The 259,747-nt window shown below is 43.3% G+C and overlaps 1 protein-coding gene and 2 long non-coding RNA genes across 4 annotated transcripts; 2 read left to right on the top strand and 1 right to left on the bottom strand.

The window, feature by feature from the left end:
- The first annotated feature begins 16,476 nt into the window (after window positions 1-16,476).
- Window positions 16,477-135,224, top strand: LOC137376458 (uncharacterized). Of its 2 annotated transcripts, XR_010976225.1 has the most exons (4): window positions 16,477-16,712; window positions 116,449-116,593; window positions 121,613-121,794; window positions 134,366-135,224. It is a non-coding gene; the product is annotated as an uncharacterized lncRNA (long non-coding RNA). The 2 variants fall into 2 exon arrangements; XR_010976224.1 differs by lacking the exon at window positions 116,449-116,593.
- An 18,825-nt stretch (window positions 135,225-154,049) lies between these two features.
- On the bottom strand, window positions 154,050-154,460 carry LOC137376720 (uncharacterized). Its single transcript, XM_068045695.1, has one exon. The coding sequence runs from the start codon at window positions 154,458-154,460 to the stop codon at window positions 154,050-154,052; it is 411 nt and encodes a 136-aa protein (XP_067901796.1).
- Window positions 154,461-172,863: 18,403 nt separating this feature from the next.
- Window positions 172,864-181,470, top strand: LOC137376123 (uncharacterized). Its single transcript, XR_010976133.1, has 3 exons — window positions 172,864-172,931; window positions 178,319-178,365; window positions 181,325-181,470. It is a non-coding gene; the product is annotated as an uncharacterized lncRNA (long non-coding RNA).
- The last annotated feature ends 78,277 nt before the right edge of the window (window positions 181,471-259,747 follow it).

Genomic DNA, 259,747 nt, shown 5'->3' with positions numbered 1-259,747 from the left:
TTCTATGCCTTCCACTTTTGTCTTTTTGTTTCCTGTCTTTCGTTTCTATCCTTGTTTCCTCCTCCTCAGTCTCCCCACTCAGGACCCCATCCCCCTGCTATTCTACTTTAAATCCTCCCCAACAGCACTAGCAAATGCCCCTGCGAGGATGTTGGTTCCAGTCCTGCCTGGGTGTAACCCGTCCTGCTTGTACAGGTCCCACCTTCCCCAGAACCGGTCCTGTTGTCCCAGGAATCTAAATCCCTTTCTCCTGCACCATTTCTCCAGTCACACATTCATCTGGTCTATTCTCCTGTTCCTATACTCACTAATACGGGGCACAGGAAGTAATCCTGAGATTACTACCCTTCAGGCCCTGCTTTTTAATTTAGCACCTCACTCCTTAAATTCATCTTGCAGGACTTCATCCCTTTTTCTACCTATGTCGTTGGTACCGACATGTACCACGACCACTGGCTGTTCACCCTCCCCCTTCAGAATGTCCTGCAGCCGCTCCGAGACATCCTTGACCCTAGCACCAGGGAGGCAACATACCATCCTGGAGTCTCGTTTGCGGCCACAGAAATGCCTGTGTGTTCCCCTTACAATTGAATCTCCTAACACTATGGCTCTCCCAGTCTTTTCCCCCCCCGTGCTGTGTAGCAAGACCATCCGTATTGCTACGAACTTGGCTGTTGCCGCTTTCCCCTGGGAAGCCATCCCTCCCAACAGTATCCAAAGTTCCGAAGAAGGGTCACTGACCCGAAACGTTAACTCTGCTTCTCTTTTCACAGATGCTGCCAGACCTGCTGAGTGGTTCCAGCATTTCTTGTTTTTAATCCAAAGTGGTATATCTGTTTGAGAGGAGGATGGCCACAGGGGACTCCTGCAATACCTGCCTGCGTCTACTACTCTGCCTGGTAGTCACCCATCCCTTTTCTGCCTGTGGAACCATTACCTGCGGTGTGACCACCTTGCTAAACGTGCTATCCATGACGTCCTCAGCATCATGGATGCTCCACAGTGAAGCCACCCTCAGCTCCGTAATGCGGGTAGCCAGTAGCTGCAGATGGATACATTTCCTGCACACATGGTCGTCAGGGACACTGGAAGCATCCCTAATTTCCCACATAGCACAGGAGGAGCATATCACTGGTGCGAGCTCTCCTGCCATGACTTACCTTTAGATTACTTTGTTATTCCCTTTAAAAAATACTAATTACACTAGGGGCCTTGTTCTACTCCAAGCACTACCCACTACAATCTAAAGTCCTTAATAAATTACACTAATTTAAAAAAAACACACTTTAGTAGTACTAACTTATCCCTTCTAAGGTAGGTTTTTAAAAAAAAGAACTTTCCCCTGACTTTTTTAAAGCTATTTCCAGGCACTAACAGCCGTTACTCACCAACCAACCACCTTGCAGCTTTCCCGTGATGTCACTGTTCACTCCAGCATGCCTGGACTGGTCTCCGCTCCCGGAAGGTAAGTGTCTAGGCCTCAATCCTCGGGCTGTATTTATCCACTCCTCTCTCGGCGTTCTCCCCTCAGGTCCGCTGCTCTCCGCTCCTCTCCACTCCATTCCTGGAAAGTAAGTGACTAGGCCTTGATCCTCGGGCTCAATTTATCCACTCCTCTCTTGGTGTCCTCCCCTCAGGTCCGCTCCTCTCCGCTTGGCTCCTGGAAGGTAAATGACTAGGCCACGATCCTTGGGTTCTATTTAGCTGCTCCTCTCTCGACGTTCTCCCCTTATGTCCGCTCCTCTCCGCTCCACTCCTGGAAGGTAGGTGACTGTGCCTCGATCCTTAGGCTCAATTTATCCTCTTCTCTTGCTCGGCGTTCTCCTCACAGGTCCGCTCCTCTCCGCTCCTCTCCCGGAAGGTAAGATACAGAAGCATCTGCCATTGTCATGGGAGACAAAATGTTCAACAAACTTCAGGATTGCCCCATACTCTGCAAACCAGGGAATACGAAAATTTTCCCTTACAACAGTGACAAAATGATGAAAGTTCTTGGGACTTTTGAAATGCCAGTCTCATTCAAAGACACTAGAACGAATGTTGTTTCCTATGTCATATCTGCAGAATGTGACACGCTGATCAGTTTCAAGAACAAAGAACACAGAACAGTACAGCACAGGAACAGGCCATTCGGCCCTCCAAGCCTGCGCCGATCTTGATGCCTGCCTAAACTAAAACCTTCTGCATTTCCGTGGACCGTATCCGTCTATTCCCATCCTATTCATGTATTTGTCAAGATGCCTCTTAAACGTCATTATTGTACCTGCTTCCACCACCTCCCCGGGCAGCAAGTTCCAGGCACTCACCACCCTCTGTGTAAAGAACTTGCCTCGCACATCTCCTCTAAACTTTTCCCCTCTCAACTTAAACCTATGTCCCCTAGTAACTGACTCTTCCACCCTGGGAAAAAGCTTCTGATGATCCACTCTGCCCATGCCGCTCATAACTTTGTAAACCTCTATCATGTCACCCCTCCACCTCCGTCGTTCCAGTGGAAACAATCCGAGTTTATCCAACCTCTCCTCATAGCTAATGCCCTCCAGACCAGGCAACATCCTAGTAAACTTCTTCTGTACCCTCTCCAAAGCCTCCACGTCCTTCTGGTAGTGTTGTGTTTCCACACAACAACAGATCTGCGCATGTTTGCAGTCACGTACGCGATTACTACACATAACAACAACAACTCGAACTGTATGCTATTTGCTTCACTGGTAGCGGCAAACTGAAAGGTGTTACATGCAAGCTGCATGTAGACCCTAATATGCCCCCCGTTGTGCATCAATGGTGACGAATACCATTTCATTTCAGTAAATAGACAGAGAAGGAATGTCAGCACCTACTCGACCTTGACATTATTGAGAAAATTGGCGATGAGCCTACCGCTTGGGTCTCACCCATACAAGTTATCAAGAAACCCAAGAGCAAGAACCAGATTAGAATCTGCATTGATATGTGATCTCTAAACCAAGCCATACAATGACACTTGACACCAACAATCGATGATATCATAGAGAAAGTGAATGGTGCGAAACACCTCACTAAACTGGACCTCAATGCAGGCTACCATCAAATCGAGCTTGCAGAAGAATCAAAATATCTTATTGTATTCTCTACTCACATTGGACTTTTTCAATACAAGAGGCTCAACTCTGGAGTCAACACAGCAGCTGAGGTATTTCAGCACGCCATTCAGTCTGCACTTCAAGGACTTGAAGGCACACTGAACATCAGTGATGACATTCTCATCTATGGTCACACTGAAAGTGAACTCGAGAGACACCTACGTGCATGCCTACAACGTCTCAGAGAATGTAACCTCACCTCGAACAAAGACAAATGTTTGTTTAATGAAAGCAGATTGAATTCTTTGGTTATGTGTTCAGCGGTGAAGGAATATCACTGATCCACAGAAACAAACACTGCGGATCCTACAAACATGCAGGAAGTCTGGAGTCTGCTAGGACTCATCATGTACTGCAGTCGCTTCATTCCTGACCTTGCTATGCTATCCACCCCTACATAATCTGACAAAAGAGATCACCAAATGGGAGTGAACTAAATCACACAAACTGATCAAATGAAGGTTGTCAGCAAGTTGCACAAATGCCTATTTTGACCCTGAGAAAGCCACCCAGCTAGTCGTGGATGCAAGCCCAGTTGGCTTAGATGCAGTTCTCGTGCAGAAAGGCAAGACAGGTAACCCATCAATCGTTGCCATGGAAAACAGATAGCTAACGTCTGTGGAGCAACGTTATTTGCAAACAGAGAGAGAAGCAACTCAACCACAAGGGGGTATCGTGCATTTTCATTTCTACTTATATGGAAGCGTGTTTAAAGTAATAACTGATCAACAATCCACATTGCAAACTACCCACTCGAATAGAACGTTGGATACTCAAATTACAATGAGTTCCAGGTTGAGCATCAGCCAGGCAAGCTCAACACAGCGGACAATCTTTCGCGACATCCGTTGCCGACAGTCAGTCCTACTAGTCATGAGGAAAAGGTTGTCGACCAACATCTTAACTACTAAAATAAAAACAAAATACTGCAGATGCTGGAAATCTGAAATAAAAACAAGAAATGCTGGAAATACTCAGCAGGTCTGGCAGCATCTGTGGAAAGAGAAGCAAAGTTAATGTTTCAGGTCAGTGACCCTTCATCAGAACTGATCAGTTTTAGAAACAAACCATTGAAACATGCTGGGCTGGATTTTAAAGCCCCTCCGCCGTCTGGAATGGTGGTGGGGGTGGGGGGCAATGAAGATCGGTACGGCGGAGGCCCACCACCGACCCTGACAGCGGCCGGCCCCGTACCGACCTCGGCGGCGGCGGCAAGGCCTCGTGGTGGCTGCCCTGCCACTTGGCGATGGGACTCACATTTCAATATGTAAATTAATTTACATATAATGAAGGTCTCGTTGCCTCCATGATCGCCGCACTGATCTTCATTCAGACAGCTGACAATGCCGCACCTTCAAATGCCTGTTCGGGAAACGTGGAGCGACACCTGTGGGGAGGGGGAGGAGGTTTTTTTCTCTGTGCGGGAGGGTGAGAGTTGTCAGCCGTTTAAAAATGGCACCAGAAGCTGTTGCCTTCAGTGGCTCGCCCGCCACCCACCGCTCCCTACCCCCCACCCCCCCCCACAAGCCATTGCGGGGGGGTGGGCGTTGCATTCATGCAAATTAGCCGCACGTTTGAAATCGCGGCAGCTCTGTGATGTGGTGTCTGTGTGCGCGGGCAGCATTCTTTTACGTCGGCTGCCTACATGGGCGGTGGACTCTTAAAATGCAGCCCGCTATGTCTCTCATTTACTAAGAAGGGCAGGGTTGTAGTGTTTTGAAAATGACTGCATTTGTTGACAACGCTATCGGTAGGTGGCGCTGTTGTGGCACATGCGCAAATACAGCATGTGCCACTAAAACGTCACAGCTTGCGACTGTAGCAGCTGCCAGGACTAAAGATGGCGCTGCTCAAAGAATCACACAGAGGTAACCTAACAAACACGTGGCAGCATACAATGGCTGGAGTGAGGGAGTAGCGCGGGGCTGGGGAGAGCAGTGCGGAGGGTGGGGGGGGCGGAAGAGCAGCGCAGGGGGTGGGCAGGGGAACAGCGCGGGGTGGGGAGCAGGTAGCGGTGGGGGAGGAGCAGCGGAGCTGGGGGGGTGGGGGGGGAGCAGCGCGACGGGGGGGAGCAGCTGGGGGGGGAGTGGGTAGCAGGAGGGGAGCAGCGGGGGGGGGCAGCGGGGGGGGGGGAGTGGGTAGCAGTGGGGGAAGAGCAGTGGAGCGGGGGGGTGTGGGGGGAGCAGCGGAGCGGGGGGGAGCAACGAAGCGGGGTGAGCAGGGGGTGGGGGGGGGAGCAGCAGAGCGGGGGGGGTGCAGCGAAGCGGGGGGAACGGGGGGATGTGGGGGAGCAGCGGAGCGGGGGGGAGCAGTGGAGCGGGGGGAGCGGGGGGGGTGTGGGGGGAGCAGCAGAGCAGGGGGGAGCAGCGAAGCAGGGGGAGCGGGGGGTTGGGGGGGAGCAGCGGAGCAGGGGGGAGGGAGGAGCGGAGGAGGAGTGTGTTTTTCTGTGCATGCGCCATAAACACAACAGCAAAAGACTTACCGGCCGGTCCCCACACCCGGCGACACCAAGGTCTTCGGCCGCTCGCTCCCCGCGGCTCTTTACGGCCTCTTGCTTCCGGCCTTCTCCATCCAGCCCTTCCCTCCAGCTGCGGATCCTCAATCCAGTTGCTTTCTCCCCTACTTCTCAACAGTACTTCAGGCATTGCAACTGTCTGGTCCCTGCCTTTTGCATGCTCCCTCTCCTCACCCCTCCCCCCTCTCCCTCTTCACCCACCCCTCCCTCTCCCTCTTCACCCACCCCTCCCTCCCCCTCTTCACCCACCCCTCCCTCCCTCCCCCTCCACCTACCCCTCCCTCCCCCTCTTCACCTCCTCCTCCCTCCCCCTCTTCACCTCCCCCTCTTCACCTCCCCCTCTTCACCTCCCCCTCTTCACCCACCCCTCCCTATCCCTCTTCACCCACCCCTCCCTCCCCCTTTTCACCCACCCCTCCCTCTACCCCCCTACCTCCACCCCTCCACTGCAGTTGAATATCTGAAGTGCAGTTGCAAAGTCGGGAAATAGCATCCAAAACAAAACCTCAACAATTCTGGGTTTAATTATTGAGAAGTTTTATGAAGTTCATTAAGCATCCGAGGAACTGCTGTGCATGGATACATGAGTGTTGTGTCGCCAGCATTCCCGTGAGACAGACAGGCCGAGTCTCTGCTATGCACAGCTAAAAAGATTGTTCCTGGAGAGCCTTGTGGTGAATGAATGCTTGGCTCTCTATTCCACTACTGTATTGTCCATGTGAAGAAGGCAAAGTCACAAGAGTCTGAGCTCAGTCTATTCTTGGTGAATGTTCCCCAAGTGCATCCCAATGTGCACTCCCAATTCATCCATAAATGCAAGGTTCCTTTCCACATCATGACAAGCTCCGCAGCATGATCCAGTTGCCTTCGTTGCTTGAATGCTGACCTTAAGTCTCAAGGATTGTTTTCTCGACGGCATGTTTTACATGAAAAGAAATAAAGCAAATCAGTGTCAGAGCTTGCCTCCCTCCATCCACTGAAATTACTGTTGTGCACACCTTTTTAAGTTCTGCAGTGAAGGCACCAATTGATAACGTCGCCAATGAAGCACTTATTAGCCACCTCAGATGCAGGAATCAGCACATCCCTGCGTCCTCTCCTGCACTGCCTCCTTTGCTTGAATGCTGTCCTTAAGTCTCAAGGATTGTTTTCTCGACGGCATGTTTTACATGAAAAGAAATAAGGAAAGAACATGAGTGTCAGAGCTTCCCTCCCTCCAATGAAATTACCGTTGAGCATGCTTTATGTTCTGCAGTATAGGCATGTACTGATAACACCGCCAATGAATCACTTAGTACCCACCTCAGCTGTAGGAGTCAGGATGATGTAACTGCCCCTATCTCGTGATGGTTCAATGCTGCTCTCAGGGAAAACATGAATGATGCTGGAAAAAGAAGCACATTTCTTTTGGACTATGAACATAAAGCAGGCCATTTCGCCCAGCTGTTCCCTGCTAGTGGTTATGCTACTCCTGCGCATTCCCATCCACTCCCATTTAATTCTGCCTACTACTATCAGCATCACCTTCCATTTCTTTCACTCTTACCTACCTTTGCCTTAAAGCAACATTTGGGATGGAGAACGGTGTGGCTGCACTCCCACCTCACCAGTTGTGCATGCAGCAAGAGCATTCACATTCGTGCTACCACTGGACATGGCATGCTTGTTTCTTTCAGTGCTCAGTCTCTTCTTGCTGAATGTTCCCCAAGTGCTTGACCCCTTTGGACGCCCTCTCTGCTTGACAGGCAGCAGCTGGCAATTGCGGAGTCTCACAAGGCTCTGCATGGATGTTTCAAGGGCGGATGGGGCAACAGGTGGCAGTGTGTCCATGTGCACTGCTCTGATGGGTGCAGGATGGGTGCAGCTGGGAGATGCTTCCTGATCGCATTGATCTCATTGATGTCTTTATCCACAATGGCTGATCTCACGCGGCAGGCGCTGGATCTCATGAAATCGACAAAAACACCCACAATCTCGTCCAGCATCTGAGCCGTCTCATTCCTCACCATGGCATAGAACACAGCCCTGCCCCTACCAACATTGTCCTGCACCATCACCTGGTACAGAGGGTAGCCGCATTTGTTCACTTTGTACGTTCCGTCCATGAACAGCAGTTCAGGAAAGGCCTGCATGTGGGCCTTCATGGCTGGTGTCATGAAGGCAATATAGAGGATGTTGCTTCCCTGCAGGCCAACCCGCACTGCAGCCCCGTCCTGCTGAATCTTCTCCAGCGTATCACACAGCGCATCCATGCTGTCATCCCCTGTTTTGAGCCGGGATTTTACATTTCTAATGTCACTAAGGGTCACGGTCTTATTGAATGAACGCTCGATATAATCCTTCAGCTGTTTGTTCCCAGCCTGCAGCTTGACCAACTCTTCTACCTTCTGCCTTTTCATCGGTTCAGTTGTTGTCGCCTTGCATAGAAGCGTAAACATTCTGGATGCAAAACATGACCGGTATGTACAAGATGGTAGGAGCTGACAGACAGTTTGTTCTTGCTCGTATTGAATTTCACATTGATGAAGACCTCACAGCGCAGGGCGAGATACCTGAAAAGTTACACAGACATTCAATGAGCATGCCCGAAGTTCCTCGTGCCCTCACCAAAACATCAGCCATCCCCAGGTGTGTTGTTGGCAGCAGTTTACATGTGCATCATGACAAGGTCCCAAAATCTGGTGTGCACCTGTTTCGCAGTGCAGAGGAGGTTGCGCAGAGGTGGTCGACCAGCCATTGCTCCATCCAGGAAATCACAACAAAGGCAGTCCGTAGACACGGGGAGTGGTATGCGCGTGGCTTTGTGGGCACAGGATCTCACTGATGAGATGTATTGATACTGCAAATCTAATCTTGGTTCGATGCGCATCAAGGAACAGCTTTACAGGACTGACAAGCTACACAAATGGAAATGTAGTGACCGCAGCACCTACCTCTGATTCGGTCTCACCCCAGTAGAATGGATGCGTGGCTGCTCATAGTGTACACAGCACAGCCTCACCGAAATGTTTTCAGAGCAACTTACAACAGGGACTGGAGCACATGCAGTGCCCCAGACAATGGAAATGTTTTCAGAGCAGCTTACAACAGCAGAGCAACTTACCTTGGAGCAATCTCCTCTGTCTAATAAAAATGAAGCAGACTAAAATCTCCAAAACGACTAAATAATTGGGATAAAATGCGAGAAAATACCCGACGAAACCTTTCCTCCTTCCACTTTCAGAAACTTGCGCCGAAGCTTTGACGCATGCATGAATATCGGAAGATTGACGCATGCGTGAATACCCATCGGCGTTGCAGAAAGCGCATGCGCAGAGGCCGACCAGACGCGTTGCCCGAGGAAGTCCACGTCATGTGATGACGTCATCGGCGCATGCGCTAACCAGTCCTGGTGAGCCGGAACTCAGCGCATGCGCAGAGAGCAGGAGACCGTCTGCGCATGTGCACACCGCGGCGCAGCCTGATGACGTCAGTGGGGAGCTGCGTTGTCAGGAATCACTTTGTTTGAAAATTGCATTGTGCATTTTGTCAACTTGAAACTACCATACACATGGAATACCAGCAGAGGGGGTTGGGAAAAGAAAGCTTAACAAAAAAAGGAATCCATGTTTTTAACAGCATTCAGCAGTTCTGTGTCTCTTACTAACTCTGACAGAATATTAGTCTCAAGAACTTCACACCTATCGGGTTGAATTTTCTGGGCCATACGAGATGGGTTCAGAGGAGTGGGGGCCCATAGAATTGTGACGGGAGGCAAGGGTGGACAGCCCATCGCCTCCGTGTTGCAATGCAATTTTGCCAGGGATGGGATAGGCCGACAACGGACTTCGTCCAGAGACCAATTGAGGCCCTTAAGTGGCCTATTTTGGCCACTTAAGGTCTCATCCTGTCTCCGCCAAATGGGAGGTTGCCCAGTGAAACAATGCGACCTGCCTGAGGGCTTGGGGTGGCTCTTCTCTGTGGGCAATCTGTGTCCCATGGAATGCCCCCATTTGGAAAAAGTCTATCTCTTCCACCTGCACTAAACGTCCACCCTCCTCCCCTTGCTGGGGCCTGCCGATCTAGCCCTGGCAACCCCACATCATCTCCCTTTGGTCTGGGCTCCAGCGCTGGGCCTGGGTCTAAGGCCTCTTGCAGTACTGGCAGACTCGTGATTGGCCGTCAGCTCTTGGAGGCAGCATCCCTGTCTTTAAAGGGACTGCAAGCCCCGTTATGGGTACAAAATTCAGCCCATTGAATGCTTTTGGAAATCCAAGTATACTACAGGTTGTTGGTCCTTTTTATCTACCCTACTAATTACATCCTCAAAAAACTCCAATAAATTTGCCAAACATGAGTTCCCTTTTGTAAAACCATGTTGACTTTGTCTGATCATATTATGATTTTCTAAGTGTATTGTTAATACTCCCTTAATAATAGATCCAGCATTTTCCTGATGACTGATGTCAGGCTAACTGGCCTCTGGCTCCCTATTTTCTGTTTCCCCCCTTTCTTGAATAGTGGTGTTACATTTGCTAACTTCCAATCCGCTGGGACGATTCTAGAATCTTGGGAATTTTGGAAAGTTATAACCAGTGCATCCACTATCTCTGCAGCTACCTGTTTTAGAACTCTAAGATGTAGGCCATCAGCTCCTCGGGATTTATGGCTTTTAGTCCCTTAAGTTTTTTTTTTAGATTAGAGATACAGCACTGAAACAGGCCCTTCGGCCCACCGAGTCTGTGCCGAACATCAACCACCCATTTATACTAATCCTACACTAATCCCCTATTCCTACCAAACATCCCCACCTGTCCCTATATTTCCCTACCACCTACCTATACTAGTGACAATTTATAATGGCCAATTTACCTATCAACCTGCAAGTCTTTTGGCTTGTGGGAGGAAACCGGAGCACCCGGAGAAAACCCACGCAGACACAGGGAGAACTTGCAAACTCCACACAGGCAGTACCCGGAATCGAACCCGGGTCCCTGGAGCTGTGAGGCTGCGGTGCTAACCACTGCGCCACTGTGCCGCCCAATACTTTTTCTCTGCTGATATTAATTACCTTAAGTTCCTCACTCTTCTACTGAGAAGACAGACAGAAAATGTTTGTTCAACATCTCTACCATTTCCTTGTTCCACATAATTTCTCCTGTCTCTGCCTCTAAGGGATTAACGCATATTTTAGCTACTCTCCTTTTTTATATACTCGTAAAAACTCTTACAATCTGTTTTTACATTCCTGGATAGCTTCCTCTTAAATTTGATTTTTTCCCTTTTTATCAACTTTTTTGTTTACCCTTTGCTGTTTTCTTAAACACTCCCAATCCTCAGGCTTACGACTATTCTTTGCAGCATTATAATCCCTTTCTTTTAATCGAATACTATATGTTGCATGCTTGGTTAGTCTGCCATTGTTTGTATAGTTGTTTAGTCTAGCTAGGAGCGATTACCGAGTCTTCAGTGATTTTAACATTAACTCATTTATTACATATTAACTATATACAGCTTTACAAAAGTCTGTATGACTCCTCTGAAGCCATGCTGCTTCTCCTTCAAGTCTCCCTCACATGTGATCTCTTACATCATCATGGTGGGAGGTATTCCTCACACTGTCTCAAACATTAACCCTTTCAAACCCTTATACTACATCTCCCCCCAAGTCTTTATCCATATATATATTTATACATTCATTTGTTTTTATTTTTACATACTACCACATCTCCCCCCAAGTCTCTGACATCACAGATTCAATCTGCCAGGAGGCTTCACAACTCTCCCTGATCGTGTTGTTGTCAGATACAGAAGATCTTTCTGTGAATTCTAGTTTCTTGACTTGGACAGCCTTCATTGAGGTTTGTAGTATCCGGTGCTTTCTGAAATTCAGGTTGAACATCTGGCTTGTTCAAATGTATGAATGATTGATGTCTTTGATGAACAGAAATAAGATTTCTCCTGTTTCTTCTTATAGTACTTTCTGAAGTATGTACTAAATAAAATCTCTGTTGATTCTCATCTCTCTGGATGATTACTTCTTCTCTGCCTTGGTCTTGTACCCATACCTTTTCTCCTTCCATCATTTTAGGTAGGTTCCTGGTACGATATTTCATATTATAATTATAAATTTATTGCTTTTGGTAAGACTTTTCTCTGTCTTGAAGTCTCTGATAATCCTGGACTTCTAGGCCTGGAAGTAACTTTTTATGTAGGATAGGAAGTTTAAGTTTTCTCTCCATCAACAGTTCAGATAGTGCTAATCCACAGAATAATGGAGTAGATCTGTAGTTTAGGAATCCTGTTTTTTTTTACCAATGCTTTGATAGTTCTGACTCCTCGCTCAGCTTCTCTCTTAGATTGAGGATATCTAGGGGAATTTATAAGATCTACAAATCCACAGTTTTTCACAAAATGCCTGAAGTAATCATTTGCAAATTGTGGTCCATTATCAGAAACTCTCTGGTCATGTATACCATGTGTTACAAAGATCTCCTGTAACACTCGAATGACTGTCTCAGTTGTTGTTGTGTACAAACGTTTGACCTCAATCCACCTTGAAAAATAGTTGATGGCAATCAGGTCGGATTTTCCATTAAATATTAATAGATCCATCTCCAGATGTTCCCATGGTCTGGTTGGAAATTGAGTCGATATAAGAGGTTCCCTCTGGTCTGGTCTGTGCACTGTGCATACCTGGTAATTTGAAATGATTTCTTCTTTATCTTTTGATATTCCCAGCCACCAGACAGATGACTGAGCCCGTGCTCTGTATTTCATGATACCCATGTGGCCCTGATGTATTTTCTCCAATATATCAGTCCTGAGTGAGACTGGAATCACCAGCGTCTCGTCCTATACTAGTAAATCATCCACAATAGTAAAGTGCCTCCTGTACGCAAATAGATCTTCATCACCATACCACTGTGATGTTGCTGCGGCCAACCCTGCATGCAATATTGGTGTATTCGGATGCATTCCTCATCTTGCATCTGAGCATGACAAATTTCTTGGAGCATTTTTGAACTTGCCGGCCATTGTGATGCAGTGAACTGAGAATATAACTCAATCTCATTAATAAAGTTAACATCCTGTTGTGTAGGATAGTCAACAGTAGCTCTAGATAATTCATTTGCAGAAGTATGTAGTTTTCCCTGTACTTATACCACTTTATACGTGTATCTCATTAGTCTCAACCGGAATCTCTGGATTGTCGGAGGCATCCTAGTGAGTTCCTTTTTATCAAGTAAGAAAACTAGGAGTTTGTGGTCCGTCTCTATTGACAACCTTTAAGCCGATGATATAATCTGAGAATTTTTCGCAAACCCACATGAATGCGAGAGCGTCTTTCTCTGACAGCGTACCTCGTCTCAGTATCAGACAATGCTTCAGATGCACAATAAACAGGTCTTCGACATTCATCTGGCTGTTCTTGATAAAGGACTGACCCTAACCCTGTAGACGAGGCGTCTGCTCCAATTGTGGTTGGCAGTGAGGGTTATAATGTGCGAAAATATCTGACAAAATCAGCATCTCCTTGATCCTTTGAAATACTTGCTCCTGATGTGCATCCCAACACCATGCTTCAGCTTTCCTTAATAGTTGTTGTAAGGGTTCAGTAACTTGCACTAGATTGGGTAAAAATTTTGCCAACTGATTAACCATTCCAAGGAATCATTGAAGATCTTGGACAGAAGTAGGAAGTGGGAATTCACTAATGGCTCTCATCTTTTGCGGGTCTGCCATTATGTCCTTGCTACTGACAATGTGTCCTGGAAATGAATAGATGTTTTCAAGAATTCACACTTTTCATTAAGTGTCAGGCCTTCATCTCGTAGATGATTCAAAACCGCTCTAACCCTCAGGTCATGTTCTTCAATGGATTCACCATGGACTAAGATGCCGTCCATATGGCATATTACTCCTTTAAGGCCCTGTAGAATGTTCAACATAGTTCTTTGGAATATTTCTGGTGCTGATGTTATACCAAATGGTAAATTGTTAAAACAAAATCTTCCAAACGGAGTAATATGGTCGTCAATAACCTTGACTTCTTATCCAATGGGACTTGCCAAAAACCACTATTCGCATCAAGTTTTGTGAACATGGTACTTTTGGATAACTTTGCCAGACTTTTGTCGACTGAGGACATCAGATGAACTTCTCTTGCCAAAGCCTTTTTAAGTTAAGTCTACACAAATGGGAAGAATACCGAAAGGTTTAGGAACTGGAACCATTCCAGAGCACCAGTTTGTAGGCTCAGTGACAGGAGAAATGACTTCCATCCTGGTGATTTCTTCCAGCTGATGTTGGACTTGCTTTATTAGTGGGTGTGGTATCTTGCATGAAAAGACATACAGGTTTAGCATCTTTTCTCAACTTAATGCTGTATTTGGTCTTCCATCTTCCTAGACCAGTAAATAATTTTGGAAAGTCTTTTTGGAAGTGACTCCTGGATTCTTGTTGCTTAATTTCTTCCACTTTTCTTATAAGATGAAGGTCAATACAAGCTCTGCTACTTAAGAGAGTGAATTCCTGATTCCGTAGAGTATACAATGTTTCCAGTATCTGCTTTCCCTTGTATTGGAGTGTTGCCTGCAGCTTTCCCTTGACTTTCAGTTCAATCCTGCCTGGGCCATGTAACTGAGTCTCTGTTGGTTACAGGTAATGTGTTGATAACCATGGTTTGTTGTCTGATAAAATTGTTACACTTGCTCCAGTGTCTTTTTTTTTTAGAGATACAGCACTGAAACAGGCCCTTTGGCCCACCGAGTCTGTGCCGACCATCAACCACCTATTGTTTAAAATTGGTGATATGTCCATTGATATATATATCTACAGTCCAGAATGCATGATTAGTGTCATTGATCTCACCAAGGAGGTCTTCTGATTTCTCTTCCAAAGGGGATTGTTCCAATTCATTAATGGCTGTTTGTGTGGAGAGTTTTTCTTTGGAACTTTTGCAAGCAGAGGTTTTACTGTGGCACATCTTCCCAAAATGGCCAACTTTCTTGCAGTGAAGGCATTCTGCTTTGTTTGCAGGACACTGATCGAGCCTGTGGGTCTTTTTGGCGCCACAGCACTGGCAGGGTTTCATGGCATCTTGCATGCATCCCCCAACCCCCTCAGTGTACCTTCTTTTCTGGTGTTTCTTTTACAGTCCTGTGATTAAGGTCTTTCTTCACCTGTCAGGATTGATCTGTTCTTCTCCCGGACTTCTGCTTGTCACACCTGCTGAATTGCTTTGTCTAGGGCGAGGTCTTCCTTAGACTGCAATAAATCTGATAGGGATTCACCAGTAACACATACTACAATGCAGTCTCTTATTAATTCTGCTTTTAGGTCTCCATATTTGCATCCTTCAGCTAGTCTGTAAAGGTCATTAATAAAAGCATCAACTATTTCACCTGGTTTCTGGGCCCTTCTGTAAATTTTGCCCTTTCCAGAATCTTTTTGCTCCTCACATTAAAATAGCTATCAAAGGCTTTTAAAACTTTATCAAATTTGTCTGATGTTTCATTAATGCCTTGCTTGCAATAACACCATCTGCTATTGCTCCGATGGAATACAGCAATGTGTTAACTTGCTCTGCTTCAGACTGGCTGTCTAATTTGGAAGCAAATTTGTATCACAAAATCCTTTTTGCCAGAGTGACCAATTTTGAGTTTGATTTGGTCCTTCCATGCCTCTAAATCTCTCTGGTGTTGTGAATTTAAGATCCATGGCTTTCTATTTGGTTTACTTTCTTTTTAAAATTTTCCCTCCAGTACCGGAAGTTTCCCAAGCTTTTTCAGCCTCGTGTTGACTCCCACTATGGTCTCCGTTTCTCCCTGTGAAATCTCGCTGCTAGACACTGTGGGCTGGATTTAAGTGCCTGCCACTAGGCGAAAAAAATGGAGGCCCACACGTGCAGCCTGTGCGCCGCCATGCCGCCGTGATCCCCCGTGCGGTGGCTCATTTAAATACCCTGGTTGGCCTGCCCCCTCCCCCCAATCACATGGAGGGGGCGGGCTCTCCGATGTCGGCAATGTCATCAGCTGCCTGTGCGCAGGCGCTGGCACCATTTTTAAAGGGCAGCCAGCTCTGCTGGTTAACTTAAATTTTTAAAGGGAACCACTGTTCACATCAAAATTCTAACGTCCCTTTCCCATCCCCCGCAATAACAATAAAATTAAGTATCTGTCCTCCCCTGCCAAAATGCTTACCTTACAAATATGACCTTCCCCCCAAACTGTACAAAGTTCACAGTTCAACACTTCCGACCAACCCCTACACTAATGACAAACGTTTGACCCAGATCCCCCCCGCCGCACTAAAAATCTCACGTTCCCCCCTTCCCCACCACTGCAGCTCCTCCTTTTCCCAGACAGGAAAGTGAAGGGCTGGCCGCTGCTCTGAAGATCACGGCACGACCAAAGGATCGCTGGTAAGTTTATTTAAATTTATGCATTTTGCTCATTTCAATATGGGAAGCTAGGTCCCGTCGCCCAGTGTTGGGGCAGTCGGGGGGGTGCTGCCACGGATCATCGCTGTCACTGGGAAGATCAGGCCCGGCCCTCCTGGTGGCGGGCTCCGTGGTGGGCCACTGCTGGAACGTTCTTCTGGTTCCCCCCCCACCCCCGCCATGGAGCCCGACATTGGGGCCCCTGTAAAATCCAGCCCCGTATTTCTTTCTTGAAACAGTTTTGCAGGGTTTTCTCTATACTCTTTTTACTCCCCCCACTTAGTGTATTGAGTATTTGCAGCCTTTTTTTGTCTGCCTCGCGTTCGCCATGTGTAATGACACTGACCTCGGATCCGCCCTCACTAAGGACCTTTAGTTTTCCCAGTGCTGCCTGCCTAGTGCTGGTAGGAACAAAATTTTTGACTTCTTTACAGGCTTCTCACCAGATCCCTGACCGTTGCTTGGTTCAGTGACTCGTAACCTGTGATCGTTGGACCGGAATTTTTCACGGACCACCTGCCTCTGTGGTGCAGCCACAGTACCTCTGGAAGCCGATTCCCCGACTCTCAGTGCCTCCTTCGCCCACGGAGTAGCTCTGGAGCTTTTTTACAGCCTGTTCTCGAGTTCTGCAGTCCTGGTGACTTTTTTCCAGGTCAGCTTTCTTTAGAGTATTTTTCAGATTATTCTGTGTGTTGAATGATAAGAACCACCACTGTTCACCTGTTGTATGTTTGGTTCGTCCTCCACCGTTTGTATATTTGGTTAGTCTAGCTAGGAGAGATTACTGAGTCTTCAAAGATTTTAACATTAACTCATTTATTACATTTTAACTATTTACAGCTTTACATAAGGCTGTGTGACTCCTCTGAAGCCACACTGCTTCTCCCTCCACTCTCTTTCACACGTGATCATCTCTATCATCATGGTGGGAGGTATTCCTCACACTGTCTCAAATATTAACCCTTTCAAACCCTTATACTACACTATACTCAACTTCCCTGGTAAGCTGCGGATGGATCTTTCTTGCTGGGTTTTTTAATTGAATGTATTTTTTGTTGCACATTTTGAATGATTGCTTTAAATGTTTCCCACTTTTTTTTAACCACCATACCTTTTAGTCTGTTTACCCAATCAATTGAGCATGTACAAAAAATGCTTTACAAAGTTCCGCCACCATCCATGACCACTGTAGAAGATCAACTCAAACGAAATCTTCAGCACCATCGTGAATAGTCAGCTGGATTTGCCCTGCCAGCACAATTTCAGGTACTTAACTGACTCCTAATTGCAGCTCGCAACTGGTTTAAGGGATTCAGGGCTGCTCCCTGCTCACTGGCTGGCCCACCATGGTCGGAAAGATCGCCCACATTTTTGCCTATATTCTGACAGCAGCAAAATTGTGTGTCAACCAGCAAGCACGAATTCTCCTTAAAACATTTAGTAACCCGCAGTTAGGCCACATTTAGCACGTGGACAGCAATCTCCAGTCTTATATCATGGGGAGGCGCAAAAGAGAAACACAAGGAATAAAAATCAGGTGGGGGAAACAATACAAGTAATTATATATATATAATATATTACTATATATTATAATGTATATTACATTTAATTATTTACAACATTGTACGAAAGTCTGACATTTAAAAAATGAAAGTAAACGGAAGTACTGTGAGAAATGAAGTAGAAAAAAAAGCAGCTGTTTTATTGAAGAAGAAACACCCAGATCCACTTTGCCACACCACCCAATCCCAAAGGTTACAGTCGAGGCGTGAAAGACAGTCACTCCCTGACTGAAAAGAAAAGTCAAGGTCAGAGAGGGAAACGTAAGAAAAGAACAGCTGCTGTTGGTGTCCCAGTGGACTGGAAAGATGCCAGAAAGTTTTAACCACATGATGTAACAATAACTTGTTCAGCTGAACATCATTTGTTGTGACACACCCAGGCAAACTGAAATGACAGAAAGCAAACTGTGTCTTTTGCCTGATGTGCTTGCCAGACTAAATTAAGACTGAACTAGGTAACACAGCTGCCTGGGAAATTGTTCCCTTCTGCCGTGTTCCACCTCTGGGTATACATGCTTCAACCCAGCCAAGGAAATTAAAATGGAGGCCTACTTTTACTGATGACAGTTGAAGGGGCTGTGTTATTTAACATTTCTGGTTTGCAAACAGTTTCCATAATCAAAAAGAAAAGTCTGTCGTGATCTTTCCATTGCGACTGTTTTTGAAGCATTCTAACTGAAAGTTTCATCAAGCTTCTCTCTAAAGATTGTATTGCTTAAACTCTTCAAAAATACTATAATTGATTGAAAAGATGGAAGCAGACTCCTAGTCTCCTATCTCCTTCTGCACTGCCAAAGGTTTGTTATGATGCCAAACCCAAAGTCAAAATCCAAATGGTGCCAAAGTGTAAATACTCCCTAAAAATATAAATATGGTCCAATTCATGCTGTTTAGTATTTTGATGTGGCTAATCTTTAAAAAATAATAAAGTCGCTTCTGTTTCATGCTTTTGCCTATAGCTTCTTTAAATGATGTCTGGTGTTATTTATTGGAGCCATTACCACAAAAATAGGCTCCAACATTTTATATCAGTTTTCACCGGATCCTTTTATCCCCTTCCTCTTCTGAAGACACTGGTTCATGCTGGGGTATAGTTCCACAGACCCTGATGGTGACAGTGACTTATTTGTCATCTCAGAGCCTGGTGGTATCGGCAGCTAATTCAATATGAGGATGCACAGCCGAACCTGATTTTGTCAACTGCAGTCTTTATGCATGCTCCTTTCAGCAGTCGCCACTGATAGCAATCAGAACGATGGCTGTTTCTTTCCCTCCATTGCTTGCAACATTGAAAGCAATTATGTTACCCTCATTACACATCGGCTAGTCTCAGTAGACGCTAAGGAATTTCACCTGCCGTATTCCTGATCTATATGTCCAGTAACACGCTGGGTCATACATTATCCCACAAGTTGCTGGGAGGACTGGCCCATCTATCTTCATAAGGCTTTGGTCAGGCATTTCCTTGGGCTTCTGTCACATTTTGAATGAAGTCGCAGCGGAGAAGTGGAAGCAACTCTGAGGAAATACCTTGACTTTGTGTTTTTAACAGTTGGTAATCTGGTGGATGAGTACTGACACAAGGTTGGTCCTTCTTCATAGACTTCCTTCCTGGTGGATGATCAAATTTTCAAGTTTTAAGATTTGAATTATATTCATTTACAAAGCTTCTTTGTGGGGAATCTGGGAAAAATCCATTTGTTTAGCAGCTATTGGAGTTAAGACCATGGGCTGAATTTTCTCAGCCCTTTCGAGACGGGCAAGGAGGCAGGAGGACTAGCAATGAGGCGGGGGAAAGCATCGGGAGGAGAGCCCGTGGCCAGTGGCGGGAACCTCAGTGGCGCAGCTGCTCATCAGGCGGTCAATTGAGGTAATTATTTGCCCAATTAAGGACCAACTCCTGTCCCTGCCAGCATTTTAGCAACATTGGGAGGGGCTGCCGACACGTGGGGCAACCACCAGATAAATCCTGGCAGCCTCCCAGCAGGTTCCCCTGGGGTTGGGGGCGGCCCCTCCTTGATGGGTGCTCCATGGCCAACAGAAGCCCCCTTAGTAAAGCCTGGCTCGGGTATAAAATTAAAACCTGACCTGGGCCCAACCTGACCACAGCCAACCCGAACCCAACCCGGGCCCGAGCCCTTGAATTTTTTTCGCGCCCGACCCAACCTGATTATCATAATAAAGTTAATGATATCAAACAGGTTATTGTGCTCTACCTTGTCCAAATGTTGTGATCCTGTTCATCCCTTCCGGCAGCAGGCTATTCGTGCAGATGGAGCTGTGGGGAATCATGGGTAAGCCTGTTACCATGACTTCCCGGAAGCAGCACTGTCCAGCCCGATCCGAACCTGACACATTTGGTCGGGTGTCCTCGGGTTCGGGTCAGGTAGCCAGGCTTTATCCCATAGTGGCAATGGCTGCCTCCACACCCAAGGCATTGCTGCAGGAATAACCTGTCTGTCTGGCCCCAGCTTCCTCAAACAACTCACCTTTCTTGGAGGGCGCCTTGGCATTGGGGTACCTTCTCCTTCGTGATGCAGCCTCAGCAGTGGTCACAGCCAGTGGTGGCGCTGCTGAGCCTTGCTGAGCTGCCGCCGCTCTGAGTGGCCTTGTAGCTCTGGGGGGAGGGCCGCCTTCCTCTATTGGATATTGATCCTGGTGGTGGCCTGTTAATTACTCGTTGCCGGCAAAATGCCACCCCAGGGTCTTGCCGCCCACTGGAGCAGGGTTGGCTTCTGCTTTTGGCTCCGGTGGAGGTACTTGATCCGCCTCTGAAAAATTCAGCCCATGCGTGATGTGGACAGTATGATATCCCCTTCAACACATCCAATCCATAGCAGAAGCATCAGTATTACGGTTCCATTGGAGGAGTATTGTGCTAAGTTCATTGAGTATTAGAATGATAATGATTTTCAGAAGATACTGCAAAGAGGCTTGGATAGAAGATATTGTAAACTGAATAGAAAATTAGCTAAATGATAAGAAACAAAGAATAGTGATCAATTCTAACAGAATTGTAGTGACCCGTTCAGTGTCCAGTAATCGGTTCTGATGTTTATCATATTTATGGGTTGATCTTTATGAAGAGATGAGCAGCTGATGCAATGTGTGGGAGATCATTGTGTGATCAAAAGAAAGGAACAAAAATTCACAAATAGATTATAGGTAAATGAGTTGCCAATGAATTTAACAAAGAAATGGACATGCACTAGGGATCTAGTCATGGAGCCCAATTTCCTGCCTTAAAGGATGCAACCAGGGTTAGATGAAATATTGGACATAATCGCAAGAGAGGAATGGAATTGAATTCAAGCAGCAGGTTAACAAGTAACAGCCGCAAAGGCTTAACTGAACAAAAGCTGACTGAAATTTTGCATTGCATCAGTTAGAATGGTTACACAATCTAATCTTTAGCTGCTACCAGTAGGGGTAGTGAGAAGCACAGAGAAGAGGAAAAGAGCAAGAAACCCTGAACTGAGAAACAAATCAGAGAGTAACCCACAGAACTAATGAGAGAGTGAAAGACAAACAGAAGGGACACTTAGGTCACATCTGCCAATCAAAATCTCCTACGGAGCTCACCAAATAATTTATTGGCCTAGCCACTTGTCCCCAGTCTGTAACTCCAAAACCCTTTGTTGCCATAGTTAATAGCATTGCCTATGTTACATTCACAATTGCAGGAGTTGCATTATTGACTGCTGCAACAAGCACTAAAGCATACATACAACATTTTAAAGGTTAAATTTGAAATGTCTTTGCACCATTTTGAAAGTACTCCAACCAGCATTTGACATTTAAAAAAAAAATTATATTTTGAAACTTTTAAAGCTACTTAGTCCACTTAGTTCCCCACTTTAAACTTTTGCATTCCTATGAGGGAACATAAGAAGACCTAAAAAATCACCACAAACATATGGTTTGCAGACATGAAATTACAGTTTGTACAGAAATAATCCAGTCCATTACAGAAGGTAGTACAAAGTAGAACTAAAAATACAAAATATGATTACAAGATGAAGGATATATCATTAAATAAGGCAAGTTAACAAAAAGATCTCGTCGTAATAGCTGACAATATATTGAAAGTGCTGTCACAGGAGGGAACTTAAAGGTATGTTTACATGTTGAGAGTATAAGGTAAATTTTGAAAGCCCCATGCCAATGGTACGGTCTTGCACGAAGCTAGTGCATGGTGATTTTTGACTTTGATTTCAGCAGACAGTAAATCCCAAGCAGCGTCTCACCAAATTTCCATATGGGCTGCTGCATATGAAGCCCTGCCGGTAGTATGGGGCCTTGCCAAATTTACCCTGATGTAAGTAGACAAAGATAATACCAGACCAAGGGAGTGATACTGACATACATTCCTCATTCTTGAGAAGAAGTAAGCCAGATATTACACTCTGTGATATTACTGGATGAAGATATAATGCATTAGAATTATATTGCTTTCTATGCTATTTAACAGAGGCATTTTCCCCATTTAATGGATAAATGCCTCTGTGAAAATAGCACACAATATATCTGACACATTGGGACAGATTTTGTTCTGGGTGATGAATGAACGACACCAGCCATTCATTAGACTTGCACTTGCTCATAGATTTTCAATGGTTTTTGCATGGTCGATTGCTTTCAGCCAACCATCCAAACAGTGCAGTGCCATCTACAGGGCAGGGAAAGCACGTGTATATCTCCTTAGCCAATCGGATTGAAGAATCACCAATGAGACACGCAGGGTCTGAACCAGGAACTGTCAGTTAGAATAGTGAATTCAATGTCAAATCAGGTAATGAAAGTCAAATAGAGGGAAAGAAAGATTGGATTAAGAAAGAGAGATACAAGAGATAGAAAGAAAAAGTAAACAAAAATCTCCAACAATAATTAACAAATCAACATCAGAAGGAACGAGAGTCCATACTTGTAATAGTTAATTTTTAGTGCCGGAAAGGTTGCTTAGCAGTAGTTAAGACTTACCACGCTGTTAAAAGGGTTCTTAGACCGTAGCCTTGTATGTTATGGAGTTTCAAGTGCTCATCTAAATATTTCTTGAATGTCGTGAGTGTTTCTGCCTCTACCACCCCTTCAGGCAGTGTGTTCCAGATTCCAACCACCCTCTGGGTGAAAAAATTCCTCCTCAACTCCCTTCTAAACCTCCTGCCCCTTACCTTAAATCGATGCCCCCTTGTTATTGACCTCTCCGCTAAGGGAAAATGTTTCTTCCTATCTATCCTATCAATGCCCCTCGTAATTTTGTATACCTCAATCATGTCCCCCCTCAGCCTTCTCCACTCCAAGGAAAACAACCCCAGCCTATCTAGTCTGTCTGCATAGCTGAAATGCTCCAGCCCAGCCCCTGGAAGGTAAGGGGCAGGAGGTTTAGAGGGGAGTTGAGGAGAAATTTTTTCACCCAGAGGGTGGTTGGAATCTGGAACACACTGCCTGAAGGGGTGGTAGAGGCAGGAACACTCACGACATTCAAGAAATATTTAGATGAGCACTTGAAACTCCATAACATACAAGGCTACGGTCTAAGAACCCTTTTAACAGCATGGTAAGTCTTAACTACTGCTAAGCAACCTTTCCGGCACTAAAAATTAACTATTACAAGTGTGGACTCTCGTTCCTTCTGATGTTGATTTGTTAATTATTGTTGGAGATTTTTGTTTACTTTTTCTTTCTATCTCTTGTATCTCTCTTTCTTAATCCAATCTTTCTTTCCTGGTGAATCTCCTCTGCACCCTCTCCATTGCAATCACATCCTTCCTATAGCGTGGCGACCAGAACTGTACGCAGTACTCCTACTGTGGCCTAACCAGCATTTTATACAGCTCCATCATAACCTCCCTGCTCTTATATTCTGTGCCTTGGCTAATAAAGGCAAGTATCCTGTATGCCTTCCTAACCACCTTATCTACCTGTGCTGCTGCCTTCAGTGATCTATGGACAAGCACCCCAAGGTCCCTCTGACCCTCTGTACTCCCTAGGCTCCTACCATCCATTGTATATTCCACTGCCTTGTTTGACCTCCCAAAGTGCATCACCTCACACTTCTCAGCATTAAACTCCATTTGCCACTGATCCGCCCATCTTACCAGCCCATCTATGTTGTCCTGTAGTCTAAGGCTTTCCTCCTCACTATTTACAACACCACCAATTTTCGTGTCGTCTGCAAACTTACTGATTATAGGGCCAAGTGAGGGAGAATGGGATTAGTTAGGAGGGGTGCTTGATGGTCGGCGCAGGTGGGTTGGGCTGAAGGGCCTGTTTCTGTGCTCTAAAACTCTATGACTCTAAATGGGCAAGCCTTAGCCTTTTTTGGTGAGTTTAGTTTGTTTTAGTTTTTTGAAAAATTCTGTATCAATGAAGTAAGTACATCAACTTCATGTTGTTCAATACATTTGAATGGGCAGCCAGATAGCAAGTTGCTGTTTTCCTTTGAGCCATGGCCTAAGGAATAAAAAGCCACACCTTGTAATAAATAGTGACTTATCTGTTGCATTCAAAAAGGAATTGGAACAACTCATGATATAACAAAGATAAGACTGTATAGCTTGGGATGAAACAAAGGTTATCAGTGGTCTGATAATTCACTGAAACAAGATTTGAAATGAAAGAACAAAGTGGGTGAGTTAAATGGCCTTTTCTCATTTGTGTTTTCATGATGAAATACTTGTAAAGAAACTACAAATCTTGGCTGTGTTTAATCTCTGTAGAGACTATAATTGTTGTTCTTTATGCTGTGCACATTACAAAATGTATCCTGCTGCTTGCTGACACTCTGGCCTATTGGCTCCATGAGCTGTTGAAAAAAATGGACATTTCCAGTATCAACAAATGGTCAATATCTTGATAAATTAGGGAGGCTCTTTCCATGCTTACTCAGTGTTTAAATGTTTCATAGTGAGGGCACCCCGAATTTTCAACTCTCTCAATCTGAATGGTGTAGTTCTATTTTGGTTCAGCCCTTGATTGTATCAAACAAAAGCATAGCCATTGTTAACAGCACAGGTTATTCCAAGCTACTCCCATAACCACCTCCTTACTCTGCTGGCTACTTTTCTTACCTGTTCCAAAATTCCTGGGCTTGGAGAGGGTGTGAGACTCATTTTTCCCTGGGAGGAACATAACAAGGCCAGAATCTAGCTCTGCTCTGATTTCACTGCATTAAGAGCAGATCTTTAAATGCCTGTGGGGAGGGCCTGAGTGGGTTTTACCAGCTGCCCCATCCTGATCCTACCCAGTGTCTAAAGGCCCCAAATCTTTACTAGAATAAGGTAATTGATCCCAGAGTGAATCAATTACCATCTCTAGTTGGTGGCTCTAACTAGGAGTTAAAGACTGTAAATAAAAATCGTTTTTCTTTGGCCTGTTTAGGTCTCAAGGGAACCTCAGTCATAGTGACTAGGTGGGATGGGTGCTGCTGTTACATCCTTGAAGGGGCTGGTGGCCTGTCTTGCTATTCAAGTGATCCATTTGAAATAGGACCTTGGGCAAGGGTGGCTGGACTTACACCAGCAATATGGGATTCCAGGAATTTCTAGGCCTCCAGCTTCATGGATTTACAAAAAAAGGTAATTCTGGCCCTCTGTGCCTAAGGCACACTAGACAAGAAGCAACAACACAAGCAGGCCCTGAACTTGGCAGGCTGAAAAGGCTCCATTGGAAATTTCAGAACAGTATAATAGGATAAGCATTTGAGGTTTGTTGTTTAAGGTTCATTGTCAGCGAAACACAGTACAAATGACTTATAATTTTCAGTATCATCATTGTTTGAAAAGTGGCAACATGCCCTGTGCTGCAGCATTGCCAGCTGCCCATCCTAATTAGTGGTTAGAAAGTAAGAATAAGTGAACTGTGTTTTAATATAATGCATAGATAGTAACTAGCATCTGAACTACTTTTAGCTATAGTTTCCCACTAATCAATGTTGGTGCCATTTAATCAGTCCTATGGGTCAAAGTAGTCAGGAAAGGATATCTGCCAACATGGAGATGCATTAATGCAAAACCTTCAGAGTCATAACTTCATTAGCATTTTTGGCAAAGAAGTTGCCAGAACTATTCATTACCGGATACAGCAGAGTTCATAAAATACCCTGTGGTATCTTTTTGTTTGCTTCCACAGTTCCAAAAGTAAGAATGTATTTATACAATTGTTCTGATTTATAAATGAAGCAATAACAGCAGTTAAAGTAGAACTATTTCTTATTGTTTGGCTTTCTTTTAATTGGAGTATTTTAGTGCAGATTTCTCTGCTTCTTTTGTATTTTATGCCCTTCTTGTCTCACGCGATGCCTCTGAATCCAAGACGATGGGTTCATTGCTTCATTCCAGATTTCTGAATCATTTTTCCTTTTGCCAGTGGCTAGGTCTGCCACATATGATTCTCTCCCCAGATGATTCTTCCCCACACTACTGGGAGAAACAGTAGCCTCTGCATGGATCCTTCCTGTCGCACACTAGATTAAGAAATAAGCAGAGCAGAAATCATACCAATGCCCATCTGCTTGTGTTTAAATCCCTCCATGGCCTTGCCCTTCCCCATCTTTGTAACCTTCTTCATTGCTATAACCTTCCCTTAACTTTACACTCCTTTGACTCTGGCCTAGGTGTGTACCCGCTTCTCATCACCCCATCATTGGTGTACATGCTTCCATTTGCTTAGGCCTCATGCTCTGTAATTCCATCCCTAAATCTATCCAGCTCCCTCTCCTCTTTTAAGACCCTTCATAAAGCCCATTTTTTAAACTCACTCTTCCTCAGTATCTCCTTCTTTGGCTCAGCATCCAGTTTTTCCTTTCCGTGTTTGTGAAGCATCTTGGAATATTTTTCTATGTTGAAAGTAGTATATAAATGCAAGTTGATTTTGCTCAGTGCTATTACGTTGCTCGAACTATTCCTTTGGTGTTCCCCCAAAGCACTCAGCTGTCTGACAGCCCAGGATCTTCATGTTTCAGCCTAATAGTAAGTGTTGATACTGCAGGCATTACAGCCAAGAGTGAACACACATAGCAATCAGGCATTGAAACCCTGGCTGATTTTTTTTCCCTTCCCTAGCCCAGGGACATTGAGCCCACTTTTGGCACTTGAAATTCTGTCCCACATCAGCTAACGCAATGTGATCCAGAGATCAAATCTTGGAACTTCTCGTCTCTGTGGCGTAGTACTGGACCAGGTGGTGCCGTTACTCATTAGGCTGTTTGCTGTTGAAATATAAGAATATTTCTTATCTAATTCTCACCCACGAGTTTTAGGCAATTGATTAAAAATTTGGCTGTGTACCAACCACATCATATGTCTGCACTGGAGTACTTCATGGCATTGTACCAAAGGTAAATATCTGAAGAAACTGAGCTACTCTGTGGTGTCCGAGTAGATAAAAGCATCATCATATAATGTAGAATGCCACGGGTTTGATTCATTGGCCTGGATTTTCAATCCGGGTCGGGAACCCAATGCCCAGAACATTTCCGGGTCCTGACCCCGCGTTGCGTCAGCTGGACATTCAATGAGTGGAAGCCTTTTCTGTTGCGAAATCTGACCGGTTGGTCTGTTGGTGCCTTGTTGGCTACATGGGTGCAATCGATGAACCCCCACCCCTGGATCTGAGGAAATGCATTGATGGCGGCAAACCCTCTGTGCCTGTGATTGCCCATCTGTCTCAAAACGGCCTCTGGAATAGGGCATATGTGACCTGCCTGATGGTATGATGAGCTACTGACTGCGAGATGCAACCCAGGTTCACAGCTGATCCCTGGAATCCTGGAATGACTCGGAAGCATAAAAATTCAGGTCAGTGGTGACCTAGACTGCTGCAGGTACGGGACTGCCATGGGGGTCATGAGGCCTCAGGTCATTGTGCACCAGAGTGCAAATATCTGAGACCAACTGCCTGGATAGGCGGAGTATCCTAAGGCACTGGCAATCTATCATTTGCAGGTAGCTGACTCTTGGGCAGTACACCCAATGCCTAGGTTATTGCCTTCTTCCCCTTGCAGTCCTCCACTCTGCTCCTCTGGCCTCCTTCTGTCCAGGAGGATACATCTGCTGAAGCTCCTCCTCGCTACTCTGTCCAATGTCAGAGCAGCCTTCTCCCATGTCAACTCCCTCAGCTGGCACTTGTTCGTTCACCAGGACTTCCTTTGCTGCCCAAGTGATGCCAACAGCCTCACTTCCCTCTCAGGAGTCCCAACACTCACTGCTTAAAGATGCAAGCCTCTCAGTACCGGTGATGGCAATTGTGTGCCACTATTTGATCAGCTGAGAATTATTCTTTGCTTCTTAAGTTTGTTGACCAATGCATCCAATAGCCCTTATGGCTCCCCGCTGTGTTCACAACAGCTGCACCTAATGTGTCCCAGACACTGCGTGTTTCCTGTGCCTCCTGATTGAAAATGTAAAACTGCTCCTCTGAGGCTTCTTAATGAGCTCATCAACGAGCTCAACAACCAGTTAATTGGAGGCGTGAGGGTTCCCTGTTCCCCCACCACCCTCCCCTTGAAACTTACGTCGCGTTCCAGAGGTGGCGGGATGCAGTGCCGCCCTCTAGGAACCCGATTTTGAAATCGCGCCCGCACCCACTCCCGACCCCAACACCATTTGAAAATCCAGCCCATTGTCTCTGCTGTGTTACCTAACCTCACCAATTGAATCTCATTGTCTGGTGGGCTGGGGCGAGAAGAAAAACAAATCTACCGGGATCCATGCTCCTGGTTGTTATTCACAGATCCTCTGCTGGAAAGTATTTTGCTCTGTAGCAACTGCACCACTTGACAACTGGAGAATTTTGTAGCACTGTAGCTTGCAATGCTGGCTGAGGACATAAATGGGCTCCATAATCAAATAGCCAGCTGGCCAAGCTCACACATGACAACCAGCCATTTGGGTGAGATACAGAGGGCTATGGAACCATATGCCAACACTTCAGGGCTTTCATAAGAGAGGGAGGGAAGGAAAGAAAATTAGAAAAATATTATCTGAAGAAACTTGAAACAGACAGGTCAGAAATAGTGCAGAAACAGAATACTCTCATCTTCAATCAGGAGCTCAACACTCCATTAGTATGAAAAGTTACATAGGATATGCTATGGAAGCTGTTAATAGTGTTTATCACATAGTGACGGAGACAAGATCACAAATTATTGAATTAAATAATATTCATTCGCAACACCTTCCAATGAAACATCTATTTATATGACATCTCCATTTCTGTTTTGTGATATTTTGTTAAGAAGTTAACAGTAAGCAGCGCAGTTTTTGTCTGACGTGGTGAATAATTTTCTCCTGTGGACTACAACAATACCAGAGCATCTCATAATGCATAGCAGCAGGCAGCATTGGCACATATCGTAAAATAGATTTGGACAAATAAAGGATGCTTCCTTCCAGAATACCAGCTCTACCATGTTCCCAATATAGCATTGAGCATTTGGTGGTGCTACAACATAGTTCTGTTCCATTTTAGAAAAACATGACATAACACATAACAACTAGCTGGTCAGTAGTTACATTAGATGTGTATGTATTCTTAATTGTATATTAATTGCATTTAATTATATGCAGGTGGCGGACATTAACTGGGGATTCCTTTGTGCTCCTATAAATAGGAACAGACTGAAACTGTGATGCTTGGGTTAGGAGGTACATATTTGTATTGTGTAACTCTGTAAATAAAAGCTTGTAAAAGTGTGTAAAAACTAGCTCAAAAACTATTCTTCACTGCCGGGCTTTCTGGAATATAACATGTTTATGTTATTTAGCTATGAGAAAATGGTAGAGGAAGCTGGTCATCAGTTTTATTTTGATGTATTTTATAATGTTGCCATAGCAGATTATTAAAGGCATCCTGGCTTATGAAGGATTTCTAAAAGGCATAGTGACAGATGGAGCACTCATGGTGCTATTTTTGAAAAAGCATTTTTTATACCATTAAATAAAATGGCAGAACAGGTGGGAGCTGCTGCTGCACAACACGAAAAACGGGCACATGGTTAAAAAATAAAATAAAATAATTTTAAAAAATAAATAAATAAAAAATATAAAAAGGTTGAAATTGTTGAACTCAATGTTGAGTCCGCAAGGCTGTAAAGTGCCTTATTGAAAGATGAGGTGCTGCTCCTTGCATTTGTGTTGATGTTCGCTGGAACACTGCAGCAGGCCAAGGACAGAAATGTGGGCATGAGAGCAGGGGGGTGTGTTGAAATGGCAGGCAACTGGAGGGTTGCATTATTTTATTTTTTAACCGTGTGCCTGTTTTTCATGATGTGCTTTTGGACAGAGCTGCTCATTATTCTGCCATTGACAGTCTCTCTGGCCTAATGCTTTGTCTTTCACCACAATCATTAACACGCTCCTTGCCTTTGCCCCATGACATCTTTGTTATTTAATCTGTCCTGCCCTCTGCCCTATCACACATCTTTCCTTTTGTTCTCTTCCCCCCCACCACCGCCGCCACCCCCCCCACACCCCATCCTTCACTTGCTTAAAACCTAATACTTTTCTTACCTTTGCCAGTTCGGATGAAAGGGCACTGACCTGAAACATTAACTCTGCTTCTCTCTCCACAGATGCTGCCTGACCTGCTGAGTATTTTCAGCACTTGCTGATCTAATTGAAGTGTTTAAAAATATAAAAGGATTTGATAGGTTATATAGAAACTATTTCCTCTGGGCGAGGCCAGAACAAATGGGCTTATCGTAAAATTACAGAGGCTGTTCAGGGGTGATGTCAGAAAGCAGTTCTTCACACAAAGGGTTGTGGAAATCTGGAACTCTCTCCCTCAAAACTTTTTTGAGGCTTAGTCAATTGAAAATTTCAAAACTGAGATTGATAGGTTTTTGTTAAGCAAGGATATTAAGAGTTCTGGAACCAAGGCAGGAGCTGGAGTTAAGATATCAATCAGCCATGATTGGACTTGAATGGTGGAACAGGTTCGAGGAGTTGAAAGGACTGCTTCTGTTCCTATGTTCTTTCCTATGTACGTTGAAAATGCCTGACGAACCCAGCAAGGCTGGGGATGGGAGGGTTCTGCCAATCTTAGTGGAAGAAAAACTGTCGTCCTTACCTGGTCTGGCCTACATGTGACTCCAGACCCACAGCAATGTGGTTGACTCTTAACTGCCCTCTGAAATGGCCGAGCAAGCCATTCAGTTGTCAAGGGCAATTAGGGATGGGCAACAAATGCTGGCCTTGCCAGTGACACCCATATCCCATGAAAGAATAAAAATAAATATGGGAGGCTATTACAGCTGAGGATCCTTGGGGATGGTGAACTGAGCATGTGGCAGGTGGTGAGAGAACCAATGAGGGAAAAACCTACTTGACCTTGTCTTCACCAATCTACCTGTTGCAGATGCATCTGCCATGACAGTATTGGTAGGAATGACCATTGCACAGTCCTTTTGGAACTGACGTCCCATCTTCACACTGAGGATACCCTCCATTGTGTTATATGGCACAGTTAAATGGAGCATTCTGCGGCAACATGGCCAGACCCGTCCTTCGCAACACCGGGACAGATAGAACCTCAGCACATAGTGACACTTGGGGCTGAATTTTGTTTTGAAGATGGGGGACTTGGCAGTGGCCAGAAGGTGGGGAATGAACCTGCCTCAGCCCTCCATCAGAACTCCCTGTGCTATTTCACGACAGGCAGGCAATTAACTGCCCGCCATCAGGAACTCTGTCCCCTTCAGAGATAGGCTCCTGCCTCCAGAGCTAATGGCCAATCGGAAGCCCAGCAGTTCTGCAGTACTGGCAGTGCCACAGGGAGCAGTGGTGACTGCCAGTACCGCAAGAGGTCCGGAGCAGACGCTGGAGACCCTGGGAAAGTAAGTCGAATTGGGGTCACCAGGGCCATTCAGGCAAGCCCTGGCAATGGGGTGGGGGGTGGAGTTAGTGAGGGTAGAGGGGGGGTCTTCCTGGGGGTGGGGTGGGTGGGTGGCCACTGCCAGGAGGATCTCCGGGGGTCCTGGATTGCCCCAAAAGGAGGGATAACCCCTGACCCTGCTAGAAGGCCACCAGGTTTTATCTGGCAGTGTCTTCCCATGGTGACGGGCCCCTCTGCCTTCCATTAAATTGAGGCGGAGGCAGGAAGTGCCTTTAATTGGCCTTTAAGATCCTCGATTGGCCTGGAGGGAAGGCTGTCTTCAGCCTTCCCTGCCCCGGACTAAATTGGAAGAAGTTGGGAAAGCGATGGGAACTCTGTCCCCGCCTTCCACTGCAATTTTATGGGCCACTCTGCCTCCGTTCCCGTCCCAATGGGGTTCATAAAATACAGCCCTTGGTGTTTGTGTACCGAGGATCTACGCACAGCTTGATGCAGCCGCACACAAAGGTGGCCATCAGAATGAGGGCAGCATTGGGTACGTTTTTCCTTGTTTTATCTAGAGGTTTGAACATTGTGTCCCTGTGGACACAGTCCGTTTTTGATCTCCAGGTAAAGCGGAAGATGGCTCGTGACTGTCATGACGCAGGCACGGGGTATGGGCCAGACCTGCACTCTGTAGAGCAATGCTGTGAGCTCCTCGCACCTAATGACCAGGTTCTTACCTGCAATGGAGAGGGATTGTCACTCCCACATGCCCAGTTTCTGCTTGACGATTGCTGTTCGCTCCTTCCAGTTTTTGGCACACACTTCGGCCCCTCCGAGCCATGTCCCGAGCGTCTTCGGGTAGTCTGACCTGACAGTGAAGGGGACAAAGGATCAGTTGATCCAGCTCACAAAGAACTGCTGAACACTCAGACGCCTGAATATTCGCAGCAAGCTTGTGCGTACTTCGCATTTAAACCTCCACTGGCTCTCTCTTGCCCATCGTAAGGGGATTAATATTGAGGCCAGTGTTGCCAATCATGTTGCCCCTGTAATAATGATCCTTCAATATTTCTCAAGTAGTTAGTGAACTATTTAATTAGCATAAATAGTGTGAGTGCTGCTAAGGAGCATTGGATAGTAACTGGTAAATAAGTGATGCAATGATAAATTAGGAACACCTTATGTTATGTTGCATAACCTTATCAAGTTGCTTTATGTACAAAGCTGCTGGGATAAAAGCTGAAACATGTTAATTTAAGCTGATTAGCCTGTGATTTAAGCCTCTGTAGCCCATGCTGAGGTCGTGCTATTTTACTGACATTTATATCAATGTTCATAAGTGCTGATAATGATCCCAGGTTTCAGGTGGTGCTGATGCTGCATGAGTTGAACCAGGTAACCAATCCAGAAATACTTGGTACGTAATTTACTGCTTGTATAATAGGCACAGAAGAGCACCACATCCCTCCTGTAAAATATTAAATTTCAGTGGAATACAGCTGAATTAACAATAAACAGACTGGTTGATCCTTATTTTATCTTAATTTTCAGAGAGCTTCACTCTGCTTGTGGTGTATACAGCAGAGTCCTTATGCTTCATGTCACATGCATTCAGCTCCAACATGGTTCCACTGAGTCAGTTAAAGAAAGACTTACATTTACTCAGCACTTTATCACAATACTCATAAATGTCTGAAAGCATTTCATGTGCAATTAATTATTTTGAAATACATTAAATATTTTTAGTTGCCATTTTCCTCAGAACAAAATCTCAGAAATGCCAATAAAATGAATGACTAGTTAACCTATTTTTGGTGGTTGAGGAAGAATTGTTGGAAAATATAGTGAGAGAATTCTTTGCTTTTTTTTAATATGGAGATCAGATTTTAACATACGTGAGCTTCCCGAACAGGCCGGCTGGGCCTTGGCTTAATGCCTCTGGCATCATGGAGTATGTTCTGTGCCTGTACAGAACTTCAACCCGTATACCTTTACCTGCTGAACAGTTAATCAAATATTACTTTGAACTAAGAAGTCAAATAATCAGTTGTGTAACCAAAGAGAAACATTAATTAGAGAGAGTATTGAAATAAATTGACCTACAACAAAACCAATTTTAGCAAACATACTTGCTCAACAATACTGAAGCACACATTTCACAAAATAAAAAATGAAAGCCAAAAGTTCTGTAAATGTCCAGTTGGTCAGTCAGCTTCTGAAAAGAGGAAGATGGAACCCTTCATCAGAAAACATATTTTGTTTCACTTATATAGTGAAAATTCAGATTTATTTTGAATTAAAAACATGACACTGAACTACAAATTGAAGTATGCTGCCTGAAGATTCATCTTGCCTTTTACATTGTGGAGCCAGGACAAAGGGCTTGGGATCAATCAATACTACTGTAAATGCTTTGAAGAGAGAAGATGCTTTTAAGCTTGCATGTATGGTTTCAATATAAGTTTGTAATATAAAACAGATATTCTCAGTTGAATAATTCCAGTGTTTCCTGGCTGTATTCCAAGAACTTCAAAGTATTGTTATCGGCAAATTATCACCACTATATTAGCAGAACAGGGCGATGTTCTGAGGAAATGTCAGTTTGAAATCTGAGTTTCCTCTCATTTTCGTGTGAAGAGGCCAAATTAACACTGGCTCAGTGCAGATGCGAGCATTTTTCCACGTCCTTAATTAAAGGATTCAGTTCTAACATAACTCCCCAGAGTTATGTCACATTATGTCAACATTGTAGTTGATGCACAGAACTGTTGACTAAAATAAGATTGCTTTTCCCAAATTTTTGTATCTTAATGGACAAATTATTTTATACTCGAGCTATAATCAATCTTTTGCATTGATAATATTTATTCCATATCTATATCCTGTTTAATGTAACTTTTGCAACTGCATACCTTTCCTTTCTGTGGGAGCCTTCTCTGTTAAATGAAAACTATCCTTTTTATTCACAATGCTTATGTAACCCTTAAATACATTGGCAGTCACAGTTTCAGCTTTTATCATGCTTAATCTGTGAACTGGCCAATTTGCAAGAATAATTGGCACCTCTTTAATACTAGAACTGGATCATTCTAAATGCCAGTAAACACTTATAAACTGCTCTGTTATTCCAAATACAAGTCAGTGGTTTTCTAACTAGATTGGTTTTTGTTCAACAGCATTCTATAAATGTATGAACACAGTAAATAGTTAACACTGAAAACTCAGCTTGGATGGATTGCTTAAGAGGTGAACCATTTATATCATTTTCCCTGACAGAGTGCTCCTACTTGTTTTATAAATTCTAGATTACTAATAATTGCAGATTCGATGGTGACTAATATGTCTCAATTATTTGCCACTGTTGAGCAGCATGCTGTTAAAGAAAGGGAACTGATAATGATGAGTTAATACAATGGAAGCCTTTTTTTCCTACATTCACTGCTGGAAAAAAGGTCCTTTTTTAAATCACAGGAAGGTTTTCAAATGGAAACAAGTTGTTCCAGTAAACTGACAATAGATCAGCCACTGCATACAGCAAATACATTCCACCTACCAGATGTGGAGATTAAAGGTTAGTTTATGTAATAGATTAGGAGGTGGGAAAGCTTTGTATGCACATAAAAGTAAAACCTTTTTTTTAAAATGACCCTTTTTGCAGTCTCATGTGCCCTTTTGGTGTCTGCACATTAAAAAGAGCTTATATTTTGATTCATTTTATTTTCCAGAAGATTAAAGCTGCAAAGACAATGGAATTTTTAAACAATGGCCCCGATTATCTCAAGGTTCAAAAATAACAAAGTTTTCTTACAGGGCATTTTATCAGCAAAAATGCATGTTTTATTGCCATCTTTAAGACCTGTACATAAACTGCGATATAAATCATAAAGTTCACAATGACTGTTACGGAGCTCCAACCAGAGCAAAGCCACCTTCACTTCCATGATGAAGCTGTATCAAATAGGTTTTCAGAACATTTGTTTTAAGTATAGCCACTTATGTACAGGGACAATCTATGTCTTGTGGTATGGATTTGTGCCAAAGAGAGTCTGAGAATACCACAATTTACATTTTGTAGGACCTGTCAAATCAGCATATTCATTTGATCACTTACTTCTAGGTCTAATTCAGCTCTAATGATGACCCAGGTTTCCAATAGTGTAACACCTCAAATTTTGAAGCCCATGACTGCATTCACCCAACAGCATATTACGTATATCCTGGGTTAATTTACTACCACACTCCAGCAAGTTAGTTGGATAAATTCATTAGAATACAAATCGGAAGATCAGTAGGTAATCAGTGTTTTGGCAAACCTAAAATTCCCATTTAAATGTTATAAATCAAGTGATTATTACTAAACATTTACTAGTTTTACTGCTATTAATGTATTAATGCGTGAATGGGGCATGGAAGCTTTTAGCATTGAACTGTGTTCTGTATTGATTCTTGTTTTCAAATTGGCATTGAAACAGATTCCATGCTGGTTGATCATTATAATTATACCATGAAAGCACTGAAAAAATGAAAAACTGTATTCCGTTTCTCAGTGTTTAAAAGTAATTTTTAAAAAACGTATCATGCTTGGCCCTGGAATGGGTTGTTTGATCGACATCCATGGTGTAATATTTCAGTCATGTAGTGGTAGGTTAATGGTTTGCCTCATAAAAGATGATCTGAAAAATGGCTCAATTAAAGAAAGTTATGTCCAGACCCCAGCTTTGACAAGACAGATATATACATGATTTTTGCTATACTAATACCATTGGGTGTCAGTCCATGGGACTAGCTATGGAATATGTAGGACAAGGTTCTTGGCACTTTACTCCAAATCACACACACTCGAGATATAAACCTAAAAAGTTATGTTGGTGGTATTATCAGACAGATGCTCTCCATGTTCATATGAGATTCCTTTGTCTACCATTTTACCAGAAGTGTAACCCATTTAAACTAATTGGGACAATCCCTGGGTTAAAATAGAGTTTGTTCAAGTCCAAATCATCTATATATTTCTAAATCATGTATATATACTGAGAGCAAAAGTGGACCTCGCACTGACCCTGGTTTCCAACCCTTCTCCAAGCTGAGGAAGAAGCATTTAGCCTGGCTGTTTGCTTCTTGTGTGCCAACCAGCTTTTTATCTATGCTGTTACATTTTCTCTGATACCATAGATCTGAATTTCCTAGCGGTAATGGTGTAGGTAGGTGGAGGGTGGGAGGTTAACGTTGCAACTGTGGTCGCCCTGTATCCTTCCTGCATCCTTTCCGCCCCATACCATTTTAATTGATCTGTATGTTGCTGCGTGTCAGGCGTCCGTTCCATACAAGCGGATGCTAACTAAAAGATCAAAGTTGTGTTCCGATGATGTCATATACACCCCTGCTGCATTTTAAGTTGAATTCACAGATGCTCCGCCTGCTCTTGGACCTGCCAGCAAGACCTAGTTGGGTGCCTGGGAGATCCTAAAGTTATATGAGTGGCGGCTGTCACTGGAGTACAGGATCTTTTGCTGTCTGGATTGTAAGGCATGCTTTCAGCTTCCAGATTGTGACTTCGACACATTTTTTGCCATACAAAATTTTACTCAGGTGTCTCTTATTCTGGGAGCCTTACTTGCTTCTTTCTTCTTGTTGGAGGAAGACTTGGAGGAGGGGGAGCTGGAGCAGCAATCTCAGCAACCACCACTGTCAACACCAGCAGCTGGGTGTCTCAGAATACATTAGGTGATGGGGACTCCCTGCAGGGCCTACAGGTCTAACTGAGGGGCAGTGCAGAAACAGGCTGTGCTGCTTCAGATTGGCTGTCGCAAACATCTGTAACCTTCTGCAGCATGGACTGCTGCCTTCTGAACCAAGGGGTTGGTGGGGGAGGGAGGGGGAAGGTGGTGAGTGCCTTGCAATGTGGCCTTCAAAATCACCACAGCCCCGAATTCCTACACAGCTAGATCCTTTCAGTCTACACCAGAGGACTATCAGCCGCATCTCACAGTCTGCATTAAGCAGGTGACTTATTTCCTACTTTCTAGGGCCAAGCAATACATAACTTTCCTCACTGAGCTCAGCAGTTTACAGGAGACAGTTTGTGGCTTAGAGGCAGTTGCTGTCTTCTGTTGCTTGCAGAATGTGATTGACTCTACACACATGGTTATTAGGGTACTGCAATACAAGGCAGCAATATTCATCAACAGAAAGGGTATCGCTCTACCAATGTACTTACAGTGAACAATCACAGGATCAACATCATACAGGTCTGGGCAAGGTAGCCATGGAGCTGCCATGATGCCTTTATTTTCAGACACTCCACCATCCCCCACTCTTTGACCTGGGGAGGAAGATGAAAGGGTGCCTGCTGGGGGACAAGGGATACTTGAGTAGCACAGATACAATGGATAGCCAGGGCACATCCAGAATCCATACAGAGCACACAACTGAACTGCTCAAGCAGCAGTTCAGATGGCCATTTACACCATTTCACTGCGGTTTCCACTGATCTTATGGTCGGAGATCAAGGAACCTCTGTGGAAATACTACCCTGCACATTTTTGGCAATTTGGCGTGTTTGTATATTTCTTTCCAGGAATACTTCTTATTTTTCTTATGTGCTGATTCAAAATTATAATTGCCCTAACCCAGAGAGGATTTTGGAGATATTACAGATTAGATGAATAGTCTGAGAACAAGGCTAAGCATCATGAAAGTTAAACTAATGCTAGTTTAATTCGTCTATAGTTAACCAGTTTATCCATCTCTCCCTGTTTGAACAAGTGGCTACTCTGTAGTCACATAGCAAAACTTGTCTATTTAAGGAGGATTGACTTTTTTCTATTGTGTAGGTTACATGCTATCAAGGCCTGATGGCTTAGCAACCTTGGGTTGTTTCTTTTTGTTACATAAAACAAATTCTTTTTTACTGTCATCTGTAACTATTGTTCCATTTCTTCCTTTAGTACACCTACATTCTCATTTTCACTATAATTTGTAAAACCAATGAAAAATGTTTTTGATTAATATCTCCGCCATCCCTTAATCCTACAATTTAATTACCTCCTTCATCTATAAGAGGTCCTGCCCTCTTTTATAGGAACATAGGAGCAGCTCCTCGAACTGTTCCACCATTCAAAGAGATCAAGGCTCATCCATAATATATGAACGTCCCTTTCTCTTTCCTTTCATGTTATTTGTTACCCATTTTAGCTCTTCTATTCTTTTTCACAGCCTCGCTACATTATCTATATTCTTCATTTTTTTTAGCATTGCTACTCCAGATTTTGCCACATGCCTCCCCTTTTAAGTTTCAATTTAGTTTTAATCTCGCCATTGATTCGTGGAAGGCTATTTGCTTCATAGGAATATATTTATGTTGTATTCAATTCATCTCACATTTAAGGATTTCCCACTGTTAATCCATTGACATGTTTTAAAAAGCTTCTCCGCCCAGTAAAATTGGGCCAGGTACCTAATCAGGCTGAATTTTGTCTTTTCCAGTTCAATATCCTTATCTTTGACTCTTCATGATTCCTTCCTACTTTTGCATTGAATCTAACTATGTCATGATCTTTATTTCCCCGTTGTTCTCCTACTCTTACACTAGTTATTTACTCAGCTTCCTTTCCCAGAAGTAAAATAAATACTAATTGTTTCCTTATTACAGTAGAAACATACCGATCTAGAAAGCATTTCTGGATACATTTTAAAAACCATTCCCGACTCTAATCACAACTCTTACTTTTAATTGAGTGTAACACGGGACTGTTTAAAGCAGCCACTATTATTGTTTGTTGTTCTTACTTGTATCTCTGAACTGTCTGCAGATCTCCACCTCTATCTCACCTCCACTTTTTATTCTGAATTGCACATTGAGAATTGTACCTTTTTCCTTCCTGTTTCTTACCTCTATCCATGTGACTTCTGTCTTAACTTAACTCTCCAAAAGACCCTTTACATTCCAGTGCTGTTCCAGAATCCTTCAGTAATATTGCCACCCCAGCAATCTTTTCCCCCCTCATTTCTTTTCTTTTGTTTTCAACTGGGACAAAAAAAGAGGCCGATAAGGAGGGAGGCGGGAAGGGGAGAAGGGAATCTGTCAATCTAGTGGCACTCCTCTGAATCTTAGAGTCATAGAGTCTTAGAGTTATACAGCACAGAACCAGGCCCCTTGGCCCACTCTGTCCATCAAGCCTATCTATTCTAATCCCATTTTCCAGCACTTGGCCGTAGCCTTGTATGCTATGGCTTTTCAAGTGCTCATCTAAATACTTCTTAAGTGAATACTTCTTTTCCAGGGACTCCATACCAACCACCATGTAAGGGGTCTAAGTGTGGGCAGAGTGTTTTAGATGTGGCCAGACTATGGCCTTATACAAAGAAAGGCCATGTTTGTGACTAATAGTTAATCATTCTGCTAATACAACCTAACATTTTCTTAATAGACTTAAGGTACTGGTCATGGACATTCAATGCATCATGGGCCCGAAATTTCCTTGGCTACTGTAACTTTTCTGGAGGTATAGCAGAAACCCTGGGCTGAATTTTCCCTGCCTCGTGGAGAGAGGTTTGGAGACAGGGGTTGGGGTCAGGAAAGTAATTGGAAACCCCATTGGTTTCCCTGGCTCCCTGACGCTGGCCTGCCTCTGGCCGACTTTCCCAGGGGTAGGCTGCCAGGGAATCAGTAGAATGCTCCACATAGGTGGACAGCCAATAGCTACAATTAAGGCCCCAAGCAAGGGCCATTATCCCACGCCGATGGAATTCTCCTGGCGTTGGGCAGGCCTCCCACTGAGACCAGAGCCCGTAAACTGCACGGAGGTGGCCTCCTTGCAGCAGGTTGGGAGGTCATCGGAGCCTCCTATCAAACACACATTGATGGAGCTGCAAGGCTGAAATGGCCGCAGCCTCTGTCAGTCATTCTTGTGGAAGGACTCCCCCTCTACACTGATGACCCTAATACTTCTCAGCCTTTTTTAAAACATCTGCAGCAGACTTCTGAGAGTGCCTCCATTTTGAGATGTCCTCGCGTTCTCCTATCTCTCTCAGATGTGGCCATCTCTCCTGGTGGGGCTGCCGGCCATCTGTTCTGCTGGTCCTCTCATTAGGCCTCCTGCGTTGCAATCCCGCCAGCTGTCCTTAATTGAACTGCAAACTCAGAGGTGGCTAATTAGGAGGCCAGCTCATGTAAAGTTGTTCTGGTGGTTGGGCTGAGCCCATGTGCTGCTTGGTACCCGCATGAGATCCTGATGCCGGCGGGAAAATTCAGCCCCTGTTTATGCATGTAAATGAGGTTCCTACTGTACTTCTGGCCAATTTACAGGGTGGAGCAGGAGGAGCTCCAAGAAAATTCTGGGTTATATACTAGGCGCTCAATTTTATGGCCTCCCTTGAGACAAGAAGGGAGGAGGGGGGGGGCATAAAATCACATCAGAAGTTTGGAGGTGGAGTATCCATCACCTTCCTGATACCTTCCAGTTTAGTCTGGGGTGGGGAAGGCGCTTTGCCACTTAAGGGCCTCTTCCCACCTCCCCTCAATTTAATAGAAGGCGGAGGGGCTCCCACCACAGGGAGTCACTGCTAGGTAAAACCTGGCGGGTTCTTAGCAGGGTTGGGGGGGGTCTTTCCTATGGGGGAAATCCGGGCTCTCGAAGGGCCCCCCTCGTAGTCTTTGCCACCCCCACCCACCCCGTGAAACCTCCCACCCTCATTAACCCCACCCCCACTCTGTCACCAGGGCCTGCCTGAATGGCCCTGGCAACCCTGGCCCCATTCACTTCTACTGGGGTCTTTGCCATTCTTCAGTACGGCAGGGCCTCTTGCAATACCGGCAGTCCCACTGCCGGCACTGCAGAGCTGCCAGCCTTCTGATTGGCCGGCAGCTCTGGAGGCGGGAGCTCGTCCCTTAAAAGGACAGCGGGCAGTTAATTGCCTGCTCGCTGTTAAATAGCAATGGGGGTCTGACGGACAGCTGAGATGAGGTCGCGCCCCCATCTTCTGGCCTGCCTCTGGGACCCCTGTCTCCAGAACAAAATTCAGCCCTATAATTCAGAAGTCTTTTCCTGCTCAGTTACCTTGAACATTTAACTTTGTATGGTATACATATGCTTGGAATTGACCCATCAAAAGTAAATCACACTACATTTGACTATATTAAAAGATATTTGCCAGATCTGGGCCCATTCCTCTATTGTATCTAGATTGGTAGACAATTTATTCTTTTAATCTGAAATTTTTACACTGCACATATCTTGTGTCATCTGCAAACTTGTGAATAGTTCATCGAATATCTTCATCCAGATCATTGATAAAGACAGTGAAGAGCAAAATCCCTAACCCGAACCCGTGCAGGGCTCCACTAGTGACTGCGCTTCTACTTACTGTCCATGGAAATGCAGCAAGTTTTTTAATCAATCCAAATATTGGCTCTTCAATTCCACAAGGCTCAACCTTAGCAGCCTTCGAGGTGGCACTTACTCAAAGGTATTTTGAAAGTCCACATAAACAGTTCCAATTGGACTTCTGACATGCACCATCTTTATAACTCCCTCAAAAAATGTAAATAGGTCGAGTGAGATGGGACCTTCTTTTCAGAACCATGCAGATATTCTTTAATATCTCCTTCCCTTTCAAGGTGGTCACATAGTTCACCTCTAATGATCCCTTCTAGCAACTTGCCTGTAGCCAAAAATCAAATTAATCAGCCAATAGATTTTCAGCTCTGACATATTGGCCTTTTAAAATATTTGTTCCATGTGGTCCAGTCTATAGGAACAATTCTAGACCCCAGGGAATTATTTAATATTTCGGCAAGTGAAATGTGCAGAATGGTTTCAATTTCTTTGAGCACTCTAGGATGAATGCTGTCAAGGCCAGCAGCCTGATCTGTTTTGACATCACCAATTCTAGCCCGGATTATATCTGCATCTAATTTGAGATTTTAATTAGAGCATCAAGCCAAGGTTGTATTATTGGTAATCTTCCAGGTGTGAGGTTATTGTTTAAAATTTGACAAGGAAGTGAGTAGTAGGCATGTTCCCTTTGAGTCAATGTATGATGCCCCCTTTACTTTCACGTAATCACGATTACTGGCATAGCTAAATGGAGCCTTATAAGAATTCTCTCCTCTAAAGACAATTTGGTTGGTGAATTTGTCTTGACCTTTTTTAAAAAGAGCACAAATGGATTTGCTGTTTAATGAGCCGTGCTGTTGCTGTCTTTAAAACAGGAAATTTCAATAAAAGGAGAATGATTAAAACAATAAGGTCCTCTTTTCTGTCCTAATGGAACCTTAATGACCATTTCTACCAGATTGGCAAATACTTTGAGATTAATAGAATGGGATAAAATGTATTTGAGGTTTTTAAATACTGCCCCTCTTAAATCACCTTTTTGTTTGTTTTCATGCTGCCAGCTGCTAAAGCAATCCAAATGTGTGGGATGAATATCAATGGTGCATTCTCTATCTTGTTTTTCTCCCATAAGATCTTCGGAACTCACACGTGACTGCAAAGGTGGGGAATAATGGGCCTTTCATACTCCTGCGAATGCATGGTCATTCACTATCATCAATTTGACTGTGTAACAAAAAGCTGTGCAACATCAATGAGTGATGGCTCTTCCAACATACCATTCACCTCTTTGTTCTGTTCAGGATGCAGGCAACAATCAACTTCATTTTACCTATAGCATGTTGTGGTGCAGAGTATTAAAACACTACTAGTGGAATCACAATCATGCTGTAAATGTGAAGAGGGAGAAAAGAGTTAAAGAAATGAAAGTTCTCATTATGGAGTAAAATTGCCAATTAATGAGGTGTCTTGCAAGACACGATACTCGGATTATTATTGGGGAGTAGGGTAATGTGATCATTTATATTCATTCTGACATTTTTCTTTATCTTCAAGTTACAACTTACAAAAAAGAGAAACGTTGTAAAGGATTCTGGTGCCACAGATATCAGAGAACTTCAACAGCCTTTTAGAATTGCTTATTCATAGAATTGGCTGGCTCAAATATTGCAATATGTGAACAATGCTTGTTTGAGATAATAGTCCACCCAGTGTCTAATGAAACACAGTCAACAATTCTAGAAGCAATGAATGCCATCAAAAATAATTTGACTTTAATAAGATATCAATTCTGCTTTGAGCTAGGTAGCAGGCACCATTGGAAAGTTGAATTCAGGTTTTTACACATTAAGAAGTAATGATTTTTTTCTCATCTGCAGTTTTTAGTTTTTGTCTTTTTTTCTGTGTAAGTGGTTGACGTGCACTCTGCTGCCAGCTGATCCTGCAGAATCAAAGAGAAGATTCTGGCACACTCAACTTTTTTTAACCACATCAAGAACATTCCATGGATGCTCCCTGGAAGGTTACAATCACTTCAATCCAGCATGATACAAAAAATGTTGGCATTTGTCAACACTTTCTTTAGAATCTTCACCTGGAATCCCTTTATTCTTATTAATGTAAAACATCTGACTTAAAAAATCTTAATTGGCATCTATTAGCTTTGAGAACAAATCTCGTGTAGGACAGCAGTGGCATTAGTTTTTTTTTTACTTAACCCATTTGTATCTCTTTCCACTGACCAAGCACGCTGCCTTTGTCGGTGTGGCTTCTGATGCTCGTTTATGTTTTCAGACACAGTAGCATTTTCTTTTGTTGTTTACTCCTTTAAATGCATAGCCAAGGCTTCCTTCTGGAGCCACTTCTACATTTTCTAAAGTCCACAAATTGTTGTAAAGTTATCGAGGATGATGACTGCAGCCACAATCCACTGAGCTTCTCGATGGGATCACTACCTTTTTCTGAAGATTTGGCTGAAGATTGGCTGAGAAAAAGAAATACCTCTTTTTGATCTCTCTTGTAATATTGATTATTATTTAGAATAGAATAGTAGAATCATAGAAGAGTGCAGCACAGAAGGAGGCTATTTGGTCCACCATGCCTGTGCCAGTTCCTTAGTAGAGCTATCCAATTAATCCCATTCCCCTACTATTTCCTCATAGCCCTGTAAATCATTTCCCTTCAGTTATGCATCCAATTCCCTTTTAGTTCAGAAAAATAGATGTCAGCATTGTAGGCTGATGATGAGCTATAATGCCAATATAATTGTGGTACGGTTCAGTTTTCAGACTAGATACAAGTAACAATGGACACTGACAAAATTCTAGAAGAATATGTGCAGAAGTAGAGTCTAATAAGGGGCTAGTTATCATTTCCATAAATAAAGAGAATACGGATGTGGAAGATTTCTGTTCCATGCCCACTATTTTAATGTGTATAGAAACAGAAAATGTAATCATAATTGCATTAGGAACCAGATAAGTAAAATGTTGTATTTATTCCTTTCAGAATCATGGCAATTTTTGAATGGCACAGTGCCAAATATAGTTGTGCCTTGTTGCACCCATTATTCTCGATGGAATGAGATAATTCTATCTGCATAGTTAATGTTATTTTGATGGTAACTGGACATAAATGGGGAAATTGCTTTCAGTATAAGGCATTAGGCCAGAGGCAAATAAATAGTAATGGAAAACAATGTTGGATGCACTCCCAACCCGTACAACATCGCCACAGGGTGAAAAGAAAATGTGAATGCTAATATGTGCTCAGCTGCATAATCCACTAATTAAGGAGATATTTAAAGGGCAGTCACCCCATACTGCTGTTGCAATGAGTACACCTCCCACAGATTGAACTGGTCTTAAAAGAAAAGGCTTCAATGACCAGAATTATTAATTTAAAGGCAAAATTTTCTTTTCACATTGGTAGGTTTCTGGCTATTTATAAGAGTGCATTTCAGTGCTCCAGTAGCATTGGCATCGGAGGATCAGCAAGAGTAGGAAGGGCTGTCCATGACTTCAGATGTATCACATGACGCACTAACAAGTCTTGCCACTCTGCCATTTCCATATCATGCATAGCTACCTGACACTGACTGTAGAAATGGGCCTAAGCAGTTATGAGGTTCAGCAGTGAGGATAGACAGAACTGTGCATCTCCTTGTTGAAGAGCAGCACTACTCAAGCTGAGTTACAGACTTAGGCCAAAGCAATCAGCATCCAAAATTGTGCTTAGCTTGACAGCTGTGGGTAACCACAAATTCTACCCACAAAATTTAATTTGCAATTGCAAGAAAGCTGTGCTAAGTCCAATAGATTGATTTATAGTTATGTACTTAGTTAAGAAATGCACTTTAGCTCCGATTTTAGCGGGAGGCAAGGGTTGAGTGTGAGACTGGCTTGTCCCAGTTGCCAATGTGAGAGCCTGGCCAGTTTAACTCCTGGAATTCATTTAAAAGTTAGCCCTGACTTCCATCTAAACCTGGTGATGATGGTGTGGTATCAATGGGTGTGATCAGTCGAATATGGCAAGAGGCTGCCACCAGGGACCTGCAGGAATGGTCCCCAGCAAATGTGGTGACACCAACCCGCCCATTTCCAGGTTTAACAGAGGTGGGATCGGGTGCAGGCGACTTCCCTGCTCTCAGGAGGCTGGCCCGTCACCAAAATATTTTAATGAGGCTGCATGCCTCCAATTTAGCCAGAGTATTGCTTGTAATAATCTGAAGGGAGTCGAGGAGGGCCAGATCCATCAGGTAACTTCCTGGTGGGCCAGGAGGAGTAGGAGTGCTTTCCCTGGGCCTCCAAGCTTATTTACTTCCCTTCTGAGAACGGACCCCCTTGATTGGACCACCTGTGGTTATAATACCCCCTGCATAATTGGAACTGCCCCCTTGAAAGCCTCCCATGATTGGACCTGCTGATCTACTCACAGCCCCTCCAATCTCTGGTCAACTAAAATGTGCCTGCTAAAATGGCATGTGGCGCGTCGTTGATATAGATCTGATTATAGTTGCGCGCTATTGTGATTTCAAATGCAGCCCCCCAGCCCTATTGTCGACAAACACAGGGTTAAAATCAGTCCTTTTGAGTAAAATGCCTCTGACTTGAAAATATGAATTAGGACATGGCAGGCAAATCTTTTGAGATCCTAGGAACATTATTAAATTAAAATGCTAAATTCATTTAATATTTTGATCCTAAGCCTAATATATAAAATAAAAACGAGTTAAGGAAAAAGGCCTTGTGAGTTCTTGCTAGATTGTACTGCCTTTGTCATTTGCCCAAGGGGGTTGGAAACAGTGAACCTTTTTCTTCAGAAAGGAAAACAATTCACTTGACCTTTAATGCAAGCTCTAAGGATGACCTCTTTCCTCCCCTCCTCGGCTGTAAATAGTGAATCAGGATAAAAGTTCTGTTCTTTGGAGTCTGGACTGGAAACTCAGCTCAGATGCAGTGATAGTTTCATTTACCTTTGCCATTCCTACATCTAAACTGCCTCTCTAAGACCAAAGAACTGATTTAGATTTAGGCACTGACAGAAAGTGTCCAGTAATCACAGTCTTTAAGGAAGGGCAGGAAAAAGCAATGGTCACAAAGGAAATTATATCAGCTGGCCAGTATAATAAGACTAGCAGTGAGAACTATAGTTCTGTTTGTCAGTGAACAAATTGAGACAAGGAATTTGAACTTGTTGGATGTGCGAACCGCCCACGCCCCAGCCCCAAGGAATCTATTTTAGGGTCTTCACTTCTTCCCTGACAGGTCTGTTAAAATGTCATGGGGGTCCTATGTACACCATAGAACCCTGATTAGCATAGATTAATGAGGCTGCCTCCAGAGGTGGCGGATGCTTCAAAAGCTGGTGAAAACTGTGGAGCTAAACCTCCTGTGAGGTGGGAATGGAGCAACAAATTGAACCACCCGATATTAACTCCCATTGTGCCCCATTTCTGCTGGGGTAGGGAGTTAAAATTCACTCACACATACCCACAGTGCCCATGCACTGGCAGAGTTCAAATCTATAGTCACCACTAGACGACCAGGTAGTGGGTGCCCACTAACACTATCCACCACCAGACTACTATTGATTATACTTGATTTACCTCTGCACACAAATCACCAGGCATTAAATAGCAGCCAATTTTGTACCAAGTGCTACAACAATGACAGGATACAGAAAATGATGTTACATATGTGCTAGGGCTGCAATATCTCTTTCTGTCTCCCCATCATTTTTGATGTTTGAAGTATCTTCAAATTCAAATCTGATGAGCTACATCAGGGCATCTGAAAGGATGGTCGAGGCAGAAACCCTCATAACATTTTAAAAAGTACTTAGGTATGCACTTGAAGTGTCATACACTGCAAGACTAAGGACCAAGAGCTGGAAAGTGGGATTAGTAAGGCTCGTGCTACTTGTCGGCCGGCACGATGGACCGAATGGTCACCTTCTGTGCTATAAATTTCTACGAATCTATGATTTGGGGTCAGTTACAAACCTTTCCAAATAGAGCCAAAATGGTACAATTTAAATCACTTTGGATTATGAATTCCATTTGAGCTCCAAAAATTATCCACCAATCACGCTCATTCTGAAGCAGTAGGCAGCCAGTAATATTTGTAAAATAATGCTGACTTTTATTTGAAAATAATGGTATCTGAGGCAGAACAGTTTAAGAAATAGAAAGATCCAACTACAAGGAAGAAAGTGAAGGGCAGCCTGCCAAAATGACCACAATTACTACAAGGACTCCATGTGTGGCAGTAAATAACAAGACTGTCAAAGTAACAAAGACTAATAACCTTAAATAACAACAATTCATGCAGTGATTTGACCAGATACACCCAGTCAGCATTGTAGACTGTAAGCAAGCCCAAGAACACTTCCTAAAATTAAAAACAGAAACGTGTTAGAAATACACAGCAAGTCTGTCATCATCTGAAATAGAAAAGATAGAATTGAGCTCCATCCATCAATATTGGCGACCACGCTCTGGAAGTGGTTCAAGAGTTCACCTACCTAGGCTCAACTATCACCAGTAACCTGTCTCTAGATGCAGAAATCAACAAGCGCATGGGTAAGGCTTCCACTGCTATGTTCAGACTGGCCAAGAGAGTGTGGGAAAATGGCGCACTGACACGGAACACAAAAGTCCGAGTGTATCAGGCCTGTGTCCTCAGTACCTTGCTCTACGGCAGCGAGGCCTGGACAACGTATGCCAGCCAAGAGCGACGTCTCAATTCATTCCATCTTCGCTGCCTTCGGAGAATACTTGGCATCAGGTGGCAGGACTATATCTCCAACACAGAAGTCCTTGAAGCGGCCAACATCCCCAGCTTATACACACTACTGAGTCAGCGGCGCTTGAGATGGCTTGGCCATGTGAGCCGCATGGAAGATGGCAGGATCCCCAAAGACACATTGTACAGCGAGCTCGCCACTGGTATCAGACCCACCGGCCGTCCATGTCTCCGTTATAAAGACGTCTGCAAACGCGACATGAAATCGTGTGACATTGATCACAAGTCGTGGGAGTCAGTTCCCAGCATTCGCCAGAGCTGGCGGGCAGCCATAAAGACAGGGCTAAATTGTGGCGAGTCGAAGAGACTTAGTAGTTGGCAGGAAAAAAGGCAGAGGCGCAAGGGGAGAGCCAACTGTGCAACAGCCCCAACAAACAAATTTCTCTGCAGCACCTGTGGAAGAGCCTGTTACTCCAGAATTGGCCTTTATAGCCACTCCAGGCGCTGCTTCACAAACCACTGACCACCTCCAGGCGCGTATCCATTGTCTCTCGAGATAAGGAGGCCCAAAAGAAGAAAGAAAAGAAGAAGAATTGAGTTGCGATTAACCTTTCCTATTTTAGATAGTGAACGGCCTGCTATGTATTTCCAGCATTTACTGTTAGACTTCCAGCATTTGCTTATTTCTTTTTAACTCACCTAAGATTAAGAAGGCCTGACTAAGCCAAATCTGTCTCTTCTCTTTTTGTGATGCATTGGTTGTATATATAGGGAAATGTGTTGCCTGGGCAAACTATATTCACTTAAGAGGAGGCAATTGAGATATGCAATGAATGCAAGAGTTGTGCATTAAGAACTAAAAATTCAAAGCCATTTTCTATGATATTACTATGTTAATCAGGCATTCAGCTTAAGCACAGTTGCATACGTTGGCAAAACATTATGATCAAATGTCTGGATTCAGAGGCTGCTACACTTAGAATAAACATACCACAGGTATCGCAGAAATACCAATGTTCTCTGTGCTAATTAGTTACTAATTGATGGGGAGACACAGAAAATTAGACTACTTTTATGTATTTCACATTAGCACCAGCCTCTTACCTCGACATACCACAGATGGGAAATTGTTGTTTTATAAAGTTAACCTCAAGATCCCAAATGATTTGGATAAAATAGCACAAAGTCATGGGCCGAGAATGTGAAACTTACTACCAAATGGAGTAGTTGACGCAAACAGCATAAATACATTTAAGGGGCAGCTGGATAAGTAAGTACATGAGGGAGAAAGGAATAGGTCATGCTAATCGGGTTAAATGAAGCAGAGTGGAGCACAAATACTGGCAGAGGCCAGTTAGGATGAATGGCTTATTGCAGTGCTGCAAATTCTATGAAATTGCTTAGTGCTGGTGTGAACTGGTAACAGAGAGGAAGTGATTGCTGGGGGTGGAGGTGGGGCAGTGATTAGGATTGAGGGAGATGATTGGGAGAGGCAGTAGGTTATCACGAGGGAGCAGGGAGGGGAGAAGAGGTGATCGGAAGGAAAGAGGTGATTGGAAGGAGGAGGGTGGTGATCGGGAGGAGGCTGAGTGGGGGACAGGCAACAGTCTTTGGTACTGCAGTGGAGAGGACCAGCTCGCAGGAGGCCATATTGACACATACTGTCTACACGTAGAGATTAAACTTCCTCGACATGTTGGAACACCAGTGTCTCAGGAGGTTTTGGGTGTTGCGTCAGGTGGCGGATATTTTCAGCCTGCTAGAACAAGATCGGTTGCTAACTGGGTGGCCACGCTTTACCAGCGGCTGTCAAAGTCACCAAGGCCTTCCATTTTAATGCCTTTGGATCCATCCAGGGGTCTGCTGGAGAAATTTGTAGGATTGCGCAGTTAGCAGTGTACAAATGCATAACAATAACACAGGTGACTGATGGCTTGTTTGCCAGGGTCGCCAGTTATGTCAACTTTGCCTGCAATGATGGAAATCAGAATGAGCAGGAGCTCGGAAATGCGGCTCTGATAAGCTCTCCACAGGTGCAAGGTGTTATTGACTGCACATACATTTGGTGATTAAGGCTCCCATAAATCATCCAGGAGTGTTCATCAACTGCACGGGCTTCTGCTCCATCAATGTGCCACTGGTGTGCAACCACCAAAAGATATTCGGGCAGGTGTGCCAAAGATTCCCGGGCAGCTGCCATGATGTTTTTGTCCTGTAACAGTCCAGCCTTCCTGATCTCTTTGTAATTGGAAGCAGAGTTACTGGCTGTCTGCTCAGAGAAAGGGATACCCACTGAAAACATGGCTGATGACATCCAAGGAATGAGGCACAGGAATGATACAATTAATGCCGTATGACAACCAGCTGTGTCATCAAACAAGCCACTGGCATGTTGAAAATGCGTTTCAGGTACCTGGAGAGATTTAGAGGTGCCTTTCATTTCACACCAACCAGGGTCGCCAGAATGATACTGGTGTGCTGCACTCTGCAAACAATGCACAGCAAGGTAAGGAACTGCAGGAAGAGCAGAGCACAGAGCCTTCTCGGGTGATTCTGAGGAGGAGGGGAAGGTAAAGCTGATGTGGGTAATCCACCACGAGCGGCACACATTGTTGCCCAGGATGCCCTCATTATTGCAAGGTTCAATTAGGTTCCACCAGTGCACCGATCTAACCACCACATGCAAAAGCTACATTTGCCTGCCACCCCACCCTCCTCCACATTGGCACTAATACAAAGCAGTCCTGCAAACAACCAAGCCTCCCTTTCACAGCTCCCCATTGCTTGGTGCCAATTCATGTCTTCCCATTCATCATCACACAACTGAAAATGTCACTAGCCATCCAGCAACCAGGAATGGGCCTCACGGGAATGTGGTGCAAAACAATAATATTTATTTGGCTGAAATATAAAACAGAAACTTACCAATCTAACATAGTGTAACACATCCATATGTATATCCTTGTGCAACTGTAAAGCTTTGAACCATAGAAACATAGAAAAGTTATGGCACAGAAATAGGCCATTCAGCCCATCGTGTCTGCGCCAGCTGAAAAAACTAGCCACCATTTTAATCCCACCTTCCAGCACCTGGCCCATGGCCTTGCAGGTTACAGCACTTCGGGTGCAGGTCCAGATACCTTTTAAATGAGTAGAGGGTTTCTGCCTTCACCACATCCGGGCAGCGAATTCCAGACACCCACAACCCTCTGGGTGAAAAGGTTTTACTTCATGTCCCCTCTAATCCTTCTTTCAATCTTCTTAAATCTGTGCCCCCGGTAATTGACCTCTCCACTAGGGGAAACAGGTCCTTCCTGTCCATCTAGGCCCCTGTCAATTTTGTACACCTCAATTAAGTCACCCCTCAGCCTCCTTTGTTCTAAGGAAAACAATCCTAGCCTATCCAATCTTTCCTCATAGCTGCAACTTTCAAGCCCTGGCAACATTCTTGTAATTCTCCTCTGTACTCTCTCCAGGGCTCTTCCTTTTCCACACACTTTCATTAGTTTCAACCCCTGTAGCTTCAGCATAGGTAGAGGGAGGTTGCTCAGATCCCTGCTCAGACTGTTGAGATTCTCGTGGCCAATGGAGCCCAGGAATGTCCCACCAAAGACTGCTCCACCTGTACTTGTGCAGAGGCAGATTAGGCCATCGAAGATGAGGCAACAGGTGATTTACTGATTGGCGGTGGGGTATTGGTGGGGTGGGGAGTGGGGAAACAGGTGAGAAGTGGAAGAACTTTGAGCCAGTCCTCACTTTCACAATCACCCCACTCATGGCCCAGCTGCACTTCCCTGCTAGCAATGAGCTGGAGAACACTTTGCTGCAGATCAGTGGGGCAATGAATGGCCAAGGATACAGTAACAGACATCCTATTTAAGGTAACATTCATAGTGTGCAAGCCATTGACGAAGGCCTACATGCGCTTATGTGATTGCCACGTTTGATGCTCCATGTCTACTCTTTCCATGGATGAAGATATCATCACAGTGGCCTGCAACATTATGTCACTCATGCTTGAGATGGACACCTCCAATCTCTTTGCAATGATCCACAGCATGCTTGAAACACTGAACTGGTGCATGGTCTGCATAACTCCTGTGATAATGCACTCTCAGAGAGAGTGAACTCCTCTGAAGAGTCTTCATCGTCATGGGAGACCTTGACCAACTCCTGCTGGATGTGTGAAGGCACTGTGGAGATACAAATTATGAATGAGTACTGTAAAGGTAAGAAAGCTTGAAGATATCATTATGCACATGATCATATTTCAGTGGCTGTTGACATCAAGTCAACGTGACTAAATGTTGTATGCCATGTGGCTATATGATATTTAATTCTGTCACCAGGGTGCTGGAGGGGCAAGATCTGCTGATCTCCAGTGCCTCCTTCTCCGCAGATGTCAGTTGACAAATGCCCAGTTCTCTGCCTTTCTCTGATTCACCAATTTAACAAAAAATAGGTAGTTATCTCAAGATATTGTAAAAACTTAGTTTAAGACAGCCAGCTGGTGATCATCATTGCTGAGAACTATAATATAGAATCAGCTGTGTATGATTCATAAAAGAATACAACCAATAAGGTTTTACAATAAATCTACCAGAATTATGTTCAGGCGTTGCTATTAGGCCTGGACTTTTCTGTAGTGGCATAATCAGCAAGTTACACCAAAATTTACAGCCATTGTTATGCTAATGTTGTCGATGGCAATTTAGATTGAATTTCCCTGTCTACCAAATTTGACTTAACTGGAACATAAGAATCAATGTAAAATAAAAAATCCTGATTTAAACATAACCAGTGGAATCCCAGGAAAACAGGGGAAGGACCCTATAAAAGTAGGGGTGGGGGTGGTGTTTGGTCGAAACTAATCTTTCTTCAGAATGAGGTTAGGTAGGTCTAGGTAAGTGGCAGACATTGCTCCCTCTTTGACTTTATTTTATATCATTTTAAAAATTCATTAGTTCAGAGAGTTTCCAGCATCTCAACAGAATTTCCCTTCTCCTGTATGTACTCCAAAAGTCTGTATTGAAAAAAAAGACACTAAAAATGAAAAAAAATAAAAGTTCCAAGCATCAGTAAATAAAACATATGACAGTCACAAAGAGACTTGGGGAGACAATTCTGTGACAAATTAGGGCCAGTGTAGGGTGAGGTTGACACTAGGTTGAGACTAGCCAATCTGATTGTGCAAGGCAATGGGGTAAACAGGGGAGTGGGACTAATTGAATAGCTCTTTTACAGAGCTGGCACAGGCATGATGGGCCAAATGGCCTCCTTCTGGGCTGTACAATTCTGTTCTATGAATAATGCTTCTGAAAGTTTGGAGAGCCCTCCACGTTGCCCCTGAGATTTCTAAGTGTTTAAACAGCTCACAAGCAAACTGGTTGAATTGTCTCCTTCTATCAGGTATGACACTCAGAGAAGAGAACCTTGCAAACTGCAATTTGTAATTCTCTCACAGGCTCTACCAACTATTTTTTCCATTCCAAGCTGCCCAGTTTTGGGATTCTATTTCCTTTGAAGCAAAATGCTTTCAACATAGCCTTTTAATATCCTTCCAGTGTTATCTTTTAATCAGCTTGAAATGTACCCCCCAGATGATGTTATATTTTGGTGTTGCTTTCAATGGTATTTATCTCGTATGTTCCCAACATCTGTTTTTACTTGTGTGCTTTTCTAAACTAGCCTTGATTACTAAATGGATGGCTTATAGAGACTTTAAAACAGAAGTAAATACAAGTCTAGATTTAAGAGGGATATAAATAAAGTACACACCTTATTTCGAAGGATACTATTACTAATAGGACAGCCCTGTGGTGTTTAATGAGCATACAGTGTGATATTTGTACTGTGTATGCTTTGATAGTGTATAGTGAGGTATTAACCCTCTCCCTCCCATACTTTGGTGGCACTTTGTTTCCCACTGATTTTCTCATTCTGTATTTTTGCCCTCTCCTGCTCTTCTGAAAACTTTAAGTTCTTGCCAGGGTATCGTTCTGTGGGCACCTCCCATCTTTAGGCACCTCACCCAAATGCCATTCTTCATGTGGATGCTTTCTCAGTAAGTGCTGACATGGGAGTCATCATGGTTAAGCCTGACCCTATCCTCAACCAGGATCCGCACATGCATATGGAGCAGATGTCACTGGATGGTAATCAGGTGCAGTAACTTAGGTTATTTCTCTCTTCCTCATCTTGAGGCACTGATGCCGATGGCAGTCTCCTATTGCTGTCATCGACACAGATCTGGGACTTTCATGACCTACATGGATTAGCCACCTTCTGAGCCACTGGGAATTTCTTTGTATTAGCATCAGAGGAAATTAGTTAAATTAAGTCTGTTTGGATGAATAAATGATAAATAAGCAGTTGCAAAAGTAAGTATCGGCCAACAATGAATTTAAATGAAATTGGCTTTCATTATATATGCAATAGAATGTGTGTCCAAATGAAATTACTGCTGGTGAAATTCGGTCAATTAAAAAATTGCTTGCAAGTATACAATTAAATGGAGTTATCTCCACAAGATGTTAATTGTTCTGCTCCCACCTTTTACACCACCACAACCTCCAATGATGCACTTTGCTAATTATTGTCAATGCAAATCTGCCCAGCCAATAGAGACTGTCGAGCTGACCATTCTCAACCATTTTTTAAAATCTCCTACATGCTCTTCCTCCTCAAGGGATGTAACCTCTGATAAAATGAGCTTCAGGACATCAAACATGGCCAACTTAAGTTCTGCTATGGAACAGAATTTCAGTGCTGGGACACTGGGCATTTCAGAACTATTTGCTGCTGTGTTTCGTGATGATTGCAATGCTTTATTGTGCTAAATTTAAGTTGTGTCATTATGAAGATTAAAACAAAATAGAACCATAAAAGTTAACTGTTAAAAAATGCTATTTTCCTGTATTTGCATACTGTAATGTTATGCCAAGGTATGTTTTAAAACAAGCCCATTTTAAATAAAGCCAGTAAGTCTTTTGAAGCAGCAATATTTTTCATCAAAACAGATGCTTGTTTTGAAAGCATTACACTTTACTGTAGCCAACACATATTTGAAACATTAAAAACAACTATGGTGATGATGGACATAGCCACACAGCTGCAAATGAGGTAATCCACCAGTTACATATAGTGGAAGTGATAGTTATGTGTGCAATGTCAACCAACTTAACATTCCTGCTTGGAAATCTAAAGCTGAATACTGAAATTACAAAAGGTTCATCACATTATAACACTTAGGAACTGCCGTCCTTATCTTGGCTACTTTTAGCAAAAAAGATTATCTTTTCAGTCCTGAATGGAAAAAGGAACTGCATTCATTGCCTGTAAGTTTTTCAACATTAATAATTGTTTCTAGGAATACAACCAATGAAGCTGGATATTGCTGCTTCAGAAGATCTGGGACATAATTGAACTTTCCATTGAAATTTGTTTTGTTCTCACATTTTTAATGTAATTATGCTTCATCTTGTCCAGATGTTGGCAGCATGTCAGAGATCACTATTTGTACATGCTGACTGATTTCACAAAGAGATCTCATCCTTCATGGATCATCTAACATCTACAGAGCTGCATATCATTGCCAATTTCATCAAACGATTAAACTGCCACTTTCAGATAACAAACTATTGTGTGGTATAAGCATTCACAAAGTTTTCTAAAACTTTGCGAACAACTCCTAATTAGCTTTCAGAAGTATTCAGTAAAGCTTTGTAAAAGCTGTCATGAGGACTCTGCAGCCTCAAAATGACTGTGATATTACTGTACAGATGCTCAGTGCATTCATAAGATAATATCAGCCTAAACGCTTCTGTTAAAACAATGACTACAGGAATGTCATGAAAATCTCTTGACCATTCGGACATCAATATGGCAGATTGCCATTTCTAGGCTTACAAGGCAGTTTTTAAAAAAAGTATTCATTCATGAGATGTGGGTGTCGCTGGCAAGGCCAGCATTTATTGCCCATTCCTAATTGTCCTTGAGAAGGTGGTGGTGAACTGCCTTCTTGAACCGCTGCAGGCCATATGGTGTAGGTACACCCACAGTGCTGTTAGGTAGAGTTTTCTAAGACTTTGACCCAGTGATAATGAAGGAACAACCATATATTTCCACGTCACGACAGTGTATGACTTAAAGGGGAACTTGCAGGTGGTGGTGTTCCCATGTGCCTGCTGCCCTTGTCCTTCCCGGTGATAGAGGTCGTGGGTTTGGGAGGTGCTGTGGAGGAAGCTTGTTGAGTTGCTGCAGTGTATCTTGTAGATGGTACACACTGCTGCCACTGTGCACCCATGGTACTGGGAGTGAATGTAAATTATGGTAGATTGGTTGCTGACAAAACATTCTGATGTAAGATCATCAACCTGAAACGTTTATTTTGTTTCTATCTCCACAGATGCTGTCTGACTGGCTGAGTATTTCCAGCATTTTGTGTTTTTAGTAATCAAACTATATTTGATTAATATAATTTCAGTAACAAAATATATACACACCAACAGGCCAGTGAAACTATTTATTCAAACAATAATTTTAACTTCCAGTGATATTGATTGGCTTCAATGTAAATGAACATACTATGGGTTGTTTAATGGGCAGCCAATACGCTATCATAGAATCATAGAATGATACAGCAGAGAAGAAGGTCGTTAGACCCATCGACTGGGATTTTACGGCCCCCTGGGACTGGGTTAGGAGGCGGGTGGGGGGGGGGCATAAAATCACATGGGAAGCTGGGTATGCAGTGGCCACTTCAGGGCTTCTTCCCACCTGGTATTTTGCCAGCAGTGGATGGTCACTTTGCCACCTGAGGAGGCTGCCCAGTATTACCTGGCGGCCTGCTTGCAGGCTGGGGGGATGCCCTCCTAATCGGGCACCCTGTGCCCCATGGGATCCCCCCCGCCCCCACCCCCCAGCAGCATGGGCTGCTTCAGCTAAAACTAAGCCCCCACCCCCGCCGCACCCCCCCCTCCCCCACCTCATCAGGGCCCAACTGATTGCCCCCGGTGAGGCTTGACTCCCACTTTCCTCTTTGAAGGGTGGCGTCTATCTTTCCTCCTGACTGCTCCTGGCGGTGCTGCTGAGACTGAAGAGCTGTCAGCCCTCTGATTGTCCGGCAGCTCTTGGAGGCAGGACATCCTGCCTCAGAGGGGCAGAAGCCCCGATTGCAGCCAATTGAGGACAATTTGAGGACAATTGAGGCCAGGCAAAATAGCAGTGTGGCTTCCAGGCCCAGCAGAGGTTGGCTCACCCTGGCTTTCCAGCTGGTGGGCGGGGCTACTGCCACCTCGTGAAATCCTGGCCATCATGTCTGTGCTGGATTTTTGAAAGAATTATCCAATTATTTCCACTGCCCTGCTCATTCCCCATAACCCTGTAATTTTTTTTTCCCATCAAGTATTTTTCCAATCCCCTTTAGAAAGTAATATTTTCTCTGCCTTTACCACCCTTCAAGCTGTGCATTCTAGATTATAACAACACACTGCATAAAAAAAAAGCCCTCATGTCACCTCTGGTTCTTTTGCCAATCACCTTAAATATGTGTCGTCTGGTTACCAACCCCTCTGCCATTGAAAACAGTTTCTCCTTATTTACTGTTCATGATTTTGAATACCTCTTTCAAATCTCCTCACCTTCTCTACTCGAAGGAGCACATTCCCAGCTTCACCAGTCTCTCCACATAACTGAAGTCCCCCATCCCTGGTACCTTTCCAGTAAATCATTTTTGCGTGATCTCTAAGTCCTTGAAATCATTCCTAAAGTGTGGTGTCCAGAATTGAACGCAATACTCCAGTTGAGGCCGAGTAGTGTTTTATAAAGATTTAGCATAATTCGCTTGCTGTTGAAAAAAAGAAAGACATGCATTTATATGATCTCAGGATGACCCAAAGCACTTTAAAGTCAATAAAGTACATTTCGAAGTGTAGTCTCTTTTGTAATGTAAGAAATAGAGCAGCCAATTTTCTCACAGCAAGCTCCCACAAACAGCAATGTGATAATGCCCAGTGAATCTGTTTTTGTGACACAGGGGGTAACTTCCCTGCTCTTCTTCAATGCAGTGCCATGGAATATTTTGCATCCACCTGAGAGAGCAGACAGGAAAATTACAGTCGGCCTCTAATCAATGGCCTTAATTGGCCTTTTAAATACTCCAATTGGCTACCCACCACTTGCGGGTGAAATTCCTGCCGCAAGTCATTAATATATATGAAAAAGAGCAGTGATCCTAATACTGACCCCTGGATGGCACCATTGTATACTTCCCTCCGGTGTGAAAAACAACCATTCACCACTACTCTTTGCTTTCTGTCCCTTTGCCATTGTTCCTTTAATCCCATGGGCTTTCACACTGCTTACAAGTCTATTATGTGGTACTTTGTCAAACACCTTTTGATACACATCCACCACATTACCCTCTCAACCCTCTCATCGTCGAATAACTCAATCAAATTAGTCAAGTCTGATTTGTCTTTAATATATCTGTACTGTTTTTCATTTATTAGCCTATAATTTGTTAAATGTCAATTAATTTTGTCCCGTATTAATGTATCTGTAAATTTCCCCATCGCTGCCAATTTTGCCGTCACCATTCTGTTTAAATTGCTTCAGACCACTCTGATGATGCTCCGCCCTCTTCCAATTGCTGCCGCCGCTCTGTTTCAATCTCCTTAGGCCTCTCTCGTGGTGCTTTGTGTCTGTTTAACACATTCGCTACAAATTAACTTATTATTAGATACCTTAATGGTTTCTTAGGTTTCTTTCAGCTTTTAAATGCTCAAATGCTAACTGGGCTCTGTTGAAAGCATTCTTGTCTTGAGTGAGAAGGTTGAGGCCTCGCTGAGAGAATGCTGCATTGCTGGAGGTGCTGTTAAACTGAGTCTGTTCAGGCAGATGTAAAAGATCCTAGGGTACTTTTTCAAGAAAAGAGCAGGGAGTTCTCCTGTGCCCTGGCCAACATTCACTCTTAAAAGTAACAGATTAAACTGGTCATTCGTCTCACTGCTGTTTGTGGGAATTAGACGTGATTAAAATGGCTGCCATCTTTCCCTTTAAAGAAATGGGAATTGATTTTTATTTATTTAGAGACACAGCACTGAAACAGGCCCTTCAGCCCACCGAGTCTGTGCCGACCATCAACCACCCATTTATACTTATCCTACATTAATCCCATTACCGTCTCACATCCCCACCTTCCCTCAATTTCCCTACCACCTACTTATACTGGGGGCAATTTATAATGGCCAATTTACCTATCAACCTGCAAGTCTTTGGCTGTGGGAGGAAATCGGAGCACCCGGCAAAAACCCACACAGTCACAGGGAGAACTTGAAAACTCTGCACAAGTAGTACCCAGAAGCAAACCCGGGTCACTGGAGCTGTGAGGCTGCAGTGCTAACCACTGCGCCACTGTGCTACCCACTAATTTTCTGTCTGTACAGATTCCAGCAGCCACCTGATTATTCTGACAGGATGCCGGGCCTCATTCATATAGGTCCAGCAAGCTGCAGGTGGAAAACCAGTGCCCAGGGAAGCCCACTGTGTGGTCTAGTGCCGTGTGGATTTTAGGGAAGCATTCCTGCTCTTCCAGAGTCACAAAAATAAATTAAAACTTACTTTCTGGGTTCCCTGGCAGTGGGAACATGCTGGGAAACTGTCTGGATGCAGCTCCCTGCTATTTTCCTGGCGCCCTCCCCCCCCACCGCCTTCAAGTCTGCCAACACGGGGCTGGGAAAATCCAGACCAGCCTGTTTACTGCCTTGTGGACTAAGCAATACTGTGGCACTCAGGAGAATCACACAACATGGGCTAGGTGTGGAACTTCGCAAACAGGATTTGTAGGCGGGACGGTGTGCTAAATCACTTCTTCTACTAATAGCGTGTTCATCAACCACTGGAGCCCTACATTGCACTCTGCTATCAACATGGGAATATGGAAAATTTGGGGGAATGCTATTTTCATCAAACATTTAGAAAAGAATGACACATTTCTTCCTCAGTAGTATCTGTAGTTTATCCAGTGACTCCCTGTAGATTATGGAACACCTTTAAGCAACGTAATTGAAGTTATTCCAAATACTATATGAAGACCATGCTGGTAACTCAACTGTAATTCCAAACAGATCACGGTACTTCTAACAGCAGTTTGATATCCATAAAATGGGAGGCTCTGTTCCCAGTAGAATAATAACTGTATTTTAGAATGAATAGCATTCAACATAGCATGGTTTTATTTATGTGAATTTACAAGATTGTCTCTTCTAAGAATACTGAGAGATGATTTATTGCAGCTAGGTTTGTTACAGTAAAATTTTCCAAGTGGTTGCACACTATACTCCAGGAATCCCTTTCTGACATATTTTGCTCTTCCTTTGTTTGGCCAGCCATCTGTGCCACACCTGTGGATTATGAGATGTGCCCAACAATTTATTCTGTCCCACCCAAATTGATCAAGCAGAACTGAGCTCTTCTAGATGTTATAATACTTTTTAAAAAATGTGATTAAACTATTACTATTCACCTCTAATTTCCTCCGCATCCCTCCCCTCCACAAAGTCTTTGTGGGTTATACATCAACTGCGGCTTTGCAGGTGAGCAGGTTGGCAACCTTCTCCCAGGCCCACATCAGAGTTCTGAACCAGTCACTAATGGTCTAGGGGGTGCTGCTCCATGCCTTTCAGCACCTCCACTAAGCAATAGTGTCTGAGATTGAGGGCACAACAAACAAGTTGAAAATGTTGGCCTTTTATAACCAGGCTACTCTTGCTAATTGTTGTGAAAACACTTTCACTGTTTCACTTCATGCATATTTGTTTCTTCCCTGTCATTATTAACAGTTCAGTTACACAGAAGAGCCTCTTTTTACCATATATTTGTGAGACTAATTAACACATTACAGCTAGTCATAATTCTTAATTACAAGAGGAATCCTAGGAATTAATGCGTATCTGACACAGGTTCATGTATCATTTTCCCATCCTCTTCACTCTTGCGTTGGCACCCAGCCTTCCAACCATCGTGATCTAGAACTCTCTCCCAAAATCTCTCTACCTTACCTCCTCCCTCCTGCATTGCAAAAGCCTGTTAAAGATTTTTCCTTTTAACTGGTCCTTAACTAAATTCTGCCTACTTGTTTTCTTTTCTCTTGGTGTCCACTTGATCTGTGATTTGTAATCTATTCTGGGATGTCTTTCCAATGAATCTCTTTATAAATATAAATTGTTTCTTTGTTGTTTACTGGATGGTAGATATTGAGAAGGTGTGTGGAAAGGTACAGAGGGGTTAGGTAGGAACCAAAGAATTTTTGAAGGGTCTTTAAGACACTTTTGAGGGCAGGGAGTGATGTGGTATATTGAGATGCTGAGGAAAGGAGTTCCAAATAGAAGGGCATAGTTACTGAAGGAACAGCCACCAATAATTGAATGCAGCAAGTAGGGAATAGGAAGTGAGATGACATTGGAGGAGTGGAGGGTGTGCACAGGGATATATGGCTGGAGGAGGTAGCAAGGGTGTGGAGGGAAAGGCCATGGAGAGATTTGAAAGTTGATTTTCAGGGGCATGAGAAGCCAGTGGAGATTGATAAGAATGTAGGTTAAGGGGATGTGGGCCTCAGTACAGGTGAGAGCACAGGATTGTGTTCTAGATGGTTTGTGGTTAATGGATGGTATGAGTGGAAGACTGGTATGAAGAGTTTTGGAGAAGTTCAGTATTGAAGTAATAATGGTATGGATTTAGGACATCAGCAACAGTTGGGGAAAGCCAAAGGTGGAGGAAGTGATAAATAGGAGGTGAAAGAAGTTGTGACGGCGACAGACTCAATGTGGGGGTAGAAGCTGCATTTGGGATCAAGGCACTAAAGCCCTGATTTGAATTCAGGGCGGGAATGGGTCAGACGGGGAATGGAGTAACAAGCCTCCATAATATCTCCAGCACCTCGACCACTCAAGCCTCAGTTCAATACGATTGATGGGCTGCCTACCCAATTGTTTTGGGAAACAGTCAGCTTGGTCATCTTTGGCAGCCTGCCTGAGGCCTGTTTAAGGCAAAGGTACATTCAGTGCTTTCACATTTTACTGCTCTACTGCCGCAAGGAGGGGAATCTTTGAAATGAGTAGCAGGACTGCTGCCAGGTTTACTGATGCCTGGAAGCATTGGTGGAGGAGATCAGGGCAGGGAGGGAGGTGTGATTTCCCAAAGCCCATAAGAGCATCCCAGAGCAATGATCCGGCCAGTGGGTGTGGTGGTGATTGCCAGAAGCCTCCTATGGCTATCTCCTCACCTGATGTCTTCTAATAGACCAAGTTGTAATTGATGTCCATTGCTAATGCTGCTGCTCCTCATCATCCATGTGTTCCTCCATCCAAATAAAACTAACAATGACTGCACTCACGATTGGAGATAAAGCTTACTTAGGATAAGTAAGGGAAAAAAAAATCACAGAAAGAAGTGCTCTGTGAGGTGGAAACTTGCCTGACAAGTCAAACGACATCGTGGCACACAGATCCTATGATCCTAGGATTGTGAATCTTTGGAATTCTCTCCCCCAAAAGGCTGTGGATACTCAGTCATTGAGTATATTCAAGACTGACAATGATAACATTTTGAACACTAAGGGAATCAAGGGATAGGGCGGGAAAGTGGAATTAAGATAGAAGATCAGGCATAGTCTAATTGAATGGTAGAGTAGGCTCAAGGGGTTATATGGCCTTCTCCTGCTCCCGTTTATGATATTTTTATGTTCATTTTCTTGCAGCTGAGTGCCCCTGCAATTAATGCTTCAGTAGTGGGTTGTGTGCTGGGCAGTCCTTCAGTGATGTTGTGTTAAAATGGAGGTTCTACCTGTGACATAGGACTAGATTTGCATCTATTCATGCCCTGCACCTGCCTTTGTTGTCTAAGACAACTGCATGGTTAATATGATAAGTCTTCTACAGCCTAATCTGCATGTTAGGAGTTATAGTGCATATGATGGGCTGGATTTTATCTCAGTGAGATGGGTTTCAGTGATGGGCTGGAAGGCTGGTGGGGGGAGGGGAGCAGGATGTGACCCTGCCTTGGCCTTTTATTGGACCCCAGCCAAACCTGACAGCAGGCAGGCAATTAACTGCCCACCATTGGGAATGCCATCCCCTTTAAGGAACACGATCCCGCCCCAAGAGCTGCGAGCAAATCAGGGCTGGTAGGTCAGTGGTATCAGCAGCTTCACTGGGAGTGGTGGCCACTGCTGATACTTCAGCTGCCATGGAGCCACAAATGTAGGTAAGTGGGGCAGGCTCACTGGGGCCAGTCAGGCAGGCCCAGGCAAGGGGGGAAGTGGAGGGGAGGGGAGGGGAGGGGGGTTGTGGCGGCTGAGGACAGGGGGATAGGTGTTGTTACAGGGATACAGGGATAACCTTTGCCACTGGGGGCCCTCTGTGGGCCACAGATTACCCAAGCAGGAGGGGCATCCCCAGCCCCCAGCGAGGCTGAATGGTTTTACTGGGCACCTTCTCCATGTGTCAGAGGGCTGCCCACCACTGGTTAAATGTCAGCAGTAGCAGGAAGAGGCCCTTAAGTAGCCATTAATTGGCCAGAAGGGCCTCAATTGGTCTTTGGGCAGGAAGGCTGTCCTTGGTCTTCCCTGCCCTTGACAAAATTGAATGGCTTCGGGAAGGCAATGGGCACCCCACCGCCTGCCTTCCATCACTAATTTTGCCTCCCGCCCCCCACCACATCCATGCCTATCTCTTGATGATTGACAAAATTCAGCCCATTGTTGACAGAAAATGACTCTAGGCCTTCTTGGAGTTTTGTCTATAGAATGCTTACACAAAGTGACACTCAGGTACTCTGGGAGTTGTAGTCTGCCAGCTAGGCTAGCCACTTCATTCAGCTGTCAGAATAACTTTGCTGTTAGGAGATATTTTAATCATAGATATGCAGGTAATTTTAATCATGCTATTCTGAATTTTTTTTGCATCTTTAGTATATTAGAAATCCCAATACTACGTCTTCAGCTTACTAAGGATCATGATTGATTATGACTGAAAGAATTTCCATAAGCATCAGAAGTGATTTAATTGGTTCTCTTTCTGCTATTTTCCATTGGTAGGTGTTTGCTGACTAATCATTCTCATTAGTTATTTTCCACCTTGTGGTTGATGGTTTTCATTTCCACTTCCTATTGGCACAGTCGCAACCAACTCAGCTGTGATTTGTTGCTGTTTTACAAATATGAAATTTGAGCAAATCAGATGCAACACAGAAATAAATTTGCATTTACTCAAGTGTGACACCTTCAGTGTTATCAGTAAATCGCCTATTAGATGCAAGACTTGTTTGTGTATGTATGCATATACACTTTACATTTAAAAGTACTAAAATAAGATGAAAAAATATGCCTTCGAACAAGCTGCTGTGCTACTAAACATTTAAATAAAACCTATTAACAAAGGTACAATATTGGTATACAGAAAGCAGCACATGCAAAGCATGAATAGAAATTTATTGTTAGTTTGAATTAATTTTAGAATAATATGAATTAAATGGAAATATTCCCCCTTGTATTCATTTTCAGGATGTGGTCATTGTTTGCAAGGCCAGCACTTATTGCCCATCTAAGGTTTCCCAGGTTTGATACAACTGAATGGTTTTCTAGGCCATTTCAGAGGGCAGTTAAGAGTTAACCATATTGGTGTGGGACTGGAGTCACAAGTAGACCTGACTGGGTAAGGATGGCAGGCTTCCTTCACTACAGGACATTAGTAACAAATTGCATATGGATAAAAGCAAAAAAAAAAGAACTGTCTGTGAAGGAATTTTAGAAATGAAAGCAGAAAATTTATAACTCAGTCAAAATGACTAAACTCATTTTGTGAAGAAATCTTCACCGACAAATCAAATTATAAGTTGTTGTAATACCTGGTTGTCCATAAGAGTGCAGTACTAGCTTACAAATGGTGCAGCAAGTTATTTTTTAAACCGTAATTCTGCTTTTTAAATTTTTTTTTCTTTGATAATTCTTAAACTGTAATGGAAAGACTCCCCTCTTCAACTCTGTAAGTATTAATTTGCTAACCTAAATTTGCCATGTGTTTATTTGAACATGAAGACTGGTTAAAAAACCTTTTAACACTAATTATTTTAATCTTCCATTTGTAATGTATTCATAGTTTTATCCCTTATGTTTGTGTTGAGCCTTACAAGTGATGCATGTTGCTGATTTATTCTAAATCTGAATTGTAAATGAGCAGAGGAAACCTTCTGGTGGTGACTCAGCTCATGTTTTTAAAGTTTACAGCCAATACAAACAACCCTAGGGTTAATGAGTGCATTCTGTAGAAACTGGAAAGCTTGCTTACCTTGTCATTTACTATGTTATTGCACCAGCATGAAACAGAACAACATGGTGTTCTTTCTGGCCTTTTGAGTAATATTTGTGCATCAAAAAAACAAGATTAAATCTTTTTATTTATTCAATAAGGGTGTTTTATGATTGACTACATTTGTGTAATTTGCTTTTATGATACTTTTGATATTCAAGTTGTAAAGGAAATTACTCTTGCAGAAATGTTCTGACAGAAAAGATGGGCGTAGTTTGAAATCTGAAAGGCTCTTTCATTACTCAGAGCTCAAACCTATTCAGTCACTTTGTTCTAGCCTCTGTACATTTTCATTTAATCTCTGGTGTGTTTACCTATGGAGATTGCCTCCTCAGAAGTAATGAGAAGGTTTAGGGTTACTAGGGGGAAACTACCATGGAACAAGCATTTGGGATACACAGTCATATATTTAAATAAAAGGTTGGCACTTCATTTCTCATTTATGTTTCATCATATATACAACTTGTATAATGCCTTCATCAGCTGCATGAAAGGTGCTCTCTGTCATGTGTTATTTTGACATTAAAGTCATGATTATGTGGCTGTTCTATACAACTCAAGATAATTACAAAGTAATTTATAAGCACCAAGATGATTAACATCATTAAACATTGCAAAAAGGACAGTTTCTTCACTTTAAAATGTTGAAAGGCATGGATGATGCATGTGGGCAATCTGACTTAGACTATGAACATAGAACTAGTGGAAGCAAGTTTAAAAGTAATAAGCCTCAAGAAAGACTCAAGATTAGAAGACACTTTTTGTTGCATAAATTAACAGATATGTGGAACATACTCCCAGCAAAAGTAGCTGGGACAGAATTGATTATGCTTTGAAAGGAAAATGAATAATTATCTGGGGTGGAAGTGAGCTGGTTATAGGTACAATTTGAGACAACCAAATATTCCACAGCACAGATGTTACAAGCATTACCAGACCATATTCTCGTGAATTCTGGGTGGGAGAGTTTTGGAAATGTAATAGTTATTCTGAAAATTTTCAGCTGTTCAAGGTCACTCTCAAACTCAGGGCTATCTTTTTTGTGTTATTCTATCTCCTCAACTCACTAGGGTGATTTATTCACTCACATCTATTCTCTTTTCTACAGTCATGCACTCAATCACAACACCATGAAATACACTGCCAGGGAAGCTATTTTAAAGCGATGGTGCCCCCAGAATGCTACACGGCTTGGGGGATGGGGCAGGGGGTGCTGCTCCACTGTCAGCAAAATGCTGGCGGCCCCGTAAAATGGCCCTTAGCTGGTCTTTAATTATGCAAATTGGTTGCCCAGCTCTGTGGAGTGGGCAGCCGATCCACCTTGCAGCCCACTGCTGGGAAACTTCCATGGCAGCGGAAGAACGATGGGAGCCCTTCTGACACAGCTCCCTGCTATTTTACTGGCTTCCCCTTCACATCTGTTCCTGCCAGCCAGAGGTCGTTAAAATTCAGTCCTTAAAGTTTACTCGCCAGATTATAATTCCCAGGACCACAGTTCTATCAAAGAACATAGGGAATAAATTCATTGCTGACCCAATGAGGGCACAAAAGCAGCAATGTGTCACAATGTGTGTTTGAACCAGCAGGTCCGAGGCCTGCTCTTGCTACACCCTGTGATATTCAGCTTTTAGAACAGGGGCCTCATTTATGTGCCTTGGGGGAGGGGTCCTAACTTCTGATTTAGGTGGCCACCAGGCGTGCCTGAAAAAGTCGCCCAACCCAAAATCTGGTCGGATGTCTTTCAAATGTCCATTGGAGGTGGGATGTTGGTCCCTGAAATTGGCCTTTGTCATTCCCATTTTATATCAGTAAACTGGGTACTGTGTTCTGTTGTATTTCACCTCTTTGAATTTCCTTTTGAACTTGAATTGGCTGACTTGCTTACTCAGCACAAGAAAGGATTTCTTCTAGTATTAGTAGAGTGTTATTCTTACCATAAGACATATATTGTTTTTATTTCATTTAATTTCCTTGTATTTACTGAATGAGAGCAAGTCAGCTTTCTGCAATTAGCATACTCTTAACAAGATTATTTCACACTAACATGCCAGATGTGTATTTCTTACCAGAAATGTGTTGACATTTCTACTTTATAATCCTTGACATATGAGCACAACAGATATGAGTGGCTACGACAACAATAACAACTCGGTGTGAGTTAAGACACGGACAGCAGAATTTTAGATGATTTCAAGTTTATGGAAAGTAGAAGGTGGGAGACCAGCCTGGAGTGCATTGGAATAGTTAAGTCTAGAGGTAACAAAGGCATGAATGGGAGTTTCAGCAGCAGATGAGCTGAGACAAGGATGAAGTCGGGTGATGTTATGGAGGTGGACATAGACGGTCTTAATGATGGCCTGAATATGAGGTGGGAAGCTCATCTCAGGGTCAAAGGTGACACCAAGTTTGCGAACAGACTGGCTTAATCTCAGACTGTTGCCAGGGAGAGGAATGGAGTCAGTAGCTAGGGAACGGAGTTTGGAACGGGGACCATAAACAATGGCTTCAGTCTTCCCAATATTTAATTGAAGGAAATTTCTGCTCATCCAGTACTGGATATCGGATAAGCAGCCAGATAATTTAGCAACAGTGCAGGAGTTGAGAGAAGTGACAGGGAGGGAGAGCTGTGTGTCAGTAGAACCTAACACCGTGCTTTCGGATGATGTTGCCAAGGGGCAGCATGTGGACAAGAAAATAGGAGGGGGCCAAGAATACATCCCTGGGGGACACCAGAGGTACTGGTGTGGGAGCAGGAAGGGAAGCCATTGCAAGTGATTCTCTGGCTATGCTTAGATAGATACGAATGGAACCAGGTGAGAGCAGTCTCACCCAGCTGGACGAGAGTGGAGAGGCGTTGGAGAAGGATGGTGCTGTCAATCATATCAAAAGCTGCAGACAGTTAGAGAAGGACGAGGAGGGAATGTTTACCTTTGACACAGTCACATAGGATGTAATTTGTGACTTTGATAAGAACCCTTTCGCTATTGTGGCAGGTGCTGAAACCAAAGCAAATGAGTCCAAGCAAATAAGTTGCATGATAATAGTATATTATAATCACACCATTCATTAATCCAACCAAGTGTAGCTTTCCTTTAAACCAAATTGATATTCTTTCAGGCAGGTGTTGTTGTGATATCACTAACAGTTTGAGTACTTCACACATTATCACAGGAAGTGATGTCAACCAACACGTGATAGTACAGTTGGAGCCATGTTAGTCTCCAAGTCACATGCATATGATAGAGCTCTCTTGTAAACTTGTTACTTCACAATAAGGAACCCACTATTTAACTACCAGTCAGCTCAAGATTGTTTAGTACCTTATTGCTGAAGAAAGCAATAACATAATATGGTGACAGCAGTGGCAGCGATGTGTATTTGAAGACCACAACATGGAGGCAGCAGAATGTATCAAAGTAGCAGTACTGCAGAGAGGCTCAGCAACCATATTCAATGGGATAAGTGATGTCGAGCGAGACAGTGGGATCAGCGATCTCTCCCTTTGGAGTCCATCACAGGCAGAACAATGTGACACATCATCAGAGGTAGCGGTGGTGGCACAACACTGTCAGGTTTGATGACCAACTGCTGAATTCAGTGCTCAGAAGAATGTGAGTACACCAAGGGGGTTGTTTATTTCGATGGTGGCTGGCAAGAAAAGGCAGGAATGAGGTGGAATCGGGGTCAGGAAAAGTGAGTAGCATCGGTTGACATCTGGGCTTTGGAACTGCACCACCATTGCACTCTGTATGTTTTCTCGCCTTAATTGCTTCATGGGTGGAGGCTCCTCGATTGCAGGTGGAAAGCCCATGCTGTAGGCACTAAGCTCAGGACGTTGCTGAAGTCTGACGCTGTAGGCACAGCAGACCTGAAATTTTTTTGTCCCTTCAGTGAAAGCCTCAAAAAGAAAAGAGGGGGTAATTTAAAGGGGAAAGCTCCAGCTTAGGATTCTTACAGGCAAAAAATTTGTCTATCAAATACCTGTCAAAGAATTGGAAAGACTAAGATCTCCTCCACGAATTCCAACTCTTCAAACAACGCATGGAATTGTACTTTTTGGATCTTGCTGTCATAAAGCTTGACAGGCAAGCGATCAAAATATAAATTGCGATCGGCAACCAAGGGCTTCATTATATCAAACCTCAGGACTATCTGAAGCAGACATGAAGGAGCCAGCAAGACTCTGGACTACATTAAAGGAGCAGCTGAAGGTCAAGATGAATTTTAGAATCCATTGTCTGGAACTGGTGGCATACAGAGAGCAGTCCAAGGAGACCGTCGATCAATTTTTTGCAGATGCCGTGAGAAAGGAAAAGTCTGTTATTTCTCAGAAGTGGAGTCATCTCAATGGATAATGGAATTGGTCATTGCAAGTACTCTGATACAAGCTCTTCAGAAAGAGTTATTAGACAAAAGAAAATGGTATGGCATCAAAAGTGTCCTGAAAAAAGGCAGCAAGTGTGAGGCCATGGCTGCAAGCAGGCAGTGCGTATGAGCACTTGGAGCAACAATCATAGGTGAGATAACCAGGTCACCTCAGCAAGGCAAGATATGTGGCAAGTGCGACCTGATGCACCGACCAAGAAATTGTCCATCTTACTTGGATGACTGCAAGGTTTGTGATAAGAAAGGGAAAATTGGCCAGAAAATTGGCAAGCCACGATCTGACAAGAAGCAAACACCACCTTGTGAGAGAAACAGGGAAGCATTCGTAAGAGGCCAATTTAAACACAGCTATGTCCACGAGATAGACAAGGACCTGAGTAACAAACAGGGCAGCGGTGGTGAACAAGCTTTTCACACAGTAACAGTTTCACTCCAGATAGATGTGGTTACACAGCAGGAAGCATTCACCATCATCGACATCAGATACTGAGAGAAGAGTGTCCAGCACAAGTTGCGACTCAAGGTCAATACAGGGGCATGTGCAAATATTTTGCCACTGAGAATACTAAAGAATATGTACCTGGCAAGATGGGAAGCCATGATACAACCTACAAAGGCAAGACTCACTGCATACAACTGGTCTCCAATTAACTGCTTTGGAATAATAATGTTGGAGTGCAAGTATGGAAACTCTACATGGTCACAGCAAGTCTTCTAAATAGTCTATACTATACTGTTGCAGGGCTACTGGCATGTAGTGAACTTCGAATGGTGCTAATCCATGAGATTAGCAGTGTGCCAAAGACACACACCCAAAATAGATGTGACCCCATTATGTTCATCCAGGATTTGCAACATATGTATCCAGATAGTTTTGATACCATGGGAAGTTTCAAAGGAGATGCTACTCTACATGTGAGGGATGATGCTATTCCTTCTATTGATCCACAAAGAAAATGTTGCATCCACATCAAGGACAAAGTGAAAGCTGAGCTGAATTCTATGGAGAGATGAGGAATTATTCGGCGTGTGCAGTAGCATACAGATTAGTGCAGCTCGATAACAGCTGCAATCATAAAGGACGGCACCATCAGGCTATGTTTAGACCCAAGAAGGCTGAACCGGGTGTTAAAACAATGTCCTCATAAAATCCCCACTTTGGAAGGATTAAATCCAAAGTTTGTGAGAGCCAGATTCTTTCGAAGCTGGATACAAAACTCAGTTATTGGTTGGTCCATCTCTCTAAAATGTCACAGGAGTTAACAACTTTCAGAACTCCGTTTGGAAGATATTGTTTTTTGTAGTTACTGTTTGGTTATCAGTAATCCAGGATTTATTTCAACAATGGATGGATCACATTACTGAGAATGTATTGCAGACAATATAGCAGTTATGGGCAGCACAAAAGAGGAGCACGACAGGAAGCTGCATGTCCTAATGCAAACAGCCAGAAATGAAGGCCTTTTATTCAACAGCAAGAAGCATGCCATTAACACGAGCCACATCAACTTTTTCAGCTCAATCTATTCTGATACAAAAAGATTGCGCCATACCTGTGGCAGGAGGATCACCAGCATGCATTTGATTTGCTGAAGTAATCATTGTTGACAGAGGCATATTTACAGTATTATGACACAAATAAGGATGCCATTCTTGAAGTAAATGCGTCGTTAAAAGGTCTTGGAGCATGCTTATTGTAACAAGGCCATCCAATTGCTTTTGGTTTGAACAGTTTATCGCCCACACAGGCTAACTATTCCAACACAGAAAGGAAAACACTAGAACTAGTATTTGGAACCACCAAGTTTCACATTTATCTCTTTGGCAAGCATTTCATCGTCGAGATGGATCACAAACCATTGGCGATGGTCTGGCAAAAACCATTCGCCAGCCTGCCACCCTGACTACAACGGCTTTTAATCAAGGTGCAAGGGTACGACTGTGAGGTCAGATATAAGCCTGGGAATCTTATGGTGACCTCTGACATCCTTAGGAGTCTAACCAATCCCAGAAAGAGTGAAGATATTCCATTAGATGTCCAGGTTGACGAAGTCGGCATAGAGCTGGAAGATGTATACCAGATAGATTTGATGCGTTTTGGACAAAGGAAGCATGAAGAACTATAGGAAGAGACTTCCAAAAATCCAGTTTTAAAAGAATTCTAACAGCTCATTGTCAAAGGATGGCCTGACAAGATATAAGAAGTTCTTACAGAACTCAGAATCTTTTGGCTATACCGAGATAAGTTAGGGATATCTAATGGCATAATCTTCAAAGGAAGACAGCTGTTAATTCCACAAACTCTTTGCCTTGACATTGTTTCACAGTTAACCAAGGTCATTATGAGTGTTCAGAAGACCCTAGGTCAAATGGCCTAGACAAAAGAATGGTATATACAGTCAAGTCATTGATTGTGAAGTGTTGAGAAACTAAACAAGATCTGCATGTAGCCATATTATACTTTATGGCAAAACCAATTGGCACAGGATTACCATCACCTGCAGAAATTATATTTGGAAAGTAAATCAAGACAACTCTTCCAAGTCATCATTTCATGAGATCGTCATCAATATAAGACCAACTGTTGGCGAAACAAGAAAATATGAAAACTGTGCATGACAAACACGCAGGCGCGGAACCATTACTGATTGGACAGAAGGTCAGAGTGATCCATCCGCAGGAGAGAAGGTGTTTTCCTGTGGAAGTGTCCAAAATCTGCAACGAACCAAGGTTGTATGAAGTAATCACCCCTAATGGTGCAGTACTGAGGAGAAACAGATGTCAGCTGAGGGAGCTATCTATCAACATTGCCTGACAACTCTATTGCTTTGAGAACCTCAAGAACATTGGAATCCACAGAATGTAGTGATGTCTGTCAAAACATATATACAGGTCAAGACAAAAAAGTTGACAAATCTAGTTCTCAACCAAGCTACACAGTGACAAAATCAGTTCGAGTCACTAAACCGTCTATACTCTTCAGAGACACTTGATTAAAGGACATTGGTCAATGTATATTGTTATGACCGGGAGAGGAAGGGGTCTCAGGCTCCCCTCTTGGCCCTTTCCTGGTTTGGCCGTAACAGGGTTTAACTTTTAAAACAGTGTCCTTGCTCACTACACTCGAATTATAATTGTAAATGAACCAACCAGACAGGTTTTCTCAGGTTTAACCAACATAGATGTAAGTTCATTATCCTTACCACTCTAACTCAGTTAACATTACTAAACTAGGCAACGCAACCACACTAGCATGCATACGAGATAAACACACACAAAAATAGATACAGAGAGGGAGAAAGAATTAAAAGGGGAGGTTTAAGTAGGGTTGGCAATAAATAGAATTCTGTTACTGTCTTTTGGTTTGGATGTAAAGTCCGTGGTTGGAGCTGAGGTCTTGGAGTTCTCGTTGGGGTCCAGGGACAACTTTCCAACTTGCTTCTCCAGTACCAGAAGGCTGAAGAGTTCCTCTGTCTTGAGGCTTAAGCTGCTACCGTGGGTCCCTGGGACTTGGCTTGAGAGAGAGAGAGAGGGACCTTCCCTCTCTTTGGTCTTCAAATTGCAGTCTGTCCAAACCTATCTGTGAGGCACAATTTAAAGGGTTCCCAGTCTGACCAGCAGGTAAGTCATGTGACCAGCTCTTTCTTTGAAGCAGCATCTTCTACGAATGTTGTTGATTCTCAAAGTTCTCCAGTCACACTTGGTGGGGTGTAGATCTCTGGCTCTTACACAGACAAAGAAGGTTAATTATTATGATTGCCCAGACCAATCTTGTTAATTGAATTAGTGAGCACTTCCATTGTCTCGGGATGCACATGTTTCAGCTGTCCATCTCTGTAGTTTTTTTTAAACAGGTTCTGTGCAATGTCCAGCAAAAGAGTTCAAGTAGTGTTCCCTCTGACAAAATTAATATGTTTCCATTTGGCAGGTGTGGTTTCCATCACAATATGTAAATATTGTTCAAAACTGTTCTGTTTCATTATGTACAGAGTTTATCTTTTGTGTATTTCCATTTAAGGAAAGGGGGTGTTGTGATATCATTTTAACAGTTTGAGTACTTCACACATCATCACAGGAAATGATGTCAACAAACACGTGATAGTTCAGTTGGAGTCATGTTAGTCTCCTAGTCACACGTGTGTGATAGAGCTCTCTTTTAAACTTGTTGCTCACAATAAAGAACCCACTATTGAAGTACCATTCAGTTCCAGATTGTTTGGTACCTTATTGCTGAAGAAAGCAATAACACAACAGGTGTGACCACTGTTGTTGGCTTTGTCATTGAAATATGTACATACCATGATGGAGGCTCCCATACACAATATGATATGCCATATTCTACAGGCTTACAAGAGCAGAGAACAATACAGCACTTGGATGATATCTTGGGTGTTTTTGCTCCATTGTCTTCAGCATCAAGGTGCCAGAAAGCTAAATCTCACCACAGCTAAAACTGAGAAGTGTTGGCATGGTGATAAATGTACATGGCTACTAATGCAAATCTCCCAAACTTTTGACATAGAGCCCTATGATGGGACGGCTGGTGCTCACTGTGCTAAAGTAGCAGGTGCCAACTCTTGTATTGATTGGGCATGGAGGCCTGAGCTGTACTCCTAATCCAATGTGACTAGCATATCATAATGGATGAGGCACTAGGCTTATTTTGGCTTCAGAACCTAGGCTAATTACAGCTACATTTGATAATGTGGCTGTAGCACCTGCATTGTGCTTCAGTCACTTGGCAACCATTAACAAGGAAGCAAGGTATACAGTTTCATTTTTTGCCCTGGGTGGCATGAGGGCCACCAAGCCTATCTCCTCTTTCACTGCCAGACTTCATAAGGTTATTTCCTCTCCAGTGCTGTGCTTCTTGCCCTCCCACCAGTTTTGTTTCCTTTGTTTACAGGCTTCTGGCACACAAATTGCATCCCAGTTTCAGCATGTCATGTGCTATGTGCTGGGAGCAACATTTTAGACTCTTACAACCTCCACATGTCTCCAACTATTCTTCTCTCTCCTATAAGGTCGCACACAATTGCAGTGATTAGAGTAGAACCAGTTTTTTTTTATTCATTCACGGGATGTGGGCGTCACTGGCTTTGCCAGCATTTATTGCCCACCTCTAATTGCCCTTGAGAAGGTGGTGGTGAGCTGCCTTCTTGAACTGCTGCAGTCCATGTGAGGTAGGTACACCCATAGTGCTGTTAGGAAGGGAGTTCCAGGATTTTGACCCAGCGACAGTGAAGGAACGGCGATGTAGTTCCAAGTAAGGATGGTGTGTGACTTGGACAGGAACTTGCAGTTGCATCTTCTGGGCCCTACAGAGGTGCTGGTTGTCCACCTCATGGGACTGGCTACAAAGGAGCCCATAGCATCCGACCATGCCAAGAACATTGCAGACGATAGTACATTCCTGTCTTATGCTCCTTCTCAAATCCCGTCTCACCCTCATCCTACCGTCTGGCATGAAGCCCAAGCTCCAGATAGTGTGACCATAGACCTCTTTCTTTACACACACATATTTGGTATATTGGCATGTCTACTAGGCAGCCTGTTATCATTGTCAAGGAGCATGGAAGAGTCGGGTTCCAAAGTGGCTTGGGGCATCAAGCCCATCTTTCTCACCTTGGATTGGTGATCAACTCCATGACAGCAATTGAGGACCCAGTAATGATGCAACATCCTGTGGCTGTTGTCTTGACTTCCATCGCAGCACAGACAGAACCCACCCAATATCTCAGTGTTGCAGTGGAGATCCATGCTTGGTGCTACACAGGCTCAGACTGCTGCCATCATGGCTGTGGATCTCAGTGCTCAAAGGGACATACAGACTCTTGTGGCAATCCAACAATCTGTGCTCCAGCAGATTACTAGGATTGCAGAGACACCGTCCTGAGGGAGCGGCAGTGGTTCCATGGAGCACGAACCTGCTGTCCTCTCTCAGGGTGACAGCAATCGTGCTCCAGCCACTGCCACACTGTCAGCCAGCCTGCCAGCCCAGACTGCTGCCATCCATGCTGAGATGGTGCAGTCCGAAGCCAGGTCTTTGAGGCCCAGAGCTGCTCAAGGTCATCCTGCAAGGCCAACTGCAGTTTCTTGTGAAAGGCATTAGCTATCCACCAGCCATGCTACAGCCACTGGGGCAGCACTGTGTAGGAGTACTAGGCCAGTCAAAGGCACCCGTAAGACCGGCATTGAATGAATGCACAAGGATGAATAATTCATCAATGTTTATTCAGGTAAAATCTGTGGAGAGAAAAACAGAGTTAACATTTCACAGGCCTGAAACCTTAACTCTGTTTTTCTCTCCACAGATGCTGCCTGACCTGCTGAGTATTTCCAGCATTTTCTGTTTTCGTTTCAGATTGATAGCATCTGCAGTATTTTGCTTTTATTTAATTAGATTTAGTTAGATAAAGATGTTATAGAAAGATTTTGCTTGTGTCTTTTATTGCAGATTCTTAGCCGAGCATGCTGCATTGGGGTGTTCCAGGTGGATGGGAAGGTGGGGAATAGTGGAGCCATGGTGGTGAAGGGATGATCTCCTAAAGGAGGTGGAGTCTGAGTAGGCACTCACGGACAACCCGCTTGGAACAAAGGAGTTCCGGATGCCGCCTCCCATCCTCCTCTTCTTCTCCTCCTCCCGAGGTGGCTTCTGCATACCTGGTGGCAATGGCTGTGCCCTCATGATACTTTAATACACACTCTGGAAAGTACTGTAGGACTTCCCCTGAGTGGTCCAGGCATCAGAACACTTTCGTAAGCATGCTGATGCACGATGTTTCTGGTAGCACCATGGATTTCATTGTATGCCCATAGTTCTCGCGTAGTCAGGTGGTAGAGGGGAGTTATTGGCCATGTGTACAGGGGTATCCCTTGTCTCCGAGCAGCCAGACTCTGGTTCTTCTTGGTGGCCTGAAGATAGTGGGAACGACAGACTGCCTCAGGATGAAGGTATCGCGGCTGCTGCCAGGATAGTGGGCATTCACCAAAATGCTGGTTCACCCACCAACTGCACACAAATGGAATTACCCCTTACGGTTCCAATACTGCTTCCTGTTGATATGGGAAGCCCGCAGAGCCATTGGGAATTCTGTTATCCTGACAAATCCACATGCCCAGTCCTCCTGCTTCTCTCTGCTTAGAGAGAAAATGATGAATTCACCTTTTTCGCGTACAGGCCCTCAGTCACATTCCTGATGCAGCGATGGATGACGTACTGGGAGATCTTCACTATGTGGCCTGCTCCCACCTGGAATGATCGGTCAGGTAGAAATTTAGTGTGATGGTGACCTTGATAGCCAATGGTAGCACCATCCTCACCTTTGTGTGAGGCTGTAGGTCCTGTAGAAGGAGATGGCACAGTTCTGTAACCACCTCCTTGGTGAATCACAGGCATCTCAGGCATCGCTTCTGGGTTGGATGACTGGCCCTTTCAATAGCAACAGTGGGGCCTTCCATGTGCAGCTGAACATGTGTTCAGCTGTGAGTGATTAGCATAGATATTCACTGGACCCATGCAGTCTATGTTCAAAATCGTGCATCAAATCAGCTGGAATGACTGACTGACATCACGATCTGAACTCTCCTGATGTTTCCAATGCATGCATGGCCCGCCTGTGCTAGTGACCTTTCCAACATGGGGTGCCATGCAGTCTGCACTGAAAGTGGCTGGAAGCTTCCATAGTGCCCACACCAACGAGAGCACAGGGGAGTGTGCCTAGGAAAGTGAGACACGTTGTTCCTATCCTAAAGAAGTGCCACTTAGCTAAAGCACAGTTATCTTGTAAGTGACGTCTGCGTAGACCAAAGTCACATATCTTTTTGACAATCCAAGGGCCACACTCTCACTGAACTCAATTTTGGTCAGTAATGGTGCACTCTTGATCATAGGGAACCTAAAGCCCACTTATGAGGTGATGCTGAGTCCAAAAGAATTTCTGCTAGCAACCTGTGGCATTTTAGCAACAGCATTTGACATCTACATGCTAACCTTTTGTTGACGTTCACTTAATTTATTTAACTTCTTTTACCACCAATCAAACTTAAACAGGCCATTGTATTTTAGAAGGCCTGTTTCTCTGAATATTTTAAGAGGTAGGTAATGTGTTAAGCGATGCTTGATCATTGGGAGGATCGTCTGGAAAAAAGGCAAGAAATGAACAATGATTATTTGGAAGACAAAAGCATTTATTTGGTAAGAGCAGCATTTAATTATTTGGTGAGAATCAAAAATGTAATTGCATCATCCACAGGATTTAACATTGTCCAAATATTTTGTTTCTATTATTCAAATACTCTGCCCAGGATTATGCAAGTGAGGTAGTGACATGCCTGGAAGCCCAGCAGTCATTCACTGTTGCCTGCATCCCTAACATTATCTTCATCCTTTTTCGTTTGAGGAATGCTGGTGCTAATTGGACCTTTAAAAATATCTTGTATTATTTCAATTTATGACTACTAAAAGTGTACATTTCATGTGAATTACATATCCAAACTCTTAATTTGTTTTCCATTTCCTTTGCAAAGTGATCTTATTTGAACATCCAACTAATGAAAAAACATGCACATTTTATGGTCTCTTTTTAGTGGCTTTGATCTCCTTTTCTAGCTCATTCACTTTTATTTGAACTTGAGTCCTGATTTATGGCATAGGCTCCTTTAAGATTGACTATAATTGTATCCATTGCTAAAAATATTGGTTTCAAAGAGAAAATATTTGTTTCAGCTCCCTGAATGAGAAAAATACTCCTTTGGAGAAAAGACTCGGTCATGAATACTTAATCCCTTCCCTTCAGTCGGGAAAATCCATTCTGGATCTTGTCAGAATGTAGGCTTTTCCATCCACCTTAAATCTGACTTAAGCAGTTTTGGATTACATGCTGACAATAATTAACCACTGCACAAGCTTTCTTCTAAATTATATGCTTATATGATGTTTTAAAGTGGTAACTTTTCTCTGTGAGACACGATTTCAATGATATGATAATAATATGTCCCAGGGAGAGTTGACAAAATAGTTGCCCTCTGCTATGTGCTGCACAATATAGGCATATAAAGAGTCAGGGCTGGGTTTTCGAGTCAGGGGCAGGAAACAGAAGTTGGGACAGTTTTCAGGTCATGAACCCTCCCCTGGGGGGCGGGAAGCAGTCACTCTTTGGGATTTTCACAGAGGCGCCCCTTAATTGGCATGGAAACTGGTTGCCTGTCCAATTAAGGGCAGTGGGCAGGCTCGCGAAGCTGGAGGGCCAATTGAGGCTTTCCAGCTTCAGAGGAGTAGCAGCCTGCAATGGATGGTAAGTAACTGAGAGGGCGCTTCAACATGGAGGCACACTCTCAACAAATTTTTGAAAAGTTTAAATAAAAACAGATACAGCAACCAGGCCACCACTGTGGAGGGGAATCCCTCTACAGTGTGGCCTTTGGCAGTGCCCACAACCAGATAGGCAGGAAGGGCCTCCATGTCTCCTTGGAGCACTGGCCTCTGGCCTGCCACTGAGTTCCTGTCTCCAAGCAGTTAAACTGCCCCCTGTCGGTTTGGGAAACTGGAGACTGACTTGAAAATTCCAGTCGGCTCCTTTAAGTGGGCTTAACAAGGCTCTTAATGAGCCTAATTGGCTTTTCCCTCATAGGGGAGAGTAGCCTGCCGGCCTTGAACCTGCCTTCGCCAAAATGGCGGCGCCGGTATTTTCGGGTCCTGTCAGCAGGGCCCAAAAATTCAGCCCTCTGTATCTAAGGACCAGCAATACACCATGACACATGCAGTAGAAAAGGAGGAGGAGGGAGGTGGATGAAGAGGAAGTAGCAGAAACAGAGCAGCCATTGTAGGAGTATCACTGGTATCGTAGATTATGATTGAGGAGTTCTTTCCCTAATAATACCTGTCTTTATGTTTCAATTTCTTTTGCAGTAATGCGTGCATCTTTATTCAAAGTAATAGTGAAGTTATGTGTGGGTACCGTAGTGTGTCCTGGTCCTTCTCTACCACTACAATGTGATGTACTGGTGGAAGGAATGAATGTGGAGGCTTCCTGGGAGGCCTGCTTGTGATTCAGGTGCCTGCCTACCTTTATGTATTACAGGTCCTGATTAGCCTGTATGCGCATGTGCCAGAAAATGCTGGTTCTATTTTGGCTCTGGGGGTCTGTTAACTGTTGGGAGAATATCTGTTGTCATTTGTCTAGATTAGAAGCAACCAAGTAACTGACTGGTAGAGGACTGATAAAGACTGGAGAGTCACCTGTTTGTTCTTGTGCTTTTGTCCGCATTCCCTGCCGGGGACTGAGCCCTCACACAGGCCACTGATGGCTGTGGTTTGAGAACATGACATTGCTGCAAGGTCTCTGAATCTAAACCTGATATTACGGTACAAAAGCAAAATGCTGTGGATGCTGGAAATCTCAAATCATGCTTGAAATATTCAGCAGGTCAAGTAGCATCTGTGGCAAGAGGAACAGAGTTAACCTTTCAGGTCAATGACCTCTCGTCAGAACAGGACCTGAATGTTTCATCGATCTGAATTGGTAACTCTCTGCACAGATGGTGCCAGATCTCCTAATATTGTGGTAAACTGGAACTGGTGGGCTGCCCTGGGCAGTTCATTTTCCACTTGCAGCCTGTCAGCTGTATGTTAATGAGGCCTGGTGCTCAAAATGGACTGGATCTTCAGCCGCCTGAAAACCAAATGTCCTAAGATGCCCAGTAACTGCTGTTTTAATGTCATTTTAGATGGGCCTACATACTTTCCTTTCATTACAGAATTGTACTGAAAACACAAATAATAGCAATATGGATAATGCAAGGCTAATTTGGGTAGTGAACAGGGCCAGGAACCTTATCTCAGTGGCTTCAGAGTTGTGAAGAATGTAGGACAATGTAAATGAGTTCAGGAGATAATTAGACTTGTTTCAGAAGAGAAGAAAGATTGAAGGACATGAGAAGGCGAATAGCTGGGTTTGAGATCTATTATTATAGGGTGGGCTTGTTATATCCAATACCTCTTGTCTATTGATATAAACAATGTTCTTATGTGAGGTCCTAGTGACATTCAGAAATGGCTTGACATTTGCATTCACAGTTTATGAAATCATCGCACACCCTTGATGAATTACTGTGCTGTAATTCATGCCAGCTTTCTATTATATTTTATTTATAGTTTTCTCTTTACAATTCTCAGATGCAAAATACTCTCAATTCTTTTCCAAATGGGCAATGTTATTAGCATTTCTAGAAAATTACAACAGCAGTCACTGCAAAAAGTTTATGGGATTTTACTGCAAAACCTTTGAGAAAAACATCATATTGGATTGAAACCCTGTTACGCTTATTGTCATTTATTTGGCTGGCAAACTGAATGTAACAGTCTTAGAAATCCACTGTACACAGTTTTATTATATTAGGTTTCCGAGGCTATTAATAAGATTCCTTTCAGGCCTAATATCCAGAGTCAGCACAAACCTAACATTCCCTTTTAAGTTTGGTAATAAAACACAGAACTTCGTTCGAAGCCTGCAGAAAATTAAAGAGCTGGGCACTATCTTACAATTTTTTTGCCTGATGCTGCTAAATAGAATTCAACCATATGGAACAAATGCAGTTAAACATCACCTCAAATGGCAATCCAATTTTAAATGTATTTTTAGTGACTATATTAGAAAAAACACAAGTTGGGCTCTTTGTAGGGTTGAGTACAATTTATATATTATGTGTGCTAGTATAACTAATGCCAGACATACTTACATATGGCATCGTTAGACATCAGTTTGGTATAGTCAAAGCCTTAAACAGTGTTTTTTTTTCAATAGTTAAGCAACTGACTAAAAGAATAAAGAACCTTCACTTCTTAATTCATAATTTTTTTTGTTCAATTGAGACAACTAAAGGAACTGTTTATTGAACAAAGATTTGACTTTATATAGTGCCTCATCACATCCCTTAGAATCTCTCAAAGTGCTTCCCATTTAATAAATGACGGTAAAGGGTTGTAATGCAGGCGAATAGAGCAGTCATTTTGGACACAAATAAGATCCCAATAATTGAACTTGAGATGAAAATCTTAGGAACATCCCAGACTGGTGAAGAGTAGTCAAACCCTAAAAGCTGTAAATCGACGGATCATTGAAAAAAATGATTGAAGCCGAACCTTATTCCCTTTTGCGAGGTTGACAAATTGACCTGAAATTTCAGTTTGTACTGGGGTTTCTGCTGATCTTCTGCCAAAGTCATGGTGAGATATTGAGGAACTCCTCTGGAAATTCTACCTGTAATATAGGCAAGTTCCCAGCCTTGTTTGCACCTGCATCTGGGGATTTACCAAAGGAAGCAGAGGAAGGAGGAGAGCATGGCGTATCACATTTCAAATAAAATCATTAAACGGTTGTGGAGAAAATGTAAGAGATTTCCATTTAAAGGCAAGTGGCTGCATATGGCAGTAAAGTTATTTAGGCTTTAAATGACTGCAAATGTTTGAAATGCTTCTTACAGTCTTTTCTGGATTTTGTTCCCAGCCCGACATCGTGTTCTGTGGCGGGGGTGGGGCTGGAGAATTGTAGCGGCAGCAGCCACCATGGAACCTGATGCTGGGACTGCCGGCCCCGATCTTACCGGCGGCGGGGAAGCTCGGTGGTGACCCCTCTGCTGCTCTGCGACGGGACCCTACTTTCCAAATGTTAATTAGATCTGTGCATCAATTTAAATGTAACCCACAGCGATCTTAACTTCAGTTCCCAATCTTCAGCAACGTGTGGCACTCACGCGCCTTTACTTTCCCGTCCAGGGAAAGCTGGCACCACTGAGATGGGGAAGGGGTCAACTCTGCACTATTTGTATACGGAAGGGGGTAAGGGGTCAACTCTGCATTTTGTTGAACTGTCTGCAAGGCTGGCAGCCTTTTAAAAATGGCGCAAGCACCTTCTCCTGCATCAAGTGACACTATGAACGGCGTTGCCAATGTTGCCCCTGCCACCAGCGGTGGCAGGGCAACAAAATCCAGCCCGCTGTGTGGGGCACAAGGGTAGCTGGAAAACCTAATGGCTGGAAACATGAAAAGCAGTGGGGAAGTAGGGATTTTTTGTTGTCCCTGTCTGTTGTAAGGGTAATACGTGGAATGAGGTTGGGTGCTTTGTTCCTACTGGCAGCAAGTTTGCAACACTATAATATCCATAAATTGTCCTTTGTTGGTAAATTCCTTTAAAAGGAGTGAAATTCATTTTGGCCTTTTTTGCAGCCCTGAAATAAGTGGTGTGCTGGGAATGTATGCTGAAAGCTGGATGTCTAATGCTCATCCAAAATTGGGCCTTGGGCTTAATCAGCATATTGTTGGTGAGTTGTGGACACCAATCAGCCATCAAGAGGCAGCTCTCCAGTTCCACAAGGACCAGGTTTGGCCATCAGTAGCCCTCAAGATGGTCCTGGGAGGGGAGAGGCATTTGAGAGGTTAACTATTGGGTGGGGAGGACAGGGACTATCTGCAGTGCAGCAATCAGGAGGTTGGAGATTGAGAGAGGGCAGAATAGAGGCTGGCAATGATTTTCAGGAATGCTCCACATTCAGGAAGACATTTTAAAAAAGAAATTCTCTTTTTGATAGTGGTTTCCAGCAGTCATTTTAAGGATTGCTGGTTAGGTTGCATATAAACAAGGATATCCTGAACACAAATACGGTGCCATCTGAGTTCTGGCCAGCCCAATCTTTGGTAAGGGGGCCTCTTGCAGGTGTTTGGCCCCCTATTTGCACATGCACGGGACCTAACATCTGTTTCACGCATGGGCCTTGGGCCCCTAAACAGGAACTTTCCCAATATGGCGGGTGGCGTAATTTTGGCAATATGGTAATATGAGTACATACCCCGCCCACAGGATGTTTAGGTGCCCATTTTATGCCTATAAAAGAGGCGCAGTGTCCAAAATGAAGGAATGCAGAAAATAGGGTGTTTACACTGCAGTAGTGGGGGTAGAAATTAAGGAATGTGTTGAAGTAGGGTAGATTTAGGACATGATTATACCAGACCTAGAAGTGCTTGATTTGACACTGCACACAAATAGAAAAGTGGGCCAATGCCAAGACTCAGCCACAATTCACTAAAAACATCAATCTCCAAATAAAGAGGAGTATTAGCATCATGAAGATGTTGATATTGGTGGACAATTTCATTCAGATGCACCATACTGCACTTGCTTTTCTTGGCTCAGCAGGGAAGCTGCACCATTTGCATTGTGCACTATCTATAAACTAAATTGGAACGCTCGTGAAGTAAAATTGTGTTGATGCAATGGGAGGGGACAAGTGCAGCTGCTTCTTTGAAATCTAAATTAGAAAATGCTGGAAATGCAAGTCTGTCAACAACTATGAGGGAAAGTGACAGGTTAACATATCAGGTCCATATACCCTTTGTCAGAACTGGAAAATGGAAGTTAAAGGACAATGGAAATCTAGAGCTTGCTCCTCCAAAAGGCTGTGAGTGCTGAGATTGATCGATGTTTGTTAGGTAAGGTTATCAAGGGATATGGAACAAAGATCTAATGAATGATGTATCATACTTGGGTTAAATGGCCAACTCTCGTTCCTATCTACCTAATGTTCTCTTAATGGGAATGAAATAGAAAATTTTCAGTCTAATTCAGGCGCTTGTTTATCTCTTAGATTTCAGCTCTGATGAAGGATCTACCTAAAATGTTAACTTGCGTTTCCTCTTTGATGGACCTGCAGCTTTTTTTTTCATTTTATTTACAGCTACTATTTTGTTGTTTTCCTTTTAATTAATGCATCTGTAGCTGAAGGACTGTGTGTAAACTGTGTAGTTTTTATGAGCGAACTGGTAATTACAATGGGAATTGGGAATAATCCATTGCTCAAACATCCTCCCACCTTCTTGCACTCAGAACACACATAGATTTGTAATTGCACTGCAGAAAATTAGGATAAACCGTGTTTGCAACATTGAATGCAGTCTTTGGATGGTGTTTAAAAACCAAGCCATCTAGATGACAGAAAAGCCTATTGTTTTATTAAAAATGAAAGTCATTCACACTTCTCTTACCTCTGGAGAGCAATAAAGATGTTGTTGACCTGAAAACTGTATTAAGGAATGTGCATTTTATAATTTCCGCCCTGCATGTGTATCTGAAATAAACAGTTCTTGATCATGCATGTTCCTAGTATACTCAATGGGCTAGTAAACCACAGATCAGTTCTGCAAGGAACGTGGGCAGCAGAGGGCATATCAATGTGCAATTAGGAATAAGATTAGGATTATTCCATACTTGTGAAGAATAGTATTCACCAGTTAAGCAAAGATAAGTGCTTCTGGCTGCCAAGTATTCTGGAATAACACACTTATCCACCCAGGGATCTAGGAATTTGTTTGAATCTTGTGCTTGAATGCACTTGCTAATGTGTTCCTTTTGTTAGGGTATAAAAAGGCTATTTGTTCAAGAAGATGGCAGCACTGAGGGCCGATATGAAGGGTATTAAGAGCTGATCTCAGTAACAGAAGTTGACTTATTGAGCTTATTATGGGTGAAAAGAAAATTTAAGCAGGCTATTACCCGATTTATATATACATTCAAGTAGAATATTCACACAAATAATGCTATGCTGTTGTGTTCTGAACCATGTAATATGCTGTGCAGAGCAAACTTTGATCTTTTAACCACACTTTGTCATCGCAACAGCAGTGTGTTAATTTGTTGTGGATTCTGTGTAGGATAAATAATTGTAACCAGGTTGTGCTTTGTAGTATTTTTCTCCAGAATTCTGACTCAAAATGCAATGAAAAAACTTGCATTTATATAGTGCCTTTCATGACCTCAGGACATTCCAAAGTGCTTCACATCCAATGAAGTACGTTTGGAGTGCGGTTACTGCTAAAATTTGTGCACAGCAAGGTCCCATGAACAGTAATCAAATAAATGACCAGACAATCTTTGTTTGAGGGATAAATAATGGCCTGGACTCCAGGAAAACTCTCCTGCTCTGTTTTGAATAGCTCCATTGGGATTTTTTATGACCACCATGGGATCATGGGATCTGGGTTTAACATCTCGTCTGAAAGACAACAGCTCTGACAGTAAAGTGCTCCCTCAGTACTGCTCTGGAATATGTTAGAGTTTTTGGAGTGGGGCTTGAACCTTCTGACTTAGAGGCGAGAGTGTTACTACTAGGTCAAGGCTGACTCCCCAGTGTAACTGATACTCATCAAAACTTTTTGATCCAAAATTCTGTAGGATACTTGTAACACATACACAAGTAATAGATGTCCAAAATGATGCCATTCTTTGCAGGCTATTTTGTGGTAAAAGAAATCAATAGTAACACACTTGAGGACCACAATCTTCCTTCTGAATGATGCTGTTTAAAGGCATGTAATGCCTAATAATGTTCTTTGGCCTCCTTGTCTCGAGAGACAATGGGTAAGTGCCTAGAGGTGGTCAGTGGTTTGTGGAGCAGCGTCCGGAGTGGCTATAAAGGCCAATTCTAGAGTGACAGACTCTTCTACAGGCACTGCAGATAAAATTGGTTGTCGGGGCTGTTACACAGTTGGCTCTCTCCTTGCACTTCTGTATTTTTTCCTGCCAACTGCTAAGTCTCTTCGACTCGCATCTCTTTAGCCCCGCCTTTATGGCTGTCCGCCAGCTCTGATGATCACTGGCAACTGACTCCCACGACTTGTGGTCAATGTCACAGGACTTCATGTCGTGTTTGCAGACGTCTTTAAAGCGGAGACATGGACAGCTGGTGGGTCTGTTAACAGTGACGAGCTCGCTGTACAATGCGTCCTTGGGGATCCTGCCATCTTCCATGCGGCTCACATGGCCAAGCCATCTCAAGCGCCGCTGGCTCAGTAAGGTGTATAAGCTGGGGATGTTGGCCACCTCGAGGACTTCTGCGTTGGAGATTCGGTCCTGCCAACTGATACCAAGGATTCTCTGGAGGCAGCAAAGATGGAATGAATTGAGACGTCGCTCTTGGCTGTCATACGTCCTGTCCCATGATGTTCATTTTCTTTGAGGTTGATGGTTAGGCCAAATTCGTTGCAGGCAGCCGCAATCCTGTCGATGAGTCTCAACAGACCCTCTTCTGTGTGGGATGTTAATGCAACGTCATCAGCAAAGAGGAGTTCCCTGATGAGGACTTTCCGTACTTTGGTCTTCGCTCTAAGACGGGCAAGGTTGAACAACCTGCCATCTGATCTTGTGTGGAGGACAATTCCTTCTTCTGAAGACTTGAACGCATGTGAGAGCAGCAGGGAGAAGAAGATCCCGAACAGTGTAGGTGCAAGAACACAGCCCAGTTTCACGCCACTCAGGATAGTAAAGGGGTCTGATGAGGCACTGCTATGCTGAATTGTGCCTTTCATATTGTCATGGAATGAGGTGATGATACTTAGTAGCTTTGGTGGACATCCGATCTTTGTTAGTAGTCTGAAGAGACCACGTCTGCTGATGAGGTCAAGGCTTTGGTGAGATCAATGAAAGCAATGTAGAGGGGCATCTGTTGTTCGCGGCATTTCTCCTGTAGCTGGCGAAGGGAGAACAGCATGTCAATGGTGGATCTCTCTGCTCGAAAGCCACACTGTGCCTCAGGGTAGACACGCTCAGCCAGCTTCTGGAGACTGTTTAAAACGATTCGAGTGAAGACTTTCCCCACTATGCTGAGCAGGGAGATTCCACTTTAGTTGTTGCAGTCACCGCGGTCACCCTTGTTCTTATAGAGGTTGATGATATTGGCATTGCGCATGTCCTGTGGTACTGCTCCCTCATCCCAGCACAGGTAGAGCAGTTCATGTAGTGCTGAGAGTATAGCAGGCTTGGCACTCTTGATTATTTCAGGGGTAATGCTGTCCTTTCCAGGGGCTTTTCCACTGGCTGGAGAATCAATGGCATCACTGAGTTCCGATTTTGTTGGCTGTTCGATCAGCTCATCCATGACTGGCAGATACTGGGCTACATTGAGGGCGGTATCAGTGACAACATTCTCCCTGGAGTACAGTTCTAGGTAGTGCTCCACCCAGTGGTCCAATTGCTTGCGTTGGTAAGAGATCATGTCCCCTGATTTAGACTTGAGGGCGGCGTAATGCCTAATAACATACTGGAATAAAGTCCACACAGCTGGTAATACAGGCGTGTTGAACTTTTCAGGAACTGTGTAACAGTTTTAATAGTTCATCTCAACCTGTTGACTGTGAAAGATTCTCCCTTCTTGGAGTAGATTCATAATGAATTTATAAATTAAAGTACAGAATATGTTATAATCTTCTAATTCCTGCCCCCTCCCCACATTAACAGATGCAGTTCTCTAGAGAGTCAAAGCACATGAGAATACATTATGTACACCTTCATCTAATGTTCCACCCGTAGGCATTACAAAAGTAAATCACTAATAACAGGACAGATTTTGTTTCTCATTTCCTCTGTCACTTCACTGAACCCATGTTGAGATATGATAACTGTTCACATATTTATCTGGATTATGTTACGACCAGGTGAGGAAGAGGTCTAGGGTTCCCTTTCAGCCTTCCCCTGGTCTTACTGTAACAGGTTTTAATTTTAAACACACCGTGTCTTTAGCTCCCCCTTGGTGAATCCTTGTTTACAGCTTTTCAATTATAAGGCAAAGAAACCAGCACAAACAGGTTTTCTTAGCTTTAAAAAAGAAAAGTTGAAATTTATTAAACTTGAGCTTAAACGCTAATTCGGTTGATGCCTACGGATACATGATGTATCCACGCTAGCATGCATACATGATACACGCATGCAAATAGAGACAGAAAAGAGCAGAAGAAAAGTAAAGTGGAAAAGTTTGAGGCAATATCTGAAGAGTTTTTGTTACAGTTCTTCGAGATCACTGTACAGTCCTTGAATGCAGGTAGAAGTTGCTTTTCGTTGGGGCCCAGTATTCTTCTTAAACTTTGTTTGCTGTAGGAGAATTTTCTGTCTTGGGGTTCATGTGTCTTCAGTGGATTGATAGGCTTGTGAGAAAGAGACGGGAGCAGACAGGAGAGATCGTCTCAGTCCAGGAGCAAACAGTCTTTCTGAGTTCAAACTCTCTGTGGCTAGTTCAAAAGACCCTGGAATAGCCAGTTCGTCATGTGACCAGCTGGTCTAACCAGTCTCTGGAATGCTCCTCTTACACACAATACCTGGTGATCTAGGTCTATTGTGGGTTGAATGTGTCAGGGAATGGTCCTTTGTCCTTCCAAGCACTGTCTGTTAATATGCAAATATATTTTTCAGCCCTGGCTGATCTGTTTAACAAGTCATTTCCACGCTCCAGCAACAGTTTAAAATCAATGTTCATGACAAAATTAATGTGCCTCATTCTTGGCAGGTGGGGGCCTAGTATGACACCTCCACACCCAGCAGAATGGAATGTGATTTTTAAGACAGCATTTCATTAAAAGGATCGAGAGAAAAAATATAAGAAACAGGGGAAAAACACATATCTCTCTCTCTCTCTCTCTCTCTGTCTCATTCATTCATAAATCCTAAAACTTATTAAAACTGCACACCCCCCTTTTTGGCATCCCAGTAAATATGTGGGGAAATTTTTCTTCAGTTTGCCCATTTCCATGGCTGCAGAGGGTCTTCGAGATGGTTAGGTTTAATTAGCCCGAAGCTGGAATTTTTTTTTCTCAGGATAGTCAGTAATGGGCGAGTCTATCCTGAACTCTCAGTGCTTTGCTGAGACATGCAAAGGCTTTTGACTTCAGGGGATGGGTGGTTCACTTTTTTTGTGACTGTGGGGGAGGATTCTTTGCTAATCTCCCCTTTGTCCTGTAGTACACTCCTGCCTGCAGGTACTTGTGCAGACTCTACTGCACTCCTCTGTGGCACTTCGACTAGGTGAAGCATCACCCTCATGGTTGCTCTGCCCCCAGGTCTTTCTTTGTCTCTGCACGTTCCTGTAAATGCTGTTAGCAACTCTGGTGGGGTGCTTCTAGTGTCTGCATTTACATAGGAGGATGTGGGGTCTAACTTTTCACATTTTCTGGGGTTGGCTAACCAGACAGTAAGGGACATCTGGGATTCCTCCCGTACTTCCTTTAAACAGCCCTCTTGGTCACTTTTTGCCCTTCTCTTTGTAAATTTTTGTCAGCCTTGTACCTGCCAGTCCCCTTTTGTTCTCGGCGGGGGTCCCTTACAATTCACCAGCCCTCTGCTGGCGGGTCCTCCGAACATTGGTACTGGCCTTAGGGGTGCAGGTTTCACTGTACGTTGGGGTTTTCCCTCAACCTGGCACATGTGGCAACTCCTGCAGTACTCCACCACATCTTTGTGGGAGCTTTGGCCAGTTAAATTGTTGTCTTATGCGGGCTTTGGTCTTTCATATACCAGCATGTACAGCCACTGTAGTCTCGTGGGCCCTTCTTAATATTTCTCTCTGGTACCTCTGGGGCACCACTAACTGGTGAACTACTGTCCACTCCTTGCTCTCAGGTCTGTGAGGAGAACTCCATTTCCTCATCAGTCCCTCATTCTTTAAATAGCAGCAATCAGGGACTCCCTCTGTTTCACTTTCAGACTGGGCAGCCTGTGCTCTCAAAATACTGGGTCGGCTCGCTGAGCCTCAGCTAGGGAAAATGTATTTAATTCAGCCCCTGGGTCTCCTAACTTTCCAAAGAAAGTCTCAGACAGGCAGACCTCATGGTCATCTGCCTGCAGTGCCAATTCAGTCTCCTCTGGGGGAGCTGGTTTCATCATGGCCTGATCCATTACACACTCAGGGAAACTGCAGGGGTCCGTCTCCTGTCACTGCCCTGTCTCTCTGACCTCCTCCAGTCTTTCTTTCACTACTGGGGGGGCTACCATCTTCACCCCCACCAGATCATTACCTAGGAGCAGGTCAACCCCGTCCCAGGTAAACTAGGGACAATCACTACGGTCACCAGTCCCGAAACTAGGCCGCACTCCAGGTGCACCTGGTGTACAGGTACAGACATACACTGCCCTCCAATACCATTCGCCACCATTTTGGTGTTCACTACACTCTCTGGGGCAAAGGTCAGGCCTCTTCCCAGTAAAAGGGATCTAGTGGCCTCTGTGTCCCTGAGAATTACTATGGGCTTGCTTGCCCCACTCTAGGGGTATGGGGTAACTTTCCCTTCAGACACATAACCCTGATAATCTTCAGGAATCCTATTAGCTTTTCCTGCACTTGCAGCCGGAAGCTTCCTGGGTTTCATTCTTGCTGCAGTTAAAGCCACAGCTTGTTCTGCTGTGCTTTCCATCAGGTTCCTGCCTTTACAGAGCGGGTGTGCGCTGATTAATGCTACAGGTTTTCCTTTTAGTTTCCAGCAGTCAGCCTTTAGATGACCTCCCTTATTACAATGGAAGCACACAGGTCTCTGGGTCTCGCTCCTGCTCATAGCACCTTCCTTTTTGGCTAGAGGAGGGCCCCCTGTGTCTTCTGCTTTTCTTTCTCTCCCAGGACTGCTTGGGCTCCTATCACCTTCCCACCCTTTGTCCTTTTTGGATTTGTGGGGGTGACTAGGAAAGGTTCTCCCCTGGGAGACCGACTTATAAATTAAAGCAAACACATTGTCCAGAACCGTTGCTTGCCGGGCTCTCTGAACCTGCTGCTTCTCTACATGGGTCTTTATGGAGAGTGGGAGACAGTGTTTAAATTCCTCTAACAGAATTACTTCTCTGAGATTCTCATAGCTGAGCTGTACTTTAAGAGCCTTCAGCCACTGGTCAAAAGCCAGCTGCTTACTTCTTTCAAACTCCAAATAAGCTTGATTAGCTTGCTTCTTGAGGGTTCAAAACTTTTGGCGATAGGCTTCGGTACTAATTCATGTGCTCTGAGGATAGCATTTTTTGTCAGTTCATAATTTGATGAACTCTCCTTTGGAAACAGGGAATAAAACTCATGGGCTTTTCTGGTTAGCTTGCTTTGTAATAAAAGAGGCCAGATCTCAGCTGGCCATTTTAACTGCCGTGGCAGTTTCTCAAAGGACACAAAAAATTCTTCTACATGCTCCTCATTGAATTTTGGAATTAGTTGAGCTAGTTTTAACAATTTTGTACCCAGCCCTGAATTATGCTCCTCCATATTGGCCATGCTTTCACTGGGGTTACTCTGTCAACGCCTAGTTAACTCAAGCCGCTTCAGCTCCCTCTCTTCGCATTCTTTCTGGAATACTCTTTCTGGAATATTCTTTCTCTCTCTCTCTCCCCTCTCTCTCTCATTCCTTCTCCTGTCTTTCTCTCTCTCCTCTCTTTCTTTCTCTTCACTTTCCTTCTGGAAGGCTCTCTCTCCCTCTCTCTTTCCTCAAATTCAAGTTTCCTCTGTTCCAATTGTATCTTTGCTTACAATACCCTGTCGGAATCTGCTTCTAACCCTGTTTCTGCTTCTTCAGATTCAAGGGAAAAATGGTTGGCCACTAGCCTTAGAAGTTCAGACTTCCTAGCCTTGTCACATACAGTGATCCTACATTGCTCAGCTAGTTTTCTCAGCTCCTCCATGGACTGTGCTTTTAACTTGTCCCAAGTTATTTCTCCCTGGCTTGGATAGCTTTTAGCTTCAGTTGCAGACATGTTAGTATTCAAGCACACACAACCACAAGAAAACCTGTATTGAAATCTTGCTCCTTTTTGTTTGGGAACAATCTGGCTTCTCACTTCCAATTTTTCTCATTTGTCTGTGGGTAAAATCCGGTCGCTAGCACTCAAATTTCTGTTACGATCATGTGAGAAAGAGGTCTAGGGTTCCCTTTCAGCCTTTGCCTGGTCTTATTCGAACAGGGTTTAATTTTAAACACATCGTGCTTTTCGCTCCCCCTTGGTGAATCCTTGCTTACAGCTTTTCAATTATAAGGCAAAGAAACCAGCACAAACAGGTTTCTTAGCTTTAAAAAAGAAAAGTTGAAATTTATTAAATTGGAACTTAAACCCTAATTCAGTTGACGCCTATGGATACACGACGCGCCCACTCTAGCAAACATACACGATACACAAATGCAAATAGAGACAGAAATGAGTAGAAGAAAAGTAAAGTGGAAAAGTTTGAGGCAACATCTGAAGAGTTTTTGTTACAGTTCTTTGAGATCACTGTAGAGTCCTTGTTGTAGCTAGATCTTGTTTTTCGTTGGGGCCCAGTATTCTTCTTAAACTTTGTTCCTAGTAGGAGACTTTTCTCTCTTGGGGTTCATGTGGATTGAGAGGCTTGTGAGAAAGAGATGGGAGCAGACAGGAGAGATGTCTCAGTCCAAGAGCAGACAGTCTTTATGAGTTCAAACTCTCTGTGGCTAGTTCAAAAGACCTTGGAACAGCCAGTTAGTCATGTGACCAGCTGGTCTAACCAGTCCTGGATTGTATCACCTTAGCAGTCTCTGGAATGTTCCTCTTACACACAATACCTGGTGATCAAGGTCTATTGTGGGTTGAATGTGTCAGGGAATGGTCCTTTGTCCTTCCAAGCACTGTCTGTTAATATGCAAATGTATTTTCCATCCACTGTTGATCTGTTTAACAAGTCATTTCCTCGCTCCAGCAACAGTTTAAAATCAATGTTCATGACAAAATTAATGTGCCTCATTCTTGGCAGGTGGGGGCCTAGCATGACAATTAATATAGTCCTCCTGGCACCTGTAAGCATTAACAACAGCAGTAATTTGATATGGTGAACCCCACAGTGTAAAGGATAAACTGCCTGTCAAAAATGTCATCTGGATAGGAAGTGGACACATGCTGTTTAGAAGAATTTGAGAATCATCTTATTCAATAAAATGATTAAGGTAGTTAAGATTTTTCAAGTAATGTTTTGTGCAGCCACCTGCATGTTTTAACTGCTTAAATCAAGCCAAATTAACATTTAAGGCCTGATTTTAAAGCCTGGCACCCACCAGAATGGGGTGTGTGTGGGGTTAAAATAGGGGTGGAGTGCTTGCCCCCCACTGCCACCCCCACCATTTGCACTGCACTGCCTCTGCCAGTCTCTTTACTGCAGGGATTCAGGAGGTGTGAGGCTCTCATTGCAGGCAGGCAAGGCCCTCATAAATATTCAGGTCATTCAATTATACCATTCCAACACTGGCACAATTTTAACCCCAAGCCGTGTGAGTCATGCACCCTGCCAATTACTGGGGAAAGCTGTGCAAAATGGATCCAGGGACTAGAAGAGGCCTGGTAAGGTAACTTTTTTCGAAACTTCTTATTGTTTTCTCGTGGGAAATGGTTTCCAGGAGTGTGCCTCTGGAGTCCAGGAGGAAACATAGGGCTTCCTTTCCTACCCTACCCCATCACTTGCCTGACTGTTGGGGACCAATCTCTCAGGATCCCAGCAGTCTCCTGCTGTCCATTATTTTGCATCCAGTGGCCATCCTTCTCATCATTCCCACCGGGTTGAAGTGGGAGTCTGTTTTAAGATGTTCTGATAAGGCCTGGGGGTTAAAATGGCCAGGGCCTCTCATCTGCCCCGCCTCAGGAGCTTTTCACTCACCCCGCACCCACCACTCACGTCTTGAATTAAAATCAGGGCTTTTATTTCTCAGGCCCTATTTCAAACTATGATGCTTTGAAAGAAATATATAAATTTGCAAAATATTTTTTGCAAAATACAGCATCCAGGAACATTCCAGGTTTTGTCCCTGACCAATGCTGAAATTGCCAATCTCAACTGGACAATTAGAGTATGTTGTATTTATTGAAAAAAAATCAAGTAGTGGTGCCAGAGTTGGTCACAGTATCCTAGAAGGGAAAATTAGCCAGAATAAAAAGAAAATAGCAGGTTCTAATAGTTGTTGGTTAATGGGGTAGAAATGAGACTAGACCAGCTTTAGATTTAGCACTGTGGAGGTGGTTTGAGCCCAAGTCAAGAGGCCTACAGATTGCTAGAAATTGGTCGCCAGATGGTTAAAAACAAATTTGGGCCTCATCAGCAGCAGCGCCCAAGTAGGTCAAGGTAATAGGTTCGAATCATGCTCAACACTTAAAAATGTAATATGTTTAGAAATCGGGGAGCAGAGAATCCATGTTCTCTAGGCATTTAAAGTGATATTGGTTGACTTCCCCAGGAGTTCCAACTTTGGAAATCAGGTTTGATATTGCACCATATCTATACTCTATGTTGTGTCAAATGAAAAGAGCATGATACTATCCTCTCCATGGAGTCATAGTTCACTTCACTCCAGGGTCAGATCAGCTCCTGATTATTACATAGTATTAGCAGCACAGAAACATAAAGTATTCCACCCAGAATTTCTTTCTGCCCCTTTGGGTTTTATATCATTATATACATATTAATATATATTCCCCACTTTCTGATTGTATTGTCTGTCCAGATCTTTTTCAGTTTGTTATGACCAGGTGAGAAAGGTGTCTCGGGGTCCCTCTCAGCCTTCCCCTGGTCTTACTGTAACAGGGTTTAATGTTAAACACACCGTGTTTTTAGCTCCCCCTTGGTGAATCCTTGCTCACTGCTTTTCAATTATAAGGGAAAGAAACCAGCACAAACAGGTTTTCTTAGGTTTAAAGAAGAAAAGTTGAAATTCATTAAACATAAACTTAAACTCTAATTTGGTTAACGCCTATGGATACACGACGTGTCCATGCTAGCATGCATACACGATACAAGCAAGCAAATAGAGACAGAAAAGAGCAGAAGAAAAATAAAGTGGAAAAGTTTGAGGCAATATCTGAAGAATTTTTGTTACAGTTCTTCGAGCTCACTGTAGAGTCCTTGATTGTAGGTAGATCTTTCTTTTCATTGGGGCCCAGTATTCTTCTTAAACCTTGTTCACTGTAGGAGACTTTTCTTCTTGGAGTTCCTGTGTCTTCAGCCGATTCAAAGGCTTGTGAGAAAGAGATGGGAGCTGGCAGATAGGAGAGGCTGTGGCGAGCCAGCCAGGAGAGATCTTCTCAGTCCAGGAGCATTCTGCTTTCTTGCCCAAACTGTTTGTACAAATTCAAAAAACTCAGGTTGCCCAGCAGGTTAGTCATGTGACTAGCTGGTTTGACCATGTCCGTTTGTGTATTCAGCCATCTTAGCAGTCAAAATGGAATGTGAGCTCCCCCACCTTCAACATCTGGTGATCAAAAGTCCATTGTGGGTTGAATGTGTCAGGGAATGGCTGCTTTGTCCTTCCAAACACTGTTTGTTGATATGCAAAGGTCTTTTCCAGCCATAGCTGATTTGTTTAACAAGTCCTTTCTTCACTCCTGTAACAGTTTAAAATCAGTGTTCATGACAAAATTAATGTGCCTCATTCTTGACAGGTGGGGGCCTAGCATGACAAGTTCTACAAATGCACACTGTCCAGCTGTGAGTTTCCAGTGTTTTCTGTTTCTATTTCAGCTTTTCAGCATCTGTAGTATCTTGGTTTTTTGCTCCAGATTTACACTGTTGGTTTAGCGATAGTGTGAAGCTGAAATCAGTTCACCAAACCTGCAGTGTAAATGCACACTAACTCATCTCAACTACAATCTCATGACTCATAACTTTTCTTTTAAAGCCTATGTAACTCGCACTTTTCAATTGGTTTCCCAATGCATAGAGGTTGCTGTAATGCTCTTAAAGTCTATCTCAAACGAACACAATTTCCATTCCAAACAGTTTTACCCTGTTTGTCTGAAAGCTGACTCCTCTTGGTGTGACACAAAATCTAGTTAACTTCCCTCCAATATGCCTGACTTACATCTCCTATTCAGCACTGTGTGTGCAGTTTTGCCTTCTCAGACTTGCTCTCTGAGATGTGTTACTTCTCATTTTCACTTTTTATAGAAGATTGTGACCCTCAACAAATTGTAGTACCTGTTTCTCATTTCACACTGTCCGCGCAATTCAGCCTCATTTTTACCCTGTTCTGACTGTTATTTCTCCTGTTTCTTCTGCCTGCTTACATATTGCATCAGGTCCATTGCCATTTCTGTCATTAAAATGCTGCTTTGAACTATTGTTGTAAATTAGGAAACAATAGGGTAGACTTTAACTCCAGGCAGATAACAGACAGGTGGAAGGTGTGCTCCACTCATCTGTTGTTGCTGACATAAGGTCTGAGTTATTTTGAGGCCCAAGCCCACAGTTACATGGCACTTATGAGCTGTGGGTGCTTCCACTGAATCTTGCCGGTCGTAGCAGGGTAGAAAATCAACCGGCTTGCACTCTGAACCAGCTACCAGGGCAGGCCAGCAGTGGCTTGGAGTTATTTTTGGGAAAAGCCCACTCCTGCTCCTCCTGGCTGCACCAAAAAAAATTAGATATTGGCTAGGCCCTATTTTGAGCAGCCTCCAGGAGTCCTGTTAAGTTATGCTGCTAAGTACCTGGTAGAAATGATGGAGCGTGTGCAGAGCATTCATACCTCAAAATTGCAAATTGGGCCCTATGTAAAAGTCACCACTAAGGGAGCAATCTTGATGTGGTTGCTGAGGGAAATTTAAAGTTCATAATGGTAAAGAAGGAGATTCTCTTCTAAGGGTGTGTTTAAGGGGTAAAAATTATGCTTCTGCTCTACTGCTGTGCATGGAGAGTGCGTTTTGTAAAAATGTACATTGCAGCCATGAATTTCCATCCACTGATTTAAATGAATAGAAAATCATGGGTTTAGGTTGCACAGCTTTGTGGCATGCACTCCAGACCTGTGGCAGGAGTTTAGGAGCAAAACTACAGTTGCAGCCAAGGACCATAGCCAGATATATGCAGTGTTGGTAAATCTGTAGACGCTTTACCCTTGTTGCAGCAAGTTAGTGGACGTGTGATGCAACCTATGATTTGCTGCTCCAGTAGATCCGGGCAGAAATCTCTGTTCCTGCCCTTCTTGATGAACTACTCATTGACAACTACTGCTTGATTCTGGGAGTGGACTCTGAGTTGGGCAGACAAGAATTAGGAGTTCTCACTGCAGCACAGAGTCTTCTCCTGGAATGCCACATAGGATCTGAAGCTGGGGCTGGTGCAGAGAAGATCATTAAGGAGGAAGAATACTTTTGTACACTGGGATGTTAGAGGGGAAAACAGCTACTGTACGTGAAAGATACCTTTGTGAACTGGAGGCTGTTAGAGCAGAAGGGAGCCTCTGTGACAGGGAGAGGAAAGAAGAGTGGGGGAAAGTGTCTCTGACAGGTGGTGAGGAGTGAATCAGTAAATGGTGTCAGTCAGTGTTGAAGTAGCTTTTGGGAAAGTGATGCTGTAGTCTGTTGAATATGAATATACCCACAAATTGCTTTTCTTATTCAAAAGGAAAATATTGCAAATGCTGGAAATCTGAAATAAAACAGAAAATGCTGGAAATGCTCAACGGGTCAGGCAGCATCTGTGGAGAGAGAAACAGAGCGAACGTTTCTGATCTGTTTTAATTTTACTTTTTCTATAACTGTTTTAGGTTAAAAAAATCATCACATCTAAAGTTAAAGTAATTAAAGTTAAACAGAATGCACAATTTTACTGTATAACATCAACATTTAGCAGGGGAGAATGCATTTAATTCCATTAGGAGTGTCCTTAATTCTCACTGTTCTGCCTAAGGTTGCAGATGGACTCTGCCTATGCATGCTGGTCATGCTGTAGCTGACCTAAGACTGCACAAGGTTGAATTTAGGTGTAAAAATGTTACATTCACCTCATCTCATGAACACAAAAATGCCCCATGAATATAAATTTGTCTTTTTTTTAAAAGAGGAAAACCCAACTTTGTTTTGGCATTACTGTAACGTGTCATTTTTCACCACAAATATCCAGAAATTCTATCCAGACTGCAAGCATCAGGAAGCATTTCAGACCCACCCAACAAACCAGAAATTAGTTTGCTATGTTCAGGCATTAACCTCAAATTAATGTCAATGTCTTCAACATAGTTTTATGGACGGAATGGAATTTGACAAGATAATGAGTTACTTACATACATCGAACACTATATGTAAACTAATCTCTTTAAATTCGTGCACATTTGGAGAGTAAGAAGATAAATTATTGTTATTTTTTTAAAACAAATTCAGATGTTTCAATACTTCGGTAAAAAAGAACCAGTTGTACCCTTTATCCCCTGCCATTATCTTTCCCTCTGCAATGGTTCATCTTTGGGAGGACAATCGGAGATACGATTTGGAGGGGAACAAATTTCTGCCAATGGTTCCTCCATGGTGAGATATTCTATTGAGCATCCTGGTCCGTAAGTGGGGAAACTTACTAGTAAAGGTAATTGTAATTGTCAGGCACTACTGGAATTTAAACTCAGAACCATTGACTGGGACTTCAAACAAGAACTGACAGAAGTATTCTACTCTCGTTTTAGTCTCATGGTCAAGAATTAATTTTTTTAATGTGAAGATTTCATTATGGCTGGAGAACAGCATAAGGACAAGGTTTGTGGGAGATGTTAATAAAAACACATACCTATTGTCATGAAAACCCTACTTGCCAAATGGGGAATATTAATTTCATTGGTTGGAATCTTGCCTCAGACTTTTACTGGAAATTCTTACAAATAACTTAAACAAAATTAAACTGGCAGCCAAGATGGCCACTGCAATTTACGTTTGAATCATCAAAGGATTAGACGGGAGACAACATGACTGACTCAACCTAGCTAAAACAATGGGGTGCTCTCTGATTAAATTACTGGAAATGGCCTTATCAACACAGTCGTCAGGGGCCATCGACACCCATTGACTTTGAAGGAGCCAACCCCCACCGTGTAACTGGACAGCTTGAGGGGTAGAGCCTTTAATCTCAGAGAAGAGTCCAGAAGGACCTCATGAACACCACAAATTTCCAGTAATTTAATCAGAGAACACCCCATTGTTTTGGCTAGGTTGAGTCAATCATGTTGTCTCCAGTCTAACCCTTTGATGATTCAAACGTAAAGAGATTTGGTAATGTCATGTGACTGCTTGTGCAGCTCTGGGGAGATTGTAAGCTTTATTAAGCAGAGAAGAGTAACTGAAAAGCCATCCATGGAGCAGCTCTCTCTCTCGCTTTCTCCAGTAAAGATCCAAAGAATACCGGCTGCAACTGGGTCAAGCCTACAGACTGCCATAGTCAACAACTAGGGAACAAGGGTCAAACCCCCTCTTCTGCCTTCCAGAGTCTGAGAAGCATGTCCGTAACCGTGCATGTAGCCCAGCAAGGATGTCAGGACTACAATTTCAACTGAGGACTCTGGGACTGATAAACTATTTAAATACCATTTTTATTCCAGACTCTACTCCAACCACCAAAGTTGTTTTCCCCCTGTAATCTATTTGTGTGTGTATGTGTGAGACTGTCGTGTGAATGTGTGCGTGGATGCATAGCATATTTTAATAATTTTAACCGGTTTAGAGTGTTAAGAATAATAAACTTACATCTTTCTTGTTTAAACTCAAGAAAATCTGTCTGATTGGTTCATTTGCAATTACATTAAAGGAATAGGAGCAAGCATTCACTGAGGTGGTAAGTTCAATCACTGTGTTCAAAAAGGATAAACCCTGTTGCGGTCAAATCAGAGAAGGGATGAAAGGGGGAGCCTGAGACCCCTTCCTCACCAGGCTGTAACACTATATACCAATGATTTTCCTTGGGTTATGCACAGAGAATCAGATTTTAACTTTCCAAGTAGTTTTCTGCATTTCTGGTTTAGTATTTCACAGATATTCACTGTAGCTGATGACATCAATGTTTATAGTCAAGAACAATAACTTACCTTACAGTGATTAGCTGCAATCAATACACTTTTAAGCTTTACATCTCAATTTTATTTCAAAGATGCAGACTATAGCTTGTGTGTTTGTGGCAACCCTGGGTTACAGTCCATGTGCGATTGCCTGCTGACATCTGCAGCATTGTTTTAATGTGCATGATTTTCCAGATGGAAAAGAGAGATGGTAAAAACATTAGCACAAAATTAATTAATTTCTAATCAACATTGCAAATAATTAGCACCATTGCATCAGCAAAAGAGCAAAAGTGATTATCATCTTACAAGTGATGACTCACTAACCAAATATACTTATTTCTGTCCACAATAATTCTATTTATTATTTTTACAAGCTCTGGTACAGTTTTATTGAGTCACACAATGAAGATAAACATGAGAAAGACATAACTTGAAAATTACACAGCCCTTATTACGTGCAGCACTCTCCATGTCCTTTACAGTGATCATTTAAAAATGTCCATGTGGCCTCCTTCAAACCTCCTGCAGTACGCACCTGTAAATTCAGACTTGTCCTCAGAACCACAGATTATCCAATTACACTTCATTCATTGCAGAACTCGGGAGGACCATCTCACTCTTCTTTCTGACTCCTACAGAAAACTAAGCATTCCACTATGCACTGCAGTAACCAGAACTACAGAACATATTCTGAAGTCCCATTATTGTGGGAACCACAAAGCTTAGTATTATGATGTACTTATAAAATAATTCAATGCAATTTTACAATTTAGCATTAACAAAGCAATCCAATTGAACTCTCTGTTCTGTTACTACTACATGTTTCATAACTGCTGTCTGTGCCACTCGGAGGTATTATCGAAACATGGATGAGGCTCTTCCTGCTAATTTCTTCTTGTCCCATTGACTCAGCAATACCTTGTGGTTAATCATCTCTTAGACATTGGCAACTGTCCAACTGGGGAAGCATGAAGCCTGGCTGTGAATGTGAATTTGGGTCTTCAAGTACATGGAACATAAGTATGTTAATAAGGATTTCACTGGGCCCACCCTGCATTCTGATAATGTGATCACAGGCAGCAATTAATAACAATTAACTGCAGAAAGAATACTTATATATATTAAAGTTGTTTTAAAATGACTCATATTGAAGTGCAGGGTTTAAAAGTTGAATGTTTAATTATTAATTTAACCTTCGCTTACATCAAAGACTCTTGGATATCTGTTTTCAGTCAATCTGCTGCTTGTTTCACAGAACATAGCAACCTCAGTTGTTATGAGGACAATAAATGCAAGAAGAATGTGGGTACTGCAACCTTAAAATGAGAAACTGCTGGCAAAGTGTATCTTTCTGAAACAGGACACACAGAAATAAAAACATCAGGGTAAGAAATCACAAACAACACGAAATATGAAGCATTCATCTGAAAAGGAGCAGTAAATTATTACCCATCTGTGAAACTTTCAGCCAACTATAGGTCCAGTGAACTTGAAATATTCTAAATATGATAATCTGGTTCTTATGAAATCTGATCGTTGTGATTTGAAAAACACATATGACAGAGCCTGACTTGTAATACTTTCTGACATTCCACAACTTCTGATATGTCCTTCAGTCTATATGTAGCCTTCATTCCATATTGCTTCCTCACTGATAAATAAACACATTCTCTATTAACGTATGTTTTGCTCTAACACATGTTTGCCCGACTTTAGGAGACTGGCTTAGAGAAAAGGGGGCCGAAATTGGATATCCCCGAAAACAGGCACAGGGATCATGATGCATGACTAAGCCACTCCAGTTGATTGTAATACAGGCAGCATGCCAACTTCGTGTTGTCTGCTCATTTGAATGGTCTCTGCATCCAACCAGTGCTTCCTGCGCTGTTGATTGGCTTAATGCATCAGCAGGGGACCAATATTGTGAAATGCTAGCACCAGTTAAAGTTAGCCTGTGTGTCTTAAAGAGGAGGTACATTGTGGCTGGAGCAGGATCTGGGAGTTGAGGTTGGAGAGAATCTGACCTTGGAAAAGGTGAGGAATGGGACAACAGGGGAGAGTGCAGCTGCCAAGGTTTTGGGATGTTGTACTGGAGGTCTTGATGTAGGAGGTGGAAAAGTGTAGAGATGTTTTGTATCTGAAGGGGCTGAGGAGACCCTCCCGTCACATGGTCGAAAAGCAGATAGCTGTGGAGTTCAATTCCAGGACTGAAGCTCAAAGGACCTGGTTGCATTGCCATAACAAGTTCTATCACCTCACACGAGTGGTCAAGGTGAGTGAATGCATCTTCAAATGCCTTATCTCACCAAGTACACCACTAGACTCAGCTACTGGTCAAATCACCACACCCCTATCACTCACCTACTGATAATCTCTATAACTAATATTCATATTCTTCACCTTACCCTCACTCACTTAACATTGCTGCAAGCCTCGCACCCACATCACATAGGTTGCACACACTCCCAGCTATTCAACCATGTCAGCCACATCAGCCAAACAGATTGCACGATATTCATTGACACACTTCCCTCTCTCTGGCAGGACAAGGTGGCGCACAAATAGAAGCAGCAGCAGCTAACCAGAGAGGAACAGGCTTGTCTGCATGTCTTGACCCGCAAGGAGGAGGCTGTGCTGACAATCATTGGGATCGCCATTGTTGAGGCTGTGACCAGTGGTGGGCCTGAAACCATTGAAGCTGATGCTATACTCATACCTAATCCTCCTTCCCCTCATTACACACTGTCTTCTGATTTACAAGCTGCAGATGGTCTAAGCATGCATCTGTTACTTTCCCGCACCATCTCCACACCACAACCTTACCCTTGTTCTGTTTTCCTTTCAGATACCCATGAGGTGCAACCTTGTGGCGGGGTAGCACCAAGAAGACAGTGATGATGAAGACACAGCACTGTCACTTGATTTCACACTCGCGGCCAGCAGCTCAGTTACTGGCATTGCATGTATCTTAGAAGATAAATTAAAGGTGGGATCTGCACGTGGTGAGACATAGGTACGAGTGTGCTGCACCCAGAGCGGGGGGCAAGTATAGCGCTGGAGGGAGAGGTTGCACATGGGTTCCATTGCAGAGGACTCAGATGAGGATTTGAATGGGGCAGCCTACAGAAGAAGGCTGATGGACATGCACAACAGAATGCTTGTTGCATTGGGAAGGCTACCAGAAAGCCTTTAATCAATGCCAAGGAGCATGGAGGAGTCCAGAAACAACATGGCACAGGCTTTGCACAGAGTTTGGAGCCCATCCTTTCCAGTATGGAAGTGGTGGCCAACTCAGTTTGCACACTTGTGGAGCCAACCATAGACCTGACAGCTGATATCACACCTTCCATTGCAGCACAAGCAGCAACCACCCAATGTCTTAGAGCTGCAGTGGAAGCTCAGACTGGTCATGTAAGGTCAGCTTACTGCCATGCAAGCTGAGACTGTTGCCATCATAGCTGTGGATTACAGTGTGCAAAGGGGCTTTCAGGATATCAGAGTAGTGCTGCAATCTATCCTCCAACAGGTAGCACTGCCCTGGGGAGTGGCAGTGTCTTCATGCTGTCCTCTTTCCAGAAACAGCATTCGTCCTCCCAGCGCTGCCACTCAGCCAGTGCTTGTCAGCTAGCCAGCCCAGACCCCTGCTGTGCATGTCGAGTTGGAGCAGTCTACAGCCAGGCCTAGAGCTACTCAAGATTGTCCTCCAAGGCCAATTGCAGTGTCCTCTATTGAAAGTCAGCAGTCCTCCATCAGCCATGCTACAGCCACTGGGGTAACACTGCATAGGAGCACTAGGACAGGCAAAAGCAAATGGAAGACAGGCACTAAGGGAATGAACAATGGTGATTAATTGACTTTTGTATGCAATATGTCATGATTTCATTTATAAATTTGACTTGGAGTATTTATTTTGTGGTCACTTTTATTTTTGCATTGTGGGCAAGTAGACTTTGTGATGGTCAGTGACAGAGGGAAGGTAAGGTTTGGGACTGTCGGTGAACAGGGAATTGGGTTTGCAGTTACGGGTATCACACATGGATGAGTTCTTCATGGATAGCCCAGTCAGAAAGGTGCTGTGTTGGTGGCCTCCTCCCTTTCTCCTCCTCCTCTTTCTTTTCTTCCTCAAAATTCTCCTCCTCCTCATGCTTCTACTCCTTGGCTGCTCACCATATCGCTGGCATAAGGGCTGTCCCATCACGATGACAAGATTGTGCAGCATGCAGCAGACCACCCCAAGCACTACATCACTCCTTCTGTGCACTCCAGGCAGTGGAGGTTGTTTCCAGGTTGTTTCAGCACACCAAGGGTCTGCTCTATCACATGTCCCTACTACTCATTTGCACTTAAAATCAAGGCGGTAGCAGGACCAAAATAGCATTCAGAATTAATGACACCACTGGGTTCCTGCCCATGCTGATTCTCAGGCAGACCTTAATCCATGCGGGCTAGTTTCCTACCATTTTTTGCAGTGCAGGAAGAAGTTTAATAATCTGAGGCGAGTGTCAAGGTGAGTGAGTTCATTTTCAAATGACATATCCTACCAACAGCATTCCTGCTCCCACTCCTGCCACCCCACCAGTGTACTTTCTTTATTCCCTCATGGGATGTGGGCATTGCTGGCAAAGCCTGCATTTGTTGCCCATCCCTAATTGCTCTTGACAACTGAGTGGCTTGCAAGGGCAATTAAGAGTCAACCACATTGCTGTGGGTCTGGAGTACATATAGGGCAGACCAGTTAAGTACAGCAGATTTCCTTCCCTAAAAAACATTAGTGAATCAGATAAGGTTTCTTTGCGACAGTTACTGATAGTTTCATGGCACCATTACTGAGATTGGCTTCCAGATTTGTGTTAATTAATTGAATTTATTAATTAATTTAATTTAAATTCCATTAGCTGCCATGGTGGGATTGGAACCCATGTCCCTGGGGTATTATCCTGGGACTCTAGACTAGTAGTTCAGTGACATTACCACTCCGCCACCATTTTGCTGTTGTCTGCCAACCAGCAAGCCCAGACCAAGTTGGTGCAGGCCTTCTATGCCCAGAGCTGCTCAAGGCAGTCCTCCAATACCATCTACAGTCTCCTCAAATGGAGGACAGCAATCTTCCACCATCCATGCTGCAGCCACTGGGGAAGAATTTCATAGGAGCACTCAGATAGGAAAAGGCACAGGAAAGACAGGAATTAAGGATGATTAATTTATTGTTGTATTCATGATATAATGATTGTATTTATAAATTTGGATTGCAATGTTCATTTTCTGGTGTTTTTTATTGTTGGAAAGAGGATGATCTGATAGAGATATCTGATAGATAGTGATAGAGAAACGGTATAAAGCATGGGTCTGTTGGTGAATACTTAGCTTATTGTTATTGCTCATGGATTATTTCATCATGTGGAGCCAGGGCAGAAAGGGGCAGTCACAATGTAGCCTCCCTTTGTCTTTCTGTTCCTCCATTTCTTGTTGCACTTTCTCCTCCTCCTTCTCTTTCATGTTCTCCTACTTCTCAGCTTCTCACGTGATAGTTGGTGGCAAGGGTTGTGCAGCATGCAGCATACTACCATAAATCTCAATACCGACTCAGCTGAGTACTGCAGTGCTCCTCCGGAGCGGTCTAGGCAGCGGTGGCATAGCTCGAGGATGTTGATGGTGTGGCAGCATGATTCGCAATGTAGGCATACTGTGTCTGTGTGGGTGTGGTCCAGACTGGAGAGATGAGCCATGTCATGAGTAGATAACCCTTGTCGCCCAGTAGCCAGGCTTTGATTGCCATCATGCGTCAAATACAAATGGCACAGAGGACTGTTGCAGGATGAAGGAATTGTGACTAATACCAGGATACTGGGCATTGAGCTGCATGATGCGATGCCTGTGGCTGCACACTGAGGGAGTACTATCCATCTTAGTTCATGAAAATGGCTGAGTTCAGATGAGGTGCACTTAAGGCAATGTGTGTGGAGTCAATGACACCTTGCACCACGGGGAAGCATGCATCTGTGCAAACCCTTGTGGTCACTCGGCCTACTTGGAATGAGACGAATCTGTCTTTCTGTGTATAGAGAGCCTCAGTGACCTCCATAATGCAGCACTGTACTGCAAATTACAAGATGTTGCTAATATCTCCAGCAGGAACCTGGAAGGAACCAGATGCATATATGTTAAGATGCACGGCCACCTTTAACTGCAGCAGGCAATGTAGTCCTTCCCCTACTTTGAGGTTGCAGTTGTGGCAGATTTCAGATACAACCTCTTTAGTAAAGTGAAAAGGTCTCAAGTATTGGTCCTTGCTGAAGTTGTGATAAGAGAATTGCTCCCTAAAGACTCTCAGCAGATATGACCTCCTGCTGAGAACCCTTCTCCCCCTGCTCCCTTCCCTCTTCTAGCAGCATGTCCTGGTTTGCATGGTCTCTTTTCATTTACCCAGTCATGCTCAAATCCAAGAAGGTGACATACCAGACCATCCATGTCTGTAAGTAACTTGTTTCAGCACAGGGTTTTAAAACAGAAAAAATGTACTTTAGCATCAACTAGACCACTCCCTGAAAACTATTAAACCTTTAGCAAAATACTAAAAAGCTCCAAAATCATGCAAAATAACACCAACAGTCAGAAGATATAATCCAGCAACTAAGTGGTTCATGATCCATTTAAATAGTGTTGGTTGTGGGGGGGGGGGGGGGGGGTCCTTCATTCTATTTAACATCATGTTCAGCTGTGTGTGGTTAAGACAGGGCGTAGGCTGACGTGTGGCATTTGAAAATGGCAGTGTGGTGTGAAATCAGCATTGCACTCTGAGATTATATTCTGCCCGTTCTGCATGCTGCCAGCTGCCTGTGTGCAAACCCCTTTACCAAAATGATATCCTGTGCTCTTCCTGTCAGAAATCTGTGCTTGCATCTCGGATGGCATTTTTTACCATGGAGTGGCCTTGTACTGCCTAAAAAAACGGGCACTACACAGCTCAATTTTTCCCCACATGTTTTATAAGATGTGGCCATTTTCAGCATCCATCAAATGGATCCTCAGCTGCAGTCATGGAAAGACGGTTGCAGGTTTGGCCGCATTTGCCATTGCAGTCATTTATGGCATTTAATCTTTAATGGCTTCCATATTTAATGTTTATGCTACTGTAGTCTTTGCAAAAATATTGGCTGCTGCTCTGTGGTGCTTCCTTCAAGGTGGACACCCTGCCTGATCCCCAAACACCAGATTGGTGAGCTGCCTATTTGGAGCATGTTACACCAACCATGTTAGAATGAGGACCCCAAATCTAAATAGCTCCTTCAGATGGGTGCTATGAATGTCCTCCCCACTGCACTCCAGATCTACAATCCACATGAAAATAGGCCTCATATCTCTTACTTCCAACAATCTGCTATCCTTTGGAAACCATTAAATTTTCTCTCCTCACTTGCACGCACAGAATTATTTTTTTATCACGTTTGGGGAGGAAATGTTTAGTTCCAATTCAATTCTTACATAATGCTGATATTTGGAAGTATTGTGTTACGACCGGATGAGGAAGGGTTCTCAGGCCCCTTTCCTGGTTTGGCTGTAACAGGAGTTATCTTTTAAAACACAGTGATTTTAGCTTACCACCTCAGTGAGTCTTTGCTCACTGCTCTCTAATTGTAATTACAGATGAACCAATCCGACAGTTTTTCTTAGGTTTAAACAAGAAAGATGTAAGTTTATTAGCCTTACCACTCTCACTCAGTTAAAAATTACTAAAACATGCGATGCAACCATGCGAGCATGCATACAAGATAAACGCACAAATAGATACAGAGGGGGAGAAAGAATTAGGGGGTGGGGTTGAAGTAGGGTTGGCAATAAATGGAATTCAGTTACTATCTTTTGATTTTGGTGCAAAGTCCTTGGTTGAAGTTGAGGTCTAGGAGTTCTTGCTGGGGACCAGTGCTTTCAGACTTGCTTCTCCGGTACCAGAAGGCTGAAGAGAGGTTTTAATTGTCTTCTTGGTTGTCGCCTGGAAAGTTCTGTAGCCTTGAGGCTGATGCTGCCACAGTGGCTTTCCTGGGACGTTGCTGGCGAGAGAGACAGAGCGAGGTGCTTTCTTCTTTGAGTTCAGTTGCAGCCTGTTTCCTTTCTGTGTGGCACAATTCAAAAAAGCCCCCAGTCTGGCCAGCAGGTAAGTCATGTGACCATCTCTTTGCTTGAAACAGCATCTTCTGGGAGGGTTGTTGATTCTCAAAGTTCTCCAGTCACCCTCGGTGGGGGATAGAGTTCTGGCTCTTACACAGACAAAAAATGCTGATTATCATGATTGGCCAGACCAGTCTTGTTAATTGAATCAGTGAGCACTCCCATTGTCTCTCTATTCAACTGTCTCTCAGAATGCAAATGTGCCACCATGTTTTCAGCTGTTCAGTTCTGTGGTGTTTTTAAACAAGTTATCTGCAATGTACAGTAAAAAAAAAGGTCAAGTAGTGTCCCATATGGCAAAATTAATATGTTTCCATTTGGCAGGTGTGGTTTCTGCCACAATTGAACTTTATCTTGTCCTAAAACTAGTAACAAGCTAGATTGCATCTCATTCAGATCACAAAAGGCTGAATTGTGGACAGTTTTCTGAATGAAAATGTTGACCTTTGTTTTACATTTTGAAATATTATCAATGCCCGGATTTTACGGTATGAATAACAGTGAAGCTATCTCTGCTCACCGTTATTAAGGAATAAATCAATCAATAATTTATGGCATCTGCACGTAGACAGTTAAATGTGGAAATCAGGGAGTTGCTGTCCGAGTTGCCCTGTTCCTCCTGAAGTTTCACTATTGTTTCGATCAGGTGAGGTGGGGTCGAAGGGATTCCCTCTTTTCCCTCTCCTTGTTTGACCACAACAGGTTTATTTCTTTTTGAAGTGGATATACTTGCCAATTCAGTGAATGTTTAACTGTTTATGCATCGAATTATAAAAAGAACCAATCGGACAGCTTTTCTCGACTTTAACAAAGAAAGAGGTTAGCTTTATGGTACTTAAACCGATGTAAATAAAAAAATAAAAAAGCTACAACTTTCACACAGACACATACACACACTTGAAGTTCTCACATTTACACAAATAGGTTACAGAGTGGAGAAGGATGGATTGGATGAATTAGAGTCCAGAGAAATAAAAGGGGTATACAGTCTGTGGAGGTTGGTGATTTGGCTGGCTTCAGGCTGAATTCGGTGGTTGTGCAACTTTCCTTTGGTGGTCCCGAGGCTTCCGATTTGAAGATATGGATGGAGAAGGTGGATTTGAAAGAGAGGAAGGAAGGAGGAACCCAACTTGGGTCTTCTACCTTCAGCGTCTAGCTGCTTGTCTCTCTGCTGCAGAGCAAACACTAGCTTAAGCACATGGAGGGTGGGTCTGTCACATGACTGTCACCCAGTGACTCAAATATGGTGGTTATTCATGTGTATTCCTCTTGTAATTGAATCAGTCCATCTCTAGGAATTCCCTTCTCACAGCTAGGGTCCTATTGTTCAAATGATTAGGCTTGAGTGGTTCTTCTCTACTAGTAGAATGTTCAGGTAATGGCCTTGATGCCTTGCTAATGGGAACAGGATAGATGGTTCACTCAGATTCCTCAGGTCATTGTTCTTGATGGGTCTGTGCAGTGCAACACAGGCCATCTCCATTGCAATGCATTGAAATGTGGAAAGTACAATGATGTGAATTGGAGTGGCCATCTTTAGCTGCCAGCATTGAGTCACCTTTGATCTGTTTTAAAAAAAAAATTCAATTCAGGTTTCCAGCTGCTGGATTAAAAATCATCATTCGATATAACATGTTTTTGTGACACTATACTGGTTATTCACTGAGAGACTTGGCATTCCCATACAGGCAGCAGCATGAAGTTGTGGTACTTACCCACTACCCACTCCCCAGAAAATGTTAGGGTTTGTCCAGTTAAGTCCGCGAATGTTTAATGCTGTGGTAATTCTTAGTTATTGCCAAACAATCTTTTTGCCACTGAAAGTTTACTTTTACAAGTGTGGAGACTCATTCCTTCAGATTTTAATTATTGTTGGAGATTTAAAAAAACATTTTACATTTTCTTTATTTCTCTTTAAACTCTCAATCCTATCTTTTTCCCACTCTTTATTTTGTTTTCTGTACATAATTTAGCATTAAATTAAATATTATCACTGACACTTCCTGGTTTAGCCCCCTGTGTATTTCAGTAAGGATTCTTCAATCTGATTGGTTAAGGAGACAGGCCATTGCTTGCCCTGTTCACATAGGCCCCAGGATCCCTGTAGAAGGTACCACACTGCTTTGGCTCGCTATAACCACAAATGGCAGTGCAAAAACCCACAGAAAGTCTGCGGGCAAGTGTAAGTGCAATAAATGGCAGGCACCGTTGGTTTGCAAAATCCCAGCCTATGTTTTTTTTTGCTGCATTTTACTTGCATTTATTCAATGCACATTTTATCCCACCCACATAATACTGGGACTAACATCCACTATTCCAACTGAAAAGAGTAAGTGGGTGACTATAGCCTGTAGCAGATTGACTCAATGGTCAGCCTATGGGAGGTGCTGAAATGGCTTCCAGCTAAACTCCCTACCAATTTTACCTTCTATCTTCCCTTTGATGAGGCCTCTCTTACTTCTTCAGTGTTGCCCATAATGACCTAACCAATATTCATAAGTAACCAGCCTGGGGGAACAGTCCCAGTTTTGATTTTGTGTTTAACTCATTGACATGTTTTTATATATTATAATCCTGGGGAAGTAAATGACGGGTCACTTGTAAATGTTGACAATATACAGACAATTTAAAGAATGCAATGGGTAGCTGCCATTTGACAGAGTGTGCAAGGTTCATTTGAATGCAGAAGCATATGGATTGCATATTGTGGTCAGCTGGCAATTAAATGTAAATGCTTCAGAACATTTTAATAAAAGCAACCATGGCATGGTGATAAAAGTGATAAAATGGATCTGCCAGCTAAAAGGGAAAGAAAAACATTCTCACAGTGCAAAAAAGTGACAGTATCAGCTGTGCATTATTGGTTCGTGACCATGACAAAGCAACACCACTGGAAAAATCTACCAACCCCTTAACTTCCCTGGAGAATTTATTTTTTCTGTTTGGTATTACTCATGAAAAATTTGGATTATTTGTTTTTTGTTATGAATGCATTTAAACAAAAAGTAATATTTTGGAGTTAGTCCCAGTTTTTAGCAAAGGGCAGGGGCAGTCTTGAAAAAGAATCACTGCTCCTCCAAATCTATAAACTCAATGCAAGTTTGATTGGCTTTCCATTGTGTGAAACATTTGTCTTATGTTACAGTATTCTCTGGTCGTGCCTTACTGTTGTGACACATAACATGTAAGACAAGGCCTTCTGTCCAAAAAGACATGGCTGAAGCATTTGCAACCATTGTCAGCCAGAAGTGCTGAGTGGATGATCCACCTTGGCCTTGTCTTGAAGTCCCCAGCATCACAGATGCCAACCTTCAGCCAATTTGATTCACTCCACTTGATTTCAAGAAACGGCAAAAGGCACTGGATACTGCAAAAGCTATGTGCTCTGACAACATCCCGGTAATAAGTACTGAAGACTTGTGCTCCAAAATTAGCCCACAGCCAAACTGTTCCAGTACAGCTACAACACTGGCATCTACCCAACAATGTAGAAAATTGCCCAACTATGTACTATCCACAAAAAGCAGGACAAATCCAACCCGGCCAATTACCGCCCCCTCAGCCTCCACTCAATCATCAGCAGAGTGATGGAAGGTGTTGTCAAAGCTGCTATCAAGTGTCACTTACACAGCAATAACCTGCTCACCAATGCTCAGTTTGAATTCTGCCAGGGTCACTCCGATCCTGACCTCATTACAGACTTGGTCAAACCATGGACAAAAGAGCTGAACTCAAGAGGTGAGGTGAGAGTGACTGCCCTTGACATCAAGGCAGCATTTGACCGAGTATGGCATCAAGGAGCCCTAGTAAAACTGGAGTCAATGGGAATCAGGGGGAAAACTCTCCATTGGAGTCATACCTAGCACAAAGGAAGATGGTTGTGGTTGTTGGAGGTCAATCATCTCAGTCCCAGAACATCACTACTGGAGTTCCCCAGGATAGTGTCCTAGGCCCAACCATCTCCAACAAGCGTTTCATCAATGATCTTCCCTCCATTATTGAGTCAGAAGTGGAGATGTTCGCTGATGATTGCACAATGTTCAGTACCATTCGCAACTCCTCAGGTACTGAAGCAGTCTGTGTAGAAATGCAGCAATACCTCGACAATATCCAGGCTTGGGCTGATTAGTGGCAAGTAACATTTGTGTCCCACAAGTGCCAGGCAATGACTATCTCCAACAAGAGAAAATCTAACCATCTCCCCATGACATTCAATGGCATTACCATCGCTGAATCTCCAACTATCAACATCCTGGGGGTTACCATCGACCAGAAACTGAACTGGACCAGCCATATAAATACTGTGGCTACAACAGCAGGTCAGAGACTGGGAATTCTGTGGCAGGTAATTCACCTCCTGACTCCCCAAAGCTTGTCCACCATCTACAAGGCACAAGTCAGGAATGTGATGGAATACTCTCCACTTCCCTGGATGGGTACAGCTCCAACAGCACTCAGGAAGCTTGACACCATCCAGGAGAAAGCAGCCCACTTGATCGGCACCCCATTTAACAATGAAACATTCACAGCCTCTACCACCGATTCACAGTGGCAGCAGTGAATACCATCTACAACAGGGTTGTCCAACATAAGGCCCATGGGCCAGGATCTGTCCCGCCAAAAGTCTCCTTCCGGCCCGCAGATGTAAACTGTACCTGGACTGTTCCTCATCTGCACCAGGGTTCCGTGAATGGAGATGGGAAATTTTCCACTGTCGTCTTCTTGCACACGGGCTTTTAAAAAAACATTGCAAATCAGTTTCACAGCTGACAGTTGTTGACATTGGGATGGACAGTTTCCCAACTTCGGACAGATTCAGGGTTTTCTGGCAGGCTTTTAAAAAAAGACGGAACCTGCTGGAAAACCCCAAATCTGTCTGAAGTTGGGAAACGGCTGTTCCTGATGTCAGCAGCTGTAAGCTTTGAAGCTGACTTGTGATGTTTTTTTAAAAAACTGACCAACCATCTGCTGAGCATTCCCACTCTCTGTAACTCTCAGAAAGAGAGAAAGAAAGGGGACAGAGAGATAGAAAGAAAGAGGACAGAGAGAGGGGGTAGGGGACAAAGAGAGAGAGAAAGAACAGGGAAAGGGAGAGGGGGGAGCAGAGAGAGACAGAAAGTACAGGGAAAGGGAGAGAGGGGAACAGAGAGAGAGAGAAAGGGGGACAGAGAGAGAAAGAGGGGGAGACACGGGTGAGGAAACAACACAAAGTGAGGGGGGGACACAAAGAGGGGGGAGGCACCAAAAGGGAGGACAGAGAGAGAAAGACAAAGAGTGATCCAGATCACTCCTGACAGATGGACATCTATCCGGAATACTCCACATTGCTACAACAAGTGTGTGGGTCAACATTAACTACTTGTGCAAGCAAAAACATGGCAGGTATCTCATTAAATCAGTGTCCATCATAGTGACATGAAAGTAAGTCAATAAATTAGTCTTCTCATTTAAAGCGTCTTCACAAAAATGTACATTTGTTGTTGTTTTGATTAATAGTAACATAAATTTTTAATGCCTTTATCTTTCCGAAATTGTCACATGGGCCTCTTATGTAAGACAAAAATTGTAATGTGGCCCCCCACCATGTGAAAAGGTTGGACAAACCTGATCTACAAGATGCAATGCAGCAACTCACCAAGGCTCCTTCGACAGCACCTTCCAAACTCGTGTCCTCTACCACCTAGCAGGACAAAGGCAGTAGGCACATGGGAACACCACTACCTGCAAGCTTCCCCCAAGCTACACCATCCTGACTTGGAACTATATTGCCGTTCCTTCACTGTTGCTGGGTCAAAATCCTGGAATTCCCTTCTAAAGGCCTGCTCGGGTCTGCAAATGAAACCCAACCCGAGCCCGAACCACATCCGACTTGAGCCCGACCCGGCCCGAGTCCTTTGACTTTTCCCATGCCCGACCCAACCCAACCCGACCACCGGAATATAATCAACTTTATTGAAGAGGTTGTGCTCTACCTTGGATGGAATCGCTCACTGCAGACTAGTGCGGAGTCCAAATGCACGTTTCCCGCCTTGACATCCTGGCTGACACTGTGTCTGACCCAGCCCGACCTGACATGAGCCCATGTGCCAGATCCGGAAGAGCGACCCGACCCGACCCGAACCTGACACGTGTCGTCAGGCCCGGTTTGGTTCAAGTCGGGTAGCCATGCTCTATTCCTTCCTAACAGCACCGTGGGAGTACTCGCACTAGATGGACTGCAACGGTTCAAGAAGGCAGCTGACCACCACCTTCTCAAGGGCAATTAGGGATGGGCAACAAATGCTGGCCTTGCCAGCGATGCCCACATCTCATGAAAGAATAAAAAGATAAGAATGTAGGCCATATGTTTTCAACCTGGAATCTTCAGACCACAGGAAATGAATCAAAGGGATTCCAGAAAATCCTAAGGTAAGTCAGCTTACTGCCCATTCAATATCAGCTGTGGGATTTTTTTCCCCCCTGTATTTGTTTACTCACTAGGAAATTATACGTTGCCGTTTACTGATAGAAATAGGTCTTTTCCTTTTGGGTAGCTGAAGCTGCCTTTTCAAATTTAGGTCAGGGATGTGTTAATATTTATAGGAGGTTCCTGGGATTGTGTCAATATTTGCAGAGGGTCCCCCCACAGAAATGTTGGATAACCACTGACTTCCCAGAAAAAAGTTCATTGTGGTTCATCTGGATGGACCTGATATTTGAAAATGCTGAAGAGTGTATATTCACTTTATCTGTTAGATGTCTGTCCAAATTCCACCTAAATATGCTGATGTAATCTACCTCCCTGGTTCCATGTATTAAAACCCTCTCTAAAAAGTTGTTAAATTTAATACTTTCTATTCAGCTTCTCTGTTCTGAGCTTAATAAAGAAGGCTTGTAGCTATGTTGAGCTCCATTACCCTAGGTTTCTGTACAGCTGGGCAAATAATTCCGTGCTGCTAAAATATTTTATTTTATGTGTTTACTGAAACTGCTTGAAATGTTTATGGATGCTGCCTTCTCAGCACTTTATATGAATTGAAGGCATTTTTTGAAGAGGAAAAGGCTCATACTAGCCTGTTTCTTTTTATTATGGGAATCTCATGAGATATGGGATGGTTACAGCTTATAACATTTTAGAAAGTGCTATTTTCCACATCGAAAATGCCAACTGAAAATGGATCATGGTCAGCCATGATTGAGCTGCTATGGATTTTGAATAAGCAACAAATACAAAATAATGACATGAGTATAACCAAAGAATTATGTCAACATAAGTTGAAGTAGTTTCAGGGATTTCAGTAGATTTGATGGTCCTTATGTCCAACTACTGTGGAACAGTAAATAACAAAACAAATGAAATACTGAACTATACAGGCATAAACAGTGGACCATAAGTGAGAGGAAGCCATGCTCTAATTAGTCTGCATCTTGATTATTTTGTCCAGTTCAGGTCATCATGACACAAGGGATGTAGTTAAAGTCTGGAGTAATTCAAAGAAGAGGCACAAAATTATCGCTTATGTTAGCGGTCTGGCTTATGAGGAGAAACTTCAGCTTTTCAGTCTTGAAAGGACAGGTGACCGTATAAAGGTATATATAAAATAGAAATGATATAGATTAGGAAAATTACTCACACACGACATGTGCGCCCTTGGTCCTATACAAGACGAGGGTAAAGTTTAACTTTGGAAAGATGTAAAGGTAACAGGGTTGTAGTGGTGGGTGATTTTAACTTCCCCTATATTGACTGGGACTCACTTAGTGTTAGGGGCTTGGATGGGGCAGAATTTGTAAGGAGCATCCAGGAGGGCTTCTTGAAACAATATGTAGATCGTCCAACTATGATGGGGCCGTACTGGATCTGGTATTGGGGTATGAGCCAAGCCAGGTGGTCGAAATTTCAGTAGGGGAGCATTTCGAGAACAGTGACCATAATTCCATAAGTTTTAAGGTACTTATGGATAAGGATAAGAGTAGTCCTCGGGTGAAGGTGCTAAATTGGGGGAAGGCTAATTATAACAATATTAGGCAGGAACTGAAGACTTTAGATTGGGGGCGGCTTTTTGAGGGTAAATCAACATCTGACATGTGGGAGTCTTTCAAACTTCAATTGGTTAGAATCCAGGAAGAAGGATAAGTTTGGCAAGTTTCGGGAACCTTGGAAAACGCGGGATATTGTGAGCCTCGTCAAAAAGAAAATGGAAGCATTCGGAAGGGCTGGAAGGCTAGGAACAGATGAATCCCTTGAGGAATATAAAGACAGTAGGAAGGAACTTAAGCAAGGAGTCAGGAGGGCTAAAAGGGGTCATGAAAAATCATTGGCAAACAGGATTAAGGAAAATCCCAAGGCTTTTTATACGTATATAAAGAGCAAGAGGGTAACCAGGGAAAGGGTTGGCCCACTCAAGGACAGAGAAGGGAATCTATGTGTGGAGCCAGAGGAAATGGGCGAGGTACTAAATGAGTATTTTGCATCAGTATTCACCAAAGAGAAGGACATGGTGGATGATAAGCCTAGGGAAGGGAGTGCAGATAGTCTCAGTCATCTCATTATCAAAAAGGAGGAGGTGTTGGGTGTCTTGCAAAGCATTAAGGTAGATAAGTCCCCAGGGCCTGATGGGATCTACCCCAGAATACTGAGGGAGGCAAGGGAAGAAATTGCTGGGGCCTTGACAGAAATCTTTGCATCCTCATTGGCTACAGGTGAGGTCCCAGAGGACTGGAGAATAGCCAATGTTGTTACTTTGTTTAAGAAGGGTCGCAAGGATAATCCAGGAAATTATAGGCTGGTGAGCCTTATGTCAGTGGTAGGGAAATTATTAGAGAGGATTCTTCGGGACAGGATTTACTCCCATTTGGAAACAAACAAACTTATTAGCGGGAGGCAGCATGGTTTTGTGAAGGGGAGGTCATGTCTTACTAATTTGATTGAGTTTTTTGAGGAAGTGATGAAGATGATTGATGAGGGAAGGGCGGTGGATGTTGTCTATATGGACTTTAGTAAAGCCTTTGACAAGGTCCCTCATGGCAGACTGGTACAAAAGGTGAAGTCACACGGGATCAGAGGTGAGCTGGCAAGATGGATACAGAACTGGCTCTGTCATAGAAGACAGAGGGTAGCAGTGGAACGGTGCTTTTCTGAATGGAGGGATGTGACTAGTGGTGTTCCGCAGGGATCAGTGCTGGGACCTTTGCTGTTTGTAGTATATATAAATGCTTTGGAGGAAAATGTAGCTGATCTGATTAGTAAGTTTGCGGACGACACAAAGGTTGGAGGAGTTGCGGATAGTGATGAGGATTGTCAGAGGATACAGCAAGATATAGATCGGTTGGAGACTTGGGCGGAGAAATGGCAGATGGAGTTTAATCCGGACAAATGTGAGGTAATGCATTTTGGAAGGTCTAATGCAGGGGGAAGTATACAGTAAATGGCAGAGAGATCTGGGCGTACAGGTCCACAGGTCACTGAAAGTGGCAACGCAGGTGGATAAGGTAGTCAAGAAGGCATACGGCATGCTTGCCTTCATCGGTCGGGGCATAGAGTATAAAAATTGGCAAGTCATATTGCAGCTGTACAGAACTTTAGTTAGGCCACAGTTAGAATATTGCGTGCAATTCTGGTCGCCACACTATCAGAAGGACGTGGAGGCTTTGGCGAAGGTACAGAAGAGGTTTACCAGGATGTTGCCTGGTCTGAAGGGTATTAGCTATGAGGAGAGGTTGGATAAACTCAGATTGTTTTCACTGGAACGACGGAGGTGGAGGGGCGACATGATAGAGGTTTACAAAGTTATGAGTGGCATGGACAGAGTGGATCGTCAGAAGCTTTTTCCCAGGGTGGAAGAGTCATTTACTAGGGGACATAGGTTTAAGGTGAGAGTGGCAAAGTTTAGAGGGGCTGTGCGAGGCAAGTTCTTTACACAGAGGGTGGTGAGTGCCTGGAACTTGCTGCCCGGGGAAGTGGTGGAAGCAGGTACAATAGCGACGTTTAAGAGGCATCTCTGCAAATACATGAATAGGAAGTGAATAGCGGGATAAGGTCCCCGGAAGTGCAGAAGGTTTTAGTTTAGGCAGGCATCAAGATTGGCGCAGGCTTGGAGGGCCGAATGGCCTGTTCCTGTGCTGTACTGTTCTTTGTTCTTTGTTTGTTCTTTGATAGGGGTACAGAGCGGGTGGTAGTGGATTGGCCGCCCGTTATACACTTCGTCCGATTTTTCTTCGTATTGAAGTTAATGGAAAGGAAAACGGGGCAAGTGTATAATGAACGTTAATCCAGTACCACACGTTTTCTCCTACTACTGAAGTTATATTTCATCCCTTCTGATTCAAACTAGTCGAAAGTAAAGATGGATTGATGACAGAAAGAAAAATATATAATATGCTTTTCATATCCGAATGATCTTCACACCGAATGAATTACTTTCAAACTGTTATTTTGATGGCAAATCTTACCACAGCTTTAATGCAAACATTAGAGGCCTCAAGTTTTACGGGAGCCCTGCAGCAGGCGACAAACTGGCAAAATCGGGTTGCAAATGCACTGACAATCTTAATGGCAGAACCTCATTTGAATGTTCGTATAAGTCCTGCCTGATACCCAACCAAGCTGAGTACCTATCTGGTGGATGGACGTGGGCACCTGACAGCAGAAGGCTGCGGTCAGGGACCAGATGGAACAATTGCTGGCAGACATGTGGGGAGTGTGTGGCTGTGATTGGAGGAGAGGAGAATTCTCTGGTCAAGATTGGGAGGGGGATGATTAGCTTCGTGCAATGGAGGCCTAAGGCATCCTTGTGAGGCCCAGAGGAGAATTCTTGTCCCTCATGGCCTTCAGGGCAACCTAAAATAAATTTCTAAAACTTACCTAGTTGTGCATCTTCTGCTCACCATTTGGCTCCCAACAAAAAAGCAGGTTAAGATTAAGAAATGGTGTCAGTACAATGGGGTCAGAGTGGGTAAGTGACTGGCGTTATTTTAACTACAATCCCCCTGGTCCTCCCTGCCCCCACCCCCCACCCCCCAGCTTGGTTTCCATCAGGCGGGAGCAGTTAAATTCCAAGTCATGGATTCAAGAGCGAAATGTCAAAAGAGAAATGAGAATAGCTGCCCTTGACATCAGTCAGCATTTTGCCCAATATGGCACAAGGGGGCCCCAGCAAAACATTGGGAATCAAAGGAAAACCCTCCAGTGCTTAGAATCATACCTGACTTTCAGGAAGATGGTTGTGTTTGTCAGAGGCCAATCATTGCAGCCATAGTATATCACTGCAGGAGTGCTGCAGTGCAGTGCTCTTGTCCAACGAGCTTCCTTTTGTCATAAAGAAAGAATTCTGTTCACATTGTGAACTCATATTCTGTCCTTATTTTCTGTAATACTTTGATTTTATGCAATAATTTTTAGTTAAATAGTAAAACCTATGGCAATATGGGAAGCAGAGAAGTAGAATTGGTTGGAGCATTAGAGCTTCACTGCAGTACAGGCTAGCGAGCTGGAAGACACAAAACTGAAATGTTGCAGTTACTGGAAGCAGGCTACAATTATAATGTGAGAAGTTTACATATAGATAGCTCCCATTATAACTGTAGGCATAGGAATTTATAGTAGAATAGAGTTGTCACAAAACTGGGATAACAGGAAGTAGGTGGTGAGTGCAAGCAGACATATTATTTTAATATAGATATAATTACAAAAAAATGACATAAATACCCTGCCATAAGATTCTCTGTCTAGTGTATGTAACCTCACCATGATTCCCTTTTTCTCTCTGACATATATAACCATACAATGTTTCCTATACTGTTGTTCTTCTGGCTTAAGAGCAGATTAAGAGCAGAGCATTTGTACTTCCAGTGTACAGCTGAATGTCAGAATGCCCTGCATGGATTTCCACCTCTTTTCTGGCAGTCCATACTGATTTATTTTGCTGCACTTCAATGCTATAAGTTGCACCTGAATAGACCAGAATCCAACCTAAATAGGATGGTCTTGGTCTTGTCAGTCTAAGGCTTTGAAAGTTTTGTTCAAGCACAACTATCATGGAAATAATGGTGGAACAGTTTTGATGCTGACGCATGCTTATGAATAATGCCACCAAGGAGCAGTATTGATGGAGGGTGTATGAACAGCAGTAAAACAATGGACCGCAGATCACTTGGCTCATTTGGCCTGCTGTGCCATTTTTGTTTGCTATGGCAGCTCTATCTTTCTGATCTCAATTTAATGCCTTGTCACAATCATTAATATCCTTACTTTCCAAGTAAGCATCCAAACCACAGTTTGAAACCCCCAACCTTGACACTCTTTTCTAATGACCTTTGAGTGGCACCATTAGTGACTGCGAATGTTTGAAAGTTTTTAGCCTTTTTAGTGGACCCATCTTCCCAAGGGGCTACATTTCCAGTCAGACAGGATCATAGAGTAATATTTGTACCTATTATATCCTGTTTTTACGCCTTCATGTTTGCAGTGGTATAATGTAATATTGCAAACTGTAAATAAGAAAATCTGAATAAATCATTGTTACCCAATCAAAAACCTGAACAAAAATTTTAGGATGCTAGGTTAAGAATAATAACAAATCTAAATTGTGTGTGTGCTCTTTTTTGCAGGAATTTGTTCAAGTTAAGAGTGCCACTTGTTGCTATGGATATTGTATCAAAATAAAGGCCTAAAGTCTGACTCTTGGCAGCACTTGTTGGAGGGATCTGTTTCATCGATCAGTGTTTACAGCAGTGCAGCAGGGAACTTATGCACTGCCAACTGTGGGGCTCACAGGTGATGGGATTTCCAGGCATGTATGGGTTTATTGTGGAATTTTACCTTACAAAATCCAGCCAAGGTTAGCTACCTCCTACGGGATTCCAATGTATTTCTCAAAACAAGACTTTATACCACATTTCTTCTGTTTAAACTTTTATTCTTAATTCACAAACCAGGCCAGGGATTAAAACACCTCTTAGCAGGACTGTTTCTATTTCCCAGTATTGTTATGAAAGCCATTTTTAAAATTTATTATATTGGCAAGTACACCTTAATTTCAAACATAAATACTTACATCTGTGAATGTTAACTTGCAAAAACAGTGAGTGCACCAGGAGAGTCCCCAGGTAGTATCCGATGAATGCTTTATTTCTATTCGCAGAGACACTCCCTTTGAATGGAGCACACAAAAGGGATGTTTTCCCATTAGGTGGTCAGGATGAGACTGTCTATTTGTCACTTTTAATAAATTATACCATTAATAATACGATATGCAAGTACATAATGTAACAGTGTAGGTTGAAAGGTAATGGCTGCTTAGTTTGAATTAATTCCCAGTACATTCTGTATTTTTAGAAACACAATTTAAGTATAAAAGTGGTATTGCATGAATTCTGTTTTTATTATTTTTTTCCTTTCTTTTGTGAGGGTATCAAATTCTTTAACCTTTTCAGATGCCACTGGTGTCCACATACCATGGAGTATTTGCAACCAAGATGGTAGTTAAGCAACTTATTTTCAGACCTCTGCCAAAGTACATAGCAATGGCCTAAAGATGGCTTACACTTTGCTTCATAGTTCTGCACAGCAGACCAACTGTGATTGGTAATTGGCATGATAAAGGGCATTGAACATGCGAACCAGCATGGCATATATTCCCTCTCTGCTTGCACATTTTTAAGCTGCAGGGTGACCAGCTCCAGAAATGCTGTCCGTGAAGCTGTTAGCCTCACAGATGCCCCATAAGTGACTCCAGACGCCGTTCAAGCTCCAAAACATGGAGCTCGAGCTGCTCCAGCTGGTAAGTGTTTCCAGATAATAGTCTAGAAAGTAAAGGCATGACAGAGAAGCCCAGCCCCATGGAATGCACATCCTGTGCCATGTAGGAAATCCTGGATGCTTCTCATGGCCTGGATGACCACCTGTGCAGTAAGTGTCACCAGCTTGAGCAGTGGCTGTTTCAGTGCTGTATCTCTAAAATAAAAAAAATAGTGCTGAACATTGTGCAATCATCAGCGAACATCCCCACTTCTGACCTTATGATGGAGGGAAGGTCATTGATGAAGCAGCTGAAGATGGTTGGGCCTAGGACACTACCCTGAGGAAATCCTACAGCGATGTCCTGGGACTGAGATGATTGACCTCCAACAACCACAACCATCTTTCTCTTTGGTAGGTATGACTCCAACCAGCGGAGAGGTTTCCCATTGACTCCAATTTTGCTCGGGCTCCTTGATGCCATACTTGGTCAAATGCTGCCTTGGTGTCAAGGGCAGTCACTCTCAACTCACCTCTGGAGTTCAGCTCTTTTGTCCATGTTCGGACCAAGGTTGTAATGAGGTCAGGAGCTGTGTGGCCCTGACGGAACCCAAACTGAGCATCACTGAGCAGGTTATTGCTGAGCAGGTGCCGCTCGATAGCACTGTCGACAATATCTTCCATCACTTTGGGAGTAGACTGATAGGGCGGTAATTGGCCGTGTTGAACTTGTCCTGCTTTTTGTGCACAAGACACACCTGGACAAGTTTCCACATTGCCAAGTAGATGCCAGTGTTGTAGCTGTACTGGAACAGCTTGGCTAGGGGCGCGGCTAATTCTGGAGCACAAGTCTTCAGTACAATTGGTGGAATATTGTCAGGGCCCATAGTCTTTGCAGTATCCAGTTCTTTCACCCATTTATTGATATCACATGGAGTGAATTGGATTGGCTGAAGACTGGCATCTGTGATGCTGGGGTCCTCAGGAGGAGGCTGAGATGGACCATGGTACTTCTGGCTGAAGATGTATGCAAATGCTTCAGCCTTGTTTTAGATGAAATTGTCATAGTGAGAGAGGAAGTATTAAAGGGTTTAACATATTCAAAAGTGGATAAATCCCCAGGCCCAGACGAAATGTATCCTAGGCTGTTAAGGGAAGCAAGGGAAGAAATAATGGAGGCTCTGACCATCATTTTCCAATCCTTTTTGGTTGCAGGTGTGGTGCCAGAGGACTGAATGCCATCTAACATTGTACCATTGTTTAGAAAGGGAGAAAGAGATAGACTGAGTAATTACATGCCAGTCAGCCTGACCTCGGTGGTAAGAAAATAATTGGAAGAAATTCTGAGGGACAGGATAAATCTTCATTTTGATTGATCAAAGACAGTCAGCATGGGAAGATCGTGTCTGACTAACACAATTGAATTTTTTGAGGAGGTACCAAGGAGATCTGATGAGGGCAGTGCATTTGATGTAGTCTATATGGATTTTAGCAAGGCTTTTGGTAAGGTTACACATGGCAGCCTGGTCACGAAAGTAAAAGCCCATGGGATCCAAGGCAAAGTATCAAGTTGGATCCAAAATTGGTCAGAAGCAGGAAGCAAAGGCCGTTGGTTGATTGGTGTTTTTGTGACTGGAAGGCTCTTTCCAGTGGGGTTCTGCAGGGGTCAGTACTAGGTCCCTTGATTTTTGTGGTATATATCAATGATTTGGATTTGAATGTAGGGAGTATGATTGAGAAGTTTGCAGAGGATATAATAATTGGCCGTGTGGTTGATAATGACGAAGAAAGCTGTAGACTGCAGGAAGATGTCAATGGACTAGTCAGGTGGGTGGAACAGTGGTAAGTGGAGTACAATCCAGTGAAGTGTGAGGTTATGCAATTGAGGATGGCGAACGAGGCAAGGGAACACACAATCAATAGCAGGATACTGAGAAGTGTAGAGGAACATAGGGACTTTGGACCTTGAAGGTGGCTGAACAGGTAGATAAGGTGGTCAAGAAGACATACTTGCCTTTATTAGCCGAGGCATAAAATATAAGAGCTGGGAGGTTATGCTGGAACTCTATAAAACACTAGTTAGGCCACAGCTGGAGTACTGCGTGCAGTTCTTCTCACCGCACTATGGGAAAGATGTGATTGCACTAGAGAGGGTAAAGAGGAGATTTATGAGGATGTTGCCTGGACTGGAGAATTTTAGTTATGAGGAAAGATTGGACAGGCTAGGGTTGTCATCTTTGAAACAGAGGAAACTAAGGGGAGGCCTAACTGAAGTGCATAAAATAATGAGGGGTCCAGAAAGAGTGGATAGGAAGGCCATATTCCCCTTGATTGAGGGTTCCGTAACCAGGTGACATAGATCTGGGCTAAAAGGTAGGAGGTTTAGAGGGCATTTCATGGGAAATTCTTTCACCCGGAGGGTGGTGGAGATCTGGAACTGCCTGAAAGGGTATCTGAGGCAGAAACCCTTATAACATTTAAGAAATACTTGGATATGCACTTGAAGTGCTGAAACCTGCAAGATTATGGACCAAGAGCTGGAAAGCAGGATTAGGCTGGATGACTACTTGTCAGCCAGCATGGACACAATGGGCAAAATGGCCTCCTTCTGTGCTGTAAATTTCTATGATTCTAAGATATTGATACACCAACAGAAGGAGTAGAAAAGACCATCAAACTGGTCAGACATGGTGTAACCATTCACACCATTGACCAAACCCCCAACTCTGCACTCGCTCGAGAAACAAAGACACAGACAACGACAAAACTGTTGTCAATTCAGAAAAAACTTTGGATAATTCCTCTACAACTTCTTAAGACAATCAAGCAAGCTCCAGGAGATTGCATTTACCCATCTCCAGTTAACATTCCAATTTCACATAGCCAAAACAACTGTTTGTTATTTTCAATCTTAAGAGGAAGGAGAGTTAAATCCGCAATTACTATAAACCTGGAATGTGCCGTTGCTACTGTTAACTTACTATTTGATGAATCTGTTTGGCAGTTTTCAGCCTAAGCCATGGTCCAGGGAAATGTTTATTCTACTGCCTTTCAAGGTCAATAAAGATGAAGTGAGGACATATGAAACAATTTGTCGTCAAAATACAATAAAGAAGGTTTCCTGTTTGTGATTGGGCTTGCTACAAATGACCTAGATATTGGTTAGGCAATGGAAAATTTGGGCCATAGAGAATGAGAGCTCACCTACAGGAGCTAAACCCAAGAAGAATATATGTAATTTTATGAGGTCCCTCCAGACGCTTGAGGCCTCATTAGCACAGATAAGGAAATCAGGTGCCTGGCTTTACATACAAGATTCACAAGGCTTCAATTTTCGTTTTGGTGATTTGGGGTCAAAAATAGAGCTGTGCACACATCATGAAAGATTTAATTTCAATATTTAAGTAACCTGTGAAAAAGCCCTGCTATGAATGTCATATCTTCAGTTTGATCTTCATCAATTAAAAACAAGTGCATGATGAATCCTGGGACCCAGTCTGCTCAAGTGGCCTATTAAAAGTCAATAATGATTTCTGTTTTCAATAACACAACACTGCATTTTGCTTCCTGCAAAAATTGATTTTTGCTGGGTAGTTCTCCATTTTTCCCCCCTCCCTGGCAAACCTATTGTACAATATTTTTGGTTGCTGCTGGTATCTTACAAAGTGCCTGAGATGCACACTCCTCTGGAGTATCTTAATACTCTGCTGGATTGAGATGAGGAAGAGAATCTTATAAAATACAGGTGCAATGACACCTGAAGTCTTTTGTCCACATTCATCACTATCAACGTATCCCACACTTCACCTGCTCAGAGATTTCAGAAGTGAACTATCTGCACCTTCTCCGTGGGACATCGCTGGCTACTAGGATTGTAATCCAATCCAGTACAAGGTTTAGATAAGGATAGACAAAGAAAATTTGTTCCCATTAGCTGATGGTGCAAGGACCCAGGGGACACAGATATAAGGTTTTGGGCAAGGGATATAGGGCGGCGGGATGTGAGGATGATTTTTTTGCTCAATGAGTGGGAATAACCTGGAATGCACTGCCTCCGAGGGTGGTGGAAGCAAGATGATCAATGATTTCAAAAGTAAATTGGATAGGCACTTGAGAGAAATAAACTTGCAGGGCTACGGGGATTGAGCGGGGGAATGGGACTGAGCCGGCATGGACTCGATGGGCCCAATGGGCTCCTTCTGTGCTGTAATGACTATGACTATGATAAAATTGTATCATCTGCTGCAGAATGACCTGAAAATAACATCTGGAACCCAGATGGTTTTTCCCAAAATGCCATGTTATGGGATTCATCGAGTGAACATATACCACATCAGGCAATCTGTCATGCCCTCATGTATCAGGCTATGTTTTCAAGAGGCAACATCGTCATTACTTCCCTGTGGAAAGAAGGTATTAACTGGGCAGCTTGCAAAGTGCAAGTCGTGACAGATGGCATATGCACAGATGCAAGGGCTCTTTGCATTAACCCCACAGCCTATATAAACATAAAGGGCTTGTATTCAATTAACATACAGGTGGTATCTGACTGCAGACATAACATTATGCACAGCAATGGCTATTATCCAGAAACCAGCCACAATGTCTTCATTCTCCATCAAGATACAGTTCCTGCATTTTTGGATGAAGAAAAAATACTGCTGGGGTGACTGGAAATCTGGGCTAACCTCTGCACACATGGCTACTGACTCCCACCTAGCAGCAGAGGAGCACGTCAGGCTGAAACTGTTCCTCAGCTGCCACTTCCATCTCCAAGAAAAATATGACATGCCTCTTTGACGCAATGAAAAAGAGTGTGCATAGGGGCAGTGGTTGTGAGCAATGCACGAAATGCTATTTCCTTGGGGGTTTTCTAATTAGGCCTGATGGACCTCACAGAAAATGCATACAGGAGTGAGAAGCACAATTCGACTGGATTCTAGTACCAGCAAAGTTCTTCATTTGTAGTCTGCTACAACTTACTTTTTAATAGTGAACAGCAGCCTTTGAGAGCTGCTGCTTCCCTGTAGGATTTTACCATCCAGGTCAAGTGTCTTACAGGCCAAGCTCTCTGGGCAAGCTTTTTATGCTTTCAGTAGTCTATTCAAATTAGAGGGAGGAAGAACTCCCATAAAAGTTGAGTGTCATTTACCTCCCTTACAAGCTGCACAATCTCAGGACAGGAGTTTCCTTGGTTACAGCCTGAGGATGTGCTGGTGGGTCAGTTTGCCCAGCAAGAAGATATGTATTGGTCTGTCAGGAATAAAGCTCACCTGTAGGTACAGGACTGAGTTACAGACTGGTACCTTGAAGATTTAAGAAAAATCTGTCAAACTTACTGGCCTTCCCTGACTGGCAGGAGCCTGAGATGAGCCCCTACTTGTACAGCCCCATCCAGGACTAGTTTAATAAGAGGTCGTCTCCTTGTCCTTGGAAAGTCTGCTAGGGTCAGGAGTTCCTGGCAAGCCTATCATGGCCCTTATGCTGGGAGCAATCGCTCAGGGGTTTCTGAAGGTCGTCCCCCTTTTATCATCTACCTGGCTAAAAATCATTGAAATACAAATGCTGTCAGGGTATCTGTGACATACATGTTAAAATGGTGGATGTGAGTTATGTACAAAACCATCATCACAAAGGGGTTTTTCAAGGATTATAGATTTTATTACTTTTAAAGACCCTTTCCTATTTTCTTCCACATCGTATACCCCCTCCCCCCCACCATAGCACTATAAACCATCCTCCTCGCAGAATGGTCAGGGATGGGGATTTCTCCCTGACTCCTGCTGCAGTGGCCGCTGTCACTCCCTTATTGACTGACAGCAGGTGCAGATCAATGAAGGTGAGATCAATAATGTCATCTCTTTGTGTTATACATCTCTCCCAATTATCTCCACGTATTTCATCTGACAAAACTCAGTGAGACAAGTTAAGCAAGTTGGAGTGATCGACAACCCTAGGACTCATGTTTATAGCCTCCTGGTAGTTTTGGGACTCAACTTGTAACTGCTTGAACTGCTGATGGGGTCGGAAATCATCCAGTACAATTACAATTATTTTCAACACCTTGCTCTTTCAATGAGGCTGTGCTGAGTGCAACAGCCGAAGTTACTATATTTGAATATTGCACTTAAGTCCTGGTAGAAGCCACCAAACAATTCATTTGGTGGTCAGATGTGTTATTTAACTTTTCACAAAGAGCGAAGAAGTTCCTGTCTCGTATCTGCATGGAGATTATGCCATAAACTGTTGTTGGACTACACATGTAAAGTATGAGAAATCTGATAGATAGAATTTTTCTAAGACCTCTGCCATTCTGTATCCATACTGACCTCAAAAACCTACAAAACCCACCTTCCCGCCAAAAATTTGCCCTTATATAAGTATACTACATTTCAAATAAATGAATCAATGTTCAGGGCTTCTTGTTCAGATGATAGCTATTGGTCCTTTGCAGGCTTTTAATATATAGTGAACAAATTTAACTGAAATTCAATTTCCTCCAACTCTTGTCCTTAATTTCCTTCAACTCTTGTCCTTAATTTCCTCAAGTATAAGCCTTTCACGGTGATGTTGAAAATAGAAAATCAGATTTTAAGAAACAAGGATATGTTAAAATACTTTACCAAGGGTGCAAGTTATGTAAATATTAAAGTTCCAGGTGACAATAAACTAAGTCAGCTGTTTGGTCAACTATTTTGAAAAATTGTTGCAAGCTGAAGAACTGATCGTCAGTACTAGCTGTAAATAAAGGACAAAAAACTGCCCCTGGGCTGCCTGCACTTTCTGTTTGAGAGTGGCACGACAACCCAGCATCCCTACACATAAGACTATTAATAATCTGATTGAAGGACAAAAAAGGAGTAGTTTGTACATGGTTTCGGAGGAGGAAGCAGAAAACATTTATACTCTTTTATACATTTTCAAAAATGGTTTCTATGCATATAATTTCAGCTTATAAAACATATATTGCCAATGCATAATGGCTAATGAACCAAAGATTATAAAGAACTATAAATAGCATAGTAACCACTACACAATCTACAGTTGGTCTACATTTACAGATGTAACCAATATACAAGCAATAACATGTACTATAAATACTATAATGACTACATTACTTTGCATTATGTTAGCAGTCTACTATTATTATAACTTTGCAAGGAATCTTCCCCACAAGGCAGTTGGTTAAGAAAACCAAAACCATATGATCACTATGTCACCAATTGGCTTTGAGTGAAAAATCACGGGAACATAATGCAAGTACGCCTATGATACGCTGCAACTTTCAGCTGTCAAATTTATGTAAACTTAAATTACGATGAGATCAGCAAATGTGATGAACCTCAAGGACAGACTGTTTAAAGCCTTTTAAGACCTCACATTTAGGTGGAAGGTTGTCTTCCATCTCATGTTATGAGTATGCGGGTTGAAGTGTTTGAACTTGGCTTATCCTTAATCCTGAAACCTTGCCCACGTATGTCAATCAAACTTACACTCCAACTGCAAGTTCAACTGAAGCTGGTTCACAAGACATTGTTTTGAATACACATCTAAAGACATTTCTGTAGAGTGAAGTTGTCAAACTAGATACAGCCTTATGTTTGAAATAGTGTAAAAACAGTTTTTCGTGAGCCTTTGATATTGTCATAAACATCATTTTCAAATTACTTCTGTTTTCATTTCTTGAACTTTGCCAAAATTGGAATTTATTATAATAATGCAAAACACATCCCAACAGTCCCCAAAGGAGCCATTCTGGAACTCCGGGGGTGCACAAGAATTCAAATGTCAGAGAATGTTAAAGCAGAATTCTGTAGAATTCTCTGAAAACATCATAAATACAGTAACTAATAATACATATGTCCCTTTTGATAAAATAGTTTTCGTGTACAAGATTTTTGAAGAATGATTTGTTTCACTGCAAGATAGTGAATTGTATAAAGCCATGATGATGTTTTCTGTTAGTGATATATACGAATGAATGGGCATGAAATTCAAATTGAAGTGACGTTATGAAGGCTTTCCTGGATTTCTTAGGGAGAGGCTGCACCACTGGCTGTTGCCTGTGCATTCCATGTGGCATTCTCCAGGCCTATGGGCGCACGCATGTGCTCGAGCATGTTGAATTGGCATTATCCTGACATCACACAGCTTAACTGGCTGACATGATGTCAGGATTCCAAATTTGGACAACACAGGTCCTGCCAATGCCTGAGTTGGCCACTCTTGAAAAAAAGTGCGTTACACAGCAAGATGTGCCCTGCAGTAACGATATTTAAAGGGCCAGGCACTCTGATTCCAGCTTGTTGAATGATTGCCTTTAAGAGTGATGTCTCTTTAAGATCTTAGTATGCTAATGAGCTAAGTACCAGGATATAGTCATGTGACCTGATGATCATAGTCACTCTGCAACTGCAACACCAAGAGGAAGGTTCTGTAAATAGTTTGCTCTGTACTGTATATAATAGTTTAGCTGTAATAAACGTGTTTGAGATCTTCAGCATAACTGGACTCCATGCATATGTTGCCCTAGACAACATAAAAAAACTCATTATATGGTGGCAGCTGTGGTGAAAAGACAAAGTCTAAGTTGAAGACTGCAGGTAAAAGAGCTTTGAAAACGACTCTTCCTACAGCCACTAGAGAGAAAGTGCCACAGAAATACTGGCCCAAATAGTAGAAAGAAAAAAGGAACTTACCTCCAGCTGTAGAAGACAGAGCACAGAACGACAGGCTGCAAGTAAATCAAGTGAGTCATTCTGCCAACGGTCGAAGGATACTGGTTTAAAAAAAAGCTTTGAGGAGCTTAAAAGATTGACTTTTTCTAAATACTCTGTTTAAAAAGCGGGGAAAACCCGACACCTCTCCCAGGCTGATCAAGGTCGGCGCTATTACAGGAGGCGCCTGATTGTAAAAGCTCAGGAAACCCCAATCACTGAAGAGCTTCCATTCACACAGCCACAGTTTAAAAAAAGTAATTAAACCACACGCACATGCATAAGATCTTCCATTCACACAGCCACAGCTATAAAAATGCAATGAAACCATTCAAGCATGAAGAACATGAACAAACTCTTAAAAAAGCAATTGAACTGCCTATTGAACAGCTGTGTAAACAGACCAGCTTAAGTGCTGCAAGCAAGATAAACACAGAGCACTATCAAACACATGCTCCTCTCAATCAAAGCAGCTAGTCTAAATAACAGAGAGTTTCTTAAAGGGGAAACAGTGCAGAGTTACAGAACAAATCTTAAAGCAAATTTTAAGAAAAAGAACAGCAGGAACATGGATACCAAATTTCCCAGTATGAACTGGAAGGCCATGAATATCCTATCCGAGTTCCAACTTTTCAAACAAATAATGCAGTTATGTTTCACAGACCAAGTGATTACAGAACCAGAAAAACAGGCTGTAAAAATACTGATAGCAGTTGGAAATGAGGGATTACACAGAATCAATATCTCTGGCTTATCTGAAGAGGACCAGAAAGATCCCGCAAAGATATGGAAAGTGCTCGAACATCAGCTCCGATTAAGAGTGAATTTTCAAATTCACCACCTAGAGGCAACAGCCACAGGAATCAATAGATCAGTTCATCAGTAGAAGCTGTAGTAAGGGCAACAAATGTGATATTTCAGAAGCTGAGCTATCAGAGCAACTAATGGAGCTGGTGATTGTATCAACACCCATTGAAGTATTTCAGAAAGACCTCTTGGGGAAAAGGAAAGGTCACCGCATTGATAGGCTGCTAGAACATGGCAGAAAATGCAAAGCCATTGTAACTGGACAACAGTATCAGCAAGCACTAGGTGCAGCCAACAGTATTGGCACCATAACCAGGTTGAAAAACGCAAGCAAGCTGTGCGATAAGTGTCCACTCACTGCAGAGTTTTCCGGCATTTCAAGACCTGTGCAAGGCATACGGTGAAAAAGGACACTGGACCCGCCTATGCAAGAAATCTGGCTCCAAAGACGCAGCCAGAAGTCACAGGAGGACAAAAATAAACAGATGACAGGCATAGCAACAGGGCAACAGCAAGGAAAGTGCCAGAGACCTGCATAAATGCAAGCCAATACACAAAGTCCACAGTGAAACAGTCCTGAAATAAAACTCAGATAAAGCAATTCTCAGTCAGAAGACAAGCAAGAGTTTCACATTGTCAACCTGACACATAAAACAACTGGAAGCTTTCGCCACTATTAATATCATGTGCCCAAAGAAAGCTGGCAAACATACACCCAGGGTTAAGATTGACCCCAGAGCTAGTTCAAATATCCTACCAGTCCACATCCTGAAGGATATGTACCAGAGTCATTGAAAATCAATGGTACAACAGACAAATGCAAAGTTATCTACATACAATGGGTCACCCATCCCTTGCAGTGGCACACTAGCAATGCAATGCAGCTATGGCAAGTTGGCACGGAAACCACAAATATTCTACCTGGTAGAGACGAGCAGACCAGCGTGTATGGACCTCAACATCGTAACCATCCATCAGGTCATCAAGGTATCCATTACAGCAAAAGAGATCAAGGGTATCTGCATTGACTCTCAGCTCCTACAGGAACTCAGTGGCTCTGGTTTGTAAAGTATCAGCCCCTTCTTAGAGACTCCACACCAAGAGAACGAAGATTCAAAATCAAATGGTGAAAATTCTTTATCAACCAGCAGTGTTTCCTTGAGCTCCAGAGACTCAGAAGATGAGATTGATGTTGTTACTACTGAGAATGTTACAACCAGATGAGAAAGGGGTCTAGGGGTTCCCTCTCAGCCTTGCCTGGTTTAACCGTAACAGGGTTTAATTTTTAAAACACCGTGTGTTTAGCTCCTCCTCAGTAAATCCTTGTTCACTGCTCTCCAATTGTAAGCCAAAAAAATCAATCAGACAGGTTTTCTTAGATTTGAACAAGAAAGCTGGAAGTTTATTAACCTTAAAACTCTAATTCGGTAAAAACAACCACGAATACGTGACGCAACCACACGAGCACGCATACGTGATAAACACACACGCAGATAGAGAGAGAAAAGTAGAAAGAATAAAGGGAAAAGTTTGAAGCGATAGCTGGGATTTATTTACTGTCCTTTGAGTTCGATGTAGAGTCTCTGATTGCAGGTAAATCTTGCCGTTTCGTTGGGGCCCAGTGCACACTTTCAAACTTGTTTTGATGTAGGAGTCTTCTCTCTTAAGTTTAAGTGTCTTCAGTGGATCTGGAAATTCATGAGGGAGAGAGAGCCAGCCAGGAATCTCTTTCTTCAGTGCAGTGTGACCCAAACTGTTCTGTGAACAGTTCAAAACCAAACCTGGGCCAGCAGGTTAGTCATATGACTAGTATTTTTTAACAAACCCTCCTGCGTTTTTGTGTATTCTTTTCATCTTAGAAGACACCTGCAGTGGGGGGAGAGGGGAATGGAATGCTGGCTTGTTCCACATTCAATGTCTGGTGATCAAAATCCATTTGGGTTAATTGGATCAGGGAGCCGTTCTATTGTCTCTCCAGGCTCTTAGTATGCAAATTTTTCCAGCCACGCTGATCACTTTAAACAATTCATCTCTTCAGTCCAGCAACAGTTTAAAATTAATGTTTCATATGATGAAATTAATATGCCTCATTCTTGGCAGGTGGGGTCTTCATGACAAGAAGCAAAGGATGGCATTGGGGAGCATTGCCAAGGGGAAATCTCCATGGACTGGAACCCGCTCGCAGACTCTGACCAGCATCAAATAGTGCTGTCTGGAAATCCGGCAACAGCACAACTATGCCGCGCCTTCACTTCTGCTTTCCAGAGAGCTGCCACCACCAAAGTGAGCCAGCATGGACAGATAACGCCATGAGGCCAAGTACTCCTCCCCCAACAAGCTCTCAACCTTGAGCCCCAAGCCTTCAGTTGTGGAGTATGAGGAGAGGTGAAGGACATGCAATGCCCTGAAGAAGCAAAGGAGGAATGAATTGAAGCATTGTCTATTGGCTCTTCGAGATGAAGGGTTGGAACTTTCCAAGAATGACAAGGCCTCAAAAGTTGTCATCTTGAGAAAAGCAACAGAGTATATCAGCAGACTGAAGGCAGAGCAACAGAAACTGAATGCAGAGAGGGAGAAACTTCAAAAGAAAAACAGCAACAGCTGAGACGCAAATTCTCCGAGCAAGAGTTGTCAGACCACTGAAACGATATATGGACTTTTAAGCCTCTGCATGTGTAAATTTCACAATCGCAATCCTTATTCCTGTAAATTTTGTGGTCTATATCCCGTGCGGCTAGTTTTGATGTGATCTAGTTTTATGTGTTTTCACTTGTAACATACGAGACTTATCTTTGGAAAGAAAGGGGATGTTGTATGATTGCCTTTAAGAGTGATATCTCTTTATGATCTTAGAATGCTAATGAACTCAGTACCAGGATGTAGTCATGTGACCCAAAGATCATTGTCACTCTGCAACTGTAACGCCTAGAGGAAGGTTCTGTAAATAGTTTGCTGTCTACTATATATAATAGTTTAACTGTAATAAACCTGTTTGAGATCTTCAGCATAACTGGACTTCACGCATTTCATTTATGTTGCACCAGACAACACAAAGAACGTATTACACAGCTAAGTTACATTTTTGAAAAGTGTCTGAAAGTACTGTGGAATATTTTTGAGGTGTTTTGATGCATTTTCCAAAGAGTGTTGTTGCATCCTCTCAGGGATGGTAGACGAGTAGGTGACCTGCGCACATAAAGGCTAAAGGCTGCAAAGGTATGGAGGCAGCTATGGCAGTGTCTCTGGGTCCACGGCCCACAGGGAGATTGAGTAGAGGCTGCAGAGAGGGAAAGATCTACACCATGCCCTCTGCCAAGTTGGAACCAGACTCCTCCAAGCTCCTTGACAGTGACAGGAGGCTGCCTGGAATGCCAGCCAATGCACCCAGCATCTTGGTGTGTATGCCCATTCAATGCTCTCCTGTATTCTGTCCCAATGAAGTCCTTATCTGAGTCTTCTGCTGGAGAACTTATCTGCCACCTTGCCCTTTGGTGAGCTGGCAAATGAACCATCCTTTATCCTTGGCCTCGAGCCCAGTGGCTTACTGTGTGCTGATCCCAAATCTATACTAGCTCCAAGGTATGTGCACTGCCAGTGTCTGCACTGGGGTGGCTGCAAGTGTCAAATCAAGTGACAGAGCCTCTTCATCAGTGCTATGCTGTGGCTCTCTTTTTTCCTCCAGGGGATCTTGTGGCTGGGCAGGCAGTGGTTCTTGGGTGTCTGAAAGCAGGAACTCGGAAGGAAAAGGTTGGTGTGAGGGAAGGGTGTTGGGGTGGGAAGCAGAGGTCCACGGTCACACCATCTGCAGTTTGCACATCAGGCCGGGTAGCAGGATGAGGGTGTGCTGGGAGTTGAGAAGGGCCATAGTTGACTAAGTTGGGTCACTGTAGACTGATGTGATTCTGACAAAAAGACTAGAACATGTGTTACTACTATAATAAGAGCAAATACTGTGTATGCTGGAACTCTGAAATAAGAACAGAAAGTGCTGGAAATACTCAGCAGGTCTAGCAGCACCTGTGGAGAGAGAAACAGGTTAACGTTTCAGGTCTGTGACCTTTCATCAGAACACATGTAAGGTTGCAGACCTGAAACGTTAACTATGTTTCTCCCTCCACAGAGGGTGCCAGACCTGCTTAGTATTTCCGGCACTTTTTGTTCTCATTTCATGTGTTACTACTATGCATTTCTGCTTACAGTGGGGAATTACTAAACTTCTGTACCAGTGTGACATTTGCACCATTATAAATTGGAGTGGGGAATATCTGTGTATGTCTTATCATACCTTAAAATACTTATCTGTTAACATTGTTTAGAAGGGGGAATATGCAAGTAGAGGGCCTTCGTCTATCAGTTGTCCCGTGTGTATGATAAAGGAACATTCTTGTGTCATAATTAAGCAAGTCCAGATCATGAATGAGTTAAGTAGTAATATCGCTAGAATGGCCACAATTTGTTAGGACCGACTTGAGAAGATAGGGTGCTGAAGCCACGATACTTCTGTCCCCAGATTGTGGTAACTATAATCCTTTGGTATTTTGCAGTGCTGCACAGAGACATTAAAGACAATTTGGTCTTTTGAGTTTAATTACCAGGTGTCCGAAACCACAGGGCTCAATTTTTAGAATGAGCGGTCACGAAGTAAAGACAGAAAGTGCTGGAAATACTCAGCAGGTCTGGCAGCATCTGTGGAGACAGAAACAGAGTTAATGTTTCAGGTCTGTGATGAAAGGTCATCACAGGTCATCAAAGGTTGCGGAAGATTGGAGTGGCCACGGAACCCAACGCTGAGATTGCTGGGCCTGATCTTCCCAGTGGCGGGGACGCTCCATTGCAGCTGCTCTGCGATGGGGCCCGACTTTACATATTTAAATGAGCTGTTTGATTAATTAAAATCTAATCCGCAGCAATCTTACCTGCAGTTTTGAATCTTCAGCATGACAGGCGGTGCTCACGCGCCTTCACTTTCCTGTCCAGGGAAAGCTGGTTTCACTGAGGTGGGGAAAGGGGGGCAGCTCTGCATTTGTAGTATAGTGGGGTGGAGGGACGGGTGAACTCTGCATTTTTAATATAGTGGCAGGGGTCGGGGGGGGGGTGGTGGGGGTGGGGGGGAAGGGATGAACTCTTCACTTTGTGCAGTTGTGGGGGCTGGGGAAGGGGTCAACTCAGCTTAGGTAGTGTAGTTGGGGTGGTAATGGGGGCAACTCTGCAGTTTCTTTGCAGGATTGGCAGCCTTTTAAAAATGGCGCCAGTGCCTGCACAGCGGCAGCTGACGGCGTTCCAGGCATCACCGAGGTGGGCCCCGTCACGTGATTGGGGGGCGGGGGGGGTAGGGGTGGGAAGGGGAGGCGGCTGCCCTGCATATGTTAATGAGCCGCTGGGCTCAAGATTGCGGCGGCGTGGCGGCGCCCGGCCCGTGCATGCCAGCTGCCATTTTTTACGCCTGCCTCCGCTCCTTGTGGCGGGACCACAAAATCCTGTGTGTTGACTCTGTTTCTCACTCTATCGATGCTGCCAGACCTGCTGAGTATTTCCAGCACTTCCTGTTTTTATTTCAGATTTCCAGAATCCGCAGTATTTTGCTTTTAGTCACCAATGTGAGCTTGATACACCTTTCACTAGCAGCTTGCTCTGTTATGTTTATACCATGACTATTCATCCCATGGGCTGAATTTTACCGGCCTCTCGACGTCGGGGGTCGTGGCGGGGCGGCCCATAAAATACATGCAGGAGCAGCCCAAAAATAAAGTGTGTGGTCATTGGTGGCATGGTAGAGGGGCTTCCAGCTTAAAAATTTTTTTTAAAGATCAATATGCAATCAATTTCTCTTTAAAAATGTAAATTCAATTGAAGGGCTTGAAGCCCTTTAAAAATGGCGCTGGCACCTGCTCAGTGGTGCTGGATACAGTTGCTGGGGATGCAGCGGCCTCCCCCTCTACGTCATCGGGGCGGCCGTTCTGCCCCTCCAGTTAAATAAGCCCTTGCGCGAAATATCACGGTGGCTCAGGGATGGCACATCCGCGCTGGATGCATGCGCTGCGGTGCACTCGTAAAATTCAGCTCATGGCCTCCAATTTGGAAGTAGATATAACTTTTCAAAAATATTTTTCATTAGCTAAAATCCAGTTATGAAGGCTTGATTCTGAACCCAGTAGGAAGCTCAGGTTTGGAAGACTGGTTTATCTTTGATGCATTTCCATGTATCAAACTGGTGTGAGGGCTGCTGAGAGAGTTTATTGACTAGCATCCCCAGTGAGCAACCTCATCTGTGGAACTCAATGGGTTAACATCTAGATGTTGCTTTCTTTCAGGACTTGAATTATTTTCTCATATTTTTACCCTAATTAGTTCTTTTATTTATATCGCAGGTTAGTAAGGTAGAATGGTAATTAATTAAAAGCAAAGAAATATAATTAAAAGGTGCTGGGAATGGCTCGATATTGGTAACCTGAACCCATGTGACATCATCAGGCTGACTTCTGGGTTGTGAAATGAACAACCACAAATAAACCAACTTGTCCCAGAGCACTATAAATTTATGTTATTCAACATGTGTAGAATAACAATAATTAATTCCATGGGCTCATGTTTCTAGTATAAAAAATAAACCGACAATATTCAAATATTTACATTCTCTTTTTCAGGAGTTAAAAGGATCCAATAATTCTGAAAGATTAGCCCAGACATTGAAATAGAATGCTGGCTCCATATTTCTACTTGTTTTAATCAAGGAACAGTAAAGAATCTAATATCCTTTTGTGTTTATTTAGTGTAAATGCTGATGGCAATAACTAAAGGCAATTCATGAAATATATTTAGTACTGCAAATGGACTTTTGTAACATCAACTATTGTCATTTTCTTTAAATCTTTCTCTCTATCCAAAAAGTTTAAACAGTAATGTAAAAAGATGGATTTAACAAAATTGCCTTTGTTGGAAAATATCATAGTAGAGAGGAGTAAATGTGTGTTAGTCTTTCTATTTTCCTCTTGGTCTTCCTTTACCAAGCACCATGCCCAGCAGAGGACCAGAGGTGAACCCTTGCTAGACCTCTTCAATGCTGTCCTATAACTAGTGGCTGAGAGAGGGCTGTGTGGGCACCCCTCACACAATGGGAGGAACGACTGAATTTGTGTTTGCTGCTATTCCAGTTTAGGCATATTTTAGTTTAAGAACTCATCCGGTGAGGAATTGTGGCCTCAAACCTGTGTTTTCTTGGCACACACACCATGCCAACAAAGGTCTAATGCTGAAAAGAGAAATCAATATTTTTGAGTTTTCCACCTTTTGTTCAACTTAAGTAATTTGTAAATGTAATTGTTTGGCAAAGTGCTGACAGAAAAAAACATTTTGCAAGGTCATATAAATCGACTGGGCAGCAGGTCATAATTGTAATCCTCAAACTATTAAATTAATAGCATGATTCTTTGCATAGTCAGTCAAGACTTTCATACAAGAAAGATATTTTTAACTGCATGTTGGATACAGAAGCCTTTGAAATTTTATTTCATTTGTTATTGCTTAATTTAACAGTGTATCTAAAGTATAATCATAGTGATACCATTACTCATGTAATCAATACCTTCTACATGTTAAACTGTTAGCCAAGCACATTTTCACTGTATATAGTTCAAGAGAAAAAGACAAGTGAGGGGGAGAGCTGGGGAACAATTAATGAGGGGAAGTTAAACCTAGATATCTGAAGCACTGAAGTAGAACACGGAAGATGATAAATTGCAGACAATTGCATTGACCATAAGAGAAAAGGGTAGAAAGTTGGGGAACTATTCCATGGAGAAAGGTTCTGGCCTTTGTTTTCCACTTGAAGGAGAACCTTTCTCAAATGAGCCGTGTGTTTTAATTGAAATCACTAATACCAAAGGCCAAAGGTTGTTTTCATGGAAAGCAAATGGAATGATGGAATATAATCCCCAAAAGACCAGTTAGCGTTGCAGAAACTGAAGCAATAAAAATGGAATTTGACTTATTGGGGAACAGTAGCCCTGCTAATGACTTAGCAAGTAGTTACTCCCTAACAAATAAATAGCAAAAAATATATTTAGCTCAACTGTCAACAATTTTAACAGACTGCCATTTTATTTTTCACCTCAGGGGAGTCAGCAATATTACATGAAATATAAGCTTAATTGTATTCCTGAAGCAGTTCCAATTATTAATTCCCAGGCCTCACTCCAGGCGAATGACTGGCTGGAAGTGGCCATTTTACTTTTTGGGTGCTGGAAAATTATATTTGATCTAGGTAAGAATGATGGAAAATATGTTAAACCTGAAGGAGTGGTGGTTAAATGCATTATTAGGAAACTGAGAATTTGACAGGAGAAAAGGATACTGCAGAATTATTTTAACAGCTGAAAGGGTTTAGAAAATTACAGATTGTAATAAAAATGTGATTGATACCCTAGAAGAATGGCACCATCAAGGACACCAGACGAATGAATAAACCTTCACACCCAATACCTCATCAAGAGTCTGTCTGGGATTTACCACTTAGTTTGTGATGTCTATGTTTGACTCGTCGATCTGTCTTATATCAACCAGTTCAGATTATATTAGCATTTACACTACTAACCTTACACCAGGATCTGCACAAGCGACTAAGTGACTGAATTAACCCTTTCTTGCCAATTACCAAAGAAATTAGGCAAAATAATCCTGAACTAATAATAGCTTCTTAACTTCCTTAACTGGTTAGCAGGAAATAAACATGGATTGTGTAAATAATTAGCACATAGCATTAACTAATAAATAAAAGAGCTGGAACAGGTAGTTCAGGTATGCTGTAGTAATTCAGTATTAACTGTTTGTGCATTATACCGTTGAGATCAGTGTCTGAAATTGATATGAATTGGAGTAAGGGGCACACAGAGAGGAGATTTTGCCTGAGTGAGACGTAGTCAGAGTGTGAAGGTGGGAATTTGGTTCATGTGGGAATTCGGTACAGATGGGGAAAGAGGAATTGACATATGACATTCCAGCAAAGAAGGTAAGTGATTGGTTGGTGAACATTTTCTCTTTTTCTCTTCTGTAAACTAAGGAATTTTAATTGGGGTTAGTATAGCATTTATTGAAATAATAAGAATAAGAATCTTCTGAGACTCAGTTAAGTTATTCGAAAGGTTTTATTAGTTGCAGTTAAGTTTACCAGCAGTAGTAAAGCTTATTAGTAGTGGGGCTTAGTGGTAGTGGGGTTTATTGATTATAAATTAATTAAGAAAAATATATTAACACGTAATAAAGATGGCAGGGCAGGTGATATATTGCAGCTGCAGCATGTGGGAGGGGGCCAGTGTGATCCATGGCAAACATGTCTGCAGTAATTGCGGCTCGAGGAGCTTTGGCTTAGAGTCAATGAGCCGGAGGCCGAGCTACAGACACTGCAATGCATCAGGGAGGATTTTACCAGCCCCCCGACATCAGGGGTCATGGTAAGGAAGCCCGGAAAATTCCTCCAGGAGAGGCCCACCACGTGCCTCACACCAGGAAGGCCCCGCCCCATATTACCAGCGGCGGCTAGGTCTCGTGATGGCCCTCCTGCAGCTCGGAGATGGGAACCTAATTAAAATATGTTAATTTATTTAAATGACACGAATAAATACCTACCTTGTCGCGACAGCCATCCTGCTGCAATATTCCAGCTGGTTGCCGGAACTCCTGCACTTTCGGATCTCCATTCAGAGATCAAAGGTGAAACACTGGTGGGGAGGGGGGAGGAGTTACATTTTCAGGGTGGTGGGGGGGTGGTGGGGGTGAAATGGCAAAGCCTGAAGCAATTGATGGAGGGGATGGTGGGAAGGGGTTGAAGGTTAAAGTGAAGAAAGTTCAAGGGGGAAAGGTCAGGATCGAGAGTTTAATTTTTTGGAGGGAAGAGGGCACTTTATAAATTGATTAGTCATTAGGGGGAATGAGAGAGGGGATTAAAAATGCTAATAAAGTTTTAAACTTATTTTTTACAGACCTGCACCTATAAAATTTTAAATAGACCTAATGGGCTTGAAGCACTTTAAAAATAGTGCTGCGCCTCTGCGGTGGTGCTGGTGCCTGCGAGGCAGCACTGGACCATGTTGCCAGGGACGAAGCGCCCGCCCCTTTACGCCATTGGGGGCAGGCATTCTGCCCCCTCGATGTAAATAAGCCGCCGCGCTAAATATTGTGGTGGCTCCACGGCGCACACCTCACACCTACGCCGCACCGCTTTTGAAGCACGCCACCAAAATCAGCGGTGAACTGGAAAAATTCAGCCCTTTGTTTCAGAAGGCAGTCTTATCCCTTAGGATAGCGTCTTCTGATTTGGTCAATGGTCAGGGACAGGAGGAGGTGACTGCGAGTGAGACAGGTAGGGAATCAAGAAGACTGAAGTGGAGGAGCCTTAGCCCTTGCAATTGTCCAACAGGTTTGAGGTTCTTTCAGCTTGTATGCATGGCCGTGAGGGCTACAGGGTGGATGAGTGAACTGACCATGGCACCATGGTATAGGAAGCAGGGGAAGTAAATAGGAATGTAGTGGTAGTAGGGGACAGTATAGTCAGGGAAATAGTTCTCTGCAGCCAACAGCGAGAGTCCAGAAGGCTGTACTGCCTGCCCAGTCCCAGGGTTCAGGACATCTACTCTGGGCTGGAGAGGAGCTTGCAGTGGCGGAGGGTATCCAGTTGTCGTGGTCCATGTGGGCACCGACATAAGTAGGACTAGGAAAGACGTTCTGCATAGGGAGTTTGAGCAGATAGGGACTAAATTAGAAAGCAGAACCTCAAAGGTAATAATCTCTGGGTTATTACCTGAGCCATGAGCAAATTGGTGTAGGGTAAATAAGATTAGAGAGTTAAATGCATGGCCCAAAGATTGGTGTGGATGAAATGGGTTTCGATTCATGGGGCACTGACATCAGCACTGGGGAAAGTGGGAGCTGAACCATTGGGACGGTCTTCACCTGAATTGTGCTGGGACCAGTGTTCTGGTGAGTCATATAAATAGGGGGTAGAGAGGGCTTTAAACTAAATACTGGAGGTGAGGGATCAAGTGAGGGAAGATGTGATAATTTAAAGAGAGAGGAGAAGGCAAGAGAGCAAGATAGCAATAAGTAATCAGAGTGTGGCAGGAAGGGACAGAGTTTACAAACTTAAGAGTGTGCCAGCAGATAAGGCTAGAGGTCGTGAACTAACAGGAGGAGGGGAGAGTTCGGGTGAAGGGAGATTTAGAAATCCAAAGAGAATGGTCGATGCATTGGAACAGTTTAGCATTGTGGGTCAAGACAAGCATTATGGGACAGGAAGGGACAGAGTTTAACAAAAACTGTATATCAGCAAATAAGGTCATTGCAAGGATTAGAAGTAAGAAAATGAAATGAAAGGTTCTTTTTCTGAATGCATGAAGCATCTGCAATAAGATAGATGAACTAATGGCACAAATAGAGGTAATTGATTTAGATCTAATTGCCATTACAAAGACCTGGTAACAAGATGATCAAGGTTGGGAAATAAATATTCCAGAGTACACAATATTTTGGAAAGACAGGCAGAATGTCAAAGGAGGAGGGGTATCCCTGATAGTAAAGGATGACATAAGGACATTAGTGAGAATGGAGCTGGCCTCAGAAGATCATGAAGTAGAATCAGTATGGATGGAAATTAGGAATAGCAAGAATCATAAAACACTGGTGGGAGTAGTTTATAGGCCCCCTAACAGGAGTTATGCCATTGGACAGAGCATTAAACACAAAAGTATTGGAGCTTGTAACAAAGGCAATGTAATAATTGTGGGGGATTTTAATCTTCATACGGACTGGGACAAAGAAATTGGCAAGAGTGGTCTAGACAATTACTTTGTGGAATATTTTCCGGACAATTTCTTGGAACAATACATTGTGGAACCGATTAAGGATAAAGCTATCTTAGATGTAGTATTGTGTAATGATGCAGGGTTAATTAGTAATGTCAAAGTAAAAGATCCACTGGAAAATAGTGATCATAATACCATTGAAATTCCATGTAAAATTTGAAAATGATATACTCCAATCACAAACAAGAATCTTAAACTTAAACAAAGTCAATTACGTAGGTATGAGGGGAGAACTGGCTAATTAAATTGGGTAAATAGACTAAAAGGTATGCTGGTAAATGAACAGTGGGAAACCTTTAAAGAAACAATACAAAATGTTAAATGAAAGTACATTCCATTGAAAGACAAAAACTCAGCAAGAAAGACCCATCCGTGGCTCACTCAGGAAGTTAAGGATAGTATTAGATTAAAAGAAGAGGCTTACAATGTTGCACAAAAAGTAGCAAGTCTGAGGATTGGAGTGTTTTAGAAACCAGCAAAGGGCCATCAAAAATTGATAAACAAGGAAGAAAATAGAGTGAAGGTAAACTAGTCAGAAATATAAAAACAGATAGTTAGAGCTTTTATATGCATATAAAAAGGAATAGAGTAGCTAAAGTAAGCATTGGTCCCTTCGATGCAGAGACAGGAGAAATTATCATGGAGAATGAGGAAATGGCAAAGGCATTGAACAAATATTTTGTGTCTGCCTTCACAGTTAAAGACATAAGTTTAATACCAGAAATAGACAGTAACCTAGGTGCTAAAAAGATTAAGGAAATTAATATAAGCAGAGAAAAAGTATTGGAGAAACTTAAGGGACTAAAATCTGACAAATCACCAGGACCTGATAGCCTAAATCCTAGGGTTCTAAAAGAGAAAGCTGCAGAGATGGTGGATGCATTAGCTATGATTTTCCAACATTCCTTAGATTTGAGAATGATGCCATCCATCAGATTGGAAGTTGGCAAATATTACACCGCTTTTCAAGAAAGGCGGCACAGTGGCGCCGTGGTTAGCACCGCAGCCTCACAGCTCCAGGGACCCGGGTTCGATTCCGGGTACTGCCTGTGTGGAGTTTGCAAGTTCTCCCTGTGTCTGCGTGGGTTTTCTCCGGGTGCTCCGGTTTCCTCCCACAAGCCAAAAGACTTGCAGGTTAATAGGTAAATTGGCCATTATAAATTGTCACTAGTATAGGTAGGTGGTAGGGAAATATAGGGACAGGTGGGGATATTTGGTAGGAATATGGGATTAGTGTAGGATTAGTATAAATGGGTGTTTGATGTTCGGCACAGACTCGGTGGGCCGAAGGGCCTGTTTCAGTGCTGTATCTCTAATCTAATCTAAAAAAAAACAGGCCAGTTAGTCTAACATCAGTCATTGGGAAAATACTGGAAACTATTATGAAGGAAGTCCTCACAATGCACTTAGAAAAGAACAGTATGATTAGCACAAGTCAAAATGTTTTAGTAAAGGGAAATCCTGTTTGACAAGTTTATTCGAGTTTTTTGAGGATGTGACTAGTAGGATAGATAAAGGGAAACCAGTAGATGTAGTATAGCTGGATTTCCAAAACGGATTCGATAATGTGCCACACAAAAGGTCAATAGGCAAGATAAGGGCTCATGGAGTTGGGGACAATACATTAGCATGGATACAGGATAAGTTAATGGACAGGAAGCAAAAAGTGGGTGTTATGACCAGGTGAGAAAGGTGTCTAGGGGTCCTTTTTAGCCTTCAGCTGGTCTTATTGTAACAGGGCTTTATTTTTTAAACACACTGTGTTTTGAGCTCCCCCTTGGTGAATCCCTGTTCACCACTTTCCAATTATAAGGCAAAGAAATTAGCATAAACAGGCTTTCTTAGGTTTAAAGAAGAAAAGTGAAGTTATTAAAACTTAAACTTAAACTCAGTTAACGCCTACAGATACATACCGTGCCCCATGCTAGCATGCATATGTGATACGCACATGCAAATAAGGATGGAAAAGAGCAGAAGAAAAATAAAATGGAGAGGTTTGAGGCAATATCAGAAGATGAGTTTTTACTGTGCTTCAAACTCACTGTAGTTCTTGATTGTAGGCAGTCTTGTTTTTCTTTGGGGCCCAGTATTCTTCCTAAACCTTGTGACAACTCCTGCAGTACTCCACCACATCTGTGTGGAGTTTTGGCCAGTCAAACTGCTGTCTTATGTGGGCTTTGGTCTTTCGTATACCAGCATGTACAGCCACTGTAGTCTCGTGGGCCCTTCTTAATATTTCGGCCCGGTACCTCTGTGGCACTGTCTACTCCTTGCCCTCAGGTCTGTGCGGAGAACTCCATTTCCGCATCAGTACCTTGTTCTTTAAATAGTAGCAATCAGGGACTCCCTTGGATTCATTTTCAGACTGGGTAGCCTGTGCTAACTCTTGCAATACTGGGTCGGCTCGCTGAGCCTCAGCTAGGGAAAACCCATTTAATTCATTCCCTGGGTCTCCTAACTTTCCAAAAAAAGTCTCGGACAGGCAGACCTCATGGTCATTTGCCTGCAGTGCCAATGCAGTCTCCTCTGGTTTGATCATGGCTTGATCCACTACACATTCAGGGAAACTGCAGGGAACCATCTCCTGCCACTGCCCTGTCTCTTCGACCTTCTGTGGTCTTTCTTTCACTACTGGGGGGGCTACCACATTCACCCCTGCCACATCATTACCTAGGAGCAGGTAAACCCCTCCACAGGCAAACTAGGGACAATCCCTACGGTCACCGGTCCCGAAACTAGGTCGCACTCCAGGTGCACCCGGTGTACAGGTACAGGCATTCACTGCCCTCCAATACCATTCACCACCATTTTGGTGTTCACTGTATTCTCTGGGGGAAAGGTGAGGCCTTTGCCCAGTAAAAGGTCTCTAGTGGCCCCTGTGTCCCTGAAAATCACTATGGGCTTGCTTGCCCACTCGAGGGGTATGGGGTAACTCCCATCAGACACAAAACCCTGATAACCTTCAGGAATCCTATTAGCTTTTCCTGCAGTGGCTGTACTAAGCTTCCTGGGTCTTACTCTTACTGCAGTTAAAGCCACAGCTTGTTTTGCTGTGCTTTGCATCAGGTCCCCGTCTTCACTGAGCGGGTGTGCCCTGATTAACCCTACCAGTTCCCCCTTTAGTTTCCAGCAGTCAGCTTTTAAATGCCCTGCTTTATTACAATGGAAGCACACAAGTCGCCGGGTCTCACTCATGCTCACAGCATCTTCCTTTTTGACTTACAAATTAAAGCAAACTCATCGGCCAGAATGGCCGCTTATCGGGCTCCCTGCACCTGCTGCTCCTCTACATGGGTCTTTATTGTGAATGGGAGAAAGTTCTTAAATTCCTCCAACAGAGTTACTTCTCTGAGAGTCTCATAGTTGAGTTGTATTTTTAAAACCCTCAGCCACCGGTCAAAAGCCAGCTGCTTACTTCTTTTAAACTCCAGATAAATTTGATTAGCTTGCTTTTTGAGGGTTTTAAACTTTTGGCAGTCAGTTTCAGGTACTAATTCATATGCTCCGAGGATAGCATTTTTGGTCAGTTCATAATTTGATGAACTCTCTGCTGGGAACAGGGAATAAACCTCATGGGCTTTTCCAGTTAGTTTGCTTTGCAATAAGAGAGACAGATCTCAGCTGGCCATTTTAGCTGCCTTGCCGATTTCTCAAAAGACTCAAAAATCACTTCCATATCTTCCTCACTGAATTTTGGAATTAATTGAGAATGTTTTAGCAATTTTGTACCAAGACCTGAATTCTGCTCCTCCATATTGGCCCTGATTCACTGGGGTGACTCTGTCTCCCCCTAGTTAACTCAAGCCACTTCAGCTCTCTCTGTTTGGATTCTTTCTGGAATATTCTTTCTCTCTCTCGTTCCTTCTCCTGTCTTTCTCTCTCTCTCTCTCCTGCCTTTCATTTTCTTTACATTCCTTCTGGAAAGATCTCTCTTTCTCCCGCTCCTGCCTCTCTCTCTCTCTTTCCTGTCTCTTCCTTTCTCTTTCTCTTTCCCTGTCTTCTAATTCAAGTTTGTCTGGTTCCCATTGTATCTTTGCTAGCAGTACCCTGTCTGGGTCTGCTTCTAGCTTTGCTTCTGCATCTTCAGATTCAAGGGAAAAATGGTTGGCCACTAGCCTGAGGAGTTCAGACTTCCTAGCCTTGCCTGGTACAGTGATCTCACACTGCTCAGCCATTTTCCTCAACTCCTCCATAGACAGTGTTTTTAACTTATCCCAAGTTACATCATCTTGGCTTGGAGAGCTACTCGCTTCAGTTGCAGACATGTTGGTATTCAATCACACACAAACACAAGAAAACCTGTATTAATCTTGCTCTTTTTTGTTTGGGCACAGCTTGGCTTCCCACTTCCAATTTCTCTCGTTTGTGGGTAAAATTCGGGGCACTAGCACCCAAATTTCTCTTATGCCCAGGTCTAGGGATCCCTTTTAGCCTTCACCTGGTCCTATTGTAACAGAGTTTAATTTTTAAACACACTGTGTTTTGAGCTCCCCCTTGGTGAATCCTTATTCATCACTTTCCAATTATAAGGCAAAGAAAAGAGCGCACCAGGTTTTCTTATGTTTAAAGAAGAAAAGTGAAATTTATTAAAACTTAAACTTAAACTCTAATTCGGTTAACGCCTATGGATACACTACGCCCGATGCTAGCATGCATAAGCAATACGGACATGCAAATAGAGACAGAAAAGAGCAGAAGAAAAAATAAATAGAGAGGTTTGAGCCAAAATCTGAAGAGTTTCTTGTTACTGTGCTTCGAGCTTGCTGTCGTCCTTGATTATAGGTAGTCTTGTTTTTCATTGGTGTCCAGTATTCTTCTTTAACTTTGTTCACTGTAGGAGACTTTTCTCTCTTGGGGTTCATATGTCTTCAATGCTTTCCAAAGCTGGTGGGAGTGAGATGAGAGCAGACAGGAGAGAAGCCTTTTCAGTCCAGGAGCAAAGAGCTTTCTCAATTTTAAAACTCTGTGGCAAGTTCAAATTTTAAAAACTCCAACCACTTGTTAGTTATGTGACTAAACTGGTCTGACCAGGTCTTCTGTGTATTGGAGAAGCAGGGACTGGGTCCTTTGTTCCAACACTGTTTGCCAGAATGCAAAAAGGTCTTTCCGGTGAGGGGCCAGGCAACTCCTTGTGATATGCCCTCCTTCTTCCCAGCAGCAATTTTCAGTTTTAATGTTCATGTGGCAAAATAATGTGTGCCTCATTCTTGGCAGGTGGGGCCTGCATGACAATGAAATTATGGTAAATGTCCCTCACAGTCTACCAACATCCTACTAAATGGTTCCCCAAAAACTGGCATGGAATTAGAGGTGCCAGTTTTATGGCAGGTTATGGTTTTCCACAATCTGGCACATATGGCACATTTTACAAAACTGCACCATGTCCTTGAAAAGATCTGTTCAGTAAAAATGTTGACCTATATGTGATTGGGTCTTCCAGATCCCCACATGTCCTGCCATAGGAATTTCATGGGCTATCCTTAATATTTCCCAGCGCTACCTTTGGCAGTACCACTATCTGGTGAACTACCATCTATTCTCCGTCTGCAGGTCTGTGAGGAGCTCTCCACTTCCTCATCAGAATCCAATTTTTAATATACTATCCTTCCAGAACTCCCTTTGCTTCAGCTTCAGTTAGAGCAGGCTGTGCCACTTTACTTAACTCTGGATCGGCTTGGTGAACCTTGATCAAAGAAGACTTACTGACATTTCCTTCGGATTATCCAAACCCCCAAAGAAAGTTTTAGATATTCGGTTGTCTGTCTGTGGTGCCAATTTGCCCTCAAACAATGGAACTTGGTTAGCCATTGCTTAGGTTACTACACATGAAGGAAAAATTCCTGGAACCTTTACCTGCAACTGTTCTGTCTCTTTGACTTCACTTGGTCTTTCCGTAACTACTGGAGAAGCTACTACCTTTGCTCCGTCCAAATCATTCCCCAGGAGTGGGTCAACTCTGACTACAGGCAAATAATGGATAACTCCTACAGTTACCGTTCTAGACATTATGTCACACTCCAGGTGCACCCGATACAAAGGTATGGGTATATGCTCCCCGCCAATACCATTCACTAAAATCTTGGCACTCAGAGTGCTCTCTGGTGGAAAAGTTATGCCTTTCCCCAGCAAAAGACTTTGGGTGGCTCCTGTATCCCTAAGTATAAAGGTTTACCTGACTCATTTGAGGGATAAGGAGTTACTTTTCCTTTTAACAAGAATTCCCTATAGCTCTCAGGTATCTTGTTCACCTCCCCCTCACTCACAGCGATTTTTGTACTTGGTCTTACAGCTGCAGTCAGAGCTATAGCCTGATCTGTTGTACTCTCAGACAGGGCCCCTTTCTCTGCATTGACCTTGTGTACCCCAATAAGTCCCATGGGTTTACCCCACAACTTCCAGCATTCTGCATGAAGGTGTCCCACCTTGTTGTAATGGAAACACTTAGGCTTTCGGACTTCACTTCTACCATCAGCATCTTTCTTTCTGGCCTGAGGAGGAGATCCCAGGGCATTCCCAGCTATCCCTTCTTGCCCTCAGCTACTTGTCTTCCTTTCACCCTCCCACCTTCTATCCTTCTCGGGTTTGTGGGGTGACAGACAAAGGGTTTGGGCTTGTAAACAAGCTCATAATCATCAGCGATCTCGGCTGCCTGTTTGGCTGTTGAAATCTTCTGGTTCTCTACATGGATTCTTACTAACGGAGGGAGTAAATTTTTAAATTCTTCCAGGAGAGTTATTTCCCTAAGGGTCTCATACATGGCCTCTACCTTTAATGCTTGAATCTAACAATCAAAGTTAATTTGCTTTACCCTCTCAAATTCTATATAAGTCTGCCCAGGCTGTTTCTGAAGGTTCCAAAATTTCTGCCTGTAAGCTTCAGGGACTAACTCATAAGCAGCGAGAATAGCTTTTTTTGCTATCTCATAATCTGTCTCATCTCCTGCCTTGGGCGCTATGGCGTTGGAAGGATGAATGAGAACGGGCAGAGACTGCTTGAGTTGTGTACCTATCATAACCTCTGCATCACCAACTCGTTCTTTCACACTAAACCCTGTCACCAGGTTTCATGGAGGCACCCAAGATCACGTCGTTGGCACCAGCTAGACCTCATTGTCACAAGGCGAGCCGCCTTAAACAGTGTTCAAATCACACGCAGCTTCCACAGTGCGGAATGCGACACCGACCACTCCCTGGTGTGCAGCAAGGTTAGACTCAGACCAAAGAAGTTGCATCATTCCAAGCAGAAGGGCCACCCGCGCATCAACACGAGCAGAATTTCTCACCCACAGCTGTTACAAAAATTTCTAAATTCACTTGTAACAGCCCTTCAAAACACTCCCACAGGGGATGCTGAGACCAAGTGGGCCCACATCAGAGACGCCATCTATGAGTCAGCTTTGACCACCTACGGCAAAAGTGCGAAGAGAAATGCAGACTGGTTTCAATCTCATAATGAAGAGCTGGAACCTGTCATAGCCGCTAAGCGCATTGCACTTTTGAACTACAAGAAAGCCCCCAGCGATTTAATATCCGCAGCACTTAAAGCAGCCAGAAGTACTGCACAAAGAACAGCTAGGCGTTGCGCAAACGACTACTGGCAACACCTATGCAGTCATATTCAGCTGGCCTCAGACACCGGAAACATCAGAGGAATGTATGATGGCATGAAGAGAGCTCTTGGGCCAACCATCAAGAAGATCACCCCCCTCAAATCTAAATCGGGGGACATAATCACTGACCAACGCAAACAGATGGACCGCTGGGTTGAGCACTACCTAGAACTGTACTCCAGGGAGAATGCTGTCACTGAGACTGCCCTCAATGCAGCCCAGCCTCTACCAGTCATGGATGAGCTGGACATACAGCCAACCAAATCGGAACTCAGTGATGCCATTGATTCCCTAGCCAGCGGAAAAGCCCCTGGGAAGGACAGCATTACCCCTGAAATAATCAAGAGTGCCAAGCCTGCTATACTCTCAGCACTACATGAACTGCTATGCCTGTGCTGGGACGAGGGAGCAGTACCCCAGGACATGCGCGATGCCAACATCATCACCCTCTATAAAAACAAAGGTGACCGCGGTGACTGCAACAACTACCGTGGAATCTCCCTGCTCAGCATAGTGGGGAAAGTCTTTGCTCGAGTCGCTCTGAACAGGCTCCAGAAGCTGGCCGAGCGCGTCTACCCTGAGGCACAGTGTGGCTTTCGTGCAGAGAGATCGACTATTGACATGCTGTTCTCCCTTCGTCAGATACAGGAGAAATGCCGTGAACAACAGATGCCCCTCTACATTGCTTTCATTGATCTCACCAAAGCCTTTGACCTCGTCAGCAGACGTGGTCTCTTCAGACTACTAGAAAAGATCGGATGTCCACCAAAGCTACTAAGTATCATCACCTCATTCCATGACAATATGAAAGGCACAATTCAACATGGTGGCTCCTCATCAGAGCCCTTTCCTATCCTGAGTGGTGTGAAACAGGGCTGTGTTCTCGCACCCACACTTTTTGGGATTTTCTTCTCCCTGCTGCTTTCACATGCGTTCAAATCCTCTGAAGAAGGAATTTTCCTCCACACAAGATCAGGGGGCAGGTTGTTCAACCTTGCCCGTCTAAGAGCGAAGTCCAAAGTACGGAAAGTCCTCATCAGAGAACTCCTCTTTGCTGACGATGCTGCTTTAACATCTCACACTGAAGAATGCCTGCAGAGTCTCATCGACAGGTTTGCGTCTGCCTGCAATGAATTTGGCCTAACCATCAGCCTCAAGAAAACGAACATCATGGGGCAGGATGTCAGAAATGCTCCATCCATCAATATTGGCGACCACGCTCTGGAAGTGGTTCAAGAGTTCACCTACCTAGGCTCAACTATCACCAGTAACCTGTCTCTAGATGCAGAAATCAACAAGCGCATGGGTAAGGCTTCCACTGCTATGTCCAGACTGGCCAAGAGAGTGTGGGAAAATGGCGCACTGACACGGAACACAAAAGTCCGAGTGTATCAGGCCTGTGTCCTCAGTACCTTGCTCTACGGCAGCGAGGCCTGGACAACGTATGCCAGCCAAGAGCGACGTCTCAATTCATTCCATCTTCGCTGCCTTCGGAGAATACTTGGCATCAGGTGGCAGGACTATATCTCCAACACAGAAGTCCTTGAAGCGGCCAACACCCCCAGCTTATACACACTACTGAGTCAGCGGCGCTTGAGATGGCTTGGCCATGTGAGCCGCATGGAAGATGGCAGGATCCCCAAAGACACATTGTACAGCGAGCTCGCCACTGGTATCAGACCCACCGGCCGTCCATGTCTCCGTTATAAAGACGTCTGCAAACGTGACATGAAATCGTGTGACATTGATCACAAGTCGTGGGAGTCAGTTGCCAGCATTCGCCAGAGCTGGCGGGCAGCCATAAAGACAGGGCTAAATTGTGGCGAGTCGAAGAGACTTAGTAGTTGGCAGGAAAAAAGACAGAGGCGCAAGGGGAGAGCCAACTGTGCAACAGCCCCAACAAACAAATTTCTCTGCAGCACCTGTGGAAGAGCCTGTCACTCCAGAATTGGCCTTTATAGCCACTCCAGGCGCTGCTTCACAAACCACTGACCACCTCCAGGCGCGTATCCATTGTCTCTCGAGATAAGGAGGCCCAAAAGAAAGAAAGAAGAATCTGCAGAAGCCTCCTCAGAAAGCATGGCATAAACTTCATGTGCTCTGCCCATCATAAGCAGTGTCCAGCTTTCCTTTGACCACTTCATCTGTCTCGCTATCTTTTCAAAAGAAATGAAAAATGCCTCTAAGTCCCTTTCCTCAAACTTAGGGAGGGATTGCACAATTTTAAACAGCTCTCCACTGCGTCCTGGGCTGGAGTCAGTTTTTTCCTCACCAGAATTTTCATTGAGATCGAGGCCACCATCTTTTTTTAGTTCTAGCTTTTTTAATTTGAATACTCTTTCTTGCTCCCTTTCTTCTTTTTCTCTTTCTCTTGCTTTTTCTTGTTCTCTCTCCTGCCTTTCTTCTTTTCCCTTTGTAGTTCAAGTTTTTTCATTTCTTTTTCCTGTTTAAGCTCAAGTGTTTTCATTTCCAATTCTCTTTTCTGTTCAAGCTGCTTCATCTGTAACTGAATCCTAGCTAATTCAACTGAATTATCATCTGGATTGCCTTTTTCTTCTTCTACTTTCAAATGCTGTGCTATTACTTCCATCATGTCTGCTTTCTTGGCTCCTGGTTTTAACTCTAATTCCAACTTTGCTGCCAATTCCTTTAGCCTAGCCTTGGTTAAGTTTTTCAAATCACTCAGGGATAAGTCCTCCCTTCCCAGAAAAGTTGTAACAATTGATAAAATCATTCCAGTAATGTAAACTATACTCTAATGCACAATAAATCTGGTGTTTTCCTTTTCCGTTTTCGGTTATTATTACCCCACTTACAATTGCATGTCATTGGCTTTGAGTAATCCCGCACAGAGCCCCCAATTATATGTTACAACCAAGGCAGAGAAGTGCACTGTCTTCCTCTAGTTCCACTTCTCCATAGGTCACAACATATGTGTACCCAGTTACCGATGCGGCCAATTATATATTCTATCTATTTTAGTTTCAGAATAAAACCTACCAACCATGTTTCTTTAATAAACAACAAAAGTATTAATTTATTATAAAACAAGACTTAGTCAATAAAGATGCAGAGCTTTAACACACAGTTTGAAATATGACAGTAAGTATGTACATTGCCTTCTAAATACCCAACACATGCACACACAAACACACACACTGGTTAATGGAAAAATAAAGATGCTTTGGCCAAAGTACTTGTTAATTCTTGAAGAAAAAGGATAAGATATGTTATGTTCCAGATGGCATACAGTCTGGCATCCGAGTACATGTAGACGGGTCACTGGGATTTTTCAGAAGCAGTTCGTTCAGGAGATGTTGAGAGGAAGTCTTCCAAAAGCTTCTGGATTTTTTTTCAGTGTTTCTCAGAGAGGTGAAGAAAAGTTGAGCTGGGTGTTTCTTTCAACAGGCTACAAATCCAACTGACTCAAAACAGTATTCAAAAATGAAACCTACTCTTGAGCACCATAGTCAGAAGGCACCTGTTGTTTACTTAACTGAAGACATGTGGCATCCAGTAAATGTTGTTTTTAAACAGTTCTTCTAGTGACCCTTTAAAAAAAAAGTCCAGTATCTATGGAATCACTTCAGTCCTCCAATGAATCCATCTCCACAATTCTAAAACACAAATCCTCAAAAAATATTTAAAAATGGAAGCACTTTTGCAACAACAGATACATTATTTTACATATACTAGACAAAATCTCCTATACTTTCTGCAACCAAGATTGCTACAAGAACTACTAAAGGAACTTGACTAACCTAAGAACTAGTAAGGAAACACTGAAGCCTTAAAACTGAAACTGAGTTTTACTATCAAAAACACCATCTTGGGTATCCTTAATTTCCAAAGAGATCTGTTCAATTCTATGAATCATTCTGAGTTACACATGTGTTAGAATACATCAGCTCTTCTGGTATCAATCACCTTACAAAGCCCGCTGGTAATCTTGATCATCACCAAATCAATAAAACATCAGCGCCTAGACATGATAGGTCACTTAGTTAATCACTAGTTTATCAGGTCTTTACCAACAAAAGGGTTGTACACATATCCAGATAAAACAGGACATCTTTATATTTTCCATTAACAAGCTGTCTGCAGGCCTGTGGTCTTGATGGCTTGTCGCCTATTCTGGTAAGGAATGTCTTTGTAGTTTAATTAGCATTCGCATATTGCTTTAGCATTCAGTCTGATTACTGATTCAATTTTGTGAACCCTTTTAAAACAGTTTTTTAGGGCATTTGACCTGCAAGATCTAAGAAGTGTAAGTTTGCATCGTGATGTTGTGAATAATGTTAAATTTGTAACAATGAAGCAAGATATAGCAAGCTTGAGGCCATGCCCAAGGATATGGAAGGGAGTTTATATTGAGGGTTGGGAGAGTTGAGTCATAGGTTGAAATCAGTGACGTTGAAGAGTCACTCAGGGCTGAGGGATGAGACAAGTCAAATGTGGCTGGGGGGCAGTAAAAAGAGGAGATGGAAGAGGTTGAGAGGCTGAAGGAAGAGAAGGTGCCAGGTGAATAGGGGAGGAACATACTGCTGCCACATCTATTTGGGAAGGGCTGGTGGTAGAAAGTTTAGCCAGGTGGGGAGGCTTCTGTAAGAAGCAAAGAGCTGTTGGCTGGCCGGCAGTCAAGTTTCTGTTAGAAATAAAACAAGAACATTCTGGAAATGCTCATCAGGTCTAGCAGCAACTGTGGAGAGAGAAACAGAGTTAACATTTCAGGTTGATGATCTTTCATCAGAACCAGTTTCTGTCAGTCCCAGGATGTCAATAGAATCTTGCAGAGGTGATTAGTGTCTTCACTGTGTCTATGCCTCCTCATTGTTTTCCAGAAGTTGGTCCCACCAGGGCACAAAATGCTTCTTCACAGTGGATGGGTGTTAATCAGCCAAATGCAAATGAGGAGAACATAGTCTTCACTGTGCTTTGAACATTGAATGTAGCAGCTTGTTTAACACAGGCATTTTGCTGTTTAACATCTGGCAGTATGCTGATGAAGAAATTTCAGACCAAATAAGGTCTGTGCAAGTGATCCAGCAGCTCTACATTGCACAATGATACAACCAGGTGAGAAGGGGTCTAGGGTTCCCTCTCAGCCTTAACCTGGTCTTACCGTAACAGGGTTTAATTTTAAACACATCATGTTTTTAGCTCCCCCTTGGTGAATCCTTGTTCCCTGTTTTCCAATTATAAGGCAAAAAACCCAGCCAATCAGGTTTCTTAGGTTTAAAGAAGAAAGGTTGAACTTTATTAAATTTAAACTCTAATTCGGTTAACACCTACGGATACATGATGTGCCCACGCTAGCATGCATATATGATACACACATGCAGATAGAGACAGAAAAGAGCAGAACAAATAAAGTAGAAAAATGAGGCAATATCTGAAGATGGTTTTGGTTACTGTTCTTCAAGCTTGCTGTAGAGTCCTTGACTGTAGGTAGTATTCTTCTTAAACCTTGTTCGATGTAGGACACTTTTCTCCATGAAGGTTCATGTGTCTTCAATGGGTCCAGAGGCTTGTGAGAAAGAGATGGGGGCAGACAAGAGAGGTTGTCTCAGTCCAGGAGAAAACAGTCTCTCCAAATTGTCTGTACAATTCAAAAAAACTCAGGTTGCCCAGCAGGTTAGTCATGTGACGAGCTGGTTTGACCACGTCTGTTTGTGGATTCGACCATCTCAGCAGTCATCCTGGAATGTGAGCATCCTCACCTTTCAATGTCTGGTGATCAATGTCCATTGTGGGTTGAATGTGTCAAAGAATGGTCCTTTGTCTCCACAAGCACTGTTTGTTAGTATGTAAATGTTCTTTTCCAACCACGGCTGATCTGTTTAACAAGTTATTTCCTCGCTCCAGCAACAGTTTAAAATCAATGTTCATATGACAAAATTAATATGCCTCACTCTTGGCAGGTGGGGGTCTGGATGACAACAAGCACAGGAAAAGGGACAAAACAAAATTGATATTGCTGCAGTCCTTATAGTTGAGGGCTAGAATGCTCGAATTCAACATGGTTTTAGTTTAGAGATACAGCACTGAAACAGGCCCTTCAGCCCACCGAGTCTGTGCCGACCATCAACCAGCCATTAATACTAATCCTACACTAATTCCATATTCCTACCACATCCCCACCTGTCCCTATATTTCCCTACCACCTACCTATACTAGGGGCAATTTATAATGGCCAATTAACCTATCAACCAGCAAGTCTTTGGCATGTGGGAGGAAACCGGAGCACCCGGAGGAAACCCACGCAGACACAGGGAGAACTTGCAAACTCCACACAGGCAGTACCCAGAATTGAACCCGGGTCGCTGCAGCTGTGAGGCTGCGGTGCTAACCACTGCACCACTGTGCCAAACCTGGAACGTTGTCTTGGTCAAGGTGGCATCCATCCTTATGTTGGGCGGCACAGTGGCGCAGTGGTTAGCACCGCAGCCTCACAGCTCCAACGACCTGGGTTCAATTCTGGGTACTTCCTGTGTGGAGTTTGCAAGTTCTCCCTGTGTCTGCGTGGGTTTCCTCCGGGTGCTCCGGTTTCCTCCCACAGCCAAAAGACTTGCAGGTTGATAGGTGAATTGGCCATTATAAATTGCCACTAGTATAGGTAGGGGAATATAGGGACAGGTGAGGATGTGGTAGGAATATGGGATTAGTGTAGGATTAGTATAAATGGGTGGTTGATGGTCGGCACAGACTCGGTGGGCCGAAGGGCCTGTTTCAGTGCTGTATCTCTAAATCTAAAATCTAAAAAATCTAAGAGGTCCCACCACGTCAGCAATGCAGCCCAATAAAGGTAATTGTGGGGCGTGGTGTTCAAAAACCTGGATCACATGATCAAATAGAAAGACTGAAAACCAAATCATGTTTGCTTTTCAGAGTAAGGTACATTTAAGTAGTTTACATTTTTACAGCAAAATGAGTACAGCTTCAGACAAGTTGGACTTGACACATCTTTGAGCCATAGACCTCTAGTGCCCTTAGATTGGTATTTATAATCAATTTATAAATTTGAAAATACAAACCAGAAATTACATAACCTTTTTATTTAACAAGCAATGTATTGAATTTATGTTGAATCTTTAATCCTTATTCTGATCTATCTCTATAACACAAAGCTTCCTGTGTTTTAAAGTCAGTTTTGATGACTGATAATCACTGTTTTCACTCACAATTATGTCACTTATTGAAAGCCACTAGAATTTTAAACATGAACCAGAAACATTATGTTCAGCGCTCATGACCTCATGCTTACGGCTCATTTCCTAGACCTGGAATTCCCTGATGTAACCTCCCCTGAGCCTCCTTCAAAGAGACAGACCATTAGGTCATACAAAATTAATCTTACACATCTCATCAAGACAGGCATGCAAACCCAGTAAAGCAGAGAAGGACACATAAACATAACAAGGAATTTGCAAGATAACTCCAAGGAAGTCTGCTGTCTTCTATTTTATTTTATCTGTGTCCTTACTGATATTGTGATAAAGGTTTTTACTATGCAAGATGGTGCCATAATTAATAGGGTCTGAAGAAATACATGGTTGAACTTATAAAAAAGAGACCCACAACCACTAATGTAATCAAAACTGGTTGCTTCATAGCCCAGGTATAACATACACCTGGGCATGCACAATGCTTAGAAAAAATACATTTTCAGATTTTGAGAAATAGGAACACTTAGGGATGATTTTTTACTTTCACTGATGACAGAAAACAGGCATCGGTGAAAAATCCATCTATTATTCATCCTGTCTGATTGACTTTAATGGAAAGACAAATTAGGTCAGATGGATAAAAGGATCATTGACCCACTGCTGCTTGTTTTGCCGCTTTAAGTTAAAATCAGCCCTTTTAGCTGTTAGGCTTCTGGCATCTTCAGGGAAATTCTGCTTCCCAGGTTTGACCAGTTTTGTTTTGTCCTTATGTACTGTAATACTGAAAGAAGCATCAATATTACAGTACTTCAACTACACAGGACTAGATCTATTATTCTGGTACCAGCCTTAAACTACTAAATAGCTAGAGCCTGTAATTGTGGATGTTCTGCTCCATCAAACAGAAGTTCCATGCGGCAGAATTTCCACTCATTCAAATGCTAGAATGCAGACTCTGTCCTAAAGTTGGGGAATAGGGTAATCTGCATGTTTGGGGCAGGACACTGGCACCTGCAAAGGAGCATTAGCAGTACCCGCAACGGCAGAGGCCAGAAAATTGGTACAGTGCCATGTGGCTCTGCCAGAAGATAAAAAGACCTGGCAAAGAACCAAGGGTGTGGCTAGTTTCATTTTTCTTTTCACCTCCCAATGAAAGCAATTTAGTCAAGTTAACTGTCCCATTTGGTTTTGATTACTGTTGCATGTTAAAGTTTTGGGGCCATTCTTGGGATCTCAGCAGGATCCTGGCAGCTTTCATTTGACGTGCATTTCCCTCGGCTTTATAAGGACGTACTGGGCTCAATTCCTGGAGGAGCCTGGGAACTCCAACTGAATATGCCCCTGTCACAGTTCACCCACATGCCCCCTACCAGAATTTGGAAATCCAGAAAAACCAAGGTAAAACAGGCTCTTTTGCTAAACTCTTGACTGGAGATGTTTCGGGTTTCTGCTTTGGTCCTGATTGGAATTTGAGGGTTCTAGCACATAATTTTGTATAAAATTAGAAATATAAACATTTTACCTGCAACTTCCCTTTTCTCCCACTTCCCCTTTCTCAGTCTTTTATTTATTTTAATTTTATTCTTTTCATATATAACTCCATTCTTCCTAGTCTTACTTTTAGGACCAGATAATAACTCAGATCCAGGACAAATAAGCCGACTTGATTGGCACCCCATCCACCACCTTAAAAATTCTCTCCCTCTAATAGCAGCGTCCAATGGCAGCAGTATGTACCATCTACAAAACGTAGTGCAGCAACTTTCCAAGGCTCCTTTGACTGTACTTTGCAGATACACGATCTCTACCACCTAGAGGGACAAGGGCAACAGACGTATGGGAACATCACACCATCCTGACTTGGAGCTATATTACTGTTCCTTCACTGCCACTGGGTCAAAATCCTGGAACTCCCTCCCTAACAGCACATGGACTTCAGTGGTTCAAGAAGGCGACTCACCACTATCTCCTTAAGGACAATTAGGGATGGGCAATATATGCTGGCCTTGCCAGTGACTCTCACATCCAATGAACAAATATTTTAAAAAATGAGAGCAGACCATGTGAATTTAGCAATAGAAGTTGTGTGGTGGTCAACCCCAAGATATAGTTAGTTAGCAATGAGTTATTACATGAACAACCCTATCAATCTTTACCAAGTGGCAAAGAAAATTAAACTGAAATTGTATATTACTGAACTGATACAGTTCTAAAGATCATGGAAGAAGATAGCTGTGCAATTATAATTAAACTTCGGTTCCCTATGTATTTTACACAAGATTACTGTTTGGAAGAAGCCTGTGAGCTGATAGGAGATGTAACCCTTCTATGAAAATGACATCAGTGGCAAAGGGGTGAACCACTGTCATCAGTAAATGAATGGATACAGGGGCTTTCAATGGGATCGGGTATATGATCAGTACACCAGCGTACCAATAGGTGAATGTAGTGACCAACTGAGGATTCAGGTTTGGATCGAAGTCAGACCCTTTGAAGAGAATGCTAACCTTTTGTGAAAAATATATTTTCATGTGGACTCCTTTCCACAACCTGCTGAAAACACGCAACCATGCACCCCTCCGCCACTCAACCACCCCCTAGTTATTCCACCTTGACTGGACTTTCTGGCTTGGATACAAAGACTGATGTTGTAGATGTGCCCCTAGTTTTACAGTTGCCCACCAGTACCTAACATATGAAGGGATCTGCCCGGCCCTGCAGACATTAGCAACTTTTACAGTGGAGACCTGGGCTGGAGCTACTTAGCACTTGTTTTGAGATATGTGACCCTGCAGATTTTAAAGCCAATAGCTTTCAGGTGAGTGCTTGGACACCTAAACTGAGGTATACAAACATGGTGTTAAAAATGATGACTCCACTAACAGAGAGGTTAACAAATCAGTACTTATTTCTTTCCAGAGCTCGTAGAATTGAAATGATTTATGTAGTATTTTCTGAAATCAAATCAGGTAGTCTCTTCCGTTCTGCTATGTAAAATTATCAGCGCACACTTTAATGTTGCAGAAGAAAAATCTCTCACCATTCACAGGAAACAGGTTATTTCTAAATGCAAAATTAAGTTTTCTCTGACAACAAAATCATGAGAAACAAAAACCTGAGAGGGATTGCTTTGGAGGGCATTTCATACTGGTCTTTCAATTTGAATTTCAGGATCCTGGTGCCCATGAGTCAGCTCCTGGTGTTTATGGGTTAAATCCATTTTCAGTAGACTAGTGAGAGACTTGTAAACCCATTTTTATCTGGGTCTACAAGTCTTCCTTTGGTCCATGGAAACTGAATTTTACAGCATAAATGTGGGAGTTGAATCACAGATGCTGAACTCCTGGAATCTGATTTAAAAGGCCAATATAAAGGCAGCTTGTTAAAACACACCAATTATTTATAAAGGTAACAGAAATTCCTAATATTTCTAACAAATTGGTTAACAGTTGGGGTAAAGTTTCTCTGTTATTTTAGCAAAATTGCAAAATTCATCTTTTAACGAAAAATGTAAAAATGCCCGTTTTTCTCCAACATTACCGATCTGCTGGTGTGAAGCTTTGAAATGTATGTTTACTGAGAGTTCTGTTTAATTAGTGGTTAATTACTTAGAAAAACAGGCACCCTCTCACTTTTCGTTAAAGTAGGGTTTCACCCCATATATAATTTTTATTTGTTTCTCTTAGAAGTACTGTGAAATGACAATGAATGAGAAATACTAACAGTGGAAAGTTTTCAGATATAACCATTTCTAAGTTTCAGTAAAGTTTGTACGACATTGTGCTGGAAGTTAATGGCAAAGTATGGTTTTGATTATTGTGTAATTACAGATAAGCAGCACTGAACAGTAGTTCTCTAACCACAAACTCAATCAATCAATTATAATCTACATGCAGCAGCAATAATTGCTTCCTGGCAGTTTCAAATGGTATAATAAAACTAGACAATATCAGTGACTGTATATCATGTTAGTCACCAGTTTTATTGTCATACTTAGATAAGGAACTACCATATATCATTTCATGCATTAATTGTGTTAAAATTTTTTTATACAATTCTAAGTTAACCATTTGACTCCTGAACATTCATTACTCCCTTAAACATTTTCATTCAAAGGGTCTGTTCCCTATGTTTATTGTATCCCTGTTCGAAATGTGCTATTTTGGGTGTCGCATGATGTAATATCCTCTTTATGCTGCAGAATCCAGAGTGTGTGTTTGGAGATGTTGAGTGAGGACAGAATCAAGCTTGATTATGATGTCCCTTATGGTCAAATAATCTGTACACATTCACTGATAATGAAAAATTGTCACTGAAATTAAGTACTCCTGGTCAACTGGCCATGGACCCACCCTTTGACCAGGAATTAATGCCGTCAGGAAAGGAAAGAAAGACATAATTTGCATTTATATAGCACATTTCATGACCTGAGGATGCCCCAAAGCAACTTACATCAAATAAAGTACTTTTTTGAAGTTAAGTTATTGTTGTAATGCAGGGAAACACAGCAACCAATTTACATATGTAGAACTTACAACACAGAAACAGGCCATTCAGCCCAACTGGTCTGTGCTCCACATGAGACTCCTCCCACCCTATTTCATCTCACCCTATCACTCTATCCTTCTATTCCTTTCTCCATCATGTACTTGTCTAGTTTCCCCTTACTGCACCTATACTATTCACCTCAACCAATCCATGTGGTAGCGAATTCCACATTCTAACAATTTCTGGGTAAAAAGATTCTTCTGAATTGCTTACTGGATTTATTACTGACTATATCATATATTACATTTCTTTTTTAACATGAAGAAGGACTATTTAGTTGAGAATCCAGAAGGCACTTCTGAACCTTACTATAGACTTCAAGGACTGAATTTTAACTTTCAGACCTGCTTGTAGCAGGGTAGACCGACAGTGTGTCAGGAACCCGGGAATTTCAGCAGCACACTTGTCAGTGGCTTTTTAATCCAGCCACTTTATTTGCATCTGACTTCCAGGTTTCCCAACCAATTACAGTGTGTAATTTCTATGACGACCCACATCGGTCTAATTCAGCTGAAATATTTAAAGGGACCCTATGAGGATCAGAACTGAAGCAGTGTAGAAGTATCATGACAGAGTCAAGATCTTCACAGGTGGCGGCTCAACATGGAAAGGCAGCATCACACTTCTCCGAGGCATCCCTGCATAATTGCCAACATGCTCTGGGCTGGAAGGGCCCGCAGAATTGCACAGCAAGGTCCCAAAATGGGCAGTGAGATGAATGACCAAATAATCTGTTGTTAGTGACATTGGTTGTCAGTCTGGACACTGGGAGAAATCTTGTGCTGGTTTTTGAAATAAAGCCGTGGGATCTTTTCCATCCATCTGAGAGGATGGACAGGACCCCAGTTTAATGTCTCATGTGAAAGACAGCACCTCTGACAGTGAACTGCACTGAATTGTCAGAGTAGGTTATGTGTTCAAATCTCTGCATTGGGGTATTGACCTACAACTTTCTGTCTTAGGGGTGAGAGTGTTACCACTAAGCCATCTAGGAAGAACTGGTGAAATAAAAGTGAGATAAGTCATAACGCGGCTAAAAACAAACCGAAGCTAACAATAGGTGAATTTTTAAAAAAATGAATTTTAAAAAACTACATGGGATATGGTTCCACAAACACCAGGTGGCCTCTGATATTTTTCCCAAGTGGTTATTATTGATTGGCAGTGAATGTTGGCAGTCTATTCCAATAAAAAGCACATCCAATGGTAATTAACTTACTTTACACTGCTGACTCCTAATAGTTTTCCTCACCTTTTAGTGAATAGTTGGCAATTATGCAGTTAAATTACTTTGTTCACAATGAGGAAAATCATGAATCAAATTCATTGATAAAAGGCCCACATAAAATCTGAATGGCTTCCTGTGAACAAAATCAGGGAATAGAGTAGGTGGTGAAAGCTGGGAGGGTGTCTGAAGCTCATTAGCTTGCTTCCACAGCTGGACAAAAGCATTTGGGGCTTTCTTGGTACTAAATGAAACAGGAAAGTACAGGTAACATATAATAAAATGAGTCAAACATAAATAATAAGAGTAGCTTTGTTCAATTGTTCAATGAATGAAAAGTCGGTTTGTAGTTATACATGCTGCCTTATCATAGAATAGCAGAAACAGATCCTTGTTTTTGTAAAAATTCCCCGAATTCTATTACAGGCAAGAAATTGGAATTGCTATGAACTGGGATACACACAATGTAAAGCATCATACTAAACAAGGGGTAACACAGGAACGAAAGAAAGAAAAGAAAACATTTCTATAGCATCTTCCACAACCTCAGGACATCCCAATGCGCTTTACAGCCAACAAAGTACTTTTGAAGTCATTGTTGTAATGTTGGAAAGAAGTGGTGACTTGATTAAAATAGTTGCCAATATTAGATGCTCATAATTGGAAAGGTTAACAAGATACTTTGTTCCCCTTTTGAAAAGAAGGAATGAGCATAAATCATAAACAGGCATATAAAAAACAGAAAAGGATAATTCTGATCACTATTTAAATATCAATAATTAATGAAGAACAAGGGCATAGGTACAAATCAGTAAAAGACAACTTTTCTGGCCTGATGTTAGACAACGTCTTTGCGCAAAGAGTAATTAATGGTTTTCGGGAGAGGTACGAGCTCTGGAACCACTCAAGAGACAGTTGGATTTTGTGATTGGAGGAATCATAAGTTTCCACTGCATAAGGAGCTGGACAAGCCAATGACCTTCCTTATCTGTACTTACCTTCACAGTGTTCTCTTCATAGGAACATAAGAAATAGAAGCAGGAGTAGGCCATTTGGCCCTCAGGCCTGTCCTGCCATTCAACAGGATCATGGCCGATCTCCTACCTCAGTGCCATTTTCCTGCACTATCCCCATATCCCTTGATAGCTTTAGTATCTCAAAATCTATTAATCTCTGTCTTGAATATACTCAATAAGTGAGCTTCCACAGCCCTCTGAGGTAAAGAATTCCAAAGATGTACCACCCTCTGAGTGAAGAAATTCCTCTTCATCTCAGTCTTAAATAGCCTACCTCTTATTCTGAGACTGTGTCCCCTGGATCTCGACACCGCCCCAGCCAGAAGAAACATCCTTCCTACATCTACCTTGTCAAGCCATAGAAACAGTAACCTTTTAAGAATTTTGTATGTCTCAATGAGATCACCTCTCATTCTTCTAAACTCTAGAGAATATAGACCCAGACTCCTCAATCTCTCCTCATAGGACAATCCTCCCATCCCAAGGATCAGTCTGGTGAACTGTCATTGCACTCCCTCTATGGCAAGTATATCCTTCCTTAGGTAAGGTGACCAAAACTGTACAAAATACTCCAGGTGCGGTCTCACCAAGGCACTATACAATAGCAGCAAGACTTCCTTACTCCTGTACTCAAATCCTCTTGCAATACAGGCCAACATACCATTTGCCTTCCTAATTGCTTGCTGCATCTGCGTGTTAGCTTTCAGTGACTTATGAATAAGGATACTCAAGTCTCTTTGGACATCAATACTTCCCAATCTCTCACTATTTAAGAAATACTCTGCATTTCTGTTTTTCCTACCTAAGTGGATAACTTCATATTTTTCCACATTATATTCCATCTGCCATGTCCTTGCCCACTCACTTAACCTAAGTCCCATTGAAGCCTCACAACTCACATTACCATCTAGTTTTGTGTCATCAGCATACTTGGAAATATTACATTGGTCCCCACATCCAAATCATTGATATAGATTGTGAATAACTGATGTCCAGGCATTGTTCCTTGTGGTACCCCACTAATCACAGTCTGCCAATCTCTGAATGACCTGTTTATTTCTACTTTCTGTTTTTTGTCCGTTAACCAATTTTCAATGCATGCCAGTATATTACACTCAATCCCATGTGCTCTAATTTTGCTTACTAACCTCCTTATCAAAAGCCTTCTGAAAATCCAAATACACCACATCCACTGCTTCTTCCTTATCCATTTTGCTAGTTACATCCTCAAAAAACTCTAACAGGTTTGTCAAACAGAATAAAAGTTTGTTTTGGTTGGGGGAATAGGGTAATTTATATATTGAATACTTAGAGGGGTGGGAGAGGCAATTCAAAGTGAGATTACAATTTGATTTTAATTTTTCACACACTGGGACCTTTAAAAATGTAAATGACCTGTCAGAGCTAGAAGTCCTTTAAAAATGGCTCCGGCATCTACGTCATCGGGGGCAGGCGGTCTGCCCCCTCCATGTTAATGAGCCGCCACATGAAATATCGCAGTGGCTCCGTGGCGCACGGTGGTGAGCTATTAAAATTCAGCCCAAATTATTTGTTTAGTCTCTCTGCCATTTCCTTATTCCCCATTATAAATTCTCCTGTCTCTGTTTGTAATGGGCCCACATCTGTTTTTGCTAATCTTTTCCTTTTTACATACCTATAGAAGCTTTTACAGTTCATTTTTATGTTTATCACTAGCTTCCTTTTATATTCTATTTTCTCTTTCTTTATTAAATGTCTTGGTCCTCCTTTGCTGAATTATAAAATGGACCCAATCCTCAGGCTCAGGTGACTTTATAAGCTTCTTCCTTAGATCTAATACAATCTTTAACTTCTCTTGTGCCTCAAAGGAATATAAATTTGTTATAAAGCATGTATTAATTCTTTAAATGCTAGTAATTCCCTGTCTACCATCATACCTTTTTAATATTGTTTCTCAATCTACCACAGCCAATTTTCCACTCATACCTTCACAGTTTCCTTTATATAGATTTAAGACCCTAATTTCAGATTGAACTATGTCACTTTCAAACTTAATGTAAAATTCTATTATATTATGGTCACCCTTCCTTAGAGGCTCCTTTACAATGAGATTATTAATTAGCCCTTTCTCATTACACAATACCAGATCTAAAATAGCTCATTCACTAGTTGGTTCCTCAACATACTGTTCTAGAAAACCATCTCTTATATATTCCAGGAATTTGTCCTCCACAGCATTAGTGCTAATTATGTTTACCCAGTCTATATGTAGATTTAAATCCCCCATGATTACAGTATTACCCTTGTTACATGCACCTCTAATTTCCTGATATATACCATGCCCTACATTACCACTACTGTTTGGTGGCCTATAAACAACTCTTACCGATGAAAACACAATAAAAGAAGACTGGTTGGGAGTTATGAACACCTGGAAAAAATAATCACATCCAAGTGCAGTGAAATTGATCAATATTGTAGCATTTTAATAGTGGATATACATCAGCAAAAAAAAAATTATGTTCCTCAGATGACACTTTCTTGGTCGCATGACATACTGGTGCTTTTTTTGCAACATTTTGTATTTCAGCTGCTATTGGCTGTCACTGGCATGACTCCAATTTGCTTCATTAATTACTCAATCAATCACAAAAGCTTAACTATTCCCTAATTTTTTGCTTTAATTATTTTAACATGAAGTAAGGCTGGAAATTATGTAATTTAATGAATGAATTAAAAGGAGAGTCCAGCAATTGTCGTCGCCATTCCCTTCTTTTGGTTTAGTCACATGTCTGCTTACTATATGCAGCCTTTTTCCATCAGAAGATGCAAATTAGCAAGAGAGGTTTTTTTAATTTCCAAAACATACTTTATTCACAAAAATCTGTAAAAAAATACATTACCAAACAGTTTCAAACAGCACCAAGTCAAAAAATACAAACAGTGCAAAGGTCCTTCAATGCAATCATGAGTTGCCTCACAACCTTTCCATTTCATTTGTTATGCCATATACATTTTTACATTTTACAGCACACAAAATTTTCCCGATACAGTTCGAGGGGTTTCCCATGGATCCAGCCCCTCCGTTCAGCTTGGTGGGGAGACCTTACACAGTGATCTTTCCCCATTGAGCCTTTGCTGCGGCTGCCCCAAGCTTTAGTGCGTCCCTCAGCACGTAGTCCAGGACCTTGGAATGTGCCAGTCTGCAACATTCGGTCGTGGACAACTCTTTGCGCTGGAAGACCAGCAAGTTTTGGGCAGACCAAAGGGCGTCTTTCACCGAATTGATAGTCCTCCAGCAGCAGTTGATGTTTGTCTCGGTGTGCGTCCCTGGGAACAGCCTGTAGAGCACAGACTCCTGTGTTACAGCGCTGCTTGAACAACAAAGAACAAAGAACAGTACAGCACAGGAACAGGCGCCGATCTTGATGCCTGCCTAAACTAACACCTTCTGCACTTCCGGGGCCCATATCCCTCTATTCCCTTCCTATTCATATATTTGTCAAGATGTCTCTTAAACGTCGCTATCGTATCTGCTTCCACCACCTCCCCTGGCAGCAAGTTCCAGGCACTCACCACCCTCTGTGTAAAAAACTTGCCTCACACATCCCCTCTAAACTTTGCCCCTCGCACCTTAAACCTATGTCCCCTAGTAACTGATTCTTCCACCCTGGTAAAAAGCTTCTGACTATCCACTCTGTCCATGCCGCTCATAACTTTGTAAACCTCTATCATGTCGCCCCTCCACCTCCGTCGTTCCAGTGAAAACAATCTGAGTTTATCCAACCTCTCCTCATAGCTAATGCCCTCCAGACCAGGCAACATCCTAGTAAACCTCCTCTGTACCCTCTCCAAAGCCTCCACGTCCTTCTGATAGTGTGGCGACTAGAATTGCACGCAATATTCTAAGTGTGGCCTAACTAAGGTTCTGTACAGCTGCAACATGACTTGCCAATTTTTGTACTCTATGCCCCAACCGATGAAGGCAAGCATGCCGTATGCCTTCTTGACTACCTTATCCACCTGTGTTGCCACTTTCAGTGACCTGTGGACCTGTACGCCCAGATCTCTCTGCCTGTCAATACTCCTAAGGGTTCTGCCATTTACTATATACTTCCCACCTGCATTAGACCTTCCAAAATGCATTACCTCACATTTGTCCGGATTAAACTCCATCTGCCATTTCTCCGCCCAAGTCTCCAACCGATCTATATCCTGCTGTATCCTCTGACAATCCTCATCATTATCCGCAACTCCACCAACCTTTGTGTCGTCCGCAAACTTACTAATCAGATCAGCTACATTTTCCTCCAAATCATTTATATATACTACAACCAGCAAAGGTCCCAGCACTGATCCCTGCGGAACACCACTAGTTACATCCCTTCATTCAGAAAAACACCCATCCACTGTTACCCTCTGTCTTCTGTGACTGAGCCATTTCTGTATCCATCTTGCCAGCTCACCTCTGATCCTATGTGACTTCACCTTTTGTACCAGTCTGCCATGCGGGACCTTGTCAAAGGCTTTACTAAAGTCCATATAGACAACATCCACCGCCCTTCCCTCATCAATCATCTTCATCACTTCCTCAAAAAACTCAATCAAATTAGTAAGACACGACCTCCCCTTCACAAAACCATGCTGTCTCTCACTAATAAGTTTGTTTGTTTCCAAATGGGAGTAAATCCTGTCCCGAAGAATCCTCTCTAATAGTTTCCTTACCACTGACGTAAGGCTCACCAGCCTATAATTTCCTGGATTATCCTTACCACCCTTCTTAAACAAAGGAACAACTTTGGCTATTCTCCAGTCCTCTGGGACCTCACCTGTAGCCGATGAGGATACAAAGATTTCTGTCAAGTCCCCAGCAATTTCTTTCCTTGCCTCCCTCAGTATTCTAGGGTCGATCCCATCAGGCCCTGGGGACTTATCTACCTTAATGCTTTGCAAGACACCCAACACCTCCTCCTTTTTGATAATGAGATGACTGAGACTATCTGCACTCCCTTCCCTAGGCTCATCATCCACCAAGTCCTTCTCCTTGGTGAATACAGATGCAAAGTACTCATTTAGCACCTCACCCATTTCCTTTGGCTCCACGCATAGATTCCCATCTCTGTCCTTGAGTGGGCCAACCCTTTCCCTGGTTACCCTCTTGCTCTTTATATATGTATAAAAAGCCTTGGGATTTTCCTTAATCCTGTTTGCCAATGACTTTTCATGACCCCTTTTAGCCCTCCTAACTCCTTGCTTAAGTTCCTTCCTACTTTCTTTATATTCCTCAAGTGCTTCATCTGTTCCTAGCCTTCCAGCCCTTACAAATGCTTCCTTTTTCTTTTTGACGAGGCTCACAATATCCCGTGTTATCCAAGCTTCCCGAAACTTGCCAAACTTGTCTTTCTTCCTCACAGGAACATGCTGGTCCTGGATTCTAATCAGCTGACGTTTGAAAGACTCCCACATGTCAGATGTTGATTTACCCTCAAACAGCCACCCCCAATCTAAATTCTTCAGTTCCTGCCTAATATTGTTATAATTAGCCTTCCCCCATTTTAGCACCTTCATCCGAGGACTACTCTTATCCTTATCCACAAGTACCTTAAAACTTATGGAATTATGGTCACTGCTCCCGAAATGCTCCCCCACTGAAACTTCAACCACCTGGCTGGGCTCATTCCCCAATACCAGGTCCAGAATGGCCCCATCCCTAGTTGGACTATCTACATACTGTTTCAAGAAGCCCTCCTGGATGCTCCTCACAAATTCTGCCCCATCCAAGCCCCTAGCACTAAGTGAGTCCCAGTCAAAGTTAAAATCACCCACCACTACAACCCTGTTACCTTTACATCTTTCCAAAATCTGTCTACATATCTGCTCCTCTACCTCCCGCTGGCTGATGGGAGGCCTGTAGTAAACCCACAACATCGTGACTGCACCCTTCCTATTCCTGAGCTCCACCCATATTGCCTCGCTGCATGACCGCTCTGAGGTGTCCTCCCGCAGTACAGCTGTGATATTCTCCTTAACCAGTAATGTAACTCCCCCACCCCTTTTACATCCCCCTCTATCCTGCCTGAAGCTTCTAAATCCTGGAACATTTAGCTGCCAATCCTGCCCTTCCCTCAACCAAGTCCCTGTAATAGCAACAACATCATATTTCCAAGTACTAAATGTACTAGAAGAACCTCGACAAAAACCACTGCAGCTCTTTCCAAACCTGCTTTGCAAAGACACATTCCAGAAGGAGGTTTACAGCTTCTAATGTATTCTCAAGGCTCAGCTCTGAGGGGCTGAAAAAAAAGGCCAACCAGCAAGATTAGTAAACCTCCTCACACCTCAATTGTTTGATTTTTTTTTAAACAAACTGAATTCTGGCTCTCTAAAATACAAATTTACAGCATCATATTGAAGTATTAGACCAGCTTATTTAATGTCCGATTTTCAGATGTTTTACCTAATGCTTAAAAATAAACAATGGATGTTTCAACCTCCATTCAAATTTGGCACCCAATCAGCTGTAACAGTTCACTAAAAAAAAACTTCACCTTTGCTTTCGTTGTTGCTGGTTCACTTTTTCCCAATCCACGCTTGTCATGTCCAATGCCACAAAGCAAGTTGATGTCAATTTAAAATGCTTATTTAAAAAGGGAATGCATGTTCCTTCAATGTAGTAATTGTGCTTTAATTAAACAACACAAATTTGTGTTCAATCAAACCAACAAAGAGCCATGGTATTAGTTTATTGAGAAGGGAATGCTTTACAACACAACCTTTGTTATGCTGCAATCATTTAATTAGCATGTGATCTGCTGTTGACAGGCAAATCAAGTGTTCCTGGAGTGTTGAGATTATAATAACAACCCCCATCAATCATTTCTACTACATTGCTGGTAGAAAAGCATACACAATTTGAAGGTCATACTTAACAAAAACAAAAAAATACAAGTTAAGGCATAGTTGACTGCGAAATGTAATCATGAATATATGAAATGTTTATAACAATTACCACGTTCTGTAATTCATAGATTGGTCACCAGCTAAATGACTTGTGGCAGCTTTGGGCTAACCACGGTAGATTTAATATCACAATTTAAAAAAAAGCCTCTGTTGGGTACCCAAGAGTATCCTACTGAAGTTCTGATGAAAGGTCATCGACTTGAAACATTAACTCTGTTTCTCTCTCCACAGATGCTGCCAGACCTGCTGAGAATTTCCAGCATTTTCTGTTTTTACTGCTGAAGCTTACATTGTTTTAATGATGACTACAGGTACCTCCCTCTATGAACTCTCTGATATAACACACAAACTGACAAATATTTTGAATATGTGTCCTTAAACTATCACTCAACCCACATTTTGGAAGCTTTTGGAAGCTTTCTTCTTGCACTTTTGTAGTTTCCCCTTCCTGAGCTATGTAACATCCCTTGGCTGAAAGACACAGCAGGTATGTTTGGGGTCTACCTTAGATATTCTCTCAGGGACAGTGGTGCTGGTCAGTTCCCTAAGTGGTCAGAGTGTCTTAAGTTTAGGAGTGTGTGCATTACCTAATTATGCAGTAGCATAACTCAAGGTGCAATGATAATATCTTCTTACAGCCTGAATTGGATATTGTGGGGGGAAACTGGACTTCGTTTCTTCCGGTTTTCAGATGTGAAATGGGTTCACAGCTTGCCAATTTTTGTTTGTGGGCACACACAACTGAAAAGCACAGGGAGTATTTTGGTCACCATACTGGTTAGGATGCCCATTGCCATCTTGGGTGCTTGCCTAAAATGAGCATCAGGCCCATTGCTAAATTGGATCTCTTGCCCTGAAGCAGACAATCCTGCCATCCTTAAAGGAGCCACTGGAATCTGCTATCAAAGAGAAAGAAAAATAATTACCTACTGAATGTGGAGCCAGGAGGAGCATGAGTACTGGTCCTGTACTGTGATGCCAGTTATCACTTGCCCCTACTCCATTTCCTCCCAACCTTCCAGAATTTGCAGTGGACCCAGTGATGGTAACTTCATTGGCCGACCTATATCCTTGCCATTGATTCCATCTCTCTCCCCAGCTGAACAAGTTTGTCCGCAACCTTGGCATCCTATTCCATTCCAAGCTGAGTCTCTGGCCCCATGTTCTCTCTGTCACAAGACTACCTACTTCCACCTCTGTAACATTTCCCATTTCTTCCCCTAGCTTAGCACATATGCTGCTGAAACCATCATTTGTTATCCCCAGACTCAACTATTTCAATGCAGGCATCAGTCTTGGCTCATTGCTGAACGTTACCCTTCAGTGCAATACTGCATTGTCAGAGGTGCTGACTTTTGGATGAGACATTAAACTGAGGCCCTGTCTGCTCTCTCAAGTGGACATATAATATCATCTGTCACTATTCGAAGAATAACAGGTCCATTCTTCCAGTATTCTGGCCAATATTGTCTGTGAAGATCTTTGGGATGTTTTGACATTGTAAAAGGTGCTGTTTTTCACTCCTTTTTTTTTTCTTTTTCTCTCTGGGTCACCCAATTCATCCAACAACTTTTGCAAATTTCTTCAGCCCTACGAATCCCCCCTGCCTCTCCCCCAAACCATCTATTTCCCTGACTTTGACCTCTTGTGCATGTGCAATAGCCCCCTTGCATCCCTCCATCACTTTTGCCCCGTAATTGGCAGCTGCGCTTTCAGTCACTTAGATCTTTTGCACTGTAATTCCCTCCCTGAGCTCACTGCCTCTCTACTTGACTCTCTTTTTTAAAACTCATATCTTTGACCAACGTCTTGGTCACTCCTGACAAGATCTCCTTTCTCTTGGTGTGCTTTTGTTTGCTCATGGTTCTGTGATTTTTTTCTCCTTTAAAGGTGCTATATAAATGCAAATTGTATGTGTATATGAGGGACACAGTCAAGCAGGCTTTTGAAGAAAAACTGCAGTAAAAACCAAGTTATCTCATTGTATATTTATGTAAATATTTGAATGAAAATATATTGAATAATGCATAAAAACTGAACCTCGTCTGATGGTTATTGATATAAATAAGCCCTTTGGAGTTGGCCTCTTTCATTCTTTAAACTGTTTTTATTCAATACAAAGCACAGCCTTAGCAGGATTTAGGAGGCTGCAGCGGCAATTCTATAGCTAAACAGAAGATGCCTGATACTTTTTATTCAGAAAGTGATATGCATTCTGAAATGTTCATTTTGTTTCCCTCTTACTGTTTTGTTAATTTTCCATACAAGGGATATTAATGCTGGGGAACGGAACACTGTCCCATTTTGGGGAGCCACTGTCAATAACAAGCAAGTGCTGTTCGGTCAATTTTCACATGGCTTGTGTGCAGACTCAGGATTCCTCTGCTGTGCCTCTGTCCCACCTTCAAGGGAAAAATTCTTAACCTTAACTGTATGAAATTTTTCTCTTACACCAACAATTCTTTGAGCAAGAATCTCAGTCTTAATGTCAAATTAGGGGCAGGTTTGCTGTTAGTTTTAGGGACCTGACCCATATCTTTTGTGGGGAATAAAATGTTGGGAAATGCATTATCTTTTTCAGGTAAATGCTTGTACTTCAGAGCTGCCACATTGTAATGTAAATCAATCACGTGAGTCATGTACACCTGTAGATAACATATTTTACCAAATTATCACAAGTGATATACTTTGAAATGTAAAATAAAAGTAACTATAAAGTTGCAGTCATCACTGGATTTTACACAGTTTCTGTAACATTTTAAAGTTCAGAGATAGTTTATAGTCTTATTTCTGTTTCCAAAGTTAAGATTTCATCCTCACTAATGACTATTTCAGAGACAGAAAGTGCTTTATGGAAAAGAAACATTAACAGATGTTATCCTCGACTGTTAACAGATATCAATAAAACAGAAGGTTTTCAGTTTAGGAAATTTTAAGTTGTTTTGTTGTAGAGAAATGGTAAATGTAGTATGTAATCTATGTGTTTTATCAAAAGAAAGAATGATTTATATTTATATCGTACCTTTCATGACCGAAGAACATCCCAAAGAACTTTACAGCCAATTAAGTACTTTTTTTGTACTGTAGTCCCTATTGTAAGGTGGGAAATGCAGCAGCCAATTTACACACAGCAATGTGATAACATAAGAACATAAGAAATAGGAGGAGGTTAGGCCATTCAGCCCCTCGAGCCTGTTCCACCATTCAATAAGATCATGGCTGATCTGATTGTGGCCTTAACTCCGCTTTCCTGCCTGTCCCCACAACCCTTGACTCCCTTGTAAATCAAAAATATGTCTAACTCAGCTTTTAAAATATTCAATGACCCAGTCTCCACTACTCACAGGGGAAGAGAACTCCAAAGATTAACGATTCTCTGAGAGAAGAAATTCCTCCTCATATCCATCTTAAAAGGGAGACCCCTTATTTTGAAACTGTGTGCCCAGTTCTAGATTCCCAAAGATCCCTCTGTAGTGCAGCATTCTGCAGGCACTCTCCATGTAAATAATAACCTGCTTTTCTATTCTTTCTGCCAAAGTGGACAATCTCACATTTTCCCACATTATACTCCATCTGCCAAATTTTTGCCCACTCACTTAACCTAGCTATATTTCTTCGGAGACACTTTGTGTCCTCCTCACAACTTGCTTTTCTATCTTTGTATTGTCCGCAAATTTGGCTGCAATACACTTGGTCCCATCATCAAGGTCATTAATATAGATTGTAAATAGTTGAGGCCCCAGCACTGATGCCTGTGGCACTCCACTAGTTACAGTTTTCCAACCTGAAAATGCTTCATTTATGCCGACTCTGTTTCCTGTTTGTTAGCCTACATATATGTATGCTAATATATTACCCCCAACACCATGATCTCTTATTTTGTGTAGTAACCTTTTATGTGGCATCTTATCGAATGACTTTTGGAAATCCAAATACACCATCTACTGGTTCCCCTTTATCCACCTTGCTTGTTACATCCTCAAAGGACTCTAATAAATTTGTGAAACATGATTTCCCTTTCGTAAAACCATATTGACTCTGCCCAATGCATTATGACTTTCTAAATGGCCTGATACTACTTCCTTAATAATGGATTCTAACATTTTCCCCATGACAGATGTTAGGCTAACTGGCCTATATTTTTCTGATTTCGGTTGCCAACTTCCTCCACTAAATTGACTGTTTTTATACTTCTTGCTAGTTTACTCTCATGTGCTAATTTCTCCCTTTTTGTTCATTCATCCTTTGCTGCTTTCTAAGATTTTCCCAATCTTCTGGTCTACCATTAATCATTGCAGCATTGAACTGTTAGCTGTTAGCTGAGGGATAAATATTGGCCAGGACTTCCCTGCTCTTCAGCAGAATAGTGCTATGGGATCTTTTATATCGACCTAAGAGGGCCTTAGTTGAGCATTGCATCTCCATCACACCTCCAAAAATGCAGCACACACACAGCTTTTATTTGATTTTTGTTCTCAAGTCCTGGAGTGGGATTTTGCACCCACAACATTCTGACTTTGAGGCAAGAGTGCTACCAACTGAGCCACAACTAATTCTAGGGGCTGAATTTTATGCCGCACCAGTGGGTCAGATGGTGGCTTGGGGGCAGCGTAAAATTGAGCAGGAGGCTCCAGGAGGCCTACCCGCCCCGCTCCCATCTCCGGTCAACTTTACGGCAGCTAGGCAGGAGGTGGGGGGAAACAGGCTTGCCCACTCGAGGCCAATCAAGGCCCTTAACTGGCCACTTAAGGGCCCTTGCTTGCCTCCACGAGTATTTTACCCATGGCAAGTGGGCGTGCTGGGGATGTGAAAGGCCGCCCAGTGATAGCTGCCGGTGAATTCCCGTCCACCTACGGTAAATTCCAGCCCTAGGTGCCTGTATATTTAAATAATCAGTCATATTGGCCTAGTGATTTAATAACAACATGCCTATTTTTCAGTTGTTAAACATGTGCCTAAGCCTCCATTCTGGCAGACAGTACGTATACCACCCACAATATTGGTGAAGGTAAAGTAATAGGCGTCCAGTGCCTGTGCCTGAAACAGGTATTAAGGCTTTTGCATATCTGAGTATGCAATTAATGCACAGGAATTCCTAGAACGGTATCAGGAATGAAAGATTGTAGTTGTGAAGAAAGACTAAAAGAAATTGGATATTTTTTCACCCCAAGAGTGATAGTTACAAGAAAATATAATGGAGGTTTGCAGCAACATGAAACAATCGTGAGGGGTTGAAAAATTAGTTCCACTGATTGCAGATCAGTAACAGGAGGACATATACTCAGGATTAGCATTGAAAGAATAATGGGGGAAGCTAAAAGAAAGTTTTTCTATATCGATGTTTAGAACACGGAATGTTTCAATTAAGGCTGACTTTAACATGGAGTTGGATACATATTTTCTGAGACAGCTTTTACATACTGTACAGGAAAGGCAAAGTGTTGCTGCAGACATTTAAAGTATCTTCATTTCTTATAAAAATGAAGAATAGGGATGGAAATTTGTCACTATTTCTGATCATTGAAGGATTATAGACAGTGCTGATGTTTAAGGTTGATTCCCTTGAGATGTTGATGCATGCAGTGAGACACAGAAATGTTGTCCTACTTGGTACTCAAAGGCATCCTCCTTAGAGAAGACTTGTCCAAAATGTCTGGCAGGAGCTGGCTGACAGTGATATTCTTTGCAACACTTAAAGGACCTGGCTGTGGAAGAAGATGGCAAACATAAGGATCAGCACCCTAGGTAATGCTACCCAGCAGTTTTCTATATCAAGTATCTATACCAAGTACATGTATCACAAAATGCATTCTCAAAGATATTTACCTGTTGCTCCTCTAAAACTTTAACAGTTCTTTCAGTGCTTATCATGAAAGGACATACAGCAATATAGAACATATACTGGGGGCAACTTATATCTGAAAATATTGTCACACTGAAATCTCAGCAGGACTCCATATCACAAATTATTTCAGATAAAACATGCATGTTGCATGTTCAGTTACTAACATGTAGGATGGGTTGCAAATTAGGTACATGTCTGTTACTGTGTGTACTCCTTAAGTTTACAACATCTCAACTTCTCTGCTTGCAGCCCAATAAAAGTGAGTGTACCTGAACTGGAGATGGGCCTAGAGATTACAAACACTTGGTTCCCATTGAGGAAACCACTCTGGATATCCTTGCCTGTGGCAGCACTGTGCAAGAACAGGATCATGAAGCTAGTGGTCTGCCTAAGCTCATAGCCAATATTATCCTGCTCTTATGATATACAGACATGCTGAGGATTTATGACTATCCAGTACTGGGGGAGCAGGAGAATCACACTGCTCGAGGCCACAAGCCTCAGTAAATTTGTAAAAAAAAAGGTTTGTCCTTCCTGCCCTACATTCTCCAGTGGTTTGTTCCTTCAGCATGAGATCATTGCTGTGCACCTGTATAAACAGCCACTGTCAAGTGCACGGCCACCAGAAGGGCTTGCTGCCCCTCTTAAAGTGCTGTCCTCCCAGCTTACTCTTGGTGGGATGGACATTCCTTTTGAGGACCAAGAAGAGCTTTATAGGCAATGATAGTGTCGCAGTTATGTAACTGAACTAGTAATTTAGAAGTATGAATGATCTGTAGTTATCAGCTCAAATCCCACCATGGTAGCTGGACAGCTTAAACTTCAGTTAATCAACTTATTCTGGAATTAAAAAAACAAGTATCAGTAATGGTGACCATATCATTGTTGGGTAAGGATGGCAAATTTCCTTCTTTAAAGGGCTTAAGTAAGCCAGGTTGGCTTTTATAATAATCATATCTCGAGATCTTGACATCAAGGCAGCATTTGACCGAGTATGGCATCAAGGAGCCCTAGCAAAACTGAGGTCAATGGGAATCAGGGGGAAAACGCTCTGCTGGCTGGAGTCATACCTAGCTCAAAGGAAGATGGTTGTGGTTGTTGGAGGTCAATCATCTGAGCTCCAGGACATCACTGCAGGAGTTCCTCAGGGTAGTGTCCTAGGTCCAACCATCTTCAGCTGCTTCATCAATGACATTCCTTCAACCATAAGGTCAGAAGTGGGGATGTTCGCTGATGATTACACAATGTTCAGCACCATTCGTGACTCCTCAGATACTGAAGCAGTCCGTGTAGAAATGCAGCAAGACCTGGACAATATCCAGGCTTGGGCTGATAAGTGGCAAGTAACATTCGCGCCACACAAGTGCCAGGCAATGACCATCTCCAACAAGAGAGAATCTAACCATCTCCCCTTGACATTCAACGGCATTACCATCACTGAATCCCCCACTATCAACATCCTAAGGGCTACCATTGACCAGAAACTGAACTGGAGTAGCCATATAATTACCGTGGCTACAAGAGCAGGTCAGAGGCTAGGAATCCTGAGGCGAGTAACTCACCTCCTGACTCCCCAAAGCCTGTCCACCATCTACAAGGCACAAGTCAGAAGTGTGATGGAATACTCTCCACTTGCCTGGATGGGTGCAGCTCCAACAACACTCAAGAAGCTTGACACCATCCAGGACAAAGCAGCCCGCTTGATTGGCACACCATCCACAAACATTCACTCCCTCCACCACCGACGCACAGTAGCAGCAGTGTGTACCATCTACAAGATGCACTGCAGCAATGCACCAAGGCTCCTTAGACAGCACCTTCCAAACCCATGAACTCTATCACCTAGAAGGACAAGGGCAGCAAATACATGGGAACACCACCACCTGCAAGTTCCCCTCCAAGTCACACACCATCCTGACTTGGAACTATATCGCCGTTCCTTCACTGTCGCTGAGTCAAAATCCTGGAACTCCCTTCCTAACAGCACTGTGGGTCTACCTACCCCAAATGGACTGCAGCGGTTCAAGAAGGCAGCTCACCACCACCTTCTCAAGGGCAATTAGGGATGGGCAATAAATGCTGGCATTGCCAGTGATTGCCACATCCCATGAATGAATAAAAAAAAATCATTTGTTCAGACCTCTGGATTACTAGTCCATAATCACTATGCTACTATTCCCTATAAAACTTTTCCTGGTCCTTCAAAGGAATGGCCCAGACACACAGCAATGTGGTTAACTCTTAACTGCCCTCTGAAATAGCCTAGCAAGCCACTCAGTTAAGGGCAATTAGGGATAGACAATAAATGCTGGCCTTGTGAGCAATACCCACATCCTATGAATGACTACGTTTAAAAATAATCATTGCCAGAAAATTCATCTAAAGGAAGTCTGCCTGTATCTGTGGTGGGTGACCACCATTACCCAAGTAGGCAGATCCACAACAGGGATCCTTGGGTATAGTGGAAGAGATTGGATGTATGAGACCTTTCTCAAGGTTGCATTTGTGCCCTTCTGACATTGCACATATACATTGACAGAATGTTTTGCCAACCTAGGTATCAATAAGTGACTGTACATAATGCAGGTAGATTGCTTCATATGGACTTAAGGTGTTGTGGTCTTGGAAAATTTGAGTGTATCAACTTTCTGAATTGTAGGTTAACTTAAGGTGTGCATTTTGAGGTATGGGTACATATGAGATACAAAGAACAAACTGTGAGATTGTATAAGGGCTTTTGAGGATGGCGTACAAGTGGAACATGAAACATTTGTGTCAAGCAATCTTTGAATTGTTCCCGAGATACATGATGTCGTTGATTACTGTGTCTTTGGCTGCTTCCTTTGTCTTCTCCTGCAGGTTTGAACCACAGCATGGAACCTGCTTACACTTGCTTTTAGGAATAGTGCACGATTGATCTCCATGGAAGGTGTCATTGAGTGCTAAATTGGATAGCCCGCTTCACACCCAACTCATGCAGCTGTAAGTTCCTTTCGCCATGCATCCATCAGGAGATTAGGTATTGTATCAATCTTGTCATTTTCTCACATATTTTGCTTTGTGCCTTCACATTTGGTTTTCTTCCACTTTATTTATGGTACGCTCCCCCACACCCAGCGTTCATCCAACTCAAAGCCTTGATAAAGGGTGATAAATACTTGTAAATGTTTTTGAAACATGGTAAATGCTGAAACAATTATTTGTTCCTAAATGTGGGTGCTTACATTACCTATAATGGGTGCAAGCCCTTAATTTGGATCTGATGGCCACATTTCCCATTGTGCTTGCTCCCTGCACAATGGCAAAGCTGCACTGGTAGCAAAAAATAATTATTCAAATGAGCTGAAGCAAAAAGTTTGAGGCAGTCAGTTCACTGTTCCATTAGCTATTTTTGATCCAACTGAACAGTATAAAGAAACATTTGCATCTATATAGCACCTTTCATAACCTCAGGACACCCCAAAATGTTTTATAGTTAATGAAGTACTTTTGCAATGTAGCAAACACAAGAGCCAATTTGCACACAGCAAGCTCCTACAAACAGCCATATGATAATGACCAGATAATCTGTCTTTGTGATGTTGTTTCAGGGATAAATATTGGCCAGGACACTGGGGATAACTCCCCTTCTTTTTTTTTAGAATAGTACCATGTGGTCTTTACATCTACCTCAGACCTCAATTTAATATCTCATCTGAAAGATGACACCTCCAAAAAGTGTCAGCTTAGGTTTTTGTACTCAAGGCTCTGAAATGGGACTTGAACCCACAATCATCTAACTGAGGTAGAATGCTACCAACTGAACCAACCTAGGCCAGAGTTTTGCACCCCCAGCAGGAGCGGGCTGGTGGGGTGGGGGAGAGCCGTAGAATTGAGAAGGAGGCCGGGGGTGCTGTTCCCATCATCTTCCCACCCCTGCTGCAATTTTACCAGCGGCAGGGAAGGTGACAAATGGTTGCCCGCCCTGGGCCAATTAAAGCCCTTAAGTGGCAATTAATTGCCACTTAAGGGCCTCCTGCTGCCACTGGAATACAACCAGTGGTGGGCGGGTGGTTCAGTATCTCAGAAGGTCATCCAGTAAAACCTGTGTCTGATCTGGTGGTCCCCACTCGTGGCACAATTCATCCTCACTGGAGCACCACCCCCCATCTCGAGCGACAATCCCCAGCCTTGCTGGGGCCCAGCTGATTGTTCCTAGTGAGGCCCCATACACTTTCCTGTATTCTGGTGCCTCGTCCATGTGGCCGATCCTGACTGGGTGCTGTCTCAGCAATGGCCACTACTCCCGGTGGCGCTGCTGGGACTGAAGAGCTGCTGGCCCACTGATTGGCCAGCAGATCTTGTAGGTGGGACTGCCTGCCTCAGAGAGCTGGAAGTCCTGCCTGAGGCCACATAAAATTACAATGTGGCTTCCAGGCCTGGCGGAGGCGGGCTCGCCCCTGACTTTTGTGATGGCCCTAGTCTTAATTACACCTGTGGTTTCAACTACACCTAATCACGTAGAAACTGGTTTTGGGCCTAAAATAAGCAATGTACCACAAGTGCCAGGCAGAAGCTGGAGGCCCGAGTCTCATATGAAATTGGGCCTCGGGTCTAAGTTAATAATATAGACAAGCTGCCAGCAGCTGTCAGTCTCCAGAGGCAGCTCATCCAAAGTCAGAGATACAATTTGGGTTGGTGCCTGGTCACCAGAGGTCCTCAGGTAAGACCTATTAAACTGGGTTGGGGGGGGTGGGGGGTTTGATCACAAACAAGCAGTAGCCCACAAGAGTGCTGTAGAGCCAGAAGGAGCACTCCCACGTAAGTGAAAAACATGCCTTTTGGTGTTGGCTGCTTCTTAGACTGTAGTAATCCATCCAAACCTGAGCTATTTGCTCAGCTCAGTGCTGACCAATGTTGCTGAGGGGTCCTCAAACAGGTGTTAGGCCTCTCATTAGCATATTACAGATCCAATGTCAGTATAAGGTGGCCTCCAAGAGGCCTGAACATTGTCTGAGGATAATATGGCATCAGACACATTCCAGCCCTGTGAAATTGGTTCTTTCCCCCCTGTTTTCCTCCTGGATTCTCAGTTCTAATGAAGCTGATGCTGGGAAAACTCCTCAGCATGAGTAAATGGAACAGGAGAATGTTGGTTGGATGAGAAAAGGGTATAAATATCAAATAGAAGTGAATAAAATTGTAATATAGATTCCAGATAATCATAGTCACATTATTCATACCATTGTTTCTATTCATAAGGCCTAAAGCATTACTTCAAGAATTACAAAGAACTCACAGCAAAGAAACTGGCCATTCGGCCCAACTGGTCGATGTTGGTATTTATACTCCACATAAGCCTACTCCCATCCTACTTCATCTAACCCTATCAGCATATTCTTTTTATCTCCCTCCCATACATATTTAGCTTCTTCTCAAATGCATCGATTCTTTTCACCTCAACTACTCCATGTGGTAACAAGTTCCACATTCTAACCACTCTCTGGGCTTCTTCTGAATTCTTTACTGGACTTATTAGTGATGATCTTATGTTTATTTCCCCTAATTTTGGACTCCCTCATCTACCCTATCAAACCTTTCATAATTTTCTGGAGAAAAGCGCCCAGTCTTTCTTGATAGTTATAACTTCTCAGTTCTGGTATCATCCTTGTAAATCTTTTTGTACCTTCTCCAAAGAACAACATCATTAGGAAAAATAAAAGGAGTGAAGGGCAAGTGGGTCAGAAGCTCGTGCCCTCCTGGCAGGTGCTTGCTGAATATCACATCAATCTTCTATCTTTGGCCTCTTTATCTCGAGAGACAATGGGTAAGTGCCTGGAGGTGATCAGTGGTGTGTGGAGCAGCGCCTGGAGTGGCTATAAAGGCCAATTCTAGAGTGACAGGCTCTTCCACAGGTGCTGCAGAAAAATTTGATTGTCGGGGCTGTTACACAGTTGGCTCTTCCCTTGCACCTCTGTCTTTTTTCCTGCCAGCTGCTAAGTCTCTTCGACTCGCCACACTTTAGCCCCGCCTTTATGGCTGTCCGCCAGCTCTGGCGAACGCTGGCAACTGACTCCCACGACTTGTGATCAATGTCACAGGATTTCATGTTGCGTTTGCAGACATCTTTAAAGCGGAGACATGGACGGCCGATGGGTCTGATACCAGTGACGAGCTCGCTGAACAATGTGTCTTTGGGGATCCTGCCATCTTCCATGCGGCTCAAATGGCCAAGCCATCTCAGGCGCCGCTGACTCAGTAGTGTGTATAAGCTGGGGATGTTGGCCGCCTCGAGGACTTCTGTGTTGGAGATACGGTCCTGCCACCTGATGCCAAGTATTCTCTGGAGGCAGCAAAGATGGAATGAATTGAGACGTCGCTCTTGGCTGACATACGTTGTCCAGGCCTCGCTGCCATAGAGCAAGGTACTGAGGACACAGGGTTGATACATTCGGACTTTTGTGTTCCGTGTCAGTGCGCCATTTTCCCACACTGTCTTGGCCAGTCTGGACATAGCAGTGGAAGCCTTTCCCATGCACTTGTTGATTTCTGCATCTAGAGACAGGTTACTGGTGATAGTTGAGCCTAGGTAGGTGAACTCTTGAACCACTTCCAGAGCGTGGTCGCCAATATTGATGGATGGAGCATTTCTGACGTCCTGCCCCATGATGTTCGTTTTCTTGAGGCTGATGGTTAGGCCAAATTCATTGCAGGCAGCCGCAAACCTGTTGATGAGACTCTGCAGGCACTCTTCAGTGTGAGATGTTAAAGCAGCATCGTCAGCAAAGAGGAGTTCCCTGATGAGGACTTTCTGTACTTTGGACTTCGCTCTTAGACGGACAAGGTTGAACAACCTGCCCCCTGATCTTGTGTGGAGGAAAATTCCTTCTTCCGAGGACTTGAACGCATGTGAAAGCAGTAGGGAGAAGAAAATCCCAAAAAGTGTGGGTGCGAGAACACAGCCCTGTTTCACGCCACTCAGGATAAGAAACATCAATGAAAGTAGGAAAATTGCCAGTTTTCTTAGCTAATTACCTCCATCTCAAAACTAGTGAGCATATTCAATCAAGAAGACCCAGTTAGGAATCACAAACACATCTACACCTATGTCAAGAAAAGATGATGAGAAATGTTAACTTTTACTGTTCCTGATTGGTTAGTTTATCTTACCCACTTTGACATAACTAAGATTTCTTTATGCAGAAGGATCCCCAGAATTAAACTTGTATTTAATCCTGTTCACTGTTGCATTACTAATGATATGGCTGTATTCACTCCTATCTTTGTACCTTGTAAAGCTGAAGATCAATGATGTCAGAACACTGGATGCAGACCAGCTGTACAATGAAATCCTAAACATCATATTTGTTTTAAAATGTGAGCAGCTAGGGAATGGCAAAAGTAGAAATAATAGAATCTTGTTGAAATGTTACCTTGACGTTAACTCAGCTGACTTGAATGAACAGTTCTGTTTCTGTACACTCATACCTTAAGACATTATGAAAAGATTGTGAGCCATTAATCTTGAGCAAGCTTTAAAAATAATGGTGAAAAGACATTTTTATATAAGATTTTCCATTAGCGTTCTATCATTTATGTTGTAAATATCACAGTTTTGTGTAAGATAAAGCAGTTTTGAAATGATTTAATTCTCAAGTGCTGATTGACATATAGAATATAAAATGTAGTTCAGATTATTATAGAAATCTTTACAGATTCTGCATTTCAGAATTCTTGTACAAACTTTAAACATGTAAAGCACCAAAAGTGTTGTGAGTTGTTTTATCGGTGCGTCCCAAAACTCATTCTTTATGATAAACTACTGGATTACTATTGGAGTCAAGTATCTCGTTGCTTTCTATTTTATTTGTATAAATTAATTGTTGCAAAAATAATTAAATATTAATTTTGACTTATCAGATCATAGAACTTTACAGCACTGATGAAAGCAATTCAGCCTGTCTTGTCTATACTGGCTCTTTGAAACAGCTATCAAATTAGTTCCACTCCATCACTCATAAAATTGAAAATAACAAAGATACAAAAATTTGAGTCAAATCAAGACTGTGGGAATGAAAGTTAATGAAAAAACTGTATATTCAATCTTTCCGTTCTCCAATGACAAGAATCTTTTTCTGAAAGAAATTACTGTCTGCGTGAACGGGTATGTGCAACTTTTGAATACTTGTCTTTCAACCTGCAAGTTATTCATTTGACCAGGAACATCTTGTCATTTAGAGATACTTGGCTTTTCTGAGTTAGTTTTTGCTATTTGATTGTCCTCTCTTGGGATCGATGGGGGTTGAGGAGGGGATAATGGTGACAGTTTGGGAATACTGATTAGAATCCGGAAAGAAATTGAGCCTTCTGCTGACTGAGACTAATATGGACCTTGAATGGAGGTCATAGAAAGATCTCTTCCAGCCGGGGATGGGTCCAGGGTGGTGACTGATATGCCAGTGGAGAAAAATACTTCCTGTAAAGGAAACAAAATGCTATTTGAGCAAGTCTTTGAGATGAATTAATGCAAATTCTGACATTATTACAATATCTTGTTAGATATGCAGGTTCTGTGAATTGATGAAGTTTCATGCATTTTTGGATTCCAGCTTTGATTTTCAGTTTCCAGAATTGTTTAATTCAAAAAAATCTTAATTCTTCAGTTAGTAATACGAATGCATTTTTTTCCTCAATGTTGTAACTTTCTCAACTTCTAACAGAATTGCATTTGAGAAACATGATGAAGTTAGGGATGCTCCAATTTTAACTATCCAAAGTGATTACCTTGAGATTAAAATTTAGTAAGCCTTGTTGAAAAATGCTGAGCAGATAGGGAGAGTTAACAAACCTTTTGGGTAGTACCATTTCACTAGAAGTAATGTGAAGAGATAACAGAATCAGGAAGTATAATGTACATGTCAGATTTTATTAAAAGTGAAAGTTATGGTCCCTGCAGCTATGATGTGTGTTCAACCATTAGTCAGGTGTATGGTTTCCTAAAGGGATAGGCACAGTGAGGCCTTTGTCGAAGCCCTATTCAAGCAGAACAATCCAGCTACTGTGCACTGTTCAACACTCTCCTCAGAATCACAGAGCACTTCCATCTCCTGGGATCAATACCCTTGTGACAGCTTGTAAGACTGCTGAAAATACCAATGAGGTCTGTAATGCCAGTAGGTCCATTTTAAATAGTGTCACTAAATCCAACAGATGCTGATTGCTATTATTCAGAGACTTCCTTGCTTGTGAAAAAAGTACAAGGTAATCCCATGTTCTACAGTTAAAAGGTACCTTTACCTGAACTTTTCAAAGCTCGTGGATGGCTTCTTTGAAATGCAGTTTACCTCAAGTTTTGGATATGTAAAGCAATGAGTGATTGTAGCTGTATCTTTCTTCCTTTGCCAAAGCTTCTCCTTATTTTGCTGGCAGGATTTATGTTTTCCCTGTCATCATCTTATATTCATTATTTTACATATGCCAGGGAAATGTGTGTTAAAAGTCCAGGTCAGGAGGAAGCCTTGGTTCCTTTGATTATTTCTCCCTGGTGCTTTAAGTTTCAACTTGCAGAGTTCATGGACATTGCAAATCACTGGAAATAAATCAAATAAATACCTTTGCTAAGAACAGCTGGTGATCCACTTACTGTTCTGTGTCATTTACATGTCCTGTTCTAGAACATAGGCTCACTAAGCTTCCAAAATAAGATAGCTTTTTGCTGTATCTTGGCTCCAATGATTGTACTCAGAGTGTTTAAATTTAGTGTAGTAATTGTTCCCTGGAATTCTGGAACATCTTAAAAAAATTTCCTTTTGTTTAACATTCAACTATCTCTTGCCTCCCTTGTTGGGGACTGATGTGCTATTCACTATTTGTGAACAAGAGGGTATGGACAAGTAAGTGGCTTGTCTTGGTCACTACCAATGCCACTCTGAGTATTTGTAAGGCATTGCAAAAAAGTGGTCTCAGTTGACTTCATTTCCCACTTTCCCTCTCACTTAGAAAGCAACTCACTTCTATTCTGGAGCTCTCAACAACAGCTCACCCGAGGTAGAGAAGTAGAGAACGCATCATGTGGGTAATGGTAGATGCAAACGCATGTCCTATTATACCTGTAGCGTAATATGCTAGTGCGGTTATACTGGAGACACTGTTCCCCTCTCCTTTTAATCTTCTATCATCACCCCTCCCCTTAAAAAAACAACCCTTGGATCTATCATCCTTACAAACTACTGCCCCATCTTCAGCCTCCCTTTCCTCTTTAAAGTCCTTGAACATGTTGTTGCCTCCCAAATCCCGCCCATCTTTCCCAGAACTCTGTGCTTGAATCCCTTCAATCAGGTTTCCACCACTACCACAGAATGAGAATTACTCTTATCAAAGTTACAACTGATATCCTATGTGACTGTGACAAAGGTAAACTCTTCCTCCTCATCCTTCTCGACCTGTCTGCAGCCTTTGGCACAGTTGATCACATCCTCCTCCTCCAACATCTCTCAACTGTCATCCAGCTGGGTGGGACTGCTCTCATGGAGTTCCATTCTTAGCTATCTAATCATAGCCAGTGAATCACTTGCAATGGCTTCTCTTCCTGCTCCCACACTGTTACCTCTGAGATCTCCCAAGGATCTATCTTGGCCCCCTCCTATTTCTCATCTACCTTCTGTCCCTTGGCAACATCATCCGAAAGCACAGCTTTAGTTTTCATGTCTATGCTGATGGCACCCAGCTATACCTCACCACCACCTCTCTTGACTCCTCCACTGTTGCTAAATTATCAGGCTGCTTTGTCTGACATCCAGTACTGGATGAGCAGAAATTTCCTCCAATTAAACATTGAAAAGACTGAAGCCATTGTCTTTGGTCCCAGCTATAAACTTTGTTTCCTATTCACTGACTCCATCTCTCTCCGACAGCTGTCTGAGGCTGAACCGGACTGTTCACGACCTTATGTCATATGTCACCTCGATGAACTTCCTATCAAATATCCACACTGTCACTAAGATCACCTATTCCCATCTCTGTAAAATTGCTCGACTTTGCCCTGCCTCAGCTCATCCGCTGCTGAAACCCTTATTAATGCCTTTGTTGCCTCTAGACTTGACTATTCCAATGCACTCCTAGCCAGCCTGCCACATTCTACCCTCTGTAAACTTGATGTCATCCAAAGTTCTGCTGCCCATGTTCTTACCAGTGCCAAATCCCATTCATCCATCACTCCTGTGCTCGCTGACCTACATTGGCATCCGGTCTAGCAACTTGATATTAAAATTCTCATCCTTGTTATCAAGATCCTCAATGGCCTCGCTCCTCCCAATCTCTATAATCTCCTCCAGGCCTACAATTCTCTGAGATGACCACAGATATTTAATTCTGGCCTTTTGACCATCCCTGACTTTACTTGCTCCACCATCGGTGCCATGCCTTCAGCTGTGGAATTTCCTCCCTAAGCCTCGCTCCCTCTCTTTCCTCCTTTAAGTCCATCCATAAAACCTTCCTCTTTGACTAAGCTTTCAGCCATCTGCCCTAATATCGTCTATGTGACTCGATGTCAAATCTTGCTTTATAATGTTCCTGTGAAGTGCCTTGGGACATTTTATTATGTTATTTATGTTATATAAATATGTGTTGTTGCTGGTGGCGCTGGTGGCGACTGCTTTGACTCAGTGGGCTGTGTTTAGTGCTGGCGGCAGGGCCCGGGTGGCTGCCCGCTCCCTAAGAGCTGCCAGCCAATCTGAGGGCCGACAGTTCAGCAGCCTCAGCAGTGTCACTGGGAGTGGTGACCACTGCTGGGGCTGTACTGGGCGGAGGAGTCCATGCATCGATGGACGGGCACTAGGGCCATTCAGGCAGGCCTCAGCGAGGGGAGGGGGTGTTGTGTTGGTGAGGGCAGGAGGCGTCATTGCTGATGGAGCAGCCTTTGTCACCAGGGGGACCTCTCCATAGGCCAAACAGCACTGAAAAAGGTGGGCCCCCTCCGCCCAGGAGGCCTTCAGGGTTTACCTGGCAGTCTGCCCAGATGGTGAAGCCACCTTCCCCCCCCTCGCCGCTGGTTAAATGCCAGTGGAGATGGGAAGAGGCCCTTAATTGGCCACTTAAGTGGCTCAATTATGCTCTGGGTAGAAGGGTTGTCTGCCACCTTGATGGCATAATGGCAGGGAGATCATGGGCATGCCACCACCGTCCTCTCGTGCCATCTTGCCAGCTGTCCCACTTCCCAAGCCGAAGGGCTGGTAAAATGCAGCTCCGTGTGTATCCTTCCTCTATGCAGCTTGTACCTGTGTTTTCAACTGAGGGTGGTCCTCAACCCTCAAACCTAAGGCAGGAGGGCCTCCCACTCTTTGAGCTTGAAACGAAGCTATACTGCTCACTGTACAATTGTGAACAATTAGTCCACTTTTTTGTTGCTATCATAATTTTCCATTTAATGGTGAGCTGCAGACCTTTCAGACCTGCTGCCTTTTGATTTCATGCTCTCCAGTCAAGTGTTCTCGGCAAGTTTTTAATGTGCCAGCAGCCAGTTGAATTAGAAGGGCTCCCCATTGCAGAAACAATGCTTCTTTTGAGCTGCCTGTGCCAAGGACCAGTTGAACACTATTTTTCCTGGACTCTCAAAATCAGAGCCTACTTCCATGAGGACAACCACCCTACACCCAGCTTCCACACCAGCACCCTGCTAATGTTCTTTTTAGACAATACAATATAAGCATCACTAATCTTTGATCAAAGGTCATCCAGAGTTCAAATTAGGGATCATTCTTCTCTACAGCAACGCATGAAATATCCCTTTAAGTTTGTGGTGACCAAAACTGCACACAATGTTCTATGTCTGGTCTGATAAGTGCATTGTAGAATCTCTGTAGACTAATATTCCACTGTGCTAGCTGTATATTCCAAAATTCTATTTTCCTTTTTTAAATACTTCCCCATATTATCTTGACATTGTGCCGAAACTAGTATAGTTTCAAATTCTCCCTGTGCCAATTCTGGTGTATTTATTGCATCCTTGCTCTGTATAATAATTTGCATCTTCCAGTGTTAGATTTAATTTTCCATTTGTCTGTCTGCATAATGGATTTAAAACCTTCTGTAAAACATTAAATAGCACCTCCTCCACTTCCTATCTTAGGGTCACCTGCTGATACAAATCTAATAATTATGCTGCCTAACAGATCATCAACACCCATCTCACCTAAAGTTTCTATCAAACTCACCATCCTGTGCCACTCACACCTCCGTTGTCTGGAACACCCTATCAGTAAGAGAAATTGTGGACCTTATCCATGGGAAATTATCTATGGCATTAATCCTATAATGTAACACTGATATCCCACCTGCTGCCCTAGGAAGAGGTTTCAAGTCCCAGCCCGATAAAGCCACTACCAGGAGCTTCCAGCTCATTGATTATGGAGACATCATTCTGCCATAGTCCTTTGAGGTGAATTGCAGCTTTATCAAAACAAATGCCTCCCACCTGACCAGACCAAATGAACCATAGTCATGTGGCCTCTCATAGCTCTATCCAACAAAAGCACAGCAAAATTAATTTTGAGGGTACATGTGGTCAGAAAATATAAATGCAGCAAAAATAACCTGGCAGAGAGACTTGCAGGGAATCCAATCCCTGACATGGGGATTCTAACTGCAAAACAACACAGACAAGCGGTGATTTGATTCCATGATCCCATCTCTTAGTTTTGATGAAAGGTCATTGACCTGAAAGATTCACTTTGTTTCTCTCGCCACAGACACTGCCAGACTGCTGAGCATTTTGAGCATTTTCTGCTTTTATTTCAGGTTTTCAGCATCCGCAGTATTTTGTTTTTGTCTCTGGTAGGGAGGTTGCTGTCGCAGGGAATGTGCATCACTGATAGGCTACAGCATTATAGGCCTGATTCTCTGACCCATGGTCCTAGCCAGCATAATTCCTTGCCAGAATCATGGAATCACTCCTATGGTCTCAACCTGTAATGAATGAAAGGAGGGAAAATTAGGATTACATTTCAAACATAATATATCACTGCTTGTCTGTACAGATGAAATCTCTGTGTTACACATTAGGGCTGGAGGGGCTGTGGTGGGCAGGGTATAATTCTCATATTTTCCATTCACCACCAAAGAGCCTTCCCTATTGCTAAATGCTGCTGTAAGTCATCCAAAAAAAGTTCTTTGAAATCTCATCCATGTTCTTAGCCTGCTGCCAGCGACTGGTTGGCACATTAATAATGTTCCCCATCCTAGCTTATATGCCAGGCATCTGTAGAGTTTATTTTGAGAAGACTAATGCCATGGCCGTACTATGAATGAAACTGGCAGCTTTATTTGATGTCCCGGGGGAAACCTCGCCTGTTCTTCCACCCATTTACATATGGTAACTATGACTATATAACCACACACTAACGCAATACCTGGTATTCTCTGGAATTGGTTGTCCACATATGGTTACCATATACAGTTCTTCAGGATAGTATCCGAGGCCCAACCATCTTCAGCTACTACAACAATGATCTTTCCTCCAACATAAGGTCAGAAGTGGGGATGTTTGTTCATGAATGCAGTGTTGAGTTCCATTTGCAACTCCTCAGATACTGAAGCTGTCCATATCCACATGCAGTAAGACCTGGACTGGGTCTTGGGCTGATAAATGGCAAGTAACTTCTGCGTCACCCAAGTGCCAGTGCCAGGGCCTAATAATCAACATCCCAGAGTACTTAAGGAAGTGGCCCTAGAAGTAGGAGATGCATTTCTGGCCATTGTTAAAAATTCTAAAGACTGGAACAGTTCCAACAGATTGGAGGGTAGCTAATGTAACCCCACTATTTAAAAAAGGAGGTAGAGAGAAAACAGGGAATTATAGACCAGTTAGCCTGACATCAGTGGGGAAAATGCTTGAGTCCATTATAAAAGATGTAATAGCAGAGCACTTGGAAAACAATGACAGGATCGGACAAAGTCAACATGGATTTACGAAAGGCAAATCATGCTTGACAAATCTACTGGAATTTTTTGAGGATGAAACTGGTAGAATAGATAAGGAAGAAAAAGTGGATGTGGTGTATTTGGACTTTCAGAAGGCTTTTGATAAGGTCCCACATAAGAGATTAGCATGCAAAATTAAAACACAATGGGATTGGGGATAGGGTACTGACATGGAGAGAGAACTGGTTGGCAGACAGGAAACAAAGAGTAGGAATAAACAAGTCTTTTTCTGAGTGGCAGGAAGTGACTAGTGGGGTACCGCAAGGATCAGTGCTAGGACCCCAGCTTTTCACAATATATATTAATGATATAGATGAGTGAATTAAATGTAATATATCCAAGTTTGCAGATGACACAAAGCTGGGTGGGGGTGTGAGCTGTGAGGAGGATGCAGAGAAGCCATCTGGTTCACTAATGTCTTTAGGGGAAGAAATCTGATGTCTTTACCTGGTCTGGCCTACATGTGACTCCAGACCCACAGCAATGTGGTTGACTCTTACATGCCCTCTGAAATGGCCTAGCAAGCCACTCAGTTGTATCTAACTGCTACGAAGTCAATAAAAAAAAGCAATGAAACTGGACGGACCACCTGGCATCGACCTAGGCACCTGAAACGACAACGGCAAACCCACCCCCGTCGACCCTGCAAAGCCCTCCTTACTAACATCTGGGGGCTTGTGCCAAAGTTGGGAGAGCTGTCCCACAGACTAGTCAAGCAACAGTCTGACATAGTCATACTCATGGAATCATACCTGACAGACAATGTCCCAGACACTGCCATCACCATCCCTGGGTATGTCCTGTCCCACCGGCAGGACAGACCCAGCAGAGGTGGCGGCACAGTGGTATACAGTAGGAAGGGGGTTGCCCTGGGAGTCTTCAACATCGACTCTGGAGTCTCATGGCATTACGTCAAATATGGGCAAGGAAACCTCCTGCTGATTACCATCTACTGCCTTCCCTCAGCTGATGAGTCAGTACTCCTCCATGTTGAACAGCACTTGGAGGAAGCATTGAGGGTGGCAAGGGCAGAGAATGTACTCTGGGTGGGGGACTTCAATGTCCATCACCAAGAATGGCTCGGTAGCACCACTACTGACTGAGCTGGCCGAGTCTTAAAGGATATATCTGCTAGACTGGGTATGCAACAGGAGGTGAGGGAACCAACAAGAGGGGAAAACATACTTGATCTCGTCCTCACCAATCTGCCTGCCGCAGATGCATCTGTCCATGACAGTATTGGTAGGAGTGACCACTTCACAGTTGTTGTGGAGACGAAGTCCCGCCTTCACATTGAGGATATCCTCCTGCGTGTTGTGTGGCACTACCACGCTGCTAAATGAGATAGATTTCGAACAGATCCAGCAATGAAAAACTGGGCATCCATGAGGCGCTGTGGGCCACCAGCAGCAGCAGAATTGTACTCAACCACAATCTGTAACCTCATGGCCCAGCATATCCCCCACTCTATCATTACCATCAAGCCAGGAGACCAACCCTGGTTCAATGAAGAGTGCAGGAGGGCATGCCAGGAGCAGCACCAGGCATACCACAAAATGAGGCGTCAACCTGGTGACACTGCAACACAGGACTATCTGTGTGCCAAACTGCATAAGCAGCATGCAATAGAGAGAGCTAAGCGATCCCATAACCAACAGATCAGATCTAAGCTCTGCAATCCTGCCACATCCAGCCGTGAATGGTGGTTGGCAATTAAACAACTAACTGGAGGAGGTGGCTCCACAAATATCCCCATCCTCAATGACGGGGGAGCCCAGCACATCAGTGCGAAAGATAAGGCTGAAGCATTTGCAACTATCTTCAGCCAGAAGTGCCGAGTTGATGATCCATCTTGGCCTCCTCCTGCAGTCCCCAGCATCACAGATGCCAGACTTCAGCCAATTCGATTCACTCCGCGTGATATCAAGAAATGACTGAAGGCACTGGATACTGCAAAGGTTATGGGCTCTGACAATATTCTGGCAATAGTACTGAAGACCTGTGCTCCAGAACTTGCCGCGCCCCTAGCCAAGCTGTTCCAGTACAGCTACAACACTGGCATCTACCCTGCAATGTGGAAAATTGCCTAGGTATGTCCTGTACACAAAAAGCAGGACAAGTCCAACCCAGCCAATTACCGCCCCATCAGCCTACTCTCAATCATCAGTAAAGTGATGGAAGGTGTCATCAACAGTGCCATCTAGCGGCACTTGCTTAGCAATAACCTGCTCAGTTTGGGTTCCGCCAGGGCCACTCAGCTCCTGACCTCATTACAGCCTTGGTTCAAACATGGACAATAGAGCTGAACTCAAGAAGTCAGGGGTGAGTGACTGCCCTTGACATCAAGGCAGCATTTGACCGAGTATGGCATCAAGGAGCCCTAGCAAAATTGAGGTAAATGGAAATCAGGGGGAAAACCCTCCGCTGGTTGGAGTCATACCTAGCGCAAAGGAAGATGGTTGTGTTTGTTGGAGGTCAATCATCTCAACTCCAGGACATCACTGCAGGAGTTCCTCAGGGTAGTGTCCTAGGTCCAACCATCTTCAGCTGCTTCATCATTGACCTTCCTTCAATCATAAGGTCAGAAGTGGGGATGTTCGCTGATGATTGTACAATGTTCAGCACGATTCGTGACTCCTCAGATACTAAAGCAATCCGTGTAGAAATGCAGCAAGATCTGGACAATATCCAGGTTTGGGCTGATAAGTGGCAAGTAACATTCACGCCACACTAGTGCCAGGCAATGACCATCTCCAACAAGAGAGAATCTAACCATCTCCCCTTGACATTCAACAGCATTACCATTGCTGAATCCCCCACTATCAACATCCTAGGGGCTACCATTGACCAGAAACTGAACTGGAGTAGCCATATAAATACCGTGGCTACAAGAGCAGGTCAGAGGCTAGGAATCCTGCGGTGAGTAACTCACCTCCTGACTCCCCAAAGCCTGTCCACCATCTACAAGGCACAAGTGAGGAGTGTGATGGAATACTCTCCACTTGCCTGGATGGGTGCAGCTCCAACAACACTCAAGAAGCTTGACACCATTCACAAAGCAGCCCGCTTGATTGGCACACCATCTACAAACATTCACTCCCTCCACCACCGACGCACAGCAGCAGCAGTGTGTACCATCTACAAGATGCACTGCAGCAACGCACCAAGGCTCCTTAGACAGCACCTTCCAAACCCACGACCTCTATCAACTAGAAGGACAAGGGCAGCAAATGCATGGGAACACCACCACCTGCAAGTTCCCCTCCAAGTCACACACCATCCTGACTTGGAACTATATCACCGTTCCTTCACTGTCGCTGGGTCAAAATCCTGGAACTCCCTTCCCAATAGCACTGTGGGCGTACCTACCCCAGATGGACTGCAGCGGTTCAAGAAGGCAGCTCACCACCACCTTCTCAAGGGCAATTAGGGATGGGCAATAAATGCTGGCCTGGCCAGCGATGCCCACATACCATGAATGAACAAAATAAAAGCTCCAGTGTGATTTGGACAGGTTGAGTAAGTGGGCAAATACATGGCAGATGCAGTATAATGTGGATAAATGTGAGCTTATCCACTTTGGTGGCAAAAACAGAAAGACAGATTATCTGAAAGGCAATATATTGGGAAAGGAGGAGGTGCAGCGAGACCTGGGTGTCCTTGTGCACCAGTCACTGAAAGTAAGCATGCAGGTGCAGCAGGCAGTTAAGAAAGCAAGTAGTCCGCCATGGCAGGTTTGCTGGCATGCCAGGTGATATAATTAGGTGGGAAGTGTTTTCTCAGATTCCTGATGGCAGGATATTTTAGAGGAATTAAGTCGGCGGCAGGTTTGCGGCGTTCTGAGGCTCCCCCAGCACGGTGGTGGTTTGCAGCTTTGCATTCATTTAGACAACATGAATACTCATTACCTTTCGCATAGTTGCAATATAGTCCTAACTGCCAGATGAAGTGAATGGTGAGTGATATTCCTGTGCCACCTGGTTCACGAATGTTTCAACATGGCATGCAACAGTCGAACTTGTGCAATTGACTCTCAGGACTGTGCTCTTCTCTCTTTCACTCAGCTGTTAAACAATGCCAGCATTAGAATGGATGTTTGCGTCCTGGCCAGTGTTGCAATGAATGTTTACCTCCACACCAGCATTGCAATGGATGTTTGCCTCTGGGCTCAGCACCAACAAGTGTGAATCATTTCAGGGAATGGCGGCAATGGCATGGGCAGGGGCTACATGAAGGAGCAGGGCAGGGTAGTCGGGGAGGGAAGGGTGGCTGATCGGGTGGTTGGAGGAGTAGGGGAAGGTGGAGTGGAATGTCCAGGTTGTTGAATGGTTGATGATAGTGGAGATGCATTTTGTCAGCTGTGGGGGTGGTGGGTGGATTAGATCAGTACTATGTGAAAATATTTGGCAAGGGCCTAAAGGGAGGGATGAATGCTGTTGACCTCAGGGATTTGTAGGGCAAATTGAGGGTACTGGCTAGCAGAGGAATGGTCACAATCAATGGTGGCAAATGGATTTTCTAGGGGAAGGTCAAGACTAATGGCTTCATATGGAGAGGAACGGGACTCAGCAACAATGGTCAGTTCGATGTGAGGAGGTTCAAGGTTAAAAGTCGGCATGTTGATAGTAACTGGAGTATGAATGGGAGGAGGGATGGCACGAATACATTGATTTAAATTGTGCACGGTAATGGGGGAAGGCTCAATGGTAATGGAGGTAATGGTGAATCAAGGGTGATGGGTTCAAGCTAGAAGGTTGCAAGAGGAGGTTGGAAGGTGGGGAGACTTGATCTGAATTCCCCTCACACCATTATCTCCAACGATAATGGGAATCACGTGGACACTCAAGAATTGCAAGGAGAGTGGGAGGAGGCAAATGATAGTGGGTGTGTCTTCTATCTGGCTGCAATTTGAAGGCAGAAAGAAGGGAGATGTTCATTGCCTTCATGTTTCAACTCAATGTCAATAGAGGGCTGAATTGCCACGCTCTGCTTATTTATTGTTTCAGAAAAGCCACAGCGACATGGGTCTCATACATCCAATTTGTCTAGTACCATGGGAAGAAGAACAAAGAGAGAGACTAAGGAGGGCTCTTTTCCTTCAACTCATGATGCCTGAGCGCCAGCAACAGACAGAACTGGATGCTCCTCATGATAACATACAGGAATAGCCTTATCGAAGATGGGCACTGGCACGTCATCGCATCCTCAGGACAGGACCAAATTACCTTGAAATGTCAGAGAGGCAATGCTAGAGACGCTGAAAGATGTCACGTGAAATGGTCACCGAAATTTGTAGGATCCTGTAGCATGACCTGCAGCTACTTGGCTTTGGTGGGAATCCCATGCCAGTTGCCCTCGAGGTGACTGCTGCATTCAATGTTTTCTCCAATGGCTCCTTCCAGGAACCACAGGCGACACATGTGACATCTTGCAGTCTGCGACCCACAGGTCCACCAAAGAGGTGACTATTGCCCTTTCTCGACATGCCAATAACTTCATCTACTTACCTGTAGGTGAGGACAGCCAGGCAACAAGGTCTGCGGCCTTTGACGCCATCGCTGGTTTCCCTAGAGGGCAAGGAATGATCGACTGTACTCATGTGGCCATTAGAGCTCCCTGGGACCAACCTGCTGTCCTCATCAATCGCAAAGGCTTCCACTCTTGAAACATACAGCTGGTTTGTGACCACAGAAGAAGAATCATGCATATTTATGCAAATTTCGAAGGCAGCTGTCAAACTCCCAGCTGCCAGCAGTTTTTGACGAACCAAATGGATCCTGGGTGACAAGGTATACCCACTTTGTGCATGGTTGATGACACCAGTACGTCATCCCCAAAGTGCTGCTTAAGAGAGATACAATGTCCCTCACGCATCCACTAGAGTCATCATTGAGCACACCATTGGCATGCTGAAAATGCGATTCCGTTGCCTTGACTGGTCTGGAGGGACTCTTCAGTATGCGCCACAGAGAGTGTCATGAATAACTTGTCTGCTGCTCCTTGCAGAACCTTGCAATTAGATGTGGCAACATTCTGCAGGTGGAGGAACAGGAGGAACACCAGTCCTCCTCAGATGAGGATGACTATGAAGAGGGTGAGGAGGAGGACAACAGTGACAACAATGCTGTCATCAATGTGAGGGCCATGGAGAGACATACAAGGGACATCAGGGAGAATCTCATTTTTGCACAGTTCAGCCAACAATAAGCCACATCATCAAGGAATCATCCCCACTGAAATTCCCTTTTGCATGAGGTCTTATTCAGAGAGCCATAGAGTCATAAAGAGATACAGCACTGAAACAGGCCCTTCGGCCCACCGAGTCTGTGCTGACCCACAACCACCCATTTATACTAATCCTACATTAATCCCATCTATTAATCTCATCTCAGCAATGTTAACAAAGTGTTGCTGCACTTTCATGTGATTGGCATTTGAAATTATCCATGGGCTATGATGATTGCGACTATACACCACTGCAAGCAACGTTAAGTTATGACCATAGAAAACAAAAGTAAGGCATGACAGTATTGGAAAAGTTATTAAACATCAATAGGAAAACAGCCATCATTGGAGAGTGAAGGCTCAATTCCAATGCGATATGGACACTGGACATTTCCTGAGATATTTTTCAGGCATCATTGCATTCCTGCCATAGGCCTCCAAAAAACGTCTTTGTATCCAGCTGTAACCAAGCTAAACATTGCCGAGAGTGGATCAAATTTTGCATGAAATAAAAATGTTTTAATACATCTTTGCAATCGTGAACATTTCTACATCACCTGTGCCACCTTCGTGCTCAAAACTGTTTCAATTTTCTTTTCCTGCCACTATGTCTAGGTGATACCCCGACATTACCAGCTGAGGGGGAGGCAGTCTGCTCAGTGCGCTGCCCCATTGCTGTGGATGCCCGTAGCGGGCATCCTCTGAAGGAATGGGGCCTTGTTAGCTCCATCCTACTGGGGGTCTACAGCAATGGTGCTTGAGTATTCCCCATGTGCTCACTTGCTGGAGGTAAGGGGGTGAATGTCGGGGGGGGAGGATGGGGATGCAAGTAGGCTTCAAGGGGACTTGGACAGGCTAAGTGAATGGGCAAGAGAGCATGGCAGATGGAAAATAACGTGAATAAGTGTGAAGTTATCCACTTTGGTAGAAAAATCAGAAAGAGGTTGGGAAGTGTTGATGTCCAAAGGGACCAGGGTGTCCTTATTCATAAAACACTAAAAGCTATCATGCAGGTGCAGCAAGCAATTAGGAAGGCAAATGGTATGTTGGCCTTTATCGCAAGGAGTTTTAAGTACAGGAGTAAAGATGACTTGCTGCAATTGTATAGTGCCATGGTGAGATCACACCTGGAGTATTTTGTACAGTTTTGGTCTCCTTATCTAAGGAAGGATTTACTTGCCATCGAGGAAGTGCAACGGAGGTTCACCAGACTAATCCCTGAGATGGTAGGATTGTCTTATGAAGAGAGATTGAGGAAACTGAGACAAAAACAAGAAATGCTGGATTCACTCAGCAGGTCTGGCAGCATCTGTGGAAAGAGAAGCAGAGTTAACGTTTCGGGTCAGTGACCCTTCTTCGGAACTGACAAATATTAGAAAAGTCGCAGATTATAAACAAGTGAGGTGGGGGTTGGGCAAGAGATAACAAAGGAGAAGGTGCAGATTGGACCAGGCCACATAGCTGACCAAAAGGTCACGGAGCAAAGGCAAACAATATGTTAATGGTGTGTTGAAAGACAAAGCATTAGTACAGATTAGGTGTGAATATACTGAATATTGAACATCAGCAAGTGCAAACCTGAAGAAAAACAACCTGAAAAAAACAGTGGGTAAGCAAACTGAACAAACTCAGATGAAATGAAATAAATGCAAAAAAAGATTGTAAAAAATGTAAAAAGGAATGCAAAAAAAAAAGAGGAAGAAAAAATAACTAAAAATGACTAAAAATGAAAGTGAAGTGGGGGGCTGTCATGCTCTGAAATTATTGAACTCAATGTTCAGTCCGGCAGGCTGTAGTGTGCCTAATCGGTAGATGAGATGCTGTTCCTCGAGCTTGCGTTGATGTTCACTGGAACACTGCAGCAATCCCAGGACAGAGATGTGAGCATGAGAGCAGTGGGGAGTGTTGAAATGGCAAGAAACCGGAAGCTCAGGGTCCTGCTTGCGGACTGAGCGGAGATGTTCCGCAAAGCGGTCACCCAGTCTGCGCTTGGTCTCCCCAATGTAGAGGAGACCACACTGTGAGCAGCGAATACAGTATACTACATTGAAAGAAGTACAAGTAAATCGCTGCTTCACCTGAAAGGAGTGTTTGGGGCCTGGGATAGTGAGGAGAGAGGAGGTAAATGGGCAGGTATTACACCTCCTGCGATTGCAAGGGAAGGTGCCCTGGGACGGGGACGAGGTGGTGGGGGTAATGGAGGAGTGGACCAGGGTGTCGCGGAGGGAACGATCCCTTCGGAATGCTGACAGGGGAAGGGAGGGGAAGATGCGACTGGTAGTGGCATCACGCTGGAGGTGGCGAAAATGGCGGAGGATGATCCTTTGGATATGGAGGCTGGTGGGATGAAAAGTGAGGACAAGGGGAACCCTGTCACGGTTCTGGGAGGGAGGGGAAGGGGTGAGGGTAGAGGTGCGAGGAATGGGTCGGACACGGTTGAGGGCCCTGTCAACCACAGTGGGGGGAAATCCTCGGTTGAGGAAAAAGGAGGTCATATCAGAAGCACCGTCATGGAAGGTAGCATCATCAGAGCAGATGCGTCGGAGACGGAGAAACTGGGAGAATGGAATGGAGTCCTTACAGGAGGTAGGGTGTGAAGAAGTGTAGTCGAGGTAGCTGTGGGAGTCAGTGGGCTTATAATGGATATTGGTAGACAACCTATCCCCAGAGATGGAGACAGAGAAGTCAAGGAAGGGAAGGGAAGTGTCAGAGATGGACCATGTAAAGGTGAGAGAAGGGTGGAAATTGGAAGCAAAGTTGATAAAGTTTTCTAGTTCGGGGCGGGAGCAGGAAACGGCACCGATACAGTCATCAATGTACCGGAAAAAGAGTTGGGGGAGGGGGCCTGAGTAGGACTGGAACAAAGAATGCTCGACATATCCCACAAAAAGACAGGCATAACTAGGACCCATGCGGGTACCCATAGCGACACCTTTTACTTGAAGGAAATGCATGGAGTTGAAGAAGTTGTTCAATGTGAGAACAAGTTCAGCCAGGCGGAGGAGGGTGTTGGTGGATGGGGACTGGTTGGGCCTCTGTTCCAGGAAGAAGCGGAGAGCCCTCAAACCATCCTGGTGGGGGATGGAGGTGTAGAGCGATTGGACGTCCATAGTGAAGAGGAGGCGGTTGGGACCAGGAAACTGGAAATTGTCAAAATGACGTAGGGCGTCAGAACAGTCACGGATGTAGGTGGGAAGAGACTGGACCAGCGGAGAAAAGATAGAGTCTAGATAGGAAGAAATAAGTTCAGTTGGGCAGGAGCAGGCTGACACAATGGGTCTGCCGGGACAGTCCCGTTTGTGGATTTTGGGAAGGAGGTAGAAGCGGGCTGTCCGGGGTTGCGGGACTATGAGGTTGGAAGCTGTAGAGGGAAGATCTCCAGAGGAGATGAGGTCAGTGACAGTCCTTTGGACGGTGGCTTGATGTTCGGTGGTGGGGTCATGGTCCAGAGGGAGGTAGGAAGAGGTGTCTGTGAGTTGGCGTTGAGCTTCTGCAAGGTAGAGGTCGGTACGCCATACAACAACAGCACCACCCTTGTCTGCAGGTTTGATGACCATGTCGGGGTTAGACCTGAGAGAACGGAGTGCCTCAAGTTCAGAGGGGGACAGGTTAGAGTGAGTGAGGGGGGCAGAGAAATTGAGACGACCAATGTCTCGCCGACAGGAACTGTCGGAACAGGAACTGAGGAAACTGAGCCTATATTCTCTAGAGTTTTGAAGAATGAGAGATGATCTCATCGAAGCATACAAAATTCTTACAGGGTGGGACAGGGTGGATGTAAATACGATGTTTCCCCTGGCTGGTGAGTCTAGAACCAGGGAACATAGTCTCAGAATAAGGAGTAGGCCATTTAAAACTGTGATGAAGAGGAATTCCTTTACTCAGATGGTGGTGAATCTTTGGAATTCTCTACTCCAGAGGACTGTGGAAGCTCAATCACTGAGCATGTTCAAGTCAGAAATCAATAGAAATTTGGATACGAATGACATCAAGGGATATGGGGATAGCGCGGGAAAGTGGAGTTGAGGTAGATGATCAGCCATGATCTAACTGAATGGCAGAGCAGGCTCAATGGGCTGAATGGCCTACTCCTGCTCCTATGTTCCTATGAGACACTGCTTACCCTGGGGCTTACTGAGAGGAAGGCTCTGGGGCAGCTGTCATGTGCTCCTCCTCCATCTCTGTGCACAATGGCAACTGCCTGTCTTCCTGAGGGGAAGGAGCACCTGGAGGGAGGTCCAAGTGCCTCGTCCCCCTCTCGTTTAGACTCTGCTGCATGGGGCCCACGGCAACAGCGATGGAGTGCAGGTCAGATCACATATGGCTCGAGTGGTCAACCAAACTCGCCACAGAGCTCACCAGAGTCTCGACTGAGGAAGCCATATGCTCAAATGCCTGGGACATGGCAGACTCCTCCATGGCATACGCAAAGGTACACATGACCTCAGGCATCTCTGACATATTTTCCACATGGCTTTGCTACACATCCAGCCGACTTCTTGTAGCAACAAACAGAGGATCGTCATGAGCGTGGGGCTGAGCAGGGACCTGGTCCTCAGCAGTCCTCCGATTGTCAGGCGACCCGACTGGCACGTGTTCCCTCAGCTGATGGGAGGTATCTGTGTTGTGACCACCAGCTTGTGACTCAGATTCTAATCTTAAACCTTCCGCAGACCCTGTGGATGTATCTGCGCTGGCAGAGGTGGAAGAAGAGGTAGGTGACGGTGCACCCTCTGGGGCATTAGCTTCTTCTTCCTCCCCAGAGGAGAATCCTTGGGCCACGTGGTGTTCTGCGACTTGAGTGTGGACAGCTGTAGTGGAGACACAAATAGAGGCAGTTTAAGCATCTGCTTCACATGAGTTCAAACAATTTCCTTCAGTTTCCACATATGGCTACAAGAGCAGAGATGACACTTCATCCTTACACCTTGTGACTCCTGCCTCGCTATCTCTGCTTACTGTGCCTCCCTCCTCTCTCGCAATCTCTGAAGCCTCCTCAGCTGTGGTCAGCAGCCTGAAATCAGGGACCCCTCCTCCCATCTTAGCATGCTCGTGCTGGTTGTGGCTTCGTTTATCCTGCAGCAGACAGTGTAGATTTAATTTCATGGCAAATGATACATCACAACCATTGTATACAGGGATCAAAATCACTCATTCTGCATTGGCCTTCACACAACACATCCAATCACATAAACAATGCCATCTTCATCATTTAGTGAATGAAACCAAGGTTGCTCACACATTCCACTGTATTCCTTGCGTACCCTCTGCCTTAAAGACATGGAGCCATGGAAGAAATCAACGGAGCAGCTTCGCCAAGACCACTTACCCTCGCTGATCTGAGCAAGTCATTGAATTGCTTGCGGCACTGCAGCCATGTTCTAAGAGTTACCCCATGGCTCGAGACCCCCTCCCCTACCTCCATCCAGGCTGCCTTATTAAGTCGGGAGGGTCTTCGAACTTTATCTGCAGGGAAGAGGACCTCCGCCCTATCCTGGGGGATAACCTGCAAGGAGGCATCACTGAGCCGTGGGGCGGGACTCTGCCTGCTGGCTGCCATATCATTCACTTTGGCTGTAGGAAGAAAATAGGATTTGAAGTTGGTGGTGACTTTCAAAAAATAAGCGAGGTGAAAACATTTTGATTTAAGTAAAAGCTTCAACTTAAGTTAGTCTGAAGATATTTACATGAAAGGAAGGCTGCTGATCCTCGAGGTTGCAAGCACAGAATGTTTTATATCTGTGGCGATCATGGTGCTTGGGGCAGTGACGGCGGGTTCCACCAATCAACGGCCGCCCCTGCCACTTGGTGCCATGTGTTCCCTGTGGCCGTCACTGCATGGCTAGTTTAAATACAAAATCGCGTGGGAAACAGGATTTGCAGAGGGAGTGGAAGTTACGACAACTCCCGGTCCCGCCATGGGAATGCTGCAGCACTCAAAAGATTCCACCCAAAGAGTGGAATGTACATCAATATATTGTCATAAAAGAATATTGCAATAAGAATAGAAAACAATGGGCATAAGGTAGTGTTACGACCAGTTGAGAAAGGGGTCTAGGGCTCCCCTCTCAGCCTCTTCTTGGTTTGGCCGTAACAGGGTTTAACTTTTAAAACACAGTGTTTTTAGCTTCCCCTCAGTAAGTCCTTGCTCACTGCTCTCTAATTGTGATTGCAAAGAAATCAACCAGACAGTTTTTCTCAGATTTAAACAAGAAAGGTGTAAGTTTATTAACCTTAAAGCTCTAATTCAGTTAAAACTGCAAAAAATATGTGATACAACCAAGCTAGCATGCATACGCAATAAACACACATGCAAATAGAGACAAAAGAGGAGAAAGAAGGGGAAAGGCTTGAAGTAATAGCTGGAGTTCAGTTACTGGTTTTAGATCGGATGTAAAGTCTTTGATCGAAGTTAAGTCTTGCAGTTCTCGTTGGGGCCCAGTGCACTCTTTCAAACTTGTTTTGCTGGTCTTTTGTCTTGAGGCTTAAGTTACTTCTGTGGGTCCCTGGAACTTTGCATGAGAGTGAGAGGGAGACAGACAGATGCTCTTTTCTTGAAGTTCATTTGCAGTCTGTTCCACCAGTTCCAAAACTGCTCTGTGTCAGGCACAATTCAAAAAACCCCCAGGTTAGTCATGTGACTAGATCCTTGTTTAGAGCAGCCACGCCTGGGAGATTTGTGGATTCCTTCAAGCTTATCAGATACTCTCAGTTGGGGGGAGGGGAGGAGCGGTGGTGGAATGCTGGCTCTTACACATTCAATGTCTCTTGATCATCACTATTGACAAAATCTACCTGGACAACTGAATTAAGGAGTACTCCCATTGTCTTCTTCATGCAACTGTCTTTTAGAATGCAAATGTGCAGCATTCTTTTCAGCCACAGTTGTGGTCTTTTTAAACAAGTTGGTTCAAGTCCAGTAGCAGTTCAAAAATAAAGTTACATATGACGAAATTAAAATGTCTCATTTTGGCAGGTGTGGTTTCCGTCACAGTAGAAAGGCTGCTTGACAAATTAACTCTTCCTCATATTAACACACAACTAGAATGATGCTAAGGAGAACTATGCTCCATACAATCTAATTTTAATTATTTCCTATATCATTTCTTTCATGTGGAGCTTGCTGTAAAAGGATTAATGCCATGACACCAACATGTTTAGAGCAGGCAACATCATATGAAGCAATGTGAAAATTTCCCAAGCCCAGATTGTTGAATGGACAACTCTGGTGTTTTCCAACCAATTTCTTTTCTTTTCTGCTGAAGGTGTTGACTTGTCCCTGCAGAACAGCCACTCTCCAGTTCCGAAGAAGGGTCACTGACCCGAAACGTTAACTCTGCTTCTCTTTCCACAGATGCTGCCAGACCTGCTGAGTGAATCCAGCATTTCTTGTTTTTGTTTCAGATTTCCAGCATCCGCAGTATTTTGCTTTTATTTTAGCCACTCTCCAGTACCTCCCCAAGTGTCTAATGTGTGATAGTGAGAGATAAGAGACCATTTGGCTTTAAAGGATATCACAGTGAATTTAAATACTGTCTTTGATATCCGCACAAATTCACTTCAGCAAGGGTCACTGGACTGCGATCAGGAGCATGAAACCGAGCAAATTTTTGCCTCTCTAACCTAGGATAGCCCTCGGTCAATTGTAGCATCTCTACTGCAAGCCTGTTTGAAATTAGCTGACTGAGTGTGCATCAGTGATTGAATCTGGACCTTTCTGGTCTGTGTGGCTAAATGTAGACTATGGAAGAGATGGGATATATAATTTTTTAGTGCTCCCATGTCTAATCATGGTGAGGCAAGTAATTTTGTTTAGCAGGGAGCTTTGTCATCATGGTGATGTGTTATGCAAGAATCTTCCCCATATTTAAAAATAGATTGAGCAGGATGATGTAATTGATCCTAAAGTGACATGGTCATACTGCCAATTACACATCATATTACAAATTTAATTTTATCCTCATTATAATAAAATGAAGGTAATGTTAGCTGATCAATGCCTTTGTTGGTAAAGAACAAATGAGGAGTTGAACCAGGCACGTCCAGGTTCAACCCTTGTTTGTGCTGAAGTTTGCTGATCTCAACCGTTGTGATGATAAAGATGGCCTAGCAATTAAACTAGGAAAGAAAAACAGATCAACCAAAGTTCTCATTTCTGTTGGAAAATGCATGTGAGTGTGTGTGTGCACATCGAGTGTGAACAGATTTAAAGTCCTTCATGCTTGAATATCCTGCTGATACTCAATGCCTAGGTCCACACTGGAGCGATTACGTGGTCAAAGTACCAGAAGGCACATCAGGCACTTGTAAAACTACACCTCAGCAGGAGTCTGTATCCTCAAGAGAGGAAACAGCAGGCTCAGCTTCTGGGAGCAACATGTCTGAAAATATCTACCATCACATTATCAGTAAAAGTTACTGTCCCTATTGAGGTGACAAGTCTCCTTCAATTTAACTCATGAATGACAGATACTTCCTGAGGTAGTTATATGACCTCAACATTCAATTTAATTTATATATGTCTGGATATGCAAATCCCAGCAGTAAGACAGGGTATATGGTGTTTCTCACTCTATAATGTATTGCTGAAAAATGAAAAGCACAGACAGGCCAAATACATCCTCTGTGTTATTATTTTTGCATGGGAAAAAAAACTAATGTTTGCAACTGATGAACTGACCTTGTTGACATTAATTTTGATTTTTCAGTGAATATTTATTTGAAGTTTTAGTTTGTTTAGTTAGCAGTCACAATGGCTACAAGAGAATGGCTACCAAAATCCAAACAGCCTGCTTGTTGTCATTCCTTAGGCTTTGGAGCATTCTATCACCCTAAATAGAATAAATGTACTACATTAGGATCTTGTTAAATGCCTCCTTTTACGCCTTCATTAGACTGAGCAGATTGCTTACAGACTGCCTTGAAGTACACCGTAGGAACATTACTGGGAGTCAGCTTAATAACTCAAAACATCAAGCAGAACTTCACAGCATTTACCAATCATTGTTTGGTGAAGCTGTAACTTTTCTGTCATTTGTGATAAATCGGACTGGTACAGTTTTTGTTGAAATAATTAGCAGTTCAACTTCAAAACAAACTTGTTCCAGATCAATTCCCTTTGAATGAGAGGAACCATCAATTGGATTATGCCTTGAGGGCAATACTGAAATAAATTTTCAGTCTGTTGATTTTTTTGCAGCTTCACAGAGATTGCGATCATTTCTACTTGGGACATTTCAGGGCTCTAGGTAAGTATATAAACCAGGAGGACCTCACTTTCTAGTTGCATTTATGATAGCCTATGATTTGTAGCCTATGAAGAAATATTCATACCTTCCACCACCATTGTTAAATTATGCTCTTTGGGTCCACACCTTCTGATACAGCTGCTGCATTTTCCCTTTTCTGATCAGATCTCCTGCTATTTCTATTCTTGAGTTTTTATCTTGCATTATTACCAATGAGCTTATCTATTACAAGGTTGAATTTTCCTGGCCCATTGGTGACGGACTGGAGGCAGGAGGGCTGGCAAAATGGCAGGGGAATACATCAGGAAGGGAGCCTGTCGTCTTCCCACCGCCATGCCATATTGTCAGCAGCGGGAAGCTTGGTGGCTCAACCGCCCACTGGCGGCCAATTGAGTCACTTAAGTAGCTAATTAAGGATACTGCATGCCTCCATGGGCATTTTGCCCATGTCGGGAGGGCTTGCCGCTGCATAGGGAAATGGCCAGGTAAACCCTGTCGGTCTCCCAGGGAGTGTGGGGGTGGGGGGGTGGGGGGAGACCCGGCAGCAATGCCGATCCTAGTGGCAACAGCAATGCTGGTACTCCATGCAACCTCCTTCTTTGATCACTCGAGCCTAGCTGCCAGATCCCGGCTTTCCTCAACCCAATCCACCTGTTTTCTAGGGTGCCCCGCCATTAAGACACCCTCTCCCTGGAGCTGCAGCCTCAGCACTGACCATCGCTAGTGATGGTGCTGCTGAGGCTGCTGAGCTGCTGGCCCTCTGATTGGGTCAGCAGCTCTTGGGGGCAGGCCGCCCTCCTTAATTGTATGGTGGATCTGGCAGCAGCCTCTTAATAAGCCACTGCGGGAATATGCCAGCCCAGGTCCTGGTGCCCACCAAAGCGAGGCCACCTTCGCTTTTGGCCTGGCGGCAGGACTTCCAGGTAAGCAGCAAAATTCAGCCCACAATTTCTGTTTTTAGTCAGTTCGGCTCGGTGGCAAGAATCTTGCCTTTGACTCAGAATGTTGTGGACTTAAACCCATCACAGGACTTGGGCAACATAACTTTGGCTGTCACTGGCTACAGTATTCTATTGTCAGCGGTAGCATCTTTCAGTTGACCAAGATCCCATTTACCTATTCAGGTGGATGTTAATGATAAAATGGCTCGATTTGAAGAAGAACTGAGAGCTCTCCTGATGTGCCCAACATTTATCCATCAAATAACATTACTAAAAACCAATTAACTAGACAATCATCCCATATGCTGTTTGTGACATCTTGCTGTGCACAAAATTTGTTATTGCATTTGCCTACATAACAACCGTGACTACACTTTTAAAGTAATTCATTGGATATGAAGCACTTCGCAATGTTCTGAGAATTTATAAGATACGAATGCAGATTTGTCGAGCTAGGAATTGATGTACTGTTGGAATTGGCAGAGAACAATGCCAATTGGATCTTTATGCTCCCCATTGACATTGCATTATATCTGTGATGCAATTAACTGGAAAGCCAATCTTATAACAGTGCAGTGATGTCAACGTTAGATCTCGTGAAAGTAATGCCCAATGGCTTATCTTCCAGTCCAAACACATGACGCTGTCTTCTCTTTTGGGCCTCCTTATCTCGAGAGACAATGGATACGCGCCTGGAGAAAAAACTGAAAATAGACACCAGAACTCAGCTAAGGGCTGTCACAAAGAGGTGAGTGACCTCTAACTTCTGAAAAGACCTCAAAAGATGAAAAGTTACGAACATTTTAAAAACTTTTTGAAACATTTTTATGAAGCAATACAATGTTTTTAGTGTTTTCCACAGCAAAAAAATCCAAAGATGTCTCGAAGAAAGGCTCCAAAATGTTGAAGAGAAGGATCTGCGGCCTCCCCTAGATAAAGGGGAGATGGTGGCATAGTGGTAATATCATTGAGATAGCAATCCAGAGGCCCAGCCTAATCCCCTGGGAACATTGGTTCAAAGCCCACCACAGCAGCTGGTGGAATTTAAATTCAATTACTTAATTAAAACGTCTGGAATTGAAAATTACTCTCAGTAATGGTGCCATGAAACTATCATCGATTGCCATATAAACCCATCAGTAATATCCTTTAGGGAAGGAAATCTTCCATCCTTACCTAGTCTGGCCTACATGTGACTCCAAACCCACAACAATGTGGTTGACTCTTAACTGCCCTCTGAAATGGCCTAGCAAGCCACTCAGTTGTCAAAGGCAATTAGGGTTGGGCAGCAAATGTTGACTGTGCCAGTGACGCCCATATCTCATGAAAGAATAAAAAAAAAGTGGAATGGAGGTGTAAGCAGCTGTTATGGACTATGAGGGGCAGAGCTCCCTGCAAAATCAACATGGTGGCATGGAGGAAGGAAGCAGAGACTCTCACCATAACCTCCAAGGATAGAAGGCCAATGTCATAAACAATACAATGACCTGACCAGGGCAGGCAAGGTAAGCATTCTCAGTGCCCCAGCTCAGAACTCTCTATTAAAAGTGCAAAGGTTAACTGCTTTTTAGAATGGGGGGAGGTTTGCTGACTTATAGCCTGTTTGATCAAGGCAGAACCTAAAGGCAAGTAGGTCATAAAAATTAGTTGCTGTGGGAGACAGCCTTCCTACAGTGGCCAGTTGATGAATTTTGACAGTATTTTTCTGCTGAAGAGAAGATTCAAATGTCTGAAAAGAAGCTCCCAAATTAAGCGACCCAAATAACTTTCTTGCTATCTCCCCAAAGGGAAAGTGGCACACAATGGCCGAGAGTTTACATGACCCGGCAGGAAGGGGAAGGTGGGACATGAAGTGGGGGGCACTGGCGCTCCCACTCTGAAGCCCATTCTCAAAGCAGTCTCGCACTGGATAGCCAATTAACGGCCAGCAGGTGGGGTAGCCCGTCATTCACTGGCCGGAGGCGGGAACTGAGGCGATGGCCGCATTGTTAGCTGATGTGGTCAAATGTGCTGGTGCCAGCTTTAAAGGGCCACCAGCACTGGAATGCTGTTCAGACCATCCTGCCCACCTGCCTGTGACCACTTGTGCAGCTGCCTCAGTAAACATCCATCCAGCAGTGTTGTCCTGCCATTGGGAGAGGACGAAGAGATCACTGATGTGGCCTTCCGCCACTTCGCCATCCCAAGGTTCCTCCTTCAGATGGCCATAAAATTACTAGTGACTGGCTCCATGTGCCTGCACCTCCCTTCCTCTCAGGTTTCTCCTCCTCACGGGAGGACCTGCCTCCTGAATGGGTGATGCCCATAGCACTTGGACATTGCCGGTCTGAAGGGCCAATCTGCCGGTTGCTTCCTCAACACTGCTCACCCCACCCTCCTCTCAGCTCCCTCTCAATTGACCCCTGTGCCAGAAGCTTGATGGTACAATGGAGGCTCGACTCCAGATCCCTGGCTCCTCAACTCCCCCTCCTCCACACTAAAAGCTCTGGCCGCGCTGCACCAGCCTTCCTGTGAAGACAAACTGCCTCACCCCACGGCTGCCAAATGCATCAATGACCTCAGCTGCTACCCCATTGCTGCCTTTAAATATCTGCCGGGGGCCCAATGCCCCTTGGCCCCCATGCACTGCTCCTAAAATTCGAACTGGCACGTAAAATGCCATTCAATTGAGTCTTCAACAATCTTAATAAGCCCTCAATTGCCGGTTTTGAAAAAGCGTGCGCAGTTCTCACTTGACTTGCCATCTGCCGCTGGTAAAATGTGGAACCGCCGTGATGACCCCACCTCCAAAGTCATTCTTTAGAGCTGTAAAATCCCAGCCAATCTGTGAGAGCCAGTGCAGTATGGAGATGGATTTCGTTCCTAAAGAAATTTACTGTGCGCCGGCATGAAAAGACTGCCAAGACAGATAAGAAGTATGAATAAACTCTAGGAGTAATTTGCTAACTGCCAGCGTGAGGCTGCACAGCTGTATCAGGCTTTTTATGAGCCTTCCCAGTTGTGTACCATGTCAGGACCATAAACCACATCGGTACCAGAGTCCTTGACAACATTGATTTCCAGCCTAAATAGCTTTGGTGCGAATTGTTCATAATAATATCATAAATCCACCAAATTCACCATCGGCATTAAATACAATAGTCAGCCTTTAGGCAAGAATGGACTTGTATCGGCTTTGGTGAGGTTAACGGTGGAGCAGCACAAATTGTCCAACAATTGATACTCATGGCGTATCTTCTCTTACTCTGCAAATTGCTAGTATTTTTCTTATGAATTGCAAATAAAGTGACGTAATGTGTCATTCTAATGACATGAATTCCCTGTAACTTCTGGCCTGTTTACCTTTCCTTCTATTTCCACTGTTGGTTTTGATATTGGTTTTGAGCTCCAATCTTTCAAAACTAGTTTTGTTATTGGTGCTAATAAGGCAGAGCTTTTGTGTTTTTTGGGGCTCTGAGGGGTGGGGTGGGGTTGATATATATGAGACAAAAAGGCAAGGAAAGAAAGGTATTATCTGCACCAGGCTAGCAGGACATTCTGTACTTTTATATAATAGATTTTATATCACTCTCAGTGCTAGTGTTGTGGAGGAGATCTGCAATGGTCATGGCGTACTTTCACTCAATTTGTAGGATGATATCTTAGATTTTCTTTGTACAAAACTTTAGTAAAAATGTTATTTGTATGGTATGGATTAATGGCCTTAAAGATTTGCCCATGATCTCTGTGTCACCTGAGGTATGACATTTTCTGCAGCTTAAATTTGGCAATGAGGATGAACTGCGAAGAGTTCTACTGGTGAGCACAGGCACAACTCCAGCAACAAATGCTTCCAAGTATGATACAATGATGATAAAAGTCAGTGATAGTTCCAACATGCTCTAGCTTTACTTATCAGTATTTTTACAGTTAAATATTTGTATTCCAGTTTCCTATACGCACTTCCCATGCACTTTTATCTTTGCACCTATTTATTTCTTGTGGTGATACAAGTTTATAAAACTGCACTAAGGCATATCTGTGAGGTACGGTAGTAGCACAATCTTCCTACCTGCATCTACATCATTATGCTTGAAGAAGGCACTAACTGCACAGATGCAAACAGAAACTACCCGTAACAGTAACTGATCAGGAATGGTTCCCCAGCAGCAGAACATATAAGCGCAAACAAATGAAGCATGTTTCATTACACAGGCCACGAAAGGCAAGTCAGATAAGAGGAAGAAAAATATTCAGTCTGACACCATATGTGGAGAGAGAAACAGAGTTAATGAGTTGAATTTTCAGGCCCCGCCAAAGTGGAGGAGGTGAACAGGGTCCGAAAATACTAGTGCCGGCTGGCATGCTGGTTTTGCGACGTTGTTTCTGGTGCTGGCCATGTTCACAATGGTGGGGGGAGGGCGGGATTGCGATCCTGCCTGATCCCTGATTAAGGACAATTAAGGAACTTGGAGAGCTCATTGAGAGCTCGTTAACAGGAGAATTGAGATTGTCGGGGGTGCATGGGCTACACACGCGGTATGGGGCAGACCAGATGAAAGAAGACGGGTATAGAGTGGGGAAGCAGTCATGGCTGCCCCAGCGAATTACCCCGGAGCCATAAAAGTTTAAATGGCACTGAGGGGGTCTCAGCTATTGGGAGATAGATGCTCTTGGTGTTATGCAGGTGGCAGGGAGAGTGGATAGTCAGTGCTGGGGCAGTACAGGGGTTGTCACCCTCCTGGCAACCTGTGCATGCCAGTGCGCTGCTCGTGCATCCAATCAGAGTGAAGCGCAAATGGCTCTCCACAAGGTTAAACACTCTCTCTATAGAGGAGCACATGCGCTCATAGCCCTGAGCCATTGTGGCACACATGAGCTGGATGGACACCTCCATGCTCTGCCCAAGACCTCGCACTGCCTCAGGGAAGCATGACATGTGGAGCACATCTCCTGCTGCTGTTCCAGGTAAAGCCTCCTTTTCAGTGACTCCTGAGGCTCTGTATCTGTACCCCACTGAGCAGGGCTGCGTCTGTCCTCCCTCCTCCGAGGGGAGTAGCCCAACCTGCGCCGCCTTCTCCTCCTGCACACTTGGGCAATGCCTCTCACCCAATGCCACCCTATCTAAAGATGCGCGAGGACCCGCCGAGGTGAGAGTATCTGCGTTGGTGGATGGTTCGCTTGTCAGGTGTGACAGTGCTTCCTCGGTTTCGTGAGGCTCCTCTGGGGTCACAGAAGAGAGGGAGAGGGTGTTGTCGGGTGGACGTTTGCACCTGTGGAAGTTATAAGAAGAGGTCATGAGAACCAGCCTAGGAGAGCAACAGCCACTGCAGTACTGAGGCTACTTAGCATGCATTCACAGTACCCCTCTAATAAGCCCTTCGCCCTCTTTAATCACCATCTGCACCATGGGTTCCCATCTCACCAGGCCTGACTTCCTCCTCATCTGGAATCTTGGCTATCTCCATTGCTGTCTCCTCTATTGGCGTTATCCTTTTGCAGTAGGGAACCCTCTGTCCGATATTGTCTTTATCATGGTGTTATGATCCCGTTTCTCCTGCAACGACAGAACAGAGCAAGATAAGGCACTGGTGTGCTCTATGGTGAATGGATCTGCCCCTATCCATTTGAAGCTGCATTTATCAGTGATGACAGGTCCTCAGCAGCACTTTAGCTCTGAGGCATTCTGAGGGGTCATTAAGTGCCCTGGGCACACACCCCTTCCATGTCAGGAGCATCATGCACCCTAAGGGTCCTCAAGTGGTGTGTCTGCTGGAGGGTGCAAACTCTGAGACCTGTCCTGATAGTTGGGGGTTGCACACCTTGCCAGAGGGTATCAGGCCATTGAACTTCTTACGGTTCTGGATCCATGTTCTTCTATTAATGCTTCTGCTGCTGATGGTAGCAGCCATCTCAAACCAGGACTGGTTAGTTTTGGAGGGTGGCCTCCTCCTGCCAACCCTGGGAAGATGACCTCCCTTCTCTCACTCATGGCCTGAAGCATCACTTCCAGGTTGCTATCTAAGAACCAGGGTGGGGGGCTGCCCCAGGTGCCAGGCCTCCGGCTTTCCAGTGAAATTCCTTGAAGACATCAGTTTGATCCAAAGCTCACAGAAGGTCTCCTCCTTACTGCCTTCAGATTTAAATAACAGCCACATTAATGGTTGCCATGGGGATTTAAATCAGGCATGCACTTCATCTGGCCCACCTACATTCCCACCAACCCCACCCGGCCTCTAATCGGCCGCCAAACCTGACTCCAATTCAATTAAGAGATTGCCTCCCACGAAATTTGTGACTTTAATCTACCTCCTTGCACCTCCTACCCCCACCTCGGAGGTGTGTTCGGGTCCCGGAAGCAGTTCCGACTTCTGTTTTCTGCCTCCATCATGAAAATTCAGCCCAATGTTTCAGGTCGGTGTATCAGAACTCACTTAAGGGTGAGCGTGGTCCATGCATATTTCTACATCCTCTCTCCAATCATTTATATGATAACCAATTGCCATCAAAAAGAATATAGGGACATAAGAAACCATGGAAAAAGGATAGGCTATTGGGCCCACTGAGCTAATTCACTCCAATATACTCGGCCCAACCATTCAGTCATGACACAAAAACAGAAAATGCTGAAAACACTCAGCAGGTGAGACAGCACCTGCTGGAGAACACAAGTTAATGTTTTGTGTATTGAACCCTATCTCAGAACTGGAAGATATTACATATGTTTGTATATAATAACTTCAAGTTTTGAGGAAAGGCTCAATGCCTCAAACATTGACCTGTGTTTTATTATTGTTCAGATTTCCAGCATCTGCAGTATTTTAAATTTTGCTCACAAATGTCATAACCCTCTACCTAGCCAAGCCAAAGCTGAGAAAGCCGATTAAAACCAGGTAAAACTTTCAGAAAGGCAAAACAGAGAACTTCCTCCATATATTCTTGCCATGTACTGGATAATGTGCCATTGTGTTCCAGAAATGTTTCATCACTTCTGCCTCAACATATCCCTACAATCCCTCCTCCCCCCAGATAATCATCCAGCTTCTTTTTGAGGGAGCTCAGTGAGTTAACACTAAATAACTCTGATGGAAAACCATTCCACATGTCAATCACTCTGTGAGCAAATTCCTACAAATCTCCAGCAGCTCATGATTATCTTGAATTTTCAATGTCCTCCAGCCTTGCAAACACAATTGAAATCATGTTGCCTCTCAATCTTTTTTCCAGTCAAAACAAGTTCATTTTTTTCACTCTTTATAATTCAGAAATGTCCAGAAGCATTATACTGATTCTTCTCTGTTTTCTCCAAGGCATCTATGTCTTTTTGGAGATGAGAGGACTGAAATTTTTCACAGCACTCCAAATTTGGTTTCATGATAATTTAAAGAGAATTCAAATAGCTGCCTCTGAGCTGTATTAATGTGCTATAGAAATACATCCGAAGTTCAGAATTGCCTTTTCCTTTTCCTTAAAGACTGGTGGATCTGGAAGACACTATCCATGGTGAATTTTATAGTACGGGCTCATTAAATTTCAACAGCAACTTTCCCTTCAGTTTCCAGGTGAGGCAGAGATACTTCCTTTTGCAACAGGTTTTCTCTCCCTCCTTCTTCATGCTTCATGTTGCTCAACAATGTTTTGTTTTCCCTCTGCTCCATCTCAACATTATCTTTCTCTTTTGATTTCTGAATATCTTCCTCTACGACAAGGTATCCTTCTCTCTTCTCCCCTCCCCTGCTTAACAGGGTGTCTCTCCAGGTTCCAGGCTGCGACCCAGGCTGGAACCTTTGGTGGGACCCACTTTCATCAGCCAGCGGACTCCTATTCCATTGTGTGTACAGACCCACTGGTGTACTCTCAGACCAGGGACAATAAACTCCTACAACACTAAAGCAAAATACTGCAGATGCTGGAAATCAGAAATAAAAACAGAAAATGCTGGATATATTCAGCATGTCAGGCAGCATCTGTGAAGAGCGAAATAGAGTTAAAGTTTCAGATTGATGACCTTTCAATTCACTCTTCATCTTGGAGTCCCTTCTGTCATGCCCTTTCTGATATGGATCACCTTATTTGGGATGGGCAGGGGCTCTGCCTGAAACAGAACCCCATGGAAAACTACCAAGGAAGGCCTGGACTCAATGTTTCCAGATCATGGTTTAAATCCTGAACTGTTCACTACATATCCATGTGGAAATGATCGATTGTCCAGGCCTGGGCCCAGCAGCAGGACAGAATATTTTTGTGGGGCCAGGAGGAGCTGGAATTACCACAAATCTTGGATCATGATCAAAGTTGTACAGAACTGCTCCTTCCGAATGGGCTTGGTAGTGGAAGCGTTGCTAAAGCATGCTGACTATCTGCTTGATGATGTTTCTGATGGTGGCATGGCTCTCATTGTAGGTCAGCTCTGCAGCAATGTCCAGGTTCCTGACAGGAGTCATGAGCTAATTCTGAAAGAGTCGTCCAGTAACCAGCCTGCAATCTGACAGCCTGGTTGGAATATAAGCAGTACAGAAAACATGCACAGGATGAATGCAGCATGACTGCTGCCAGCAAATCAGGCACAGATCTGCATGATATGCTGCCTGTGGTTGAAAACAAGTTGAATGTTGAAGGACTGGAAGTTCTTTCTATTTAGAAACTAGTGATGGGAAGCAAACAAAGCAATTTGGATGTAAGTTATGGCACCCTGAGGAAACCTCCAATGTGAGAGAAGCTGAAAGCGCTCTCATCCTACTTTGCTCTGTGCATTGGGAAAGTAATGTAGCTGTTGCTCCTGGCATAGTGAGCCTTGGTGACCTCCCTAATCCAACAGTGAACAGCAAATGGGGAGATAACACTGATGTTACCTGCTGCAGCATGGAACAATCCTGTGGTGGAAAATATAAGGGCATTGATGACATTGACAGCTGCATGCAGTTATGCCCATGCCCTGGTTTGAGGTTCTAGTTTTGGATGCCTTAACTCAGCTTGGTGACACTCTCCTTGGCAACGCGCAGTCTGGGACATATTGCTCCTTGACAACTTGCTGTGGGTATGGCCTCCTGTGCAGTGCCCTCCTCTTTTCTCTTCTCCCAGCTGCTCCTGCTCGCTCCTGTTTTCTTGGCTGCTCCCCCTTGTCCTCCAGTCTTAAAGGTAGATCTACCAGACGACCCATTATAGCAGTGAAACAGTTTTGAATGCAGACAAAACCATGTAGCGCTAGCAAAACGTTGTTAGCAGAAAACTGTAATCAATGTAGAAAGCTCAAAATAGGCATGAAAATGCCCAGAAGTTATCTAGTAGCTTAAAAGAACACATCAGCAACTAACCTGCATGAAATGAATGAGACCTTTAAATAGCATTGCTGAAGGGTCCTGTTAGCATCATGAGTTGTTGGGGCAGGTTTATCATATGCTGAATGAGGTTCTGGGGCAGCCCAATATCATAAAGGAGTCCTATGACTAATGTAAGAGCATTATTTAAATATTTTAATGAGTCTTTTTAATACTGATGGTGTGCCTCTGTCTGCCTATGGAGGAACCCAATCCAATATTGCAGTTGGTGCACTTCCGGCATGGAATGAGTGCATGTACACTGCCTGCCATTATGGAATCTTGGGACACCCATATTACACGACTCATATCATTGTAGCTCTTCTAATTTACGGTAGTTTAACAAATTCCATGTTTTGCTATCCCACAGTGTTATGCATTTGCATTTCATGCTTGGTTTGTAGGATTTAATAACGCAGCCATAAGGTGTACATATGCTAAAGCAATCCTGTAGATCAGTACCCTTACCAAACCTTTACATTCTTCTCCCCTGGGCATCTCTGGCACTGTCATCAATGTCATTTGACATTTGTTATATTGATTTATCTTGCATTTCTGTTTTTGTATGAAGGCTGGTTTTTGAATGTGATACATATAAAATTTTTACCTTCAACCCTCAATCTCTCATCTCTCCATACAAACCAAATTTCAATGTTATTTAAGACCTAATTTACATAACATGCCCTTGAATGTAGAAAAGGAATTTACACACTGGTTGAAGTTTAATCTCCAAATACAACAACATTTACACAGGATATCTGTTAACTTTTCCACAGAGGCTTGTTATCTATTGGGAAAAAAAGTCTTTCTTTAAATCTCTGACTGCTACTTTAAGGGAGTTTAAGCAGATGAAAAAGAATGCTGACTGTCATTTTCCCCCTCTTTTCACAGCTCTGCTTCAAGTTGATATTTATGATTTGGAAAAAAATAAATGGAGCCAAGAATAGATCTGTTTCAAAATAAGGCTGCTGTTATTCTACATCCAGCAGAGTGCCTGTGCACTTACTAAAAGCAGTTTGGAACTGAACTAAGTTATTGTACACCTGGTACAGAGTTTCATCTATTGGAGATTGTTTCACTTTTTGGCCGATAATATGCCCAGAAGTCAGATCGATAATCTAACTCCCAAGTTTTACTGCTGACTTTGCAGTTCTGCAAAGCAGAAATTGTTTCACATCAACATAAAAGTAGTGGTGGAACAGTAGTCCTACTTGAAAAGGAAAATGATTTCAGCTGTATTTTAGACTGCAAGTGTAAACTAAACCACCAGATGCCACAATTCTACAAGTTGAACTGGTTAGAAAAAAATCTGCTTATCGTTGTTCTTAATTAAATTCTCTCAGTAACACCTGTAACAAATCCAAACAATGAATACTGTTCAGGAAATTACCATCTCAAATAATATGTGATATCATATAGTAGGAGAGTGTAGTTTAAATTGCATCAATGTCCTAACATTCTTTCTATCCCATTACTGCATGTATTTGTTTTTTTTACTATAAAAATATCCCAGTGATCGATGTGATAGAACGTTTCATGGGACAAAATGTATCATAGCAAAATACCAAACCAATGAGTATATCAGAGCATCTTAGCTATAATATATGCTTTCTCCTGCTGCTCCTGTCTTTTGGTTAGCCCTCCATTGTGAAGCTTTGACACCCCTTCTGGATACATCTTTTGTCTCTTTACTTGTCCCATTATTACTCCCTTTGGCTCTGTCCCACCAACTCTTTTGTCATTTAATATCTCCCATCTTCTGCCTAATCTCAGACCTTCCCTCTTGTTCTTTTTCCACCCTCCCTCATTTGACCTACGCAAACCAATTACATTTCTCAATTTCCCAATGCTAATGAAAGTTCATCGACCTGAAACATAGGGCTCCATTTTATTATGGACCAGCGGCAGGCCGGAAGGCGGGGGGAGACTCCACCTCGGCCCTCTGTCAGACTTCAGGTGGGCAGGCAATTAACTGCCTGCAGTTGGGGACACCGTTCCTTTTAGGGACGAGCTCCTGCCTCCAGAGCTGCTGGCCAATCGGAAGGCCGGCAGCTCTGCAGTACCAGCAGCGCCACTGGGAGCAGTGGCCACTGTTGGTACTACAGGAGGATCTGCCACATCGAGGACAGAGAAGACCCCTGGAGACTGAGTGGGAACGGGGGCACCAGGCCATTCAGGCAGGCCCCAGCAACAGCATGGGCGGTTCTTCCTGTGAGGGGTGGAGATCGCTGCCAGGTGGGCCCTCCTGTGGCACTGGTTTTCCCCAAAGGATGGACACCCCCCCCACTCCCGCCAGGAGGCCGCCAGGCTTTACCTGGCAGCATCTCCCTGTGGTGGCGGACCCCTTTGCCCTCAACAAAATTGAGGTGGAGGTGGGAAGAGGTCCTTAATGACCAATAATTGATCACTTACAGGCCTTAATTGGCCTGGGGTGGGAAGGTAGTCCTCAGCCTTCCTTGCCCCAGCCAAATGGCAGGTATCTCAGGCATCGTCGGGAACAGCATCCCCTGCCATTTTGTTTGCCCCCCCCACCTCCATGCCCACTTCCAAGAGCATTCTGCCCATTAACTTTGTTTCTCTCTCCACAGATGCTACCTGACCTGCTGAGTATTACCAGCATTTTCTGTTTTTATTTCAGATTTCGAGCATCTGCAGTATTTTGCTTTTGTGAAGATTTGTCATTGGCTGTGTAGCACAATGTGCAGCACATTCATTCAATTGTTGGAGTCATCTTCTTCCCAGCATGTTGACTGCCATGGATCTCCACCTCTGTCCGTCCTGTGCTGTCCTTACACATTCTGTATAGGCCAACCGCATCCAGTCCATTATATCTGTCATCCATTTTCTTCTCTGCTTTCCTCTCCTATATTTTCCACCCATCTTTCCTTCCAATAATTGTCCCTATCTGCCTTCTGCTGTAATGATGTGACCAAAATATTGTATCTGTCTCTCTTTAATGTTATGCACTAAGCTCCTCTTTTCTCCAGCCATTTCCAGCACTTTCTCATTAGTCTTTCTGTCTGTGTAGGATATGTGGAACACCGTCCTATATGTCCACAGCTCAAATGCATTCAGCTTATCAATAGTCTCTTTGCTGGTTGTCCATGGCTCCGAGGCATACAACATAGATGACAAAATATAGCATCTCAGCATTCTTTTCCTAAGATTCAGGTTCAGTTTCCATGATGTTAACACGTCCTTCATTCTGACAAAGCAGGCCTTGGCTATCTCAATTCTCCTTCGGATCTCACAATCACATCTCCCATCCTCTGTGATAACCTGTCCAAGGTATGTGAACCTTTTCCCTTGTTCCAGGACTTAGTTTAGAGATACAGCACTGAAACAGGCCCTTCGGCCCACTGAGTCTGTGCCGACCATCAACCACCCATTTATACTAATCTGACACTAATCCCATATTCCTACCACATCCCCACCTGTCCCTATATTTCCCTACCACCTACCGATTCTAGGGGCAATTTATAATGGCCAATTTACCTATCAACCTGCAAGTCTTTGGCATGTGGGAGGAAACCGGAGCACCCGGAGGAAACCCACGCAGACACAGGGAGAACTTGCAAACTCCACACAGGCAGTACCCAGAATTGAACCTGGGTCGCTGGAGCTGTGAGGCTGCGGTGCTAACCACTGCGCCACTGTGCCGCCCCAAATGTGCAACCAATGTTGCAACCTGGTAGATCTTTTATGTCTCTGCAGATAGTTTCAGCATACAGGTTGAACAGTTTTGGGAACATAACACATCTCTACATCTTGTCCATTTACTTCAATTTTCACTTCTAGGGTTGGGCATCTGCTTACTACCATTGTCTTGATTTTCTTTACATTCATTCTTAATCCATGTTACACACTCCTTGCATTCACTTTATTCACAATTTCCTGTAGTGCCTCTTCTGACTCTGCAATCAGTATAGTGTTAATTGCGTATCTCAAATTGTTGACATTCAACCAACCAATGTTGCAACCTGGTAGATCTTTTATGTCTCTGCAGATAGTTTCAGCATACAGGTTGAACAGTTTTGGGAACATAACACATCTCTACGCCCTCCTCTTTTTATTGGAAGCTGTCTGACAAGCTGCTATCAAGTCTCATCATCGCTGATTGATTCCAATATAGATTCTGAATTATCCTTTTATCATTTCTGTCAATTTCTAGTTTATTTAATCACTCCATTATTTTCGGATAGTAGACTCTATCAAATGCCTTCTCATTGTCTATAAAGCATACATACACAGGGTTTTTCACTTCCAGGTTATATTTCAATGACTATTGTTCTTTTCTTTGGTCTGAATCCTGACTGACTATCATCCATCTCTGTTGCTATAGACTGGTCATTTCTTTCCAAAATGATTATTGGAATAATTTTCATCACATAACTCATGAGGCTTATTGTCCTGTGCTCTGAACACTCTAGGACTTTTGATTTCTTCAGGAACTTAGTGAACATTGACCGTATAAGATCCTCAGGTAGGAATCCTGTTCTGTAAATTGTGCTGCAGAAATCTGTCAGATTCCCAATGTTAACAGAATTCAGGGCTTTCAGCCATTCTGTTGGTATCTTATTAATTCCAGGTGCTTTCTTTGCTTTCATCTTTTTCATTGCTGCACTGGCTTCTACCTCTATTATCTCTGTCCTTCTCTTCCCTCTTATGGTACCAATTGACTTCTGTCTTCATTGTCATGCAGCTTACTGATGTACTCCACCCATTGTTTCTCTACACTTTTGTTTGAAAAGAAGTTCACCCTCCTTGCTCCTTATATAGCTACTATTTGTAGTTTTTTATTCTTCTTATCTGTCAGTGCTTTAACTTTCTCATGCAATGCTCTCATATGATGCCTTTTCTCCAGTTCTTCTATTTCCTTTCAACGGTCTTCCTACCACTTTTCCTTGGCCGCCCTACATGCTTTTCTTATCTGCTTTTCTATTTCATCATATTCTTCTTTGTTGTTCTTATTCTGTCTCCTTTTCTCCATCATATCTAGTATTTCATCAGTCATCCACTCTTGATGTTTCCTCCTCTCTTTCTCAGGGACCTTCTCAGTTACAGTGTGTTTCATGCTCTGTTTCATCCTTTCCCAATGCCTTTCTGTCGTTTCCTCTAAGATCTTGATCTATCACTTCCTGAAGTAAAGCTTCATACTTGTTAGTAACCTCCACAGCATACTTAATCACATCTTCTTCTCTCAATCTGTCTAGGTTGGCTTGATCTTTTATGGGATTTCTTTTCGGGATTTTTAGCTTGATCTTCATCTTCATTACGATCAGGCAGTGATCTGAAGTGATGTCTGCACCTAGGTAAGTGAAGGCATTTTTGATTTCTGTGAACATCCCCTGGACTCTTCCAGGTGTACAGTCTTCTTTGGTGTTGTGTGAAGGTGTATTCAAGATGACCAAGTTGTTTTCCTCACGGAACTGTTTCAGACGTTGACCTCTGTTATTCTTCATTCCTAGTTCATATGTTCCTATCACATTTCCACACTGTTCTCCGCCAACTTTTGCGTTTAAGTCACCCATGACTATGAAGATGTCTCTATTCTTCATATGCTTCAATGCTTTTCACACCTTCTCATAGAATACTTCCACTTCTCCATCACTGTGGCACTGTGTGGGCCCATACAGTTGTAAACACAAAATGTTCTTCGGTTTCCTTTTAAATTTTACCATAATCACTCTCTCTGATATTGGCCAATATCCCTGCATGGTTCTTGCTACCTTCTTTGTCATCATTATTCTGACTCCATTCTTATGTTCACTGCCACCTGAGAAGATCAACACCTGCTTTTGTTTGTCTATTTTCCCAAATTCCATCCATCTAATTTCTGCCAATTGTATGATGTCGATGTTGAGTCTTAACATCCCTTTCATGCAGTTGTCCATTTTACCACTTTGGTAGAGTGTCCTCACATTCCAAGTTCTGATTTTCAAGAGTTCTTATCTGGGTTTGAGAGTAGCATCATCAGATGGTAGCCCTTATTCCAAGTTTGGGTTGCCCTCATCATTCACCTGGCTATTCCTACTTCCCAGCAAGTCCTTTTCTTCCCTGTTCCTATTTACAGTCGATATCTCCACAGGGGGCCAAAGTCTGCCGATGTCACTACTACTGTCTTTACTAGATTAAATGACTAACTATGGGTGAATACTAGGTGAGTACCCTGACTCTTCCAAGGTTACTGGCTATTTGTCCTTAAGCATCATGACTCTGCCCTAGATATGTCACACATTTTGCTGTTGGGCCTTCTGAGCCATTGACTCTGAGAACTCTATCGGAATGCACACAGCATTTGCAACAAGGTAGATGAATTGACAGCACAGATGGAAGTAAACAGGTATGATCTAATTGCCATTATGGAGACGTGGCTACTGGGTCACCAAGGCTGGAAACTGAATGTCCAAGGGTATTCGACATTTAGGAAGGGTAGGCAAAAAGGAAAAGGAAGTGGTGTAGCGCCTAATAAAGGATGAGATCAGTACGTTAGTGGGAAAGGATCTTAGATCGGAAGATCAAGATGTAGAATCAATTTGGGTGGAGCTAAGAAACAGCAAGGGGCACCAAAGATTGGTAGGAGTTGTTTATAGGTTACCAAACAGTAGTGGTAATGTAGGGCATGGTATAAATCAGGAAATTAGAGGTGCATGTAATAAGGATAATGCAGTAATCTTGGGGGACTTCAGTCTACATTTGGACTGGGTAAATCTAATTAGCACTAATGTTGTGGAGGACGAAATCCTGAAATGTACGTGATAGGGTTTTCTAGATAGGGTTGAGGAACCAACTAGAGAACAGGCTATTTTAGATCTAATATTGTGCAATAAAAAAGGGCTAATTAATAATGTTATTGTAAAGGAGCCTCTAAGGAAGAGTGACACAGAAACCCAGCAGAAAAGGTGATCAAACCATGGCTAACAAGAAAAATTAAAGATTGTATGAGATAAAAGGAAGAGGCTTATAAAGTTGACAAAAGAAGCAGTAAGCCTGAGGATTGGGGGCATTTTAGAATTCAGCAAAGGAGGATGAAAAAACTGATAAAGAGAAAGAAAATAGAAGATGAAAGTAAACTAGTGAGAAACATAAAAACGAACTGTAAAAGCTTCTATCGGTGTGTAAAAAGGAAAAGATTAGCAAAGTTGGCTCACTACAGGCAGAGACAGGAGAATTTATAATGGGGAATAAGGAAATGGTAGAGAAACTAAACAAATACTTTGTGTCTGTCTTCATGGAGGAAGATATGACAACCTCCCAGCAATACTAGAAAACCAAGGGACTAGCGAGAATGAGAAACTGATAGAAATTAGTATTAGTAAAAAAGTAGTACTGTTGAAATTAATGGGATTGAAAGTTAAAAAATCCCCTGGATCTGATGATCTACATCCCAGAGTGTTGAAAGAGTTGGCTGTAGAGATAGTGGATGCTTTGGTGGTCATCTTCCAAAATTCTATTAATTCTGGAATGGTTCCTGCAGATTGGAAGGTAGCAAATATAACCCCACTATTTAAGAAAGGAGGGAGAGTGAAAATGGAGAATTACAGACCTGTTAGCCTGACATCAGTAGTAGGGAAAATGCTAGAATCTGTTATAAAGGATGTGATAACTGGACACGTAGAAAATAATGGCAAGTTTGGGCAGAGTCAACATGGATTTATGAAAGGGGAATCATGTTTGACAAACCTGTTAGAGTTTTTTGAGGATGTAACTAGCAGAATGGATAAGGGGGAACCAGTGGATATGGTGTATTTGGATTTTCAAAAGGCTTTTAATAAGGTCCCACACAGGAGGTTGGAGCACATGGGATTGGGGGTTATATTCTGGCATGGATTGAGAATTGGTTAATGGACAGAAAACAGTGAGTAGGAATAAATGAGTCATTCTCAGGTTGGCAGGTTTAGTTTAGTTTAGTTTAGTTTAGAGATACAGCACTGAAACAGGCCCTTCGGCCCACCGAGTCTGTGCCGACCATCAACCACCCATCTATACTAATCCTACACTAATTCCATATTCCTACCACATCCCCACCTGTCCCTATATTTCCCTACCACCTATAGTGAAAATCAGCAAGTTCTTATCTGGGTTTGAGAGTAGCATCATCAGATGGTAGCCTTTCTTCCAAGTTTGGGTTGCCCTCATCATTCACCTGGCTATTCCTACTTCCCAGCAAGTCCTTTTCTTCCCTGTTCCTATTTACAGTAGATATCTCCACAGGGGGCCAAAGTCTGCCTATGTCACTACTACTGTCTTTACTAGATTAAATGACTAACTATGGGTGAATACTAGGTGAGTATCCTTGTGACTAATGGAGTAGCACAAGGATACATACGAACATATATACATATGGATTAGAAGCAGGAGTAGGCCACTCGGCTCTTCGAGCCTGCTTCGCCATTCAATAAGTTCATGGCTGAACCAATTACTCCACATTTCCACCTACCCCCGATAACCTTCCATCCTCTTGCTTATCAAGAATCTATCTACCTCTGCCTTAAAAATATTCAGACTCTGCTTCCACCGCCTTATGAGGAAGAGAATTCCAAAGATTCACAACCCTCTGAGAGAAAACATTTCTCCTCATCTCTGTCTTAAATGGGCAACCCCTTATTTTTAAACAGTGACCCCTGGTTCGAGATTCTCCCACAAGGGAAACATACTTTCCACATCCACCCTGTCAAGACCCCTCAGGGTCTTCTATGTTTCAATCAAGTCGCTTCTTACTCTTCTAAATTCCAGCGGATACAAGCCTAGCCTGTCCAATCTTTCCTCATAAGACAGCCCGCCCATTCCAGTTATTAGTCTAGCAAACCTTCTCTGTACTGCCTCCAACGCATTTAGATCCTTCCTTAAATAAACAGTACTCCAGATATGGTCTCACCAATTCCCCGTATAGCTGAAGCATAACCTTCCTACTTCTGTATTCAATTCCCCTCGTGATAAACGATAACATTCTATTAGCTTTCCTGATTACATGCTGTACCTACATACTAACCTCTTGCGATTCATGCACTAGGCCACCCAGATCCCTGTGCAAGAACATGGCAGATGGAATATAATGTGGATAAATGTGAAGTTATCCACTTTGGTAGGAAAAACAGAAATGCAGAGTATTTCTTAAATGGTGAGAGATTGGGGACTGTTGATGTCCAAAGGGACCTGGGTATCCTTGCTCATAAGTCTCTGAAAGCTAACATGCAGGTGCAGCAGGCAAATAGGAAGGCAAATGGTATGTTGGCCTTTATTACAAGAGGATTTGAGTACAGGAGTAAAAACGTCTTGCTGCAATTGCATAGTGCCTTGGTGAGACCATACCTGGAGTATTTTGTATAGTTTTGGTCTCCTTACCTAAGGAAGGATTTACTTGCCATAGAGGGAGTGCAATGCAGGTTCACCAGACTGATTCCTGTGTTGGCAGGATTGTTCAATGAGGAGAGATTGAAGAGCCTGGGCCTATATTTTCTAGAGTTTAGAAGAATGAGAAATGATCTTATTAAGGCATACAAAATTCTTACAGGGCTCGACAGGGTAGATGTAGGAAGAATATTTCCCCTGGCTGGGTGGTCTAGAACCAGGGGGCACAGACTCAGAATAAGAGGTAGGCCATTTAGGACTGAAATTAGGAGGAATTTCTTCAGTCAGAGGGTGGTGAATCTTTGGAATTCTCTACCCCAGAGAGTTGTGGAGGCTCAGTCATTGAGTGCGTTCAAGACAGAGATCAGTAGATTTCTAGATATTAAAGATATCAAGGGATATGGGGATAATGCAGGAAAATGGCATTGCGGTAGAAGATCAACCACGATCTAATTGACTGGCAGAGCAGACTCAAGGGCCGAATGGTCTACTCCTGCTCCTATTTCCTATGTTTCTTATGAGTAGTGAGTTCTTCTGCCTCAGCTGCTGATCCAGGCTTCGTCCACTTGAAAAGGGTGATGCCCCTTGTACAGCATCTTGCAAAGTTGCTGCTCCCCGTCACCTCATCTAGCACACCAGCTGAGGCGAGATCCCAGGATCTGCCGGCTGGTGTGTACCACCAGCTCCTTGGAGGCATGAGTAAGATTTGCATAGCAGTGGGAGACAAGTGATCCTTGTCCACACCCATGCTGTCATGGATGTACGGCTGAGAAGGATACATAGGGATTACTCCTCATTTACTACACCATACACAGCACATTAACAATATTCAAAGATTTTAGGGAAGGATATGGCTCCGCCTGTGTATTCCTAGCACTAGAAGCATTGCTTGAGTACTCCAAATATTAGCTTGATCAGCACCTTAGTTCTGACTAAGACATCTTTGTGTGTACCCTTCTTGAACAGGGTGATTGTTGTTGTTGTATGTTTTTGTATACAACTTGAATATGAATGAATCCCATAGGCCTGAGGGTTCTGAACATTAACAGGCATGGTTTTGAGGTGGAGGTTGTGAGAGTTCAGGCTTTTCGGTTTAGGTACAACTCAGGATTACCAGGAGGTGCACTAATGCTCAGTCGCCAGTGGGTGCTTGGAAGCCTGCGACTCAAAAGACATTGCTCCTCAGTCAGTTCTAGGTACTTGTTCCTTCTGTGGATCGTTGGTACAAACAGTGGTAATCCTCAATCTCCTCAAAGCTGCTGTCTTCTGTTGTCAATGTTATTTACCTGCTGTCTTTATCTGGTCATCAACAATATCATAGTTGGCAATTGTGCTGCAACCAAGAAGGTGCTACCAAGCATCAGAAAACAGAAATGCCAATTCACAAAATCCTCAGTTAGACCTACTAAATAATATTGCTACCCAAAATATGGTTATGCTGCCCAAATGAAGGGAGGATGATAATTTTTAAGTGCCTATTGTCAGAATCAAGTGCTCATACACTGAAGCTTTAGTAGAGTATTTGATTTACAGAATTGTATTTTGTTAATCTTCATTTGGCACATAATAATATTTGATGCATGTCTTTTGACTGCAGTAAAGTTAAAGGCTCACCCAAAATGAATGAATGAACAGCGAGTGGACAGTTGAAACATGATCAGTAATTGTAATAAATAACATTATTTGTTGAAGGGCATACTTTGTGCCAGATGTTACACAATATATTGTTAAAGTGGGCATTAACTGGGTGATTTACAGTGCTTATGCTTTCTGCAGATGTTTGACACATAATTTTGATACGCTGAGCATTTAGGTTCGACCCCCTTAGAGGCCCCGCAGATACTGGCAATGTAGGCTGGTGCCCAGTGTTGCTGGTTTCCAGCTTGTTTTCCAGCCAATTTGCTGCATTCCCGATGGAGAATGCGGCAGGACTGCATTGGAAAGGCTGTGCAATTTTAAGGTCTCAGCTGTTTGTACACAAAACATTTTGACAAGCACATTCCAGATACTAACAGACAGTTAATAAATCCTTAAGATTTAGGACTTTCTCAGCTTTGGTCATTTACATCTCAACACTTTTTGACCAGGAGGAAATCAGATACAGGTGAGAATAAAACAGTTTCCATAGAATTTGGGAACAATATCATGCTGGGAATTTCCTTGAAGTTGCTCTCATTCTGGCGCCATAACATCGCTGAAAGTGCAACAACAGAAAACCCATCTCTGCCGCACTTCTGGCACCAGAACAGGGAAATTCTCAGCCTACGACTCCTTGCAAATTTACACAATTCACTTTTAGTAACCACTTACACCATGAGGACAATATATACCAGTGTATATATATTGCAGATCAAAAAATGGTGACTGTTCCTTGTATGTTAGCAGCAACTCTAAAAAGATATTACTATATGAAATGAGATTAAAAAGTGCATCAGTGGCAATTTTGGAAATCAGTTGGGTAGTATTTCAGATGTAATCTCACACTCAGCTTTAAGGAGCTTAAGTGCCAGCCAAGTGATTAGAATCTGGAGCCAGAGGATTTGCTAAGATTTCTGTGCCGTTCAATTTAAAGGTGATTGTGGAAGGGCTGAAATCTGTTGCCATGACAATATTGTCTGATTTGTCTGGAAAGTCTGTCCAAATGGCCCAGGGAAATCCTTATAATAATTATGAAAGCAAAATACTGTGGACGTTGGAAATCTGAAATGAAAACAGAAAATGTTTGTAAAAAAAACCTAACAGGTCATGCAGCATCTGTGGAGTGAGAAACAGAGTTAATGTTTCAGGTTGATAACCTTTCATCAGAACAGGGAAAGGTTAGAAATGTAATAGGTTTTAAGCAAGTGAAAGCGCGGGTGGGGTGGGAGGGGGGAAGAACAAAAGGGAAGGTCTGTGATAGAGTGGAGGGCAGGAGAGATTAAATGACAAAAGAGTTGATGGTGCAAGGCCAAAGACAGTGGTAATTGGACAAGCAAAGAATCAAAAAAAGTGCTTGGAGGAGGTGTGAATGGCAGAATGATGAACAGCTGCCATTTGAAAGCAAAAAGAAAAGAAAAACTAGGAAAAAGGAAAAGGAAGCAAAATGGGAGTAAAGGTTCCAGCCTGAAATAGTTGAACTCAATAATATAAAAGCAAAATGCTGCGGATGCTGGAAATCTGAAATAAAAACAGAAAATGCCGGAAATACTCAGTAGGTCTGGCAGCATCTGTGGGGAGAGAAGCATTAACATTTCAAGTCTGTAACGTTTCATCAGAACGGGCAAAGGTTAGAAATGTGATAGGTTTTAAGCAAGTGAAGCGGGGATGGGGCAGGGGGGATCAAAAACAAAAGGGAAGGTGTGTGATAGGGCAGAAGGCAAGAGAGATTAAATGACAAAGATGTCATAGGACAAAGGCAAAGGGAGTGCTAAGGGTGTGGTGAAAGATAAAGCATTAGTGCAGAGAGTGTTAATGACAGAATAATGAACAGCTCTGTCCACAAGCACAAACATGAAAACACAAGTTTAAGGCAGGCACATAATTAAAAATTAAAATAAAATAAAATAATAATAAAAAAGGCCAGTCATGCTCTGAAATTGTTGAACTCAGTGTTGGGTGCGCAATGCTGCAGAGTGCCTAATCGGAAAATGAGGTGCTGTTCCTCGAGCTTTCATTGATGTTCAGTGGAACATCAAGGACAGAAATGTGGGTGTGACAGCAGGGGGCTGAATTGAAATGACAAGCAACCAGAAGCTCGGGATCATGCTTGTGGACTGAGCGGAAGTGCTCCACAAAGCGGTCACCCAGTCTCCATTTGGTCTCCCCAGTGTAGAGGAGACCACATTGTGAGCAGCGAATACAGTATACTAAATTGAAAGAAGTACAAGTAAATTGCTGCTTCACCTGGAAGGAGTGTTTGAGGCTTGGATGGTGAGGAGAGAGGAGGTAAAAGGGCAGGTATTACACCTCTTGCAATTGCATGGGAAGGTGCCATGGGAAGGGGACGAGGTGTCAGGGGTAATGGAGGAGTGGACCAGGGTGTTGCAGAGGGAACAATCCCTTCGGAATGCTGACAGGGAAAGGGAGAGGAAGATGCATTTCATGGTGGCATCACGCTGGAGGTGGCGGAAATGGCGGAGAATGATCCTTTGGATGTGTAGGCTGGTGGAGTGGAAAGTGAGGTCAAGGGGAACGCTGTCACAGTTCTGGGAAGGAGAGGAAGGGGTGAGGGCATTGTTATGATTTGGTGAGGAAGGGGTCTCAGGCTCCCCTCTTGCCCCTTTCCTGGTTTGACCATAACTTGGTTTAACTTTTAAAATACAGTGTTTTTAGCTTCACCTCAATGAGTCCTTGCTCACTGCTCTCTAATTGTAATTGTAAATGAACCAACGAGACTGCTTTCCTTAGGTTTAAACAGGAAAGATGTAAGTTCATTAACCTTATCATTCTAGCTCAATTCAACTTATTAAAATACGTGATGCAACCACACTAGCATGCATATGAGAGAAACACACACAAATAGATACAGAGGGGGAGAAAGAATAAGTGGGGGGGGGGGGTTGGATTAGTAATTGGAAATCAGTTACTGTCTTTAGTTTTGCTTATAAGTTCTTGATTGCAGTTGAAGACTTGTAGTTCTCACTGGGGCCCAGTGCACACTTTCAAACTTGTCTCTCTGGTACCAGAAGGCTGAAGGCATCCTCTGTCTTGAGGCTTAAGCTGCTCCCTTGGGTCCCTGGGACTTTGCTTGAGAGAGAGAGAGAGAGAGAGAGGTGTCTTCTTCTTGAAGTTCAGTTGCAGTTTGCCTCAAACCTTTCTGTGAGGCACAATTCAAACAGTTTCCAGTCTGGCCAGCTGGTAAGTTATGTGACCAGCTCTTTGTTTGAAACAGCATCTTCTAGGGAGGATTGTTGATTTTACAAAGTTTACTAGACACACTCAATGGGGGGGTGGGGGTGTGCTGGCTCTAACACAGACAAGGTGGGTGGCGGGGGGGTGGGGGGGAGTGCTGGCTCTTACACAGACAAGATGTGGATCATTACTGTTGCCCACACCAATCTTGTTAATTGAATTAGTGAGCACTTCCATTGTCTCTTTATTCAACTGTCTCTCAGAATGCAAATGTGCAGCCATGTTTTACCTGTTCAGCTCTGTGGTCCTTTTAAACAAGTTATGTTCAATGTCTAGTAAAAAGTTCAAGTAGTGTTCCATATGACGAAATTAATATGTTTCCATTTGGCCAATATGTTTTCCGTCACAGCAGAAGTGCAGGAAATGGGTCTTACACGATTGAGGGCATTATCAACCACAGTGGTGGGTGGGGAATCCTCGGTTGAGGAAAAAGGAAGATTTATCAGAAGCACTATTGTGGAAGGTTTCATCATCACAACAGATGCATTGGAGATGGAGAAACTGGGAGAATGGAATGGAGTTCTTACAAGAAGCAGGATGTGAGGAAGTGTAGTCAAGGTAGCCGTGGGAGTTGGTGGGCTTATAATGAATATTAATGGACAGACTATCCCCAGAGATTGAGACAGAGAAGAAGAGTGAAGGGAAGGGAAGTGTTGGAGATGCACCATGTGAGGGTGAGAGAAGGGTGGAAATTGGAAGCAAAGTTGATGAAATTTTCCAGTTTGGGGCAGGAGCAGGAAACGTCACCGATACAGTCATCAATGTACCAGAAAAAGAATTGGGAGAGTTGGCCTGAGTAGGACTGGAACAAGGAATGTTCAACATACCCCACAAAAAGACAGGCATAACTAGGACCCATGCTGGTATCCATAGCAACACCTTTTATTTGAAAGAAGTGAATGGAGTTGAAGGAGAAGTTGTTCAATGTGAGAACACGTTCAGCCAGGCGGAGGAGGGTGGTGGTGGGTGGGGACTGATTGGGCCTCTGTTCAAGGAAGAAGCAGAGAGCCCTCAGACCGTCCTGGTGGGGGATGGATGTGTAGAAAGATTGGACGTCCATAGTGAAGAGGAGGCGGTTAGGGCCAGGAAACTGGAAATTGTTGAAATGACGTAGGGCGTCAGAAGAGTCACGGATGTAGGTAGGAAGAAACTGGATAAGCAGAGAAAGGATAGAGTCAAGATAGGAAAAAATAAGTTCAGTGGGGCAGGAACAGGCTGAAATGATGGGTCTACCAGGACAGTCCTGTTTGTGGATTTTGGGAGGGAGGTAGAAGCGGGCTGTCCGTGGTTGCGGGACTATGAGGTTGGAAGCTGTAGAGGGAAGATCTCTGGAGGAGGTGAGGTCAGTGACAGTACTGGAGACAATTGAACTCAATGCTGAGTTTGGAAGGCTGTAGAGTGCCAAATCAAAAGAACTTAACAGCTGTACTTGAATGGTATAGCAGTACTGCTTAATAATTACTGGGAAGTGCCGTACAAACTGTTGTGTTTTCTTCTCCTTCTGCTTACAAACAAATAAACATCAACACACCAACCACCATAAGGGATTGGTTAGCACACATTTACCTAGGTTCATTTATTAAGGAGTTGATGAATTGGTAGCAGCATTACAAAGTAGGAGAACTTATACACATGTCTGATCTGGTTGCTCCCTCACAGCAGACTGAGATAGAGTCTGAGTCACATGATACATTGCATCTAGTAATGTATACAGAAAACAGAACCACACCCACTTAAAGGTGCACCACAACACAAACAAGTCCTTTGAATGAGAATTTCCTCAGAGCTATCCTCACTTTCTTGAATTCTCACAGATCGCCAATCAATTCGGTGTGAAACTACCATATATTTCCTACACTGGGTAAAGTGAATTCATTTCCAGGCTTGCAGTAAGGCCATTCTCTATTTCAAAAGTTGAAGTGGAGGTCAAATGCTCTCAATAGTTGGCATCCATGAGATTAGTTATAAGCATTAGGATACCTGCTCAATGAGGCCAGCCTTTCCCATAATAAAACATGATTAAAGCAGATTTAAAATAAGGTTGAAGTCATCTTTTCCCATTGTTTTTATAGACGTGCCTGAAATAAACAAATTCTCAAAGCTTAGGCAAATTCAGACCATTTGAGGACCTGGATGCCAATTTCACTTATTTCTCGGGCTGAATTTTCCCAGCCCTTTGTGAGATGCTGGGAGGCAGGAGGACTGTCAATATGGTGGGGGAAGGTGTCACGAGGGGAGCCTGATGTTTTCCCATCACCATAGCCTATTGTCAGTGGTAGGAAGCTCAGCGGTGCGGTGGCCCACTGAGTGGCCAATTGAGGCAATTAATTGCCCAATTAAGGGCCACCTCCTGCCCCTGTTGGTATTTCATCAGCATTGGGAGGGCTCCTGCCATTTGGGGAGACTACCAGGTTCCCTTCCAGCAGCATGGATACAATACGTTATCCATTAGCGCTAATTTTTCTTTTATTCTTTCACTTGAGCATTGCTGGCAAGGTCAGCATTTGGTTCCCATCCCTAATTGCCTTTGAGAAGGTGGTGATGAGCCGCCTTCTTGAACCACTGCAGTCTATGCAGGTACACGCACAGTGCTGTTAGGAAGGGAGTTCCAGGTTTTTGACCCAGAAACAGTGAAGGAATGGCGTTATAGTTCCAAGCCAGGATTTTTAAAATAATTCAGACTTTTTATACTCCACAGCATTTCAATGATTTTGTCACCTTCCAGGTGCTATTTTACAGGTTCTATTTCCTTCTAAAATATTTTCTTCTCACTTTACAAATTATTTTTCCCATCCCTCTTCTAATATGCACACACACACTTTCCAGCAGAGGCCACAAAATGACAATCAGGATTTTATTTTTTGGAAGCATCTGAGCAAGTTTCTCCTCAGTTTTTAATTTTCTTCATTCCCTATTCTTATTGCCCATCTGCCCTGATGCCTGTTACCATGATGGAGGTTCACAACCTGCTCTCAAGCAACAGCTAAGAGGTGCCAGAGATCTCCAGTCATCAGTCATGAATTTTCTCTCTTATTTCCCTCTTTTCTGAAAGCTGTTGATGTGGTTGCCTCTGCTGTCTGTGTGATGTAGGGACACCCGCAGTGCTGTTAGGGAGGGAGTTTCAGAATTTTAACCCAATGATGATGAAGGAACAGTGACATATTTCCAAGTCAGGGTGGTGTGTGACTTTGAGGGGAACTTGCATGTGGAGGTGTTCCCATGCGTCTGCTGGCCTTGTCCTTCTAAGGCAGTAGAGGTTGCAAGTTTTGGAGCTGCTGCCAAAGAAGTCTTGGAGAGTTGCTGCAGTGTATCTTGGTACAGACTGCAGCCATGGTGTGTATGGCTGGTAGCTACTTTTGAATTACCTGGGAATTGTTCAAATAACTATTTCAAAGATTTTTATTTTGTTTGGGTTGTTCAAATTGGAGAGTCAGTATGGAACTTTAAAAGAGAATAGTCAGACCAGTTAGCTCTGATGAAAGGTCATCGGCCTTTTCTCTGTGAGCTTTGTTTTTTGAATCCTGTAGCTGGTCAGAATATAAAGAAAGAATAACTACATATATAAAAATGTAATTACAAACAATAGTTCAGTATGAGAGAATGCAAACTATTTATTATTTCTCCAATTTAAGGAGCTAGTATGGTTAGAAGCATAGAATGGTCCCACTCCCCTGCCTTTTCCCCGTAATTTCCCTGGAAATCGTTTGTCCTCAGATAATTATCCAATTGCCTTTTAAAGCCATGATTGAGTCTGCCTCCACCACACTCTCAGGCAGTGCATTCAGAGCCTAATCACTTGCTGCATAAATATGTTTTTCCTCATGTCACCTCTCTTCTTTTGCTAATCACTTCTAATTGGTGTCCTCTGGTTCTCGACCCTTCCATCAATGGGAATAGTTTATCCTTTCTACTCTGTCCAGACCCCTCATGATTTTGAACACCTCGATCAAATCTCCTCTCGACCTTCTCTAAAGAGAACAGTCGCAGCTTCCTCAATCTATCCACGTAACCGAAGTCTCTCATCCCTGGAACCATTCTCGTCAATCTTTTCTGCACCCTCTCCAATGCCTTCATATCCTTCCAAAAGTGTGGTGTCCAGAACTGGTGAGGCCGAAGCGGTGTTTTATAAAGGTTCACCATAACTTCCTTGCATTTGTACTCTGTGCCTCTACTTACAAAACCCAGAATCCTGTATGCCTTTTAACCACTTTCTTAACCTGCCTTGACACCTTCAATGATTTGCGCACATATACCCCCAGATACCTCTGCTGCTGCATCCCTTTAGAATTGTATACTTTATTTTGGTAGGAAGAATATAAAATATATCACTTCACACCTCTCTGCATTCAATTTTATCTGTTTTGCATTTGCCCATTCCACAAGCCTGTCTATGTCCTCTTGAAGTCTATCTCTATCCTCTTCACAGTTCACAATACTTGCAAGTTTTGCGTCATCTGCAAATTTTGAAATTGTGCCCTGCAGACCCAAGTCTAGATCATTAATATAAATCAACAAAAGCAGTGGTCCTAATACCAGCCCCTGAGGAACACCACCTTCCTCCAGTCTGAAAAACAAGCATTCACCACTACTCTCTTTCTTGTCACTCACCCAACTTCATATCCATGCTGCCACTGTCCCTTTTAATTCCATGGGCTTCAACTTTGCTGATACAAATTAAACAAATTAGTTAAACATGATTTGCCCTTAACAAATCTATTCTGGTTTTCCTTAATTAATCAACATTTGTCCAAGTGAATATTAATTTTTTTCCTGGATTATTGGGCTGAATTTTCCCGGCATTTGGAGATGGGCTGGGAGGCAGGAGGGCCGGCAATATGGTGGGGGAAAGCATCGGGAGGGGAGCCTGACGTCTTCCTGCCACCATAGCATATAGCCAGTGGGTGGCCAATTGAGCCACACAAGGGCCCAATTAAGGCTTATTTCCCATCCCCGCAGGCATTTTGTACACATAAGGAGGGCCTGCTACTGTCTCCCAGCAGAATCTGGGGAGAGAGCCCTCCTTGATGGGTGCCAGTGCACTGCAACCCCCTCCCCCTCGCCCCAATCTCCGGGGCCTGTGTGCCTGACTCTGGCTTCCTCCGTAAAACTTACCTAATCTACATTGAGGCCCCCTCTCCCTGGTGTTGCAGTCTTGGCAGTGGCCACTGCTAGCAGTGGTGTTGCTGAGGCAGCTAAGCTGCTGGCCCTCTGATTGGGCTGGTAGTTCTAGGGGACAGGGTGCTGTCCTCAATTGGACAGTGGTCCTGGCAGTGGCCTGCTTATTGGCCGGTGGTGGCAAAATGCCACTCCAGGGTCCCGCCACCCACCAGAGCGAGGTCGCCTCCTGCTTTTGGCCCCAGCGGTGGGACTTCCTGCTCCTCTGAAAAATTCAGCCCATCACCGAGGTTAAACTGACTAGCCGGAAGTTGCTGGGCTTACCCTTACGTCAATTTTTGAACAAGGGTGTAACATTTGCAATTGTCCAGTTCTCTGGCACCACCCCTCCATTTAAGGAGGATTAGAAGATTATTGCCAGTGCCTCTGCAATTTCCACCCTTACTTCCCTCATGTTTACTGTACTGGTTTAATATTTTCTGTAAACAACAACAATAGTAGCATTTTATTTTTATGTAATGCCTTTAATGTAGTAAAATGTCCCAATGTGCTTGAGACTGAGCTACATAAGGTGATATTGGGATAGATGACCAAAAGCTTGGTCAAAGAGGTAGGTTTTATGGAGAGGTTTAAGGAGGGAATTCCAGAGATTAGGGTCTAGGCAGCTGAAGGCACAGCCACCAATGATGGAGCTATTAAAATGGGTGATATGCAAGAGGCCAGAATTGGAGGAGTGCAGAGATCTCAGAGAGTTGTGGGTTTGGAGGGGTTTACAGCAATAGGGAGGAATGAGTCCATGGAGGGATTTAAAAACAAAGATGAGTATTTTAAAATTGAGGCATGCCAGTCCAGAAGCCAATGTAAGTCAGCAAACAAAGGAGCAATGTGTAAATGGGGCTTGGTGTGAGTTAGGATACAGGCAGAAGAAGTTTGGATGAGCTCAAATTTAAGGAGGATGGAAGATGGGAGGCCAGCCAGGAGAGCATTTGAATAATTAAGTCTAGAGGTAACAAAGGCATTGATGAGGGTTTCAGCAGCAGGTGAACTGAGGCAGAAGTCGAGCAATGTTACGGAGGTGGAAGTAGGCAGTCTTGGTGATGGAGTGAATACGTGGTCAGAAGCTCATCTCGGGATCAAATACGACACCAATGTTGTAAATATTACTGCTATTTGCTTGTTCATCTATTGTTCATTTGCCAGTTAAAGACTGTAACAAAGTTTATTGTTAGTGTTCATGGGCTCATAAACAATGCTTAGGTAGTACCTAGAGGGTGTTGGAGTTTTGAAACTTGATTTGCGGCATGCTTGATGGGTCCCACAACAAATAAGAACAAAATAAAAAAAAACATTTGTTTTATATAACACTTTACATGTGCAAGTTATCGCCATCATGATCCACTGAGATGAGAGTGAAATGACGTTGGCCTGTGATCCTGGCAATTATGCTAGGTGACTCCACTGCTGACCTTGGTCAATATTTCAGGATTGGAACAGATTCAATATTTCCCATACTGATGCTGGATGCCTGCTCCACCAGTGGCACATGTTGGGTACCTACTTTCCCCAAATGCTGGAAACTCTGGTGACTGTGCAGTGTTGGGACCGGGTCTTGGATCTCCCCAGAAAGAACTTTTGTCAGAGACATATGTAAACCCATTCCATCACATCATTCCTCACACCCAGTTACTTTGCAGGCACACCCATCTTCCTCTTTCTATGCGCTTCCTCACATCCCCATCAATCCATTCACCACTGACATTCACCATCACCCTAATGCAATTTTATGCCTCTCCCTGATGGTCACCCTCACCAAATATTTACCATCCATCTTGTGAACACATGCCTTTACAGTCACTCAAAGGTCTGATTTTTCTCCCGATGCAGGGGAAAAGAGCATCAAACACTGGGCAGAGGGAGAGAACCAGCGATGGTCCTCCACAAATTTCTCAGCTAACAACGGCAGAGGAGGAACAGCTGAAGATCAGTGGGGTTTCGGCATTCATGGCCATCAGAGGTGGGGATCTGAGGAACTCTCAGCTATTTGGTGATGCAATTCAAGATCAGTGAGCCACAGGTCAGACAATACTCAGTTCATGTTGACTTGATTTCAACAGCGAGTGAAATATGATCATCTTCATAATAAGTTACAATATATTTATCTTACAGTACTAATTCATTTCTTTCACCCCCACTCGTATCCTTAAGGATCCAACAGGAGTCCATGGACCTTGCAGATAATGATTCCACAAAGGAGCTGATTTGTTCACAGGATCATGCGTACCATGCATCAGCTCAGATACTTGTACTTAGGTGGGACTAGTTCTACAGATAGATGGGTCTTCACCTGGTGACTCACACTTTACAAATGAACAAGAGCAGATGGTGATAACAGGGACAGCAGTAGAAAGTCTGCATTGAAGGGTACATCTCTCTCCAAGCCCTGGAAAGCTGGACACTGATGCTGTAACCTGGGGGCCGTCGATGAAAAGGCTAGTCATTGAGTAGCATCAATGTGTGATATACTGACAGGCTTTCTAAGCAAACTAACCACAATTGCTGAGAGAATGGAAGAGTCCATCTCAACACGAGCGGGAATTTCAATCATATCGACTTGATTGGATAGAAAGGCCAATTCTGTGGAAAATCAAATGCGGCTGTTAAGTGAGTCCATGGATGCTTTAGCTAGGGCTGTGCACACTTTGGATGCAAACATGTCTGCTATCTTAAATAGAATGACAGATAGCTTAGCCTTGGCCTCACGGCACCATACTGACCTGCAACAAAGTGCTCTCCAGCAGACTGGTAGCAATGAAGTTTGGCTGGCCCATGAGAGGGATGATGGCGATAAGGGACATGGAAGGGGAAACTCCACTTAATGCACTTCCGCTTCTCACCCGTTGTTCCTGCTTCAGTAGCACTCGGCATGCTGCCTCATATCCCAATGACCGAGTCTGTCCCTGCACAGGTGCAGTCTTTGGCGAGGTCCTCACTGGCTCCAAAACCCAGAGGATGTTGGACAAGAGCATTTTGACAGACAGAGCAGGGATCTAAGCAGCCTACCTCACAGAGTTTGCACCATGTAGGATCGGTAAGTACAGGCAGAGTAAAGCCCAGGTAACCCATTGATACAATGTTAAATTTAAAACGGTGTTGAAATATTACTCCAATTGAGTGATTAGTACATGTTAATAGGCAAATCGCCTCTCCTGAAAGGGTTGGGCGCATCCAGCATAACATGCTCAAGTTGAATGCGAAAGTCCGTGAGTTGGAGCTGGCTTCCCATGCGCTAACATTTTCCCAGTTTTAACACTCCATCAGCACCCAAATCACATGCTCCTCCAGGTTAAAATTCCTGCATTGTACTCTGCAAGATTTTACATTCATTATTGGTTTCTAAACTCAAATTTCCAAAAAGTACTTAGGGCGGCACAGTGGCGCAGTGGTTAGCACCGCAGCCTCACAGCTCCAGCAACCCGGGTTCAATTCTGGGTACTGCCTGTGTGGAGTTTGCAAGTTCTCCCTGTGTCTGCGTGGGTTTTCTCCGGGTGCTCCGGTTTCCTCCCACAAGCCAAAAGACTTGCAGGTTGGTAGGTAAATTGGCCATTATAAATTGCCCCTAAAATAGGTAGGTGGTAGGGAAATATAGGGACAGGTGGGGATGTGGTAGGAATATGGGATTAGTGTAGGATTAGTATAAATGGGTGGTTGATGGTCGGCACAGACTCGGTGGGCCGAAGGGCCTGTTTCAGTGCTGTATCTCTAAACTAAAACTAAACTAAACTACTTCTGGTTGTGATGCTCCATGCCTTAGGTTGCTGTTCAATTCCAGCTTCCTCTGGTGCACTTGTGCAATCAGCTCGTCCATCAGGACAACTTCTCTGGAAGCAAACAATCCATCTGCCAGTTAAAAGTCAACAATCAAACGTACTTTAATTCGGCAGTCAGAAAAAAACCTATTTCATTTCCTTTTATACAATTGGCTAGCCGTCCTTGCATTTGACATTTAAACCCTTCTAATCTTTTTTATGTCTGTAGTACACATTCCTTATGATTATCTTTAGTATTGTTAGTCCAAACATTATCATATGCCTCCTTTTTAGGTTTTGGTTCAGGTTTAATCTTTCCATCTACAAAATTATTCTTTAATAAAAGCCTCATTAAAATGTCCTTCTTTTGTATTCTATGTAGCTCATATGTGAGGATTTCCCACTGCTGATCTGTCAAATTGTTTGCTAACTTTTCTGCCCAATTTCTTTGGGTCAGGTCCCCTTTTATTTCACTGAATTCTATTTTTTTGCAGTCCTGCCCAACACACTTATCTTTGACTGGCTGAAAGCCAACAGCTACCAGAAGGAGCAACTCAGATGCTCTAATTAATAACTGAAGAAAATCACTTCATATTCGGAGCAGCCAGATCAACAGCAATAGAACAGTGAACTCAGATGAAAGTATGGACAAACTCCCTGCAACCTATGTGACGCATACAGCTTTAATCATGTTTTCTGACTCAAGTGGCTAAAATATGATTGAGAAACATACATACGTCAAAGACTTGTCCAACGTTGGCAACTCTGATTCAAGTTTATGTTCGGGCTGAATGATATAGAAAGCATTAGACGCACACAGCACTTACCAGATGATTAATTTGTTGGTACCTACACATTCTCATTTGAGACTGTGTTTATCATGATGTAGGCTTGCAATATGTACTGGTCTCCCACCCTGTGTGTTTGACATAAACATTTTCATGGTGGTCTGTTGGCAACTGTAAGACTTGAAGCTGTATTTTATCTACACAAAGTACACATTGAAGAATTATATCCTATTCTGGACTATGACCTTAAATGATGGATTATATTATTATCTCTCCAATGTGTGCCAAACTGCTAATGTTGCGCTGCCTGGTTTCTCAATGAAGATGAATGTTCGATTGAAATAAACTCCTTGCATTATTGTGCAACTAACTTTATTTTTGAGGCAGTGTTAATACAGTATGAAAACTTCTTTTTGAGTATAACATCAAACAGGATACTGTAGCCTGCAAATTCTATTTTGCAACAGGAAAGTGCCCAAGAATGCTCAATAGTTTATTGCTGAAGCCTTGCTGTTCAAAATTGTAAAGTGACCTAATTTATTAGCTAGGAGCTATTCTTTTAATGAGCACAATTTAAAATAAAAGCTGACTTTAGGTAAATATTTGCATTGGAAATCACTTGAGATTTTCCCATCCATAATCACTGTTGGCTGTTTTAGTCTATGCCAATGTATATCACTTTCTGGATCATAGTATTAAAAAGCAAATTCTGTACTTTTCTGATCTTTCTTTTCCTAGGTCATTGACAATAGTGACTGAGAAATTGTGTATCTATTTCTGTTCTAGCAGACTGGTGACTGCTTTGGTACAAAAGAATGCTGAGATACCCTGGTATACTTTATGCCAGATGAAACACGGTGAATGAGGAAACATAACATTGTTATGAATTTTAATTGACAGCAGTTAAGTTTTCAATATACTACTCACAATTTTTTTATAAATGTAGATATTCTACAAGACATTGCCAGCCAATCTGTAACAACTGACAGCTAGTGTGGAGGAGCCCTCTACTCGCTACACATTCCTATTGCCCACTGTCATGGTAGAACAATCAACAAAATAATTTATTTTTCCAAAGCATTAACCTCAATTGTGCTTTGTATAACAGATTAGTGAGAAACAGGAAGAACTACTTACCTCTTCTTACTAATTCCTTCAATTGACCATTTGATATACAAGGGTGAACATACTCGACTACAGTTACTAAAAGGAGGGGCTATTTTTTGAACGTTGGTACCTTTAAAGCTGCTTATTGCCATTTGCTACTTTTAATTCAAAATGTTAAGACTACTTTTAATCAGACTAATTATTTACACAGTTGGACAAAATATATAAATTAAATCAATTATAAGGATGGATCGAATTACTTTTAGTTCTACTGCATATTCTGAACATTGTAATAGCATATTCCACCATTGCCATAATACTGCATTCATTCTTATCTGTGGCAAACCAACAATGTAACCAAGGCTGTAAGACTACCACCAGATACCAGGTTTACCACAAAAGAGGTGGTTTTTTGCTGGCACTCCTGGTAGCAGCACTGAGCTGACAGTTTCATTGTCAGATATTTCGGGTTCTTGTTTTTGGTTGCTGGTAGACAACTTAATCCACACAGCTGACAAACGTGGATTTACGCTGATTGACTTGGACAGATTTGGGTAAAATTGTCACTATATGAGAGTCAGTGTTCCAGGTTAAGTACAACCTGGCAATAAGGGAGCACTGCGGAAGATGTCAGTGAATTTCGTGTCTGGCTGTTCCCACCAGAAGTTTTGGATTTAAATGCATTTTCCAATCAACAAGAGCTTCTATCCTCACAGCTGACAGGAGCACAGCTGTACTCCTCTGTCCATTAAAAAAGCTGCCACAGTCATTTGAAGGGCACCATTATGGGTTCAGGTAGAAGAGTTTAGGAAATAAAGACACAGAGTGGATTCAAGTAGTACACTTGCCAGCCCACACTGCAAGGCCTATGGATATAGGGCTTGAGGTGCTGCTGTATGAACTGGCAAAAGAGGACATACGAACTACGAGCAGGAAGGGGCCACTCAGCCTCTCAAGCCTGCTCTGCCATTCCATAAGATCATGACTAATCTGTTTGCCAACTCAACTCCACTTTCCTGTCTACCCACGATACCCTTTGACTCCCTTGTTTGTCAAGAATCTGTCTACCTCTACCTTAAAAACATTCAATGACCCTGCCTCCACCGCTCTCCAGGAAATAGGGTTCCACAGATTCACGACCCACTGAGAGAAAAAATTCTCCTCATCTCTGTCCTAAATGGGAGACCCCTTATTTTTAAACTGTGACCCCTAGTTTTAATCTCCCCACAAGGGTAAACATCCTTTTCACATCCACCCTGTCAAGTCCCTCAGGATCTTACATATTTCAATCGGATCACCTCTTATCCTTCTAAACTCCAATGAACACAGATTCAACCTGTCCAACCTTTCCTCATAAGATAACCCTCTCATCTCAGGAATCAGTCGAGTGAACCTTCTCTGAACTGCTTCCAATTCAATTATATCCTTTCTTAAGGAAGGAGACCAAAACTGTACACAATACTCTAGATGTGGTCGCACCAATGTCCTGTACAACTATAGCAGAACATCTCTACTTTTATGTTCCATTCCCCTTGCAATAAATGACAACATTGCATTTGCCTTCTTAATCACTTGCTGTACCTGCATACTAACTTCTTGTGTTTTGTGTACGAGGACACCCAGATCGCTCTGCATCTCAGAGTTCTGCAATCTCTCTCCATTTAAATAATATATTGCTTTCCTATTCTTCCGGACAAAGTGGATTGCTTTGTTTGGTACGTAAAGCATCCTCACCAAAGAAGAACTGCACAAAATGCCTGGCAGGAGATTGCAGACATAGTAAATACTGCGAGCAATACCTGGAGGGCATGCATCACGTATGCAAGCCCCAAAGCATTCCCTCAAAACTTGTTACTTTTTTGTTGCTGCTCCATGAAAAGCATTCAGGGAACCATGTTGTTCTTTGAATGCTTATCATGCCTGGCTAACTGCAGCAGGGTACAAACTGAAATTGCAATTTACACCTGGACCGCTTGTCATACTGACATCTCGAAAGGGTTTTATATTAAGAAACTACTTAGCTGCATGATGCATGCCCATTTATTCAGTCACACGATGGACTGTGGAATGGGCACTTGGGCATTACTTTGTGTGCTCTTGAAATTTGCAACATTTCAAAATTATTTTTCCAGCAGCTGAACAAGATAGCTCATAACATGAGGGAGCAGGTGTATATGGAAGGACAACCCCATAAATCATTTCCTCACTCTCACAGGCATAGGTTTGTGCACATGGTATACAACTTGGAAGCACTGTTTAAAGGTTCTCTTGTAAGATATGATTCTTTTCTGCATTTTGTAGGCCTGGACAAATCTGACACCCAGCACTGCTAAAGGCCTACAACAAACCAACAATTTATAGCACAATATTTCACCAACTGTCGCCAGCACCAGCACAGCTATGTCCATCCCAGAGGGTTTAGGTGGTAATCTTCACGAAGTAGCACATTGCTGACATGAAGAGGAGCAAGTTGTGTTGGCATGGGCGAATAATGATTATCAGTGCAACCAGGCTCAAGATTTTTTTACAACAAATGTTCTATAAAAGTTATTCGGCTACCTTTTGCATAATGCCCATACATTAATGATGCTAATCTTAATTTTCCTAAATTCTTTGTTAAGAAGAATTGTACTAAAGGACTTGGGACTGGTGAATTTTATATACCTCTTCACAAATGGAAGAAAGGAATTTAGATAGTTATAGACTAGTTAGCCCCATTACAGTAAAACTGCTAGAGAATGTAATAAGCAGCAACATTAGTAGAATGGTATGGGCTAATCAGGCAAAGAGGGTTTGTAAAGGGAAGATCATACTTGATTAATTTAATCAAATTCTTTAATAAAATTACCAAGCATATAGACAAAGAAAATCCAGAGGATGTGATATAGTTGGACTTTAATAAGCATTTGGGAGATTGGTTGCAAAATTTAAGGTTCCTGATAAAGGGCAAAGTTGCACAGATAGAGGGATGGTTTAAGGACAGAAACCCCAGAGTAGGAGTAAATATGCCCTAAATAAACAGCAAAATTCTCAATGGAATGAACAACAGGCATCGTAGTCATCCAGGCATGGTGATGCACAGATCTTTAAAATCAAAATTCCAGGTGAAAAGGCCATATAAAGAGCAGTTAGGATTCTAGGTTGTATGCATTTAGGATATTGAATGCAAAAACAACAATGTTGTGATAAAAATGTGCATGACACTGTTTAGGACACAGATGGTTTGTCCCATTATAAAAAGGATATTGACATGATTGGAAAGGTACAATCTCACTAAGATATTGTGAAGATTAAGAACTTATAGTTACGATGAACATTTTTTAAAAAATGCTTCTCTTGCCGGAGAAGAGAACTAATCTTTGCTCCAACAAATAAAGCCCTATTGTTAACACTTCTAGTCATTACTATAGTTATGATTCTAATAAAATGTCCAAAACTTAAAGGTCACAACATTCGGCTCAGCAGCACCTGGCTTTTCAGTGCTACAATGACCACTTTGCATCCAAAATGGCATCCACAGCACATGTGCCCATTTCTGGTGCCAGCTCTGCTGAATGCCAATTTGGTGAGGGTGTTAATGTGCGTGCAGGCAGCATCCACTGGAAGTATGCAAAGTAGGCAGAGCTTGATGTCAATCAGCAATTAACGCATTTTTAATGCAAATGCTGTGATTTTGGAGCTCAATGTTCCAGCAAACACCCTCTCTTAACCTAACACAGTTGAACATGCATTCAGCAGCAGGAAGGACTCCCCACCAGCACTATCAAAAGGGATCATCAACTACTTTCAGGTTAGTTGCTGATTGATTTCCACTGGCTCTTGCTGTGATTGTAGAAGTGTTTGGTGTTTTCTAGAGTTATTTAAAGTTTCTAAACTCTACAGGGAGTGGTGTGGCAGTTGCTGAAAGACTTTGCCCTGACTTCAAGAAAATTGCACAAAGCACTTGCTCCCAGACATGGATGCAATAATATGCAAGCCCCTTGGAACATACCATGGCAGGGAGAATGAGCAGAGATGCCACAGAGCAGGACAAGCTGCTGGAAGAGGCAAGAGGAGGAGGGGAAGGAGGACTCTCAGCAGGAGACCATATCCACCCAGGGTGTTCAGGAGCAATTCTCCTACCTCAGGAGAGGAACAGTGTGCCAAATGTCTCTGCTTCACCAGGGACATCCTGACTGAAATCTGCCACCTGGTGCAGCCACGACTACAACCTCAGAACAGGGAAAGGATGGCTTTGCCAGTGGCTGTGAAGGTGTCTATAGCAATTAACTTTTAAGCGTCTGGCTTCGTCTAGTTTGGAGCAGGCGGTATTTGCTACATCTGCAGCTCTATATTCCAAGAGAGCTGAATACATTTCATTCTCTCTTGGCAGAGAGAAGCAGGTAGAGCAAGCAGTATGCTTTGTGAGGATTTCAGACTTCCCTGTGGTGTTGGGTGCCAATGATGCCATACACATTGCTTTGTGTGTGCCGCATGTCAACTCTGAGATATACCACAACTGAAAGGGATTCCACCCCCTCATCGTCCAGTCGGTGAGTGACCATACACAGTGTATCATGCAGGTCAATGCCTAATATCCTGTCATATTGCCTTCCTTCTGCAGCAGTCCACAGTGCTACTTGCAGTTGAGCCACCACAACAAACCAGAGAGTGGCTAGTGGGCAACAGGGGGTATCCTTTGATGACAATACTCATGATACCGGTGCATGAACTACACACATGTGGGCAGCATGCCTATAATGACAGTCATGCTGCCACATAAAATGTGATAGAGCAGACCATTGGACTGCTTAAACATCGCTTCAGCTGCCTGGATGACACTGGAGGAGTCCTGTGGTACTCAGCAGAGAGCATGTCAAGATTCAGGGTAGTCTGCTGCATGCTGCACAACCTCAACATCATGAGGGGACAGCCCTTGCCACCAGCTATATGTAGAACGGCTGAGGAGAAGGTGGAGGAGGAGGAGGAAGAGGAGGAGGCAACCAATACAGCCACACACTGGACAGGCTGTCGCTGATCGACTCATCTGACTGCACGACCAGTAAACACAACCTCGATTCCTCATTCACCAACAATCCCATACCTTACCTTTCCTCTGCCAATGTGCTTGGCCACAATGCAAAAATAAAAACCACCACAAAATAAACAAAATAAATTTACAAATCAAACCATGCCATATTGCATACAAATGGCAACTAATGACCATTGTGCATTCCCTTAGTGCCTGTCTTCCACGTGCCTTTGACTGTCCTAGTGCTTCTATCCAGTGCTACCCCAGTGGCTGCACCATGGCTGGTGAAGTGCTGACTTTCACTGGATGAGGCTGCAGATGGCCTTGCAGGATGACCTTGTACAGCCCTGGCCCTAGATGACATGGACTATACCTTTTTAGAATGGGCAGCAGCAGTCTGGGCTGGCTGGCTAACAGGTAAGAAGAAGGGCACTGGCGGAACATCAGTGGTCGGATGACGCATGCTGCCATCCTGAGAGAGGCCAGCAGGTTCGTGCTCCATGGAGCCACCGCCACTCCACCAGGGCAGTGCCTCAGCAATCCTAGTTATCTATTGGAGGACATATTGCTGGATTGCTGTGACAACCTTCAAGCCCGCTTGAACACTGGTATCTGCAGCCATGATGGTAGCAGTCTGAGCTTGTATGACAGCAAGCTGAGATTGTATGAGAGCAATTTGAAGTTGTGAGGCAGCAAGCTAAGTTACATGACTTCACTCTGAACAATCTCAGCTGCCAGATGTTAGATAACTTCTGTTTGTGCTGCAATGGAAGCTGAGACTTTAGATTCAGACTCTGCATCATGTTTGGCTCTGCAAGTGTGCTATTGGAATTGGCAACTACTTTCACACTGGAAAGGATGGACTCCAAGCTCTGTGAAAAGCCCTGTTCCAAGTTGGTGCTGGACTCCTCCATGGTCTTTGACATTGACTGAAGGCTTTCTGGTTGCCCCGCCAATGCACCAAGCATTTACTTGTATGTACCTATTACCCTTCTGTAGGCTGCCCCATTGAAGTCCTCACCTGAGTTCTCTGCAGCTGAACTTGCATGCGATCTCACCCTCTGGTGAGCTGGCACCTGTACTACCCTTGTTCTCTGCCCTGGCTGCAGGTCACCCATGTCTCACCATGTGCAGATCCCACATCTAAGCTATCCTCTGAAGTATGCGCAATGTCAGTATATAACCTGATGGCTGCGAGTGTGTGAGGGAGTGATGGTGTTTCTATTTCATCACTGTCTTCCTGCTCTTCCACCACTGCCTGGCCAGGCTGTAGTTCTTGGGTATCTGAAAGAAGAAAGGCACAAGGGTAGAGTTGTGGTGAGAGGAGGGAGGAAAAACAAGAGATCCATCATTAAACCATCTGTAGCTTGTAAATAAGAGATTGTGGTTGAGGGGGAAGTGGGATGAGAGAAGGAGGATTAGGTATAAGGATACCGTCACCTTTGATGATTTCAGCCTTCACCAGGGTGAGAACATGCAGCCGTGCCTGTCCCCCGCTGGTTAGGTGCTGCTGCCTCCAGTTTTACACCTTGTCCTGCAAGAGAGAGGGAAGTGTGTCAATGACTGTGATGCAATGTGTTAGTGCGATGTGCCTGTCATAGTTACATAGCTGGTAGTGTGTGTAAATTCTGAGATGGGGGTGTGAGGCTTGCAGCAGTGCTCAGCGTGCGAGAGTGAGGTGAAGCTGTGAACGTAAGGTTTGAGTCATGATCGATGGAGATTGTTGATAGACAAGTGATAGGGGTGTGGTGCATTGAGCAGTGTCTGAGGCTAGTGATGCTGTTGGTGGGCATTGGCATTTGAAGCTACATTCACTGACCTTGACTACTCGCGTGCGATCATTGAGCTTTTTGCAGCACTGCATCTAGATCCTCAGGGCTAAATTCCTGGCATTGACTATCGTGGCTAACTGGTCCCACTGCCTTTGAAAAGTTTTTCTGGAGGGCCTCCTGACCCCCAGTGGGTAGATGATATCTCTCCTGGTCTCCACCTCCTGTGCATCAAGGCATCCTGTGCAGCATCATAAAATCTTAGAGCCAGCTGTCTGCCATGTTGTGCCATTCTTGTGTCTTTCCTATGCCAAAATAATTTTTAGAATGACTTCCAGTACCCGCTCCAGCCAAAATGCACCTCCACTTTAAGAGATGTAGGCTGGCTTTAAGTAGTGCTGGCTAGCTTGAACTTGTGTCAATCTCTCAAGGTTTTGTGCTCCCTGTTGAGGTTTGCAGTCACCCAACAGTGTGCTTAGCATGGCTACATGCTACAATCATTTAAATTTGCAGGCAGCATGAAGTTTGTGAGCTGCCTACATTGGAAACAATGGGCACGGGTTAATCCCTGCGCCTGTTTTTGGGAGTTATTAAATTTCGCGGCCTGAAAGTTTATTTCCAACTTTCCTTGAAGAAATAACGAAGAGGCAAAAATTTAGGATTAGCATGAGAAGCATAAATTGAAGGTTATAAAAATTTTTTGACTCAGTTACCTGAATATGGAATTCATTATTACAAGCAATTACTGAAGCCAAGTCAATCATGATATTTAAGGGGAATTAAATAACACATAAAGAAGAAATATATTAAAGGATATCGGGAAACAGCAGGTAAGTGAGAATAAAGAATATAGCTCAGATTTGGAGCTGATACATCCACAGACACGATGGTTTGAATGGCATTGATCTGTATTGAAATCTCTTTGATTCTGATTTTGTATTTGTACAGCACATTTTGCACACAAAGATCTGCAAACTGTATTGGATAATTAAGCATTAATGTAACTCAGCATGAAATGTGTGATGTGTCAGTAACTAAAACTTGCCGATCAGAAAATTCCACTTTGTAGACAAAATAATTAGAGGAGGTTTCAGGTTTGGTTGTTCTTGACAAACTTTATAAACATCTCAATACTTTGCCCCTGAGTTTTTTTTCTGTTAAGACAGCTTTGAAAGCTTATAAAACGTATGTACCATGCTTTGTTTATTCCATCTATTGGATCTTCTGGAGATTCAGGACGTAAGTAACTGTTACAAATTCGGGTCTGCTTTAGATATTCTCTTAGGTTCAGTGTCACTGATCTCTCCTGTCCTTTACAATGATGCCTTTACCTTTCCTACCCAATATCTAGTCATGTCCTGGGGATTGTTACAATGAAAGTCCCTTGTTATATGAACTATTACTTGAAGTTAATGGAAAGAGAGAAAAACTTTGGAAGATGCAAAGAATGTTTTCTCATCAACATTATGAAAATATTTTAAATGTTGCATTTAAAATGTTTGCATTTCCAGCAGGTAACAGAATAGGGTTTAAGTGGCTTTGAAATAAATAAAAAGGTTTGAGAATATCTTAGCTGACAGGGTGTGCAATGGGTTTATTCATATTGCCAAGTTTCTACCATTGCTGAAAGTCTGATGGCCAAGAGGAAGAATCAATGACCTTCATTATCTCAATTTGTAGCAGTATATGAGGAGCATCCATTCACAAACTGGTTTGTCTGGTTTTAATACTCCAGCTGTTGTTGAGACCTTAACCTCTAATGAGTTAAATTGCATTGAACACCATGACAGCACCATAAATTACACTAAACTTCCATTGCCAAATGGTCAAAAATCTCAAACCTTCCTGGATCAGTCAGTCAGCTTGATAATACAGAACCACAAATTAAACAAGCAGGCAGGTCTGGACCTATAAAAAGCAATGTCTGGCAATTCTGCATGTTAAGGTCATTATTGTATTGGGATTTTATACTTGTGGCACTTTCCAATGCCTTACAGGTGACATATACAGTAAAGAAAAGTAATCATTGCCATAATCCAAAACACAAGTGCTGCTTACAGGCCATTACATTTATTTTCCATGAACCGCAACAATAACATGAAGTCAATTACAAATCTTTTCAAATTACAGATTTTTAGATGTTCAATTGCATGCAAGTAGTTCTTTGATCACCTGCCCACCATGAAACCTATCAAAAGCATTTCTGTTCCATGACAATGCAGACAGTCTGTGAAGCCAAGACTACAATCACCAATGTGGTTGCCAAACTTCCCAAGGCCCTTTTGTGACTCAGATATTCTGGCCAACTCTACATTGATTGAAAAATTATGAATTATAACAAATTATGGACAAGGTTGGTACAGGAGTTGTATATTTCATACTATTTCACTAAGTTTTCAAGGGGGTGCATTCATTGCATTATATAATTAGCATGATTGCTGTGTCCTGTACTTTTATGGGGAAAATTAATAACCCTTAAGCTATGGCAAATAATTGGGAATTAGCCACACACAAACTTTCACATAGAAAAGACAGACTGCTACACAATAATTTACTTGCAATTACAAGGAATTTAACATTTTAAAGGTATTGATAAGTCTGGAAATGCAAACATTGATAACCCAGAAAATATGGGTTATGCTTAAAACATGTTATGAGTTTGCAACTGTGGAAATTCCTGTGAACACAAGATGATGAATGATGCCTGGATATTAACGGCTGTTATAGAATTGGGTACAGCTAATATTCCTAGTATACTTCATTTTTAAGAGAACCAAGGTTTCAACAAAGAAAATATGTGTACATTATATTCTATACATATAATTGTGTATAATTGCTGCAAAATAACACAACATTGCAAATTGCTGGCAGCAGTAGAATGATTCTTTGCACTAAAGAACTCTCCATTTCTTTGATTCTTCCTTTTGTTCATCCCTCTCTCCTTTCACCCATCATTGGCAGCCATGTCTTCAGCTGTCTAGGTCCCATGTTCTCAAATTCCCTCCACATCTCCACCATCATCCCTTCATTTAAAACCATCCTTAAATCTCACCTTTCATCTCCTTGATCTAGTTTTTCATCATCTCTCTCAATATCTCCTTCGGTGGCTTGGCATCCATTTTTCTCTGATTATGACTCTGTGAAGTGCCTTAATTCAGACTTTTTCTATGTTAAATACAAGTTGTTATTAAAGCAAGCAGTATAGGCATAATGTTCATTAGTAAGTTTAATATTGTCTTTATTTCTCAAACTGTTTGGCCTGAATGCCTTGCTGGACTATACCACCCTAGCTGGACTCCTCCTACCTCTGTGCCATTGAGCACAAGTTCTCTCGGTAGGCTACCCAATGTACTTAAAAGGTCCTGTTATATAGAGATAAGTCCTCCTGCCCATGCTTCTTCACAGAGATTGTTCTGTCTTACAGTGCAGACCGTTTTGGCCTATCCTCTGATGTATGTATAGTGCCAGTCTCTGAGATGGTGCTTGCTAAAGTAAGGTTGAGTGATGCAGTGCCATCACTGGTGATACTTTTTGTCAGTTCCCCATCTTCTAGGCAATCTCCATTTTGACCTGAATGGGAAGAAAGGGACATGGATTAATATGAAGGATAAGCAGATACATTTTATCATGCTTAGTGTCTGAGAGTGAAATTTCAGAGGGACAGAGTGAAAGATAGCCAGGAATCCTGCAGAATGCATCCTCCAGCCTGGCCACTTGCAATGTCCCTGATGCAGCACATCCCCACAATCTCCATGACTTGCTCATTGAATGAGGAGTAGACCTGGATCGATGCTCTGACTCCTCCTGAACTCGTTTCTTCTTTCGTATTGATCACCAACTTTGCTTTCAAGAAAGAAGGGAGAGTGTTTGTGGTCGTCTAGTGAGATGATATGCACAATAAGGGTGGCAGAGGGCTGATTGATGAAGGCAATACTAGTGAGGAGAGTAGGGGCAGTAAGAGCAGAAAGAGGTGGTGTAAAGTGTGCTTCAATGAATAGAGAAGGTGCTGTAAACAGGGGAGGGAAAGACAGTGAGTGCTGGGACTTCAGGTAGTACAGGGTTATGCAGAGAATGATGCATGATCGGAATTAGAATTCTTACTTTAGCAACCCTGGTCAGGTCATTAGATTTCTTCCTATCATTGGCACCAGGCCCAATCTTTCTCCGATTAAGTTTTCATCTTTTATTTTCCATGCTGTAACTCTCCAATTTTACTCTCTGTTTATTTTTACTTTTTATGAAACCTGATTTTTTTTACAAAATTAATTCATTTTTTGTCGCTTGCTTTCTGACTCTTCTGTTACAGCATCCTAACTTTAAATAAAATGATCTCCAAAAAGTGTTCATGAAATGCTGATCAGCAATGGGAATTAGAACTGAACCTGAACTGTAATGAGACACAAAACTGCAATTACTGATAAGCAATGCACTTCAGTATACCAATAAATATATACTAATGTATAATTTAATTTCTGTAATTTTGAGATTTTATGTATTTGCGTTACATAATGTATAAAGAAAGTAAAGAAAGAGGATTAACAGTATTCTCCTCAGATTTACAAGACATTAATCAAAGGAAGAAATGGATGAAAAAATCTGTTGTAAATTTAGTGAGGTAAAACCAATAATGTTCTGGAATCATGGCTGACTTATATTTGTAAATATTTGTGACAGTTGTCACGCTCACGCAATATGAACTTATGAATTATAAAATGAACTTATGAAATAAACTCAAAATGGACACTTACCCCGTAAAAGAAAATTGAATTGAGAGGTCAGGTGACTTTTTCTTTCCTGCCAAGACACATGAAACTGCAAGAACCATGAGCTAATTTTCATGGCTGGACAAGTCTTACTGAAGTAATTAAAATACAAATGATCTTTCTGTACATATCGTTGAGAAATCATTAAGTTGCAAACAGCCCTTTCTAATTGCTGCATCTCTCCAACCAAATGAGTTAACAATACTGTGGCAGACTTTTTGACTCCAAGCTTGAACTCCAGAGAATGGGTGTGAAAAGCTCTATTTTTTCAAGATGATTGACACCCAAACTCCATTGTCTGACAATGGCCTAACTATCAGAAACTATTTATGTTCAATGGAAGAGAAACTCCGGTCACATGACAGAAAATATGCTTCTGATAAGCAGTTTTAATAAAGGTATATTCTGGGCAGCGAAAGACAGAAAGAGAGAGAAACCTCTATGCCATCGAAGAGAAAGGACCCTGCCTAACACCACCAGCTTTTAGGCAGAGACTGGAGTTGGCTTTGAACACATCCACCTAATAAATTGTACCAGGGTTTCGCCATGAAACTTTGACTGGAATAATAAGAGAAATCTGCAACAATGCATCCGTCCTCCTAAACCTCCCAAGTTTTTTTCTTCAGTGGACAAGGGAAAAGATTACAGGCCTGCACTGTTTCAAATCTTCAGCCCGGGGAAAAGCAAATGCAACAAGGAACTCTTAAAAATTCAGAAGACCTAAACGCATGTTACTTTATAATCTCTATCCCTTCTTGAGTGTCTATGTGTCCGTATGAATGTGAGAGTGGGTGTAGATGTGTATATTTCGGTTGTTGAATAATAAACATTTATCTTTCTTTTAAAACTTATGAGAAAACCTGTCATTTGTCTGTTCTTGACAATTAAAGTACTCAGGAATTAAAATACTTTTTTACAAAAATGCTGTCTTCGGTCAGTTGAGAGGTGGAAAAGGGGGAGCCATCGCTATCACCTCTCACCAGTCTGTAACACAGTTGTTACGGTCATGTGGTGAGGGGTGTAGGTGGTTCCCACTGTTCAACTCCCACCTGACTGCAGCAAGTATTTTTTGTTATTAGCGTTTAACCCTTTTGTGTTTTATTTGTCAAATAAACAGACAGCAACAGGTTTTCTTATAGGTTTACAACAGAAGATTAATTATTTATTGAGCAACTTACCTTATCCCGAAATTGTTGCAACTGCATCCACTCACGCATTCACTGGCGCGCGCACACACACAGACACACATGAAGAGACAGATAGAGAGGAAAAGGGGTAAGTGGTTTACGAGAGTAGGGTTTTGGGCTTCAAGGCAAACCTATTAAATTCTCTCGGAAGTCAAGCTCTCTTTGGTTGCAGGTCTGAGGTGTTTGTAGGTTTCTCTCGGTTGAAAGATCAGTTTGAAGACAGAGGATCACTTCCAAGTTCACTGTTGCATAAGTTAAAAATGTAGAATTTACAGCAGGGTGCCTCCTTTCTGGCTTGCTGGATTTTTCCCAGCTATTAGCTGGACAAGCTTCTTGGTGATGATTCTTTCTGGGTCTCTCTCCCTCTCACTCACTCTCTTGAGGGCTGCCTTTTCAAGGTAATTGATAAGGTTGATTAGAATCCAAGACCAGCATGTTCCTGTGAGGAAGAAGGATAAGTTTGGCAAGTTTCGGGAACCTTGGATAACGCGGGATATTGTGAGCCTAGTCAAAAAGAAAAAGGAAGCATTCGGAAGGGCTGGAAGGCTGGGAACAGACGAAGCCCTTGAGGAATATAAAGACAGTAGCAAGGAACTTAAGCAAGGAGTCAGGAGAGCTAAAAGGGGTCATGAAAAGTCATTGGCAAACAGGATTAAGGAAAATCCCAAGGCTTTTTATACGTATATAAAGAGCAAGAGGGTAACCAGGGAAAGGGTTGGCCCACTCAAGGACAGAGGAGGGAATCTATGTGTGCAGCCAGAGGAAATGGGCGAGGTACTAAATGAGTACTTTGCATCAGTATTCACCAAGGAGAAGGACTTGCTGGATGATGAGTTTAGGGAAGGGAGTGTAGATAGTCTTGGTCATGTCGCTATCAAAAAGGAGGTGTTGGGTGTCTTGCAAAGCATTAAGGTAGATAAGTCCCCAGGGCCTGGAGGGATCTACCCCAGAATACCGAGGGAGGCAAAGGAAGAAATTGCTGGGGCCTTGACAGAAATCTTTGTATCCTCATTGACTACAGGTGAGGTCCCAGAGGACTGGAGAATAGCCAATGTTGTTCCTTTGTTTAAGAAGGGTAGCAAGGATAATCCAGGAAATTATAGGCCGGTGAGCCTTACGTCAGTGGTAGGGAAATTATTAGAGAGGATTCTTCGGGACAGGATTTACTCCCATTTGGAAACAAACAAACTTCTTAGCGAGAGGCAGCATGGTTTTGTGAAGGGGAGGTCGTGTCTCACTAACTTGATTGAGTTTTTTGAGGAAGTGACGAAGATGTTTGATGAAGGAAGGGCAGTGGATGTGGCAGTCTATATGGACTTCAGTAAAGCCTTTGACAAGGTCCCTCATGGCAGACTGGTACAAAAGGTAAAGTCACACGGGATCAGAGGTGAGCTGGCAAGATGGATACAGAACTGGCTCAGTCATAGAAGACAGAGGGTAGCAGTGGAAGGGTGCTTTTCTGAATGGAGGGCTGTGACTAGTGGTGTTCTGCAGGGATCAGTGCTGGGATCTTTGCTGTTTGTAGTATATATAAATAATTTGGAGGAAAATGTAGCTGATCTGATTAGTAAGTTTGCGGACGACACAAAGGTTGGAGGAGTTGCGGATAGTGATGAGGATTGCCAGAGGATACAGCAAGATATAGATCGGTTGGAGACTTGGGCGGAGAAATGGCAGATGGAGTTTAATCCGGACAAATGTGAGGTAAAGCATTTTGGAAGGTTTAATGCAGGTGGGAGGTATACAGTAAATGGCAGAACCCTTAGGAGTATTGACAGGCAGAGAGATCTGGGCGTACAGGTCCACAGGTCACTGAAAGTGGCAACGCAGGTGGATAAGGTAGTCAAGAAGGCATACGGCATGCTTGCCTTCATCGGTCGGGGCATAGAGTATAAAAATTGGCAAGTTGTGCTGCAGCTGTACAGAACTTTAGTTAGGCCACACTTAGAATATTGCGTGCAATTCTAGTCGCCACACTATCAGAAGGATGTGGAGGCTTTGGAGAGGGTACAGAAGAGGTTTACTAGGATGTTGTCTGGTCTGGAGGGCATTAGCTATGAGGAGAGGTTGGATAAACTCAGATTTTTTTCACTGGAACGACGGAGGTGGAGGGGCGACATGATAGAGGTTTACAAAGTTATGAGCGGCATGGACAGAGTGGATAGTCAGAAGCTTTTTCCCAGGGTGGAAGAGTCAGTTACTAGGGGACATAGGTTTAAGGTGCAAGGGGCAAAGTTTAGAGGGGATGTGCGAGGCAAGTTCTTTACACAGAGGGTGGTGCGTGCCTGGAACTTGCTGCCGGGGGAGATGGTGGAAGCAGGTATGATAGCGACATTTAAGAGGCATCTTGACAAATACATGAATAGGATGGGAATAGAGGGATACGGTCCCCGGAAGTGCAGAAGGTTTTAGTTTAGGCAGGGTTCTGAAGAAGGGTCACTGACCTGAAACAACTCTGCTTCTCTCTCCACAGATGCTGCCAGACCTGCTGTGTATTTCCAGCATTTCTTGTTTTTATCTCAGATTTACAGCATCCGCAGTATTTTGCTTTTATTATCAGACTGTATTCTGCGCCTTTCTCACTCACGCACGACATTGCCTTCCCATTCTGTTCCATATAAATGTGCCCTTTTTGCACCGAGTCACTTATTTTTGCAGCTTTTGCAGTTCTATTTATATGGCCGGTCCAGTTATGTTTCTGCTCAATGGTAACCCCCAGGATGCTGATGGTGGGGGATTCAGCAAAGATAATGCCATTGAATGTCAAGGGGAGATGGTTAAATTCGCTTTTGTTCGAGAATGGCCATGGCCTGGCACTTGTGTGGTGCGA

The sequence above is a fragment of the Heterodontus francisci genome, chromosome 13 (genome assembly GCF_036365525.1).
Source record: "Heterodontus francisci isolate sHetFra1 chromosome 13, sHetFra1.hap1, whole genome shotgun sequence".
NCBI classification, from domain to species: domain Eukaryota; kingdom Metazoa; phylum Chordata; class Chondrichthyes; order Heterodontiformes; family Heterodontidae; genus Heterodontus; species Heterodontus francisci.
Note: the sequence above shows the minus strand (reverse complement) of the source record. Positions and strands in the feature narration are given on the sequence as shown.

What these genes read in the sequence shown, in the direction of transcription:
- LOC137376720 (XM_068045695.1), bottom strand. Translation starts at nt 154,460, where the DNA reads ATGATTTTATCAATTGTTACAACTTTTCTGGGAAGGGAGGACTTATCC.